The sequence below is a fragment of the Polypterus senegalus genome, chromosome 5, assembly GCF_016835505.1.
Source record: "Polypterus senegalus isolate Bchr_013 chromosome 5, ASM1683550v1, whole genome shotgun sequence".
Classification (NCBI taxonomy): Eukaryota; Metazoa; Chordata; class Cladistia; order Polypteriformes; family Polypteridae; genus Polypterus; species Polypterus senegalus.
The window spans coordinates 82,303,470-82,591,827 of NC_053158.1; the positions used below are offsets into that span (position 1 = coordinate 82,303,470).

General features: G+C 38.2%; 2 protein-coding genes across 4 annotated transcripts in view; one reads left to right on the forward strand and one right to left on the reverse strand.

The window, feature by feature from the left end:
• The window catches only part of myo10 (myosin X), a 408,709-nt gene extending 386,715 nt beyond the window's left edge, over positions 1-21,994 (reverse strand). The window contains exon 1 of the mRNA XM_039754892.1: positions 21,695-21,994. Within this exon, the coding sequence (XP_039610826.1) occupies positions 21,695-21,772 (78 nt within the window). The 5' untranslated portion in view covers positions 21,773-21,994. The remainder of the gene's footprint in view (positions 1-21,694) is intronic.
• Positions 21,995-58,605: 36,611 nt separating this feature from the next.
• LOC120530410 (brain acid soluble protein 1 homolog) lies at positions 58,606-217,317 on the forward strand. Of its 3 annotated transcripts, none has more exons than XM_039754894.1 (2): positions 58,606-58,770; positions 216,143-217,317. In XM_039754894.1, exon 2 carries the CDS (start codon positions 216,154-216,156, stop codon positions 216,874-216,876), a length of 723 nt encoding a protein of 240 aa, XP_039610828.1. In that variant the 5' UTR covers positions 58,606-58,770; positions 216,143-216,153; the 3' UTR covers positions 216,877-217,317. The 3 variants fall into 3 exon arrangements, with proteins under 3 accessions (XP_039610828.1, XP_039610830.1, XP_039610829.1); XM_039754896.1 differs by lacking the exon at positions 58,606-58,770 and adding an exon at positions 58,977-58,998; XM_039754895.1 differs by lacking the exon at positions 58,606-58,770 and adding an exon at positions 155,855-156,034.
• The last annotated feature ends 71,041 nt before the right edge of the window (positions 217,318-288,358 follow it).

The window sequence follows — 288,358 nt, forward strand, 5'->3', positions numbered from 1 at the left end:
GACTGATGTTAACTCCCACAAAAGAGCAATTGTTTCTATCATTATTTATTCATTTGTTCAAAAATGAACAGAATTGCACTTTTTGTTGGAATACTGCCAACTGATTTGATTGTTTGAATAAGCTGTAAAATGCACTTTTTGATGCTCCAATCTTGATATCTGTGGTACTCACTAGGCTAGTTTTGGTTCTTGACCACTGATGTCCCAGGTATAAGTTATGTTCAAAGATCCAGTAATCATAAGAAGATGCAAGGATTTAGAGAGAAATCATGGAGTGGGGAATAAGAAGTAGTCATCATAATTAGAACCATAGCTACCATAGAATATGGAACTCTGTACAGTTTACATGTTGAAAGAACATAATACATCTTCGAAATGCTTATCTCAAAACCAGCAAATTATCTACATTCAAAGAGGTTTTCCAACCTGTGACGCTAAAGGCTTGTTTATACACTTCACGCTCAGAATGTATACACGCACACATCATGGCTGCCACATGTTCCCAGCGTCCTCTGAGCACGTCCTCAGAAATTAACGTGACATGTCCATGAGTTGCAGTAAAAGCAAAACGTCGGGGGGGGCACAGTGTGATAAAAACTGGACTGTGACATCAAAGTCCCTGTTTACTATACACATGTGACAGAAAGCCGCTTTGAGGATCATCTGGGATCGATGTGTATGCTTCGATGTTTGTGAATTGGTTTGATGTGGTGAAGCAAAATGCTAACATGCAAAAGCATTCGTGGTGCTTTTATATTCAAGCATTGCATATTTCCCAACGTAATGACAGGATACATTTTAAAAGTCTCACTACATTTTTTTTTTTGCACCTTCACAACAGCATCAGAATGTACGGCAGCATATTTGAGTCATAATTAAGGACAAGGTGAAAAGGTGTATTTTGTGATTAAAGCGGAAATTTCGGCTTTAATCTCGAAATGTCTACTTCAACCTCGTAGTTTTCTTTATCATTAAAGAAGACCATCATAAACATCATCTTAAAACTGACCCAGTTGTTAATCGCTACATGCTTCTGGGGCTTCCTCCTGACCTGACAGCAGTGGCAAGCAGCAATAGATCACCACACACACATTAAATTTATGATATTCTAATTCTCTGCACATTTAGAATCCTTAGATGTGTACTTGATATCACTTTCATGATGAAATGCATTAAAGTATGTATGTTACATTTTACAGATAAATCGTTAACTTTGTTTAAATAATGAATAGGCCTACTGTTAATTATACATATGGGGGCAGAATGGTGGCAGCACAATAGTGCTGTTGTCTCGCATGGTGTCACATTGCTGGTGGTCCCTGCCTGGATTTTGAATGTTTTCCTTGTGGGTTTCCATGCAGATTTGGGGATTTGGTGATGCTAAAATGACGCTTGTGTATGTGAGTGCTTGTATTCACCTTGCGATGAGCTGATGCCCCATCTAGGGATTGTTTCTGCCTTATGCCCAATGCCTGGCCTAACTCTTTTTTTAATATAAACACACATGTAAATTATCTGCACTAAAAAAAAACTACAAAGTAAAGCCAGTCAATTCTGCCACTGAAGTACTGTATCTAAAATTAACAAAGTAGATTTACAGTGGAAATCTGTATCCAGCAGGAGGCGTTAGCTCCCTTGTTGGAATGAGTTCTTTTGTAATTGCGGCATGTTACATAACCTGAAACTATATAGATATGATATTAAAAGGCGATACCCCTCCCTTAGTGATATGGTGGTAAGAAATCACACAGGAGAAATAACTTAGCTTTCTTTAATGCTATCCTGAATGCTATGACGCTATCTTCCATCCGTCCTTCGCCTTCAAAGGTGTGCCGGGCAATGTTCCAAGGCTTTATACTCTTTCTTCATGTGCAGGCTCGCACTTAGGTGAATAATACAATTCCAAACAAGGCAAAGAGGATACAATTTCATGCTGACTCTGACGTACAAAAATAGTGCACGTTTCCCCATTTGTCTTTATCTGTCTTGTCTTATACTTCATCTAAATGATGAGCCCCTGTGCTAAATGTGTCAACTGTGCATGTAAGTAGAAAAAGGCAGATTTATAAAATATATTTGCACAGAGCACAGTGACATATTAAACTTATACACTTATTACAAAGTCACACTGAAATGCTAAAAGTAAGAGCCATTTGTATAATAATATACACATGTCTGTACAGGTATTAAAGTTAAGTATTAGTTGATCAATCATGCTTTATGTATAATGAGTGGGTGCTCCATTAGTTTATCCTGTTTCTAGCTTTTAATTCTGTAAAGGGGGTTAGGTCAGATGATTGCTGTTAAACAGGACAAGGAGCAACAGTTTTTTGACCGTTGTTGTTGGATATACAGTAATTACATAGGTTTCAAGTAAAGGAAATTGCATTTTTGAAAATACATTAGGCCACTTTTAACAAGTCTATTATATTCTTTAATTTACCCATGTTTTGTAATAAAGTTCTTTTAATGATATTGAAGAAGTTAGTGTAGTTTAACACACCAGAATATTCAGTCCTGCTCAAATTGACACTTAACAGGGAGTCACAGCTATATTAAATGCCTTTGGTCTTGATCTACATGTTAATTTGCTTATATTTGTGCTTTTATTAATCAAATTTAAATAACCAATTTTATATATTTACCCATTTAAAGGATCTTAGCATTGTGAATGGTATGAAAAGTACATAGTAAAAATAAAGTTATACTACAGCAGCATGCTAAGTGGTACTTGCACTATAATTTTTTCTTTTCACTTCAGTAATGAAAGGTGGAATATTTATTTGTGGAATATTTGTTTATGATCTGAGTGAAAAGAGTAATCATGAAATAAACAACTAAACCAATAAATACATAAACAAATCTTACTAATGATACAGATAATAAAGAGATATATTAGTTTACTGTATATACAATTTTTCTTAGTATATTCTAACCATTGATTAAGATCCCCTGCTTTATATAACAGTTTAAAACAACTTGACAAATGATACTGTTCCTTACTACTAATCAAGATTATAAGTTAAAAGCACACTAAAATAGTGCTCATCAAAAAATGTAAAGAAGGAAGCCATCCACTCACCATCTTCCAACACAGTTATCCAACTCTGTATCACACTGCCAATCTTATGATCACAGGTAAGAAACCAGTTCAAAGTATCAGTCCATTGTAGGGCACACTTCCATACACCCCCAGGGAGGGTCAATTAACCTAATACAAACGTCTTTCTTTAACCTTTCACAAACTTCAATATGCAAACACACACGCTGCATCTGGATAAGGTTAGTAATCCAAGCCCTTAATATAAGAAAGTGATTAAAATACATATCACTTCACTTTAACAATATGAGCTTTTATATACACAACCATTCCCTGGGACTGTGCTTTTGCTCTACTTTTTAACTGTGTGATACAGCATATGCCCATTCAACACCTGAGCAATCAGAATTAAGAAGTGGTTGCAATTTAGAGGTCTTTCTAAACTGTATAAGCAAAGGAGGGTCCATTTAACTCGAATGTGCACAATCATGATGGTTGTGTCATTTCACACTTAATACTACTGGCTTTTATTATTATAACAGCCCATATTTGACTCAATTTTATTAAAGTAACATGCCATTTAACATGAAGGTGGGATCTGTAATTTGTATGTGGAACAACTTGTGGCTGATGATCGAGTCCACAGATTTTCACTTTCATCCACTGATAGCAGAAATAACATTTTACTAATAACTCTTATTCATGCTAATTCAAATCTATTAATAAGATGTTTTAACTAATCTTCTCTTTCTATTTTGAGAATGTACACTCTGTACTTAGTGATGTTAAAGTGTAAGGTTTGCTTTGGTAAAATGTTCAGTAAAAAAAAGAAAAAAAAAAAGATTTTCATTAAAACAATTACTTCACAGATCTGTATTTCAACATAAGGCAATGTTTTGTGGGTTACATGTCTAAACACTTTTGAGTTACTCAATCTAAACTAACTGATAACATTCAACAGAGTCATTGTTATTCACACCTGAACCTGTAATTTGGAAACCATGTGAATGAGTCAGGTACAAACTAAATAGACTCCTCTAGGCCAATATGTCACAACAATTAATACTCGTTGACTTTGCTTAACACGTACCACGGGTCAATTGTGAACTTCCTGAATGATATTAACCTATGCAGTCTCACAATTGCCTCTATTTTATACAAAGATTGTTATCACTGTAAACCTGAAAGGACTGAATAGAGTAGCCCAGATTTACAGTAGATCCTCAGAACAGCAAATAGCACAAAAGTACTTTCATCTTCTAGACCTAGGATACATTAACAGTTCTAGCTAAAATGCTGAAAAAATTATTTGTAACTTCAGTGTTTTGTGTACTGTATTTGTTTCATAAAAATCAAAACATCTGAAGGTATCAGCAAAAAAAGCTAAGTTACTTATGTGTGTGAAACTAATGCTGATTAGCTTTTCAAATTACATTTATATAAATGTTTCAGAAATTACTGAAATTATTATTGAATTGGCCAGTAATAAGTCCTTAATCAAAAGTGCCATCTGCTGGTTGTACTGGAAAATACATTTTTGCAATTTAAATATTAATCTCCAAAGTGTGCAATTTAAAATCTTAAAGGGTAAGTTTGCTATTTTTCAAGTAGACATTATTTCATCACAATCATGGTACATATATTAATTTGTCGCATTAACTTATAAACATTGCAAAACAGTATAACCACATAATTTTTATAAAAAGGCACAAAGCAAAAACCAAATGGCCATTCATTCATTTTATAAGGAGAGTGCACTCTACTGTGCCATTTGTCTTTTCCCACAGTATCTTTCAGGGCCAGGGGTGTGGGTTCACCCCTTAACGTTATCTCCAAGCACTGTTATTGATATTGAGTGTTGATGCTCAGATGTAAATAGCTGTTTCTGTATTGTAGACAACTACTTCTATTATTTCATTACTGTATATGGAAGCTTATTTCCTTATTTTGCAAAGATATTCCCTGTTACTTCTGAACTAATAATTTGTGTGTGTGCTTGAATGAAAGAGAATATTATAAATGACCCGGGAGTTGCCAGAAACAGAGAAATGGACTTAGCCACATTGTGCCAATCTGCTGGTGAGGTGGTCCTCAAAACCTTAGGCATGCCATCTGGCTGTGCCACCCTTTCTCTCATATCGTCGCAGACAGCTACACATCAGAGCTGATGAACTCTAGCACTTGGGAGATACGTTGGAAGTGCTTTCTAAGTGCTGTGTGCGCATGTCCTTCCCCCTCTCCACAACCAAACATTGTGGTGGCACTCATAGAGCTCCTTTTATGCTCACTTCACCAGGTGGCACAGTTTTCATTACTACGCCACAGTGCTAGGGACTGCATGAGTTTAATGCATTTTCTTTGTGACTTTACAGAGTCATTAATATCATTGAATCTCAGTGAGTTACTCACTCAAACACTTTGTCCTAAGTTCTTTTATTATGAGATCTTCATCAAGAACGACTCATTTTGCATTTAAAAAGTTGATAACTGTTTTGTGAAGATTCAATGTTTTATTGCACACTGTCTTTTTCATTTTTTTTAGCATGCATGATGTGAACACATCACAGAAACTACAATTTTAACTAAACAAACATTAGTGGTACATCACACCAGAATTAAAAATTCTCCTTAAATGATCTACAGTAGGATAGTTAAAGGAATACCTCACACAATTTTTTTTTTACGTGTTACTCACTCTATGTCATTTGTAGTGATAGGCAAGAATAATTTTTAATATAAAATGAACGGAGATAACAAAATTTATGAGACTCACGTTGTACAAGAGAAAACAAAATCAAAAATGCAATAAATGTAATAAATCTGCAAAAATCAGCATATGGCATGAATAGGAACAAGATCAGCGCTGATTGTTTCAGAGGCATATATTTCATAATGTTTTAGTAAAAAAGATATGTGTTTTGCACATGGTGAGCATACAGCTGGATAACTGACATGTCGAGTATCACGAGACCACACCGCCCACAATGAATGTTTTGATATCATTTTCTTTCGTACAACACTGGTGTCCTTGGACATCAATTCTACCATAAACTTTATCTCCAATCCCCATGAAAACTTGAGATTCAATTTTTTTTTATTACTAACCATATAAGGTAAGCAACAAATAAAAAATATGTATGGTTGGAGTATTCCATCATTGTCTCTAATCTGTGATAAATGTAAATCTTCGTAAGAGAAGTCATTGCACAGCAATTTTGACATGGAGATAAAGCAAATAATGTAATAAAAACAAATTAAATACAAATATTCTCAGAACAATATCCTTAGTACAGCTGGTTTCATTTATCTTGACTAAATCATAGAACATCACCACCAAAAGTTGAAACCAAACTTGCTTAGGCTACTTTAACACTGCAACTCAATTCATTTTTCCCACTCTTATGTAACAGAGATCCATTCTTTACAGAGAAGTGTTTACAGCCAAGTAGCTACTTGTAATCACTTTTTTTAGATAGAAGGTGTGGTTAGGTGCTGCAATCACAGATTCGAAAGCAAAGAATTTTTAGAACACCAATGGAATCGCCTCCATTCCATGCAGGTCTGGCTATTAGAGAGCTCCATCCTACAGCCTGCTTGAGCCAAACGTGACGTCCCCTTCTGGGATGCCCAGGTTTTGTTTGTTGGTGGGACCAGAAGAGGCTGAGCTACTGTACTTGCCCTCACCAGGCGGGTTCTCTGAGCTGGAAGGGAAGAAAGAGAAACAGTGTTTGGCGGCACCACCCACCCTTGCCTCAGCAGGATACTACATACCTCGATCGAGCCGGTGAGGGAGTCCTCAGCTGCACATGCATGACATAGGATATAAAACATTTTTTTACATGTGGTACAAAAATCCAGTTCAGATATACACAACTTGAAATGAAATTTATTTCAACACTTTAATCATAACAAAATAAATAATCATGTATATTAACACACCTCATCTCATTTTACATTACTGTTTAAACAAACTTTGTCCAATCTCGTTGAATATCAACAAGGATTACATTTTTGACTCAGCATGCCAATAAAAAGAAAGCAAAGTGGCAGAATAAAGCATATGGAGTGACTGTTGCCAGCCAATACAGCCCAAGTGCTACACATTTTCTGATAGAAAAGACACATCTCAGGCACATGTTCTTCTAAGACAGTCTTAAAGACAATCATTGGCATAAGTAATCAAACATCCCCTTCAACATTCTGAAACTATAAAATCACTGTTTTACATCAAACTCCTCAACACCCTACCCTCATCAATCCTTGCTCCTTTCTCATGTCACATTCAGGCTAGATATCCATATATTTTTCTCATGTGCTGTCTTAATTAAAAGAACCTAATTATTACTGACTGAGGAATTTTCCTCTATATCATCATATACCTTATAACAGGCTTGGCAAGAAATCTTCTTGGTTACCTTAATGTTTGAACCAAAAAATGTTACTTTGCTTTCAAAGGATATCTCAACACTAGCCCATACTGATTGATTCTTCAGATGTGTTCTTGCCTAGTTTATGTTCAGAGTATAAGTTTGTATCTGTTCCATCTTCCACACTTCCTAGATAGGTGAATAAGCTTTGACCTAGATTTCGTGGCCATTTATCTGTAGCAATTCTAATGTGTTCATGTTAATACCTATCAGCTTTATTTTTCACTGTAATATTCTTTTCTTTTTTTTTTTGCTTTGCACTGTCTTACTCTGGGGTTTAAAAATCACTGAAAAGCTGTGGCTACTGCAAAAGCTGTGGCTACTTCAGTGTCACACAAACTAGCATGTTCATTATAAAATAACAGCATTGAAATAAAAATTCAGCAAACACTAGATTTTTAATTTATGGATTAACCAAAAAGTCCAATTGGGAAACAAGCATTTGCTTAATTTGGGTAAAAACCTGCATCCAGATGAGTCCCCCAGAACTGACCTTGTTTCTTTCATTCTACTTGGTGATGGGGTTTGTTTGTCTTCTCAAACAGTTTCAGTTGCTGCCCTGCAAAGCATCTGGTGTTTTGGTCTTAATTTTACATTTTTTCTTTCTGAAACTTTCTTTCATTTGCGTCTACATTCAGTGGGAGTTTTAAAAGTTACTCAAATCTAGCACTAGTTCGAAGCCTGTTTTATCTCCTGAACAGCCCAAATTTGTGACAGTATGGCATGACCAAGGTGCTGGAAACATTCTTTTAGCATTTTCATCCTTGCTGACCTGATAGCATCACTTGGTTCCTGCAGAATTTATACACACATTCAAACTCAAGTGCTCTATTAAAATGATAGGGACTGAGCAAGTCACTGTAGTAAAATGAAGTCACTGTCTTGTTTAATTGAACCAGTTTCAGATTATGTAGGTTCTGTAACATGGCACATTCTCCTGCTTGCAATATTCATTGAAAACAGATCAGACTGTGGTTATAAAGGGATGCACTTGGACAGCAAACAATGCTGCAAGTTACCATTTGTGATGCCTTACATGTAAAATTTGCTGTCTGGCACGATCAGGTGTATTTTACTGAATGAAGAAGGAGATGGTAGGGTTACTATATGTATGGCGGCACGGTGGCGCAGTGGTAGCGCTGCTGCCTCGCAGTTAGGAGACCCGGGTTCGCTTCCCGGTCCTCCCTGCGTGGAGTTTGCATGTTCTCCCGTGTCTGCGTGGGTTTCCTCCGGGCGCTCCGGTTTCCTCCCACAATCCAAAGACATGCTGGTTAGGTGGATTGGCGGTTCTAAATTGGCCCTAGTGTGTGCTTGGTGTGTGGGTGTGTGTCCTGCGGTGGGTTGGCACCCTGCCCAGGATTGGTTCCTGCCTTGTGCCCTGTGTTGGCTGGGATTGGCTCCAGCAAACCCCCGTGACCCTGTATTCGGATTCAGCGGGTTAGAAAATGGATGGATGGATAGAAAACTGGAAAACTTCTTCTTCCAGATGTAGGGTGTTGTCAAATTAAAGGCCTCTATAGCAGACCTTATTTAGGAGAACATGACCTCCAAATGGCCCACAGACACAAGATCCTGATGTGAACCAACATGCATGTCACTGTATTATTCAGATAATTGCCAGGGTGTATTATGCAGGAGGATACTTCTATGCAAATCCTCTGAGAATGTATGATTACATTGTCTCTGCAGGATACCCTGAAACAATAACTGCAAAACAGTGCTCCCAGGAATAACACTTTGTATAAGTTGATACAATATATACATATATCATAGAAATAACCCACTGCTCTGAGCCATCAGAAAAGGAGTTTTCCTGTTCCCTTGATGGTAACAAGTTTAAAGCAGATAGACTACTTGATTGCATCATTCAAAAATTTGCCTTTGATAACTTTTTGGAGCTTTCCAATAGATGAACCTAACAAACAATTCTGAGCTGACTCCAAGGAGCTTTTCACATAGCTCACTATTTCTGAATTAAAGAAAACAGCAGTTGCCAAAGAGTTCAGTGAAAATTCCAGCCTTTATGATGATGAGAAACTTGTACACTTGTTGAAACAATTTTCTTCAAATATAAGTGCATAAGAAATTAGGTTAGAATTTATTGTGCTGAAACATGTCACCAATGATCAGTTTGCAGAAACTGTACCGAACAATGTGGTATATTTACTCAAATTGAAGGCTCCATCAAATAGCCATGATCATACTAGCTTCAAATGTCTTGTGGAAATGTGATTTCAGCACACAAAAGAAAATCAAACCAAATTTCTTCTTTGAAAAATATAAACCTCAGAGTATGGGCCTCTTCAGGAGTAGTTTGATTTTAGCAGAGCACTTATAAAGTGACATCAAATTAAGAAGAGGAGAATGCAGAGAGGCAAGACTGGGGCCAAGCAAAATAATGTACATTCATTGATGTTGGACTATGGACTATTTACATGGTTTCAAAAAGAGTCATAAAATAAAGAGAAATCACTGGAGGTCGACAGCAAGGTAAGCTTGTATTTATAGCAATTTTAAGATTAGATTTTAAGTTATATACATTGTTTTATTACACAGTTTTATTCTCCCTTTTTGTATCGTGTGATACTTTTAGAGGAAGTCATCCCAAACCTCCACTTCAAAAATGAATTTCAAGCCATGGTTATAAGTGGTAATGCCTCTATAGAACTTTAAAATAGAGATGTTCATGCAAAAAATAAATTTCACAAACTAAAAGCGTCAGATCCCTGAGTATGTGTCGTGAAATTGATTTAGAGAGAATAAAAGTGAAAAAAAAAAGACTTTTACAAGTCCTATAAATGTACACCGTGTGTTACAGACGCAAACCAAATGTATTTGTGTACTGTATAATAATAATAAGTACTGAAAACAGCAAATATAGGAGTGAGTCGGGATCAAACCAGGGACTCTTGATTACAAGGCAGCAAATCTTGCCGCTATGCCACGGAAGCTGTTATATCGTCCTTGAATGGTTTGTGAAAGTGTTTATTTGATCTTTGGACTTCAGGCTTCATACATTATACAGTTTATGCCTACATTTTGTAATTTACTACTAAAATATGAAAAACGTTTCTATTTTAAAAATGTGTTTGCACAGATTATTGTAGAAATGGAACACACATGAAATGCATGTGTTTCAAATAACAATCTATTATTTCCACTCTAAATCTCCACTTCACTCCCTGATAATCAATCAAGGCATGAGCTGGGAGAAGTTCGTGCACATTCTAAGTTGTTGGGGGGATGGAATAGCCGGCTGCTTGCTGCTTGTCTTTATCGGCACATTTACAGGACAAAGGACGCTGGTGGAGAGGTGCGAACGGATTTAAGGTGGGCCAGATCTATGAGTGTCTACGTAGGCTCTGGTAATTCTACTGTTAAAAGCGTGTGCAGCAGCTGTCCTTTTGTCACACAGGACATTAAAGTGTTACCAAGAAAATTACATATCGTCTACTTCCAAGATTTTTTTTTTTTATCATTGAGAGATTTTCTGACCCAGCCACAGGGGATGCACAAACCAGTGTGCTTCTTTGTGCCTGTCCCAAGCCAGGATAAATGGTGTGGGTTACATCAGGAAGGGCATCCGGTGTAAAATTTTGCCAAATCAAATATGCGGACAACGATACAAATTTCCATACCAGATCGGTCAAGCCCCAGGTTAACAACGACCGCCACCAGTACTGTTAGTCAATGGTGCTGGCGGAAATTGGGCTACTGTTGGCCGAAGAAGAAAAAGGAGAAGAAGAGGGGGGAGATATATCCGGAGGAAGAAGGAGAGGAGGAAGGTAAAGAGAGTGGAACTGAGGGTAGGAACTTTGAATGTTGGCAGTATGACTGGTAAAGGGAGAGAATTAGCCGATATGATGGAGAGAAGGAAGGTTGATATATTGTGCGTGCAAGAGACTAAATGGAAGGGGAGTAAGGCCAGGTGGATCGGAGGTGGATTCAAATTGTTCTATCATGGTGTGGATAGGAGAAGAAATGGAGTAGGGGTTATTCTGAAGGAACAGTATGTCAAGAGTGTTTTGGAGGTGAAAAGAGTGTCAGACAGAGTAATGATTATGAAGCTGGAAACTGGAGGTATGATGAATGTTGTTAGTGCATATGCCCCGCAAATTGGGTGTACAATGGATGAGAAAGAAGATTTTTGGAGTGAGTTGGATGAAGTGATGAACAGTGTACCCAAGGGACAGAAAGTGGTGATTGGACCGGATTTCAATGGACATGTTGGTGAAGGGAACAGAGGAGACAAGGAGGTGATGGGTAGGTATGGGGTCAAGGAGAGAAATGAAGGTCAGAGGATAGTGGATTTTGCCAAAAGGATGGACATGGTTGTGGTGAATACGTATTTTAAGAAGAGGGAGGAACATAGGATGACGTACAAGAGTGGAGGAAGATGCACACAGGTAAATTACATCCTATGTAGAAGAGTCAATCTGAAGGAGATTGAAGACTGCAAAGTGGAGGCAGGGGAAAGTTTAGTTAAGCAGCATAGGATGGTGGTTTGTAGGATGTCGTTGGAGATCAAGAAGAGGAAGAGAGTGAGGGCAAAGCCAAGGATCAAATGGTGGAATTTGAAAAGGAAGACTGCAAGGTTGAGTTTAGGGAGGAGGTGAGACAAGCACTGGGTGGTAGTGAAGAATTACCAGACAGTTGGGAAACAACAGCAGATGTAGTATGGGTGACAGCAAGAAGGATACTTGGCGTGACATCTGGACAGAGAAAAGAGGAAAAGGAAACCTGGTGGTGGAATGGGGAAGTACAGGAGAGTATACAGAGGAAAATGATAGCAAAGAAGAAGTGGGATAGTCAGAGAGATGCAGAAAGTAGACAAGAGTACAAGGAGATAAGGCGCAGGGTGAAGAGAGAGGTGGCGAAGGCTAAACAAAAGGTGTATGATGAGTTGTATGAGAGGTTGGACATTAAGGAGGGAGAAAAGAACCTGTACCAATTGGCTAGACAGAGGGACCGAGTTGGGAAAGATGTGCAGCAGGTTAGGGTGATAAAGGATAAAGATTGAAATGTACTCACAAGTGAGGAGAGTGTGTTCAGCAGATGGAAAGAGTGCTTTGAAAAGCTTATGAGTGAAGAGAACAAGAGAGAGAAGAGGTTGGATGATGTGGACATAGTGAATCAGGATGTGCAACGGATTACCAAGAAGGAAGTAAGGACAGCTATGAAGAATAGAAAAGCCGTTGGTCCAGAGGACATACCTGTGGAAGCATGGAGGTGTTTAGGAGAGATGGCAGTGGAGTTTTTAACCAGATTGTTTAATAGAATCTTGGAAAGTGAAAGGATGCCTGAGAAGTGGAGAAGTGTACTGGTGCCGATATTTAAGAATAAGGGGAATGTGCAGGACTGCAGTAACTACAGGGGAATAAAATTGATGAGCCACAGCATGAAGTTATGGGAAAGAGTAATGAAAGCTAGGTTAAGAAGTGAGGTGATGATTAGTGAGCAGCAGTATGGTTTCATGCCAAGAAAGAGCACCACAGATACGATGTTTGCTCTGAGGGTGTTGATGGAGAAGTATAGAAAAGGCCAGAAGGAGTTGCATTGCGTCTTTGTGGACCTGGAGAAAGCATAAGACAGGGTGGCTCAAGAGGAGTTGTGGTATTGTATGAGGAAGTCGGGAGTGGCAGAGAAGTACGTAAGAGTTGTACAGGATATGTATGAGGGAAGTGTGACAGTGGTGAGGTTTGCGGTAGGAGTGACGGATGCATTCAAGGTGAAGGTGGGATTACATCAGGGATCGGCTCTTAGCCCTTTCTTATTTACAATGGTGATGGACAGGATGACAGACAAGATTAGACAGGAGTTCCCGTGGTCTATGATGTTTGGTGATGACATTGTGATCTGTAACGATAGTACGGAGCAGGTTGAGGAAACCCTGGAGAGGTGGAGATATGCTCTAGAGAGGAGAGGAATGAAGTTCAGAAAGAACAAGACAGAATACATGTGTGTAAATGAGAGGGAGGTCAGTGGAATGGTGAGGATGCAAGGAGTAGAGTTGGTGAAGGTGGAGGAGTTTAAACATTTGGGACCAACAGTACAGAGTAATGGGGATTGGAGAAGAGAGGTGAAAAAAAGAGAATGCAGGCAGAGTAGAATGGGTGGAGAAGAGTGTCAGGAGTGATTTGTTACAGACGGATATCAGCAAGAGTCAAAGGGAAGGTCTACAGGATGGTAGTGAAACCAACTGTGGTATATGGGCTAAAGATGGTGGCAATGACCAGAAAGCAGGAGACAGAGCTGGAGGTAGCAGAGTTAATGATGCTTAGATTTGCTCTGGGTGTGACGAGGATGGATAGGATTAGAAATGAGTACATTAGAGGGTCGGCTACAGTTGAACGATTGGTAGACAAAGTCAGAGAGGCGAGATTGCGTTGGTTTGGACATGTGCAGAGGAGAGATGCTGAGTATATTGGGAGAAGGATGCTAAGGATAGAGCTGTCAGAGAAGAGAAAAAGAGGAAGGCCTAAGAGAAGGTTTATGGATGTGGTGAGAGGGGACATGCAGGTGATGGGTATAACAGAACAAGATGCAGAGGACAGAAAGATATGGAAGAAGATGATCCATTGTGCTGACCCCTAACGGGAGCAGCCAAAAGAAGAAGAGAGAGATTTTCTGTGGCAAATTCATACGTACAATGTTTCTGAACAAAAACTTCAGACTTGAAAAATACCAACCTTATCCTCTTAAACCCGACACCCTCAATAACGTAACCAGATGAGCGTGGCAGATGGGGACAAAACACTCCAGGCAATGGGAATGTGTAAAGTGTACAAGTGCTTTTATTAAAACAAAATCAAAAGTGTTCAAAAACAAAGTGCAGTGCTTCAAAAATTCATAAATAAATAATCCATAAAAACAGGTGAACAATCAGGTGATTAAAAACAAGACTAAACACGAGGATAAAAACCAACAGCAGTTATTAGGTCAAACGAGCCAAGCACAATTTCTTACAAGCCTCCCCAGCTCACCCATCGCTCACTCAGCTTGCAGAGACTTCAGCAGCTGCGGTCCTCTCCATCTTGACCTCCGTCTTGGCTGCCTCCGTCAGCGTCTGCCAGATCACTCGAGGTCAGTTGCTTCTCGTCATCCTTCTCACACATGCAGTCGTCCCTCGGATCCCTGAAGAGTACACCATCTTAAACACTCTCACTCTGCTACACAATCAGTGGGGATGATCCATCCATAGAGCACCAATCCTTCACTCCTTCACCACTGGCTGTGCTGCCTTGTTCTCTCATTTTCTCTCTCTCTCTCTGCCCCCAATGCACACTCACACTCTATATGCCTTTCTGTCTCTCTGTTTTTTCTCCTCAAGGTGCCGGCTTGTACTTACAAGGCTCTGTGGGCACAGCGCCTCAATCACGCACAGCAAGAAGCTGATGAAGCAATTGAGAAAGATCGCACCCTCACATGCAGGTGCGATTCACCACAATTACTTCACCAACTCCCTGCAGCTGCACAAGTGCGCCCACAGAGACAGACACGGCCAATGGATTATTTAACAAAAGCCATTCTTTCAGAGCCGCAGACCACACTTTATCACAATCCTTTAAGAAGTTTACTAATAAGCTTTGCAGCCCTGTTCAAGCCTCTAATAATCAGGGTTGTGGAGTCAGTAGATAAATTCTTCAACACCAAGTCCAACTCCGACTCCTTAGTTTCCGGTACTTCTGACTCCGACTCCCCAACTCGGACTCCTCTGTATTGAATATGCTAATGTATTTACCATGTTGATTAAAGGAAGGAAACATACATGCCGTTTAACCACAGAACTATTGTCTAGGAAACTGACTCTCTACCGTTTTGGCCAGTTAAACAAAAGACAAAAAATGATAACAATAAGGTTTTACTTAATGTTTTATCAAGTGGCTATAAAGTAGTAGCATGCATAAAAATCAGGACCAGTTCAAAAATATAAACCACATTATTCAGTAGTTTTAAAACAAAAACAAAGCTTAACTACATGAACAAAAAACAAAAACAAACGCTACAAAACCTAAAACAGTTTATATATTAAACTTGAAATACAGCTGTCAAGTAGAATAGCTGTTAAATGCAATCCAAAATTAACTCAATGCAGTGTTCTAAGAAACAGAACTGCTTCTGCCAGATCCTATTTCATAGAAGCTCTTAAATCTGACTTGATCATTTTAGAGTGGAAAATAGTCTTTCAACACTGACTTGGGTGGGAGGCATTGCTGCTACAGTTCTAGGAAAATCAATAATAATCTCAATAATCAACAAGGATGGCTTCTTCTACAGTCAGTTTCAATGATTTTTTAAAAAACTCCTGCTGGAATCTCTTCATTTGGACATTTACTGGTCGTTTATCTTTCATGCATAGGTAACGTCGCTTTGCTTTTGACACTTCCATTTTGTCCAAGAAGGAATCACAGTCTTAATTCTTCATTTGAAGAGGATGATCCTGAGTTACCAGTGCTTACAGCTTCATCCAGTGGTGGTGTTTCAGGTAGTAGTAATCCCTTCATGCGAACTGCTACGTCATAGAGTGCCTTTTTTCCATTAGCAATCTGGTCACTGCTCAACAAAATTCAGCTCATTTGATCAACATAAATAGCAGCTAACAAGATCTGATTATCAAGTAAGGGACTCTCTCTTTTCTTCATTGAAGATATGATGCCATCAGCTATTAACCCTTCATTTTTGTTCAGGCAATATATCATGCTCTTCCATTCCAAGGAAAAATTTACTGGGTGTTACATCTTCATATTGCAACCTCGTGGTGACAGTAAAGGGGAAAGAAAGTAGACTTTCCAGTTCTTTTACTTATGCCCACTGGCTTTCAGTTAATAACACATTTTCATTGACCAGTTCTTCAAGAAAGTCTTTTAGTTCAAGCAAATGCTTTACCATCAAATAAGTGCTTCCTCAGCGTGTTGCTTGATCCAAAATGGCTCCTTTTCCTGCACGTCTTTTCAAAATGGCATCTGTTTTAGGGGCCCTTGCTGCAACAGTTACTTGCAAAAATTTCCCAATTAAAGTAGCTGCATGACGATCTTTCAATCCATCTCGTATTGCAAGTTGCAGAGTATGAACAGCTCAATGCATATGTTGAATAGTAGTAAGCTTAGATGCTTCTTCAGCAATGTTATATAAATAAAATGTATTAATATTTTATTATTATTATTATCCAAAATTTTACTATTCTCTTTGGTTTCACTTTCTCCAAAACTTGTATAACTGTCTTCCTCTAATATCTGTTTGTCACTTTCTCAATCTACTTTATTTATTTTCTCAATTGTGCATTACCTGTCACAATACATAGAATCTGTTCCTTTTTAATTTCAAAATCTTCTAGGACAGGTAGTGTGCAAAGTTATGCTAAAGTTCAGCCCTGGATGGGAGCATACAGTATGTGGAGAGGGCAGACAGAAACCCTGAACACACATCGGGCCATAGCACACACCTACATCATTACACTTGTTTACACTCAAATGAACTTGTTAAACACATTATATCTGAAATAAAATGAAAACACTTTTTGTAATGTACCATAATCCAGATTGCAATATGTGAATGTCAGGTTGTATAATAGCTCAGCCGAACTTCACACTAGTAGTAACAAACATATGCACTGGGCTTGATTCTTACATCAGAGAAGTACTTAATTATGACTTGTTTGTGAAATGGGACATTTGAACTTGCTGTATTTTTTTTCATTACAATTTTAATTTATTAGGCGTCGGAGTCATACATTTTTCCAGGTTCCCAAAATTGTTAAAAATGCCTATCCTGGCAGGGTCAAAGTAGGAATCAAATCTGGTTGGGGTTCCATTCCATTGCAGTGAACACATTTGCACACACTTCTACTGGGCTAAATTACAGTTGACAATTAGCACAACAAGCACATTTTTGGAATGTGGACAATAAATGACAGAGGAATTACCATAGAGACCCATTGAAAACATTCAAATTCCTTAGCAAAACAGCATTCAGGCTGTAATTTATACCCAAGATACTTTCCAGAGAAATCATACTACCCAGCCTCTTCAACTAAATTTTCTGAAACCCTAACCCTAATAAATGTTAAAGGATTAGGATTTTCCTAATTCAGCATTGTACTGCATATTATTTACACTGTGACAAAGCATTACTTGCCTCTTAACTCAGTCCTTTTACTTCAAATTATTTAGCATTTTAATATTTCTCTTATCTGAATACAACTGAAAATCAAGCTACATCTGCTTGAACTAGCACCAATGTAAAAGAGCTATTGAGACAATTCAAGGTCATATTTGCATATCTGTGCTTACAGCAGCCAAACTACAGTATTTTCTGTGTTCAGTTAACAAATATGAAGTCACTATTATGTACTTAAGAGTTTCATATTACAGAGGCTGACTCAGCTCAGCTAGGAGTTCTAAATGACTGTGAAACACTCATGAGATTATTTTAAACAAAGGAATCGCACCGTAAACAGCCTAAGAATATAAGAATGTCTAATCAGGTGTATACAAAGGTGCACTCCCTTACTGAAAATATTTGGACACTTACTGCATTAGACAATGGGCTCCCATCTTGAGGAATAAAAAAATGAATATACATATATTATATATGGTGGATGAATGGGCACCTCGATGGAGGTGGACCCTCTTCTATTACCTGGATGGTCTTGACCAGCTGAATGGAAGATGCAGCCAAACTGGTGTCCCGATGGGAAAAGATGGAGTCTCTTAACCTGCTGGGATGCAAGTATTATGAATAGATACTGTGAGGGCATCTTGGAAAGATGGTTACTGTTTCCAATTATGGTTGATGAGCCAAGGTGAGTGAAAGGCACTGAGAGACTGCATCCTGTGCTCATGTTGCCCCCTGTACACTAGAGTGCAGCATCCCATCTGGCAAGTTGCCATTTGGATACCCACGTGCAGCATGAGAGTTGTGGTTCTGTGGGGCTGACTTTTCTGCAAGTGCTGCAAGGGAGAGCTATTGGAAGGCAAGTCCCCTTTTTTGAGGTAGTTCTGCCGGACTTGAAAGTGCTTCCTGAATGCAGTAATTAGGCACATGGAAGTATTCCCAAGTTAGGTTTAAATAAGAGTGCTCCAAGCAGGATTTGGAGTCAAAGTCAGGACAAGAGGTGGATAAAGTTTGCTTGGGAAGAGTGGAGAAACAAAAAGTAATAAAAGAAATTGTATTGCGTACTTTCGAAGAAGCAGCCTGGTTGAAGGTATTTTGTTAAATAAAAATGGTCTTTTGAACCAAGGACATTAGTTGGAATAATTGTGCCTGAGTTTTGGTGTCCGGTTATGCCCTGTAGTAGTCACAACATAATTACAAATACATATATACAGTATATGTATATAAGGTCTGTCTAATTTTAGCGAAACTGATACTATAGAGATTTTTATTGCAAATTACTCTTCAGCCCTTTCACAACTGGAAGCAATCTTGGAAACATTCTTCTATAAGGTCACCCAGTACACTGGAAACCTCCAATGAGCTATAACCAATCAGTCTCATTAATTTCATGACAGATTTCTTATGGATCATTCCATGTCAAATCAACTGATTTTAGAGAAATCCCACGCACTTGGGTCTCAAAAAATTCTGAAAAATGATTTCTGATTTCCAACCCAGAGTTTGATAAACAGGCATGAACATTATAACTTTTTGGAAGCAGGAAACTGCAGACTGCAACTTCAACTCACTCTTTCATTGGATGCATAAAAATGTTTTAAATCTTCACTTTTACACCTTATCTAAACTTTAATCAATATTATCTTTCATTTATATAATAGTATTAATTGTGTCCAGGTTATAGCAGAAACTCTTATTTCAATATTTAGTGCCTAATCTTGCAGGGAGAAAAGGAGACAAGTACAAAAAAAAAAAAAACACTCATTGTTTAATATCAATTCCAATTCCTTCAACCCACATTTCCCACTGAAAGTTCTGGACAGCTGGGGGCTTTCTTTATCGTAATAGTGGCAAGGTAGAATTAATCATTTACTCAGAGCCAATTTTGAATCACTAGCTGACCAAACAGAAAGTCTGCGTTAGTAACCCCCCCACACACACACTATGAAGGATATGCAAATTCAAAACTGTAGAAAATAGCCAAGAATGGCACAGTGATTCAAATAATGTTTTTTTTGCAATACTAGTAGTACTAGTAGTAAGAATGTCATGCATACAAAGAACACTGAAATTCTAATTTGCACGTCTTTGCAACACGCCACTCTTCAGGACCATGATCAACATGATGCAATTACAGAACTTCACTCTAATAGATTAACAGATAGATAAGGCATAATATAAATATACAGACAGCAAGATAGAGATCTCCTGTGCCAACAAAAGGAACACAGTCTCAGGAATCAAAATCCACAGTGTTTGCATCTATTTACTAATACTAAGATTTTATTTAAATACCAATACCAAGCACCATTTCAGTCCGGGTTTGCATATAAAGTGGTTTTCTTTGTGCTTTGAAAAATGTCCTAATATGCATGGGTAAAACAGCTTTCCTTAATGTATTGTAGGTTACCTAGCAAGACACTAACAGGTTAAGAAAACCTGGACTTAGCTTGCATTATTGTATACAGGAATAGTCCTTCTAAAATCATAACTTACTGGTACTTCACAGATGTGCTACCATTAATCCATGTTTATTTACTGTAGGAGCCTGTTATGGATTTAAATTTTAAAAAATTCTTTCTGGAACCTTCATGTGGATGGGTCAAAAATGGCTCTCCTATGGCATCGCTCTGAAGAACCACCAGGTCACCTTTATTTTTAAGAATGCAGGGCCTACCAGGGTATTTCAGGTTTTGTTCATGTGAAATAATAAAAAGTGACTAATACTGTAATTTTACCATAGTAAGATCCTAATGCCCCTGTTGTTGATTTGTGTATCTGAAATTTACAATAGTGCTACAAATTGTACTGTTTTTGCAAGAAACTCTTGCAAGTATTTTCAGCAGGAGTGAATTAAACATCGGTTTCCTGAATATGTTTACAGTGTTCGCCATTATGAATGTAGAAAAAAGTCAAGCAAAATTACACCTTTTATTGGCTAACTAAAAAGATTACAATATGCAAGCTTTCGAGGCAACTCAGGCCCCAAGTGTCATTTTGGTTGACTTTTCTCTGAATATGTTTACTAAACACCGGTGTCTAAAGATGTGCTCCTCATCCCCTTTGCCGTTGGCTACTTTTTTGTGTATTCCCTACTTTTAGCTGGTTTTCAAGTTAAAAATTAAAAACCAATCAAGAATCCAGTTTTATTTAAGCAGGCCACATTAAATAAAATTAAGCGTTCCATGACAATAAAATAAAATGACTGCAATAGGAGCTATGGCCGCAATGAACAACCATACAGAAGTAAAAGTCGTCTGTTTGTAACTTAAGAGAAGGTAAAATGAAGAGAGAGAATTTCGTTACTGTATATAATTCATTTCCATTGTTTGTGATCTCTTACTGGATTGCTTTTTCCTTGGTCAGTGTAAATGTATTTAGTTGGGGCTGGAAAGGAGAAAAGGGAAGAGAGTTGGCGAAATAAAAGTGATGTACGCTCGGTGCACAAGAAAAGAAAATGAAAGGTTGAAAATGAACAAACGGCTTCAGTGTCTCATCTTTTACAAAATGTTATAATGATCGGAATCAATAGAAAACACATTTAACATTGCAGCATGTATTTAAAAAGCAGCATGTATTTAAATCAAAATTGGGACAACTTTAAACCTTTAATCGGAAAATGTTCCCTTGTTTTGCGTGTTAAACAAATACACGAACCTCCACATATTTGCATAGGTAGGTCATAACATTCGTAGCAAACATGTTCTCTTATTCTAAAAGATATTTTTTAAGCTGTCATTCTACGTAATCTTGTTAAAATAAAAAATCCTATATACGATCCGGTGCGTGTCACTGAACGAATTCCCTATTTTATGTAAAGATGAATATTAATGTTTAGTTGACGCCGTCATTGTATTCTGGTTTCACTTCCCCCTCACTACAACTTTAAAGTTAATGGTTAGCGACGAGTTTACTGGCCTTGTCTGTTTGCTAAAAATAATAACCAAGTAAAACTTGTCTTAAGCCAAGTCTTGTTTTAAAAATAAAAAAACAAAGATTTAAGAAAACCTAAACTGAAAAAGTATGTCAAAGGAACATGAATCATCACCCCACCACGAAGCCCTGTGCAAAGCAAAGTCAAATTCGAAGACATTTTCCATTGGATTAGTCATACCTGAAAAACGTCCGTTAACTTATCCCGGTGGCAGTTTCTGCTTTTCGCCTTTTTCGCTAAATAACGAGGTATTTCCATGTTTGCAGCAACAATCCGTCGTAGTTAAAGTTGCCCGCAGATAGCGAGTTACATTTACCGGGCAGGTGACCTGTACGTGCTACCTGGTGAGACTGCTGTACTAGTGAGGCTAACAATATCCGGTCCAGAGATTAAAAAGGAGAGAAAGTGGCGGGCAGGAAATCAGAGCCGACGATTTAAGGTGTGCACAAGACGTGCAGGGACGCGGACCGCTCGCACCCTCTTAAAATAACTAATCATTGCCCGGTGGTGGTGAGCTCAGGGATGGTGTTCATTGCCGTGTTTTATTGCTCCACCTAAGTTGTCCCTAGTGTGTGTGCGTGTGTGTGTGTGTGTGTGTGCGCGCGCCCTGCCTAGGGATTTGTTCCTGCCTTGTGGCCAATGCTGGCTGGAATTGGCTCCCGTGACCCTGTGTTAGGATATAGCGGGTTGGAAAATGACTGACTAAATGTGCTAATCTAAAACTGAAAGCTTTTAAATTTCTATCGTCATCACAGATAAAATGGCTGTTGAAATTAATGCAATTGCTAGCACTGTTTTTTTTTTTTCATTTAAACCCACCATTGTAAAATTACGTTTCCTTTGCCAGCTAGCTTTTAGCAGTATCAGCTCAACCATTTTGAGTTGAGTTTGCAACAATTTAAGTACAGTAATTGCAACTAACTCAAAAAATAAAGTTTGGGATCTAATTCATTTTTCTGTCACGATTTTCCATCTGCATCAATCAAGTAAATTGTACTTAAAATAATAGGTTGTGGTTGCTAATATTTACGGTCTTCCATTTTAACAAGATGAAATTAGTTCATTCACACAAATATAATAGAAAATCATAAATAAAACTAACATTGTAAAGAATGTGGGGCAATAAACACTCAAATAACTTTTTTAAAATGTAAACATAAAACAAAAAAATAAGAAACACTTAATATTTGTTTGGGTTGATTGCACAAAGCTTGCCAGCTTGTATCAAAAAAGTATCATAAATAGGCTTTCACAACCACACAAAACCGACAGCATTCAGGAAAACATCGATACTGTATATGAAAACTCTTTCTTTTCAGCTGTACAAAGTGGGGAAATCCTCTGGTCCACAATGCAACAAAAAAGGGCAAAATATCACACTTTATGTAAAAATAGGATAGTCATGTACATAATAAATGTTCCTTTTAAGTTAAATTAACTTAATTCAACTGTGCATCAGAATAAAATTACTATTTTGTTTTGATGAGGCTACATAGAATGTTCATGGGTAGAGCTCAACTTTGTTTCCTTTGATTCTTGAAGCTTTTCATGCTCACATTAGAACATATGGTTCTTTGGTCTCACTTTCCTTCTGGTCAGCTCCCTGGCTAATTTAAATAACAAATAATACATTTTTATTAGGATATGTGCACTTGCTGTTAATTAAATAGCTTCATACTGCTATGTCTCTACATTTTTTCAGTAACAGAACGACCAGTGTGTAATATTAGACACTGAAGCCTGATTTCTGTTGTACGTGGTAAGTTTAATTAACTACAGCCTCCATCTATCCATTCTCTTAACCTGCTTATCCAGGGTGGGGTCACAGGGCACCTGTAACTTATCCATGCAATCATCAGATACATGGTAGGAATAACACCGGGACAGCATGCCAGCCTATTGCAGGGTGAACCCATACAAGTGCCAGTTTAACAACGCCAGTTCCCCTAACTTAAATGTCTTTGGATTATGGGTGAAAGCCGGAGCACCTGGAGGAATCCTACACAAATATGGGGAGAACATCCAAGCTCCATGAAGGGAGCACCCGTAATATTAACCTCAGTCAGCTTATTGCAAGGGAGCAGTGCAACATTATATCTGTCCATTTTCTGAACTTGCATTTTGTTTTACTGGTTCCTGTCCCACGTTCAGTGTCGATGAGATAAATTTCAGCCACTGCAGCCCAGTATTGTATTAATCAGGTTAAATGATGGATCAATTAATGGTTGGGTAATGGTAAATTGGAGCCTTTAATGGCGCCACTAGACACAAAACAGGAATCAACCCAGTAAAAGACACTATTCCATCACCGGACATATTTAATCACTCCAGCCAAAGAAACATAACCTTAATGTTTCCAACCTGCATAATCTAATTCATTTCACTAGGTGTGAGGCAGAACAGTGCCCTTGATAGGTGCCATTTCATTGGTGTGCTCACAGTTGGATGCACTCACTATCACACTCACACAAAACAGATTTGCAATAGCTAATTAATCTAACCTGTCTTTAGGAATATCGGGAAGAGAACTGGACTCACTAGAGGAGAGCTCATGCAGAAATGGGGAGAACAATAAACAGGCAGAAGATCAGAACACAGGACACTGGATCAGTGAGCACTCCAAACTGCTTGAATGTTTAAATATGAAAAATGTAGTAATTTGTTCATTTAAATGACATTAATATGATGATAAAGAGTAGTATTACAAAGTGTACAGTATAAAGTGGTCATTATTACAATTTGTTGGAGTCACTAATGATTTTTTAGAATAGTTCAACAAAGTATACTGCATATAAAAATTAAAATGATCTATTACAAAACATTGCAGAAAGAAGGTCCACAAGGATAAAACACTCGCACAAAAAAAACATTTTCTCTGGGATTGCTCTACATTATTTGCTGCTTTTCTGTTGAATGGGTGGACCAGTTTTTCTATTTAATTGGTTCCTTTTAATCTCAAATATTCTTATTTTTACGTAGTGCCTCTCTCCCTCGTTCATCTGCATCAAGTTAAAAAAATATCTAAAGTGTGCAGTTTGAAGCAGGGGCAAAGAGGAGAGAAAAATAGCTTTGTCTTGTGCTGTGTCCTTTTATTGGTTAAAGCTAATAAATACCTGCTTTCTGAAAGAAAGAAACCACCAAGACAAAATGGCTACTGCAAAACTAAATAGCAGTGACCATAAGTAAAGAAAAGAAATTATTAATAATTTAAAAAATAATTCATACCCCAATGAAAAAATCATTTATGTGGAAAGAAGCATGAGACAAGTCAAGAATCATGACAAAGGCATGTTTCTTTAACAAAATAATTGCACAGAAAGGGATGAAGAAAAGTAGTGCTAAAATACAAAATATGAAGAAAGCATAAAATACTGAAGCCCCTATACAGTATAATGTTCAGTGTATCTAATTGTGCAATTGGTCTCTGATTTTTTTTCTCTCTCACAGAGACTGGCCTTTCTTCTAGTTAAACAATCAGCTCCAACTTGCCTCTAAATTCTAAGATCAAGGGGGAAAATCTGGAATAGATTTTTTTCTGCATCAGAGACGTAGCACTTCCTAGGTAACTTCTCATTACTTCTGCGGCCTTCTGCTGTTATGCACCTAAAATCTGGAATAGCTTGCCAATAGAAATTCGCCAGGCTAATACAGTGGAGCACTTTAAAAAACTACTGAAAACACATTACTTTAACATGGCTTTCACAGAACTGCACCTTAATTTAATCATGTGTGGTCCCCGGCCGGGGCTGGAGCCCGGCCGGGACGCCCAGGAGGAGGAGAGGAGGGCTCGTGCCTCCTCCAGACCGCGAGGGGGCGTCCGTCTTGGTTGTGTAGGGGACCACGGGTACAGGGCTTGGAAGCCCAGCCCTGTAGGGACCCGTGGACACCGCGGGCGGCGCCGATGCCGGTTTACCCTGTGTGGTCTTTGGCCGGGGATGGAGCCCGGCTGGGACGCCTTGGAAGACCGGAGGAGGGCGTGTGCCTCCTCCAGACTGAGTGGGGCGTCCCATCCTGGTTAGGCAGGGGGCCTCGGGTACAGGGCTTGGAAGCCCAGCCCTGTAGGGACCCGTGGCCACCGCCAGGCGGCGCCCCGGTGCCTAATTATCCCGGGAGCCCGGCACTTCCGCCACACCAGGAAGTGCCGGGGGGAAGACTTTGGGTGGCGCCCGGAGAGCCGCCAGGAAAGCAGCCGACACTTCCGCCACGCTGGGGCGTGGCTAAAGAGAAGAGGCCGGAAACACCTGGGGCTCATCCGGGGCATTATTTAAGGGGCCGCCTCCCTCCAGTCATTTGTGTGGAAGTCGGGAGGAAGCAGACGGAGCTGGAGAGAGGACAGGAGGCGGCCAGAGGAAAGGCACAGTGACTCTGGGCCCTGGACTTTTGGGGGATTCAGTGCCAGCAGCACTGGGGTTGTGTGAGTGCACGTGACTTTTGTACATAATAATAATTGTAAATAAACAGTGTGTTGGGCAAAATATGTCGTCCGTCTGTCTGTGCTGGGGCCAGCGTTCACACATGATATAATATTCAATTCATTATAACTATTCATGATGGCTCTAAAATCCGTACTAACCTCTACTCTCTCTTCTGTTTCTTTTCCCGGTTTTCTATGGTGGCGATCTGCGCCACCACCACCTAATCAAAACACCATGATGTTCCTACATTGATGGATTAAAAGCCAGAAGTCTACATGACCATCATCATCAAGTCCTTCCATGAGAACCCTAAATACAAAGAGGACTGTTTCATTTATGTTAGGTAGAATGCCCAGAGGGGGCTGGGTGATCTCATGATCTGGAACTCTTGCAGATTTTATTTTTTCTCTCCAGCCATCTGGAGTTTTTTTTTTTTGTTTTTTCTGTCCTCCTTGGCCATCGGACCTTATTCTTATTCTATGTTAATTAGTGTTGTCTTATTTTAATTCTTACTTTGTCTTTTATTTATCTTTTCTTCATCATGTAAAGCACTTTGAACTACATTATTTGTATGAAAATGTGCTATATAAATAAATGTTGTTGTTGTTGCGGTCTATCCCAGAGTGCTACCTGCAATCCTGGGGTGAGTGGCACAGGAGTCCTGCTTATCATAACATTTAGCACTGGCATATATAGCTTAAAGGATCTCACTGCTGCCACCAAACAAGCTAGTAGACTTTACCTAATTAACCCCAGCAGTCAAGCCACTCAGTCTTTTCTCCTCGAGTAACTACTGTCAGGGCACTTATCAAGAATACACAGACTATTCCCCGAACACCATGGAATAGTGATGAGCCAAAACTTACCCATTCAGACCTTTAAAAGCCTTGACCAGAAATCACTTTTTTGTGGTGTAAAAAAAAACATCCAGAGTTGTTTCATGTATTAAAAACCCATGGTGAATTTGAGGCTAAATCGGATCAGTAAATGGGTTGATAGAGCTTTCCTGCTGAGCACAACTATAAAGTGCTAATCTAGACATTTGGCAAATATGAAAAAACAACAACAGTGAATACATTCTCATGAATTCATTACAGTGAACAGAAAAAAAATTTCTGTATTGAAATTAGTGTGTTCATATTCTGACATAAATTTTGTTCTCAATAGTTGTTCACGTTACTTTATGTTAAGCTTCATGTGTCTAAATTGGTGTGTGTGCTCTGATCCCATTGTGTGCACTCCAGGACTGGTTCACGCCATTGAAGGACTCCAGTTACAATGAGAAAAAATTGCAAGTATAAAACTTGAATTCTACATGGCCATCCAGGAACTGAGTCAGGCAGTTATTTATACTTGAAATATTTTTTTAGCCTGGGAAAAAGCACTAATATTTATATTAGTTTTTTTTTTTTTTGATATTCAGAATTACCATCTTACTTGACTTAGTTCAATGAAGCTATCATTCAGGTTACTTAGATATCCAGTGACACTTGAATCAGAGACAAATTCAAATCAAAGCGAATGGCTGATTCATAGGTTTATGTCCCACAAGCTCAGTCTTATCCTGGGTAGACAACAGACAGAATGCTAAGTACTGGGAATAAGTATAGCCTTGGGGGATTTTAGGTTTTGAACCCCACTGAAATGTATTGTATGACAATTCCAACTGATTAATTATAGACAGAATTATGATTCATATACTTTCTCATGCTGCCCTAAGGTTAATTCCTGGCTGCACCCCTGGTACAGGCTGCCATTTTTTTATTGCGCTCATTCATGTGTAGTTCAAATACAGTATATGATGAATGTATTAGCTGAAGTACTTTCTAGCCATTATGTGTGGTTTTTAATTATATGCGCTTCCACTTAATGTTGCTTTGCAGGGTTTCCTGGTGAGTTATCTTGAAATAACTGCTTTGAAATGGTTGTGTAATAGCAGTATCTCCATAAATGTTCAAGCCAGTTTGGGAAACCTAAAAGATTTTGTTAATTTTAATATGCCTATTTGCAAGTAATGAAAAAAGTATTACAGTGGCAGGTGTGTTTTTCATAGAGCTGTTTGAATGGCAAAAAATGGTCTTCTATGTATACTGTAAATCTAAGGGTCTCAACCTACTCTGATGCCAGTAACTAATTAAATGATAATTATTTAAGGTGGATTTGCATGATTTGCCTTTTAGGGTGCAATTAACTCTAATGACAGAAAATCAAAATGTCAGTTTTATGCAAGGTATAAAATGTTGAAAGTTGGGAGGGTGAGGGGTAGTTCCCTATGGAACTTCTGAAAGCCTAAAAATCAGGATTGTAAATGTTCCTTGAAAATAAATCTATTATTAAAAATATATCCATGCCCATTGTTGTCTGTGTGAGAAAATATTCTAGCAGCTGACATAAAGGATATGCATACCTATTTTATTGTATATTCAATAGTGCAAAAGTAAGAACAGGAGCACTACTATGGGATATTTTACACACTGATCATGTAATTTTGACCCACATCTATTTGCAGTATATACAATGTGCACACAGAAGAGAACAGATAAAGAAATACTGTAAATGCTAAACTCTCTCTCCATAGTAAACCAAGGCAGTACGTGTTAATAGATTTACAATTCATTCCAGAATTCTATTTGAACATTCCCTGTTCATTACCGGGGAAGGCTGGTAGTACCAATCCATCCTTTGTCTTAGATCTCTGAAGTGGCAATTTTTCTCAAGTGAAGTAATTTCTCATTCCAAAAACAATTCCATAAATAGTTCAAATGGATTTGGTTATATTAATAGGAGTTCATTAAATATGTAATAACTTTGCAAAAAGAGTCATGTATTCATGTATTCTACCAACCAATTGCAAATTTGTATTGGAAAAATAGGAAAGTTCCTGCTTTATACTCTCCAGGGGGAAATACATTTTTTTCTTGAATAAGTCTAAAAATAAGTGTGTATTTGTGACTCAAAAATAGATATCATTAGGTAATTGTTTATTATCTAAAATAATTTACAAGTTGAAGACTCTGTTTTATAGGGAAGTAAACTTTTGATTTTGGGCATCCCTTCTAAAACCGCTAAACCTCATTACTGTTACACAGCTAAAAAGAATGTGGTTCAATAGCAGTGGTGAGAACAAGAGACAAAAGAGGACAGCTGTGTCTTGTAGCACAAGTTTCTGAGACAGGTATATATATATATATATATATATATATATATATATATATATATATATATATATATATATATATATATATATATATATATATATATATATACTGTATATATATATTTATATATATTCACTCTCACGGTACTAGAACAAATGACTGTATTACACAGCTCTGCTTAAAGATTTACCCAGGTTATCAAATTTTTATCCTACTCTGTTCATGGCCCTGGCCATACCTTGGGATGAGACCTATTCTTTTCATATCTGATACAACCTACAAGCACAGAATCTTTGGCCCTCCTTCTCAGCTTCATCCCTTCCAACTCCATCTTGGTGTCCCCTCCAGTCACCCTTAGCCTGTTTCTCATCTGTATAACTCTTATCTCTTCCCCTCCAGGTCTTTCTCTTAACTCAGCATTTATCATTTTGTGACCCTCCACACATCCATCTGATCATTCTAGTCACCATTTTTTCCAGCTTTATTTCATATTCTGTTTTTATTAGTGATGTTTGACTACTAATGAGTATACTAGTCCTAACACCGCTTTTACCACCTTTACTTAATTGTACATTTGCACTGTATGTTAAGCATGTATAAAGGAAGAGGAAACTATAGATGTTTATTTCTGCTTTTTAAATTATTTTAGTATATATACTCACAGCTAGTTACGACCATTACTTGCTTTGTTTGGAGTGTTACTTTAATGTTCTCATTCACTTTGTTTATTTTGTCTTTTTGTACTTAGGTAAATCCCTTTGTTTTTCCTTTGTAATTGTTTAAGATAAGTCTAATAGATATCTGACTAATGTCTGATTCCAGCAGTGATGCTATAGTCCATTGTAAGAGAAGATTCAGTGGTGTTCCAGTATAGCAAGAAGAAATTGTAGATCTCCATTTTACAGAACATTGAGATGTAAAGTACTTCACAATAAGAAATACAAACAAAACTGCTTATATTCACAATTTGTGGGGATTTAATGCCATCTAATGTACACACTTTGTAGTGCATTTGCTGAGCATAAAGTGACTAGTAATCACAGAACAAACCTGTACAATACACCACAATATATGGAGAAACATCTCCGAACTGGGCCTTATATTGCTACATTTGTGGACTATCCATTATAGAAAAGGCCACTATATTTAGCAGATTTTGTTTCCTTCCACATTCAATCCCCCGAATGATGAAAAATGCGTGTACACATTCTAATCCAACCCGAAAATGAACCCATCATAGCACTAGACACTTGCTAGGTTAGTTTATTTGCTCAGAGTTTTAGGTAGCTGACTGGTCTAGGCCTGGTAATTCTTTGTTTGTATAAGAATGGTGAGCTTCTTGGGTTTTGTGTAAAGTTGTCCTTATTTTGTTCTTTTTCTGCTTCTTCTGCATTGATACCAAACGTTTGTTTTGAGATCAAATTTTTATTAAATAAATGCATGACACCAAATATTTTCCCTGTGCTTCTTATTTATTAATACTGTGTATGACAATTTCAAAATGTTTTATTTATAATTGTAGAGAGTGAGAGTGTTTTAATTTTTTCAGACATGAGGAATTCAGAGACTTTCGGTCACTTTGATAGAAAGTATTGGGATGAAAAAAACTGTATTGTAAAATACATTAACAAGCAAAGTTTGTGAAGTTATTTTTAGGCATTAACTGTATTAACCTTTTTCCTTTGACAGTATTCTGTGCAGTGAGAGATGCATGAGCGTATCAAGCATTTTGTTTGTGTATCATTATAAAACAAGATCTTATAAAAGAGTGTGGTCTATGGCCGGCTTGTCATCCCGGCCAATACCCCCAGGCCGCCAAATGGAGCCATCCCTGCAGCATGGAGGTGCCCTGAAGACGAGCAGGGAATCCTGGACAATGGAGTTTTCATCCACAGCCCTGCTGGATACCCCAGGCCGCTAGATGGAGCTGCAGGGAGGAGCAAAGAATATTATTTGCCCTATGCCGAAGTACGTCCGAGTCACATTGACAAGGGGAATGACGTGCTTCCGGGGTGAAGAAAAAGAAGAGTTTTGATCTGACCTGAGTGCTAAGAAGTCACATGGACTGAGGGTTCAGAAGCACTTCCGGGTCACGGACTATAAAAGGACTGTGGCAACTCCCAGACGGCGAGCTGAGCTGGGTGGAAGGGTGGCAACGCGTCTGGGAGTGGAGGATTGTTTATTATTGTGTATTTGTGTGATTTGATGAGTATAGTGGAGAGGAGGGTGCTTTATGCACTGTGCTGTGTTAATAAAGTCAACATTTGGACTTTTACTTGGTGTCTGGAGTCTTGGACATGGGTTCAAGGGAGCAATACTGCCCCCTATCTGTCACAAGAGACACAAACCAAATTACTGATAGGTTATCAAAAGTAGCATTTTGAATTTTTGGGAGGATTTAATTGCTTAAATTTGAATTCCCCTTGGGATTGATAAAGTTTGTTTAATCTAATCTAGTCAAATCTAATACAACATAGCAGTAGTATCATCGTGCCAGAAAATAATATTTTAAATATTTTGTGTATTTTACCTAAATATAGTTCATAATGAGCTATAATTGAAAGCTTTTGGAATTTTATCCACTTTTAACCCTTTTCATGAACAGAAAAATAAATAGCAACATAATGAATTGCTTTAGAAGCAGTGCAGTTTTGTGTTTTGCAGTGAATATTTTGGTCACTCTGTTCAGACATACTTACTTTAATCAAAAAGAAATTACATCAAACTATGCATCCATTTTCTCATTTTCAGAGTCATAAGCAGCCCTACTCTAGTGGCACTGAGTGCAATCTCCACAAACCTACATTAAGCAGGATACCAGTACTTCACAGGGCACAGTAATGCACATAGCTGACACCAAGTCAGTTTAGAGATGTACAAGATGTGCTACCCTTCTAAGATGGATTAAAATCAGTCAGTGCTACTCAACTTCATGTACCTCAGGTGAATTAGCCCGACTGAAAGGCCACAATGCAAAACAAGTTAACACTTTTTGACATTTTTGGCAGATGTTTCCTAAATACTTAAGTTAGAATTTTTTTAAACTAGCAAATCTACTTAACAAATTTTCCTTGCATTTGGGGTTAAGTTTAATAAACAGTCCTTTAAAAGAATAATAAATGTACAAATAGCACTTTATTTAAAGTTGAGCTAACATAAGACTTATCTTGTTTTAATCATAACATATCATAAGATAAGAACAATTTTAATCAAAATAACATTTATCTGAAAATGAGAGTAAAGTAAAAATGAATCTTTAAACAATAATGAAAGGTATTTGAAACTTTACTGACATGTTAACATTTTTTGCCCAATCTACTTTTGCTCCTTTAGATGCCTTTATATAAGGAAAATAGGTAAGTTACATTTGAATACTGCCATGCCCCACCATAAATACAAACTAATACAATCAGGAAGCTCATTACCATTCTGTCTTGTATGCCTTAAACAGTTTTTATACTACTGTAAATCCAAAAACAATATGTCAAATAAAAATATTTCACTTGATGAAAATTCACTTATGATTAATTATATGCACGGCATCTGGTTCTTTCTTGAAAAATGTGCTCTGCAGTTACTTTTAACTATAACTTGTATGTACATTAAAATACTTCATATTTATTATTATTTCATATAATACTATATACAAAACACATACTGCAAACTTGTCTAATGTGAACACTGGGTTTGCATTTTGCTAATCAGTTTCTTTATGTTAGGCTGATATCCAGTTTGTTGTAGCATGCAAACAGTCATTGAGGGAACTGCGCTTTTGTACTCAATAGTCTCTGTTGCTGAAAATGCACTCTTGCATGTGTAACTGGACGCAAAACTGGCCACATTTTTTTTGTGCAGGTCAAGCACTCAGGGATGGAAAATGAATAAAATTGCCTTGTTGGAGATGTTCTTGATAGAGAAATTGCTTTCCCTGAAGAGCCAAAACATTACTAACAAGTTTCTTTGTAACTTCAGATTCAGTGCATTTAAATGCCCTGTGATGTCGGGAAGAAAAGCAACATCCAGTATGAATTTTTCATCACTGACATACACTAGATCAGTGTGCTGCCTCTGCTGAATAAACTTTCGAAGCTAAATCCATAAACCTCAGTAAAACTCTATCTCGTCTTAACCATGGGACCAATACGTTTTATATTCCTCCACTAAAGACTGAAACTCTTGGTGCTTTAGTGATTGTCCCAGGATATAATTTACAATCCTAACTACCTTTTCCATTGTCACTTTCAGATTTCCTTTTTTCAGTTTGCAACACAACTGTTCTTGATGGAAAATGCAGTTATAAGAAAAAAGAAAAAAACTTGGGTATCTCTGCTTCTTTATTCAGTAATGCTATAAGACCCTTCTCCTTCCCGACCATTGATGGAGCGCCATTGGTGGTAACAAACACAAGTTTACTTTCCTGGTCCCTTAAAAAATCAAACAGAGCCAAACAAATATCCTTTCCTCTTGTTCGGCCTTTAAGTGGGAGAAGTGTGAGCATTTCCTTAACAAGATCTGCGCGATTAAAAAAGTGCACCCACACCAGGATCTGTGTCCTGTTAAATATATAATTTGACTCATCGATAGACAGGCTACAATGTTCCAGGTTACTTAGGCCTTTTATAAGTTTTTCAAAACGATTACCAGAAATTGTTCCAATTCTTTGGGCTAGTGTAGAATCTGACCAATGATATCATCTTTGTTTCTGAAATCAGTAAAAAGAGATTCACTACACTCCAAGAGACATTTAGTAACAGGCTGACCTTCAGTAAAAGGCCTGCGGCCTTTTACAATGTTCCACACTATTTTATATGATGCTTCTATGACAGAATCATTCTCTTTTTCTTTATGGGGCCTGTGGGCCGTGTGTAGACTAGCCCAGATCAACATAGCGTTAACGTTTGTAGTGCACCATGCAATGTACAGTGCGTCCGGAAAGTATTCACAATGCATCACTTTTTCCACATTTTGTTATGTTACAGCCTTATTCCAAAATGGATTAAATTCATTTTATTTTCTCAGAATTCTACACACAACACCCCATAATGACAACATGAAAAAAGTTGACTTGAGGTTTTTGCAAATTTATTAAAAATAAAAAAACTGAGAAATCACATGTACATAAGTATTCATAGCCTTTGTTAAATACTTTGTTGATGCACCTTTGGCAGCAATTACAGCCTCAAGTCTTTTTGAATATGATGCCACAAGCTTGGCACACCTATTCTTGGCCAGTTTTGCCCATTCCTTTTTGCAGCACCTCTCAAGCTCCATCAGGTTGGATGGGAAGCGTCGGTGCACAGCCATTTTAAGATCTCTCCAGAGATGTTCAATCGGATTCAAGTCTGGGCTCTGGCTGGGCCACTCAAGGACATTCACAGAGTTGTCCTGAAGCCACTCCTTTGATATCTTGGCTGTGTGCTTAGGGTCGTTGTCCTGCTGAAAGATGAACCGTCACCCCAATCTGAGGTCAAGAGCGCTCTGGAGCAGGTTTTTATCCAGGATGTCTCTGTACATTGCTGCAGTCATCTTTCCCTTTTACCTGACTAGTCTCCCAGTTCCTGCCGCTGAGAAACATCCCCACAGTATGATGCTGCCACCACCATGCTTCATTGTAGGGATGGTATTGGCCTGGTGATGAGCGGTGCCTGGTTTCCTCCAAATGTGACGCCTGGCATTCACACCAAAGAGTTCAATCTTTGTCTCATCAGACCAGAGAATTTTGTTTCTCATGATCTGAGAGTCCTTCAGGTGCCTTTTGGCAAACTCCAGGCAGGCTTCCATGTACCTTTTACTAAGGAGTGGCTTCCGTCTGGCCTCTCTACCATACAGGTCTGATTGGTGGATTGCTGCAGAGATGGTTGTCCTTCTGGAAGGTTCTCCTCTCTCCACAGAGGACCTCTGGAGCTCTGACAGAGTGACCATTGGGTTCTTAGTCACCTCCCTGACTAAGCTCTAGGAAGAGTCCTGGTGGTTTCGAACTTCTTCCAGTTATGGATGATGGAGGCCACTGTGCTCATTGGGACCTTCAAAGCAGCAGAAATTTTTCTGTTACCTTCCCCAGATTTGTGCCTCGAGACAATCCTGTCTCGGAGGTCTACAGACAATTCCTTTGGCTTCATGCTTGGTTTGTGCTCTGACATGAACTGTCAACTGTGGGACCTTATATAGACTGGTGTTTGCCTTTCCAAATCATGTCCAATCAACTGAATGCACCACAGGTGGACTCCAGTTAAGCTGCAGAAACATCTCAAGGATGATCAGGGGAAACAGGATGCACCTGAGCTCAATTTTGAGCTTCATGGCAAAGGCTGTGAATACTTATGTATTAAAATATCTATCCATTTTAAAAATGGCTTCTCATAATTTTATGGTTTCAAGTGTCAAAGCCTAAATCAGAAAGCAAGGAGGCATGTACAGAGCACAATTATGTTGCCCACCTATACTCACTTGCACCAACCCAATTAATATTTGTATATTATATTTATATTTTTCATGGTTAATCTAATCTGCATGTCTTTGAATGTGGAGGGGCAACAGAACTACCCAAAAGAAACCCATATAAACACTGAAGGAACATGGAAACAACACCCATAAGCCCACCAGGAGTAGTAGCTTTGTGCCCAGTATTTCAGAGCTGTGATGAATCAATTCCACAGCTCTGCTTCCCTCCTTGTTTGCTTCTGATGTGACATTTGTACAAGAACCTGGGTCATTTTTTTGACAATACTAACTTCCAGAAACTACTCTGACAGCCCACTTTGTCAGTTAAGTGTGCTGGTGAAAGCTCTGACTCTGCTGAAGTTGCTATATTATGGTTGGAAACTAAGCTGCAACTCAAGCTATGGCTAACAGGATGTTCATTCATAATGTAAGGCTATTAATACCATGAAAAATTAATATTGAAGTTATTTTCAAATGTTAAAATTGATACTTCTGGATATTTCAGTATTTTTAAAAATCACGTATTAGGGACTTTTAGTTGTTTAGTGTCATATGTAATATGTTGGCAGACATAAATCGTTTGCAACGAGTACAGAATGCAGCTGCTAGAATCATAACTACGAAAAGAAAATCCAAGCACATTTCTCCAGTTTTGATGTTACTACACTGGTTACCTGTGTCATTCAGAATTGACTTTAAAATACTGCTTATGGTTTACAAAGCCTTAAATAATCTCACTCCATCTTATATATTGGAATGTCTGACACCTTATATTCCAAATCGTAACCTTAGATCCTCAAATGAGTGTCTGTTTAGAATTCCAAGAGCAAAACTTAAAAGAAGTGGTGAGGCGGCCTTCTGCTGTAATGCACCTAAAATCTGGAATAGCCTGCGAATAGGAATTCGCCAGGCTAATACAGTGGAGCACTTTAAAAAACTGCTGAAAACACATTACTTTAACACGGCTTTCTCAGAACTTCACCTGCATTTAATCCTGATGCTCTGTTTATTCAATTCATTATAATAACTATTCATGGTGGCTCTAAAATCCGTACTAACCCCTACTCTCTCTTCTGTTTCTTTTCCCGGTTTTCTGTGGTGGCGATCTGCGCCATCACCACCTAATCAAAACACCATGATGTTCCTAAATTGATGGATTAAAAGCCAGACGTCTACATAACCATCATCATCAAGTCCTTCCATGAGAACCCTTAATACAAAGAGGACTGTTTCATTTATGTTAGGTAGAATGCCCAGAGGGGCCTGGGTGGTCTTATGATCTGGAACCCCTGCAGATTTTATTTTTTCTCTCCAGCCGTCTGGAGTTTTTTTTTGTTTTTTCTGTCCTTCCTGGCCATCGGACCTTACTCTTATTTTAGGTTAATTAGTGTTGTCTTATTCTAATTCTTACCTTGTCTTTTATTTCTGTTTTCTTCATCATGTAAAGCACTTTGAGCTACATTATTTGTATGAAAATGTGCTATATAAATAAATGTTGTTGTTATCAGCTGATTTCCACTTTCTTTGTCCCTTCCACAGCACAAATTGTGGAATCATCCACATCAGCAGAAATATTTAGTACTGTCTAGTAACCTGTTGGAGCTTCTAAATTAGGGAATGCAGATGAGTTTGACTAGGCAACACTACTGTAAATAAGGTTTCCTATCCAGCCTGAATAAACACTTACAGAATGTATATGTTTATATTAATATTTCAATTTAGATTATTATTGATCTGTGTTTACAGCAAATAATATTTAGTCACTATTTCTACCATTTGTAAAGGAGATGAAACACAACCATGAAGAGCCCATGTGTTTGATTGAGTAAACTTTATAAAAATGCTATACTAACATTTTGCTAACAATTTAAAAGGAAATTCTAAATCCATAATGTAACGTACAGTGTCCCTTCCTTATGTACTTTATGTTTCTGTACTTGACCGGAATACAGCTTTCTCCACTATTTGCCTTGTTGATACCTTATAAGTTTAGAGGGATTATTTTTCCCAGGAGATAAGTAATGAATCAGAAACTAAGTCGACATTATCTCAGTCAGAAAGAAATTACCCGTAAGGCTCATCGGTTAGGAAAGTCTACTGCTAGTAATTTGGATATCATGTGTACAAACAAATAAATTTTCTTACACATAAGCTAAAATTTATCCACTTTAAATATTTGCAACATAGAGTATATCATTCAGGTTCAGGTCCAAAATGTTTGATCATCCCTCATAATTTATGAAAACAAATAATAAAATCAATACATGAAAATATATTATGCCGTTAATTGATTGATATATAAGTAAATCTGAAACAAAACCACCAAATAAATTTATTATGAATGTACATTTGTGACCTATCACTTACAGAGACAAGAAAGATAATTTAAGTTTCTTTGGTTTCTGAACTAGCTTGAGAGTAAAGTTCAAAACTTACTCGTAAGATGAGCAGAAATTATCTGAAACTTGAGGTATATGTTATTCACATTAAGGTTAGTGCTTAGTGCACAGATATCGTGGCAACTGGCAAAGGTATACAGTATATGTAAACTATTTAACAAACCTTTCAAAGTTTTAAACATTGCCATAAAATAAATGGAGGAGAACGGTAGTTAAATAAACAAAAATTCTTCGACAACTCAAATTACATGCAGAAAGAGCAATGCAAGACAGTCTATCGGCTCCATTCAAGACACAGGTTCGTTTGAACTTTGGGTTGAAGTGGAGTACACAATCTGTTTAGCTAATCTGAAACATTAGATCATACCTGACAGATTCATAATACATGTGAAGATAATTTAAACAAGATAAAAACAAATATGAATAGTGGCTGACATGGAAGGAGCCTTTGGTGGGTGAGTAAGATCAAAAGGGTTTTTTTTTTTTTTGGTTTTACTTTTGCTGGTTACAAGGTATTGGACAGTCAAGAAATATGAGGTTTTTCAACTCATAAATTACATATGAATGCCCTATGAAATATAGATATGAGTGAGACAATTTGGGGGAAATAAAGCTATTTGAATTTTCAGAGATGTGACATAATGCTGACCTTTCACCTTAGACCATTTATTAAATAAAATATATAATCTGGTTAGCCAGAAATGATATGTTTATTGTCGAGTTGCATTTGAAATGATGTGATTCTGCTTTAATATTTGTTTGGTAATTATTTTAATAAAAAAGTCAGTTGATGTTTAATTGCTTTATCTGCAGACAAAGTAACAAATCAATAACTAACTTACATTTCTGTCAGAAATCCAACTGGAAAATCATGTGAACACAATGAAGGTATAACATCACAAGTCATGCTTGGAATAATCCACGAGCACATAAACGTAGCATTACAGTATCTATAGACAGCCATTAAGTTTAACCAATAACAATAAGGCATAACTTTGGTCTGTGCATTCCATGTGCTTTGTAAAACTGTAATCTGCTTATTAAATATTATTCTTTCATGTGGCATATATATTTTGTGTGTACGTATTATTTTCATGTTATGTTGTTTGCTTTTCCTATTTATTATACATTCTTGCTTTTTGTTTACAGTATTACACTGTATAAGTATGAGAGAAAATATTTCTTGTGCTCATTAATAAAGTTTTAATTCCAGAGATTTTCTAGCATTGGAGGGCAAAACGTCGATTGGTTTAGTGTGCTACAAAAAAAAAGTTGTAACACCTTGGAGTTGAGACCCCAGTCATGGTGAATTACCACAGCTGCTGACTTATTCCAACCTGAGACTTTTGAATTGCTTCCGTCCTTCATAACCTTACAAAGCCCCAAACTTCTGCAGGCTCCGTTAGCATCTGAGGAAAACAAGAATTAGAGCACTGAAAGCATCTCAGCTTACTTCTCTGTTCATATCCATTGATTTTTATTGTGAATCTCCTGGCTAAGTATAAAATTATTATCTATATGTTTGATTTCTGTTGTTCTTGTGGTTAATATCTCATTGTTTTGGCCTGTCTATCCATGGTGCTAATGACCATAACTAGAGATACATAGTATCTTGTTAGATGACATCTAAAACCTTTATCTGTCAAAGGAAATCCTCCAGATTCTCCAGTGCTATGTGCTTTCGTAAAGCATTGCCTGTTTAGTTTTGCTCTCATACTTAAGGAGCAGGTATATTTAATTAAAAGTAAGCCTTTACCTTCTAAAAAATCATTATGGCTATTATTTGTAAAAAAATATTTTTGTAAAGACTTCAGAAACTGAATTAGTTTATGACTGCATATGGTATGCGTGTGTAGTATTTGCATTTCAGATTCATGACAATTTTCTCAAGTTTAAATGTGTGGTTGATGATTACATATATTCCTTCAATGATTCTTATTATTACAGATGGTAAGCATGTGCAGTATTTACAGTACTGCTGATTAAACATCACATGTCTCAATTTTTATGCCTAAAAAAATATGAAAGTCATAGTGAGTACACAGCTGATCATGAGATGAGGTCTTGTACATTTCCGTTTTAAACATACTACTTTCCTTTTAAAGACAGTACTAGCTATTGGGCAACATAAATTAAAAATATTTTCTGTAACTGATTTTTCCAATACAGGGTCAAAAAGAGTTTTTTGCTCTTGCTCTTGCAAGTCATTCCAAATAGCATGTGTGTAAATGCTGAGCCACTTTTACTTATTAGGACCGAGACTTGTTCACTTGAGAGGAATGTTGTGTTCAGGGAAGTTGTTGAGATGTGGGCAGGTGTTGTAATGCAAAATCAGCAAAAATAAAGTTCTAGCTTATTTTATAGTATAATAATTCTCATGCAGTCTAAGACTTCTGTTTCTATATTCCGATGCTTCCCTTACCCCATAATTAGCTTAAGGACCAAACATTAAAAGAAGAAGCTTACACCTTAAGCTTAAGCCATCAATGAGCACTCTTGTAAAAACTAACACTGAATGCACCTTCCATAGAAAACAGTTGAGTTAGGCAAGCCTCATATACAGGTATGTGATCAACTAAAGGAAGTCAAAAGAGCTTCTTGCTTTGAGTAATTGTTACTTCTTGCAGTTGTAATTGTTACTTCCACAACCTGCAAAATTCCATTTGATTGCATACTCCTTTCCAAGTTTTTCTTAGCTTATATACATAGAATATAATACATGTATACATGTGAAGAATTTTCTAAAAGTATTATTAACAATAAATCCATCTGCCTTGAGGATGTAAGGATTGTTCTGTAGTAACTCATTAGCAACCCATTGTTCACCTTTTCTGTTTACTTCTTTTTTGTGCAAAAATTGATTTATAGTTTCTTCAATTTAGGAATCAATGCTTCAAGGACCACTATTTGAAACCACTCATAGCAAGCTTTGGCTTATTCTTCTGTTTCATTGTCTGTTTCCCTGCCTCTCAATCCCATTTTATGCAGTGCATTTGAGATCATATTTAATTCCCAACTGCCGACACCAGTGTAAACTAAATTTGTTGAGACAAAGAATTAGGAAAGAGCCTTTCATAATCAAACACACATCTTTCTGGAGAATTTCATTCTGTGTAACCAATTTTGGATATGTGCTCCCCCAACATCTGCTCATTACTTATCAACCTCCTATGTGCATTATAACACTAGAAAAGGTACCAAGGAAATTACAGATACCTCTCAAGATGCCCAATAAACTCATCCCCCAAACTATTTCCTTAAGGTACAGCTCATACAGACCTAGACCACTCCTATTTCTTATTCTTATTTACTAGCTGTGTTACCCGACTTTGCCCGGGACATTTGCTAAGACAATGGTGATACACCTGTCCTTGTATTTTAAAATTTGGCATGAAGCTGCCTTTGATTATTCTTGTTGCAACAAATTATATCATTTGAAGTTAACTATTATATTTCCTTATAGTTTCATGAAAATGTACTGAGTCTGTGTGTAAACCAAATACTAAACTTTTAATAGGTTCTGGTAGGTCTTCAAAAAGTGATAATCTGTTTTTTCCAATTTTGCAACAAACTCCAGTCAATTTCAATGCACAACAATATAGACATTTAATACTCATGAGCTCTATATATTTTTTGTTATTACAGTAGATTCTTAATTAATGTGTGAATAATAATTAAACCCATTATTTTGAGCCAAGACAAATATCCTTTTTGATCTGCCTGTCGAACTGAGGTCTTTCCTTTCATGAGGTATATGAGTAATAGAACCTCTGTGAATTTCTAGATGTTTATGCATGCATTTAGCAACTGGAACTGGATTTTTGTGTATATATAGTGGAGAGAGGAGAATGTGCATCCTGGTCAGGAAGAATGAAAAGATCACTTCATGCCCAGCCAATATAAAATAATAGATGGACCAACAGAAGCAGGAATTTGGGAGCAGTCCGATTCCCTATGTGGCAGGTGGTAGTGGTCCTTGTATGGCAGCCCATCCCAGAAGTGCAGCCCTGTTGGGGTCCCTGGGTGTCGATAGAGGGTGCTGTCGGGTGAGGACCTCCTTTCTTTCTTTATGGCCCAGAAATGCTTCCCAGAAGTTATGGCGTGACACCGGAAGCATTCCCAGGTTTAACATAAAAGGGAGCCCACTGCCTCACATTAATGACTCAGAGTCGGGAGGCAGTGGGCAGCATTCAATGGAGGTGGAGAAGGAGAAAGAATTGTTTATTGTTTAATGGCATATTGCTGGAAAAAGTTCTGTGAAAAGGTACTTTTTGTTAAATAAATATCTGTTATTTTATTCATATAAAATGTGCTTTGTTACTTTGTCTGTGGCTTGTGCCTTTCTGGTGCCCCCTTGTGGTTACAGTAGAAACCACAAATCCGTTCAGTTCAAGATTTTTTAATTTATATGTACCACAGATTGTTTTTAATTGGATTTTGTCTGATATTGTCTGTATATCTAGTACAGTGTTCATTTTTTCCTTTCTTATTAGTATAGTTTTTAGATAATTCAGTCAAATCAGATAATTAGGAGAATGTACTTGATTGTGATGTAAGGTACAACCAGGGGTCCTCAATCCCAGTCCTGGAGAGCCGCAGTGGCTGCAGATTTTTGTTCTGACCTGGTTGCTTAATTAGAAAGCATTTCTTGCCAATAAAGCACTAACAAGCTATGAAATTAAATTAACTCTGCTATGTCAGGTCATTCTCATATCCTAGATTTTCTTTCCCTTTCTATCATGCAAATGATTTAAAGGCTAAAATGGACGAGTAATTCTCAGTCCTTCACTTTTTTCTCTTCATTTTTCTTCCAAGTATTTAATTAAACCCAATAGTGCAGATAAATACACACAGGTGTAAATGTAAATAAGCTAAATGGAGAAATGCTGCTCTCTCTTGTCATTTGCATGTTATTGATAATAAGGAGCAATTAAAATAGCTGTTTAAGACAAAATTAAGCAATAAGGGCTCAAAATCACTAAAGTGAAGCAGAAGTGTTACTTTAGCAATAAGTGCTTTTTATTAGGCAACTGGGTTGGAGCAAAAACCTGCAGCCACTGCGGCTCTCCAGGACCGTGATTGCGGACCCCTGGGTACAACTCATTTTGAGTTTCAGCAAGATTAATAGTAGCAGTAGGTTTGTAAATACCAAAATGACCTCTGCATAAAGCACCAGTGAAACTTAATCTTTTAACTTGGTCATTTACCCCAAATTTAGATAAGAAGTTTACACATAAATATTTCTGATGCAGTTAACAATTTGCAAATAGTAGCAAAAGTTGAGAAATTCCAAGAGATTTTGAGGTTTTGTGTATTTAGCTTTTTCTTTGATAAACATTGAATATTAAATTATCTTTTCTTATCAGATACAGACTTAATTGGGGCTTAATCACCTTATGAGGATTTACTCTGTCAAGTAAGGGAACCTGTTGCTTTGGCACAACGTCAGAGTCTTAGCCTCAAGCACTGATGTCTGATGTTTGATCCCCATAAGGGGAAGCAAAGGTGCATACACCTGATGAGCCCCAATTAGGACGAAACAATTGTTGTGCACTTTTTGTACTATTTGGCAAGTACAGTATCACATATCTATGATCTGATTCTAACAACTAAGAGGACATGGTGGATGTTTGCTGACTGGCCGACCAACCACAAGTGTTAATGGTAGGTAACCATCCAAATAATCAGATTTCAATTCAGACCTATGTGTATATATAATTCAATACTGATGATGAGTCATGAATGCAGTGTTGCTTTCTAATAACTGTGCAAGCTTATAAATAAAAAAAAAAATTAAGTAAATGCACAGCAGCACAGTGATTAGCACTGTTGCTTCACAGCTTCATGGATGCTAGGTTTGGATTTCTTGCCCAGTCACTGTCTGCCAGGATTTTGTATATCTTCCTGTGTATCTGTGAGCTTTCCTCTCACACAGGGGTGCTGCAAAGTTTGTGAACACTAGGATTTTCTCTGTTTCTATATAAATATGACCTAAATCATTATCAAATTTTTACATAAGTCCTAAAACTAGATAAAAAGAATAAATTACACAAAAATATTATATTTGTTCATTTATTTATTGAGGAAAATGATCCAACATTACATACAAGGATTATCAGTTGTGAGGGATAGCCTGCATTTCAGTCTGGCCGGGACATCCCTCAACTAAGAGAGAGAGCCTTTTTAGGACACTACATCCCCCGGGATGCTAGATGGCAGCTCCCCTGGACAGAAATGGTTACCAGGAATCCCACAGGGCAGCGTGGGAAATGGAGTGCAGTTCTTCAGCCCTGTTGGGTGCCGTGGGTGCTGCCAGGGGGAGCTCACCAAGAACCCAGGGTCTATGATGGTGACGTTAACCTGGAAGTACTTAGGAGTCACGAGGTCGTAAACCTGCAGTACTTCTGGGACACCTGAAGAAGGCATTTAACCCGGAGATGGAATACTTCCGGGTCAGAGACTTTAAAAGGACTGTGGGAGTTTAAAAGACTGAGCCAGAGTTGGGAGGGAGTGTGATAGAGCTGCTGGGAGGAGTGGAGGATTTGTTATTGGTTATTGTGATTATTGATTTATTGGAGTATTGTGGAGTAAAGGTGCTTGGTGCACATTATTATAACAATAAATTCAATTATTTGGACTTTTACCTGGTGTCTGACGTGTCGTCTAAGGGTTCAAGGGGATGATAGGGCCCTCAATATTCCACACAGTTTACTTAAAGGGAAAATTTGAATTAAAATTTCAATCAGGTGTGAGTGTAGGAGGTCCTGTTCTAATTAAAAACATAAAGTTGGGTTTTTACTATCAAATTCTGATCTTCACCACAGAGGTTTTTGGAAGTGTATAGTGCCTTGATGAAAGAAGATTACTGAAGACCACAGAAAAAAAGTTATTGCTGCTTGCCAGGCTAGAAAACATCACAAAGCGGCAATTGGTCTCGTCCGATGCGAGAGATGGACGTCTGAAGTGGAGCTCCGCTAGCAGTGGTGCTATTTTTCATATTATTTGCTTATTATTCTGAGATATCCTGTATTTATTCAACCCGAGAGGGACCGCTACAGTATATGTAAACACATATAAACATGGCCAACAAGAAGGGGGGTCCGAAAGAATCGAAGACTAAAGCTACATCCAAGCTGCGATCAGCAAGCCCTAGTTCGAGATACGGCCTCTCAGAGACAGACCTGGATCAGATGGGCGAAAGTACAGACTCCTCGGGACCACGGTCCGCTACATCGTCGCCTGCTGAGAGCGAAAAGGGGAGCGAAGGTGCGATCGTGAGTGCAGATGTGGATAGCTCGCCGATTGGAGAGGATTACCTGAAACTGGAAAAGGCCGGGAGGTCCGCGGCTTCAGTTACGCAATCACGCGGGACTGGAGCAGCGGGACACCGCTTCAGCAGAGTCTGCTGCTTCATCTACGGTACAAGAAGGCACATTTGAGCTATCTGAACTGAAAGTGTTGCTCGCTGACCTCAGGCAAGATATAAAGAAAAGCGAGAAGGCTAATGAGAAAGCAACGGCAAAGGCACATGAGAGACTGAAACAGGAGATGAAACAGGCCAATGAATGTCTGCGACAGGAAATCCAACAGGCAAATGAAAGGCTTCGTCAAGAGGTACAGCGTGAACTTCGACAGGTGCTGGGTAAAATTGAAGAGCGCATTGAGAAAAACTCGCTAAACTGAGCACGCTTGCTGATCGATTGGAGCATCTTAGTGAGACATTCACGAATCGGATCGAAATAGCCGAACATCTAGCTGCCAGTGCCGAGGAAAGAGCAGTAAATGTCAGTTGAATGTAAAAACTCGGAGAAAAACTTGGAGACAGACTGGCTGCTTTAGAAGATGGGAATAGAAGGTATAATGTCAGAATTGAAGGCTTGCCGGAGAATCGAGAAAGTTTAAACCCGGTGAAATTCGCAACTGAACTTTTTTCTAAAATAATCGGGGGCGACTTTAAAGCAGAATCTGAGATAGCAGCGGCTTACAGCGCGGATCAAACACCGTCAGACCCGACCAAGATCTTTTATAGTCCGTTTTGAACGATTATCATTTAAGTTAGAGGTGATGGAACTCCTCAGGAAAAAAAAGGAAGATATTAAATATGAAGATTGCCAAATTCGCGTCTTCCCTGACTTCTCTCCAGCAACAGCTATCAAACGCGCCGCCTTCTATAATATTAAACAGCGGCTACGGCAAGCCAATGTCAAATACGGCCTCCTGTATCCGCAAAACTGAAAGTGGAATGGCAGGGCATTTCTATGTTTTCGCTAGCAAGGAGGAGGCAGAAAATGAGTTAAGAAAGCTGATCCGGACTATTCTGATACATAATTGTGAGTCATGGCGGTAAATGATAAAGCTAGGATTAATAATCTACTGTCTGATCTATTTGTTTTAAAATACGGGTTTTTATCAGCATATATTCTCATATTCTTATATTATTATTACTTACTTATTACTTATCATTACTTAGTATTACTAGGGCGCTAAATGTTTGTGTTTTATTGTGCTTAATTACGTTTTCCTCCTCTTTTTTTTTTTTTCTTTTCTAATTATTTCATGTGTACCCTAAATGAGACTGTTCAATATCATACCCTTGGTTTGCTGTTATTGCTATTACTGCATTAAGACTTGTTATGCTTGTTTTGGACACATCTTTAACACCATCACCTGGGTTTATTATCTGGGGATATCATCTTAATGCACTAAAATTGATGAAGATTATATGTATGTATGTATGTATGTATATATATATATATATGTATATGTGTATGTGTATATATATGTATATATATTAAGTGCAAAATTCTTTTTTTTTTCTTTTTCCTCTTTTAAAGACTATATTGGTAACAGATATCTCTATCTTTTAACCTTAAAGCGCCACTGCATGGGGGCTTGATGTGCTTTGGACGTGCTCTGTCTCTGGGTATGTCAGAGGACTGGGACTGCATGAAGTGGGTTTTAGCCTCACCTGGGGAGGCAAAAGGGAGGGTGGGGGTTAAGGGGAAGAGAAAGAGAGCAGGCTTGATCTATATCTAATCTATCATCTCAATCTTTATAATTATAACTATCAACGTAATAATAAGCTGCATGGCAACAACTCTTGGGGGAATAGGAAATTAAGACCTAAACTATTTCACTTCCAGTTAAGACTATAATATGACACCAAAAACTCAGAATCAGTGTCTCCATGATGGGACAGTTAACTTCGTAAGCTGGAATGTTAAAGGCCTGAATCACGAATTAAAGAGAAAGAAAGTACTTTCTCACCTAACAGGTCTAAATGCTAAAATAGTATTTTTACAGGAAACCCACTTACTAAGTAAGGATCAGTTCCGCTGCAAAAGACTGGACTGGCCAAATGTTCCATTCTAGTTTTACAAAGAAAACTAGAGGGGTGGGAATTCTCATACATAGAACAGTACCATTTGTAGCATCAGATGTAGTATTGGATCCTGAAGGGAGATATGTGATGGTCATGGGAGACTTATCTAACTGTAAAATGATTTTGATAAATGTTTATGCACCTAATGTTGATGATAAGGAATTTATACAAAATTTATTTGCATCCATTCCCAATCTGAACACTCATAAACTTATAATGGCTGGGGACTTTAATTGTGTTCTAAATCCACTTTTAGATAAGACATCCTCCACAGGGGGAACGCAACTAACACCGCAAAGATAATTACAAAGTTTATAACTGATCACAACTTATCAGATCCCTGGAGGTTTTAAACCCAAATTCAAGAACATATTCTTTCTACTCACCAGTACATCATTGCTACTCAAGGATTGATTACTTCTTTATAGATAATAACTTCTTGCCTAAGATTAAATCTTGTAAATACGATGCTATTGTTATTTCAGACCATGCTCCGATGATCTTGGAGCTGAAATTACTAAGCCCCATACACTCACCCGCAGATGGCGTCTCAATCCGCTTCTATTAGCTGACGAGAATTGTACTGAATTTATATCCAAACAAATTGAATTCTTTCTAGAGACAAATACATCCCCTGAGATCTCTGCAGGAACACTCTGGGAAACTCTTAAGGCCTTCTTAAGAGGACAGATTATCTCATATCTTTCCCACAGAAATAAATCCGAGCGAAGAAAGTAGCAGAGATAAAAAGCGAAATTACTAAAATAGATGAAGAACATGCCAGACTACCAAGCGAGACTCTACATAAGAGGAGGCAGGCTCTACATTCAGAATTAAACCTCTTGACAACTAAAGAAACCGAACAACTAATTTACAAATCCAGACATCATTATTATGAACATGGAGAGAAAGCTAATAAGCTTTTAGCGCAACAAATTAACAAGCAAGAAGTGCAACGCAATCTCGTAATTACTAACACGAATGGAGATAAAATCATCGAACACAAAAATATAATGTGCACTTTTAGAGACTACTATAAATCCCTATATACTACTGAGTTTAAAGAAGACAATATACAATCTAATGCATTTCTGGATAAATTACAGATACCACAAATTGACGCTATTAGTGTGGAGGAGCTCGATAAACCTCTGTCATTATCAGAATTACTGGATGCTATAAAGTCACTCCAAGGTGGAAAAGCAGCAGGCCCTGATGGCTACCCTGCAGAGTTTTACAAGAAATTCTCCGCTCAGCTAGCTCCCTCCTATTAGCAACATTTACAGAAGCCAGAGATAACCAATCTCTTCCACAAACCTTTCGCCAAGCACTAATCACTGTCTTTCCAAAACAAAATAAGGACTTATTACAATGTGCATCATACAGACCAATTTCACTTCTGAATAACGACGTTAAAATACTCTCTAAAATCATAGCTAGAAGGATGGAGAAAGTGCTCCCTCAATAATATCACAAGACCAAACTGGATTTATTAGGGGCCGACACTTATCTTCAAATCTTCGACGCCTGTTTAATGTAATATACTCACCAACTAAATCAAACACCCCAGAAATATTATTATCATTGGATGCAGAAAAAGCATTCGACATGATTGAATGGAAATACCTTTTACTATTTTGGAGAAGTTTGGGTTTGGCCCAACATTTGTGCATGGATTAAATTACTGTATACTAACCCAGAAGCTTCAGTTTGCATCAATAACATTTGCTCAGACTACTTTAAACTAGAACGTGGCACAAGACAAGGATGCCCTTTGTCACCACTGCTGTTTGCAATTGCCATTGAACCACTGGCAATACATTGTCGAAATACTGATCAGATAAAGGGGATTAGCAGAGAAGGACTGGAACAGAAAATCTCATTATATGCAGATGACATGGTACTGTATATATCGGACCCAGAAAATTCTGTGCCTGCAGTCTTAGCAGCACTCACAGAATTTCAAAAGCTCTCTGGTCTCAGAATTAATCTGAATAAAAGTGTACTCTTTCCGTGAATTCGCAAGCATATAATATTAGATTAGACACCCTTCCTTTTATCATTGCAGAACAGTTTAAATACCTCGGGGTAAACATCACAAGTAAACATAAAGCTCTTTATCAAAAAATTTCGTGTCTGTATGGAAAAAATTAAACAAGACTTGCATAGATGGTCAACCCTTCATCTCACACTAGCTGGAAGAATTAACACTGTTAAGATGAATATTCTTCCTAAGCTCCTTTTTATTTCAAAACATACCAATATACATTAATAAATCGTTCTTTAAGCAATTAGATTCAACAATAACCTCATTTATTTGGAATTCTAAACATCCACGCATCAAAAGAGCGACCCTACAAAGACAAAAGGCAGAAGGCGGCATGGCTCTACCTAACTTCCAGTTTTATTACTGGGCGGCAAATATACAGTCGATAAGAACCTGGACACAAATAGAAGAACATACACAGGCATGGACCGCAATAGAAGTAAAATCCTGCAGTACTTCTTTGTATTCCTTGCTTTGTGCTCCAATAAACACACGTTATCGGCAATACACTAATAACCCAATTGTGCTCCACTCACTTAGAATCTGGAACCAATGTAGAAAGCATTTTAAGACGGAGAAGCTTCTTTCTGTGGCACCCTGCAAAAGAACCACCTCTTTCAACCCTCACAAACATATGCAGTTTTAATATCTGGAAAAATTTGGAATTAACTTGCTTAGAGACCTTTATATAGACAACGTCTTTGCATCCTATGAACAATTACGTTCCAAATTTAACATTCCAGCTACAAATTTCTTTCACTATCTTCAAATCAGGAACTTTGTTAAACAGAACCTTCCAGATTTTCCTCATCTTGCACCCTCATCCACGCTGGAAAAATTATTGCTCAATTTCAAGGAGTTAGACTCCATCTCTACAATATATAAAATCCTTTTACAATCCCTTCCTTTCAAAGATCCAAGAGGACACTGGGAAAATGACCTCTCAATTAATATATCAGAAAAGGAGTGGAAAGTAGCAATGCAGAGAATTCACTCAAGCTCCATATGCAAAGCATACAATTATACAACTCAAAATTATATATCGAGCACATCTGTCTCGACTAAAACTCTCAAAATGTTTCCAGGGCATGATCCAACCTGCGAACGTTGCAACCAAGCCCCAGCCTCACTAGGTCACATGTTCTGGGCCTGCTCCAAATTAACATTATTCTGGACAAAAATTTTTAATTACCTCTCAGACAGTCTTGGACTCACAATCCCTCCTAACCCATTAACAGCTGTGTTTGGGGTTCTTCCAGAGGGTCTTAAAGTGGAGAAAGACAAACAAACTGTGATTGCATTCACTACACTGTTGGCACGCAGACTTATTCTGATAAACTGGAAGAACCCAAACTCTCCTCTTTTAAGTCAGTGGGAAACTGATGTGTTATATTATTTAAAATTGGAAAAAATCAAATACTCAGTTAGAGGATCTGTGCAGACTTTTTTCAAAACATGGCAGGATCTAATCAGTAATATTTTGAAATGATTTCATAAAGCACATAGAATTTGTTGATTTAGGTATTTTTAAAAGCCTTAAATTTTACACCGTTTGGCTTGCTCTCTCTCTCAAGGGTGGGGATCGATCTGTTCTTAGCATAATTCTTTTTTTTTGTAAAACTTGATTGCTATGTATTGATTGTAATAAAATTAATAAATAAATAAAAAAAAAAAAAAAAAAAAAAGAAAACATCACAAAGCCATTTCTGAATAGTTCACACTCCACCAGTGAACTGTAAGGCAGATTGTGTACAACTGGAGGAAACTCAATACTATTGGTACCCTCCCAAGTAATGGTCAAATAACAAAGATCACTTCAAGAGCAAAGCGTGTAATATTCCAAACCTTATGTCATTAAGCTGAGAAGGTTTTTAAGAGCAGGCTGGATGTAGAGTGCAATGAAAGAAATAGATCAAATCTGAGATATCAAAAAGACACAACCAACATGTCAAAGATTAAAGACAAAATTGTATTCAAAATTTTGTACCAAATGGTCAAAACCAGTGTAACAAAATAAAATAAGAATTCAGCAAAATGACATTTGGAAAAATGTTTTTTCAATCCTCAACTTTTCAGTCAAACTTTTAATGCTCTGCATTGATTAGCTCTGAGAAAAACACCTCTAGAAAAGCAGGCATCTGTCTTAATGATGGGTAAATACGATATCAAAGTAAACACAATTGTTGCCGAAATTAAAAAAAAATTAAACAACAATAAAAATATGTAGAAAAAATAAACATAAACATCAGTATTGACTTCAGGAATTAAAAAGAAATAAACAAAACGAGTGCTAGATCATTCAAAATGACTTGAGAAAATCACATAAAAAAACAAAACATTCCAAATAATAATACCAAGAGGTCATAGAGAACTCCAGGGTAATGTCAAATGACCTAAAGACCTCTTATGCATTGGCTAATGTAATTATCAATATATGGCAGGATTGCAAGGAGACGACCCACCAATCTCCAAGACTGTTGCCAGTCTAAAGTTGCCCAATAACCATGTTGATAAGCCACACTGTTATTGGAAGAATGTTCTGTGGACAGACAAGTCCAAAATAGAACCCCAAGATAAGGGGCAGTATGGGCCCCCTAATGCCACAGGATATTCATTATAATAGCCAGGGCCCATATACACAAGTGTAGTTCCTGTTATAACACATAACTGTTTTTCTTTCCCCTGAATTCAAACAGCATTACACCACAATGCAAAATATTTGCAATTAAACTGGATGCAAGATAGAGTAAAAGAAAAACAAGGAGGGTTACAGCAGCATACTGTAGGTAGATAGTCATAGAAAATTTCTGGATTGCTTATTGGCGAACTAATGTTTTCTTTGCCTAGTGGACTATGAACAATGCTTACTGTCACAAGTTAGTTCTGTGTGGCACTTAATTAAATTATAACATTTACTCTAAATCTTTTCTTTTTGCCCCTATGGAGGTACGTATGAAATTCTGGCAGAAAAATTGCATTGTGTACATTACTGTATTGTTATGTTTGACTGTCAGGACCAATGCCCTCTCCCCCATGTCTATCCCCATCACAGGCCAGTGACTTGCCCAATAGTTTGCCATCACAAAACAATGGCCCACCTTTCTCTATAGACCACTGGCCTGCCTTTTCTAGCATAGAAAAATAGTCCATTCCTCTGGCTACCTTATAATGTAGAGAATAACAAAAAGAAAGTCAACTGTGTGATTTTCCTAGGCTAGCTAATTGCTATATGTCCTACCCAGTTTTTTCTTAGTTTAAACAATTAAAAAGCATTTTCGTCAAAGCTTTCTCTTGTAAATGCACTAGGCTATAAATGTTTTACTTTTATTCTGTGCTGTTTCTTTCTTCTGTTTGTCCAATATGTAGAAATACGAAATTAGTTTTGCAGACCAATTAAATGCTTACAGGGCGTGATATCCTTACTGTCGAAACCTGACCAAAATGTCACAAGAGCACACTGAGAAAAAAGAGAAAATAATGTTAAATATGCAATTCATTATAGCAACAGTGGAATAGGTAATCCTGTTTATGCATTTACAGTGATGTAAAGAAAACTCACCTTTTAATAACTCAATGCAACTAAGCAAACTGTTTTAATGGAGTTTGCTTATAATTCTCTAAATGTATGTTTGTGGAGGGCATGATGTTGGGGGTCGGTAATCTGTTAAAACCATGTAAATATGGGGAGAAAATACATATGTAATAAAAAAATGATGTTATCTAGGATTGAACCTTTAAGTTTGGAAGTAAGAGACAACTGCACAGTGTGCCATCAGTCATATTGTAATATTCAATCAGTTAATGATCTTTTTATTCTTTATTTACACATATATGACAATAAATTTGAACTTTAGAATTGGTGAAGTAATAAATGTGCATGTTAATGTTCATGCAAAATATAATCCCATGTGTTACTGTATATTTATTCTTGTTATTTGCTAATGCTGACAATGTCATCTATCCATCCATTTTCCAAACCCTGAAAGTGTATTTTTCAGTATATTCTTAAATTACAATTCTAATAACATAATATTATTATGAAATAAAACAATTATTGCCTTGCAAAATAAAAAAGCTATTGTATCTAAGTAACATTTTAGTTTTAACTTAGTTTGTGTTGTCTCCTTAGTGCATACTATTTATAATATTTTATCTAATATGTATAATAACCAACATCTATCCCACAAATGCTGGAAATTACCAAATATAATATTTTTTACCACAAATTTCTGTTCTGGAGAAAGCTACTCATGATATGTGCTGAATCAAAACCCCCATCAAAGTGCAAACTAAAACAAATGAGGTATCACACCATTGAAAGAGCCAGAAAACAGTATTGCTTATTAACGTTGTTATATTCAGTGTCATGCTTGCAGAGTATTCAAAACAATCAAAAATGCACAAGCCCACATATTAAACCTGAATTTCTGGGGCAGATAGGCAAATAAATCTTGTCATCATGTGACTTACAAATTTAACTTGTCCCAGTGGTTGTTTGGAAAGAATATTTAAGATATAACACAAATATTCTAGCATGTATGTATTGGCTAGTGAGCACACCCATGCTTCTGACAGTTTTCAGGTTCAGTGCTATAAGGTTATGTCCATCATATAAAGCACCAATCATAGCTCTGAAACTATTTTGTTTGTGTTTCCATCTTTGCAGACTAAAACTATTCTTCTTTACAACCTGTTGTATATAAATGCACTGCTGTGCCATAGTATGTAAATGTTTCTAATATACTGTAGAATGAACAGTGCTTGATGACAATAGTTTTATGTTCCTAATTCACCTGATTCCCCCCACTCTAAAGCAAATGTGGGCAGATGCACATTATAGGCACTGTATTTTAAATAATTCCTACATTTTCCTTATATTATCCTCTGTCACTAGCATGACTGAGTTTTAAAAATAATAGCTTATACAAAGTTCATACCATAATTTGACAATTTGTTAATATTCTGATGTTATTTTTGTAATGGTCCAAACAAAAGTGCTTTTAGGTGACTAAATGAAGATACATGTTAATAATATGAACAATTCAATAAAATGCAATATGAAGGATGGTTAATTTGCAGCACTTTAGTTAGTTTAATTAAGTTATTATGTGTATTTGCTATTCCACAATTGTTCTTCCTTTTATATGAAGTCCTAAACATGGCCTGCCCTAAACTTCCTTGCCGTCAATCCTCGACTAAACTGCTCATATGCTTCCCCAATACAGTATATTGGTACCTCTTCTGTTCAATTGTAAATCATCACAACAGAACAGGTGCAGTCTTTTCCAGAAAGAGTCCCAATGTCCCATAAACCTAAACCTTTCTACCCTACTCCAAGGTTGGAGGCATGCATTAAATGTTTTAATGTCCTCAGTCTTGCCTGGATTGTTATGTGGCACATGAAAACCTTCAGAGACAACCTTGTCAATTCTGTACCTCAGCTTGGAACTTAACACTTTCAGTTTAGACTGCAGAACTGATAGCATGCCTTTATTTATGTCATTTGTTCCAACATGGACAATGACCTCTAGATCCACCCTCCCTCTAGCCAAGAGCCTATCCACCCTTCCAGGGAGTACCCCATTTGTGGACCTCTAAGACAATACACTGTACAAGAATCCCTGCTCCTGGAGCAAACCTGAATTTCAATACTGCTTTACAGACTAAGTCAACTATTATCTGTCTGTCTCTCTTTTTGTGAACATGTTTTGAGATGACCCATTGGTTCCTCATACCTGCCTACCACTTCAGAGTTTTCAGAGTCACCATTCAGTGCTGCAAGGTCCTGAACATGGTTTGACATTTCTAATTCTGGGTTGATGCCTGAGAACAGAGTGCATTCTTTACTTGTGCTTATGTGACCCACCAAGCTCTACCACAACTCAAGAAGGACCGACTCATCCAACATAGCTACAAATACTCCAACATCAGAGTTTGCATTATATTAGCCTCATTATCAAAATTTGCATTGGTAAATTTATCCAAATTTATCTGCTTCCATTATATTTAAGTATAAATTATTCAAATTAAAAAATAAATATTAGTTTAAATGAACTGTTATAGTTATTTAACACTTGTAATATGCTCATTCCTCAACAGCCTGTGTCTTTATTTGTAAATACTTTCCCTTTCACCCGATTGCCTATACCTAACGGACTGTTAATACTAATACAATGTCCCTTTTTAGCTTTTTTAGTTTTCCACCATAAGCAGCCAAATACACTATATTTAAAAATATGTTCTTCGTTCTGAATGAATGTTTATGATCTTGGTCTTGTACTAGCTTTTCCATATAACTGTTGTGTAGTGATTTTCCTAAAGATTATTTTTACACCCTAATTCTTCCTCACTATGGAAACGTACATATTCATATTAGACGCTTGTTATTTTCTTGCTGTCCCGTAGTCTATTATCGCTTGCGCTCTTATGCACCCCCAATACGTTGGAAACTTTGAACGCAATTACCTGATCAGGATACAGGTGAAAAAAAAATAAAAGAAAAAACATTTCAGGGTAGCATTGATCTGGACATACGAAACAATACAGTAAGCTGCTGTGACTCTATTAATTTTAATTGATTTTTGTCTTGCATCTGGTTTAACTGCAACATTACATATTGTGGTGTACAGTAATTCTGTTTGAAATCGAGGAAAAAGGTTTATGTGTTATAAGAGCACGTGCACTTGCGTTATTAATGACCCCTAGGTATTGTAATGAGCGTCCCGCGCCATTAGGGAGCCCATACTGCTCCTCTGCCCGGTGCGATATGGAGTATGGGACCTATAACCTGTAGTGCAAGGCAAGCCCTGGGCCAGTGAGAGCGAGACACAGGACCGTGCGTTCGTGCCACTGTCCCGAGACTGGATGCCATTCTTCCGTCTGTGCATGACACTGGCCCGCGAAAATGTAACAGTGCAATACGCCCCTTGCTCTAACTACTGCTGCAGAAACGATTAATTGAAATTAACGGGGGCCACGCCAGTTGCTGAAAGCAAAGTTTCAAAGTCTTTTTCATACAAAAATATACAATATTGAAGTACGCAAATGAAAATTATATTGTTTTGTGTTGTTTTGTTTAATTTGGTTCTTCTTATCTTTTTTAGTACTTAAGTAAAAATCTGAACCCCTTTTAGGTCACATTGATGCAGAAATTGAGAAAATTCTAAAGGATTCACAAAACTTTCTACCACCCCTGTATCATAAAGTGTGAAGGTTAAGTTAATTGGTGTCTGAGAAAGCGTGAGAATGTGTGAGTGTGCGACCATCACGGTGTAGCTTATTAAAAGTTAAGCTCTAACGTCCTAACACTCCAGTAGAGAAAAAAAGATCACTAGTGTGCATTACAGATACAGAAATTAGCTAAATTCTTTTGAAAAACCCTGATAAAGCATTTCTAGATTGTCCTAACAGACGTGCAAAATAAAACCATGTCTTATTAGAAGCAAGGTCTAGCTAAAATGAGGGCTTGGTCTCATGTAAGAGAACTGTACCTGCAATCACAGGGCCCCCCGGACAGATTCTTGGGGGCATTCTGCTTTTTGAGTCCCAATGGGTGTGCGCTGTCACACCGCGCCTGCCGCTGCTAAGGCAGTGATCGGCGCTTCTTCAGTTTATCCGCGGTTTATTCAGTTGCACGGGTTATGGAATTCGCCCAGCTATCTACAGTATGGAGACTGTTTATCCTACTTTGAAAATTGCTCCAATTCCGATTATTGGAAGTGTCGTCTGTTTAGTTAACAAGCCTATTAAGAAAGTCGCTTTTTGGGGGATGGAGGCAGTATACAGGCGTCTGGGAAGCATCACATCGAGGCGTCCTTCGAGTCGAACAACAGACTACCCCATCATTATTCTAAATGAGCGTAGACATTCATATATCGGTCATTCGCCGCAGTCCAAAAACTTGAAATGTTTATCCTGCCTGGAATGAAGTCGTGGTCAGTCGGGCGTAATGCTTAGCCAAGAAGCCAGTCGCTTGGTGTGTAGGGGCAAGTGAGTACGCAGCTTTCTTCTGTCTAACAAATAGATGGCTACCTGTCAGTGAAGCGGCGTTCTATCATTTTCTGAAAACTTGAAACTGGGAAAATATTTAGAAGAAAAAAAAAGATGTAGACCTGAAACGGTTGAAATAAAAAAAATGCAGCAAACCGTTGGCAGAGGGCGCTGCAAGTCAACCTAAACTATTAATAATGTTTGCTTCGAATTTTATCGAGTTGAAAATTCCATATTGTATTTACATATGTGTATAACAGTATGTATGCACTGCATGTATTTTTGTGTGTGTATATATATATTTGAAGGTAATATGTTAATATATAATACATGTACAGTACACATTATGTGACGATGCTCCTGCTTCTTTGCATAAAGAATGGAGGTTATTCAATGCATCCATTCATTTGATTAGCTAATTGATAAATTTTGCTCATCTGCTCTTTTCATAAAGCAAATCCGTTAAATACGTTGAATAGATTATTTCAGGCTTTGGATGCATTGACATCTGAAGTCTGATCGGTGAATAGCAGTTTAGCTTACAAATGGTTAACCCCATTGTTTCATGTGCTCTTTATTCGAATTAAGAGATTTTTAATGAAGCGATACTGTTGTTTGCTGTAACGTTGACTGTTTTAATAATAACTGGTTTTTAGCCCTTCAGGTAAACAACTCAAAAACACATTGTAATGAGGAATACAATATTTCAGTTATTATAATAATATAGACGAGTTCTGAATTGACCGCCTTGTGCAAATACCTCGACATGACTTATTTTTCTTGAGGGTAATTCGGTCCACACTTCCAGTCCCCCATTTTGTTATGGTTGCGGGGCTCCCCAACGGTCACATTAACAGCAGACATTAACGGCTGCTTTGACTCTTCTGATTTTTAATACACTCATTTTTATGGTTAAAATATTAACCACACCTGACCGCGCAATTGTTAACATTCATAAATGAAAGCTAAGAAGTAAGCTTATTACAAACCCGATACATTTGCACCTAGACCCCCAAATAAACGCACACACATAGACCATCCGTGCATCCAATCAGTCGAAGAAGCTGAATATTTGTAGGCTTAATATGAATAGACAGAGTAGCCAAACCACGGGGAATTAATTTTAATGTGATTTTAATCGCATGGTGTGTATTTAAAATTAAGGTCCGTGTAAAGGTTGCTTAGGCCACGCATTTTTTGCGGACAGGGGGTCTCAGTGCAGTTGTGTTTGAAAGCGCTGTGCGAGCGCCGCCAGCCGTGTAGTGGTGCGTGTGTAGGATATGAACTGCCCCCCGTCACAGCGTGAGAGACTCACTGAGAAATGCAGAGGAAGCAGCACAGAGCTCTACCCCAATAGGCACCGCTACCGCGCACAGACACCAGCGCCGAATTAAAAATCCTCTCCGTGCAACTTCACCGACAACGGTAAGGACCGCGTCGCAAATAATGCTAATAATAAGCGGCTAAGAGAGCGGCCTCCCGTGCGCACGGGTGGCTGATCTACTTTACTATGTTACTATTGTGACAAGAGGTGCTTTTCCAATTTTGTTCGTCCGGTTATTACTGAGCTTGTATGCGAGTCTTTATAGTGACGAGGTGTCGCGTTTTAAAGCGACGGGGATTTTCTTAGGGAAGGTAATTCTGATTCGCAAGGTAATGATTATTTTTTTTTTATTTCAGCTGTGTCTAGTTTGTCTTTTGCTAAAGCACGTAATGAGTGAGTAAAACGGCGCTTCTGCAGTCGCTGACATTTTCACTATTGTAGTATTCCACTACACACCCCAGTGTTGGTGACATTTCTGGTTTACAGATTGAGAAGCAGAAAAAGAGTAAGGTGCTTTCCAGAGGGAAGAGAAGACCCTCACTAGACCATTGGGATTAATCATTTAATTTCTGTTCGGTTTAACTACCCAATACGTTCATTTTTGAACGTGCAAATTTCATCGACTGCACATTTGTTAATATTTCGGTACGTGAATGCGTATATTTAATGGTATCAAAATCCTGAGAATAAGAAATGCAACCCCAGCACCCCTTTTCCCCGCCCTTTCTCTCGTATTTTTTGGTGGTGGTTGGGGGTAACAGGGACTGTGATTCTTTCTTGTACAAACCATACTGCGGTAAAGACCCCTTATCACTTCCCTAATAATGAAAATAAATGTATTGATGGCTTGTACTGTGTTTAGTAGTATTTTTGAATTTGGCAGGGGGTCTCGGTTAGAGAATCCCGTTTCCCGACAATATCATGGAATTATCTGAAAACAACGGAATTTTGCTGTTTTGAAAATATATGATTCGCTAAAACCCAGATGTGCAATTGTTATTTTTATCTCCATGTACATTCAGTTTGGCTATGCATGAGCGTCTACACAATGAATGCCCGTCTGTCAGATGTGCGCGCCTGTGCCCACCGCTGTTCAGACCGGCATGTCACGTATGCACTGTTACTGACTGACAGACTGACTGACTGAATCGGGTTCAATAATTATGCCAGTCCTTTGTTTCGAAACGCACATGCGCGTTCTGATAAAGGTGGGTGTGGTGGTGGTGGGGGGTATCAATTTACTGTTCAATTCGGAGAAGGTGGAACAAAGACTTAAGCCACTACAGATATCTCTTATTTTAAATTGTGGCTACTGTGCTTCTTCTTCTGTTTTATTTATTGTATTTTAGCAACGTGATTCTTGTTAGGGTTGGGGCTGTATGTTTAATCAACACCTTTTTTTCTTGTGGTGAGGGTTCCTGCACACAAATGACATACTTGATCTAAATAGCTACACGCTTGCACTCTCGCTCGTCCTGTACCGAATATAGGACATAAGTGGCTCATTCAGATTTTATGCACATGGCGCTCCACTGTATAGACCGCTTTTCGTCCTTTATTTAATGCTTCATCAGAAAGGAATGCAGGATTTTGCCCCTTTTATTTTCGCCGATTTCTTGTTGGCTCTGAAGACTGTCATTTAAATTGTTAGAACGACAAAAGCTTCCCAGCCCCGTTCGCAATGGAAATTGATACAATTACCTGTAAGTCTGGTGCTATGTGGGCTAGTTTTTTTTATTTTCAAATATACAATCATATTTTCTTATTGAGTAAATAGACGTTTTGAAAAGAGGTGGTTTCCACCTCATTTATTTCAGTTTTTCTTCAAATCGTCATTTCAGGCTCAAGATTCCACAACACATTTAAAATCAAAGGCGTGGAGCGCTTTCATTTGAAATGCATCTGGCCAGTGGCGCACTAGCCTAGCCTTTTGAAGCTGAAAAGCGCATTGATTTTAACCATTTTGAAAATAAATGAAATGCATAATCCGCGTTAACGATCCAAAGCGACGCGTCATTTTTGCAAAGGGAGCGCGGTCACGCCCCCCTTTGCCCCATCCCACATTCTGCGTAACGCAAGCTACCCCCCCGCTCCAGTTTCTCCAGTTTTTTAAGATGGTTTTCTGCTGGCATCCACGCATCTGGTTTAGAAAGGCATATTAATATAATTGAGAATGAAAATATTGGTTTATGCACAAAATAGTACACAGAATGTAATACCCCCTTCTTAGATTGTTTTATTTATTTGTTTTGGTCAATTTTGTGACAATGTAACCCAAGAAATGAGATGAAATGGCTGCTTTCTGTAGTAGATTTATTCGTGGAGAACAAATGTACATTGAGTTGCCTGCCTTTTATTAAATCAATTTCACTATACGTTTATCACTTTTAATGGTTTGAAATGGAGCTGGGGTTAGATAAATATGCATTTGGTCATCTTGATCCTTTAACAGTTTAAGAGATGGAAAATTCACATCTGTGGCATCTAGCAAAAGCAAAGAGACATTATTAAAAATGCTAGAAGCCTCTTGCTTGAAAAATAGGAATTATGTACACAGCATGGTGGCCCGGTGGTTCACATTTCCATCTCACAGCTCATGTGTTTGAGATAGTTTGTGTGGTGTGGAAGAAGGGCAAGACTTATCCCTGAACCCAGAATAGTGATAGGCGTGTAAAGGGAATCCATAGTGAGTAAAAACAAATGATCAAAAACTATAAACCTGGTAGCTTCTGGACCTGCACAAGTGTAATTTCCTGACTGCCACTGCTTCCTGTTAGCGAAACCTGTGGCTCAATAGCATGTTATACCTCTCATTCTCTTACTTTAAAACCCTGGCTTCTCCAAATCCAACGAGACAAGTGCTCACTTCCAGTGTTTCATCTTGATCTACATTCAGAATTGCCCATGGGGTTAGAGTGGCTTGAAATCCCATCCTAGGGTGATCAAGCTCAGAGAGTCACGTTTATGGCCTTTCATGTGCTTATAGAACTAGCAGCCCTTGGTGTTTCTTGGCCCTTGAGGCTTCCATAAGCCTTAAAAGCCAAGTCACTATGGCAGCTCTGGAGCTGTCTCTATTGTGTGAGGAGCAGCATGGTCCCACATACTCCTTTGTGCAAGATTATACTGTTTCCAACTATGGCATCATTTGAATCCAATTTGGTTTAACAGCCCAATACGTTCATTTTCAAACATGAAAGTTTCATTGACTGCATGTCTAAAAAAAGATCTAGCAATGCCTGGATGGACTGCCTTATCAAAGCCGTTTGGAAGCTTCACATGCACACCTCATAGATGTTTTCCCTCTCCTTCTTTAGTGGTGCCCCTGTGTATAGCTCTCCTTGTCACTCTTGTACTTGTAACTCAGTTGGCTTCCTGGCAGTGTGCCAACTACTGCACTGAGATGGCAAAATCAAGCATAATCCTTTACTTCTCATTCTATCCAGTGTACCTACATCAGTGTGTTTTGCGGGGGGCACACACTCCCTGATAAACAGATTCTTTTATCATGAGCATTATGCTAGCCCCAAAAACCTGCACAGTTGGCAGGGAACAAAACAGTGTAACGTTAAAGAAGTCTTTCAGTTCTGATGTTACTTGTAACGTAAAGTCATCTCTTAGAGACAAGAGCCCATCATCACAATCATCATCAGAGCAAGAGTTTCTTGTACAGAAACGTGTAAAGGTTTCTTGTCTGTGTCTGAGTTTTTTTGGCCCTTTATGTGTGCCAAGCTATCTTGGTACATAGAAAAGACATCCTAAAGCTGGAAGGCTGTATGACTTCCAACAAAACAGCTCTCACAAATAAGGAAAAAAAGAGAACAGGAGCTGGGTGTGGTAGCTACCTCTTATATAATCTTATTCAATTATTATTTACAACATTTGCCTAAAAAAATATAAAAATTCCATATATGCCCTTTTTTCCACTCTTTCCCTATGTAACCAGAAATTCTGGAAATGTCTAAGCCTTCAGCTATAATCTTGTTTTTCAGTTTCTGTCTGGATACTGACATTTCAAAAGGGCTTTCTTCTGCAGCTCATATAGCGTAGGGCAAGCTGAATACTTTTATATGTGTGTATATTTAAATACAGCTAGAAATCTCACATCTGTGTAACTCTTCAATGCGTAAATGACTTATTTGCTGCTGACTACTTGGAGTCTGCACCCATTTGTTTGTGTGGATTTTCCTGCAGGTACTCCAGCATGGTCCAGCATCCCAAAGACTTGTGTGTTACTCTGACAGCTTAGTCTAAGTGGCCCAGTCTGGGTTGGGGCGAGTGTGTCCATGAGCATGCTCATCTACAGGCGGCCATCCTGACCGGGACTGATTCCTTCACTGCTGTGGAGATAGCCTCTGGCTTCCTACAACCCTGTGTTGGATAAGTAGGTTAAAAAAATGAATGGGCATTTAATGTATGCATAACTATTAAAAATGTAATGGTGCATGAAAAGATGTTATAAATTTAAGGGGCAAGTGGTGCACTGAATTTTCCTCTGTTATGAATGTGCTCCTAATAACAAAACATGTAAATGGACCTTAACCGTTAAGTGTCTGTTTTGTATGCAGATGTAACATTTGTTTAAACAGGAGAATTCCTTCAGGATTTGGAGATTATGACAAACTCCAAAGGGCAAAATTGTCAGGATTCCTTCCCATCTAGTTAAAATTAAACTTCCTTTTTTTGTAAAAAAAAAAAAAGCAGATAGTACTGACTAACCTCCTTCAGATTCTCCTGGATGCCTCTCAAAAGTACACTGTTAATGTGTTTGCCTGTACTGTCGGTGTGTCTTTTATTATAAACCTGTATACATGATATTGCTTCTGTCTTGTAGTGTTGGTATTGAAGACTTGTTATCATGCTTATCTGCATTAACAAAATCAATCATTCAGCGATAAATTATACATGAAAAGACAGAGTCATGTTTCTAGATTCTCCTTTATATTCTACTTCTTTTAATTTTGATCAGTACTACTCCTGTCTACATAAATCCAATGAGTATTTATTTATTTTTTAATAAGATGATAGAGTACCGTAGTCAGTCTTTGTGCATTCTTTTAAGTATAGGGTTCAAAATGGTATGCTCCATTACCTTTATTTACAGTTTGTTCCTCATGCACCCAAATCACATAACCAAAAGATAACTGAAACGTGATCTTTTCTTAATAGCCAAACTAATAAACTACGATCCCCAGCCTTCCTGTCTCTTGATTCTTAGTCTTTTCCTCTCCCAAGTTAATACCATATGTGCTCTCCAATTAGTCATTGCCTGAAGGGAATGACTGTGTTGTTTGAGGATGTTACATAAGTACAATTTATTTGTATTTCTGCTGTTGTTATAAACCAGGTGGTTATTGCTGCTGCCTCATAGCTTTGTTGTCCTGGGATTAAATTCCGAGCCCCTGAATGTTGCCCGATTGTTGGAGTTTGCATAGCTTTGCTGCATTTATGTGGGTTTCCCACCAAGTCCATATCCACAAAGACATGCAGGCTAAGTTAAGGGATGACTCTATGGCCTGTGTGGGGAGTATGTGCCTGTGTGGGCCTTGTCCAAGAAGCTTCCTGCTGCTAAGATAGACAGTTGCCCTTTACAAACCTGAATTCAATTAAGAATGTTTTAAAATGGTGTGGTCTGTATATTCAGTGATATGGGGGATTCCTGCATTAAAACATTGAATTAAACCACCAACAAGCAGCAAGCGATTTGGACAGTGGTAAGGGAAATTACAATAAGGCATATAAATGGTTTAGCAGTGGAGGTGATTCTAGAGTTGCATGAAAAAGCACGGTAGCCAACAAGTGAACAAGAAACATACATATTGTTGGAAAATTATGAGAAGACCTGTTGGAAACAGTCAACCAACTTCAGATCTGTAATAAATTTAGCTTTGCATGTTATTCATGATGGCAGCACTTTTTGGTCTACCAAATGCTGAGAATGAGCACATGAGTATGCTGGACTGAAATTTAATAGTGTTTTCTTATATCTTTATATAGCATCCACAATGAAGTGCAGTAGGAACAATTAATACAATTAGATTAGAATAAGATGAATATATTTGGAGGAGCTTAGGGGTGGAAGATAATGGAAAGATGACTCCAGTAGACTTGAAACAAATGGAGAAAAGAGTAGAATGGTTTGCCAAGGAGAATATTAGAGGTTAAACTGGTTCTAAACTGGTCCTGTATATGTAAGTAAGACAACATGTGCAAGTCTGCCCTGTGATATGTTTGGTGTCCCATTCGGGGTTTGTTCCTTTCTAGCATTCATTGCTAAAAGCCCTAAGGCGTAATCCCTGTAGTATACCAGTATTGTCTAGAGCCATATTTTGTATGTGCTTTTCTCATTTTTCTAAGATTGCGTATGTTACATATGACAATATTTTGAAATCAAGATTCATTTTGTCTTTAGTATGTCTTTAGCATCTGTGGTGGCTCACCAGCTCCCTACCAGGGGTGGCTCTTCAGTCTTCAAGCTCTCAGCTTTTCAGTATAGGAGATGTGTCTTTGATCTAATGAACCAGCCTTCTGTAGCCTGTGCAGCTATGTTGCAGATATCTGAGGGAATGATAAATGTCAAAGCCACCCTTAAAATATACATAGATGTACTGATTTGTGACTATACTCTACATATAAGATAGTGACTCTGCAACCAAAAGCATCTAAGACTAAAAGATAGTCTTGAAAATAATCTTTTTACCATGTTATCTTTGATAACATATACGTTGTGTTATATGGTGCAATATGTGTGTAAAATTTTTCAAACATCATTTTAATTTATTTGATGTTTTTGGACAATCACTTATATCTATGAATGCAGAAAAAAATCTATTTAGTGATATTTTTGTTTCATTTTGATCAGGCAAGTAAAAATTTTGGGGTACTCGGCATACCACAGTACTACTACTGCTACATCTAGGCCAGCAAGTCAACCCATTGCAGCTCACAAAGCCCCTCAGCCTACTAATAATTTATTTATTTATTGTTTAATTTTTAACCCTGTCTGCCCTTACACTACTTCAAATTCCAGCAATGTGGTTTGTTTCTACATTGAGTTTGAAGTGCTTCACATTGGCATATCGCAAATGTCAGATTATTTGGGTCTGAGTGGGTTTTTCTCTGGGTACTGCATTTTACCTCCCACGTGTCAAAGACCTGCATGTTAGACCAATTTACAATCACCAGTTAATCTTATGGTGTAAAGTGGGAGTGGATTCTGCAGTGGGCCAATGCCCCATCCTGCGTTGGTTTCAACCTCTTGTGACCCTCAGTTGGCCTAAGTGGGATTGAGAATATTACATTGCGTTATTTACAAGAAGAGATGCCTTCCCTTCTTGTATGGAGACACTGCCATTTCGTACAAGCTTTTTTCCTGCCTAGATGCATTTATTTCTTCAAAAACTGGATATTGAATTCAAGCACGTGGCTTGCAATGCAGTATTGGGTATGGAAAATGCAATATTTTTTCTTTTATTAAATTTTCGTTGCCACATTATTTCTAGAATGAATTGCAGCAAACCTGTTTAGTCCAGCTCACACTTTATGCATATAAAGATCTGTGCTGTTAAGCACAGATGTATTTTGACATAAATCCAAATGACAACACTCATCTGGAGAGGTGTCCCTATACTTCCAAAATGTTCGTGTCTGTGGCAGCCTTTATATAAGGTTCAGCTCCTACTCACAACGAGGAGCTAACATCAGCAATTATTTTCCACAGATATACTGGGTTTATAGATTCTAAAAGCGCCGTCAATGCCACTGAGTTGAATTGTCAAATAGTAGCGTTGTACTAATTCAAAAATTACCTGCGCATTGTGTCTTGAACTGTTTTCTCAGAAACATCTTTTTTTGCATGAATATTTCTCCTTCTCTATTTACTCATCACCTTAGAGAGAGCCTGAGCTGTTTAATCACTTGTTTCTGCTGAAACCTGATGGTATCTAAGTTCATTGCGTGGCATTCTTGAGCACATGAGCCCAATTTAGGGTTGCCAGTCAAGCTAAAACTATACTTTACAACTATGTAAGGAACATGGACTCCCCAGAGAAAATCTAAGACCCTGGGCAAAAATGCACAATAAATAATAATACATTTTATTTATATAGTATCTTATGCTCAAGGCTCTTAACAGAGTCTCAGAAAGAAACAGCAGGTATATGTAATATTAGATACAAATATTCAAATGTTTCCTGAATAGAAGACTAAAACAGATAGATACAAGATATACAAAGCATTAAATAGAACTAAAGACAACAAACCAGGCTAAAATACTAAATTCAGTACTTAAAAAATAGCCTAGCAAATAACATAATTTGTTATATAACACACACACACAAATTATACTGAACATCTGGACAGAGTGGAAAACTGAAAGAGGAGTCAGAATGTCAGTTTAAGTTAAAAGCCTTCCTGAAAAACAATTAGCTTTAAGTTGTTTTTTTTAAAGAATGAATTGAGTCAGCTGATCAAATTAAATTCAGGAGGTCATTCCAAAGTCTGGGCGCTTTACAGCTGAAGGCCCGGTTACCCATAGAGTGCAGGTTAGTGTGGGGCACAACAAGACTGTTATAATCAGAGGCCCTTAGTGGGCGAACAGGAGCATAGGGATGGATAAGGTCACTGATACAGTCCAATGCAAGGCCATTTAAAGCTTTGTAGGTTAATAATATAATTTCATATTCAATCCTGTAAGACACAGGGAGCCGGTGGAGGCAAAGCAGATGGGTGTTATGTGGTTGTTGTTGCTGGTCCATGTTAGGACTCTTGTAGCAGAGTTATGAATCAGCTGGAGCTGAGATATAATAATAGAAGTGGCACCTGCCAGTAGGGAGTTACTATAATTAATGAAGGATGTGATAAAAGCATGGCCAAGGAAATCATTGGTTACCTGAAGCAAAGCAAACCCTAATCATTACGAATGTCAAGCTACTGTGTAAATGATATAAGGAGGGAATGATACCTAAATAGAATAGACAACTACTTAATCTCTTACAATATATGTAGTTCTCTTCTGGTTCATCCTACTTCCTCTTCAAACCTGGTCCCACACGGCATTTCTCGTCCTCTTCCAAAGCCTTCCCCACGCTGCCTGCGGCCTCCCATACACCCCCACGCCACTTTTCTTGAGTCCTATTCCTCCTTCGGACTACCGCATTCCCCGCTCTCCTCTCATGACCCCATTGGTGTCACGTCACCACCCGATATCTAGCCTGACTGCATGACCTTTCACTTCGGCCATGTCTGCGCCTGGGAGTCTTTTACGTAGCCTGCTACAGGAAGGTAGTCTCTCAACCATTGCTATTGGTTTTGCTCCTTGCTATTTTGGTTATACTGCGACGTTTTTTTCCTAATCCTTTGTTATAAAATGAACGACAGTATCTTCTCTGTCGACGGGTTTTTGTACAACGTCATCTGTTTTCCGGGATCCGGCAACTCCCTGTTCCTATCAGTAGGTTATTTCTTGACACAGTTGACGAAGGCAATGCACTCACTACAACATAGGACAGTAGATTTCGTTGCATCACATTGGGACAGATTTGGAGACGTTCTTCCTGTTATTCTTTCCAGCGCAATTCGAGTTATCACAACAAGTCACGAGTACTATCAATACATGGCAACATCTACAGTTTATGGTGGTAAAGCTGAAATTTAAGCACTTTCTGAGATTAGATCTTTCGACTCATTATCTGTCGTCTCCAGCAAAACACCTATTCACAACTATGTCTTTCAAGAAGTATTTCTTTCTTCTTGATTTCTGAATTCCTTTCTCACTGTTTTCTGTTCCTATTCTTACACCACCGTATGCTACGGCGGGCGTCAGCTAGTAACAGATTAATGCTTAATTGGTAACACTTTAGGTTAGGTATTAAAAATGCATTGATTGCTCATATACTGTTATGCGACAAAGCCTTAACAAAGGATCAATAAAGTGGTTTTCTATTTCTTTCCAGTGTGGCATATTAAGAGCCTTTGATATTTTGGCAATATTACTACAGGATCCACAGATCTTATATTGAAATGTGAAATATCAAGGGAAACACGTCATATTTAAGTCACCTCTGACCATTCCAAAGTGAAGTTTTTTTAGTAGGCTTTATTGCACAGATAACCACTGTGGTCAAACAGTAGTGAAACCCAGGATCAAGGAAGACATGTTTAATTCTTTCAGAGGGAAAATAAAATAATGTGCAATGGTGCTGCAAACAGGAAACATAAGTGGTTGCTTTTCTCATTAAAGTAAACATTGCTCGTCTAAGCAGCTCCTTCTGTCCGATGAAGCATTGTCTCTGTGGCTAACTCTGGTCAAAGTCAGACATCTTTCTCTGGGGAAGTGAAGCACAGCTTAATAGATATTCCTTCAGAAGGGGTGGGGTCAGTTGTCCTCAGTAATCATTTTCTCAGAGCTGTGGAAGCAGAAGCAAGTGACAAGGTTAGCGACAGTGCCCCCTCTCACTTTGGGGTGGTAGTACATACCTCAAGACTGCCTGGAAGGTGACCCACTTACGCACATGCGGAACACCACTTTACTTTGTTAAGATTTTGTTACATAATAGTAAATTAGTAATAGATATATTTTTGCAGTACCTAAAGCGTTACTGCTTAATTGTTTTATACACACACATTCAACTTCCATGTGTGCATTATATGTGTGCAATATTTATTTTACTATTGGAATAAAAGTGATATTTTTGTAACATATGTAGTGAATGTGAAATACAAGGAAAAGACTTACTCAAAAAATAACCATTCATTGTGATAATCACAATAATTCATACAAGTTGCCCAAAGAATGTAATCCAGGTTCATGTAATCCAATATTGTGGTGTTATTTATGCTGTTTTGTTTTAAAATTATTATTTATGGCTATAACATCAACACAAAATTCCAAAATATTCATTCTGTGGTCATCGTGCTTGCTGCATAATGTAACACTGAAATGACAATGGGCAATATACAAAGAACAATATTTGAAATATAATCAATATTTTTTCTCCAGTTATGTTCTTTTTTAATTTATATTTAGTTAATATCAAAACAGGTGGAATGTCTTTAAAGACCTAATTATATAAATTTTATAAATTAAGGGTGTAAGTGAAATTTTTATATATGTGTGGAGCATTGGTTAGTGGTGCTGCCTCATATCAACAAAGCTGATATGTTTCCTGGATTAGTCACCATGTGGAGTTCTCTCCTTCTTTGTAGCTCTCTGACATGCTCCTAAATCTGAAGGATGTGCATACTAAGTCTCTAAACTGGCTTTATATTAGAGTCAATGTGTATATGCATTGCACGTTGTTCCTCTCTTGTGCTTAATACTGCCAGTCTCCCCAAACCTTGTAATGGACATCATCAGTTCTGAGAATAAATGAATGTTAAAATGTTTACTTTTCTTCCACCCATTTTCTGAACTTGTATATTCCATTACAGTCATGAATGTGTTCCTGGTAATACAATGTACCAGTTAAATTATGTTAGAACAAAATGCTTAGGACTGAAAAAATAATTTGTTTTGATGGAAACGGAACATAGAGTGATCTTTCAGCACATACGAGGTGTGGCAGAAAAGTAATGAGACTGATTTTTTATTTACCAAAGTTTTAATTTTTTTCAAACATCAATGTTATCCCCTTCAAAGTAGTTCCCTTGGGCAGCTACACACCGATGGAGACTTTGTTCCCACTGTTGGTAGCAGCGCTGGAAGTCTTCAACCGGTATGGTCTTCAGCATGTCTGTTACACTCTTTTGGATGTTTTCTAAAGTCCCGAAATGACGTCCTTTGAGGACATTTTTCAGTTTAGGAAAAAGTCACATGGACTGAGGTCAGGTGAATAAGGGGGCTGGGGAACCACAGGAATGCCTTTTGAGGTCAAAAATTCTGTTATGGAGAGGGCAGTTTTTCGGCACCATTTTGGCACAGACCTTTCACATGTGCAAATGTTCAGTCAAAATTTGATGAACGGTAAATCTGTTCAAATTTAATTGTTCACTCAACATTGTTAATGTTAAACGACGGTCTGATCTCACAAGAGTGTTCACACGTTCGATGTTTTCATTGGTTTTCGAAGTTGAAGTCCTCCCTGAACGGTGTTCACCTTCAATGTGTTTTCCAAAAATGATTTGTGCCCGTGAAAACCTTGAGCTCGGGATAAAGAATGTTACCCATAGGCCTGTTTTAACTTTTCAAACGTCACACTTGCCGTTTAATGGCACAACGTTGCTCCAAATTCCGTTGTTCCATTTTGCGTGACGCACAACCAAAAACACAACTTCGCTAATAGCAGTCACAAAAATCACGTAGTTAACGGAAGGAGTTGAAACTCGCACTGTGCTATGGGAGGGTACTGATACACGTGCTCTATCAAGGACAACAGCGCAGCGTTGCCAGATCGCTTGCAGTGTTGCCAGTCTCATTACTTTTCTGCCACACCTCGTACAATTGACAAAGCTGAATGCAAAATGCCAAAAGCAACGTCTGTTTTCTTCTTGCTAGCATCACTTTCAGTGAGAAGTACCAACTTTGTCTGTAAATTGTTTTAGTTTACATAAGTGATACCCCCTCGGTGTCTCTAGCATGCAGTTAGTATTATTAGACTTCAGGGTCTAGGGGAAGGGGGGTCCCCTTCTTTGTCCGGAACATCTTACTTACTAAAACAGCATCCTTCAATGTTCCTAACGTGGAATTTTTGGAGCAATCTCTGCTTGAGTTACATAAGTGGTACCCCTCAGTGTCCTTCGATGATGATTGCCTAATGAACTGACCATCTCTCCCTGGCTGCTGTTGTTCTTTTCTTTGTTTTAACCTGAAAGTTTAACATAAAAAGTTCATGATAAAAAGTTTGAAGGTCACATTCTTAAGTAAGAATTGTTTGATACCTAAAATTGCAAGCACAAAATTCGAAGATGGATTCAAATGCAACAGGTTTTTTTTTTTTTTTTTTAAAGATTATGTGTTCATAGAGTAAAATTATAAGCAACACATTGGAAACTTTTTGAGTAGCTTAAACATGAGGGAAGCTCAGCAGTCAGCACTTTCCAAGGGCAAACCATAAATTAATCCTCAATCTGTTCAATGTGCTCAGCGAAGTCAAACCATACCTTGAAAAACCTGAAAATAAGCGACAGGGTCTAGCTTCAGAGACCCTCCCGAGCTCTGCAAGTACGGCAATTGTCAAATTTGGCTGACTTGTTGTCTAAGCTTCATGCTGTAGTAGCCTCGCACTTCCGGGCCAGACAAACAGACACACACACCCCCACGTGTAGACAAGATATATATATATACTAGGCTGACCCGCCTTTTAAGGCGACCGACTTTTAAGTTGACCACTTCTTAAGGCAATTCAATATGTAGATCAATTTGATATTTTATACAAACTCATTAATTTGGTTGTATTGCATTTGAGCGGTATTACTTTAATACTCGTAGTTTCTGTTATTTTTGTGATGAAATTTAAACTTTTTTTCTGTATTGAGGTCGCCCTTTTGAACCCCCCCTGAAATTTACTACGCGGTGAGGCATTTGTACTCCATCAGCATTAATTATTTCCAGAGACATAATTTTGTCTATTTTTCCAGCGCATCGCGCACAAAAGCAAGGGAACGATGTGAGCACCAGAACTTTGCTCACATCATGTCGCTTTGTACCGCAAGCTGCAAGTAGTAAGTCTGTGATAAGCGGAATACCGCTACGCTTTCCACACACGGGATGGAAGGACAATCCCGACCGCTTTTATATAGTAAGGAAGAAGAAGATATCGCACAGTCTGGAGTAGAAAATCATCTTTTACCTGGAAAAACGAAACTACAAATCCCATCGTGCATTGCAAAATGTTCGGGCCGTGTGTGAAACTCCGTGCCTGTGTAGCACTCACGGGATGGAAAGACACCCGACCACTTTTATATAGAAGGATATATATATATTTATATATTTTGATAAGCGGCCCAGACACAGACAGGAGGACACAGATGGTACAAACACCAACACACGTTTATTTTCCGTATTCTATATATAAGTGCACACACAACCCCAAACTCCCCTAAAGTCCAGGCCTCAATACAATGCCTCACTCTTCAGGCCACCTCCACTCCTCTCCACCAAGCTCTGTTCTTCTCCCCTAACGACTCTAGCCAACGAATGGAGGAAGGTGGCCCCTTTTATCCCTACCTAGACGTGCTCCAGGTGCTTCCCAATAATCTTCCGCTGGCACTCCCCAGTGTGGCGGAAGTACTGGCTGCGCACCAGGAAGCACTCTGGGTGTCCCTGGTCTTCTTCCCCCCAACACTTCTGGGTGTGACGGAAGTGCTGAGGGTCAAGGCTCCTCAGGCATTCGGGTGCCCCCTGGCGGTGACCACGGGCCCCTATAGGGTTAAACTTCCAAGCTCAGTTCCCGTGGTCCCCAAGGCCACCAGGGCGGTCGCTCTCTCGTGATCTGGAGAAGGCGTAAGACATCCTCCGGTCCTCCTGGGCGTCCCAGCTGGGTACCACCCCAGCCACTATATATATATATATATATATATATATATATATATATATATATAGGATATAGTGGGTTGGATAATGGATGGAGATATAGATATATATATATATGAATAAGGATTTCATGGAAACAGGGTTCTAAAGGAATTGCACGTGTACATAAAGTGGAGTGGATAATTTTTAGTTACCTTTTTAAAAACCTGATGGCTTCAAGATATTCTTGTCATATCAGTTTTACCCTCTGTATTACAAATCTGGTTTAGACTGCTTAATTTTTGAACTTCAGTTCAAGTTTAGTATTTGGCACATTCTTTCAATCACTTACACTGTATGACAGTGGTGGCCAACTCATCAAAAATACATGTGTTTCGAATGCTGTGCACATAGGACTGGATGCCCCACTTCACCTATGGTTAATGTTTGTTTATAAAATTTGAGTTAAATTGTACATGGAAAGTTCTTAGAGGTAACCTCTCATTCTCAAATGGGACTGGTCATGGAAGTACTTGACACAAGCCCATCATGAACAGGGAAGCACTTCATTTCAGGGCCCAAACAGGCTTGGACAAAAGTATAAAAGTAGAAAAAGTTTCTGTTGTGGGAAACTCTTCTTGGTCAAGCATTTTCCACCACAGCCACAATACACAGCCACTGAACACAGGCAATAATAAAGCACTCTGCCACTCCTTCTAATCTATTTTTCTGTCACTGGCCACTGCCTTCACCACTCCTCCTCACAAGCTTCATCCACCTTACTGTGAACTTCGGCTCCTGGAACAGAGGCAGGCCGCTCATTTTATCTACCACCCAGAAGTGCTTCCAGTGTTCTGCACTTCTGGGTGAGGTGGAAGCCCCATGACGTAGTGCTCCCCAGTCCCTGTAGTAAACTGCTGGCGCCATACATGGACCCTAACAGGGCTGAGCCAACAAACTCCAACTCCCATAATGCCCTATGGGAATCCGTGATGCTGCTGCAACCCAGGGGCTGCCTTCTAGTGTTCTTGGGGAGAAAATGTCCTCTGCATGCTGTCTCCTCGACCTTCACGAATGAGGTCATTCCAGCCATGCCAGACTTATTAGTTTGTAGTTTCGCTTTGGTGGATTGTCACAGTTTAGAAGACTGAGTAAAAAAATCTCAACATGAATACTGTATCTGAATGTGTGGAGTTTGTACCTTTTCCTGATGTCTGCATCATTTTTATTTATTATTATTATTATTATTAGTTTGTTCTTTACTTTCCTTCTGCTTTTTTAAAGATGTGAACCTTAAGTTGATTTGTGACTGTAAGTTGGGCCGGTATGACCAAGTAATGTAATGGAGTCCCATCTAGTGCTGCTTCTTTTAAATCAGTTGAACACCATATTGGTTTTTTGGTCCTACTGTAAGCTAAAGACCTAACTAAAATTAATACAGCATTCACATGCTGTGGGAGGGATGAGAATCACAGTTTCTTGGGGGGATATGTCTTTTGAATTTCCTTCAAAGTCGTAGCACCCAGTTGGGCAACTTGTAGAAAACAGTGCCAGTAGATAAGTTTTAACAAAAAGTTGGCCTTTCATCTCATTCAAATAAGTAAAATGAAAAATAAACAAGTCTGTTTGAAATAACATTTTTGCAGTTAAGTTGTATTTAAAGAAATACAAGACATGACAAGACAGCACCAGGATTTCATAAAAGGATGGGATTAATTTTGTTACAAGTCTAGTCTGTACGATTTAAATCCACTTACAGAAGTTCAAGATAAACTGGCTCTTTACTTTTTTTCATAATACGTATAACATACCAGCTCATCGCAAGGCTTCTTCTTCTTCCTCTTTTGGCTGCTTCCGTTGCCTCAGCAGATCATCTTTTTCCATATATTCCTGTCCTCTGCATCTTGTTCTGTTACATCCACAACCTGGATGACCTCTCTCACCATATCCATAACCCTTCTCTTAGGCCTTCCTCTCTATCTTTTACCTGGCAGCTCTATCTTTAACATCCTTCTCCCAATATACCCAGCATCTCTCCTCTGCACATGCCCAAACCAACGCAATCTTGCCTCTCTGACTTTGTCTCCAAACCATCCAACTTGAGCTGACCCTCTAATGTACTCATTTCTAATCCTGTCCATCCTCGTCACACCCAGTGCAAATCTTAGCATCTTTAACTCTGCTACCTCCAGCTCTGTCTCCTGCTTTCTGGTTAGTGGCACCGTCACCAACCCTTATAACATAGCTGGTCTAACTTTTGTCCTGTAGACCTTCCCTTTCACTCTTATGCGGACAACAATACAAGCCCATCGCAAGGCTCAAATAGCCAAATAACATCCATTATAAATCTGACCAGCAGCATTATTTAAGAGCAAATAGCCAAATTATCATTTTGCCATTCCTTGTAATTTATATAAGCATGCTAGAATATGAATACATAAGTAAGATTTGTCCTCAATTAGATTATTACAAAAATGTCAGAATCGCATCTTTTGAGATCCTGAAATCACTCTGGTACCTTTTGCACTTCTATTTGTTTCATTTTGCTAATAAAACATATAAGTGCTGTTTGTTGAGACATTGTTCACATTTCCCTCCAGCAAGACCTAGCCCAACTAGTAACTTCAATTTAAGTTACAAGTTGATAGACTCATGTTAATGTCACACGTTCTGAGTGCCTGTGATTGTTAGCATTTAAAGTCAAAGTTAAAGTCTTATACTCTGTATAATCGATTTCCAGATACATGCTTTCCAAATATTTTTATGAGTTAAATTTACTGTTATATCGATAAAGTTAAAACTAGTGATTTTGCTGTGTAATTTTATAATCAAGTGAGATGTGTATTAAAATGCCAATAGTGCATTATAGGCTAATTGTCACTTGAGAAAAAAAAATAGCTAAGCTAAAAACATGGTGAACCAATGAGAAAAGTGGGTGGGGCCCATAACTGGTGCCACACCCATGAAAAATGCTTGCTAGGAACAAAGAGAAATATAGGATAGCCACCCTGCAGTCTCTTACTGTCACAAAAAATGAAGGTTTAGAAAACAAGAAAATAAGGGAATAAGGAGTGAGGCGCCATCTCATTTCTTAGTTCCAAATCATACACTTAAGAAATTATTGGATCCTAAGTCTCTTCTCTTTGTTCACAAGGAGTGATCCAATAAAAGCACTAGTTGAATCACTCCATTCTAGTAAGAACACGCAGAGTTCCTGCTTGAATGTAAGCAACACATTTACTTACAATTTTTCTATTCAATACTTGGGAAGATGGTGTCAGTTTGTGAAGTTCATCTTTTAACTCATGATTTATATGGTGCTTTTTTTTATATTACAAGGGTTGTCATGGACTGTGTCTTCTTTGGAGACCACTCCCAATTCATTCATATAACGTACTAGAGCTGTAAACGACTGGTATTGTATCCGTGGCTGCTTTGTGCTATGCGCCCGTTGCTGCTGATAAACTCTTACCAGAGAAAAGCAGGCACAGAAAATAACTGAATGAATATTCATGATACCAAATGTGCGGCTGAGTGAAGATTGGGCAGCCAGCAAATAAATAGTAATAATTATAATAATAACACCTCCTCTTCGTTTTAAATTTGTTGAAAAAGTTGCAATAGGTTCAGCATTTCATAAACTTTAAGTATACATCCATCCATTTAAGGATCATTTATATCTGCATGGGGCTTAATGTGAATCTTTTATTTGTGAATGATTAAGCTGAAGTTCTAATTAAAATAAACTAAATTAGAAATGGTTATTTATCAACTCTTTTACAGTAAAAACCTTTATTTCAACAAGCTTCAGATATTTTCTTTTTAATATATATACTACTTCACATGTTCTTAGTGTAAGCTGTTTTTCTTTATTTATTTTTGCTTTATTTATTTATTTGCTTTGTTTATTTTTTATTTTCGCATGTGCAGTGGTCGGTTCAAATGCCAACCTGGCCAGTTTCTGTGTGGAGTTCACACATCCAAAGCACGTTAGGTTAATTCAGGACTCTGAGGGTTTAACACCAGTGTGTGGTCTGCAATACATAGTCTTTCCAGGATGGTTATTGAAATGCAAGTCCATATTTGATAAAAATATGAGTGAGTTAACAACCTCTAATTTGCAAAGCATTTCTTTGAATTTCCCTTTTTTTCTGACCTCTTGTCTGAGCCTCCATAACAAAATAGCGCTTTCCACTAATGTTAATGTCAGATTCTCATCTCTGGAACACAACTAAATTATATTTGTGAGATTTTGTGTGATTTTCGCGCAACAGCAATAATTTCATGTACTATGGGCAGATGGTTTGATCAAAATTCACGTCTGCTTTGGCCTTTTTTAAATTTAATTATCAAATGTGCCTATCTTATTTAAGGGGCCTGTTGTGCGAGGCACAGAAGTTGCCAACTTTGAATGGGATGCCAATTCATCACAAGGCATGCTCCACCACTGTCTCATATTCTTGGCCAATCTGGAGTCACCACTAGAGCCAGTGACACGCCTCATGATTTTTTTATGATTTGATTTCAGTTGTAGTCCCCCTTTTAACAAATCTTAGCAAGTCTTTGACAGTCACAGCATGCTGCCAGGACTGCCAGTCATGTAGTGAGACACTCCCTGTAACTCCAGTCATAACGTTCTGCAAAGAGACACTATAGAAGAGCAACATTTTTGACACTGTTGCTAGTTTTAGAGGTGAACTGTTGTGGATTTAATTGTAGATAACCATTGAGTGTCTGGCTAGAAATATAATGCATATAGTGCAGCCGTAAGAAAAGAAGAAAAGCAGACTGTAGAAACAGAAGAAAAGCTTATCTGTCTGTTTTCTCTTTTGTAGTACCATGATAAAATGGAAAAAGGAAAATGCAAACCAAGAATTTGACTGAACTCTGTATACACAGAAAACATTTGTAAAACAATTGGTGATGTCAGGCAGCATGTCAGTTGGCTGTAAAACAGTGGTGAGCTCACAATACTTTTGCTGCACAATACGAAATTTAAAATCGTGCTGAGTGATTTGTGTAGTCTGTCATCTCCTATGTACCCTAGTTGTGTAATCTCCACTCTTCAAGGGAACTAGATCCAGCAACAGTAGTCTTTTAAGTATCACACACTCATTGACTTGAAGTCATGTAGTGTGACACTGTCCTTTGGGAAAGAATCAGGCAATCATAGAGAAAAGCATAGGGTATATGAGGACCCTGTCTGTTGCAGCTGTAGTACTAAATATTGTATCACCATGCTGCCTAGCAGTAAGTAAGTGCATTGTGTTCATATTTATCCTTTATGTTATCTTTCTGTCTGTAACACGTGTAACCTAAGAAATGAATAAGCAAGGCCTTCCACATTTTATACACAATTTTCTTTAATCTAGTATTAAGAAACTAGGGAAGAGGTCGCTAGAGGTGTCTACAATTATGAAAGAGTGTAATGGAGAGCAGCATCCCCTTATCCCTCTGTTAAATCATTAACATCAACACAGAAGTTTAGATATTTTAGTCACTTGTCAGTGACCACAAGTCACCAGTCATATTTTAACCTGCTTATTCAGTTTCTGGTCACAGATGAGTGATGCTCATGCCAGTAGCAAAGGGCACAGGGAAGGAACTTACCCTGAATGGGGGTGCAAACCCAATAGAGGGCACAGTTACACACCCACAATAACATAACATACATCATTGGAACATGGTAGCAAAACTGGAGCACCCAGAGCAAAATCCATCCAGGATAACAAGTAAACTCCATATCTGCTATGGAATATAAATACTGGGGTGGTGAGTCAGCAGTGGTAAATGCAACAATACAGTTCAGTGAGATAGCCACTTTTATACACATCATGTTTGTGGTATGGTTGCTTTTGCTTTTCCTTCATGGATTTATATCGCCTGAAATACAACCCATGGTTATTCTTTTTGTTTTCTTTTTCCTTGTTTCTTGCTTGGTGCTGTTACTAGCTAATAATTTATCCAGAATTTGAACAGGCATTTGTTTCTCAAATCTTAACTTTGTAATGTTTTCCGCATTCACGAGAATGTACCTTTATGATGGTCTTATACTGTCCACATGTTCTGCTGTGGCCCTTTTGAACAGACTAATTAGTTTTACAGCATCATAACACCAACAGTTCACCCACCAAACCCTAACTATTCTAAAGGCAAACTTCCGGTACCTTATATTCTCTTGAGAGTAATGATTTTTGCAGACCAGGTTATAGTCAGCACTGACATAAATTCTTTGAGCAGTTCTAATCCCAGGGCACACTAAGAAAAATAAATGAACATAAATCACACAAGCTGTAAGGTCTAAAATCTCTGTGACTAACCCCATGGCTACAGGTCAAAGCTATTCAATGGGTTTGCTTCATAATACTTGTCTATGTCAAAATTAACCAGGCATATATTGAGGAATTCCTTTTAATTAATGGATTGCATGTCAAATATCGAAATAAGTGAGTAGACTGTTACATTTTTACTGTTAAAAATAAAAAAGAATAATGAAAGAGTAATCATAAATTATGACATTTCTCATTTTTGTAACTCTCATGGCTTCAATACTTGCCAGTTAAACACATACAGCATGTGCATGATTCGTTTCAGCTCAATGAAATTTAGCATCAATACATATGGTTAAAAATAAATCTCACTGTATTGGATACTCAGATTTGGAGGGAGTGGACATTGCAGGCTCTGCACCACTCTAAATCCCCCATCACATTGAATGACTTTTCCAGAATAGCTTTTTTCTGCATAATCCTAATGTGTCCTGGTCAGTCACAACGCACCCTTCACCACCTGCCAGGTATGATATCCATAGTGCTCTGTGAGTCAACACTGATATTAAGGAGGTTTGATTTTGTCCCTAGTTGTAGGGGCAAACTCCAGTGTGTGTGTAAGAGTTGATAACCAATGATCACTCAGCCAGAAGTATAGCATATGCAGTGCACCCACAAGGACAGAACAAAAGCAGGTGCTTTGCAAAAAGAAAAGATGGTTACCTGCTCAATGTCTCACCTCATATTTGTTGTACCACAACAGAATGGAGTAAGGAAAAAGATTGGCCTGAAGTTGCCATACCTGCAGAGCATTCATACAGGCATTGGAAGTGTGAGGTAACACGTTAATTTGCTGTCAGAATGAGGCGATCTTCTAATACATTGGCACCACAACAGAAAAACTGCTCTGAAGGAGTTCTGTGGACCGTTATCCCCTGTGATTTTCAGTCGTGTAGTTTAACTTTTTCAAGGTAATGATATATAGGAACTACAGTTGTCAAGTTTGGCTTTAAGTTGTGTAGTATGATGCCGACCTAAACAACTATACAGTGCAGCACGTAAGAATGTTCCTTTCTGGTCAACACAGTAGTTCAGCTGGTAGTGCTGTGGCCTAGCATTATTTGGATGCCAGTTTGATTTTCTGTTTTTGTGTGTAGTTGGTTGGTTTCTGGTGGTTTCTTCCATACGCTTGGTTTAGAATATTACAACATTAGAACAGTCCATAGACGAGAAAAGGCCATTGAGCCCTAAAAAAGCTCACCAGTTCTACGCACTTAATTCTTCTAAAATAATAGCAAGTCTAGTTTTGAAAGTCACTAAATTCCTACTGTCTACCACACTACTTGATAACTTGTTCCATGTGTCTGTGTCTCTCTGTGTAAAGAAGAACTTCCTAATGGTTGTGGGAAATTTATCGATAACAAGTTTCCAACTGTGTCCTCGTGTTCTTGATGAACTTGTTTTAAAATAACTGTCTCAATCCACTGTACTAACTCCCTTCATAATTTTAAACACTTCAATCAACACTTCAACTACACCAGCTTATTAGCAGGATGATTACAATTTGTTGCTTTTGTGAAGTGTAAAAACATGCCACTGTGTAGGGTTACTAGTAGGGTGTGGATAGCATTTGAGAAATTGATTGCAGCCTTAGGGTTGCAAATTTGGATGTCTTGTTAGAATTTTTTTTCTGTCAAATACATTTTTCCTTTCCCATTATAGATTATTTGAGAGTTCCAACCCCAAGGTATGCTTATCTGCTTTATAAACCCATATACAGCACTCCGTACGTTGTTCAAGATTACAGATTATAACTTCAAACTGTCTGTCTGGTACCTGTAGTGTTTAATGAGTTCCAGTAAATGTCTCATAGCATTCCATTTCTCAACTCAGTTCACATTTTCTGCATCTGGTGACAGCTCATCCCTTCATTAACAAGTTTTGATAATTCACATGTAGATGTTACTCACAGTTGTGCTCTGTGGTTTTAAAAAGTGGCATTTCAGAATTTTAGATACTGACTCTTGTCGCAGTTTCTCAAAAACACTTGCCCCTCCTTTATCCATTTCACATGGTCCACCTGGTTTCTCACTTGTCTCTGTCAACAGGTAATTCAGAGTGGTCGACTGAAACTATAAAATTAGGTGGAACTAGTCTATGCTGTAGTCCAGCTCAGCCACTGGCATAAAATTTAGTAGATGCTGCAGTTAAAAAATCTGCTTAAATTTAACATAATATGTAGAGCTTTAATCTAATTTTTAAAAATATGTTTCCATAACAGACTACGGTAGATTTCTATAATATATAGAATGATGGTAGCTCATGCATTAAAATGACACTTTATAGAAGCCTTCTTGGCATTCTTTGGGGCCCCTTTGGAACATGCATCTCCAGTGTAAGATCTATTTATGAGAAAAGCAGACTTTTGCCAAGGATTTGCTTTTGTGTTTCATTCACTTTACGCTCCCCTTTAGCTCAGTGATTCTAAGCCATTTTCCTACTGCAGTCTCTATTTCTTCCCTGCATATTGAGTTTTTTCACTGCAGTTGGAACATCCTGCTTTAACTTCACATCCATGACAATTCCCTTATAGATGTTATTTTAAAATTTTTGAAGCATATTTAAACCAAGACATACCCCATCTCTATAAAAATGCTTTCCCATGATCCTTCTAATGTTCCATCACATTATGTTGCCACCACCACAGTGATGTTTCATGGCTGGTATGGTGTTATATGTTCACAGAATTTTCAGTACTGCTTGCCCACTCCTTGCAGGGGAACGATAGAGTTTTTAAATGAGTGCTTTGAGTAGTGAGAAAAGTGCCATATAAATGTTAAGAATTATTATTATTGTTAAATAAAAGAGGAGAATGAACACAGAGCAGTATCTGCAATGATGAGTACAACACACTGCCCCGACCAAAGAAACATAAGACAGTTTAAAATAAACAGAATTAAGAACTGACTTAATATTATGAGCTCCGGCTGGCAGAATTCTGTATCTCATTGTACCGGTAACAGGTGGGTATTGATTATTATTTTGTGACTTTCAGGAATTAGTAATAGTCATCTTAAGACTGTCACAATAATCCAGTCATTTTCTGTCATAGCCTTTATTATCATAATCTTAGCAAGCTGGAAGCAGTGGGAGTGAATCCAAACATGTAGTGTGGCATGCCTAGCGACTCGGTGCAACTAGCCTGCGACTATCTTTGATAAAATCAAACATATTTAGTCATAGGAGAACTGACAACCAATGAATTCTTAGCCAGAAATACAATTAAAAATGCAGCGACGAGGAAAAAGGAATGCAGATGCTTTGAATGTCAGAAACAGAAGAGCAATTTGTCTGTCTGATGTCTCATGTTTTATGTACCACAACAGAATGGAAAAAGAAAAAAGGGCAAAGGCTGCAGCTCACCTCTGTCAGGCAGCATGTTATCGGCAGTCACAAAAAGGGGTGAGCAGGACTGTGCCGGTAGTTTGGCACTATATTGGTAAATGTGACATACTCAGCAGTTTTCAGTTGTTTTAATTTACATGATCCAGTGATGGGATCGACATTTTCGTTTGGTAAAGCTGACATACCCCATGACTAGAAGTGGCATGATATGGTATTGCCTTTACTCCATTTTTTCCTTGGGAATCCAAAGCAGTCTGCCGCAATCATCTGAACATTTTTCTTTCTTCAGTATTCCAAAGCCAGATAGCTGTAATTAGCAAATAAACAAAATTCACAGGGTCCTTGTTTCATTCCATAGCAACTTCTCTTTCTCTAGCCTTGCCTGCCAGCTGCACATTGTTCAGTGTTAGTCAAATATATGAAGCAGGCTGTCTTCTTTGAGGAAAAATGGCTTGCATATCTGTTTTTTGCCCAAGGCTAGTTGTTCATTGCTTAGTATACTGGAACTTGCAGAGTTTTCTAAATATTATTGTCAATTTCTACAAAATGAAAAGAAAAAAATTTGCAACACAAAACTATGTATCACAATCATAAACTGAGGCCATGTGATGATTGTAAGTGTAGCACTGGCAGGGTTACATTCGTAGATGATAACACAATAAGATGGGAGATATGCTGTGATTTGTAATTGTGTTAAGGATGAAAGTTCATAAGTGTGTTTTTCTACCTTTATAAGGAAGAAGCAGTGGTGGTTTCCTGCTTTATGACCTGTTGCTGCCATAAGTAGATCAAGCTTCCCATGGCACTGACAAAGAGGAAGCAAATTTAATAAATGAAAAGATGGACTTAAAACAAATTACTTCTAGATATAAGTAAAGCTATATTAACCATGGACTAGATGGTCAATTACAACATAAATGTGCAAGGTATCATTTTGATTAGAAATATGTGCAATTTTTATTTTACTTAGAAAGTAATTGCAATTGTATTATAGGCATATCTCTTTCTTGTCATCTCTCAGAATCAGAATCCTGTATGTGAGAGACCTTGATCATAACTGCCATCTACAAGCTGAGGGAATTTTCTGTTTCATGTGCAAACAACGAGTTAAATTAATTTTAGAGAAAATACATTTTAATAGTGAATTTGCTCATTAGCAAATTGCACTTAATTAATATATTGAAACAACCTGATTTTACAGTATTGAACAGTATTTGAACACAGTGAGGGCAGGAGGTTTTATTTGGAAGCAGTTTTCACAAATATGGGTTCTCCTCATTTTGTTCTTATGTTGCTATCTTTTGTCACTCTCATCAAAGGGACCATTGCCCTCAAAATAAAGTGCCACTTGAGTCATGCAGCATCCTAGTGGATCTTTAATGCTTACAATATGCCAGGTGCTGATACTGATCCAGCCTTTTGTAAGGGTGTCTAAGCAGATCAATAGGGAGATGAAGGTAACACATCCATGAAATTCTCAACTATTTTGGAACATAAGCAAAGTAGGCCATAATGCCAATGCTACAAAGTTCCACATTTTTCTAAATATTTTTCCCGGTTTTGTCATATTCATGCCTTTAATAGTCTCCCAGGATTATTAGTTTTCTCTGGCTCCAGGCCATTTTTTGATATTTGTTTCAGTTATATTAAGATTATATGAAATATATAAACATCAGACATTTACCAAATTAGTCATGTTCAGACCCTTTGAAATGGGTATATGCTAAATTCATGTTTACAAGGCATGCATAGTACAGGAGAGAATTTATAACAAAATGCAACAATGAACCTGCATTTGCTGTCTTGATTATGAAGTTCACAACCCTCTATGAGTTTTGCTCCATCAAAATATTAGCCATGAATGCACAGTTACACCACATCTGTGTTGTCTGCCGATTCATCAATGGCCAGCAATGAAAGATTGTCCTGACTGACACCATCTATCACTGGACTTTGGCAATTCTCTACCAAGATATTAACACAACATACAGCAGTTGCAGTTGACAGAAGTACCTGTTTCACAGATTCAATAAATTTTCCTTTGATTTATCACTAGCAAGGTTACCTTAAAACCTATAATATAGACTCTCTTTAATATTTCCATATAATTGAAGATTTTATTGTGCTTAGGCAGCATCCATGTAGGTTAGAGTAAAGCACTTGTTGATCATCCTTGTTTAGCTAGTGAAGGGATGAGTATTTTCCCACAGGAATCATAGCTTGCATTCAAGGTCTTGATTTTTCCTGCATCAGCCCTCAAACTACAGAGAATAAGATTAATTGAAAGTGCCATACTTCTGAAGAAATTGGCACAATACATTATACTGTTTTTATAATAGCTACTATTTTATTGTGGAGCAGAAAGCATGGCTAAGAATTTAGGAATGATGCATTATAACAACAAATTTTTCGGTTCTTTTGACAATTTTCCTTTTAAGACATTTTGACAGACACAGTTTTGCTAGCTAATTTGCAATGTGAATCTTGAATATTACTACCTAACTAATCAATGAAAAATATGTGATTGGGTACAATCATTGAGTTTTCGTGAACATTGCTCATTTGAAATGATATTAAACAACAGAATGAATTTAGTGCAACACGTGATTGATTCTTCCTTATCTTTTGTACATATATTGTAAATTTGATTGGTTTGAACGGATTTACAATGTGTGTGAGGTAAATGAGGGAGTGATTTGGATTGAGAATAATCAAGAGTGAATAAGGAAGGTGTCTGTAATAAAAGTGAGTAAGTTGTGTGTGTATTGGTGAGGAGTGACTACAGGATTTGGCCTGAAAGTGCAGTAGCACTGGAAGAACATGTCTTCATGTCAAATCTGTAGTTCTTTCATCATTTTCTAAAACCTGTTTTTTTCTTATTATAGAGTTTTAAGAAGATGTATTGAAAGAAGTGTGTGCTAGGCAGGAAATAGGCCTGAACAAGACGCCAGTCAGTATGCATGAGAGTAACAGAAAAAGTATATGTCCTTGGCCACATTGTCAGCCTAAGGAACTTGACAGCCTGCCATACTATCAGTGCTCATCTATGTTAAACCTAACAACATGTGAAAACCAACCTATTCTGTACTAAGATTGTATACATTAACTAGAATTATACATTTAGATATGACGTGTAAGACATGATACGTGAGGTATTTGTACTCTTCTCTGTGTTCTGAAGAAACTGAGCAAATAATTGCAAAGGAGAAGGCCCCTATTGGGTTTACCATGGTCCCCAAAGCCACCAGGGCGGTCGCCCCCATGTGGTCTGGGGGAGGCGTAAGCCCTTCCCACGGTCCTCCGGGGGTTCCTGGCTGGGTACCATCCCCAGCCACCTGTGACTATATATATATATATATATATATATATATATATATATATATATATATATATATATATATATATATATATATATATATATATATATATATATATATATATAATAAAGGCGCTGAGGCACGTGTAAAATCAACAAGAGTTTTTATTTTTGTTCAGCTGTGAGACACGTCTTCTCCGAGTCCAACGAGCCCAACACAGTCCAAAGCACTTAACACAACTAAACCAATCCTTCCTCTGGCACCACCACTCCTTCCAGCAACCTCTTCCTCTTCCTCCCAGTTCTGGCCATCGAGTGGTGGTCGCTGGCTCCCTTTATAGTTCACTCGGAAGTGCTCCAGGTGCTTGATCCCTGATTTCCGGGTGTAACGAATTAGTTGCCCAGACGGGCTCAGGAGTCCCAAATACAGTGTCCCCTGGTGGCAACCCCAGATCCCCACAGGGTTGTGGAGAACTCCATCTTCCATAAATCCCTGCGGGAAACTGAGGCACCAGCGTCACCCAGGGAGGCTGCCACCAAGCGTCCCGGGGAAGGTACTGCGAAGTCCACGGCTGCTCCCCCGGAACATATGCAGAAGGGGTGTCGGCCGCATATATATATATATATATATATATATATATATATTAATAATTAATGTATTTTTTATTATTATATGTGCCTAAGCAATTTATTTTACACTCTAGTAATGCCTCATTTAAATTTGCCAGTAGAGAACATTATGTTTTATTGTATAAACTATCAGTTTATACTAGGGAATTTCAATCTAAATATTGTCCAGTAGAGGAATTTGTTTTTATTCTGAGAGGAGAATGAATGGCATGGCAGTGTGGCAAAAATACTGGATTGATGAACCTCTTATTCCCATGGCTTACACAATGTTAGTCAGCTGTTCTTTGTTTTTAATTCCCAAGCCTGCAGTGAATGAAAACTCTACATTGAAATCGCAAAGCAGCAACTGCTCATGGGGAATTTGAAACCACTGGTGCATTCGGGCTTGCATTTGTATTATGAAAGACCTAACGGTGCACCCATGTGTAGGTAATATTCAGCTTTCTCTCTTTTTTTTGAAATCTCGCTGATACATCATGCTAATACATATTTAATCTGAGTGTTTGTAGGGAGGGAGAGGGACATTTTAACACCACTTTCGGATCCTATGTATTTTTGAAATGTGCATTTCTGTGCAGTTTTTTTTAATTTTTCTCACTGCAGGAATGGCAAGATCTTTCGCAAGCCCACATTATATTACCTTCTACAAAATAGGATTTGAGCCTTTTGAAGTCAACACACTTTTTCCTGTGGCTATCAGCTTTCCGTCAAGGAGCAGCTGTTTTTAATTGATGGAATTAGCCAAATAAATGCCTTGATGACTGAATGTATAGTTGGCACCTGCGACAATTGCAAGATGAAGCTTTTTTTTTCTCATACGTTATTTATGTTAAAATAAGTGACATAAAAGGGAACTTGGTTGAAGAGCTGCATTTTTTGCTGATTCTGTTAGTTGTTTTAATACTTTAGTGAAAGCATCTCATTTACAGGCAGACTGCTCTAGATATGCAAACTGCTCATTGAGCACTGCCAGCTCATCTACATTTAATTTCTCAAAATTGATTAGGATCACTTGAACTTATGGTTGCACTCCAATATTTTAGCTAATGTTTCCATAAAGTGAACATTTCCTGAGTAAACAGTGCAATTTTAAGTAGCTTCAGCAACTGTGCAAAAGCCCAACACCCTTATAAGCCAGTAAACGTGGCCCCGTTTCTGTCAGTTTTCTGCAACTTTTATTTAACTGACCCTACTTAATACTTCACTCAATATACTACACGTGTCCAATATATTTAACATCAGATACGTTTCATTCACAACATACACATTTGAAAGTGAATTATGTTGTGTATTTTTTACTAATTTAATGGTTCTGAATTTAAAGGTTGAAAGGCAACAAAACATAATTGTTGGAACACAAATAACCCTTAACCAATGCTGAATTAAAATGACAGATGGAGTGTATGTGGGTCTGAGTAAAACAAAAATGAGCATTTTGTTTGTGAAGCCAATTTCATGCTGAGAATTTTATCCTGTTAGAAAGTCTAAGGTCTGAGCTGAGAATTTTAGCAGGGAAAACAGCCAAAGAGTGTAAGACTACAGAAATGAATCTCTGAAAGAATCTGGTGAATACGCCATTGGGAGGTGGCAAGTTGACAGGAATCTGCTTTGGCAGATTAATTTTTCTGGTACCCTACCTTTCTCTGCAATATTTAGTATTTACAGTATTTTTAGCATAATATTCACAAATCTGCTTAATCCCATTCAGAATTGTGATTTCTTTGAGCCTATCTCTGCTGCATTGAGCACAAGGCAGAAAACAACCCTTAATATGGCGCCAGTCCATTGTAGGGCCCACTCACTCCACATGGAGCCAGTTTAGAATTGCTGGTAAGTGACACCACACAAACGTAAGGAAAATGTTCATACTCTAAGGGATCAGTGCATGATTTAAAGCTGCTCTACCCAAGAGGCAGCCGTGTGTGATTAGTCCTGCTCAAGCAGAGCCCCAGAGATCTACGTTCAAATCCTTAACTTGGACAGTGTATGTGTGGATATTGCACATTTTAGCCATTGTTTGCTTTCTAGCCGCGCTCCTCGACATACAGTATTTTGAGCAACAAATCCTAAAACTTTAAATGGAATTAATGCTAACAATTGAAAGAATTGGGTGTTTGCATATTTTTTATTCCAAAGTTTTCCTGTATTGCTGTTTGAGACATGCAGCCAAAAATGGCACAATTAACACTTATAAATGAATGATGAGAACTGAAGCATGCTTTGTTTTGTAAGATGGATTTTGTCTGAATTTTATAAAAACATATTTTCATATTTGTCATGGGGTGAACCTCAATACCCTCTTATGGATGAGGTGTTACTGCTTCAATGAGCTTCACATTTGGCCATAATGGACTGGAGTCCCATCTAGATAGGTACTACAGTACACTCCTAAAATTCGCGGGGGTTATGTTCCTAGAGCACCCATGAATTGTGAAAAACCGTGAATTATGGATGTGGTTAAAAAAATGCCTATTTTTATAATTTAAACCCTAAATATGCCCCAAAACACTTTAATTTCATTTCAACCTCAGCTTAATATATTACCTAAAAAAAACAATGTAAAGGTAAACCCGTATACTGTACAGTACTGTACTGCTATGTCTCCCGCAGTGCTAGAATGTAAAATACCGATGTTACCGCTATATGTACTGTAGTTCATGCAAGCACGTTTTCATTGCCAGAAGCCTGAGAAGGTGCAGGGCGTTTCGACGGAATATTGGAGCTTTAACCCTTAAACAGTCACATATTTGGGGGTTAATGCATCCCTGGACGCCAAATACTTTTTTGCTGCACTTTTTAAGTAAACGTCACAATTCACAAAGAAAAAGTGAAATTTTAATGGAACACTTTTTTTCATGCAAAGAGCATCACAATTACTGCAACACTGATGATTTTACACACTGCCAATGAACTGTAAAAACTCTTTAAAAAAACTACTGGAACAATCTATTATTATATGTACAAGGTGCAACTGATGCCATTGATGAAATGCAGTAAATCACCAAGCCAACTGCGCTTGAACTGGCTGTATGCAAGCACAAAGAGGTAAGCGAGATCAGCTCCGGCGTGCTTGTAAATTGCACTGGGAACTGACAATAGCTGGTTGCGGCGTTCAATGAATGTACGTCGCCGAATATACGTAGCTCCTATGTGCTGGCAAATGGCACTGGGAAATGACTATAGGCGGTTGCGGCAGTTTAAGGATTAAGAAGAACAAAACGGAAAACACAAGAACACTCAGCTGGAGATGCGTCACAGGGCAGCAAGGAGAAATGAATAACTCTGTAGCAGTCCGGTGCCGCCAAGATTCACACCGTCAAGAAGACAGTGATTTATTTATTTTTATGGTGGAGAATCTAGGGACGCACCCAGCCTTGACCTGACATGCACACACTCACAAACAGAGACAAAACAAAGCAAACCAGTAATCAAACAGCAAATAAAGAATGTAATGAAAACAACGATACCACCCCTGTTCCCCTTACGGCGATTATACATTAAATACAACAAAGCACAAACAAAACCTACACAGTAAAGTCCATAAAAAATGGCAACAGATGAAATGTAATGATAAAAATAGGTAGTCAAGAGATCTGCACATTGAATGGGCATGTAAAGATTGTCCTACCGGTAGTTCCTGAAATGGTGAAGGATTCAGGAGCGCTCCTTTCTTCGCAGGATAGCAATGTAGCCACTTACAGTCCTCATGCACACAGGCAGATGGCAGACAATCCAGATGCCAACCACGAAATGATCCAGGACAAAATGAATAAGTACAGGTAACCCAACAGGTGACAGGCAGAGAGACAGGAACTTGAAACACAAATTACAAAAACTGTTTTTTTCTTTTTGTCACCGGCTCCCTTTTTAAAAGCTGCACTGACATCCTTTGACCCCAACAGCCCCTGCACCCTCAGCAGAAGACCAATCAGAGCCCCTGCAGGGACTGCTGGAAGTTACAGTTTCAAATTCTAGTAGAGTACAACGCTCTTGGATTGGCTACTTTCAACATCCCAAGCCGCGTTTTACTCTACAGTTGCTTCTTGTTCTCTCTGCAGTGCAGTATTGCCAAGAAAAAAGCCATAAAAAATTGTGGAGGATTTGTGGTTTCCGCTAACAATTATTAGTTAGGTTCTAAGGAAAAATCCGCGAACGACTAAGGCTGTGGACCCTGAACCTCGTCTTCGCGGGGGTCTGCGTATCTGTCAGTGATCCTGAACAGGATAAGCGCTTAGAAAAGGAAATTAAAACTATGACTTTTTTTTTATATAAAATCAAGATATATTTTTTATTTATTTCTACCTGTCCACATGGAACCACACAGCCAAGAAGTGATGCTGTAGTGCACAGGTTGGTGGCTGCAGCCATTCATTCCAATAACCAACTCCTGCAGCTAATAGAATACTCTTGCATTACTCATTTAAAGTTTCTTTCTTTTTAAGATGCAGAAGCCTTAATTATTTTCAGAAGCCTGAGATCCATAACGTGCCAATAGATGATCAGCTTTTATCCCATTGGCACCTGTGTGTTCATGACACAATATTTTCTTCAATAAATTATTTGTAATGATAAAGAAAAAAGTGAAGGTTGGAAAAATATGTGTCTCTTCTGGGCCAAAAATGTGTTGATGGTGCTCTAAAAAAAATAGAAAATCCATAGTTTTTTTAAATGCTGGGAGTGTCAGAATGAGAGAACTAACGAGCTATAGAAAAAAATGACAGGTTTCACTAACAGCGAGAAATGGTTCCTGATTAAGTGATCCACCAATAGCTGAGTTTAAGAAAATGCGAGTTAGCTTGTCAGTCTCTTGACTGGCTTTGAATTTCATTGTTTTTGGTGGCTGGGTAAAGGAAAAAGATAGGGTTCTGAATTTTAAAAACAAGTAAAATTAAATTAAAAGAAATATGTTCCAGTGTCAGCAGTAATTGGTTAATAGCTAAGAAATTGACTGAACTGAAAACTGTCTGCTGCTGAGGTCCTCCAGGATCTAAGGTCTGACATCCCTGTTCCAGCGAGAGAGCAGTGCAACAGCAGCTACATGCTGATCATGCAGCATTAGTGGGTACTGGGGGCTACATTGTGGTTTTGTATTGAACTTTATGACACACATGACATGGGGCAGATGTGACTGCATTCAGATTTGTTATAAAATTTAATGTAAAACATTTTGGTACACCACTTAAGATTTGCGGATATAAAAGGAGAATACAACATTTTGCTTTGTGTCGTAGTTAATTTGAGGTGACAACCAGAATTATTACTTACAGAGTAAAATTGTGAAAATATACATGGGGTGAACCTATAGTGCCCTGAGAAAGTATTCAGGCCCCTTCACTTTTGTACTAAAATCAATTAAATATTTTCCCCATATCATGCTGCACTTAATACCACAAAACAAGAATTTAGAAATTTAGAAATGTATTAAAATTTTAGAGATTTAATAAAAATAAACATCTAACACATCACATTGACATAAGGATTCTGACCCTTTACTCAGTACTTCGTTGAATCACCTTTGGAAGCACTTCCATCCTGGCATCTTCTTGGGTATGATGTGACAAGCTTCACACACATGGTTTTGGGGATCATCTGAAATTCTTCTGTGCAGATCCTCTCTGACACTGTCAGGTGGGATGGAAACCATCAGTGGACATCTGCTTTCATGTTTCACCAGAGTTGTTTGATTGTGTTCAAGTCTGCTCTGTGCATAGGCTCATTATCCTGTTGGAAAGTCTGAGGTCCTTTGAGGATATCGCTGTACTTTGCTCCCTCTAGCTTTCCCTCAACCCTGACTAATCTCACAGTCCCTGCTGCTGAAAAACAACCCCACAGGCATGATGCTGCCGCCACCATGCTTATCTGTTGGAATGGTATTGTGAAGTTGATGAGTTCTGCCTGGTCTTCTCCAGACTCAATGCTTAGAATTGAAGCCAAACAGTTCAATCCTGGTTTCATCACAACAGAGAATCATATTTCTCACAATCTGACAGTCCTTTATGTGCCGTTTTGCAAACTCTCATATGTCATCCGACAACTCTACCATTAAATCCTGATTAGTGAAGTGTTTCAGGTGTGATTGTTCTTCTGGAAATTTCTTCAGTCACTACACAGGTTCTCTCTCTCTTTCTTGAACCAATGTGATCATCTGATTCTTGGTCACCTCTCTTAACCAAGGCTCATCTCCCCCAATTGCTCAGTTTGAGTGGGCAGTCAGCTCTAAGAAGAGTTGTGTTTTTTCCAAGCTTATTCCTTTGAAGAATTATGAAGGCAACTGTGCTCTTGGGAATCTTCAGTGCTACAGAAATGTATGTATATCCTTCCCTAGATCTGTGGATAAATACAGTCCAGTCTCTAAGCTCTGTAGGCATTTCCTTTGACCTCATGCCTTGGGTTCTTTCAGATATACATTGTCAGCTGTGAGATCTCCTATAGACAGGCGTGTGCTTTTCCTAATCACATCCAATTAATTGAATTTACCATCGGTGGAGTCCAAAAAAGGTGTAGAAACATCTCAACAACGACCAATAGGATAGGATGAACCTAAGACGATTTCCAAGCATCATAGCAAAGGGTCAGAATACTTGTGTCAATATGATATTTCAATTTTTTATTTTTAATAAATTTGCAAAAATTCCTCAAATCCTATTTTCGCTTTGTTATTTTGTGGTATCGAGCATTGCTTGATGTGGGAAAAAACGAATTTAAGTGATTTTACAATAAGGCCGGAACATAACAAAACGTGTAAAAAGTGAGGGGGTCTGAATTCTTTATGAAGGCACTGTATGTAATATTTGTTTACATATTAATAATATATTAAAATCTGTATAATTATGTCCTCAGTAAGACTGAGAGTCACACGTGCCTGTATCAGGGCAAAGAGACCACTGGGTGGTGACATGTGCTGTATGTGTCCAGACTAATACACAAGAGCCTGGGGAAGGAGCATCAATAAGGAGAAGAGAGCATTATAGAGATTGCAAGGAAATCCTGAGTTTCTAGCACAGAAATGTACAACAGGGTGGGATGGGAAACATTTTTAAGTCTGGCCACTAGATAGTTTACATTCCCAGGACAGAATGTATATAGCTGTACTCTTCCATCACTTCAGGGTAGATATCCAGCACTATAAAGCCAGTGGTATTGGACACCAGCAGCCAGGAGAAGAAGTTCTAGCCTAGTGTTGTGGGAGCAAATTTAGGGGCACCCTCTAGCCCAAAACAGATTTGCCTCAACATGAAGAAGAGTTGTCAAGTCCAAGCGAGTGAGCCAACTCACCAGGCAGACAGGGGTTCAAGACCCGTACACCTAAGCCCAGAGTGACAGCATAGTTTGGCGTGTATTCTGTTGTCTTTTATTTGTATGTACAAGTGCTGCCGTGAGATTCCCATCTTACCACAGTATATTTTTATCCATATAATGCCCATATTATTTTTTTTGTTGGTATAGATGCATATACAGTGTATGTTAGTTTTCGTTTTTGGCAGCAGTCGATCATAATACTTCCTAAATCTGCTTTTAGTTTGCAGGGTTGCCGCTTGCTGCATTGGCTTCTGTTCATTGCTCAGAAGTAAGTTAAAAATTGCTGATCAAAGTGGTTTTGTCATGTGATAAACACATGCAGCAGCCATCAGCCAAGAAGAGCATACTTGGTTTCCCAATAACTATGGTAAATACTAGTTATATATTCCGTTCACTTAACCAAGAGCACAGTGAGTACACTACATAATTTAAACTTTAGATTTCAATAGAAAACCATTTCAGTGAATTCGAGCCAAAATGGCCATCAGGCACCCTGATTTCAGTTGACTGCTTGGAGAAATGTTCTTTCCGTCATTTTTGAATTTTCACAATGTACAACTCACGTTTCTATGGCTTGGGTATTTATGCCAAATTTTGGGACTGTCTGTTTAGGCTCCTGAAATGTGGGGGTTTATCTTGCCAAACAAGATCAGCTGACAGGCGTGTGGCCTGATGTTTTAAACAGGAAAACTGGAAGAAATACAGTGTCGGGCAAGCTGCCATCTTTCTTGTTGCTAAGCAATGCAGTAATAGCTTTTCAATGTGAAGACATAACAGAAGCAATGTGGATGTGGCAGATTTGAAACTGTCACAGAATGGAGGATGCATGTGAGATGCTTATTTCTTCTGTACCAAATCATTTTGCCTCCCACTCTTTACAGTTGTTATATAGCTCATCTCTGGCAGCCAGCATCATATTTTAGATTACCTCTCATTTTAAAGATGTGGTAGTACAGATGGTAGACGATGTGATTCTGTGTCTTTTATTTTTCCAACTAATTTTTTACTTCAATATTGTAATGGAATAAAACCTCTGCCTATTGGCGGTTTCGACATATACATTCCTTTTTGACCAGACATATGATTTACTAGTTCACAGCTGCTGTCTACAGCTGCTTACTATTAACCTCCCTAATAATGTGTTTTTATCCAAGTGTTTATTTAATTCTTTTTATAAAATGTAACAGTAATCTTGTGGAATATCCTGTATTAAGAAACAGCAGATTCTGTAATAGCAATTCTTCTTTCAAGAGATGTCTGCCAGACATTGAAATGGGGTTTCTTTCTGCTTGAATTATGCAGTAAATAAATTATATTTAATTGGATTGTGCCATGTGTGGACTCAGTCCTGTCCTACAATTGTTCTCAGATTAGCCCAACTTTGTATGCAAAATCAGAGGGATGTTCCTGTATCCCAGAAAACTACTAATTGTAATTTCTAGAAACTCAAGTTTAGTGTCAAGTGAACAACACAGAACACCTCACCAGTCTCCAGTGTCATGATCAGTGATTTAATTATTTTTATAAAACACTGTGTGATCTAAGGATAATGGGATCTATCCTAGAGTCTGAATTCCATTTTAACAATTAGTTGTATAATCCTGATGATTTTACTTACCCATCATCCAAGTTTAAGTTTAGTTGGATATGTCCATCTTTTCAAATTTGTACCCATGGAAGTAAATTTTCATTACAGGATAATGTCTATATGTTGGAAATGATTTGTTTTAGACATAATGTTATTGATCCCAATTGTTCAATGTTATTTATATTATTGTTATTCATTGTGTTAGTTCCTCCAATGTTGTCAAGGATTTATTATCCTTGTTCTTCCGACTCTTATTTTAATGGCAAGAATCAGAATTTTTAGTAATTGGCTAAGATTGTAAGTTAATCGTAAAACGATATTTTTTGTATGGTCAATTTAGTGGAGGAACAAGATTTGGGACACAATATTAGAGCATTACAGCTGTTATGATGAGAGCAGGCCATTCAGCCCAATAACCCTACTCATCCTCTCTTCTAAATTCTGCTAAAGTCCTACAATCCGCACTATGTGTCTATGTGTCTTTGAGTGAAACAAACTGTCTAACCTTTGTGCGAAATTTACCCTTAACCTGTCTCCATCCTGGTCCACATGTTCTTGTTTCAGAATCCACTTTAAAGTAACATTCTGGATCCACTGTACAGATTCCTTTCAGAATTTTAAAAACTTTGATCATGTCACCTTTTAAAATGAAAAGGTTCAACTCTTAGCATACACCTCCCAGTCCTGGCATTAGACTCTCTCTACTGCTGCTATGTCTTTTTTTTTTTTAAGAGAGTGCAAAACTGTGCACAGTACATTTGTTATTTTTGAAAAACCACTGGTAACATAAAACATGCTATTGATTTTTAGGACAATTTGAAGAACAGATATGGGGAATAGGTAGGGATACGCAGTTTGATCACACAGTACCCACACTGACATGTATGATTTTCCTGTCCTCTATTCTTTTAAGAAATCCTGGTAACTCTTTGTTATTCCATGCTATCACAATGTAAAAAATAACTATGCCTACTGTTTTCAAAGTAAGTACAAGCAAATGTGTATTTAGAGAAATAAAAAACTGCAATGCATCAACGCACTATGTAATATATTAAACTACTCCAAATAGCATTAATATGGAACAGTGACTTTCTACAGACACAATTTACACTGTTCTTCCTAGCCACTCTAGCAATGAAACTATTAAAAAAATGATCTTGCCAATATTCAAGAATAATTGTCTAAAATCTCATTTTGAAAATTTCAACAGCACAAATAATAAAAAAATCTTCCTTATCTTAGCTTTAAAATTACTACCTCTTCCATACAGAAAACCCACTTTAGCTTCTCGACATTTTAACAAGGTGAAGCAATATCTGATATTTTTCTGTTTTCCACCAGTTTGTTCAGAATTATCATAAATACACATTCACTTTGGTTACATAGACACTGACTCACAATGTGGTCACTCTTTGTCTCCTTTTTGGATCACCTTCTATCCGCACCAGATGTGTGCGTGTCTGGTCACCGGCTCAGATACTACATCACCACTACTAATTGTCTAGTCTCTTCGTAGACTGCACATCCCGCCTCCCACTTCCCAAAACTCTGGGTTACCTGCTCTTCTCTACACCCCATAAAAAATGTGACATGTCACATCAAAGTTCCCTTCGTTTCACATGTATAGCAGGAAGTATACTGTTGGCCTTCAAGTACTTGTATTCTGATAGAGGTTGTGTACCCATCTAAGGTGTACAAGTGTTGTTTTCCTTTTTCATTTAGTGCAACACCAGTCTCCTGCTTCCTGTTGTCTTGTATGCCCCAATATCTGAGGACCTAGCTACAGATTATGTGGTTGCCATTCCTCATTCTGCCAGCAGTACCTCGCTTATCTCCTGGCTGGAAAGGTACAAAGATAATAGTATGCATGCCTGATTAGCAATAACAGCTACAAGTCGTTTATGAGAGATTTCTCATTTCTAGACAGAAGCATCTTTCCTGAACAATGGGTGTCTTTCTCCAAGCTAAAATCCTGCTCTGTGAAATACAAGTTCACACCCAGAAGGGTCTCTTTTTAGCTGATTTGCAAGTACAGAATTTATTTACAGTCACAGAAAAATATAGCCTGTAAACCCTGCATGGTCATGTAAAAGGTGGTTAGCAGGAAGAATTCATGGTGGTTATATTAGTGGTGCCACACTGTACCTTGTTATCACATTCATCACTTTGGTGATGTGCTTTTAAGTGTCAGTGAAACAAATCAACTGTTGAAAGGATAGATGAGCTTGTGGATCTGAAGTCACGCATTTCTCCTAACTCAGCATCGAGGACGCTCATTAGCAAACTGTCTGAAAAATATTTGACCTGACAAGATTGTGTATGGGAAGGAGGAGGCTGGGACTTTCCACTGAGCCTGACTTGTTAATTCAGTGAGCTTTTTGACAGTGCTTCTTAAACATCCATGACAACATACTTGCAAACAGAAAAGCTAGAAATTAAAATGGCAGACTGTAAATGCTGACCATGGCATCCAGAAAGATCTATTCTAAGAGGGGAAAACTGGATCTGAAGGTTATTTTTTAAATAGTGCACATGAGGCCCACTTGCAATAGACAAACTTTTATATCGACACTGTCTTACATATTCTGAGAGAGCCATGTGACTGATTATTTTTCACTTATTCTTGTTAAGAAATTCAGTGCCTTTGGTTATTGAAGTATAGTCTGAAATTGGAAGATTTTTCTTTTTTCCCCTTAACATGATATGCTTGTCATTTCACAGTCAATGGACTGGATGCTTTTTTTCACATCAGTATTTGAAGGCGCAACATCTCTCCGTCCATCCAGTGCAGAACCTGCTTAATTCAGTGCAGGAATGTTGGTTGCAGAGCAGAACATAAAGCAGGAATCCATTCTGGATGGTCCACTGCAGAGCACACTCACTCACTCACTCAGACAGTCACTCATACTAGGATAGTTTTGAATCACCAGCTAGTATGAATGGGGTAGGAGAAGTCAGGTTTGAATCTGGAAGTTGAGGGTGTGAGGAAGCAGTGCCATCATGCAAGATGGAGGCATTGCCACTCTATAATTATCATGCTTGCATGAATGCAATAATTAAGATGCCCACTACAGTACCGTTGTACATAAAACAAAGAATTATATCAAGAGTCAACATGATTAATGACCAGAACTACACTTCATGGCTTTGTAATGCTTGGAAAGGCTAATGATGACATTCACACTATTCCACGATTAAACACAATATAACACCTTTCTGTAATGAACAGCATCTAAAGGAACTTTGTGAGTACAGGCCAAGCGTAAACTTATACACTAGGTTTCTGGTTTATTAGGTACACTTATCTCCAATAGTAGTGTGTTGCCCCTTCTTCAACCTTCAGAACAGCATGAATTAGCCTGAACATGGATTCCACAAGACTCTGGATTCTTTGGTCAGGAATGTTGTACCGTGCAGGAATGATTGCATTGAACAGTTGCTGCAAACTGGAGAGCTGCAAACAGCCACCTCCACCATGTTCCAAAGACTCTCAATAGGTTGAAAATACATGCCCGGTGAAATAGTGCGCAGTGCCGGAATTGTCTGTAGCCATGTAGCTGTGAAGAGATGAAACAAGTCAACAATGATGTTCGGGTATGCCTTGTTGTTCTGATGTTCTTCATTGGGTATCAGGGGCCCTAATGCTTATTAGGAACACCTTTCCCATACCATCAAGCTGGCTTCCATACTGTTGACACTGAACAGGATGGTTCTAATGACTTATGATGCCCAGCCCAATTATAATCCTTCTATCAACATGATGCAAAAGGAACCTGTCCAACCAAGCAGCTTTTTTCACACCTCAACACCTTTAATGCTTGTGTGTCCAGTGGGGATGTGCTTTCTAACTTTTTGTTTTAAAAACGTCAACAAATCACTCCAGAAATTTCTTTCTCCCCAGTGCCATGCATGTTGTTAACAAGGAATATTACAGATAATAATACATAAATTCCAAAATCATAGAATTGTTCTTATGTATCATGTTCCCATTTTAGGTTAAGTGCACTATCAAACTGCTAGAATATGTTTTATCAAAAAATCTGTATTTCAAATGATGTAAATATTTTAGAATTTCTTGTGTAGGTTTGAACCTGTCTTGTCTCAATTTGTTTGTTGTATTTCATTATTGTCTTCTTCTGGATGCAAGTGAAAAGACACGTCATGTTTTCTTGTGTAAATAAGACTAAATGAAAACCTTATATCTTGAAACTTTACATGGTCTTCAAGTGTTGTATCACTACAAGACTAAGTCCAATATGTCTTGGTAGATTTTAAGATGACATGCCAATGTTGAATTTGGGTGTGATTTTCCCTTGCGGTGGCCTGTTTGTTTGCTTGTATGATTCTTTTTATGCTCCTGTGACCCCTCTGATCCACAAGCTTTCTCTTTTTTTACAGGATCTCCTGTTACAGGTAGATTTTTGCTTTCTACGGTATTCTTGGTAAAGCCTAGAAATGGCAGTGTTCAAGTTTATTGTAATGTGTACTGCATGAACACTGAACAATAACATTAATATAATACTAACAAATACACATGCACAAAAGTATATATACAGCAACATTGGTGTATTTGTGTGTGTATATATGCATGCATATATTATGTATTGTTGTTGACCGGTATTAAGGACTCAACTGATATGTTAGGGTGCCAACTGAGCCAACTTGTTTACTTGAAAAGGATTTTAACAAAAAGAACACATGCATAATTAACAGAGGTATCTCTAGCCATTGGCTAACATAAGGAACCTTATATATAGTGGTCAGGTTTAGGTTAGGGGATAAGAGCCCAAAGACAAACGCATTGGTACACTTTTTCCATTCATAACTTGTGTTATTTTAAAGAGACAAACACCTAATCTACTAAATGTATAATAACACAGTCCAAAACCCTTCAAAAATTGCCCAAACGTTATCCATATACAGTATTTAGTTTTTTTGATCTTAATCTAATTCTTAATTTTGGCATTAAAATTCCAAACCTGTTTTCAAAAATATTTTATAAGGTATTACTCAATTATTTTTTGAAACAAATATATACAATGGTATATTATTTTTTAGAACCACTTTTGGTTTTAAATAACCAAAAATCAATCCCATTTAACCTAAGAGTTGAAAAGCAGGGTTCACTCAAGTCAAAAACAAAAGATAGGACAAAAGAGAAAAAGACCATTATCCTGAACTCAAGGACCTAGACAGTACTGTACAACTAATTTAGCCTTAGGGCCTTATTACATTTTATTCAAGATGAAACCCAAGATGAAAGGAAAGATGACCACCCAAGACAGTGATCTTACATCAGGGCCTAAGGTAATATATTTATTTTAACCTTAGGGCCCTATTACAGTGAGGTTAAGGTTAGAGCAATAGTGAAGGATAGACTATAGATATATACTACCAGGGGTAAACACATTCTTAACATCAGGGCCTAAGGTATATTTTATATTTTAACCTTAGGACCATAGTCTCCAAAACATCCATTTCAATGTTATCAAATTAATTTTCCATTTTGGCATCATGGATTCAATCCCTAATAGCGGGTTCAAAAATTATGCCCCCTATTGGTCAAATTAATAAATGCCTTAAATCAAAACTAAATTAGATATTTAAAATCTACTCATTAAGGATACAGGAAGGACACCAAAAACAAGATCAAAGGACTATCCTAAAATATTTCAGAAGACATTTAAAATTAATACACAATCAACCCTCTCTTTTATCTATCATACCTTATCCTCAAATAATCCTCTGGCTGAAACATTTAGGCCTTAAATCACTAAACAACAACACCACTAAAAAGTGTGATCACCTTGAGAAACATTATCTTACTGTAACATCAGGGCCTCTAGTAATAAATCTATTTTAGCCATAAGGCCTTGGGTTGTGGTTCAGAATTCTGTCTTGTGGGTTGCTGATGAGATGCCACCTCCCGAGAGTGCCCAGTTTTTATAGCTCCTTAGTTGCCCTTCTTGGGTATCTTCTCAGAGTTGTGGGTGGAAAAGGAGACAAAGTGGTTAGTGATGCTTACTTTTGAAGAGCTCAGAAGGTGACCCTCTGACGTGACAGTATGTATAAACAATTTATATTTTCTTCTACTGGTTGATATACAGTATTACTGGCGTTTTTATGCCACAGCATTTGTTATTATGGTTGACTGTGTGTGAGAAACCCATTCTAGAACCAACATGGCTAATGCCAGCCATCATGCCACTTTCAAGTCACTGAGGTCAATCATTTTGCCCAGTCCAGCAAGCCACATTCTGCCTATTTGGATACTAATCCCACTGTACTTTGTATAACACTTGAGTAGGTCATAAAATTATGGTATCTTTCACTTTTAAGAAAATATTTAATCTGATAAGATTATTGTACTGTATATGTTGACTGGCCACCAAGGTTTATTCCTTTATATTTCTTTAGTAGTTTAAGTGACCGAGTCACATCATGGATATCCGGGGTTCGAGTCTGCGTAAATTAGACCTTGCAGGCAGCTCAGGTTTGACTTGTTTACCTTTTCCTTTATTACTCTTTGAGTTATTGTTGCATCGGTTTCCCCCTCTTTTGTACCTTATCTTAGTATGGGGACATGCCAGGAAGGCACTCACCTTTCAAACATTCTGAAACTATTGTGCCACTGTTGTTACCTGTAACTCTGTAATTTATTTCTCCAATTTCTGAACTTTCCAACTTTGTGCAATTGCATCTTTCAACACGATTCCCCTTCAAATGAGTAAAAGTTAATGGAGTTATTCATGAATGATTCATTCTTTTGATTAAAAATTTAAGTTCATTCTCTTGTGGCTGTAGAGCAGCAATCTGTGTGTAGCCTACTGTTTTTTCTTCTGTTCACCTCTCTGATGTTATGTCTCGACCAGGCCATGTGTTTTCAACAGTGGCAGCGATCTCCTGTCAAGGATAGTCTTGTCTGACCTCCTATCATTTTCAGCAGTTTTGTCTACGACTTACTGTAACGTAATACTACTTGGCAATTAGCATTGTCTGCAAGTTCTCTTCCTTGGTTTTATTGCCATCACAAAGAGTGACTGCTTTTAGTTGCTTTTTTCCGGTACTCTGGCCTGCTGTTTCTTTGCTGTTTCCTTGGTATGAACTGAAGGTGGGGGAATTTGTTGCCTGGTGCTTCAGAGCATAAAGCAGCCACTCTAAAGAAGCTAAAATTGTACATCTTTGTGACTTGTTTTCCCAACAGTTTTCTGTGTTCTTTTCATTTTGGAAAGAGAAAGGTCATGTAACAGATGTTACTGGAGGCTTGTGGTGGTTGTTGGCCTACTTCTGCTCAAGTCAGCAGCCATTAGCAGTTGGAAACATGCCTGTAGCAAAACTGGAATACAGTAGCCAAGGCCAAGAGTGTTCACATGGTGCTGGAGTTTTCTTTTTCTAATCTCTGTTACTTGTACTGCAGCATGAGGAATTCTAAAAAGAAGCAATGCCTTTATCAAGATGATTTAATTGTGAAGGTGCAGAATTTGTTTTTTGACAATATCCTTTTGGTTACAAAAATACACTTTTCACACTTCATGTATTAGCTGTGTGACATTATTGTGAATGCGGTGATGATTTTTATTTTATCTTTCACTTTTTGTTTAATTCTCTATGAGACTATCAGAGCAGCTGTAAACTAAAGGGAGGAAACAAGCCTAGGCAGTATAGTCCTCCTTTATAGATGATATACATGCAACCACAATCACTCTCACCAAGCATGTTTAAAGTTACCAGTTAACCTGATCTGTGTATTTTTGGGATGTGGGAGGAAACACAAGTACCCAGGGGAAATCGTGCCAGATGTTGGGTTAATATGTAAACTCCATAAAGATGGTGACCAACCCAGGTAGCAGTCAGGACACCTGAGGCAGCAACCCAATAGCCAGTCTAAATAACAAGTTACACTGAGCAAAAAAGAGGAAACAGTCAAAGAAGGGATGACACATGCCAGTCCAGTGGTGGGCTCACAATGGTACAGTTGAGAATGGCCAATCGACTTAACTTCCACGTCTTTGGATTGTGCGAGGGAACCGAAGTACCAGATGTTAAGCTAACAAAACTCTTCACTGACCATGGTGGGCCTGGGAAATGAACCCAGGTCTCTAGAGCTATAATAACATGGTACTAAACACTCTATCACTATTCTCCCAAACACAGTAATTTGTTTGAAATAAAATTGAACCTTCTCAAATATGCTTTAATCGATTCAAAGTAATGTAGTTTGGAAGCTATCCCAACTCTGGACAGAGCTTGAGTCCATTGCTGGGCCTACACCCATCTACATGCACACCTAATTTAGAGTCACCATTTAACCCATCATACACCACAAAATGCATTTGCATTGCTTCGCCCAATCTCAGGCCCACAAGGCCAAAAGGGGAGTCTGGCGCATGGGAGCTAAATGAGACAATAACTCTGAGGTCCTTCTTGTAATCTTTTTACTAAGATACATTCAATACAAGCAGGGAAATGGAGGATGGCTCTGATGTCACAAGGACAGTGCCTATCACTTTCCTCAGGGTCCCCCGGGCATTCTGGAGAATCATTGACAATAGGGTCGGTCTTTCCCTAATAACCTAACTTGCACATCTTGGATGGACAATTTGGAATTGTCATTTCACCTATCTTTTCATTTTTCTAAAATTATTTAAACATGTCCTTTGCAATTGTATACCATTGGTTTTTCATATTACATTGCATTTGTGTGTGTGTTCTATGTTTTTCATAATACAAGGTTAATTTACACTGCAAAATATTAAGTTATCTTGAGCTTTCGGTTTTGTTTTTTATTTTTTCTTTCAATCGATTTTAATATTGAGACATCTAAGGTTGAGAAGTGTGCGAGTGTGTTTACTTTCTTGGAGTGTATTCACACCCTTAACAAATCTCTTTGTAAGTCTTAAATTTTGATTGGAAAGTTCCATTTTTCATTTTAGTTTTGCATTCTGGGACAGGATTAGAAATGAGTACATTAGAGGGTCAGCTCAGGTTGGACAGCTGGGAGACAAAGTCAGAGAGGCGAGATTGTGTTGGTTTGGACATGTGCAGAGGAGATATGCTGAGTATATTGGGAGAAGGATGCTAAGGATAGAGCTGCCAAGGAAGAGGAAAAGAGGAAAGCCTAAGTGGAGGTTTATGGATGTGGTGAGAGAGGACATGCAGGTTATGGGTGTAACAGAACAGGATGCAGAGGACAGAAAGATATGGAAGAAGATGATCCGCTGTGGCAACCCCTAACAGGAGCAGCCAAAAGAAGAAGAATTCTGTCCTCACCTGTGGTGTTTGAAATTGTCGTCCAGCAATTGTCTGAACACCTCATTAAAGTACGTTGCGCTAGCTGATAAGTCTGCCGAGAAGTAAACAATTTGAATTGCTTAAATTGTAAATCTGAAGGTATTCATATAAAATTGATATTGCCTAACTGGTAAGAGCATCCTGTAAAATCCAAGTCCTGAGTCATTACGATTCTACCCGCACCTCTGGTTTTTTTTTGTTTTAGGAAATAATTCAAGTCATTACTTAAACAACTATAAGCACATATATTTAAAATATGTTTCTCAATTAGCATGGTAGCACATTTGTGAGCGCTTGAGTGTCAGACCACTGTACTTTGCTGGCCTAACCACTGTCTGTATGAATCTGACATATTCTCCCGATACTCCAGTTTACCTCACATCCTCAAGACATGCAGGTTTGGTCTACTAGCAGCTCTCAATTGGTGTGCCCTGCATGACACTCTGGTCTCTTTATACCTGAGCTATGCTGACTCAAGACCACAAAATGTGGGCAGTATCATCTGACACAGGTGAAGTGAGAGAGGTCATGAATGGTTGAAACAAAACATATACGTCCACAAAACCAGCAATTCTGTGCTCATAAAGTAAGAGCAATCTATTGTTTATTCTTTGAATCAAACAACCATCACTTGTGTGTTTAGTTTGCATGTTCTCCCTGTGACACTGCAGATTTTTTCTGGGCATGCTGGTTTCAAAGCCGTACTTATTACAGTAATTGGTATTTGCCCCTTATGAATGTCTGAGAGGGAATGTGAAGATTTTCTGTGAATTAATAACTGTATTGCGCTTTTCTAACCTTCTCAAAGTGCTTTAAACAGACAGAAGGGAGCAATTTCAACCACCACCAATATGTAGAATCCGCCTGAATGATACAACAGCAGACATTTGTGCCAGTATGCTATCCACATATTAGCTATTAGGTAGTGAAGGGGTGAGATAGATACTTAGTCAATAAGGGACAGGGGATGATTAGGGGGCCAGAATGACCAGGCAGTGAGTGGGTGGCAATATTAGCTAGGACATTCGGAAACACTCTACCCTGTTTGAATGAGGTCCAGGGATCATTTATGAAAGTTAGGACCTCGTTTTTTTTTTTTCTGCTACCAATTTTAACAGCAGTGTCCCCTTTGCTTCACTTGGGCATTGGGATCCACACAGAGACCACAGTATAATTGCCCCCTGCTGGCCAACAATGAAATGTACCACTTGACTCCTTATGCAATTGTGTCTTATGGGTACGTGAAATCCAATTCAAGTATGAAGGAATCAAGGTTAGAAAACATAAGGCCAAGTATGAAGGAACCAAGGTTAGAAAACAAGGCGACTTAGGAATTTAGGATATTTAAAAAAAAAATGTTTGTAATCTCGTTGCTAGGAGTTGTGTATTTAGTTTTATTACACCAGACCTTTCCCTCATTTTCTGGCATCAATATGTAAACTGGCACTATGAGTTTTGGTGTCTCACTCAAGGCAAATTCCTGCCTTTGTCTTTTCCTACTGAAATGGGCTTAAGGTCCCATCCATCACCAAAGGACCCCAGTTCATTGTATTGGTCCTGTTACATTCAGCATCTCAAGGATGCATTGTGTATATACATGACTATTAGAAATGCAAAGCGCCAAGAAATAAAATCACTCCAACAGTGTGGATAAAGCTAATGTCACATTATGTGACTACTAGTTGGTAGATATGTTAGATTTGCTGACTGCTATTGCTGATCTTTTGGCCGGACTGTGTCAATTAACATGACTGATATTCGCTGAGTAAGTCACATCTAGGGACTGGTTGCCGAACTTCCAGCACAGTTGTGCATTCCCCCCATTTTGTGACAGCCAGTAAGTGCTGCTTGACTGAGCCAGTGGTGTACAAAGGGCTAACATTTATGATATGTTCAGCCTCAGTCTCTGCCCTTTTTTCTTCTTTTTTCTATTCTGTCATGTTATGTAAAACATGAGACATCAGACAGACGAGCCTCTGTTCTGTTGGGGAACTCCAAAACATCTGCGTTCCCTATTCCTCATCAATGCATTATTTGAATTGTACTTCCGAAAGGGCATTCATTGTTTGTCAGCTTTCATGCATATAAAGCACCCACCTCTATGACTACACGTTTAATTTTGACATGGCTGAGTCATGGGCTAGTTGGAGTGAGTCACAGGGCATGTCACATTACGTGACAGTCTTCACGGGAGTATGCAGATGACTACCACTGACTTGCTAAGATTTTATACATTTTATACATAATACAATTTATTTTTCTATAGCCCAAAATCACACAAGAAGTGCCATAATGTGCTTAAACAGGCCCTGCCTTTTGACAGACCTCCAACCTTGACTCTCTAAGGCGACAAGGAAAAACTCCCAAAAAAAAACACCCTTGTAGGGAAAAAAAAATGGAAGAAACCTTGGGAAAGGCAGTTCTAAGAGAGACCCCTTCCCAGGTAGGTTGGGCGTGCAGTGGTTGTCAAAAGGATGGAGGTAAATACAATACAATACACAGAACAAAACACAAGTAATCCTCAATGCAATAGAAATATTACAAGTACAGAGTAGAATTGAACAGTAGATGATATTACATACGCACATACTATATACGTAAACAAAGACTAAAAATGGCTGGAAAAGTCGTGAGATGTGACATACATTTAAAGCAAATTGTAAAGCTGGAAATATGCATGTGCGCTTCATGCTAGCCAGTGTGTGCATGAAATTAAAGTGATCTTCAGGTCTTTGCCTGAGAAATATTTTGTCATCTATCTGTGTGTCATTCATAATCAGATTGGAATTTAACATCAGTAATAGAGCAAGTCCACAGTGCATCATTCCTTCACAATATGTAAACATAAATGACTAGATTGCATGATATTGCAATGGGAAAGGTCACTATGGCCATGTCTGTGTCCTAGGAAAAACATGCTTGATTAATATCCCTCACTTCATTAAATATGTCACATTCATTTACTTTGTTTAAAACATTGGTTTCTATTTTTGGTTTAGGCCATTTTTCCTGTCTATTTAGTGCTTGGGACAAAAAACTATTTCAGTTATGCTGTGAATAAACTTTCAACATTGTGTGCAAAACCTTCATAGGAAACACAACAGTGTGGTGAATGGAATTCTATAAAATAAATAACCTGTGACATTTGGTTTGAGTGATTTTCATTTTTTTTAACTTAAAATAAAGCAGCATAAGATGTCCCCTAGCCATTAAGTGTAAACTAATAGAGTGTCTGGTATTTAAATTAACAGCCCCCATGAGTGTGTTTCAGTTGTATGGCTGTATTAATGATGATTTTAACATGCTAACCATTCTGAGGTCAAGTCCTATCCATTAAAATGAAGAAAATGAGGGGGAAAAAATCAATTCTCAAACTATTCTTGTTTTATACTTCATATAAAAAGAATTATATGGCCATTATCAGCAAAATGTAGTTCTACCTTTTATATCTTATCTTTTGAGAACAATGTGCTGTTTGTTTCTACAGGTTACTTTGAATGCCTAGTTACATATTGGCTAAATAGGTTTGTTTGAAGAGCAGGGAGGGACACCTCAAGTAATTCTGCAGCTCCCTGCAAAGTAAACACGGGGTCACTCAGTGTGAAAATCCTAATGTGGAGGTGTCCTGATAGCAGCTGGCAAAGTGGCACCTTAGTCATCAGTAAACTGGGCGACGTGTAATTCTGTAGAATAAAGGAAAAGTAAGAAAGTGACGTAATTTCTTGGTATTCTCATATTTTTGACACAATAAAATTGTAATATGTGAGCTTTTAATGTCGGATTGTATGGATATCCAAAATGATTTTTAATATAAGATTTAAAACAATTGTGTTAGGAAATGCCTACTTTCACAGAAAATAAAGATAAATTGCCAGAGTTGCCGTCTCAGGCTTCACCCTCCTTTAATAATAAATGATGCCTTTCACTATTGCAGGCGGCTATAATTTATTCCAAGCACTATTGATTTTTCTGGTTTAGTCCATGGGACAAATTCCCGAATTAAATTAAGGGGCCACAACACTTCTGCTGAAAAAGCTTTAGGGAGTCGATACATGGCATTTCATCAGTCTGAACAAAGAACTTTGCCTTTATAGTACATAAAACTGCTATATTGCCAAATGTCAATTTATTTTAATATTTATAGTATATTAATGAAGTAGTAAACTTGCCTCACAACTCCAAGGGCTTGGGTTCACCTCCTAGACTGGGCTATATTATGGAGTTTTAATTTTTCTTTTTGTCTGTGTGTTTTTTCCCTGGGAAATCTTACAAAACATACAAGTTAGGCAGAGGAGTGACTCTGATTTGATCACGTGAGTGAATGGCAATATATTAGTGCATCATTTGGTGCATTTGTCTGTTTGCGGAGAGAGTGTCGACCTTGTCGAGAGGTTTACTTACCTTGGCAGTGACATTCATGTCTCTGGTGACTGTTCCTATGAAGTCAGTAGACGGATTGGGAGAGCATGGGGGGTCATGAGGTGGCTGGAAAGGGATGTGTGGTGCTCCCAATATCTATGCGAAAGGACGAACGTCCAAGACTTTAGAGTCCTGGTGCTTCCTGTCTTGCTATATGGTTGCGAGACATGGACGCTATCCAGTGACCTGAGACTGGACTCCTTTGGTACTGTGTCTCTCTATAAAATCCTTGGGTACCATTGGTTTGAATTTATGTCGAATGAGTGGTTGCTTATGGAGTCCCAAATGAGGCACATCACCTGCATTGTGAGGGGGCGTCAGTTACAGCACTATGGCCATCTGGCGCATTTCCCCGGGGGTGATCCAGCTTGTAAGATCCTCATTGTTTGGGACCCGAGTGGCTGGACCAGGCCAAGGGGGTCGCCCACGTAACACCTGGCTGCGGCAGATAGAGGGTCATTTCCAGAGTGAGGGACTGGACCGCATGTCTGCCTGGGGGGTTGCAAACCGGGATCCCGAGTTGGTTCGTCATGTGGTGGGTGCGGCAACACACTGTATCAGTACTTTCATGCCAACTTGACTTGATTTGGTGCATTATTGCCCCACTGATGGTGGATTCCAGGGTGTAACTAATGCTGCCAGGGCTCAGTGTTGGAAGAAACATCTTTGGACACTCCATCTTACATATATTTGTTTGATATTCTCGAGGAGGATTTTTCCCTATCTAGTCTTTTTCTTTGTCTGTTTGTGTGCTGTTTCTCTATACTGGAGTTTGATCACATCCAAGGCCCTGCTTACATGCATACAGACATCAAAAAAATGTTATTGTATAGAGTTAGTGACTATGTACATCATTAAAAGGAAAAAAGGAAAATTTTTATGCTATAAATGCAAAAAATGGTTAGAGTGAATTTACATTTTAACTATGTACTAGTTTTGGATTGATTGTAAAATTTTGAGTTTAGTACTGATACCAGCTTTCGCACCCCAGTATCAAAACGGTCCTGAAGCAAAGAACAGATAATTTGCTGGGCCCAACTCCTAGATACATCATCACACTGGCCTGCACACACACTCTCACCCTGGGTCAGAGGCAACTCATAGTGCTACACTATGTCCCTCTGAGGCTCACTGGTGGTCACGATCATAGCTAAAGGACGATCCGTAACAAACTGATTTTGACAGAGCTGGATCTGCAATCCCCTCTGCAGTCCACAGCTTCTAGTAGAATGTGACCTTCTCAGGTCCACCTCTGAGTTTTGAGTGCAGTGGTCTTCATATATTATGTTGAATGAGGGAGGAAGGGTCTCCTTGGAGCTTTGACTGTGCTGATATACTCATATTATTGTGGTGTCCTCCTTTAGAGTTTGAGCACATCAATATACAGTTATTGCTTAAAAGACTGAAGGGGTGGGAGGATTATAGATCCCCCTTGGAGTTTTAAGTATGATGATATATGAATATTATTGTGGTTGCCCCCCTTTGGAGTTTTGAGCACGCTAATATACAGTTATTGCTTCAAAAACTGGGGGTCTGGAAGGAATTGTGGGTCCAGGACAGAATTTCGAGCGTGCTGATATATGCATATTAAGGCGGTGTCCTTCTTTGGAGTCTTGAGCATGCTAAAGTACAATTATTGCTTTGATGAGCCATCTCTCTTGAGGTTATAGCAGTATAGTCCACTTTAAGTCTTGATAGTATGATTACCAAATTTTGCATAATGCTTTTATAGTACCACTTGAAAAACTTGGCAGTTCTTTATTTCTTTAGTGTTGGTTTACTGCACAACACTACTTTGTAATTTTCAACAAATGTTTAACTTAATTGTAGATTGACAGCCGGAAGTTTGAAGAGATTGCATTCACATGTGTGTGTCTTTTTTGTCTTGCATTCTGCCTTTTTTCTTCCTGACACTACTAGCAGGACCCTGCTCTTAATATAATTATCCATCTGAAGCTTTTTGACAAACTGGGTATAATAAATTCTTGTGTTTTTGGCTATTGGATTTCCTTTCTGACAGGAAAGCGGTGGTAAAATTGAAGAATAACATCTGTAAGCCCTTCACCAGGAATATTGGTGCCTTACAGGGTTGGGTTATTAAGCAGGAATGTATAATAAATGTATGGGGTGAGCAGATATGTGCTCTAAATATATAAAATCCTAAGCCTAAAAGTGCAACGATTTTGTGCAACAATTTTATGTGACGTTTTATGTCACTTTTTTGTCATGCTTTAAATCAGGCTTATTTTACAACCTACACATATATGTTAGGTATCATTCTTTTCAGATCTTATTGAACTTTATTGTGATATTAGATTTTCAGATTCTTATTCTGTTTTTAAATTATAAACTAAAAAATATCAAGAACTCACGTCCCGCAAGACAAGACTTAACCAAGAGTACCACGCCCGGGGGCCGGAAATAAAAGACAAAGAGTAGGACAGCTGCTGTACAGGCATTTAAGTGTTCCAAGAGCCGTGCGAGATGCAGATCACGTGGCATGGCAGCAGCAATCCAGCAGCTGATCAAGCAAAGAGAAGGTAAAAAAGAAAACAAACTGTATTTGTTTCCCATTGTATCACCGTTTAAGAGGGGGTTTTGGAGGAGCGACCGCATCTCCTTGGGATGCGTTCAGCTCCTCTCTTCACAATGCGAGCGGCAGACTGGCCTTAACTGGGGGTTGAGCACCAAAGGTGCCAGGGGGCCTCGCACCCCTAGTACAAAATAAAATTCTTCAAGCCATAATGGATTTTGAAAAAACTGTTTTATCAATATACAAAAAAGTAGTGTTTAAATGAAAACTTCAAAATGTGCAAATCTGTACATTCAAAAAGGAAATGGGAAATATGTTTTTAGGTCAATGTATTTGTGTGTGGTCTTATAGGTGAACTCTGTGTAATAAGTGAGCCTTTTCCTTTAAGAATATTACCCAGAATGATGTGTGGTTCAACCTGATTGATGAGTCGATGCTGTTTCTGGCCCCACATGAATTGGATTATGTCAAGTTGACATAATGTGTAGGTTTAAAGCTGTTGGTTTGAAATGGAGATTGGTACAGAGAGACCGAGGAAAAAGCTGTGCCATGTGCTGTGCTTGCTTGGCATAGGTGAGAGAAAAGAAAGCATTACTTTTATTGGTTCAAGCCAGAGAGCTAAATACCTGCTATCAGATACATTTCAGTAGCAGAGCATTAACAAACATTTCTATTCTGCCAGAGGATAAAGGTATTCTCTGGAAGAACTTCAATCTTCATTCGTAGTCAGGATCAAAACCAGAAAGGCAATAAACCAAATATGACGTCAAAAGTACCTAGGTAGAAGGCAAAATGGTGATAGTATCTATAACAAAACATTTTGAGAAGTATTTCAAAATATATCTACAGTCTTGGATGCCACAAAACGTGCAATACCGGCTTATAAGGGGTAACATAAGTGATGTCCCACAGTGAGATTTTCAGGAACCACAGCAACAATACATCCCGGTAATGAAGTGACAGAGTGGTGGTGTCCACAAAAAACAAAATGGTGACAAGTAACTCCAAAGAATAATTTTAACCAAAATCAGCATTGTTCTAGAAGAAATATACAATGAAATAAAAAAGAATTCAGATTCTCTGAGGTCCAAACCCACATAAGAAAAACACTTTTAATAGATAAGAGTTACACCTATGTGCACTGTTAATCATTAATACATTTGTTCTTTGTTTAAAAAGCACATTTTAGTCTGAAAAGTATATGCAAATACATCATGCCACTATCTAGTAAAACCTTCAAATTTCTAATTATACTGTAAAATGCATTTTAGTCCGTGCCGCCCCCACTCTTAGTGACTGCATTTGACATACAGATTCTTTGACCAAGCTGAGGTTTGGTGATGACAACACTCTTGTAGTTTTCATCACAAAGTATGATGAGTATGGATATGCGAATGAGGCAAACAAACTGCTCAGATGGTGTGGTCTAAAAATTCTCAAATGTCAATGACAAAAAAGAATTGTTGGTGGATTTCAAGAGATGAAGATTATTCACTCTTACCTTCATACCTCCATGGCCAATTTATAGTAAAACAAGGAGAATTTCAGGTTCCAGGTTACCACCATTTCCAGTACTTTAGCACAGGAGGTCAACACATATGTTATGGCCACGATCGCTCATGAGAGTTTGTTCCTTCTGAGGCAGTAAAAGAAGGTTAAAGTGCCACATAAAGCAATGACCACTGTCAACAGGTGCGTCACCTTCTCCATTGCAGTTTGCAGAGTGTTATTATTACTGTTTGGCTGACGCCTTTACAACATTTTCACATACAATTGGTCACGTTTCTATTTTTTTTTTTTTTTGCCAAAAGTGAAGTGACCTGTTCAAGGCCACACAGTGTCAGTAGTGAGATTTGGACCCACAACCACTGGGTTTGAAGTCCAAAGCCTTAACCACAATGCCACAATAATAATATCATAAAAGTACTTTTCAATTAAGCATGAGGTAAATGAGCCTAACATCCTTACTTTAAGATCTGATGAATGTCTAGCTGTGATTTTGTTGAACTGTTTTGTTTTATTGGCACTGATGAATGAGGTTGTCCTAATCTATTAATGTTTTATTTGTAATAGCGTCTCCAAATCAAACTCCATACAACAGATGTTAAAGAATGGCAGATCCACTTAGCATTTTCTAACCAACAGTGTGCAATAAGAGCAATCTAAGAATGAAACTATTGGTGTGTGCGATGGGAGTTTTCAAAGTTCCCATTTGAGCCATTTCACCTTTACACTTCATTGAGTTCAAATTAATTTCCGGTTGGAATTTTATGAGAAATGCAAATTCAATATTGATTTGCTACTTGGGCTGCACAAGCTATTAAAGACAAGCTTTCATTTTTTTTATGAAAATAAAAGGCAAACTGAATGCATTAAATTGTGTTATCATATTGCTTCAAATACAATTTGGCCACAAAAAGGTCACTTATGTATGACCAAGTTATTTTGTTTAAATTTTAGGTTAGTGTTACGACACAAATCTGAGAATTCAGGTAGAATTCTTTTCTCTGAATAGCTCGACTAGGAGCTCCCACTTCGAAAAGTGACAAGCAGGACAGACTGGAGGTGTTCCTTGAAAATAATAAAGTTTTTGTGTTTTGTCTGCCAGTTGCCTTACCAATTAGTTGAAAAGCAGTTCCGAACTGAAGCATCTGGTAAAGCTGTGAGGGTACATAAAATGGCAATGCTCGAGTGCTGGGTTAATAAAAATTGAACTGTTGAGAAATCCATTTACTCATGGGCAATTTCCAGTGGAGACACATTTGAGCGGAGTGTACCAGACTTTCTGCTTATTGTGTTATGAACATTAACTCTTTTTACATCTTGCCTGAAGAAGGGGCCTGAGTTGCCTCTAAAGCTTGCATATTGTAATCTTTTTAGTTAGCCAATAAAAGGTGTCATTTTGCTTGGCTTTTCTCTACATTCATAATGGCTAACACGGTACAACACACTAGTACTACAAACATTAACTCTAAAATGACCAGTTAATTTGAAATTCTTGGAGGAAAAATATTCTTCGGTAGTCACTTGGACCAAGAACCTCTGCAGAATTGATCTAAGGGAAAATAAAGTGGTATGGCAGAGACATTATGATAATGTAAATGGCAATATAGTTTGAGAGATGGTTTTAGGTGTTAGTTGCACTATGTCACCTTTATTGTTTCAAATGCCTGAAGAGTGTTTAAAAGAGGCAGTTTGGTCTAGTGGTTACTCACTTTCAGCTCTTTAACCTGCAGCTGTTTCAGCTGTATATCTAAAAATAAAACAGGAAACAACTAAACAATGCATTGTAAAATGGCTTGTGGTAATGTTCATTATAACAGCACTATATAGAATGTAGAATGCAATTAATTTCAATGACCTTTGACATGGTGGCACAGTGATTAGTGTTTCTATACCCCCAGTTTTAGGAGAATATGTTTGAATTCTGGACTTGGAATTGTCTTAGTGAAGTTTACTCTGTCTTCCATGTCTATAATTAAGTTAGTCTCTTACCTACCAAAACGTGTAACTATTAGCTTAATTAAACTCTTTAAACTGGCAAGTGTAAGTAAATTTGGTGTGTGAGAATATGCCCTGTACCTGCCCTGCCCTGTCCACAATTGCTCTGTGCCTGGTGCCAGGCTACACACAGATGAGCTCTGGCATTGCTGTTGTAATAAGTGGATTTGAAAATGGATCATTGCAATTTAGCAATATTCACAATAAAATGAAAAAAGAATGTGGAAACTACATTCAAGGTAGGTAATATAATATAACAGTGGTTGGTAAAGTTTTTTTTCTCGCAACCCAATTTTGCCTTCTGTGTGTCTTCATGACCCACAATTGTTGCAGAGCATCATCCAGAGTGTCCATCTATTTTGTGAATCTGCCAGTAATCGTCATCCATTCCGTCCCTCTTGCAGAATTGCCATTGTCTTCCCCTTTTGGAGAATCACAGTGAGTCGTCATCCGGGGGTTTCCTTCCTTGCAAGCAGTGACCCATCGCAAACGTTTTCTGCAAACCATTCACAGCCCATTCTCAATTGTTGTTGTATTTATTATTATAATTTGCGACTCAACGCAACCCAAGTTCACACATCATGTAACCAGTTTTAGACACACTGGAAGATAAGATATTTTAATAGAATGGATTTTTTGTGAAGGGAGCCTATTAGGTTTTCTCTGTGTTTAGAATGTTTGTTTTTTGTTGTCTTGTCTTTATTTCAATCGTTTGGTTTGTGGAGCTTCTGAATCAAACTACTCTCCATGTTGAATAGTGCACACAATTAAAAGAGGTTTAGGACTGGTGGGCCTCTGGGTATTGTAATGTGTTGCACAGTAATGTGAGCTAAGTCCACATAAGGTGCGGCAACATCATCCCCTTAATAAGCAAAAGCAAGCTAAGAAAATTGCTAACGTTTGGCAGAATTGTGGTCGCTGATGGTTGACAAACGGTAAATCTGAGTTGTTGATTTGAAAATATCTCATGAACGCTCAATGAACCTCAGAATTACAACTCAGGAAATTCAGACAAAACAAAGCTACACAAATTGTCCAAGTTGTGACATATCACTGACCTTTCACCTAATTCAAATGCTTAAAATAAAATATAAAATCTGGTCACCTAGAAATTACATTTTTTGGCCTAAAAGCAGTTGGAGCAAAATGAATATGCAATGTGTTTATTTTGCTGTTTCTTTCCACAAAAAATCAATTTATCTATAATTGATTTTTTTTTTGTAGACCAAGTAACAGCAACCCCGCATTTTTCCGAATAGTCCAACCGGAAACACATGTGAACACGTTGAAGTGGGAAGATGAAACATCACAGCTCAGAGCTCCGAATAGTGCAAAACCATACTATATGAACGCAGTATGACAACAGAAACACTGTAGCTTGTTAATCAGACATAGAAAGCCAGAAGAATGTAATTTATTAAGACTTTTGATTGCTGAAATTGTAGTTATACCTCTTATTACCGGCAGTCAGGATTTGTTTGGCACACTTCACCCTGCAGTTTTCACTTCTCTCATTGATAATTTTTAGTTTACTTTCTCTGGCTTCCTCTTCTTGCTGCTTGTCTCCCTCTGTCTCTCCTAGGTATGTCCTTCCTTTCCCTCAGTATAATAATGCTCAAGTGACCTGGAAATCTCTTCTAAGATAAGTGTGCCCCAATATACAGCATGCTGCCAAACTCTTTTAGTACAAGAGGTGCCACAACCAAGCTAGTAATGTTTCTTGTGTTAGATTAATAATAAGAGAAAAGTATTGTTCATGTATAAAGATCCACTGCAGAATGTCTGATTGCATTTTAAGTAATCAAATTTTATTGAAATGTCATGGGGTTCTAGGGGAATGCTGGGTAACAGAGTATGATTGTTGATGAAGTGCAAAACATTGCAAGTTTTTAGGTTTCTCCATTAATCATTTAGGTTGATTAAAATATTGACAATGACATATGAGTGGGCAGTATGGTCAAAAATCCATATTCTTTATATATAATACGCTACCATGGCTGTTTGTTTGTCTGTCCAGGATTTTAAATCACCAGTAGCTCGCAAACTGTTTGACCTATTGACCTGAAATTTGGTACACATATACTATGTGACCTGCACTGTCCACTTTCGGGGTAGTGATTGACCTCCAAGGTCCTCTTTTTATTTTTATTTTATTGTACAGTAGAATCAACTCCAGCAAGGGCGGCCATGTGGCACATGCATACTGGCGCCGTTCCCATTCCTACCACCTTCACCATCACTTCCTGTACCTCTTCATATCTTAAATCATTCTTGAGGCAGATTGAAGATTTAAGTGCCAGCTTAAGTGAAAAATTAAAGAAAGTGTACTAAGTAATTGCAACACAAACACTTAATCACTTTTAAAGCGAAAAGATGCGGATGAAAGAAGAGAAGCAGCGGGCCGCTAGGGTGGAGAAAGGAAGAGCTGCTCAGGAAGCAGCAAGCGCATCAGCCTCTGAGCAAACGAATGCTAAACGTACGGAGAAATAGTATGAAAACTGTGAATGCTCAAGTGAAGTGTATTCTGCAGTGCGCCGTTACTGGTATGATATAATTAAAAAATGATGGTTTGTTCCTATTAGATTGAAACAGTTTTTAACAAATAACTAATAGATCTATGATTAATTGTGTACATAGGCACAACAATTTATTTAAAAATTGAAAGTGAATGAATAGTCAAGATGAAACACTGGGTCCCTCTGTAGTAAACCTCTTTTAATAGACAAGCTTATTAAGCAAATACAAAATGCAAACAAAAAAAAAGATATAATAAGACGGATTAGGTCAAGGTTGCTAAGTTTCCAAAGTGTGCTAATGAAGGGTCAACATGTCACCATCATACCCAAGTTCTTGAATGGACATCAAGTTCCTGATTCACTAGTGCATACAGTATATTCGAGGTCTGTCCAAAGCTAAACCAATTAAAAAATTATTAATATGCTTACAACTTAATCAGAATTGTCTCTTTCAAAGTATTCCCCTCCTCTATTTATATGCCTCCACCAAAGGTTTTTCCATTTCTGGAATGCGTCCTTGCACTCATTTTATGGAAAGTCACTTAGGTCCGGTGGCAATATTTCTGCTGTTTGAAATTGGCAACCTTTCATGATGGATTTCAATAAAAAGACAGCAGGGGCTGCAAGTCCGTGTTTCATCATCTGTTATGGCATGTTTCAGAAAGCTTTCATTAGCTTTTGAATGACCTAACAACTCCTGATGGACCATGACAAAGTTTGCTTTTTGCTCATGTGAAGAGACATGGCACCAATTTTACAGTAACACGATGCATCTGCAGTTATTTGCTCAAAATTTGATGACACCAACCTTTACTTCCACTTCTTCAGCAACATCATGGACTGATGTGACAATTTTCACAAATCAAAGCATGTACTTTCTCAATGTAATTACCGTCCAATTTTGGGATTGTCTCCCCAATCTGAATTAAACCACCTGTCTGATATGAAATGTCGGTACCATTCATAACAATGTGTGTTGCTTGAACAATCTTCTCCATAGTCTTGCTGCAACATTTGAAAAGTCTTGGTAAGAGATTTTGTCAATTTCACACAGAATTTCACAGAGACACATTGCTCTTCAAGATCCTTCATATTTCAACTTGCAAAGGAAAACAGAGTCAAGTTTGCTCTACAGCAGGTACTCGATGATTAATTGACATGGCATGATTGAGCAAGACAGGAGTTTAAAGGTCATGGCACCTGCTACACCTTTACTATCATAATCTGCTATCTGCTATGTTGGCTCATTGGTGCACTTTCTTTTTTAGACTGACCTTGTATAGTTGAGGGCAGAAGATTCAGGACTTCTGACCCTGATGTGCAAGTGACATCAGTAGTCGTTCTGTTTCAAGCTGTCAGGTCTGCAGGTGAATTTGGAGAAAAAACTAATGACAGTACCACCACTGTCCATGGAGGTGAATAACATATGTAGTGATGGCCTTGAAGATGCCCCCAAAGTGTATATGTTTGACACACTTCGCTAAGTAAATCCCGGTTGTGTACTGACCCCGGTAGCAGTAATATTTAAATAAGAATGAAACCAGGAGACAAATTGTGGTTTACTAAAACAAGTATAAGAGGTGAAACCAAAATCTTAATTCACAGAACATAAAAATATAATTTCACATAACTGGAGCCAATACAATAGAGGAAAGGCATAGTCAATTCCAAACTCCCAAAATGTTGCCTTGATTATCTTTAAAGGCCAAAGAATAACTGCCAAAAGATAATGTTAGGCAAATCACTTTCAAATTGCTGCCGTTAAACATACAGGACATTCATTCTCTAACCATTTACTCTAAAGCAGAGTTAGGGGGTAGGCGGAGCCAGCTTTGACTCACCAATCAGGTAGAACTGCACTTGACTCTGGGTGATATTCTTAAAGGGATAGGCTCATTTATTGAATACAGCTCAGATACAAATCGATGCACAAAGACATTACCTTTAAGATATTAATACCCCAACATAAAATATTATTTACCATTTCTTTTTGCATGAGTAGATTTACATATTTTGTTATAGGGTATGCTTATCATTTTTTGCAAATTTTCCAAATTTTTTATGATACCAGTTAATGCACCTCACAAGAACTTCACCTGGTGTACCTGATCAACTGGTTTATTGCCCACTCCTGTTTGAGTTCATTGACATCCATGATAAACTGGAGTGAAGGTGTCAAGAAATATACACAAACGTTGATGATTTTTATCCTGTTTTTGTTCACTTTAACTGCAGTTTTAGGTTAAGAAAATGCTGAACTGAATTTTAAGTTATGAGAAATTTGGGAAGGAAGTCCTTTAACATTAAAAATAAAAACAAGGCTAAGAAAACCATGCATGTGCTGCTTAAACCTTGTGTCGTTCAATGCATTATTCTGATTTCTTCTCTTTCCACAGTAGTTAACATTGCTGCCTCACAGATTCAGTATCTTGTGTTTGCACACTCTCCCTGTGTTTTGTCTGTTTGGCGTTTGTATGTTATCTCCATGTGTGCATGGGTTTTCTGCAGGTATTGTGTCTTTCTTTCCACATTCTTCATAGACATGTGTGTTATCTTTTAAACTGTGCACCTTTATCACCTCATATCTGTGTCCTCAACCAGCAACCATCGTTTGTGAAGGATGTCCATTGGCAATTTACCACTTTTTGCATTTACCACTTTTTTTTATAGTTTTCGTAGGGAAAAACAGGGCCCATTGAGGTATTCCTTGTATGATTATGGGCTATATACAAAATAAGTCATTATTTTTATGTGGGTAAAATAAGCTAGGGCTACCATAGTTTCAGGAATGGTTTTTGATTCATTAATAAGAAACCACAAGTATTTAGATAATGCAGTACAACAAGCAATTAATGACATAAGGCCATGTCACATTACATGAGTTTTCATTTGTAGACTTAGAGAGTGGGCATTTGCAGCTCTTGTGACCACCATGAATGTAATATAACATATCCAAAGACTCAACTAGTCTTCGACTTGCTCAGACAAAATCAGATATTTAGATTTTATCTTAAATCATAGGGACGGGCTTGTGTGCGTAAGAGAGCTGACAACCAATGAGTAATCACCCAGAAGTACAATGCATATAATGCATTAATGAACTCTCACTAACAGAAGAAAGGGTCGTCTTTTTGATGTATCATGTTTTATGTACAACAACAGAATGTAAAAAAGAAAAAAGTAGAGAGATTAGGGCTAAACTCTGTGACTGGTGTTCAGACTGTAAGAGAGCAGGCAAGAATAACTGGTCCACTCCTTTTAATCATTGGTGTTTGAGCCACAGATAAATAAACCAAAAACACATTTAGTGCTTTTACACTCACAAACACTACCAAAGTCATGGCAAATCAGCACACTCAAGATAACAGAAGAGGGAAGTCCATCTGTTCTGCCATTTGGTTCTAGAATGACCCACCATTCTCTGGGGACAGCTTGTTTTCATACTGTCCAGACCAGAAGGGGCAAAGCCACTTCAGGCGTGAAGGCAGGCTTTAAACATCTTCTTGGGGCTGCTTGTTGGAACTATGGGAAAGAAGGTAGTGTTTGCGACAGCACACCCACACCCCCTTGTTGTAGGGTGCTCATCTTGACAGAGCCAGGAAGATGACCCCCAGGCGCACATATGTGACAACTCGCTGTACCTGTAAACCCTTTGCACAGCCACTGGTTCTGTGTGGCAGCACTTCATTGGCTTTCAGAAAACAGGGACAGCTCGCTGTACTTTGGAAATGTAAATTTGTGTTGGAAATTTGCCACTCCATCATGTCATTTGACACCCCTAACGATTTCAGGTGCAACAAGTTCAGCAACTACTGCCATCAAGTTTGATGTCCCTTCTGAGTAGAGGTTGTGTAACATGACATTGGCTTTAGCATTTCAGACTATAGTGGCAAAGAGAGTTGTGGAGTAAGTCAATAGTGAGTGATATTTAGAGCATTTAGTTTTTATTCAAACGTCTTAACATTTTTCCCTGAAATTGCTGAGGATTTCTGTTTTATTGGTAGGGGATAGAGGAATGGCATATTGCTGCTTCTCACAACCTACCCAAGTGCTCCCTTCACCATTTCCTCCGTTGAAAGTTGGGGGTGAGTGAATGAATTACTACTTGGGGGCAATTCTGGAGCAAAAAAAAAGTGTGGTTATGAAGTATTTTTAGTGTTTTACTATATTACTAGAATTAATTGCAGCCTTTGACAATTGTTGTGGCCGGGTGCAGGAATGATAGATTGCGGAAAAGATGAAAAGTTGAGACAGCAACCAGATTGTCCAACAAAACGTATGCCTCTTTGTGTTTGTACAAAAAGCCTTTTAGGCAAATGTCAACAAAAGTATTTGTCTCTATGCCTCAGAATTGAGGGTTGTTTCCTGGAGCTCTGATCGCGAAAGATGCCTCCTTCTGGGCAGCTGGGTTTCTTAGAGTACATGAACTGGAAGAGAGAATGTTAAGTGCACTCGCTGGGCTGTTTCTTGGAATTGCAGGAAGAGAAGAAGAAGAAGAAGAAGAAGAGGAAGTTAGCAATAGCATCCCCACTTGTCCCAACAGGTTATCACATACCTCGATCAAGCCCATGAGGAGCTCCTCCGATGCAGATTCATGACAACGAGGTGCTTTTAAACTCTTAACTACTTTAATGCTACAGTAACAAAATAGATTTTTTCTTTGTAAGGTGTATTTTATAGACAAAAATGAATCAAAATGATTAATGCATTTTGTTAGTTAGGTCTTGCTTTGACTTTTTGGTGAATAGTGATAAGCTTTGATAACAATTTTTTTCTTTAAATCACTGACAATAAAATTTAGCCCTCAATGTATGACATTCTGATTGTTGATTAAGGAAAGAAGGGCTTTGGGCTAAGGCTGGTGCCAGCCATCACCTCTCTGATCATAAATGGTCGCCATGTTTTACTGACAAGTGATTTAAACATCCTGGAGACTGGAAGGGGTTGATTGAGCTGGGCTCAATGTCCTTCTTCTGGTTTGATGTCCTTCAAGCTACAGAGAAAAGAGAAATAAATGTGAAATGCAGTGCAACCTCAAAATCCTTCCTCTGTATGTCCCTTGTAAATCAGTCCCTGTAAGATCTGCAGAATGCTTACCCATATGATGTGTTTTAATAAGCAATTGAAAAGTAAGATGTTGATTGTGTAGTTCATTACCTGCACCACCCCATTTCATTGTTAAGAGTAATCTTCAGTGATGTTTTATTAGGTAGATTAAGAGTTGGCTGTGCAATTTGAGGAGAGGCAGGCTATCTAAAACCGTGAACGGTTCTCCCCTTGTTTGCTTGATACATTGCACTGTAAAACTCTGGAATTCAGTCAGTGTAGTGTATGACTTGCAAGAGTTCCCGCTCCATGGTTTCTATCCACAGTCTACAGATTATGTTAAAGGGACAGTTTTAAAATTGCATGAGGGTGTGAGTAGTTGTATATAATTGTGTTCAGGGTGTGATCACTTCAGAGATGTGTTTATAGTTGTTATAGAAGCTTTCTTTCATGGCAGGTATTACTTCATTAAGTTAGGTTGTCTTTACGGTCATCATAATGTTGGTATACACTACCAGTCAAAAGTATTAGAATTTTTCCAGTTTTTCTTAAAATTTATTCAGTTGAAATGCAATGAATGACCAAAAAAGGTGTAAAGGTAAGCAGTAAACTGCCAGAGGTTTAAATTTAAAGTTTAAGTTAGCAAAAACTCAAAAAAGGAAATATCAGAATATTATAAATGGGCCTTATTTACGGAACAACTAATAGGTCACAACCTACAGATGTTCTGCAGCAATTAAAGTAAATTCTTCTTTGTCGTTCGGCTGCTCCCATTAGGGGTTGCCACAGCAGATCATCTTCTTCCATATCTTTCTGTCCTCTGCATCTTGTTCTGTTACACCCTCACCTGCATGTCTTCTCTCACAACATCCATAAACCTTCTCTTAGGCCTTCCTCTTTTCCTCTTGCCTGGCAGCTCCATCATTAGCAACCTTCTCCCAGTAAACCCAGCATCCCTCCTTTGCAATTAAATGAAATTAAGCCTTGCAAGTGGAAGCAAACAGTTTGCACAGGTGTCCCAACTTCTGTCGATGAGTTACAAACCCTCTTGTCTGTCTTAAAGTAGAGCTGGAACAGACTGTGTTACTACACCCTCTGTAGCACTATGTGGACAATATTCCAGTTATAATGGCAGGTTAAACAGCTATTAACAAATGGAAATGAGACAAGAGCATTATTAGCCTTAGAAGTGTAGACCTTTCATTTAGAGTAACTGAAAAATAAAGCAAAGCATCAGTGAGTACAGTGGTGTCCTACACAACCCAAAGGCAGTTGGAAACTGGAAGAACTTCTGATAGGAAGAGATCTGGCAGACCCAAAGTCATAATCAATCAGAAGACAATTTTCTGGGGGTCGCCTCACAATGCAGATCAAGTGTCAGTTTCTACTGTAAAAAGGAAACAGTAGAAACTGAGGTATTATGTGAAAAAGTGCAAAAGTTGTGCCTTAAAGTATAGCAGAAACAGATGAAGGTGTGTATAGTACGGTTATACAGTTAAACTGCACTCTGTGTACGCTGATTTCCATATATGTAAAAAAAAAAGATCTTTTCAACATGAATGTTTTATCTTTTGCTGCAATATAACAAACTTGGATATCTAAGCGGTATGTGCAGTAAATACGACAAGATGATGGTTAAACCAGCACAAAGCTCTTAGTTTGCCTATCCTTGTGATGATAACTCTGAGCTTATCAGTAGAAAATAAACAAAAGGGTTCAAGTTGCAATTACTTGTAATAATGAATGATGACAAAAATTCAATCAGGACTGGTAAAAGCCTACAACGTGTGGATATAAATGGTGATGCTGGCAACAAAAAAAATCAGAGGACATCAACAGAGAAAAGCACTGGAACAATTCACATTTTAAGTGTGGCTGCAAATTGGCTCTACTTGTCAATTTAACAAAGTGCTTTTTTTGAAGCAATGTTGGCAAATGGTCTATTTTTAGTTTTAACGCAGTATGTGTTTGATTTTTTTTTGAAAGGAAAATAAGTCCAAACTGCAGAAGTTATGTTTGGATTCAAAATGTTATCTATCTTCAGCGTCACTTCATTTTATTATTATTGTCAAGGCAATGTAACGGGGACTGTTTCACGCAGGAGAATGTTATCCAAAGAAATTGTTTTTTGCTGAGCTTTTAGACCACTCAAGTATCATCAGTGACATCTGTGGATTGCTCAGTGTTGTAATGCTTGTTACTCTTGGAGCTTTTTAAACTGCTGCTCATTTTTGAAATGAATATTTCAGTCGCTACTTCTTGATTACTTTTAACCAGTGCAGGGTGCTCTGATTTATTGTTCGAATTTTACTGTCAAAAAATGAAATACATTTTTAAAGATAAACACCAAGAAGTCCATTTTTATATGTATAAAGGCATGTTAACCATATGCCAAAACAGATAATGTTCAAACCTCATGAGAAAAACCAAACCCCTTCTTTGGTTCTAATAATGTTACTTTTGTAAGAAAATAAACATTTTTTGCAGAGGTTACTACTATTGCACTTCTGTTCATTTTTGAAAACTCAATGATTGTGGTAATTTAGTAATGAAATGGCTACGGAGAAAATAATCATGTGATCTAAGCAAGCAGTAAGTAACTTCTTGTGCAGATCGGATGCCACACACCAGTGCCACTTGTCCATATGGCGCATCAGATCAACAAAACACTGCGACTTCATGCAGAAGTCGCTTTGGACTTCGTCTATACAGAGATGAAAAAAAAGACTTGTACAGTTTTGATGCTTTTGCTGGTAAGTTGAGGATGGCAAAGATAGAAGAAGCATTGTCATATGAAGTGAGGAGGAAGCTGACATGGGACTCTGGAGAGAGCTGCGCTGTGCTGCGCTGCGCTGCGCTGACTGGACTGGTGGAAACAGTGAGGCGACTTCCTATTAGCCATTCAAGAGTGAGTTCACGTAAAAGTCACTGAAAACATTGGCTGCTCAAAATTGCTTTGTTTTCAGTTCTGATATGTTGTAAATATATAAAGTGCGTATTGTGCATTTTTGGTTCCGTTTCTACTTATTGCTGGGTAAACTTCTCCTTTTTTTTAACACTGCTGTTTTTTTTAAGTGAGTGGGCAGAGGACAGCATTTCTTTTGCACTTGTTGCACATGACAAATAAAGCTGAAGCTGATCAATCTAGTTTTGCTAATGCATACATAGTGTACATAATATACACATATTTTAAACAAAAAATGTTAAGGTTTTCAGGAAATTCAAAATAGCCCTGGCTAATTCATGGGCACCGTGCAATGCTTTAGACACAAAGAATGATAGTCTTTACACAAAGAGCGATAAACACTTGGAATAAGCTACCAAGTAGTGTGGAAGACAGTAAGACGTTAGGGACTTTCAAAACTCGGCTTGATGTTTTCTTGGAAGAAATAAGTGGATAGGACTGGTGAGCTTTGTTGGGCTGAATGGCCTGTTCTCGTCTAGTGTTCTAATGTTCCAATGTCTGTTAAAGACTGTGGATTATGAATGAAGTAAACTTCATGTTGTCTCCAAGTCAAATGTAGTCAGAGGTGGCCTTAGGGGTGTGCGCGGCCAAGGCTGACCATCCCATGCGGGGCCGGTTATGTCAAACGCTGTTACTGGTATGTGTGGACTGTATAAACTTGCACACAAATTTAATAAAAATAATGTTAACATACACCGGATTTTCTCATTACAGTATTCAGCTAAATTTTTGCAAGATAACACGAGGACTTTATCAAAATATAACTGGAGAATATAACTTGACAAATCCGCTCAAACGGGACACGCGGACCTCAAAAGCGGGCCCCCTTAGGTGCGGGGCCTGGGGCGGTCACTCCACTTGCCACCCCCAAACACCACTTTTGAATGTAGTATTGGTGAGTTGGGTGCCAATGTAGAGCTGTTTCTATGGTTGACAGTTGTAGGGGTGTTATATGGTCTGTCATTTGACTCATAATTTGAAACATGCTCTTACTAGGAGACATGCTAGATCTACAGACATAAAATTAAAGTGCTGCAATTATGTTAATTATTCACTTCCCCATGCTAAGGTTTTACCAAAGCCAAGACTGTCCCAGTTCTAAATACATATACATACATCTCGCCTGGTAAATAGTTAAAGATTATGAATTGCTGTTCTTTTCTCACATTTAATGAAAAGTGTTATGATAAAGGGTGGCATGGTGGCACAGTAGTAGTTACAGATGCCTCGCAATAAGAGGACTGGGGTTCTTGTCCTGGGGAGTTTGTATTTTCTCCCCGTGTCCACATGGGTTTCCTCTCACTGTCCAAAGACATGCAGGTTAGGGGAAATGGTGACACTAAATTGGCCCTTGTGTATGGTTTCTGTATGTTTGTATGTGTGTGTGTGTTTGCCCTGCGATGGACTGGCTCCCCGTCGAGGGTTTGTTCCTGCCTTGCATCCTATACTAGTCAGGATTAAGTGTGTTTGAAAATGATATGACATAAGATAAAATTGTAATTGGCCAAATCAAAGTGTTGGATTTCTACTGTTTTATTTTTGAATATTTTTTAAGAGCTGAAATTTTTATTTTGTGCTACTTAATGCTGTGGGTGGATGGGTGGGGTATTGGTCGAGCTACTGACACAAGGAGATCAGTGTTGGTGTCCCACGTTCTCCCTGTGTCTGTGTGGGCTTCCTCTGGGTACTCTGGTCTCCTCCCATAGACCAAAACATGCAGGTTAGCTGGACTGGCGGTACTAAATACTAAACAATCCATCTTCTAAACCCATTTATCCAGAACAGAATTGTGGGGAAGCTGGAGCCTGTCTCTGCAAGTAATGGGGACAAGGCAGGAAGAGAACCTAGTCAGACACACACACACACACACAGGGGTCAATTAGCACCATCAATCCACCTTACCTATATGTCTTTGGACTGTAAGAAGTAACCAGAGCTCCTAGATGAAGCCCACACAGATGTGAGGAGAACATAGTCACCTTGTTGAGAGGCAGCATTGTGCTACCGAATGCAGTCTCCCGTTGCTGCCAGAAGAGATCCTACTCCACTGGGCCCTCGAGGAAGGCCCTTAACCTGAAGGTAGCCTCAGGGGTGCTGTGCAAGGGCCGGCCCTACACTCTGACCCCTAAAGGTCCTGAAAAAAGTCAATTTCTCTTCAAGGATTAACAAAGTATATCAAATAAAAAAAATGTATGAAAGGTGCAGACATTAGAAATAATAAATAACAAAAGTAAATACACAAAGTTAACAGAATGAGTTTCAGCAGTAGTCCAGACTCCACACTAGAGAGGTAAGGCAGTATTATACAAGCTTTAAATTACAATGCAAACAGTTAGCATATTCTAAATTCTATTGACTAAGGTTGGCACTCTTCTCAGGGAGTGATGAAGAGAACAGAGGCTGCAGTCGTGCTCACCTAACCTAGGTGGGCCATCTGGCTTCATCAGCCTTCCATCAGTGTAAAGGATTTTCATCTTTGGCAAAAAGCTCCAGTGCAAAGTATGTGAGGACTTCATTGCTCAACAGTTGTCCAAAGACATCCTCATGTTACACTAGTCTATTTTCGTCCTCACTCCTGCTTCTGGAGCCAAGTCAGGTAAAGAGACTCCAGTCAAAGAGGGGAGGTGGCACTGCTTTGGTCACTTGGATTGTGATCCTGCTGCTTACTTGTCACTCAGTATTAGGCTTTGCACTCTGATTTGAACATAAAAGGCTTTCTTAAGTGTCAGAAACTTTGTCTTCCTGAATCTTGGTAAAACTAAAAATAACAGATAGTTAAAATAAATAAAAAATGATTTTTTTTTTCATTTTTAGCGCTATGTTTCCTCTGTTTGCTCTGATGCTGCACTAGAAAAGGGGAAGTGTCATGCAGCATTTAAATACGCCTTATTGGGTGCTGAGGGATAGGAAGACCTCTGAAGTTCAAATTTATAAAACAAGTTACAATGACATTCTTACCTGCATGTCTACCACATTATAATGACCAACAGCAGAGAGACAACACTGAAGAAAGTACAGTAAATCTGGGGTATTATCTTTGTACATCCAAGGAACGCGAGTCAGCAACAAGAATGATTAAGTACCTCTAAAGGTGTCAAACACATAATATAAATACTTGGGGAAAAATGTAGAAGTATAGTAAGCCACCCATGTTTCGATCTCGGCAACACATAGGGAGGTCAAAGCAGAACTTGAGGTACTTATTCACAGTCTTACACTATCTGCTACTTTGTACTTTTAAACATGATGATTTTGGTCATTTTACATTTTTTGCAAGGGCTGTGTGGTGGTGCAGTGGTAGCACTGCTGCCTCACACTAAGGAGACAAGAGCTTGCATTCAGTGTCCTCCCCGGGTAGAGTTTCAGTGTTCTCCCTGTGGGTTCCAAAGATATCCATTGTAGTTGAACTGACGATGCCAGATTGGCCCTACAGTGTGTTTGGAATATGGGTGTGTGTGTGTGTGTGTGTGTGTGCGTGTGTTTGCCCTGCGATGGACTGGTGACCTTTCCAGGGTTTTCTCCTGCCTTGTGCCCTATGCTAGAGCTGGGTTAGGTTCCAGCACCCCCGTGACCCTGGTCTGGGTTAAGCAGATTAGAAAATAACTTGACAGATTAACAAATGGTTACTCGGTTACCATATTTTGTTCTTTAATAATGTTATATGAATATTGAAATGGATATATTTGAAGTACACAGTGTTTCAGGTTGTGAAATTAACATTTATTTGTTGCCATGTTTCAGGTCTTGGCTTTTTTTATTGTATGTACATGAAAATGGGACTGATACTGTTGATACTATTGTGCTCTTGTACCATGTGAGTTCAAGTTTCCATATTTTGTAGGAAAATGAAAGATTTGTTAAAAAAAGTACTACAAATTTGACATATTAGATTGCACATAACTCTCAACTGCTCTAGTATCCTCTTAATTAATCTTAATCCTCTTAAGTGTTCACTGTTTGTTGAAATGTGCTTACCCTGTAAGTGCCAGACTGGATGTTGGGAAAGATTACCCACCTGGTCAGGAGGCTGCAGTGGATGGAGTACAAGAATGGAGACCTGACCTGGCCTGGAATGGTCATCATTTGGGATGATCAACTAATGTATGAACAAGGAACAAGTGAACCTTTTGAACCAATCGTCCCCCAGCACGAAAGATGGTAGAGTGATGGTGCGGGTTGGCTCCACTCTCCCAAAACCATAATGGGAGCCTCTTGAACCTTCATTCGTCTTTAGTCATAACAGAATATTAAGCCATTGCTAGTGAGAACACACACAGAGCAACTGCAATGGATGGGTGTTAAAATGAAAAAGGAATTTTCAATCCATTAGTGCTTTTAAGAACAATTAAAAAAAAACATATTAAATAAATAATCCAACAAATAATTTCTGTTGCAAAGGTGAAATTTTAAAACCAAAAAATATTTCAATAAATAACTTAAAAAAATACAAAGGTAAAACAAGCTCAGGATCTACATTTTTGTAAAATTCCACAGATACAAGGCATCTGAACATCAGATCACCTCGTACTCTGCTCTCAACCATCCTTCTGCCTATCACCATCTTGCCTCTCTCACTCTGCTTTAATTCCATCCTCTCCTTTGTTCTCTCCTTCAGCCTAGCACATCTCTCTTTCTTGTCTTGCTGACTCAGATTTCCAGGTTTCAGCAACTGTAGTCCCTTTCAAACATGGCTTATTCACAACTGTCTCCTTCGGCATGTCTGCCATGACTCCCCAGGCCATCTTCTCCTGTCTTCCACACACAAAAACTGGCACCTGTTGGACCCCTATGGAGACCTCCTATCGTCCCTCACTTCCCTATTACTGTTCAGTGCTGTCCCAAGAATGTTGATCACGCATTCCTACGTGGGACTTCTAACTGCTTGTCTCCACTCCTCTGTATGGGCTGACCAAGTATAATACAATAACTTCACCTCCTTTTTTTCAGCTTCTCTCTCTCTCTCTCTCATCCGACTATCCCTTATATACTTCCTTGGGTGCAGCAACTCTAGCAAAGACTGCATGAAGCCAATGAAGCAATCAAGACAGACCACACCCCCACATGCAGGTGTACCCCATCTCCATCACCCCACCAACTCCATACAGCTGCCCGTGAGCCTGCACGCCCACGGAGATTGAGCAGGCCACTTATTTATTTATTAAACCTAATGACCACTTGGTGCCTAGCTGCAGACCCATTTTTACGACAGGCAGTGTTCACCTGGATGGAGCCCAGTATGGACACCTGCAGGGTTGCCTGTTGGGTTCCTTAGGCAGCGCTGTGAAGAATGGGGAGATTCCAATGTCATGAGACAGGAAGTGCTAACACGGTTTTACATAAAAGGAGCTGCTCTGCTTTACCCAGCTGAGGCAGTGGGCAAAACTAAAATGGAGGAGTGGAAGGAAATGGAATAGGAGAATGAGCTTTATTAACAGTAAATACATTGTTTTGATTGACTGTGAATGTGTCTCTGGGTAGATAGATAGATAGATACTAATAAAAACCTTTTACTTTACCCCTAAACTGTGTTGGGTGGAGTTGTGTGTGGTGTTTGGGGCTCAGTTGTGGACAATTATGGTCACAACCCTGTTAATAAAGTGGTGTAGTTGTGACTTAATTGATCAACTAATCAATAACAAAATTAGTTGCAAACGTTTTTTTTTATTATTAATGATATACATGTTCTGTGGTGGGCTGGCACCCTGCCTGGGGTTTGTTTCCTGCCTTGCGCCCTGTGTTGGCTGGCATTGGCTCCAGCAGACCCCTGTGACCCTGTAGTTAGGATATAGCAGGTTGGATAATGGATGGATGGATGGATGGATATACATGTTTGGTTCATTTGCAAATCTAAGCAAGCCCAGCACCAATGTGTGAAGATGTGTTTGGAAATGTGCCCTGCCATGGACTGGCACACATCATCCATGGTTGGCTGCTATCTTGTGCACGCTGTTGCCAGGAGACTCGCTGACAGTCTTCAATGAAGAAACCTGGATGAGAAAATCGATTCCACTTAATCCAATTCATGGTCGCATGGGGCAGAGTCTGTCCAAGGCAGGAACATTCCCTGCACAGAGTGCTAATTTGTAATACAGCGGGCCAGTTTAGAGAAATGATCATAGCTTTGGGGTGTGGGTGGAAAACTGCAATACACTGAGACGAGCCCAAACAGACGTAGCAAGAATGTGCAAACTCGACACAAATGGGCCGTGATTCACACCTACGTACCTAGAGTTATTTAGCAGCAGACATAATGCACAAAAAAGTGATGAATGAAAGTGATCATTTTTAACACATGAAGGGAAATTGGATGCAAGTTTATTTGTAAGACGTTACATTTAAAAAGAGTTGTGGATTATTATCAACTGTTGTTTTTTGCTAAGAAGGAGTTAGTGATAACAAAAAATGTGAATGATTCCCAGTTTGATACTTGAGATAGTAAGAAAACAACTTAAAAATATCCTAAAAGGCACATTCTACTATAAGGTAATTTCCTGACAAGTGTAATGTTCTTATTTTCTTTTTTTATAGATACTTATCACATCAGATTAGGTTTTCATTTTCAGTCTGCTTATTCAAAAGACTGAGAGGGGCTTCATACTAGCCAGTGAGCTCTAGGATGCTTTTACATTTTGAACTAAAGCCAGGCATGTCCTAGGATTAAGCTTTCAGAAGCTGGCAGGAACCTTCTTTTTACAATTGTAAATCAGAGCTCCTGCAAAATATTTAATTGCACTTTATTGATTTTCTAGCATCCCTAATGAATACATGAGAATTATTAAAAAAGTCCACATTATCAGCTTTGACCTAGGTGCTGCTAGATCATTTTTACAACAAAGTGAAACTGCTGGAAAAGCTTTAATAGTTTGTCTATACATTTCTCAAATTCAGTTTACCATTTAGAGGGTTATGAGGAGGCAGCTGTCACAGAAGCATTGGGCACAAGACTGGTGCCAGCTCAGGCAGTTCTATTCCATCACTTGGCACACTTATGAACATAGCCACATCAGCTCAAGCTGGACTTGTTTAGTTCCCAGTTAACTGACACAATTTTTGGATGTGGAGGAAAAAATCGAAGTACCCAGTTAAAGAGGATGTGGAGAACATTTAAATGCCATAAAGATGTAAACCAAAGCTGATAGAACTTCACTAGCATTGTGATGCCTGATATGCAGCCAGATGATACCAAGCTAGGAGGATTGTCAGATAATCTAGAATCCATTGAATTATTACTTGGATGGCATACAGGATTGATTTGTGGCCGATTAAATTTAATGTAAGTAAATGTAAAGCATTACACGTAGGAAGTAAATGTTAGGTTTGAATACATAATTGAAGGTCTGGAAATCAAAAGTACACCTTATGAGAAGGATTTAGAATTCAAAGTAGACTAAACACTATCAACTTGCAAACAGTGTTCAGAATATTAACGATCTGTGGAGTACAAGTCCAAGGAGGTTATGCTCAAGCTTTATAATTCACTGGTGAGGCCTCATCTTGAGTACTTTGTGCAGTTTTGGTCTCCAGGCTACAAAAAGGACAAAGCAGCACTAGAAAAGGTCCAGAGAAGAGCGACTAGGCTGATTCCAGTGCTACAGGGGATGAATTATGAGGAAAGATTAAAAGAGCTGAGCCTTTACAGTTTAAGCAAAAGAAGATTAAGAGGTGACATGATTGAAGTGCTTAAAATTATGAAGGGAATTAGTACAGTGGATCGAGACTCTTATTTTAAAATGAGTTCATCAAGAACACGGGGGCACAGTTGTGTTTTTCTTGTAGAATTTATTTATAGAAGTTAAAATTTCATACAATCAAGAGTTACTTTAACTACAAAGAAAGTAACATTACCTACAATCAAGTCAGACTTAACAGACCTCAGTAAGAGTAAATTTCACACAACCATTAGGAAGTTTTTCTTCACAAAGAGAGCCATAGACACTTATAATAATAAGCTACCATGTAGACTTTAGGGACTTTTAAATCTAGACTTGATGTTGTTTAAGAAGGGGGGAGGTAGGACTGGTGAGCTTTGTTGGGCTGAATGGCCTGTTCTCATCTAGGTTGTTCTAATGTTCTAATGCTGTATGTATAACATTTTCCAAATTAATAAATACAATAGTTTGCATTTCTTCACATTATTTCAGGTTCATTTTTAGACTTTTTGTTAATTAGAAAGAAAAATGCTTATTCCATAGACACATGGAATAAGTACATATAGAATTTCAACATTATTTGCAAAAACACTATTGATTTAATTAATACCACAATACATTTTATACTGTAGATAAAAGTGTTATTGGCAAGTGGTGAATATGTGGCAACATCCAAAAGATTTTTTTTTCGGTTGTTATGGAATTTGTTCTTCTAAAACAGCTAAAATGTACCATCTCATTTTGTTTCATCACCAAGTAAACATCCATAGGCAATTACTGCCTCCTTTTGTGCCACTAAAGTCTTTAAACTTTGGAATGTATCCAGAATGCCTTCTCATTTTCATGTCTTTCTTGAAATCACTCCTTGATTTACGTGTAAGGGTTTTATTAATGGGGTGAACTGGAAGAATAAGGTGGCCCATAGGCATCATGGTCTGATGCCTCATCCAGAGTTGGTTCTTCCTTAGACCTCATCCTGTGAGGTTAGGCCCAGTGTTCACATGACTTTAAGATGATTTAATGTAGTGGGTTCAGTTACAGGTATGGAAAGATCGACAGAGCGGTACTATGAATCTAAATGATCTCACTTAAATGTCTGAATTTCACAGAAAACAATGAGATTGGTATTGAGAAGAGATCTTTCATTTTCTATCCCATTATTTTTTTTTGCAGGGGACAGGATTAGGGTTTCTTTTGTTGAAGAAAGTTAGCAAAGATAAAAATTAATGTCAGTTCAGATGCAAATGGCTGAGAAACGACATGCAAACTGGATGCATTATTATAACTCTGCATTTTGCAATAGCCAGTGTTTTATTACAGACATCCAACTATTTCTTTTCACCCCAAGGTAATTGAATTTGTGCTTTACATGGTGATCCTACCTAGTGTGCATTTACATTTTTTCCAGACATTTGTGGGTGTTACTTTTGCATTTATCGACAGCAGTCACTGTCTGCTAGGTGAGAAAAGCTTGTGAGATGACAAGAAATAGTAGAATGGGATCTAATGTCAGTCTTAACAGCGAGCAAGTGTTTTTGGGTCTGCTGTGACAAAGTCCACAGAAGACCCCCTGGCCTGGTTGTCATCATTTGGAGCTGATGTGATTCATGGAGCTATGTGGAGTAAGGGGCCATTCAGAAATAAACTAAAGTTGGATATTAAAAATACTTAAAAACTGATCCTTGCCTAGAACATAAGAACAATTTTAATGAGAACAGGCCATTGAACCCAACATAGTTCACCAATTCTTTCTTAACTAATTTAGCAAACTATAAACTTGAAGGTCCTAACACTCCCACAATTGACTACCCTGCTTGGTAATTTACTCCAAGTGTTTCTTCAAAAGGAATACCAGGCTCCATCCCTGGAGTCAGTCAGACTTTGGAGATATTACTTTCTGGGATGCTCCTAGTGGGCAGGTCATCCATGTGGCCTGCTGAAGGTAGGCCTATTACAAAAAAAAATATATAGCAGCACTAAAGAAACACCAGAGGAGAGCAACTAGGCTGATTCGGTGATTGAGAGGCTTGATGCTTTTCAGTTTAAACAAATGGATATTAAGAGGTGGCATGATTGGAATGGAATTAGTACAGCGAATCCAAGCTGTTACTTTAAAATAGATTCAGCAACCAGAACACAGGGATATGGTTGGAATTTTATTAAGGGCAGATTTCACACAAATGTTACTAATCTCTTTTTCTACACATAAAAAAGACACTTGAAATAAATGACTAAGAAATGTAGTATAAAGTAGGACTTTAGGGATTTTCAACACTTATTTTGGACACTTTCGCTGAATAGGAAGGAAACGTTTGTGGGGCTGAATGGCCTCTTCTCATCATGGTTGTTCTACAACAAGACATGAACATGTGGGTTCACCACCTGGTACTCATACGTCATAATCATACTCATAGCATACAAGACAGATTGTGATGAGCTGAACAGTGGCAAAAGAAAGTGGCTCTTGGGATGTAGAATGTAGCCTCAGTTGTAGACGGGGAGCCAGTGTTTGTGCTAGAGGTTTAAATGTATTGGCTAGATAGCGTTTAAAACATTGGTTCTGGAAGTAGTCTAAAACCCTAAAATATGTTCTAGTCAGTGAACTCGGCATAGCGTACTAGGACAAGGCCATGAGGAAGGTCAACAACATGCATAAAGGATTATTTCTTGGCTACCCTGTGAATTGTTTAGCAGCAGCCAGCCACCATCATCTAGGACAGTGAAGTGTGAGCTAACCTGTTCAGTCTCATACGGAAAATTGGAATAAGAATTCTAAAAGGTACTTGGAATGCAATTAACTTGCAACTCATATACACAGGAATAAGCTTTCCATCATAACCTTGTTGTTTTTAAAGCAGCTAGGATTGCCAATAGCTCAGCGAATAAGAGTAACTGAAGGGTATGGGGTGACATCCTTAACAGGGTGTCCCATGACTCCTGCTGTTCTATCTGTCTGTTTACGCAAACTTCTGGACTGATTGAAATCCCTACTCATATGTGTCCAGTCTGCGCGTGACTGCTGGGGTATGCAGTTCTGGCATGCCCTACAGTGGACAAGCAGTTTGTGTGCCAGCTCTGCCATGCCCTAGGGTGAACAAACCGTTTGTCTGGCAGTTCTGGATTATGCCAGGAACTTTTTTTTCCATCATTATGTGGAATGTTGTTTAAATTTAGAGTGCATTTAGAATAAAGAAAATCATCTTTATAATATGTATTATTATGCAATACAGTATAATACAATTTATTTTTGTATAGCCCAAAATCACACAAGAAGTGCCGCAATGGGCTTTAACAGGCCCTGCCCCTTGACAGCCCCCCAGCCTTGAATCTTTAAGAAGACAAGAAATAACTGGAAGAAACCTTGGGAAAGGCAGTTCAAAGAGAGACCCCTTTCCAGGTAGGTTGGGCGTGCAGTGGGTGTCAATAAGAAAGGGGTCAATACAATTCAATACATAGAACAGAACAAATCCTCAATACAGTATAAAAATAAAAAAATTTAAAAGTACGGACCAGAATTTAACAGTAGATGATATCGTATAATATGATTAGGATTTGTTAGAATCCTGGAGACCTCATCCATCAAGCTGCCTCCCCCATTTGGCCATTCCATAGCTGAAGTAGCGCTAATCCGATGAAAGGACCCCTCTTTCTCCACGTGATCCTCCATCAGGGATGACTTTACCTTAGGCAGACAAAACAGCTTGGCAGGTGGGCCGTGGCACTAATTGCCACATTTGAGTACCGAGAAGAGAAACAGAATAGGTAAGGGTTATACATTATAACAATCATGTTACTTATGTTTTAGTGCTAATGTCTGACAACAGAGATGCAGTCTGTACAGTTAAACAGCAGCTGTAGTCAGGATATGCTAAACTGAAGTAGTGAGTCTTCAGCCGGGATTTAAAAGCTGAGACTGAAGGGGCATCTCTTATTGTAGCAGGCAGACCATTCCATAGTTTAGGGGCACTGTAACTAAAAGCTTGACCTCCCACTGATATTTTATTAATCCTTGGAATCATAAGCAGACCAGCATCTTGAGATCTTAATGTGCGCTCTGGTTTGTAAGTCATGATAAGTTCAGGCAAGTAAGCCTTACCTTGGCCATTTAATGCTTTATATGTTAACAGGAGGATTTTGAAATCTACCCTAAACTTAACCGGGAGCCAGTTTATTTAGTTTATTTATCTGTCCACCCATTTTTTTCAGAACAGTGCCAGGTCAGGGGGAAGAATGTCTGTCTTAATAAGCAGGAAACAACCATGGATTGGGCTGTTGGTCCATCACAGGACACACTTACTCACATCGGGCCAATTTAGAGACTACAGTCAACCTAACATTCACATCCGGGGGGCTATAGAGCATACAAACTAAGTGTAGGCCTGCCCCTGCGAAAAAGCTCAATGGTATATCTGTGAAAGGGTTTCCAGGTTTTCTCCATTTGTACTGTGTGTAAAATGTGTTTTTTTTTTTTTTGCCTTCCCTTTTTAGTTTGTCTCTTTGTAGTTATGTTGACATGCTTGCCTTGTTGTGGTGGTAACCAAACATTTTTCTGTTCATTTTTAATGTTGACATCCGAAGGAACTAGATATTTGAAGTTTAGCAAGTGTACCTTTATTTTTTTATACAGTGCTTTCCATGTTGAAAAGGAATGTTCTACAATAAATATTTTCACAGTGCAGTGTGTATTTATACCAAGTCACCACTGGCAGGTGAAGTTTGCATATTTTGAACACATAGCAAATGAGTGTTTGGAACTCAATTTGCATCATGGTAAGCCAACCTTCCTACACTTTACTATTTGATAGTCTTTGACAGTGGTAGCACTGCTGCCTCGCAGTAAGGAGAACCCGGTTCGCTTCCCTGGTCCTCCCTGCATGGAGTTTGCATGTTCTCTCTGTGTCTGTGAGGGTTTCCTCCAGGTGCTCTGGTTTTCTCCAACCATCCAAAGACATGCAGGTTAGGTGCATTGGCGATCCTAAATTGTGCCTAATGTCTGCTTGGTGTGTGGGTGTGTGTGCCCTGCGGTGGGCTGGCACCCTGCCTGGGGTTTGTTTCCTGCCTTATGCCCTGTGTTGGGTGGGATTGGCTCCAGCAGACCCCCGTGACCCTGTAGTTAGGATATAATGGATGGATGGATTTTTTTGTATTATTATTTTGTTTCGTTATTACTTTTGCTCAAATGGGTGCTGAATCTTTAACAGCTTCACAAGTCCTTTCTTTGTCTGTGTCATGTTTCGTCATTAGTGTGATCCTCTCCCAGTGTTCTTTGTGGTAACTCTGAGAGGAGGAATTGTACCGGTAGAGTTTGAGCACGTTAATAATAAACATTTACAGATAAAGGAGTTCAATGTGGTCTTATTACCTCTTCAAGGAGGTTCGCATGAAGCGGCATATCATAAGTCACAACGCAGAAGCTACGGGCGTTAACTGGATTGAAATCCAAAGTATAGTAGCACAGCGTGTGTGGGATAAGTTAGTCACACGCAATTGTATTCGCTTTCTTTCCTCCCTCATTCTGCTTGTTCACCTTAATTTTTGTGTTGAGATCAATTGGCTTTTTTCCTGTAATTGTAAGACAAATGTAACTAAACTGAGATCAAGATGAGTGCCGAAAACTGTTGTTTGCCCCCGAGACACAGTAGTGGTCATAAGTCAAATGGTCGTAAGATGCTACCTGCATTTAGTTTCCTCGATTTAATTTTTATTGGAAAGAAATTTCAATTGTTTGAGTTGTAATTGTCATGTGAAGTATCATTTAACGCTTCTTTTTTTGGCTGGCTCACAGCTCCATAGACCTAAGTTCAGATCCCAGGCAGGTCATTTTTTCTGTGTGGAGTTTATACATTCTCCCCATGTTCACTTTGATGTTTCTTGGGCAGTTGGTTAATTGTTATCTCTAAACTGACCCCACATGAGCATTTGTGGTGGCTCTGGGTGTGGTAGACTGGCTCCTTGTCCAAGTCGCTTCCTGCCTTGTGACTAATGTGACCCTAAAGTGGATTTAGTGGGTTTGACAACAGATGGATTTTTTGTACTTCCATTTAGATACAGCTCTCGAGATTATTAATGAGAAAAGGGAGAAACTGTAGCAGGTGCATTTGTGTCTTAAAGGGCAAAAGAAATGCATGGCCGCTTCACTACAGAGCTACAATTTTGGCAGTTGTATCTGCTGGTGGCTTAACTGTTGATAAGTTGCCAAATAAGTGACTATCAGATACTTACAGATTTTATGTTCAGATAGAATCGTACAGAAGCATCGGAAAGTGCAGCTAACATGTGGAATATCTACAACTGGCATTACAGCACTGAATAAAACAAAATGAAAAAGTGGCTAATTTTTTTCTTTGCTCTTATGTTTCCTCAATCCGTCATTATAAAAATAAAAACCTTGTTTTCAAGAGGTGCAGACTCGTTGCTGTTGCAAAAGAAGCATGTATTTAAAGTTCATTTTCAGTGTTTTATCAACCAGAAAAAGGATGTGGCTTCATTGTAAAGGAAACCATGAGTGTGTGCGCGTGTGTGTGTGTGTGAGTGTGGGAGAGGAAGAGCGAGCAAATGAGGTTGAAATTTACAGTGCATTTTGCTGAAACATGTAAGGAATTTGTCGATGGTGCATATCCATTATTAACAACAAAGGGGAGAAGATACTCCCCACCCCTCCGCTTTTTTGCACAATAAAAGTCGGTGAGCCTAAGGATATTCAGTATTCATTCACTACATTCTGTTGTGCGGGATAAAGCAAGTAAGAGTGATCCCTCTATTAATTTATGAGTAATAATTAGAAAAGAATTCAGTCAGTATATAAGGTGGGTTGGTCTCGCTCTAGTAGTGGCTGCCTCATAGGGGTAGGACACTGCACCAGTTCCTGATAAAGTGCATGTGGGTTTTCTTTGCATTTCCGGAGGTTTCTATCACGGTCTCTGGTTTCCTCCCACAGGCCACCATGCTGAGTGTGAATCAGTGTGGCACACCTTGTGATGACTTGCCATGCCAGTCCAGGACTGATTCCTGCTTTGCACCCAGTGCTACCTGCTGTAAGCTGCATTACACCTCAAACTTATAACTCAAAATGCAGTTTGCTAAAACAGAGTGGTGGATGAATTATTGTGTCCGAGTGTGGCTGGTAGCAAAGGTGATTTTCTACGTTGTACTCAGAGCTACCATCCTGGCTCAAAACTGAAGGTTTTAAAAATGGATGGATGGATGGATTTGTTTCCTGATTTTCCAGTATTTTCAGCTTTAGCTCATTCCACTTGACATTGCTGAGCTATTTTTAAATACTGTAGAAAATCAAATTAGGTCTGGTTAGCACTATTGGTAAAACATTTTGAAAGTGTCTTTCCTTTTTTTATTTCTTGATCATGTATTTGGCAGAATATCTAAGCGTGAGTTTGAAACTAAGCAGAAAACGTATTTTTGTTAAAGGGGCGACAGCTGAATGAATCAATGTCTATCCTTTAATCTGAAGGTTGAGGCTAAGGAGTGAAGCTCTCTGTTCACTAAAAACTATGAAAGGATCGTTTGATCAAAAGTAACTTGGGGCAAGCTCTTAGAGTAAATGAGAATTCTGGTGTCAGAGCACAGTTACAATGTGGACTCTGGGTTCAGTAATAAAAAGAGCAAGAGTACAAATGTGTGAAATGAGATGTTCAAGGCCTTTCATCTTCATGTTCTTGGTGTGTGGCACTAATACAGACACATTTCTAAAGCTTCAACCATGCGTTTCAGATGTGTTGAAGGATTTTGCTTAGGACACATGGAGAGTATTGGTCTTTCTGGTGTCTTGTACTGAAATCCATCAGGTAGCAGTAGATCCTTCTTGAATGTGTCCAGACCTAATGTTTCCCCCTTAAGTGATGGTGCCACATTATTTGGTTGTGGATTCAGTGCTGAATGACGCATACTGGCTGGTCTCTACTTCTACCGATTCAGTAGGACACTTGGACATGAAACAAAGGTTATGCTTGCCGTGTGACATACTGAGGAAATAAGCTGGAACCATATTAGAGACGTCTGCTGCATCTTTTTGTTTAAGGCCAATCAACTTCTGGGTGCGCTCAGTAAGACCAGACATGTCAAGATCAATTTGAAATAGTCCGCCACAGTGGTTGTGCATTTTTGTTTTAACCAAAGTCTGATTCTTCCTACTCACTGAATTCTTGTTTGATTAATTTGTGTAGCCTCTTGATAAAATATGCATCATCATGAGATGTTTTGTTGTTTTAAGTGTAGCAATGAGAAGTCAGAAATTGTCAGGATTCTGACCTTATTATGGTTGGAATATCCTGTACAATTTATACAAATGTAGCTTCTGGTTTTCCTGCATTACTTATTTGTGGCGATATTACGGAAATGTGACAGTATCAACATTTTGTACTCTTGTTTGCACCATCATTTTCTGTGTAGTGGCAGAGCCCATTGCCAGACAAATGACTCATGTCCCTATATGGGTATTTAAGATGACGTTATGGTAAACATGATATTGTAGTTTCTGGATTTTTCTCAGAAGAAAACAAACCCAACTTGAAATTTAGTCTTACTGTTTAGTTTTGAATTTCTGGCTTTTCATAACCTCGATTTCGACAAATTATTTCATCAGTTAGTGTTTTCGCTACCTCATGGTATTCTGACCTTTAGAGTGTCCCCTGACTATGTCTTTGTTATGTCCCAAAAAACAAAATAATTCTTTCATTTAGGTGCACCTATTTCAGTAGCCATGTGGGCATGGAAGAGAAAGAGGAAACTTCGCAAAATATCAATCCTTGGAGGTGTGAGACAGGAGTGCTACCTACTGAATCCTAAACCTAATAGAAACACAGGGAGACCCTGGGGTTACCACAGTAGCATAGTGGAATGGCCTCTTGCACAGACTGCAGACGCAAAATGCAAAGCGGTGTGCAGGCACCTCATGGGGATGCAGTTTTCACTTAGTTGACCATCCTCTTACATTTACTGAGCCAAAGAAAAAGAAAAACATCCTTCCTCCAATCCAGCTTTTCTGTTATAGATTTGCAAGAAGTTGGAATCTTTCCCAGCAGCAGCCTTGGATGAACAGGCAATTCATTGTAGTGTACACTCCAGCACCTGTCCACTCTCACTTATTCTGGGCAATTTTATGAGCAAGTGGAGATATTTTGTGAGAGGCCTGCTTGTGTTTGGAGCTAAGAGAGTGTTACTGGTGTTTTCACACTAGTAAGGTTTATCCAGATATGATTGTGCACGGTTGTTGACTGCATTTATTTTCTCACTTCCATGTGCACGGCAGTGGCATTCATAAGGGCTGGATTTAATGGTGATGAATTTACGTGAATTTAGGTAGCATAAAAGTGAATGAATCTAGTTTGGAAAGCAGTGTGCATGTAGTAATTCATGAAAGGAGACAAATGACTTCTTGAAGAATGGAGTGGAGTGGGACAGATTAGAGTAATTTATGCGCATGTTCTCCAAGCTGGGAAAGAAAGTCTGACAAGAAATTGTGTTGTGGGGAGCTTTAGACAAGGCAATCATTCCTAAAAGCAGGAAGATACAGTTTGGGAAATGTATGTGTGTGAGGGCAGATGACAAAGAAAGAAGGTATGAAACAAAGTAAGAGTCGAATGAACCAAAAGGCAATCAAAACATCAAGCCAAAATCGTGCACAAAATTCAAAGTCAAGGTACAAAAGGTCTAAAATCAAAACAACGAAAAACAGTTTCTTTGTATTTATTTCAGTACAAGGATGGAGTGAATTTTCCAGCACCAAGTTTTATAGCCAACTGGTACTGACAATGCAATGTGAGTCTAACAGACAGCAATTTCAACAGTCTAAATTAAATGGCAAATTCGGTAGATAGTAACAGCAGCTCACTGTATGAGAAGCTGACTGCTCTCTGTTGCTCTGTCTAAAGCAGAAGAGCATTTCCAGGGTGAAGAGATTCAAATCAGATTTTTTGCTATAGTGTGACACAGATCTGATGTGTTTCAGGGCTGTGCACTCAAATCAGATTTGAATCCTTTTCATATGTGGTCCTTGATTGGATACGCATCCAATTCGTGGCCATGCACCATGAAAGAGAACAGTCAGATTGGATTTCATGACTATATGCATGGGCTAAACTCTGCTGCCATCAGCGCAGCAGACAGCAGTGGAGGAGAGCTACAGTTGCTACAACAGTCATAGTCACACCATAGCTGGCTCCTTTCTAGTACACACACATCTCTTGTTGCAACAGTGCCACTAATTGCTGGAAAAAAAATCAAAAGCTAGCCGTTTTGCTTTTCTTCGTCTTCTCAATGTGATCATGTATGAGTGACGAACAATTTGCTGTGTTATAGAGCAAAATGTGATGCATACACTAGCTACTAGCACATTCATTTTCTCAGTTTTAATACCATGAGTTGTCAAAATAATACGAAGTTTAGTGCTGTTGGTGACGCAGATTATACATAAACGTATCAACATGCGCATGTGTGCCATTTTGGAGGACACGTATGTTCACATTAATTAGATACAGGTCACTTGTACTTATAAATGTGAACCATCAAGACAGGCAAATCTGATCTGAGCAAAAAAATTGGAACTGAGCAATGAGGCTTGTAAGTGGGATTGGCTTCTCTCAAGATGGCCGGTATTGTCAAAGCAATAGAAAACCAGTCTCTTGCTGTCCACAATGCTTGGCATGACATGTCTTTTTGCATGTGATTCTAAATTGTAAAGTTTTATTCTTTGACAAGTTCTGTAGAGTTTTAATAATAGTAAGCAGAATATCCATCCCTCCTCCAACCCGATATATCCTAACTACAGGGTCACAGGAGCCAATCCCAGCCAACACAGGGCACAAGGCAGGAAACAAACCCCAGGCAGGGTGCCAGCCCACGCGCACACACACTAAGGACAATTTAGAATCTCCAATGCACCTAACCTGCATGTCTTTGGACTGTGGGAGGAAACCCACACAGATACGGGGAGAACATGCAAACTCCACGCATGGAGGACCCAAGAAGCAAACCTGGGTCTCCTAACTGCGAGGCAGCAGCGCTACCCACTGCGCCACCCTAAGTAGAATATATTCTGTTTAATTAGAATATAATGAAGCAGCAGCTCATATAAACTTTGAAGTATTAAATTCAACAAACATGTGATTCCAAATTTTACATGTGATTCCAAATTGTAAAGTTTTATTCTTTGACAAGTTCTGTAGATTTGTAATAATAGTAAGTAGAATATATTCTGTTTAATTAGAATATAATAACACATCAGCTCATATAAATTTTCCATCCATCCATCCATTTTCTAACCCGCTGAATCCGAATACAGGGTCACGGGGGTCTGCTGGAGCCAATCCCAGCCAACACAGGGCACAAGGCAGGAGACAAACCCCGGGCAGGGCGCCAGCCCATCGCAGTCAAATTTCGCATGTGATTCCAAATTGTAAAGTTTTATTCTTTGACAAGTTCTGCAGATTTGTAATAAAAGTAAGTTGACTATATTCTGTTTAATTAGAATATAATGACGCAGCAGCTCATATAAATTTTCCATCCATCCATCCATTTTCTAACCCGCTGAATCCGAATACAGGGTCACGGGGGTCTGCTGGAGCCAATCCCAGCCAACACAGGGCGCAAGGCAGGAGACAAACCCCGGGCAGGGCGCCAGCCCATCGCAGTCAAATTTCGCATGTGATTCCAAATTGTAAAGTTTTATTCTTTGACAAGTTCTGCAGATTTGTAATAAAAGTAAGTTGACTATATTCTGTTTAATTAGAATATAATGACGCAGCAGCTCATATAAATTTTGAAGTATTAAATTCAACAAATATATTGTAAGAAAGGTATTTTGCAGCAAAATGAAACCTTTTAATCATTTTAATCATTGATGGTCTGTAAGTTTTGACTTGGTGACAGAATAAATGTAAGCATAAGCAGTGCAATCATTTTTTAAACATTTAAATCACAGGATCCCATGATTTTGGAATATTAATGAAAACTGCACCATCCTCTTGAATTATTCATAGCTGTGACATCCCAGAGTGTGTATATTCCACTTGAATAGCTTTAGCGCTTTTTGTACAAGATAAACATGCTTGTTGTGTAAGTTTAAAAAAAAAATCATGTGTGCATTGTTGGATGTTTTAATTGCTGCATTCATCAGTAATTGCAGCCTTAGGTTTATTGTCAGCTGTGGGGCTTGGAAGCTGACTTTACAGATAATATCCTCTGAGTAGAGCAAAGTTGCAGAGGCTTATACTTTGTTATTAAAATTTACTATTTCCTTGGCTTTGAATAATAAGGGCTGTTAGTTCTGGTCTTTATGCTTTGCTTTGTACTTGTTTGCTTTTTAGTTTCTGGGTCATTGATGTCTGTTTAAAGCCCAAAAATATGTTGCATAACATAAAGATCTAGGAAACGTTGCCATTGTAAGTTAAATTGTGCATCGGAACTATTTCATACTATGAATGGAACTGTGGCTGTGTGCCGTGACCCTTAAGAATTTTACAGAATAGAGTAATTTCAGATTATAATGCTGATGTATGTAATACATTCCTCATGCCTCTTTTCTTCTTTTTAAATTTTGTTATCAAAAAAAAAAATGATTAACCAAAAAAAAAAATGTTTTTAATGGTCATATTCTTCTTAGCAGGGGTAGGTGGCTGTGTGTCTGTGCCTGCCTGTGTGAGGGTCTGCTCCCTGCCCCCATAGTTTTGATTGCCAGTTCATTAAGCACTGGAAGCTCAGCTAGATAATCTTGTATTGTTCCATCTGTTTAGTCGATGAAATCCTAGCTGATCTGTCATCCCACAATGCTCATCTCAAAATCTTACATAGCTAGCCAGATTCAATTTATTTGTCATACCACAAGCAATATGTTTAAGTGTAACTTACTTTTCTTCCATTTGTTTTGCATAGTAGTTCATTGTCACTGCCCCTCACTGTATACATGTGCTCATTATCTGTGAATAGCATTTGTTAATTACATTATCAGTGAGGTTTAGCAAGAAAAAAATAAGTCATACTCATACTGTGTTTTGAAATGATTTCATGTGTAGAGTCCCAAAGGCCTGCTTACCAGAGGGAGGGAGTTTCCCAAATATTGAAATAGTAACAGAAAACTAAAGCCCAACTCCTAGCAGAGCTTTGACTTTACCATGCAAGTAAATGGATTGGGAAGGCGACTTTGATTTGGCAGGTTAGTGTGTTAGGAGCTCCAATAAAAATATCACAGTGTTATTTGGTTAAACTATCTATGCTCCAACTATTTATTCTATTTATAGCATCTATTATGTAAAGCACATAAGATTGATTTATTAAAGAGAAAAAGGCTTTAGGAAGACATACAAGATGGCAGTTGTCTTGTATTCCACTAACTTGTTACTTTTCTTTTTTTTTTAATTCTAACATCTCTATGAATGATGGCAAAGACTTTTCTGTACTTTTGGATGTCCTTGATCACTACTAACTAGCCTAAGATTTGATTGCTGCTCAGGCAGAAGTGCAAAATATCAGCATGTGGTCACTGTATGAGAAGACCCTTTTCTTACAGGGGCCTAAATATTTTTGCAGCCACTGACCCTGAGTGTTGAGCTGAAGTGTCAGACTAAGGAGGAAGTGCATTGAAGTGCCTCGTGATCAGACTTGACTTTGGACGCCCACCCTAGATCCTGCAGTGAAAGCAGGTGTATGAGTTTGCTTCTCTATTTTATCTCTGAGCAGATGGTCAAAGCGAAGGTGAAATGCTTTAATAACCATAGTACAGTGTTTTTCAACCAGTGTGCCACAGCATAGTGGTGCGCCGTGAGAGTTATCCTGATGTGCCATGGAAATAATAGTGTAACACACTTAGGTCTGAACCTGAGAGGGATGAGATCCACTTGTGGTTGAGACATGCCTGAGGAGGACAGGTCAACCTGGAGAAACTGGCATAAAGGCACCTCCGTGATCGGTATGGTGCAGACACAGCACTTCTGATGTATCTCCAGGCTGCTAAAGTTCATCTGCCCTGGGTGTATGGTCGCCAACGAGCCTTATAGTGCTGGTAGAGAGTTGACATACTAGTTAACCTCTGGGGCAGAGAGTGCAAAGCAACTTGAAAAGCCACCAAAGTGCACACTAAACACAGGGGCTGCGAACGCTCATCTGGAATCTGCTTTTTTACTGGCTCCTCCAGTAGTCCCGTCCCTTTGGGCAGTGGAGCACATGTATGAGATGTAATGTGTATGCATTTGTGGTTAGTAAGATGGTGGTGAGCCTTGGGGTGATTTCGGTTGCAAAAAGTGTGCCACTACTGAAAAAAGGGTTGGGAAACACTGCTATAGTACGGAACACAAATATAAAGAGACAATTGCAAATACTGTTATTTTATCATTTTCACATTTTTTTACTAGTAAAAATGGAAAGTCATTTAATAGCTACAGAAAATATTGATCTGTGGTTTATAATTGATTTTTATGGTTGACTGACAGGGCTCATTTTTGAAAATAAATGAAGCTGAAGGTGGAATCCTTCAGGGATCAATGTCCTCTACTGTGTGAATTTATATAAATGATCCTGATAAAAATATAAGGAATGAATCTGGTGAAGTTTTTAGGTGACACTAAAGTAGGTATTAACGTAGACACCATAAGACAGATAGACCTGGGCAAACTTCAGACTTGGACAGATAAGTGACAGGTGATTTTGAATGTATCAAAAACCATTCTCTGATGTACTTATTCCTCTTAATCGCTGGAGAGCCAGAGCTGGCCCTGGTGAAATTGAACCCAAGGGGAAACTCCTGACACTCACACATAATACACCAGTTTAATGTCACATTACTTCTACTGTAGTTGTGGAGTATGTCAGACTTGACAACTGTACTTGCCGATCTCGTTGCCAGCCCATGTCAATTTAAATGACTGGAAATCACTGGCTATGTCACATTTATCAACCTAGTGCTGATCTTTCAGCATGATCGTGTGCTCCCCTTTTCATGACTGTCAATAATGTGCTGCCTGAAGGAGCCCACACAATAAAAGGTTAACAGTGTAACAGATGGCTGGCAGCTCAATCTGGCTGGGATGCCCCGGATATGGAAGGATGGGAGAAGGCAGCTTTTTTAGGACACTGCCTATCCCAAGATGTTAGAGGGCAGCTTCCCTGCTTTACATCGGTACCCCGTATTCTCACAAGGCACCATGGGACTTGGGGTTCTTTATCTCAGCCTTGTTGGGTGCCATGAGTGCCACCAGGGGGTGCTGTGGATGAACTGGGAGACATAAATTATCTGCCTGACCCAGAAGTACTTGTGGCAGGAAGAGCCGAAACACTTGTGGGTTAAACAGTATATAAAAGACTGCCGTGAACCCAGCCAGTGAGCCTGAGTCGTGAGGAGGTGGACAATGCTTGCTGAGAGGTGTGGAGGAGAGAAGAAATAGAAAGAGAAAAGAAAGAATAAGAGTGGTTGATCGCCTGTTTACTTGTGGTTGTGGTGCTAGAAAGCACTGTGAAGAGTTTAAAAAGAAACAAATACGCTCTTGGTGCTTTTACCCTGTGTCCTCAGTGTCTGTTTGTTGGGTTTGAGGAGTAACAGTGCCCTCTAGCGTCCACAACAGCTACGGCAAGTTCCTGCCCTTACTTTCATCTGTCCAGGCTGTCAGGTACATAAAGTATGAGACCTCATACAGTACAGTGTGATCCAAAACAGCTTCCTTATTGCTACATTATATGAACTGCACTTCCAGATGAGCATTCAATGGCTGTCAGCTCTCATGCTCACCAAAATAACTCCTACGAGTAAAGAGAAAGTCAAACCTTTTTGATTTTATCAGAGGGAATCACAGAATAGATGGCGTGAATCACTGGGTATGTCGCATTATGTGATAGACTTCATGGGACTGGGCCACCGACTACCTCTGACTTGTTAAGATAATGTAAATGAATCTAAAAATTGCTGGGAAATTAATTTAATGTGTCATAACCATTAGAGTGACAAGTTAATCTGACATGCATGTTTTTGTAATTTGGGAGGAAAACTGGATTACCTGGGAAGAATGCAGAGACTCCAGAAAGACAGTAAGCCATTTGCTGGGAGCTGTGGGACCACAACTTTAACCAATGTGCATTGGGTTTATTATAAATTAGCATACAGTATTAAACATATGAAGTAAGCATTATGGACATGATTACAAGAAGTTTGGAAGAATTACCTAGAAGGACTTGAGGACTACCAAGTGGAGATTTATTGCTGTCTACTACAAGAGAGTGCAGTACAGATTCAAAGGGCTAAAGGGATATTGGACTATGTATGTAAGTACAAATCAACGGATGTTGCACTTACTGTAAGCTCTACAACACACTTGTGAGGCCACATCTAAAATATTATGTGCAGTTTTCCTCGTCTCTGTGTAGCTGATCTTTACTTTTGTCTCTCTTATGTTTCTCTTATTCATCTTTGCCTACAGACCGGCCCATTACTAATTTTTTTTGGACCCCAAGCAGTATGTCTGTTTTGAGTCTCCCCATCCCAACTCAGCAATCTAGTTGGGGGCATATCACTGACAGAGGCTGTTTAACTGGCTTATATCTAGAAATGGCTACAGATCTGAGTATGCCATGAATACACTTTCCTTTCAAGATAGCTGCATGTGGCTGTTTTAAATCATCTAATTTGTGTACACAAGATCTTACAATGGATGTGTGGTGGCCCTGAAGTTCAATTCAGAATGAGCATGCAGGCAAACAAAGACAGTATTAATCATAAAAAATACTAATAAGGAAATAACAATCCTAAGCAAATGTGTGGTGGTGTAGTCAAACATTCCATGTTTGAGCTAACCTTTCCACTGTTTTTTGTGTCCTCTTGTTATTTTCTATGAATTAAATGAGTGGGCAATAAGAATTTTGTTAAATGTGATACACTGAGCAGATAAATCTAAAACGGATACATATAAAACAGAGTGTTACATTTTCGTAAATAATTAAACTACCATTTTGACCACAAGCTGTGTAAGCCCGTATTGTAAAAAGCATGGGGTCCTAGAAACAATTGAAATTGTCAGAAAAAAAAATTGAAATATAGAGCTGTCAGGTAATTGAAAGGAACTACTCTGGGCATCTCTCTTGTAGGAGGATTTGTTTTGCCGACATGCTCACATCATTTGTGCATTAGCAGAGGGAGGAAAAGTAAAAGGGATACCGTTTTGCCGATGTTAGCGGCTAAGCGACTTTGTCTTTCTTCTGAGGTTTCGTTTTGCTGACATGCTTGTGTTATTAGTAGCTATGTAGGTTTTCTGTTTCCTCGGAGGCTGAGCTCTTACCCCGACTCCACTTCTCACTTCCGGGCCGGACAGACACACACACACTTCCATGCGTAGACGTTTATATATAAGATAAGATATTTTAATTTAGAAGTTATTCTTTTCTAATTTTGATTTTTTTTAGCCTACAAGTTGTCTGACCTGTTGCCAGTCTATGAGTACGGACTTAATATAATGTAAAAGAAAAATGCTTCAATCTTAGTTTAGATGAGAGAATGTAGAGCTATTTTATCAAAAATAATAAAAAGAGCTGCTGGGGGATACATATACTATGAATATATGAAACCCATTTTGTTAATGTCACAGGATGCTTTTTATAGTACAGCCCAAGTTGATCTATGACATGTTCTGCATGTAGACCCCTCAGACAAAATGGCAATATTACACTTTGATCAATTGAATTACAAAATATGTCCCTTATCAGTTAAAGGTGAGTTTGTTTACAAGATTATAGGGTGTGTCTTACAGAAGGTCTGTTAAATAACCTTATCAATAAAACCTGATAACATCTAGGCTTGCCCAAGCAGCTAGATCAAGGTACTAGAAAGAGTTATAAAATGTAACCAGGCATGTGTCACAGACTGTGGACAGGCTGCCTACCTCATGTTTGACTTTTTCACAATAGTTGTTAAAAAAGTTGTGGGACCACAAGAAACCCCATGTAATAATTGTTGTGGTTGTGGGGCTGTTTGAATTGTAGTGCAGGGCCAATGGACATGTAGTATCTTCTTCAGGGTTTTATCACAAAAGATGTTTAGTCGTTAGTGGGACTGGACAAAAGTTGGGCCCTGAATGTTATTATGACTCCTTTGATTGGCTAATGTCTTTTTGACTGTAGGTGGAAATGCCAGGATGTCAGGCTGCTGTGTAGTACTCAGTTCTTTCAACTCTGTACCCTTTGTTATATTAACATATTGTTATGCATATAATTTTCTTTATTTTATATATTTTTATATTTGTGTTGCTGTGTGGAACTGTCACATGACCAAATGTCATGCAGATGAGTTTTCAATTGCAGTGATTATTGTGATCAAGGTTTTGTCCTTGTCCTAAAAAAATATATTTTCACCTTCTTATATCAAGAAATCTCATGGTCACATTTATTTTGGTGGCTGATATGTTTTGAACAATGTTGAAAACAGGTTGTGTTCTGTGATGCCATTTTGTTTTCTTTATGAATGCCACGATTTTGAGGAGCATTTCAGGATGGTTTCAATGGTTGCTTGGCAAGGTCAACCAGAAGTGTGTGGTGCATAACATTTCTGGATCAAGAGTATAACCGTTGTGTGTTGCACATACTGGTTGCCCTTAATTAGATTTAACCCAAACCAGGTGTGCATTCATTCTTTGCTGTATTCCACTTTCTGGTTTTTTAAATGTTTATGCCTTTATTTTTGACTGCTTTTATGAAATGAAGTTTCATAAAAGGCAAAATAGGTGAGGCCTCCAAAAACAGCTAGGATGAAGGTCAGAAATCTAACGGTTCTGCCTAGCAGATGCTCACCAGTGGCTTCAATTAGAGTAAGCACCAAAAATGGGAAGCTGTCAAAACAACACTAAAAATCTCAAAATATACAAGGAAAGCACCACAAGGAGGAGGGTAACCGTCAACCTCCGGCTTGTGCACAAAAAAAGGCAGTAAAGAATCTTTATAAATCAAAGATTGATAGTTAATCCTTGATTTTTTGGCGGGGTATGGTTGCTAGAAAACTGTGTGAAAATCAAAGAGCGAATGTTAATGCATTAAAAATTGGGGATTAGATTCCTGTGATCATCAAAAGCTGTGATTTTTTGCTAGATTGCTCAAAATGCACTTTTCTGCATAGAAGTCTTTATAACAAATTATTTCTAATAATATACACTTTGCATAGCACAGTAGCCATGAAATAATCCATAAAATGTAGTGCACAATCCCAATAAAAAGAAAATTTAGTTGCTCCTGTCAGAAGAGACCGACTGACTGGCTGAGACTGACGTTGTCTTGACACCACCCTTGACATTCTGTCTTTCATGGCTGGTGTATACCGTTGCAGATCATGAAGAACACAATGGCTTGAAATAATCCATCTGCGATGCTTGCTTTGTGTGCCTCTAAAGATACTGAAGGGCCTCAGAGTGTGGAAAAATCGAAGAGGCGAATTGATGTTTAACTTCGATGATGGGATCGGCAGCCTCAAGGCCTCTAGCAGTTGCTGACATTCTGGCATGAAGTTTATCTAAGTCCTTAATTTTCTCACTAAGTCTGATCACTGACTTTGCACACTTAGGAGTCTGAATGACTTGCACTATCCTTTGTGAACATAAAACTTGATTTTTTTTTACCAACAATGAAAATATGAACTTTACTCTACAATGGTACTGTTGCTGCTTTTATTCAAAATTACCAAAGTTCTACAGCTTTTTGTTTGCTTCATAGGATTCTGGCAAAAATGTGACATGTAGCAAAACAATTCCACAGACCAAATCATATCTTCGTTTTAAAATTTTTTGTAAAAGTTCAAAGCAAAATGGTTCACACAAAAAATAAAGAAAAGATTAATATTGCAAAATTAAGATAATTTCTTGTTTAAAGGAAATTCTGTTTCATTTCTCAAGTTTGGTCATACAGTCGAACCACTTCTAAATGGTCAGAAAATTGTATGCCAGTGTATGCCATTTGCAAACTGCAGATGTGTCTAACTGTCTATGCTAGCAATGAGACGATTTCTAACTGACTTAATTAACACTCTATATTACAGTACAGGTATATTGTAGCCAAGAAGGTTCTATTTCTCGTTAACTTATAAGGGGTAAAAGGCTATAAAATAATTGATAGCTATGCGGAAATTACATTTGATTCAAATTAAGTAAAGACTTATTTGAATTTAACTTTAAGCTTTAATTTCCTAAGACTGGCTCTTACAGGTAGGGTAAAAAAATCACCATGCTAAAACTTGTTTTTTTTTTCCAAAAGGTCCAGTTGTTACATTTATCTAACTGTAATGTCTATAGAAATGTGAATTTGAGTTCAGTCTCTCTTTTTAAAATGTTTTGAGTTTGCGACTTTGTTTAGACTTCTCCCACCTCACACAAGTTGTCCATAAAAGGGAGGGTGCAGAACAGACATGTTAGTGGAGTTGCCAAGTGAATTTAAGCTGACTTTTTTTTTTTTGGAGAAGTGGCTTTTTTGAGAAGCTAGTTTTATTAGCCCGACTTTTTAAAGTTTGTGCAAAAGACATGAAGTGAATGATCAAATGATCAATTAGCACTTATAGTCTCATAGAGAAAACCTTAACCTCTGATTTACTCTTCTTGTTCTGTCCACACTTCATTTTCCTTGTAAGATTTAGTAATGCTGCTTTTCTCCCTCTCCTCTCCTTTCTCTTCTGACCTCTTTAAATTAGTGGGTGAATTGAAATTAAATTTCTCAATAGCGCTGTGATAGGTTACCTTACAACATAAACCTTACAATGAACCATTTTAACATTTGAGCATCTTCACTAAAAAAAATCACACTAAAAGTCTGCCTCCTCATTGAATTCTAATGTACTGGTTATTTCCAATAAAAAATTAGATCATAGCTAAACAAAGAAAAATTGAATTCCATTCACTTTTCAATAACACATGCATTGTGTTCCAGTTGTCCAGCTTATCTTTGATCCCACTAACATATTATAACCTCATCACTGTTCAAATCCTACATGAAAGTGACCTCAGTTTTTCATTTTGATATTACACCATCATGTGCAGCTCCATATCTAAGCTAAATAAGTCCTCACAACTTTTCAGTGCTAGTCAAGCAAGACGTGCTAAGCTAGTGAGTTTTAGGTGGATTCCAGACTGGGAGCTACAGGAGAATGCAGAGACACGACAAGGTAGAAAACGGTCTGAAACGAGTATGGCTGAAGTTAAAGCTGTCTAAACGCTCAAAAAGGTATATCTAGATACAGAGGTTTAGTATACAGTATGGCTAAGCAAAAATGTGAAAAACCCCGGAGGGAGGATCAAAAAGTAAAGAATGAATGAAAGTCAGCAGCATTTTTAAGTAGTGAAGGAAATGATCACCAACATGTCTTTGATGACTACAAAGTAGATGGAGAAAAAGCAGATGTGCCATGGTCAAATATGTGATCAGGCAGAAGACATGATAATGACTTAAGGTGACCGCTGGACTTGCCTTCCTCCTCCTCCTGCAGCACCATGTGATGACACTTACAGGGGAAAGCCGAAGAGAAAAATAAAGATTTAAGTGAAAAAGACATTATGATGTACATTTGCATTGTTCAGACAGATGTGTCCTGGTTTATTTAGAACTGGTCAAACTATTTAGGGGCCTGTAAATGGAAAACATTCAATGATTGTGAAATATTGAAAGTAAGCCATTTTCAAAAAGACTGGGTGTTATGCCCTTTTAAAGAGAAGATGCTTAATGCTAACATAGTCCTGTGAACCACAGGCATCTCATTGTAAAATTAATCTGTTGCAAGTATGCCCAATTTCCGTCGGTTTCAATCTAACCTAAAGCAGATTTGCTGAGGAATGCTATCTCAAGGGAGTGTATTTTTTAAGGAATTTTGTCCAATACATATATTATAAAATTGGTGGAAATTCAGTGTCAGTGTCTTTAATAGTTTAATCTGAGGTTTTTTTATCTGAAAAAAAACCACCTATTCCACTCACTCTGATAAAAACAGTATGTTTTTTAGCTCACAGTAATTTTAGGGTTTTTTTACATTAATTTATCAGCAGCTGAAAGGGAAGCATTCTACATTTTTTCTTTTTTGGTTATCTAAATTGCTTGCCTTGGCTCAGCAGAAGTGTCAAATTGTAATCAGTCTGCATGGTGACTCATTAACCTCTGCATACTATTAGAAGTGATCCATTGCACAAGCAGCCATTATTTTGTGATGTATGGTGAGGTCAGTATACGTTGCCAAGAAACTGCATGACTTAAGATAAACGAACTTCCTCTTGTCTATTGCCTTACACTTTGTTACACCACCAATTTGCTCCACTCTGACTGCAGACTTCTCCCTTCTGCTCCTCATTTGGCATTTGAGTTCAGATACAAAGGAGCATAGAGTCAGTGCACGGGAAAAATCCAGAAGCTGGGCATTATCGTTTCAAAGCGGGATGCTACCTCATTCCTCAGTCTGAGCAACTTGCCACACTGTGATTTTAATGTAAACCGACGTGCTCTTCCGAGATCTTTTGATTGCTTGTCGAGGTTTCCTTTCCCCAAGGTAAGTGATCAAATATAACTTTCTCAGAGATGACTCCTCTTTTTTAATTAGCTTTAGAAATTTAATTAAATTGTTTGAAGGTCTCAATTCTCAAGAAATGTAAGTGATTTGTGTGACAGGCTAAGAGTGAAGTACTGTGTCGAGAGTATTTGATTTAGAAATTGTTTAGAGCCTTATTCATTTTTTTTATACTTGGTTTCTCGGAATGAATCTTTGAAACCAACAATACAAAAAGTGTTTTTTTAAGAGAAAAAATATTTTGTTTATTTCTAAAGACTTTCTTTTTTAATGGCATTATAAATTAATATTTTACCACTTTCAGGCATTAACTTGATTCTTACTGGCTAATTTTAGTTCTCTTTCTTCCACCACATTGAAATCCTATTAATCCAGACACAATTTTATTTTTAATAGCAAAGTCTTCTTTGATAAAAGGCAAAAAAAACCCCACAAATTCTGTAATTTTATTTAAATGCTGTTTGTGTTCCCTAGCTTGAAGAATGTAGCTTCTAATGGCATGGTATTATCAATATATATATATATAGGAGGGAGGGGACCTATAACTGTCGGTGTAAATGTACTGTATGTTACATACTGTATGTAATGTATGTGTAATATCAAATTCAGTATATATAATACACATATATAAGTGTGTGTGTGTATGTGTGTTTCTGAGTTTATTACTAAATCAGGCATGAGTACGTATTGTTATAAAGCACAAACACTATGATGTGAATGCTACATAGCAGGCATACTGAAATCAGACTGAGATGTGATTAAAAGAGTAATTGGCACCATCCAAGTGAGTTGTGGTAGCACTGACATGTTACTGTGACTCTGTAGCCTTGTTGTTTTGATTACAGTCTTACTTTTCTATTTCACTTCCTGATAAACTAGGGTGTTGTACTGTGTTAGCCATTATGTATGGCGTTATTTCAGTGCCACTATTCTGAGCGCACGTAAAAAAATATTGCAAGTGCAAGTGTTGCATTTTGAGGAGAAATTTATTTTGAGCGTACAAAAGCTGAATTTGAGTGAACAAAATTCATTGCTGCGTGCAAAAAATGTATTTCAGTGTTTGCGCTTATCCATATACACACACACAATAGCACCCCCTCTCGCTCAGTTTTTTCATTTGCGCTTGCTGCAATGTGTTGCTAGCGCTCACAACATTCTCTGCTGCGAGCGCTCAACTCTCTGTACACCGTTATAAGTGTGCCACAAAACCAACCAATCACAGACTTGGTTTCAAAAATTCTGATTGGCTCTTACGGTTTTCAATCAGCTGCTGTTCAGTATTCGACGACATAAAAGAGAGCTACTCAAATATAATTTGGAGAGTCAGTTGGCATGGTTGTATAATGCAACTACATTATACTACACCAACGATAGTCTTAACAAATAATATATTTTAAAATAAAATAATTAAAGATATTATCCGCAAATTGGGGTTTAATTGAGTTTAGCTGGATTTAGCTACATTTCGGACTGTTTCCGGAATGCAGCAGCTAGCGAGCTGATTGGAGACCGTAAGAGCCAATCAGAATTTTTGAAACCAAGTCTGTGATTGGTTGGTTTTGTGGCACACTTATAACGTGTACAGAGAGTTGAGCTTGCAGCAGAGAATGTTGTGAGCGCAAGCAACACATTGCGCAAGCGCTTAAATGAAAAACTGAGCGAGAGGGGTGCTATTGTGTGTGTGTATATGGATAAGTGCAAACACTGAAATACATTTTTTGCACGCAGCAATGAATTTTGTTCACTCAAATTCAGCTTTTGTACGCTCAAAATAAATTTCTCCTCAAAATGCAACACTTGCACTTGCAATATTTTACGCGCTCAGAATAGTGGCACTGAAATAACGCCATAATTATGAATGTAGTGAGAAGTCAAGTAAAATGACACCTTTTATTGGCTAACTAAAAAGATTACAATATGCTTGCATATTGTAATCTGTTTAGTTAGCCAATAAAAGGTGTCATTTTGCTTGACTTCTCAGTAAGTTCCTGATAACAGAATACAAGTCAGTCAGTCATTCATTCATTGTCCAACCTGCTATATCCTAACACAGGGTCACGGGTGTCTGCTGGAGCCAATCCCAGCCAGCACAGGGCAGGAACAAACCCCGGGCAGGGTGCCAGCCCACCGCAGGACACACACCAGGGACAATTTAGAATCACCAATGCACCTAACCTGCGTGTCTTTGGATTGTGGGAGGAAACCTACGCAGACATGGAGAACATGCAAACTCCACAGAGGGATGACCTGGCAAGCGAACCCAGGTCTCCTTACTGCTTGGCAGCAACACTACCACTGCGCCACCGTGCCACCCAAGAATACAAGTTACAATTCCAAATTACCTGTATTCATTTAAGTAGAAAATCTAACTGCTAATTAGAGCTGATTATTTTCACATAATTGATTGACTACAGCTATTCTTCCATATAGCTTGGTCTCTATTTTAACTGTTAATCCATTAAAAAACACAGGAAATCAGAAAGACAAAATGAGAGAAAAAATGTTTGGCTTATGTACTTGTTCAGCTGAAACCTAATCCAGCATGCTTGTGAAGTCTGTAAGCGTTCAATTTTATTAGTCCTTATTGTTGTATGAATTTATTTTTCTTTAAGCCTTGTTTTTACAATAACTCTGAAATATGCACCCATAAACACAGCCAAAGTGCTTGTCGGAAAAGTGGGGCATTTTGACAAAACAAACTGTGTTTTCTTTAAATGCCTTTTCGTACTTTTTGGAGTCTCCCTTTAGTCTCACTGCTACTAGTTTGTAATTCAATGGTGTGCTGGTGGAAATAAAACTGTACAGAGATGAATTCATTCACGGAGACAGACAGCTGAAGATACCTATTAGAAAAATCAATTGAGAAGAACTGTAAAGTAGCCAATTTAATAACATTAGAATGGATGAGAGAAATGCAGAAAAAACAGAGCCTTTATTTTTTAACATCCCATTTAGCTAATGATAACTGAAGTCACTCAAGGAGGCATTAAAAAGAATATACGACTTTAGCTTACAGGAGCAGAAACTCACAGTAGTCTAAGCTCCTGGTGGCTTGTGGCTTTTTATAACCAGCCACTTTTATAAATGGTCAGCTTTTTTTAACATAATTTGCAAAGCATTAGTATCAAGTAAAGCTAATTTCTTCAGTTACATGCCAAACAGTAGTACTGCAGTGGTTCCCAGGTTTTTCTATGCCCTACACCCCTAGAAAATGATTTATATTCACACCCCCTACAAAACTAATAATCACAATTGAAGATGAAGAAGTCCAGTTTCGAAAATTTGAACTGCAAATTGAATCACATACAGTACTGCAGATGAACAAACTGGACTCAAAAATAAGCAAAACATTTGAATATAAATTAAGTAATTTACCTTTATAAATCTCAATAATCTTGTAAATGTCTCCCCTGTGCAGCTTAAACACACGATTGGTGATCTGGGGGATTGGGGTATCCCGCAAAACATCAAACACTGGGAGGAAAGTACATGCATGATCAATGATCTAGAGGTTTGGGGGATTGGAGGCCCATGTGTAACAACGGATGGCAATGTGCCGCTAAGCAATGAAATATATTCGACGAGCTTTGTCTCCGTGATAGCTCCTGCACTTCAAAGTGTTCAAAATTAGATGAGCTGTACAGTTTAAATTGCCAGGACTTCCATCAGGATAAATGGGCTAAGTGTAAGCAGTAGGTGTTGCATCCAATTCAGTCCCCTTGAAGGCATAACTGTCAATCAACCCTTGAAATCTGTGATGTTTCACAATTAGGACTTACACAGAAATCAGTACCAGACCACGTCCTACTGTACAGATCATTGCAAGGTCCAAATTCCATACTCTAAAGAAAAGTTATTTGCCTTTATAGACGCACTACCCGCGAGAATGTGTATGTTTGTGGCCCATTCACAGGTGACAGTTGCACATGCAATACTCGATTCTCTTCATAGCATAGAGCAGGAACACTAATTGATAAATGAAATGCAAATGACGGCACACTTCAAAACACCGATTGCACCACAATATATAGTTAACATCGAACCCTAAGTTAATTTTGGGAAATCGTGACACAGCATTCCTCAATGTTGCATCCCGTGAAACGCCCTCTTGCAGAATTCCAGGTTGGGAATCCCTGTATTACTGCTATTGCATTTGTTGTGTTGTTTTTTGGAATTCTTCTTTCGGAAAATTAAAAAATGGAAGTAGCCAATGACATAGCAAATGGATTTTTGGGATGTTTTTAAATTGCCTTCAGTGAAACCCAGTGACCATTCTCATTTCATTCTGCTTAATTGAGAATACTTGATGTCATGCTTCAGTCTGACTTGACCGATGCTAAGGCTATTCTTGCTCTGTTACTTGCTCCAGCATCCCTATAAGCTTAGCTTCAGCATATTGGGAATCTTTTGGAAGAAATGCCCCTCTTAAAGTGGCAAAGCATCATTTTTAGTCATTATGGACATTGAAGCAAAATCTAGCATGTTTAAATATTTTCTTCGAAGGAATCTATTGTCTAAACGTTCATCTTATTTAATCCAGAACTCTTATTAGAACTTTGTTACAGCAAGCGTATTACTCAGTTAAGTGGGCATGAAAATGGTATGGATGTGTGGAGAAGAATATAACACAATTTAAGGATATTGAAACATTGTTGCACCATTGAAAATAACATTTTTATTTTAAGCTTTATTGATTCTTGCCTCAAAGTATTTAAGTTAAAATATTTGTTTAAACCAAACTTGGTCATTTAAAGCTCATTTCGTTAATTTTTTGTATGCACTTCTACTACTACAGGGATGCAGAAGCAGAAGCCAACAAACATTGTAGGTGAAGAAAATCTATCCCCAAGCACGGACAAACTCAGTATACTATTATGACATTAAAAAAATAACACTAGGTTCAGATTTGAAGGTCCCTAAAGTCCTCCTGTTGACCACACTACTGGGAAATGTATTCCATGTATCTGTCAATCTATGTGGAAAGAAAATATTTGTGCAAAATGTATCCTTAATGAGTTTTCATTTGTTTCTCAGTGTTTTTGTTGAAGAGCTCATTTTAAAGTAGCAGCCTAGATCTGCTGTGTTAACTCTTTTCATAATTTCATATCATAATCATAATCAACTATTAATCTCTGTCAGATTAAATTGAAAACATTAAACACCTTCAGTCTTTCCTCATAACTCATACTGTGCAGTCCAGGAATAGGCCTAGTCAGCTCTCTGGACTTGCGCTGCTATGTCCTTTTTGTAGCCTAGAGATGAAAACTGCACACAGATGAGGCCTCACCAGTGCATTATAAAGCTTGAGCATAACATCCTTGGACTTGTACTCCACATATCGTGCTATATTACTTCCATCCATCCATTATCCAACCTGCTATATCCTAACTACACGGCCACAGGGGTCTGCTGGAGCCAATCCCAACCAACACAGGGCGCAAGGCAGGAAGCAAACCCCGGGCAGGGCGCCAGCCCACCGCAGGCTCTATATCAACATTCTTTTCCCTTCCCAATGGCTTCTACAAACTCTCTGTATCTACCTGTGCAATTTAGTGTTGCCAGTTGGCCGAATATGCGTATCATATTGATAAAGAAGTAAAGGTAATTAGGTAGCCGATAAAAAGCCAAAATGGACACAGGGAGAATGATCAGGTTCTGCACTAATAGGGACTGAGCCAGGAATTGAAGTTAGGTCCCTGGTGTTGTGAGCAACAATGTGCTGCTTCAGCCATTAAAGCTGCTCGTATGAAATTGTCTGCTTCACAGAAATAAAATGAATCACATTGTAACAGGATTTACAGCACAGCAGGTTTGAAATGGGGAGAAGGGGGAATTACTTGGCTGAGTCTGGGACATACAGGCACCACATAAATGTCATTTTTCATTAGGACAAACGTTAGGCAAATGAGGTTAAGTAAATCTAAGCTAGCTACAGTATATATCAGAAAATTAAAAAGTAAAGTGATCATTTTTTAATTCACTCTGAAATGAAACAGAATTGTATTTTGGTTATTCTTTGTTTAAAATTTACAGTATTCAAATTTTTATTGTTTTATGTTGTGCTTTATTCTGTGTTGCCTTATGCTATTCTGTGAAGTTCAAGTCCCCTTAATGCCAGAAAAGGATCCTTCACCAATGGACCCTTGAGCCAGGCCTTTAATCTGAAAATTGCTCCAGGGGTGCCATACAATGGTTGCCTCTGCACTCTGACCTCCAAAGGTCATGCGAAAAGACAATTTCCCCTCAGGGATTAATAACGTATATTAAGAAAAAAAGGACAAAATATGAAATACCAATAGGGAAACACAGGCCTTTAACAAGTTTTACCATTAAGTTGAATTCCAAAGCAAATTGTTTCATTTGGCTTTTTTTTTAATTTATTCTTCCAAATTCTCAAAACATAAGATATTCCCATTTGTGCCACACAGGAGCAGGTAGTCCTGTCTTCCAGTTTTAATGAGGCAGTCATCTCTTCCTGTCGGACAGCGTGTTGATGGAGATGCGCTTTGCTGGCCACGACATCCCAAACTGACAGAACTGTTGGTTGTGTGCATTTTATTTCTGCATTACAAACCTCTGTATTACTTGCTATCAATTTTCCCCCTGCGACTGTAAAATCATAAAAGCAAAAGCAATCAGCCTGAACATTCCTTACTTCTGCACACAAATCAGTGGAGGCTTGATCATTAAATCCTCTCTAGCTCTGAACTGATATCCATGCTTACATATTTCTCAGTGTTTTTAGGATTTGTCTTTTTTTCCCTTTGATTTTCATCATTCAGTTTCTACCAGTTCACATTTGTGACTTCTTTATCGACCCAAGCACTACTTCTGCAGAACGTCCAGTTTACATGGATTGTTTTCAGATATTTTCATTGAGCCTTTTTATGTAGGCTAATGTATTTTTCACCACAGTTTTTTGGTTTACCTTCTTCAACTTTTTCTTGCAGAAATGTATTCTAAATTAAAGATACTTTAGGGCTGTATTTGCATCCCTGCATTTTAAAATCCAGTGCATAGCATAAAATGTAGATGGACAGTCACAACCTAGTTGTTCTGTTTGGATATTTTGTATCTCTCATGTCCCTTCTTTATTTTTTAAAGCTCATATTGCCTTGCCTTTTTTTTGTAGTAAACATAACACATGTTGTGGTCATGTTTTATTTATGATGTACACTCAGTCTGGCTTGCTGCCCATAAAGTTTGATCATTGCTGCTGATCGCGTATCTCTTATGATTGTCTGCCAAGAAAACTCCGACCTCAGATGTAGAGCAGTCTTACACTGCTGTTTAATAGTGTTGTCGACCTGTCACTATGGTGTGGTACTTAAACACACACACACACACACACACACACACACACAGAGTTTACCTGCTCACCCCTGGAACTCAGACTCTATGAGCTGCCAGTGTCTTGTGCCAGATTTTCTTGTTTTATTTGCATAATACCTCATTCCCTTAAGGATCAGTCTGGAGTGCTGGGAAGTTTCTGTGGAACTTGAAATGATGAGTTAAATATGTGCAGAGTCTTGTACTTGTTAAGTCATAGAGACTTTGCATTGGTAGCAAAAAAAGAAAAACAATAGGATGTCGCTCAGTTGTGTTGACAAAGACAATCCTACTGAAATGTTCATGCAAAATTTATTTCCTCGTAATTTTGTTTTTTTTTAATATTTGATGTGTGAGTTGCCCATACGTACTTAATACAAAATGCCTTAAAGTCTCTTTTTGTCATGTTCTGATCAGAAGCCTTCTTAGAAGGAAACAGGAATGAGATAATTGACAAGACTGCAAGGTTACCCTAGTGCAACAGCCCACAAGGCTAAATTTGCAAACATGGCTCTTAGCCTTATCTCTCTGCTTAGTTTCCTCATCTGATAAGAACTTAAGTGAAGTAGTTGTTTTGCTCTGTTATGTTAGGGATTAATTAAAATAGTAAACCACAATGCAGAAGGTTCCAACATCAGTCCATGGGGACCACAGTGGCTTAATGTCTTAACTGGGGTGGCTACTCTTCTCAGTTGATCTCCTTGTTTTAAACAAAATACATGTTATTTCCTTTTTCCTGCATGTATTATGTTAACCAAACGGTTTGCATTACAAATTTATGGTATAAAATTTGTGTGTTGTATACACTGGAATCGATCTCTTACCCTAAACGTGCTTGATTACGAGTTGAGACACAAAAATAACCAGACTGGGCTTGGAGTTTTCCTGGAAAACCGTCTTCAGGTCAGCCAGATGTGAATCATAGAACTATATCCCCTCCTACACGCCCCCTCAAACTACCCACCAACCAGGTACATCCTGTGAATAGCCTAGTCAGAATTTGCCAATAATTGCTACACGAGTTGCCACAACAATGTTGGGTGAAAAAAGCAAACAGTGAGACAAGACAACGCTCCCGTGCACAATGCTTTTCCCGTAAAGCAATTTTTGACTGACAAAAACATTCCTGTCCTCGGTCATCCTCCCTATATGCCCGATTTAGCTCTCTGTGATTTTTAATTATTCCCGAAAATCAAAAGTGATCTGCAGGGAACACATTTTTCTTCAATGAATAAAGTGAAGACAGAAACGGCAAACCTATTGAAGAGCCTCAAGCAAGAAGACTTCTAGCACTGTTTCAATCAATGGAAGACATGTATGGAGCTGTGTAGAGATCGGGAGGGGGAGTATATAGAAGTTGACAATGTTTAGAATGATGTAATTCATCAATAAATATATATATATATATATATATATATATTTTACCAATCGGCTTATTTTCGTGTCTCACCTCATAGATTTTTTTCAGTATTTCTTTTAAAGATATATATTTAATGTGGCATCTTGTAGAACCATCCAAATGTATGAGCTGTTCCTCTTCAGGACTGATTTTAATTTGCACATGGAACTTCTCTTTGTTAAATTTAAGTGGTAAAATAAAGGATTTTGAAACTAATAAGAGGGAAAACTGCGCAGCAAGCTAGTCAAGTAAATTGAAGATGATAAATAAAGGGTGATCATATTAGTACTAAAAAGTACAAGTGTTTTTGTTTCTTCAATGTAACATGATTTTCAACACACATCAAGAACAGAATAAGCCACCTACAGTCACTACGGCTTCAGAAATCATTGGTAGCCAAATTACCCATTGTGAGTTTAATTGGTTCACTCTCCTTCTGTCTGGGAAGTGGCTTAGGTAGGTCAAAACTAGGACTATGACATTTACTAGTAGTACTTACCAATATGGTATGTCCGGCAATAATTTGGTGGTCTATTTTTGTTATATTGGCTGTTTGTGGGTTAATGATGAATGATGATTAATGTTCTCATTATATGGTATGTTTGTATCGATGTCTTATTTATATGAACTTCATAAAACCAAATTCCATGCAGTAAACATTGTTATGCAGTAAACTGTCTCAAAGTCACAGTGGAGTGGTCTTTGTCTTTAATTGAAAGTGTTTGTGGCTGAATAGCTTGCCACCCAACTGACATCTAAGCTCCACGCCAGAGGCTAATGTCCAGGTTGTATCAAGTTTATTTGTTAGGTTCCTTATGGTGTCAATGGAGTTGTTTGTGAAGCTATAGCTCTGGTTTACCATCCAAACGTGTTACAAAGAATAAGTGTTTTAATACATTTTCACTTGAAAATTTTCATACTTCAAGAGCATTCTCCAGATTGGAAAGAGTTAAAATCTTCAGTCAAGTCAAAGAGGACCATGAAAAGGTTTACCTTTTTTTGTGAAAATTGTGCTGTTCCTCTCTGCTGATGGAATGAAATGCCTCCTTGTGAAAGAAAGAAAAACTATTGATAATTCTGTCAGCTTTCAAGCCCAGAATGGATTTTAAGTTTTGTTGTGACCATGGCATCCCAGAGGTCAATCAGGATTTTCTGTTTCTGTTTCAGATTGAAAACCATAAGGCTAGTAAGCCTTGATGTTTATCAAACTGATTTGAATATTTCAATAAGAGCATTATGAGTTAATTAGCTACAACTACTCAAGCCCAAGGCATTGATTTTATCTCAGAAGTGTTATCACATTATGCTAGGATAAAATAATTTCTAAAATAATTAAATGTTGACATCTTTCTTACCTGTGATACAGTGACTGTCATCTTTTGGCTTTAGGATATGATCATGGTGTGCTTCGGCCAAAGATGGATTTGGTTGAGCTCAAATAACTTGTGATGATCTTAGGTGTTGGTTTAAGTTGTATGTCATCTAACATCTTTGTCATCCATCTGTTCTTTATTTCTAAAACACTCATCAGAACCTTGGCCCAGCATGGAAAGCATTTTTCTTTTGAATTTTGTTGTCACCAGTCAAAGCAGTGCTTGACTGCTTTCTACTTTTATACTTTAGCTGTTTGATTGGTATAACTTTATGTGATACATAATATTTAAGATCTGTCAGGTAGAGGCCAATTGCTATCAATTAGTTTTTCCTTTTTCAGTATTTGTAGTGTTTTTATTTCTCTGCTCATTGTACATATTTGATGCTGTTTTGTATGCTTGTGTGGTCAATAGAGATTTTTTTTTAAATATGCATGCTATTAAGTCCAGTACTAAATGTATAAAAGAAGATTGCGTGATTCATTTATTGGTATCCCATGATGTGTGAACACTCTCCATCTCTTTCTGTTTAGGGCCCTCAAGGGTTTTGCTATGAGGATTGCAGATCAGGTCTCTTTCTGTTCTAACATTGAGACAGTTGGTCTTATTTGTCTCTTGACATTTTTGACTTGCCACTTTTGTTGCATTGACTTTGAATGATCACTGAAGAGACAGCTAAGTTAGTTTGACAACTCATCGTCTCTTACACTTATTCTTGTTAAGGTGAACATTTTATTTTTTACACTTCTAGGCATGCATACTATGCCAATGCCTCACATGTGGATTTGTGTATTACGTGTATTCTTTTTTTGGTGAGCTGGGTTTGTGGTGATAAGAACATTATATAGATGAAGGAAGTTCTAAAAGTTCACATTTTCATAATCCTTGCAGATTGTTCAAAAGATAATCGTCTCTTTCACAATGGCACAAAGTGCTGCTAAGGATAAGCCTGTCCACATTTAGCATGTTCTAAAAGGGTGAATCAAATCTACCTTGATTTTTTGATTGACTCAGCATTTTAATGCTTACAAATTTGATTAAGGTTGCATATGACACCTCACCACTGTGACAAATTGACCTTTGGGCGATAAATTCATGGAATTGATTACAACTTTATTCTTGATAAAATATGCAGTTTCATAAAATTAGTATCTTTACTCCACTGTTTACTTTCAGGGGAAGGTGTATCTGTCATTTTCTTTTTCTTAATTTTATTGATTTTATTAAAACCAAATAACATTCCATACACAACTCAAGTTTTACAAAAAAAAAAAAGGTTCAAGACAAATCAACGCCCACCCTTGAGAAAGAGCTAGGCCAGCAGTGTAAAACTTTATGCTAGCAAAAATAAGTGAATAGATAAATTAATAAATGAATAAGATAAATGGAGTAAAAGAGAGGAGATAACCTGCTTTCTCAATTTAAATGCTTATTCTAAAATGTTATTGATTAGATCCTGCCAGGTTGTGAAAAAGTTTTGAACAGATCCTCTAAGTGAGAATTTGATTTTTTCCAGTTTCAAATAGTATTTATCATCAGTTACCCACTGACTTAAAAGAGGTGAGTTAGGATTCTTCTAGTTGAGCAAGATAAGTCTACATGCTAATAGTGAAGTAAAGGCAATTACAGTTTGTTTGTCCTTCTCCACTTTAAGCCCAAACACAGTTGTTAATGGATTAGGAGGGGTTGTGATGCCAAGGCTGTCTGATAAGCATTTAAAAATGTTGGTCCAGAATGATGTTAATTTGGTGCAGGTCCAGAACATGTGACCCAGTGAGGCTGGAACTTGATTGCAACGTTTGCAGGTTGGATCTTGCCCTGGTAAAGTTTTCTAATCATTCTTTCTATCTCTCACTGGATTTCACTTCTAACAGCGATGGTGCTACTCAATCATCAGAGCTCTTTTGCTACAGATATATTGTGTCCCTCTGGATGGCTTATGAGTAATAATCAACTGATGCCAAGTCTGGGAGTAGCTGGGTAGGAGTCTGAATCCTAATGAAAGAGTTAGTGCAGCCATGAAAGGGTGATACAAAGTGAGTATGAGATGGAGCAAAAAATGATTTGGTCTTTTTCTCACACACACATACACAAGTATGCATTAAGTACTTAGTTAAAGTACATTGTTTAAAAATAAATAGTGGCAGAAAAAGGTGTAAAAAGTAAAGATCAATGAAAATGCCTTTTCTGCCACATAAGAAATAAAAGCATCTGAAAGAACCATATTTTTACCAGGTCCCATGAGCTAGTAGGTCAATCAATATTAATTTTTTGTTTCTAACAAGATATGTAGGCATGAAACAGAAATTAAATCTATATATATAATTCACTAAGGCAAGACGACCATGGAAAGCACGCCGGAAGGGGCGTGGATTCACTAAGCCCCCGACAAGTTAGACACCTATGGCGCGCAGAAGGAGCCACGCCCACCAACTGCAAGACCATTGGATACGACGACAACGCGCAGAGCCACGGCCACCAACTCAGACAGCGAGCGACACAGAAAAATGGCGTCATTTATATTCGTCTGTCGTAGAGGCAACATGCAGCTCCGACCCACGCTGACTGTTAATAGAGGCATGTTTCTCACGGAGGTGAATCGCCATATGCAGCGTGTAAAACAGTTTACGAGGGGTATCCCATGGGATCCTTAAAACATTCCTTTACAACTGAGGTTAAAACACAATAAAGTAAGCAGTCTTTAAAAAACATGTGTCTTCTTAGATGCTCCTTCACTTTGTACACACCCCCCTCCCACCTCGCTACTACCGTGGTCGGGTGTCTTGGTGGATTATACATAGAAAGGCAGCCAAAACCGCACAGAGCAATGAAAAGTCTACGTGAGTCACAGGTGCATCTGGACTGTACAAAGACGACAATGACTCGAGTGACGAGTTGGAGGTGGGCACATGAGCAAGCAGTGCATATTGGACGAGAAATAAGCAGGCTAGCATGACGGAGGGAGCGGAGTGGATGTCCTTCTCCTCTCCTCCTGTTCCACCCTCCGCGCCACACGGACGATTGTGTGTTGGTTCGTTCCGTGCATTGGTTAAAACCCAATCAAGGAAGCAGTCTTTAAAAACCAATAAGCCCTGTGCCTCTGTTTCATTACCGTCTCACCCGCTTCACCAATGCAGGCCCCGCAACAGGGCAGCCAACCGGGTAACCAAGGTCTTTGGGTTCAGGGAGGAGTATGGTTACAAAGCTGAAACTTAAAGGAATTGACGGAAGGGCACCACCAGATGTGAAGCCTTTCGCTTCATTTGACTCAACACAGGAAACCTCACGCGGCCCTGACACGGAGAGGATTGACAGATTAATAGCTCTTTCTCGATTCTGTGGGTGGTGGTGCATGGCAGTTCTTAGTTGGTGGAGCGATTTGGCTGGTTATTTCAAAGCGAGCGAGACTCCCACCTGCCAAATAGTTACACGACCCAACAGCGGTCGGCGTCCAAATTCTTAGACGGACAAGTGGCTTTCAGCCACGTGAGATTGAGCATTAACAGGTCTGTGATGCACTTGTATGTCTGGTACTGCACGCGCGCTACACTGAATGGATCAACGTGTGTCTCCCGGCGGGAAGCCGTGTGTAAGCCGTTGAACCCCATTCGTGATGGAGTCCGTGGCTTGCAATTGTTCCCCACGAATGAGAAATTCCCAGTACGTGCGGGTCATACGCTCGCACTGATTACGTCCCTACCCTTTGTAAACAACCCCCAACCCCATGGTCGGGTGACTTGGTGGATTATATATAAAAAAGCAGCCGGAACCGCAAAGAACAATGAAAAATCAACGTGGAAACCGACTGAGGCGGTGTTTGGAAAATTAACAGTCAACATGACTCACAGGTACGTGTGGACTGTACACAGGCAGCGACTCAGGTAGGGAGTTGGGCGGGCACATAAGCGGGCAGTGCGTACTGAACGAGTGCCGTTCAACCCCGTCCTTCGCTTTGGAAGGAGAAGGCGCGACGGCGCTCCTCCGGTTTTCAGTCACGGACAATTGTATGTTGATTCGTAGCGTGCATTGTTGCAATGTTACTTTTCTTGCTGGTTTATTAAATTATGTATTTTTCAAATGTTTGTTTTTTCCTCTGTGCTTAAAAATCATTTAGACAGCGGTCTGATTATGCGGCGTATGCTACGCCGCAGGTTGGCTAGTATATATTATTTGTTTAAAATATCTTTTAAATAGAGAAAAATAAATCTCAGGGCCCTTCCTTCTGTGCAATGTTGTCTTTCTTATTTTTAAGATGGCAGGTTACCCTTCTTTGGATCAGGTTTATGTAAGCCTAAAATTATGTGCGCCTATAAAAGATGGTGGTGTAGACATATTTGCCATTTTCCCTCATTTATCATTAACGGTTTTGCCTTATGTTAGTTCATAAGGTCATTTTAGTAGTTATATATTAAATATATTATATTATATATTATATATATAATTAAATATTTACTGACATTTTTAATTGTAAATTCATTTTGTTTAGGAAAAATCTTGTTTTTTGCTTTAAGTGGAATTACAGTCTGGATGTTGTGGTTCACTTTTTTTTTTTTCTTTAGAGGAAACATTGTGGTGGGCTAGCTCCCTGCTCGTAGTTTGTTTCCTGCCTTGTGCCCTGTGTTGGCTGGGATTGGCTCCAGCAGACCCCCGTGACCCTGTAGTTAAGATATAGCGGGTTGGATAATAAATGGATTGATAGAGGAAGCATTTATCTTATCTTTATTGCCTTGTAGTTTTGTATTTCAAAACTATTGTTTGTTAAGTATATTAGAAGCAAGCAATTGTTCTAGCTTTCTAAATGACTGCAAGTACAGAATATAAAAACTGCAGTGCCTTGGCACACTGAAAAAACAGAATTTCTAAAAACCCTGTGGAAACCATTATAATTCAGAGTTACTGTCAAGATCTGGAAGAAAAAAGCGACAAAGTTAGCATTCGAAGAGAACGCCTTTAAACATTAAAAACAAACTTCATAAGACATAAATGTGTTTCCCAGGAGTCAGATCTGAATATTTATAGTGAGCTGAAACCTTCAGTGTTGTGGATAAGCTACATAGTTTTGCAGCACGCTACTGGCTTGACTGACTTTGTGTGTCACTAGGGATTTAAAAAGAATGTGATTTTTATGGACTAGAATATCACCAGCAATATCTTGGAAAGCCTCAGAAGACTGAGTGCTAATGTGAAGATGTGGCTCTGTTTGGTTTTACACCGATATTGATCCTGATTGTGCTGGGGCTCTTAAATCTGTCATAAAAATCTCAAAGGTGAATGAAACTCGCATCTTGATCACTCAGGCTTTGATTAATGCTCTGCCTGGAAGAGATTAGTTTATTTTAAAAGTACAGTATGTGTTCCTTAAAGAAACCATTGTGTATGGAGTATTCATGTGTTTATTAAATGAAGTATTCTCATGCATTCCTAATTGTAAATGTATTTATATAAAGCTCTTGTTTCTGCAGGACTAATGCAACAAATGTGCTATTAGTCTTTCATACTAAGAGTTAAAAGAAGGAAACTGCATAGGAATCGCAATGTTAAATATGTGTAATGTAGCTGTTTCAGTGATTGCTCTCTTGAGCATAGGGGTTATTAGTTTAAAACTGAAGAGAGTTCCTGACTTTTCATAGTAACCTAAAATTCTGAATTGACGAGACCACCCCTGTTTAAGCCAAAAGAAGCCAGGCTGCAGTTAATGTATAATAATATTGCCACAAAGTTAGTTCAACTTTACAGCTAGCCAAGGCATGGCCTAGATAAAGATTATCTAATGGAAGCTATGAAACAGAAGGAGAGAAAAGTCAAAATGTGGAGGGATGAAACCATGCAATTTCACCCCTAGACTGGCTCAAGATAAGGATTTTTTTTTGCCTTGTTTAACATTTAAATTCTTTAGTATGCTTAGTTATCAAAGTGATAATAAAATGAGATAGCAAGAGACTGGATTATAGACAAATGAGACAGCAAGCAGAAGTGTTACTAAAACTTTGCAGTATATGGTATGATGCGTGACTCTGGCTCACAAATGCCATATGGCTGTCCTGTTTATTCACAACACGTTCTGCTTTTGGGGAAAAAAAAATCACTTTGATGTAATACAGGATTTGTAGTGGCATCCAGGTTCCCTGTCTGTTAAGTTAATGGCCCATGACTTTGTGAAGATTATGTGCTATGGGTAATACTAGCTGAAATATGTGATATTATCAAATAATGAAATATATAATAGAGTGTTGTGATCACTTTTGACCACTTACTCACTATTATTTGAAAACAACATGTTGAACTTGCTATTACCTCATGGAGATCTTTCATTTTACTTTTACTTTTAGCTTACATTGAATCACTAGTAATAACAATACATTTACAATTGAACACAGTTCATACATGTAAATAATAAGCCAAAGTTAAAGATTGGTAAATGGAATTTAGTTAGTTAGTTCATGGCTGTTTCAACACAGTTCTTGGTGATTCCGATTAAATGCTCGTCTGTCACTCCTGGTGTTTTATTGATGGAGCGAGTGTCTTCATTACAGAGCCTTCCCGCGCTAGCACTTGTGCTGTTTGTGAGATTCTTCCATCAATAAATTAAGGATATATTTTTGAAGATTACTCTATGTAGTGAGCAGTCAAGCAAAATGGCACCTTGACTTCTCACTACATTCATAATGGGTAACGCGGTAGAACACCTGAGTACTGCGGATTACTCTAAAAGTGTGTTGTCTGTTGCTGTAGTGTAGACCTAGGTTGGCCATTCCCAGTAATACAAGGATAAATCAAAAAGTAAAAGCAATTTGAAAATAACGCAGTAACTGCAGTAGACAGAAGCTGATGCAATACAACACATTCTTGATGAATTATGGGTAGTTTGACTAGATTAATGGCACAGCACTGTGCTGTGTGTGATTGAACTATTCATAATCCATCAAGAATGTACTGTATGGTATATGCTTCTATTCCATTTCGGTTACCACGTAATTGTCAAATTGCCTTTACTTTTTGAATTACCCTAGTAGTATGCACTATCGTCCTAAACCTCAATGGAAAATAATACCTGATTTTATTATTCTATAGCATATTACATTATAATTATAATAATTATAGTATAAAGTATATAAAAAGGTGAATTGGACATTGATACAATACAGGGAGTGCAGAATTATTAGGCAAGTTGTATTTTTGAGGATTCATTTTAATATGGAACAAACACAGTGCTATCAGTCAATCCAAAATGTTAATAAACCTGAAACCTGAATGTTTCACAACGGAAATGTGAGTGTGAACATCATCAGGGGAATACATATGTGCGCACAATTATTAGGCAACTATTAGTGTGCAGATTTATTATGCAACTAAAGGAAAAATGAAAATTTTCCCATCTCACTTGTTTATTTTCATCTGTTATAGTGAGAATAATAAACAAACACCTCAAAATTTACAAATAAACATCTCTGACATTTCAAAAAATAAATCAATCAATCAATGACCAATATAGCCACCCTTCTTTCCAATAACAGTCATAAGCCTTGCCATTCATGGAGTCTGTCAGTTTCTTGATCTGTTGACGATCAGCTTTTTGTGGAGCAGTGACTACAGCCTCCCAGACACTCTTCAGAGAGGTGTATTGTTTTTCTCCCCCGTAAATCTAGCGTTTAAGAAGTGCCCACAAGTTCTCGATAGGGTTTAGGTCAGATGAGGAAGGGGCCATGTCATTATTCCTTCATCTTTAAGGCCTTTACTGGCTGGCCACGCAGTGGAGAACTTCGATGCAAGTGATGGAGCATTGGCCTGCATAAAAATCATGGTCTTTGTCCTGTATCACTGTTTGAAGAAAGTGTCTTCGAAAAACTGGCAGTAGGTTTGGGAGTTGATTTTGAGTTCATCTTCAATGCAAAAGGTCCAACTAGCTCATCTTTAAAAATACCAGCTCATACCAGTACCCCACCTCCACGTTGGAGTGGAGCTCTGTGCCCATTACTGATCCACAGGTCCATCCATCTGGTCCATCAAGAGTCACTCTCATCTCATCGGTCCATAAAACCTTTGAAAAAATCTGTCTTCAGATATTTCTTGGCCCAGTTTTGACGTTTCAACTTATGTTTCTTGTTCAGTGGTGGTTGGGTTTCAGCCCTCCTTACCTTGGCCATGTCTTTGAGCACTGAACACCTTGTACTTCTGGGCACTCCAGGTAGGTTGCAGCTCTGGAATATGAAAGTACTGGAGGATAATGGGTTCCTGGTAGCTTCACGTTTGATTCTTCTCAAATCTTTGGCAGCTAATTTGCGTCTTTTATTCTCAACATGTTTCTTGCGACCCTGTTGACTATTTGCAACAAAATGTTTGATGGTTCTGTTATCACAAACCAATATCTTAGCAATTCCAAAAGTGCTGCATCCCTCTGAAAGACTTTTTACAATTTTTGACTTTTCAGAGTCAGTTAAATCTCTTTTTGGCCCATTTTGCCCGAGGAAAACTAGCTGCCTAATAATTCTGCACACCTTGATATAGGGTGTTGATCTCCTTAGGCCACACCCTCCCTCATTACACAAATACACATCACCTGACGTGCTTAAATCCAATAAGCATTCAAGTTAATACAGCTTGGAGTTGGAATATACGCATTCAAAATGATGATATGGTCAAAATACTCACTTGCCTAATAATTGTGCACACAGTGTATAGTACATTGAATTTTGGTGACAATATGTATTTTTCCATTTTGGTTTGTAGATGATATACATTCTATATATATATATATACTGTATGTGTGTAAGTATAGGAGTATAATATATTTTATATACAAGATATTAAATATTATAAATACTGTGCAAAAGTCATAGACACTTTAGGTAGTCCACAAAAGTCTTTGTCTTAGATGTTTATTTTATGTCATCTGAATTAGTTTGTGTCAATAGATGAAAGCATATTTCAGACTTCCAAACTCTCTTTTCACAAAAAGTGAAGCAATTTAATAAGATATCTGAATGTTCTTAAAGAAATAAACTAACATAGTAACAGACCACTTCACAGTTAGAATAAAATATGAGACCTTTGTAGGCATATAGATCAGTTTTTGATTAAGCAACCTTAACAAACAGGTGCTAATGACCAAAGATATCTTGTCATGCTTGAACCAGAATGATGAACTGTAACAGGAACAGCTGTACAGAGGGAATAAAACCAGACAAGGGACGAACTTACTAACAAGCTGAGGTTGTGGTAGATGTGGCAGTTTAACCTGTAAATCTTACACCATGGCAAGCATTAACATTGAAGCAAGACACTAGGTGGTCCTCCTGCATCATCAAGATCTCAATCCCAAGCAGAAATATTTCAACAGAGGGGTGTTTCCAGGTGTGCTATCTAAGCTCTTCTGCAGTAACATGGGCAAGGATGAGGACCACAAGTACAGTGGCCAGCCATGGAAAATGTGCAGTTAACAAGAAGTACGTTCATCAGGTTTACCTCCCATCAGTGTGATGCAGTGGTTAAGGCTTTGGACTTCAAACCTTAAGGTTTGTGGGTTTAAATCCCACCACTGGCACTGTATAAACCTGAGTAAGTCACTTCATCTGCCTGTGCTCTAATTGGAAAAACAAAAAGAAATGTATCCAGTTGTATCTCAAATGTTGTAAGTCACTTTGGATAAAGGCATCAGCCAAGTAAATAAATGTAATCAAAATTGGAAGATGTCCACTATTGCTTGCAGCACAGATTTGGCAGAAGCCACTGGGACCCTGGTACACCTATCCACAGTACAGGAAAGAATTATCAGAAGATTATCTTGCAAGATGGAAGTAAAGCCAAATGACTCACCTACTTATGAAAGCACAAGGACTGGGATGCAGAAAAATGACAGTTGCTCTGGATTGAAGAGTTAAAATCTGAAAAAAGATGGCAGTTTGTACTCAGAATGGCTGGAGAACTACACCTGTATGAATATCTGCTAGCAACAATGAAGCACAGTGGACATTCCCTGCTGGTTTGGGACTGCATTTCTGTAAGTATATTTGGTGATTTCATCAAAATCGATAGGCACCTCACTGCTGGGAAGAAACAGGCCAATTCTTATCCATTATGCAAGTAAGGAATGCATCAGATCAGTTCCAACTTCATCCTGCAGCATGACAATGACACTTAACACGCAGCCAAAACCAAACATTCTACAGCGAAAAAAGAAACAAGGAGCCCTGTAACACATGCTGTGGTGCCCCCAAACTTCTGATCTCAACATCATCGAGCCAGTCTGAGAGTGGAACTGGGACAAGTCCTCCAAGACACTGGGAAAAACAAGAACCTTAAGAAACTGCACGTAAGTGGACCTATTTGAAAAGAATTGCTGCTGTTTTTAAGGCAAACGGTGGGCCCACCAAATACTAATTTCATTTATCTTCTCTTTACTGCACGTTCTAGAATTAATAAAAACTTCTCATGGCATTCATTTTGAAGGCATTCCTGCTTTAAAACTTTTTTTCACAAGTGCCCAAGATTTTGCACAGTACTAATATATATATATATACACACTACATATCCATCCATCCATTCATTATCCAACCCGCTATATCCTAACTACAGGGTCACTGGGGTCTGCTGGAGCCAATCCCAGCCAACACAGGGGGCAAGGCAGGAAACAAACCCCAGGCAGGGCGCAGCCCACCGCACATATACTAATATATAATTTCTTAAAATTAGTGCCCGAAATATTATTTGCATCCAATGATGATGTACTAAATTTTTGGAGTGGCCCCTCAGCCTGTTCATTCCACAACAGGATATTCTTAGCAAACAACTTTATCTTCCACAATGGGAAGATAATATCATCACACTGAAGAAAATTACTTTGATCATCAAGTTAATTTCATTTACCCTTTAATAATTTTACTGAACAAAGGAAAAATGATTCATGCCATTAACATTTTCAAGCTGCCGCTCCCATACTTTTGGTATGTCAAGGTTCAGGCCAGGTGTCTTTTGAGTAAAGTTTTGCATGTTCTGCAGAAGCTTTGGTCCATAATCAATGTTTGCCTTCTTCAGAAACATCTCATTATAAAGCAATGCATTGTAGTATAATTTCCATCCACAGCACTGCTTTTAAATGTGTTAGTCCAATATAAGGTCATGGTGGCCACAGCGCCTACTGTAGTATCCTGTGTGCACAAAACCACAATCATATGGGAAACAATTAGAGCTGCTAATGAAAATGTCTTTGGGACACAGGAAGAGCATGCTGATTGCACATAGATGGTCAGTAAACCAGAACTTTAATTCAATGCAACTCTTAGGAGGAAAATGTAATTGGCAGTGAGATTAATTTAAAAAAAATATTGGTAAAAGGTGTGATATTACTTACCAAAGAAGAAAAGTTTGTAGTGATTCCTTACAGTCATTCTCCACTCTCATTAGATGTAGTATCCATTTCAGATATTTCAAATCTCTTGAGTGAAGAAAGATCCATTCATCCATTATCCAACCCGCTATAGCCTAACTACAGGGTCACGGGGGTCTGCTGGAGCCAATCCCAGCCAAAACAGGGCGCAAGGCAGGGCACCAGCCCACATGAAGAAAGATGTTTATATGAATTACTAGTATTGCACCGTGTACCTGTGGCCTCATGAATGAACAATATGTTTTATTTATTTATTAATTTTAAAGTGGCAGACAAGGAAATCTGAAGTAAACTCCTTCATCCAAAGCCGCTGCCACCTCATCACTCTTTAATGTTTTAGCCATGGCATTTTTAACAGTGGCTAGTTACCTCATGTCTCACACTCAAATAGTTTCATACATAAATTCTTTGATAGACAGGTGTTAGAAGCAACTATTACATGCATTCCTTTCTGAAATTAGGATTTTATCTTTTGCACTTATTTCTCTTCAAAGAAGAAAGGCTTTTGGAATTAAACAACATTGCTAAAGCTGCTCTCTTTCCTTTTTTTGTTGTCCCTGCTCTCACTGCTTGCACTTTCTTCCTCAAGTTTCCTTCAGTGACTGTTGTTAAATAAGCTCAGAAAGCAAGATAAAGTGCTGGGGTCCTGAGTGCAAGAATAGTATTCATTGTTTTCTATAGCATGAATAAGTGGATTATGTAATGCTTTAATGGCCAAAACACAGGTAAGAACATCAGAAATTTGGCAAACCAGAGGATACCATTCACTCCATTAGGCTTGTCTGTTAGCTATTAGCTAAGGTGCCCCAATATCTTCTTAAAGGTTGTCAAGGTTTCTGCTTCAACTACATGACTCTGTAGTTTGTTCCAGACTCCTACTTCTCTTTGTGTAATGAAGTGCTTCCTGGCTTCAGTCCTGAATACACTACCCCTTTACTTTCCATTGGTGCCCTCAAGTATATGATTCACCATTTAGTAGAAAGACTTTTGCAGGATCAATTATTAATTCCACTAGATTAGGAGACTCCTCTCCTCGAGACTAAACTGGTTTAATTCTCTAAGTCTGTCAGAGTATGTCCTTACGTCCTAGGATGCACTTGGTTGCTGTCCTCTGCACAGCTTCAAGTGCTGCTGCATCTTTTTGTAGCCCGAGGACCAGAATTGCATACAATTCTCTAGATGTGAGTTGCTAGTCTCCCTCTTCTTTGGACTGTCAAGCCAGTCTTTTCTCCCTCCTGGGTCATCAGGCTGTCTGTCAGTTGTTTGGGATCCCTTTTTAGATGCATTGATGGGCAGGTATGAGTTATATTTGCTCTCTGGGCTATGAGGAAACCAACAATGTTATGCTTGTAGCTTTTCATACCAACTTTTCCTGCATTTCCTTTTTGAAGTCCCTTTTACTTTAGCTCCCTTTATTTTTACTTGACAGGTTTAATGGCAAGGTATGAATGATGATCAGAACAAGCACTTCTGAACATCTACATGCTGGAAATGTAAATGACACATAATTGTTACTGTCAACAGGTTGGTTGTTGTCTGCATATAATTGTTTAATCACTAAATGGGAATCATTTCATACAGGACCAGTATGAATGCTGCCATGATTTTAACATACTTTTATAGCTTATGCTCATGGCGAATAAAATAGAAGATGCCATTTTAAAAAGATTGTGGAATCTTTTTTCCTTTGTTAACAACCAAAAGCATACTTTCCATGAATGTAGCCCTTATTCATATTATATTTCATTATATCCCAATGCTTCTCAGTGCTGTTATAAGGAATGCAGATATTCCTCACGTCGTTCACAAGAGCAATGCAATGCTATTCTTATATTCTAATATTAAGTACAAGCTGTGCTACCCATCTAAGACAGGTTGAAATATAAGTAATCAACCTACACTGCGTTGTTAATGTTTGCAGTGCACCATCTGTTGGAATGTATTTTGTAATGCATGTAGTAATAAAATGCATTGCTTTTGTTATTCCAACAGATGGAGCCGCACACACATTTGTAGAAATAAAATGCACTGCTACAAATTTTTGTGAAGTGCCATCATTTGGGATGACAAATGCAATTCATATTTCTCTGTTATATGCCATTTGGTATAGGATTCGTAAAGACAGTGTTAATGTTTTGGGTGAGCCATCTCTTGGAAAGACAAATGCTGTGCATTTTAATTACTAGACATGTTTGTGATGTGCCATTTGTTGGAATGCATTTTATTGCTACAAATGTTTTTTGGATGTGCCATCTGTTGAAATGACAGGGACATAGCAACTAGATGGACACATTGACACTTATCCCAGGTAGACGAACCTATCAAAAAAAAAAATAATGTTAATTTTCTTTTGAGTTGCTTCTTCAATAACAGTAGAGGAAAAGTTGACTTTTTTTAATCAAAAATTGTGAGAACTCAAATATCTCACGAAAAAGGTAAATGAAATCTTAAAATAAATCAAAAATATGGTGGTAAACAAAAAACCCAACACCCTGGCCCTTTAGATCTATAGTAATGCTCTCTTCTCGCCTCTAATAGCAGCTATTCCTTTAAGGGATCTTACTACGGGCAGCCATCTCCTGCTGCCCCATATAAAGCCATTCCCTTCTGTCCTTCTTTTATTTTTTTACTTCATCTTATATTCTCGTCATTTGGCTGTTCTGCAGGTTAATTTTGGCCTCCCCTCCTGGGTGTTCTCTATTTATTCCAGCCCATATCATAATAACAGGGTTAGAAAAGAGTCAACTGACTTGGCAATACTTGGCTCACCCACATTCATACAAGGGTAATTCAGATTCATCCCAAGTTGCTTATTGTTCTGATGTAAAGGGACAAAGCCTATTCCGAACTGGTGGGAACGTACAAATTCTCTCACACTTCCTTGCAGATACACTAAATTTGTAAAATAAATTTGATGCACAAAGCATTCATTCAGCTAATATGATACTTTCTCATAGTGCCAAACCCAAGAAAATTTAAGTTTATAGTAATGAAACAAAGAAAATGGACTTAAACTTCATTATCACAATCCTATTTACAAGTATAACACCAATGAATCATTTTTAATGACCATAGCTTATAAATTCTTCCAGCATCAGTGTCAGCTCCCTTCTATGTTCCGAACCTACTTTATCAGTTATACATTCATGTATAAGAATAAACGCTGCTTAAAACACCCGCCCGTCTATCGCAGCTCACTGCCACCATCATTCCGTCCAAGTTAGTGCAGCTTTACTATCAAACTTGACCTGCACTTCTTTTTCGATGTGAAAGCAAATAGGAATTCTATAAGAAAACGCAGTCAAATTCAAAATGCACAAATTCCACAGTCAAATATATTCCCTGAAGATAAATATTAAACAATGTGCTGTTCAACTTAAGACAAGTAATTAGGGAAAAATTCTCCTTTAATTGTCTTCACTGCTTTTCAATTATAGCCTGGAGCATTGTATTTCTAATGTAGCTATACTGTATACTGTATGTAATATGCAGCTTTTACATTTTGCTCTTCAACATGTATTACATATACTCATATCTTTTTTCTTTTAATATAAGTGTAAACTCACATACATCACTGTGCAGATTTGTGGGAGGTTTGTGCTGACTCCAGCACTTGTTTCTGAAGGCTCGTACATTGATTGTCAAGAGCCATTAATTCCTGCCTGGCTTTCAGTTTCTTCTTTGGATAGTTGCACACTGTTTGTCTGTCTGTTTCCTTCTGCATTACACACAAAGCCAGAGCCAACCTCAAAAATAAAAACAGACCCATAATACTGAGGAGCAGAGGACATGTATTAAAAAAAAATGTACTTTGAGATAAATGTTACAAAAGGCCTGGTATCAAGACTTATACTGGAGCCTTGAGATCCCACAAGGGATGTTTAAGGTTAGACAGGTAGCTCATTTCAGCACCAAGGAGAGCATCCAAGTGCTGCTGGATTCTCTGACTGCATTGCGTATACAGGTATGGGGTTGGAAATTTCCTTTGTGTACTGAATACTGGCCTGGTCAATGCTAACAAGCATGGAGGCATATAAGTTTGAATGCACTAGCATATGTATTTTAAAATTCCCTGATAATGTAGGCTCGACTCTCTTCTACAAAAAACAATGAAAACTTTGTAATTGGACATTTGTACTACAGTTGAATCTGTCTCATAGCATTCCAGAAAATATAAAAACTGCTAAACCTTCATATTTCATTTAACTTGTGTTATAGATTTTAGATTTTTGCGGATTCTAATGCATAGCATATTTGTCTGGAAACATTATTTTAATTAGGAATTATTGGACCATGTTTATTTCATTAAAGTGTTCTATGGCCATGTGAGTCTAGGTGCAAGAGTAAGAAGCCTCTGAGTGTAATTCAAACTAGGTTTCTTCCCACATCTCAAACATATTCTCTATAAGTGAGCGTGACCTGCCTGACAGTTTAAACAGGGCTCGTTCCTGCCTTATGGTTGGTGCAGATACTCATTGACCCCCTGAGCCACCTGTAATAGATAACAATGGACATTTGTCTTTTATATTACATAGTATGTATACAGTATATTGCATTTAAGTGAATATATGTGTTTGTCTATTTAGTAAATACAGCATATGCATATTAAACACACCCTTGCACATTTCTTGTTCTTATTATAATAAAGCCTTGTATAGAATACCAAAATTAAATAATGTCCTGGCTTCAACAAATTAGGTGTTATTACCTAGTTACTACCTTTTTGGGTTAGTCCAGAAATGACAAAATGGATCTACTAATTTTCTAGTAGAGTGTAGCAAGCACTTGTGGGTGTTTAAACACTAAGATGAAATGTTTTTCATCATTCTTGGTTTTTAGGATTTTGCACATATTTTAATGTCTTCCTGAAATGAACTTAAGAAATCCAGCACTAGGCCATACTGCCTACTTACAATATGGAATAACTGCTAGGAACGGTCAATGTGATGAATACTGTAAATTGGATCAGTAAACTCAAAATGTTAAAGGTATACTCCATCCAAAATTTACATGTGTATTAAATTTTAGCTACTTCATGTAGTGATGGTCAAGAAAAATTTTGACTTTCATGTTTTCAAGCAGAATTAGGCATTGGCCAAGAGTCCTGTCTTCAGTTCAAAAGCATGACTGTGGAAGAAAAGGCTTCTGGGTTGTAGGGTACTTTTCTTTTACCGTTGGAATAGATTTAACAATATTTTAGTAAAAAATGTGTGCATTTTGCATTTTTGAGTATACAGGTGCTGGTCATAAAATTAGAATATCATGACAAAGTTGATTTATTTCAGTAATTCCATTCAAAAAGTGAAACTTGTATATTAGATTCATTCATTACACACAGACTGATGTATTTCAAATGTTTATTTCTTTTAATTTTGATGATTATAACTGACAACTAATGAAAGTCCCAAATTCAGTATCTCGGAAAATTAGAATATCAATTAAGACCAATGCAAAAAAAGGATTTTTAGAAATGTTGGCCAACTGAAAGGTATGAACATGAAAAGTATGAGCATGTACAGCACTCAATATTTAGTTGGGGCTCCTTTGGCCTGGATTACTGCAGCAATGCGGCGTGGCATGGAGTCGATCAGTCTGTGGCACTGCTCAGGTGTTATGAGAGCCCATGTTGCTCTGATAGTGGCCTTCAGCTCTTCTGAATTGTTGGGTCTGGCGTATTGCATCTTCCTCTTCACAATACCCCATAGATTTTCTATGGGGTTAAGGTCAGGCGAGTTTTCTGGCCAATCAAGAACAGGGATACCATGGTCCTTAAACCAGGTACTGGTAGTTTTGGCACTTTGTGCAGGTGCCAGGTCCTGTTGGAAAATGAAATCTGCATCTCCATAAAGTTCGTCAGCAGCAGGAAGCATGAAGTGCTCTAAAACTTCCTGGTAGACGGCTGTTGACCTTGGACCTCAGAAAACACAATGGACCAACACCAGCAGATGACATGGCACCCCAAACCATCACTGACTGTGGAAACTTTACACTGGACCTCAAGCAACGTGGATTCTGTGCCTCTCCTCTCTTCCTCCAGACTCTGGGACCTTGATTTCCAAAGGAAATGCAAAATTTACTTTCATCAGAGAACATAACTTTGGACCACTCAGCAGCAGTCCAGTCGAGACGCTTCTGACGCTGTCTCTTGTTCAAGAGTGGCTTGACACAAGGAATGCGACAGCTGAAACCCATGTCTTGCATACGTCTGTGTGTGGTGGTTCTTGAAGCACTGACTCCAGCTGCAGTCCACTCTTTGTGAAGCTCCCCCACAGTTTTGAATGGGTTTTGTTTCACAATCCTCTCCAATATCCCTATTGCTTGTACACTTTTTTCTACCACATCTTGTCCTTCCCTTCGCCTCTCTATTAATGTGCTTGGACACAGAGCTCTGTGAACAGCCAGCCTCTTTAGCAATGACCTTTTGTGTCTTGCCCTCCTTGTGCAAGGTGTCAATGGTCGTCTTTTGGTCAACTGTCAAGTCAGCAGTCTTCCCCATGATTGTGTAGCCTACAGAACTGGACTGAGAGACCATTTAAAGGCTTTTGCAGGTGTTTTGAGTTAATTAGCTGATTAGAGTGTGGCACCAGGTGTCTTCAATATTGAACCTTTTCACAATATTCTAATTTTCCGAGATACTGAATTTGGGACTTTCATTAGTTGTCAGTTATAATCATCAAAATTACAAGAAATAAACATTTGAAATACATCAGTCTGTGTGTAATGAATGAATCTAATATACAAGTTTCACTTTTTGAATGGAATTACTGAAATAAATCCACTTTGTCATGATATTCTAATTTTATGACCAGCACCTGTATGACTAGATGACTTGACATAGATTATGTGACATTAGTAATGCAAGATTTTATTTTATGAATGTTTTCATATTGTATGCTTTTGTCTAGCATTTGTCACTGCCCATTTCCATTAAAGTATAAACTTTGTTAGCTTCATTCTGCACGAAAACATGTAATTAAACATTTTTCTTGGTCGTTACTACAAACCACTTGGGGTGACACTTAAAAAAAAAATTGGGTTGAAGAATTCCTTTAATGAGCTGATGTAGATACACTGCAGTCTTGTCCCCTACCATTGTTGTTTTGAGTGTGGGTGCCCACATTAATTGACTGTAACAAGCTTTTAGCTCAATTATAAGAATAGTGATAATTTTATAATCAATATTTTTATACACATATATTTTATACTGTTCATTGTACCAAAAATAAATGCACACATCCAAGTGTATGTACATTTTACGCTAGCTTTGGGTGAATATAGTATATCTACTTTTTGGAATTTGTTCAGGTTTTGTAACACTGTTTTGCATTGCTAAATGAAGTCAGATTCATAGTAAGATAGCCTTTCTGTGATGTCATTCCAGAGTGTTCTGGTTTAGTCCTGAGGGGCTGAAGTGGCTGCAGGTTTTTTGTTCCAAACCAGTTTCTTAATTGGAAGACAGATATTGCTGCTGAAGCAATTTTTTGCTCAAGCACAGAGGTGGCAACAAAGTCAGCCGGCTAGAGTGGTGTCATCTGAGGGTCACGTGCCCGCCCAGCGGGTCGTACATTTACAATAGTAATGTCTACAGTATGTACAAAGAGGCACTGTTTGTGTTTCTGAAGGGGTGCACATTCCAGACAACCCCACAGGTCATCAGAGACTAATAATAATGACTGCTCTCTATGGACAATGAGGTGCAACATCTGTCAGCCCTGCATACAGTGGGTCTCCAAATGGGCTTCAACTGACACTGCTCAAGCAACATTATTGTGCTTCATTTTCGTTAACTTGCTTAGAATTGAGCTTCTCCACACTTATTGGCTTAACTGTTTTAATTGGTTATTGCTTTTTTTAACCAGCCACCAAATAACAATGAGATGCAAATGATGAAGGAACCAGTAGCTTACCCTGTACATTTGTCCCATTTATACCTCTGTGTGTGTGTGTGCACATCATGAAGTATCTGTTTTGATTAAATCTTTTAAAAGAAATCCAAGAATAAAAGTGGAACATTGAAAATTGCTACTCTGCTTCTGGCCACAAAAAAATTTGAATGATATTCTGTGAAAACAAAAATCTACAATATTATAATAATTAATCATGAGAGAATAAAAACACTGGCAAGTTTTGTTATCAGGGAAAGTTTGCTTTGAGGCTGCAGGCCTAAACCTGAAGACCCTGATGTAGTCTCCATTTGTAATATTCATTTATCTATTTAGTGCATCTGAGCATTAACATGTTGCTCTTATTATTGTTAAGATTTTGTTGGAGACTAGCAGGCCATCAAAAAGCCAGTGCATTAGCGTTGGGTAAAAGCCGTATGATTGCACAGTAGCTTCATGCAGACTTCACACTTGTTGAAAGGAGGTCTGTTTTTGGTTTTGCTGTTATTAGAATAGAAACCACACAAGTCTGAGAAAGCTGGAAATGAAATTTGAGAACACGGCAAAAACCTGCTGACTAGCACTTCAGTCAAGTTCAGTAAGAGAAGACATGCAAATTATTTCTGGAAAGAGGAATTTGTTTTTTGCCTCACTTCCTTTGGTTAATATTTAAAGAAAGCATTTTCATTCTCATTCACGTGTGTGTAGGTTTAAAATGCATTTGGACTCAAGAAGCTGACATCTCATTCATACAGTTAAGCATGTGGTTTGTTCATGTGTGCGGAATATGAAACAAAAGAACAATTACTACTCAAACTCAAGGTATAAAGTACTACAATATGTACTTTCTAGACTCCTATTGTCTCTACTCAATGCATTTTATTTGCATGCTGAATCTTTACATAGAACATGAATGACAGGAATAGAATGGCGACATTCTGAAAGTGACAGGCTTGTAGGTGCTTGGTAAAAGTCACTGTCGTTCTCAGCACTGAGTATTCCAAGCTTATTTGTTTGGACATGCAAATAAATGTATGAGGAGAAAAGTACTCTTACTGTCTCGGATTCTTTTTCTTTATCTCACATCCTGTACTGTGAAGCTAATGTAAATATATATTTGGTTACTTATTTCCCCCCCCATGTAGTTTTCAGTATAGTTTACTGGCTTGAGGAGTTCTAGAATAGAGTGTTTTCAGAGGACTGCCAGTGACCGTGCTTTTTTTTTTTATATATATATATATCAACTCTTAAGATTGAAACCAGTGGTTTCAAAATGAAATGTTTACTAAGTAAAGATGAGGGGACCAGGATGTTCGTGAAACTGGAATAATACACTGGAAGTCTGTGGGACAATTCTATCAACTGGGTCATTTCAATTCACTTCAATGAAGTTTATTTTTGTATAGCGCTCTTCACTGAAAGGGAACACCGACTGCAATGACGTCTTAGATCAGGGGTGCCCACTCTTTTTCGGATATACAAGTATATATACTGAGTATACTTTATACATAAAATATATGTTGTCGTACCTTGCATAACTGAATAACCTTTATGGGACAATACCAATTCAATACATTTATGGTAACTGCAGTATTTGGATTTAATAATCTTCATGAGGGAAAAGGCTGACTCGGATAAATAAGTAGAGCCGAATAGTGCAGTCAAGGAGGTAGCTCTTGAAAGGACTTCTTATGTTTAATGATCGAGTGACTCACCTGGAACGATGCTTTGGTGTGTCTGCCTTTGCTTTTGAATTCAGCGAAAAATGATGGCTGTCCAATTAACTGGAACTTTAGTTCCCTCTCCTTTCTCTTTCTCAGATCGGTTTTCGGAAGGAAGTCAGTTTCGTAGTTTTTATGAACAGTTCGAAAGTGCCTTTCCACATTTTCCTTCTTTGGAATAGCAATGATAGATTGACAGATCAGACAAACGCACTTCAACTGTGACATTATGAGCAAAAAAAAAATCCTCTTCCAATTCCACATCCAGCCCATACTCTCCCCAAACAATTTTTTTTTAAATCCCTTCTTTAGTCGATATAATTTGGAAGGCTAACTAGATCACAGCCGGAGTTTTGCGTAGCTCCCGTGTTTGATCATGCGTGCAGGATGACCAGTGTGTTAGAAGAAAAGAGATCTCAGACTGGCTGCCCTGTATGTCAATCAAGTGGTAAATGCCATAGGGAGGATATATGATAGACTAACGTTTAAAACTTTTTTTTTTAATGCAACACAATCTACCTGCACAACCTTTCCAATCTACCTGTCAATCGCGATCCACGTCTTGGGCACCCCTGTCTTAGATAGTCACTGTTATGATTTAAGACTTCTTTTAATTTGTTGTAGAAATTCTATTGCCCTTTTTGACATTAATGCATCCATTTGGGTTTTTTCCCCATTCATTTTCTAATATTCATATCTTTTTAAAATATTTTTATCAGTACTTCTTAATGTCATTTTGTATTATTTTGGGTGCCACCATTTTCTACACTTAGTACCATGGTTTGCATAATAATCTTTCCCAGAAGACACCTGAAAAGCACTGTGTGCGACATGACTGGAGCGACTATATAAAGGTTGGCGTGCACATCCCTTAAGTATCCAAGATTATGATATTAAGTGTTGATCTGTGATTCTGTTTCTGGCTTAAAGACTTTGTGGTAATTGAACTTGCTTTTGTTTCTTAGACTTCTGATTTTTTGGTGAATTCGCATTGTGGCAGGCGGCTGGGGGCTGTGCCCAGCTGGAACGCCTAGAAAGACCAAGAGAGGGACTATGCATCCCTCAGACCACGAGAGGGCAGCCAACCTGGTTTGTATGGGGGGCCACAGGAATTGAGCATGAAAGCTCAACCCTATAGGGGCCTGTGGCCACCACCTGAGGGCGCCCGGACGAGTAAGGAGCCCTGGACGTCAGCATTTCCGCCACACCCGGAGGTGCAGGCGAAAGAAATACCAGGGACACCCGGAGTGCTTCCAGGTGCTCATGCGGCACTTCCGCCACACCCGGAAGTGCAGCAGGAAGCTCATCAAGGGGCACCTGGAGTATGTCCGGGTGGAAATAAAAGGGGCTGCCTCTCTCCAGTCATTAGCCGGAGCCGGGTAGAGGAGGATGACGCTCGGAGGAGAGGAGTGGAGGCAGTGAAGGAGGGACGGACCATTGAGAGGCCCGGACTTGAGAAGGGCGTTTGGTGCAGGTGTACTGTGTTGTGTGCGGGACAGTTTTTATTGGAAATAAACGTGGGTGTTTTTGGACTTACGGTGTCCGCCTGTTTGTGTCCAGGCTGGTTCTCCACAGCATATAAGCACCTAATGTGAAAGTCCATATCTGTCCGTCTGTCTTTTCACATTGAACAACTCCACCCTCTGTGCACTAATTTGGTTAAGATGTGGCACACTTATTCTTCAGAGATTTTCATTTCAATATTTTCAACAGATTGCACTGTACAAAGCTTTAAAAATTCAAAATCTCCTAACGAAAAGTATTGGTGAATTTGCAATCTCGTCCATCTTAAATTTGAGAAATGTTCTGTGCAACTTCAAGTAGTAATTAGTTTACTCTTGTAATTTTTACCTTGAGAGTGGTTGCTTGAACTTGTGTATTTCCTCTTTTATTCCTCTGACAGCTGTTTGTATGTCAAACACAAGACATAACGCATGCAAAAACAACTCACAAAGCAGCGCCTCCTCCTGCAGTTTTACGTAAGCTAACTAACTAAGCTCAAAAAAGGCACTTCTCTGGAAATATATAGAAGGGAAAGTAACTATGTAAGGATACATTAGACTGAATTGATTGAACAATATTATCTGCAGATTATTGCTGTAAAGAACCAATGTTATCAACCTTCAGCTAAACAGTGTTAGAATTAATTAACAGCACAGGAAAGGTCCAGCTGCCCTAACCGATATGAACACAGGATGGGTTTAATGGATGATGGCGTCAGGAGGTGGGAGGCTAAAGTGGCTTAAGCCCATGATTTTTCAGTCCCAGATATACACGAACAATCATGGCTAACCCCGATCTTCTTTATACAATAAACTTACTTATTTATATAATTTTAATGAATTACTGGTTTTTAAATAATATTACTAGCTAGATGGGCAACTTTCAGTTGCTTTTCTCCTTTTATAGGGTAATATTGATACTGATTTTATGTTAATACTGGTGATTTTGTGTTAATAGTATCATCCATCCATTATCCAACCCATCCATCCATCCATTATCCAACCCGCTATATCCTAACTACAGGGTCACAGGGATCTGCTGGAGCCAATCCCAGCCAACACAGGGCGCAAGGCAGGAAACAAACCCCGGGCAGGGTGCTAGCCCACCACATAATAGTATCATTTTCTAATTATTTGTTTACTACTTTATTAGGTGTATTTTAAAAAGATTATTGTTTAATTAAAAAATTAAAAAACAGTTAGTCATAGCCACTAACACACATGTCACATCACTTGAATTGGAATCTGCTGTGTATGAAAGCTACTGAGCCTTTCTGTGCTCAATTTTGAACACCACTCTAAAGTGCTGTTAAAAAGTCACATTTAATGTGCTCTAACAACACATTGAATCACATCCTGTTTTCATTGTTACTTTTGAAAATGACACATTGTTATAAAACTATTTAATAAATAAAAGTGTAATAACTTACGCTTGGATGGAGTATATAAGAAATGCGAAATTACTTACATATCAGTTAGCTTAGTTGCCGAATGCACCCGAATGTTACACTATTGCTTTTTAAACTTGATGACAAATCAGTCAGAATTCTCAATTGTGTCTCACCTCCTAATTCCGTTCATTAAGATCTTCACTATCTCGGCTTGATTCGGTATAGATACAAACACAAACTTCACAAATTATTGGTTTCATAAGGATTACACACAAGGATAGATTTGACAGGAAATTAGGTTGTACTGAATGGATAACCATAAATACAGCCCAGCAATATCTGTCCATTAATTAATTGTTGAAAAGGGGCAGCACCCAAAACATGTAGGTGTAGTGAAGGGGGAGATTACAAATTGAAGTAGAATGGAGAGACCTGTAGTCTGTGGCCATGCTAGGCACCTGTAGTTTTCAACTGAACCCTAACAGCAATGGGAAGTAGTAGAGAGAATGAAGTACAGGAGGAATGCGTTTGCCACCATGAGCAGAAACAGCAATCTGGATCAGCTGACAATGCTAGGTGGTTTTTCTTTGGGAAGTAGTAGAACCGGGTGTTCCTAGGAAATGGCTGTAAAGATAGGCAAATATGAATTACCTGTGTAAAACCACCATGTTAGAATATCTTCTGAGGCAAATTCACAGAAATCAAGCAGAAATTGAGCACAGTTATCTAGATATTTGCTGAAATATTTGTAGGACTGAATGTACAATCACGTGATTAAGGAGGGCCCCCAGGCGTTTTGGGCATGCTTGCATGAGTAAGTATTCTTGTTAGGGATAAAACCTGCTGCGAGGTTCACCCCATCATCAGATACCAACATACTAAATGTCCCCAATCCAATAAAAGGAAAGTGTCAAGGTGTACAAAGTGGGCAAATTAAAAATTAGAGTAGCATTTTGTTAAAGGTTTGTGGAGTTTCCATTTTTGTTCATCTTGGTTGTAAAGGAGCTGAACTGAGATTTTGTCATTTTATTGACATTTTTACAGATGAGAGCTATATATCTGCTAAGGCCTGAAAAACAATTTCATCAGGTTTAAAACTATGCCTTCCTCCATGCGGTTATACATGCTGTGACATGGCATACCATTGAAACTCCAGAATTGGGCAAGAAATGGGCTAAGCTGTTTAAAGGGTAGCCAAGTGTTACATGCTGGAACTGTAGGGTTGGGAAAAAAAATTGTTTGTGTTTGGAAAGCACCAGTGCAAAAAGGAAAACTAAAAAAAAGAAAGTGACCCAAGCATGTTTAGGGGGATGGCACATGTGCATGAGTAAGGTGGAGTTGATTAAAAGGTGTAATTAATACCATTGAGAGACATCAAGAGGGTGACGGTTCTGGCGTGTTTGTAACCAGGGGCGATAGAAAAAGAATCGTGGGATTAGGTGACGTGTCCTTGGACTGTTATTTAAAACCTGAGTGTGCGGAGCATGGAAATTTTAGGGTAATAGAGCATTCATCTTAAAGGAAATATCATAAAGGGTTAATAAACGTCGGAAATCAGATAAAGGCAAAGTGAACAACAAATTGCACTGAAAGATGACTAAAAAGTCAGCAGATGTCCTGTAAAACAACCAGAATGGACAGTTGTTATATGCACAGAAATGTCAAGGTACGGTGGCTCAACTAAAAAGGTAAAAGAAGAAACAGAATATAGTATAATAGACTTTTACTTTATATAAATAATTTGTATGTAAACCAATGAACCAACCAGAGTAAAATGTATTAATCGATTGACACTGTATGTAAATTCAATAGTTTATAAAATGAACCTCTGTTCTTTGTTTCTCTGATCACTCTGTCCATGCTGTAACATACTGCTTTTGAAGAATGCTCCTTCCAAGGCAGTAATTAAAAGATACGATGAACAGCTTTTCTCCTGCCTGATTACTGAGTTGTCCTGTTAGGGGATGTTTCTTTCTTTAATAAGATGTTAAATTTCTACCACACCGTAGAGGATCAGGAGGTGTCTGAAGAGTGTGCAGAGTCTGATGAACTTAAATGCCGTGCAAAGCAAGGACAAGACATGCAGTGCCTAAAGAGCGTGAAGGGTGTGTGCTGCATGAGGAACACGAGGAGCTTGAAGAGCTTGAGATCATCAGTGTGAGTTCAGATCTGCTGAGCACTAGAGCAGTGAGAACAGAAGGATGTGCACAACTGACTCCAAGGTGTTTAAAGAGTGAAATGGGTGGTCATCTTTTGGGTCTGGATGATCGAGAGGCAGTGGAGATGGGAAGATTTTCAGGGATAGGTCTTCCTAGAACTAGTGAAGGTGAAAGAGGAAGACTCACCAGGAAAGTGTTTCCAGAAATGGCCTTTACAAAAGTCTGTGCTTTTTGGAGAGGTTCACAGCTGGATTGATGACAGCACTGGATTTTTTCTTTCACATGTCTCTTTTAAACATTTTAATCTATCTGGGATATTCTAGTTATTCTGTGTTGTGTCACCTAGAACATGCAGTTTTAAAGTATGATTTTTAGCACTGGAAGGGCCACTTGTGTAGTTTGCCTCATCATCATTTACTGGGGCTTGGTCTCATAAAATTACAAGATGCCCAGATTTTGGTATGTGCTGGGGCCGAGGCCATGGGGCATCACCATCACAACATGTTTTTAGGTAATAAAATAATTGTGAATTCTGAATCTTTGGCAAATAAAGAAAGGAATATAAAAAGGGCATGCGTTATGTATTAATACATTATGCAAATTCTCAAATCAAAGTTTCAGTCGCAGGGTTCTTGGGGGTTTATTATTTGAAAAGCACTGAGTGCAAGGTGGGAAACCAACCTGCACAGGCTATCAGCTCATGCTTAGTCAAAGTGGGGCCAATTTAAATTCATCAGCTTTACACACATCTTTAGTGATGTTGGATGACAACCAGAATTATCCAGAGGAAATCTAATGCAAGTCCTTATAGAAGAACTAAGGTGTATGGAATTTGAACCTAGCACACTGGACTTAGGATGAAGCAGTGCTTATTACTGTGTCACCTTTCTGCTATATATAGTGCTTTAAAACAAAAAAAGTTACAGGAGAGACCTGTCTAATTTTATTTATAATCAAATTGTTTTTAGAAAAAAGACAATGAAATACCAAATCCAAAATTTAATTTAATAAGCTTCCCCTATTAACACTAGAATTACCAGAGCCTACGAAAAAACTCGTAGATCCATCCCACCTTAAATCTCTTCGCACCTCTCCATTGGCGTCTTTTGTCCTTTAAATTTGTTGATAAGCAGCAAGCAGCCTGCTATCACATCCCCCACCAGCACACAGTTTTCTCAGCTCAGGTCTGTTTACCTGCGTGTCAGTTGCTTGGAGTTGTATAGAGTGAGAAGTCAAGCAAAATCACACCTTTTATTAATACTATATCATTATTTGGAACACATTCATTTCATGTGTGTTCCGTGTCTACAAAAATCTATGTACAGTAAACACATCATTAAAACAGAAACGTTTTTCATGTTTTAGTAATAATTGACAAAATATAGACATGAGGTGTATAATGTGCTAAGCCTGAATTCCAAATATTAAAATAAACACTTTCACAAAAGGTACAAATATAACAGAACAAGTGCGCTTCTATTCAAGAATATAACTGCAGAAAAAGAACCCACGTTAAGGTGCAATATTGACACGCATTTACTACTGCTTCGGTGGTACAATGGTATCAACTGTTGACTGGTAATCAAAGCTTCACGGGTTCGATCCCAGACGTGTCCATTTTGAGAAGTGAACTGCTCTTATTCTTACTATTTTAGAGTAAAAACATACATTTTATTTCAGTCTGTAACAGCTGGTGTAACTGTATGATACTTGTAAAGGTTAGCTTTGTTTTTTTGTTTTTTTTTTAAATTCAGTTTTATTCTCTCAGTTGTGTTCACGATCCTACCTCCCTCCCCCATCTGACACTGCTGTTTTCAAATAAAGACGCACTACAGCTCTGCACTCTACTTGTGACTTTACGCTGTAGGAAGTAAGTAAATAAACCAAGGTAAATAAGTAAATAACATTCGATCTGGCTCTTATATACCAAGTACAGCAGCGGCAGCTTCCACCTGCAGCTATAGACTCCTTCCACGCTAGTGTTTAGATCTGGACAGTGCATGAGCCCCAAAAAAAAGTTTACCTGCATTTGCCATCGCTGTACTTTGTATATGTACATGGGAAGCTCTGCAGTCTACTTGTAACTTTACGCTGTAGGAAGTAAGTAAATAAATTAAGGTAAGTAACATTCGATCTGGCTTTTATGTAAGTAACATGGTGAAAAGTCAAGCACAATGACCCCTTTTATTAGCTAACTAAAAAGATTACAATATGCAAGCTTTCGAGGCAACTCAGGCCCCTTCTTCAGGCAAGATATAAGTAACATATAAATGTTAATGTTTTGGGCACATGCACCATCCAGATCTAAACACTAGAGTGGAGAGTCGCTTGCGTACTGAAGAGTCTATAGCTGCAGGTGGAACCTGCCGTCGTTGCACTTTGTATATAAGAGCCAGATCGAATGTTATTTACTTATTTACCTTGGTTTATTTACTTACTTCCTAAAAGTCACTAAAGTCACTCTCTGCTGTCTATCAGGTCTAAAAAACTTGTGTTCCTTATTCGTCATAGCTGCATTATATGCATCTGTCTGGGTACTCATTGGTTGCCAGCTTTCATGCACACAGACCCTCCCTTACGACTGTTCTATTATAAGTTGCAGACTGGTTGGACTGAGCTACTAGGGATATCAAACTACATGACTGAAAAATTATGGGAGTGCACTTCCTCTGCCTTCAAATTGTTAAGATTACGTAAATAAAATCAGCAACTGAAAAAAATCCTTAGAAGAGTTGTGTAATGTGTTAAGAGAAAGGGGGAAAAAAGTATTACTGGTCCACAGCCATCCAGTGCCTTACTGACTGAGAGGCCAGATAGAGGCACTGGACGACCTATTGATCCTGGATGCTGAGAATTATAAAAGAACTAAATCATAAAAGAATGATTTGAAGAGATTAGAAAGAAAAAAATCAGGTGACTTCATTTGAGAAGTTAAAGTAGTTTTGCTACTATAGTGCCTAATGACAAAAGTTTACATCCATAATGGCTAACGCAGTACAACACCCTAGTAAATGGGTGTCGAACTCTGGTCCTGGAGGGCTGTAGTGGCTGCAGGTTTTCATTCTAACCATCTTCTTCATTAGTGACGAGTTTTTGCTGCTAATTAATTTCTTTTGCCGTAGTTTTAATTAACTTGCCTATTAGCAGCCAAACAATAATGAGACACAAAACAAGTTGCCACATGACCAACTCACCTGTGCTCATTACACAATATCTGAAATTAAAGAAAGGTGATGGTCTTGGTAAGGTTGATCTCTCAGGTCACCAAAACATTTTGACAGTGGTCTTATAAAAAAACTGAAAATCAACAGTTTTGGAAATGTCTGCTGTGGCAGAATGAGAGCAGCAACAAGCCATGGAATTAAATAACGTGTTTAATTAACAGCAAGAATTGGCTTCTTATTAAGAGATTGGATTGGAGTGAAATTGGTTGGAGTTTGATGTTCCAATTTAGCTGGTCATCTGTCGGCTAGTTTCACATCTCATTTCTGTTTGGCTGTCATTTAATGAAGAAACAAATCAATTTAGAGGACTGAATCCTGATAAACAAGGCTATTAAAATGAAGGGAAAATAAGTTAATTAGCAGTGAAAACTGATCACGGATTAGGAAAAGGGTTTGAATGAAAACCTGCAGCCACTGCAGTCCTCCAGGCCCAGAGTTCGACACCCCTGCCCTACTAGTACATTGTACAGATGGAAGAGTGAGACCTGCCTAGTGAGGTCTATTGACATAGAAGTAGTTCCTTTTGTGTTACATTAGACCTACGTGTACATTCTGAGCAGAAATATCATTGTTTCCACATTGTGCTGAGTTGAAGTGATGTAGCTTGCAGAGAATAGCTGCTAAAACGTTTGATTTCTGTCCTTAAATGTTTTTTTTAATCAAAGCTTTGATATCTTCTTGCCCATGCTTATTTGCCAGTGGTGAGGTGGTCATAGTAAATTTAGAAACAGGAAGTAGGTGATGAAAACTGAGGAGTGCCAACTGCCTGGAGAATCGTTGCAGGTAATTAATTGGCATTTGCATAGTATATTTTCCTATAAAGGGATACAGTAGCTTCCTTTTCAAACAGCTGTGCATGTGTACACCTGGAGCAGCTTAGAAGATTGACAGAGACTTTTAAATGCTTACAACTGGCAAATCACAGGTGTGAAAATGATAGGTGCCTTAATAAATAAATAAATAAATATATGCCTTTGAAGAGGTGACCTGGCTAACAGATCTGTGCTGTTGAAGAAGCACTTGTCTCGCTCGGTAGGTACGGATTACTCATTTTTCTGCTCATCAGGCCTCATCTTTGGAGAAGTTAAATAAAATATTTCAAGTGAGATGATGAAGAGAAAAATCTAATTATGAAGCTTAAATATTTGGGCTATTGTGCGGAAACAGATTTTCCTTTATTTGTGCACAGAACAAACTTTGAAAATGTACTTTTTAGTTAACTGTATTGTCAGGAATTAGTTACTTCAGAAGTATATTATCACAGATTTTCAGAAAGTTATGAGTATATCACTTCCCCAGCATAATTAAATTGCATAATCCAAAGTGGACCATCAGTTAAATGTTAAAATAATTTAATTTATGCTGGTGAAAATGAATGAAATTTTATTGAGCTGCCTTGCTTCTGTTTCAGTAATCTTGATCACATTATCCTTTTTGTGAATGGGGTGCTTCAGGCTGATTTTTTAAGTTCTTTTCTATATGTTTAGCTTGTAATTGATTTATTTCAAATTTCTTGAGAGGCAATTTGCTACTGATTAAAGTCCTGCTGATTTAAATGCACACGTTACTAATTGTGGGTGACAAGATGACATGGCAGTGACCTCTCTCACTGGTGGTGTGTCACACACAACATACTTTATAACAGCCATCAAAATGTTATGCCAGTCGGGTTATCTGGCTAATTTTCTTCTGTCCCTCTCTAACTTCAGCTGTATCATGTTCAGAGCAGGAACCAGCCGTGGATGAGGTGTTTGCTGATAGCTTTATTTATTTAATTTGTATTTTACGTATTACTACAGATATGGATCCAAAGTGTGAAAAAATTACTTCATAAAGATAGTGACATTGTTGAAAACCTGCTACTAAAAATACTGTTTATTTTATTCAGCATGTTTCCATGTCCACGGCAGATAATACTTACTTAATCTTTTTGCATTTTAACCTCCAAAATTAAGCAACAGTTGTAAAATGTATAGCATATTGAAAAAGGTAATAGATGGAAAAAATTCAAACTTTGAAGGAAACCCAGAGAGATGGCAGAGGTGAAAGAAGTGTGCTTGAGCTTGGGAAAGGTGTATGAAAGAATTTTAGTGTTATTTGAGTGGGCAAAGACCCATCATGTCAGTGCTTGGAGGGAGGGCAGAGAGTGGTAGGTGGATATTTCGACTTTCAAAAGTGAAATCGTCGTTTTTAGAAAATTGTTTTAATATTCGACTTTTCCTTTTTATATCGAGTATGGGATATTTAAGCTATGCAATTCCTTTGACGTCTCCTTGAAATAATGACTGCAGTATTTTTGGTGTTGAACAATTTTCTAGAGCCACAAAACAGTTTGTTAGAAAAGTGTGGCAGTGTGGTTCATTCATTTTTGTGTTGTTATTGTTTCTATGCATAGTGATTTTTTTAAATTCCCATTCTTAGTGCCTTTCATTGTTATTTAAGTAGCACTATGGTTAGGTTCACATTGACGTTTTTTGATTTGCTCTGATTTATTTATCGTATTCTCCATACCTTTCAGTGGGCACTGCAATTCAAGGTAACAGATGTGTTTTAACATTTTAATGTTATTTTCTACTTAATAAAATGATGTGCTTGTGCGTGCATTTTCTTGACCTCTATGGATGTGCGTCACTAGTGGGCATTTGACACAAGTTATAAGCACCAAATTTGATTTTCTTTTGATAAAACTACTTTTGCATTATAAACTCCAAGTCTTTCTTTAAATAAATTTTAAATACTTTTGTTAGAGTAAATTTAACAAGTTCTAGCAGTAGGACAACCTGATAAAGTAGGAAAAATATCACAATTGCACTATCAAAGAGTATAGAGTGCACAGAAAATGTCCAAACTTTAACTAATCAAAGGAAAAACTTTATTAGAGACTGGCACTCAAAAAACAACCAAGAAAAAAAGCAATTTAGGGGAAAAAAGGGCTGGTTTTGATTAGTGATTTTTTTTTTTCAAATGTGGTCAGTCCTTATAACTTGATGATAGATTTAATGTTCCATGTACTGACTTTGTTAATGTCCCTGACTATTCTGCCAACTCCTAAATGAAAGACCTTTGCACTCACTGCCACTTGCACACCTCTAGCCTGTTTCACCCAAGACATTACAGATATTTCTGAACTTCAACATCTGAAACTATGGGTGCCAAATCATTATTGCCAGAGTCCAGACTTTGCAGTGTATAAAGGTATGAAGGCAGTGTGTGGTCTCTTAACAATTGAAGTACTCTGCTACAGTTTATGCAAATCTTTTTTGTTATAATACACACCGAAAACTAGATTATCTGTCCATACCGAGTAATCAGTGACATTGGTTAATAATTTCCAGAATGATTTACAGGGTGAACAGACAGATAGACACACTTACTAATTACATATGGCTAGGCTTTCCAGAATCTCTGCTAAATGCGTAGGAATCTGAACTCCTTTGGTGTTGTCAATTTTGCTACTGAACTTTAAGCTAAATGATGTTCATGTTTTGAGTGTGCCAGCATCATGGCACAGTGTGTAGTGCTCTTGCCTATATGGATCACACAACTTGGCGTTTGAATACCACACCAGGTGACTGTCCTTGTGGAGTTGTACATTTTCTCTTCATATCTGCATTGGTTTGCCTCTCACTTCTCCATAGACTTCAGTACTGAGCTAATCATCAATTCCTAACTGGCCCAGTTTGAGTGTGGATGTGTGTGAGTGCGCCCTGTAATGGACCGATTCCCTATCGGGGCTGCTTTCTGTTTTCCAGATGCTGTCAGGATATTCTGTAGCCCTCTACAGTTCCAAATTGTTTTAAGTAGGTCTGGGAATGATATGTTCAGATTTTCTTCTATGAGTACTGGTTTATTAGTTTTTCATTGAGAAAATAAATCATAAGCGTGCATAATTCATTTTTTCCTAGAGCAAGAAAAAAATTGCTTTCTCAAGAGGAATTTCATGATTTCTCCAATTAGGTTTCTATATACAAAAAATTGGGCTTGACAGTTCAGTAGAATTACAACTTCAAACAAGATGTAGCTGTCAGTCCAGGTGTAACAAAACACAGTCTCCAGTTTAGGGCTCTTTCAGGTGTGGCAGGCTGCCAGTAAAGTATCCCAGAAGACTATTGTGTGCTGTTAAACTGAAATCTGTCTGTTAGGCTTTTTATGAGTTTTCAGAGTTTAATAAAAACTTGGGTGGGAGGCAGTTGTCCAAAATATCCATCCATCCAATATCCAACCCACTATATCCTAACTACAGGGTCACGGGGGTCTGCTGGAGCCAATCCCAGCTAACGCAGGGCGTAAGGCAGGAAACAAACCCTGGGCAAGGCGCCAGCCCACCGCAGGGCACACACATACCAAGCACACACTAGGGCCAATTTAGAATCACCGGAGGACACCCATGCAGACACGGGGAGAACATACAAACTCCACACAGGGAGGACCCGGGAAGCGAACCTGGGTCTACTAACTGTGAGGCAGCAGCGCTACCACTGTCAAAGAGTATCTAATGGTAAAGTGCAGGCAGGCTGGCTTACTGGTGCATGAAAACCATGTTGCAAATTGAGTTATATGTTCAAAATATACAAACTTCACCTGCCAGTGGTGACTTGGTATAAATACACACTGCATTGCGAAAATATTTATTGTAGAACATTCTTTTCAACATGGCAACAACAAGCACCGTGCCGCCCTGTCCAAAATATACACTAAGTAATTTAATTATTGAATCTATATACATATTTTATACATAAACATCTACATGTGGAAGTTTGTGTGTCTGTCTGTCCAGCCGGCCTGGAAGTGTGAGGTTACAGCATGAAGCTCAAAGAGCCGGCAACACTGTCCCAAATTAATGAGTCAGAAGAAGAAAGAAGTACGAGGCTATAGCATGAAGGTGAAAGAAAGCGAGCCCATCACCAAAGTGAAACCGCCGGCGAAAGACGAACTCTCTTAGCCGCTAATACACAAGCAAGGTGAGCACATCGGCAAAACGAAACATCCGAGGACAGAGGAACTCGCTTACCCGCTGATCAAAACAACATACAACAGTTTTTCTGACAGTTTCAATAGTTTCTAGGAGCCTGGGCTTACACAGCTAGTTTTTAAATAAAATTACAGTTGATTGAAGAGGCATTGTAATCACTGAACTTTGACAAGATTTTGGAAGATGAAGGAGAGTGAGAGGGAGGTTTGGAGCTTACGCTGATGAATGAGCTTCATCTTAAAATATACATTATTGTGACAAAAGAATTAAGGAGATGGTTAAAGGTAAGGTTTTTAAGACCGTGGTTATGACCAGCAATGACGTATGGAGCTGAGACATGTGTAGTAAAGGGAATGTAGGAGAAGAAGTTAGATGTGGCAGAAATGAAACTGTGGAGATGTGTTGAGTTACAAAGAAGGACAGAAAAAGAAAGGAGACAATCAGAGGTACAACAAAAGATGCCTAAGAAAATACAGGGAAGTAGGTTGAAGTGGTATGGACATGTGAGGAGGAGAGATAATGAACATGTGGGAAAAAGAGAGATGGGAATGGAAGTACAGGGGAAGAGAAAGCAGGTGAGGCCAAAACAGAGGTGGATAGATAAAGTAAAGGAAGATCTGATGGAAGAGGGCTTGACAGGCGAAGGGGTGCAGGACTGAGTTGTTTGGAGAAGTTTGATCAAGCACATCGACCCCACAATGAAGAATCTTGTGATTGAAATGAACTCAACCCAATGTACCAGCAGTTCACAGTAACTACAATGACACTCACAACACTCTCTTGCAAAGGCCTTATTCTTGACACACTCACTCCATGGCACTTGTTATGTGTACTAATAAAATGCATCTGTTAAAATGAAAAATGCAATGCATTGTATTATGGTATGAATTACAAAGTATATTCCAATAGATGTTGCATCTCAGATGTGCCCATTAGAGTGTAACTACGAGACATAAATTATGCTATAAGACACAACTAACCTCTTGCTGAATGTTTTTAATAGTTGTCACTTTTTATTTTATGATAATGTACTAAAAGTATCTCTTAGGGAGATGCACAGAGGTATCGCATACCTGTGCATAATGGTCTGATTCAAGGTATAGCTGGCTTTTTCCAAAGTAAAAGGAAGTGTAAAGCCAGCTAGATCAATAAGAAACAACTCCAACAATTTTAGAGTTCTAATCCAAAGTCATTTGACTTTAACAATTAACGTGTTTCTTTTAAATGCTGCCCTTTGGAATGGTGGAAGCTTTCAGTTTGACATGTAGAAGGATTCTTTGCATTTGGACTAAGACAAATGATGGTTTTGACATACCTGCCTGCAATTGTTGTGGCTGAGTTTCTATCACTGTCTCATAATGTGCTTTAATTTTAAACCAAGCATTTAAAAGAGTATCAAACCAGGAACTCCAAAACTGCCCATCCTATTCACAGTAAACTAATGGAGTATTCTGTGCCAGGGAAATTTTCAGAAACTTGTTTATACATTATGTCTGCCCCATGATTTCATTCAACAAACAGTCCTCAAGCCAGTATGGGCCAATTGTGCATCTTCATCCTCTATCCACAGAGTCTCAGAACGTACACCCCAAGAAACCAAAATGGCACATTTGGCTTTTAAATCTGAAAACAGATAACCCCTAACTTATGTAACCTGCAAAGGGAAGCTATTTTTATATTTAAATACATTTAAATTCATTACCACCAAGGCAGCCAATGGCATTTTATCAGACTGGGGTCATCTTAAAATAAAAAGCATTTAGCAGTAATGGCTGTTTAACTGTCAATATTTATCTCCTGGTCTAAAGTGAAAAAAGCAGCACTTCTGGCAAAACAGTCAAACATCATACTGTATTTGGGCCTGCTGTGACACAAAAATGAACAGTCCTAAGGCACATTAAGTGAAATGAATGATTGTTTTAGAAATGAGAAATGTTAAACAGGTATTGACAGTCCGTATGAAATTACAAAGTGTGAAAGTGACCAAAACTCGTCAGCTAACATTTTAGCTTTATGTGATCATTCAGTCCGTCCAATCAGTGGAGTGTTGTCACAAAATGCTTTGAAATGCCATTAGCATTCAAAGGCCGTTTGCTAGTTGTAGAGACTAAGAGAGTATGTAATTTATACATTCTCAGTAGTTTTCAGAAATGTATAACCTTCTAATTTCAAGAGTTCACCAACTGTATAAAAGGTAATAAATTGAGCTCATCCCAGAAGTTACCAACTCTAGACATCTAATACACAGTTTTTTTGAAAATACTGCTAATATTGCATTCTACCGATTAGACGATGAGGCAAGACAATTCAGGCACTTTCATAAGTGAGTCTAAAGTTAGATGTCTCTCACTTAATCAGTGATTGTATACGTAACGGCAGGTATAAATCAACAGAAGATACATCAGAAACCAGGGGGCATTGCTTCATACAGATGGTATGTGGGAATGTGGGAGAGATGACAATTTCATGTAACAGAATCAGAGAAGCCCACAGCTTTTAAAAAACTTTATTAGGTCAACAGAGCACTTATTTATGTAAATTATCATTATCATTATTTGATCATTATGCCTTATGTTCTTAAGTGTTGCTATGACAAAGTCACAGTTTGGGCCACAAATGAGGCTTCTGAGACTATGGGTAGAAGAAAATGGAAATATCTGGACACAACTTTCAAGGAAAGAGAAAGAATAGAGGTTCTTGATTTGCCTAGGTACCTTTGCCACGATCAGTTAACTTTAACAAACTCCAAAATTTAAACACATTAAGTCAGGGAGTCTAGCAGTCTAATGATTAAGAGGCTTTTTTTTTTTATCAGTAGCCATACCACCTGAGGTTCAGAACTGGTCATCCACCCGAAGCTAAACATCTAGGAGAAGCTTGGGTTGCTGTTGGAAGAGGTGTTGGTGAGGCCTGCTGGGGGTGCTTGCTCTTTGATCTGTGTGTGGTTCCCAGTACAGTGATGGGGACACTGTGGTGTAAAAATGGTACAGCCTTCAGATGAGATGTAAAACCGAGGTCCTGACTCTCTGATCATTAATGATATCTTGGCATCTTTAGGAAAGTATAGAGTGTATCCCGATGTCCTAGCTAAAATGTCAATTACAGCCTTGTCCATTCTGACCCCCAAATCATCCCCTATCTCTAATTCTCTCTCTCTCTCTCTCTCACACCACCTAATAGCTAATGTGTTGAGTTTACTTGTACAAAATGGCTGCCGTTGCATCATACCATGAAGTCGGTGGTGGTTGAAGAGGTTCCCCTTTGCTTAAGTCAAGTGCTTTGGGTAGTGAGAAGAGAACTATATAAACGTAATTAACTATTATTAATTATTTTTCAGTGATCTTCTTGGTGAACTACATTATCCAAGTACATACACAGACACATTATGGAAATTTGTTTAATTTTTCTATAAAAACATTATAAAATGAGCCATAGTTACAGTGCCATTGTTTAATTACTTTTCTCTTGGTTGCCACCATGTCATGTGTTGTTTTGTAGTTGCCATCATGTTTTTGGCAATGACATCTGACACCATTCCCATAGTTCAGATAATACTCAGTGTGCATCATATTGCCACTGTATAGGATGGTGGCATGTTTCACCTAGAACCTGTACCTTAAAGGAGAAGCTTTCTCAGGTAGAATCTGTAACACCCTAACGGTAGTTAAGGATGAGAAACTTTGCTTTTGTTGTTCACCCTGCTTTTGGTGGGATTCACTTGGCTCTGGCCTTCTGGTTATTCTGGCTGTTATTTCTGAACCTCTCTAGTCTGACTGTTTTTTTGGATGATCTCTTTAAACATGTTTAAATCTCAGTAAAATCCTAACACACAGACAATTAAGCATTCATTGAATATTGGAGATAACTTATCACTAAATATGGATGGGGACGATGCAAACAGACTTGGAGTTTGACAGTTGGAAAATGACATAGCATAGCAAATGACAAACATTCTCAAGCCATCTTAATTCAATTCAGGGTGACTGGGGGTGGCGTTAAAATATTGTTAATGTCAAATTTGTTTTCTGAGATTAAAGTCAATGTACACTTTAATTTGGAAATTCTATAAGGCAAAATGTGTCACAGTTAAATGACAAAACTATCATACAATATGAAAGAAAAACATTAAGCGAGTTACAGAAAAACAATCATTCATTCCTTTTTTCCTATTCATGGCCCTTTTTGTTTGACAGTCTCAAACTAGTTTATTTCAATGGTCTAACACTATTTACAATTGTTACCTGAATATTATGAAAATATTTCTGTGATTATGACTTTACACTCATCTGAGTTGCACATTAGAGAAGCAGTTTGACTGGAGATGTCTGACTACAAGTCATAGACTGACAAGAAACTACAGCCGTCTAAAATGGAAGCATTCATTTGAAATTAACAATATCCACGGTATCAATAGAGATTATTTGATTGTGTTAATAATGTGGCTACTTTTTCTGTCCCTGGCTGACCTGGTTGAACTTTCATTCACTTTCAACTTATCACCATTAAAGTTAACTTCTGACATTGTAAAGGATTGACTTAATGCTCAAAAACAGAATTGCTCTCTCCACCACTGCACCAAGATGCCATCTAGTCTGTATTACAAGTTGAATTATCATTGAATCATCCTCCAGTTTTCATAAAAATTTCTATAGCTGTTTTTGAGTGATGGGAGAACAAACATATGAACAGATGTGAGTCAGTTTTATTTGTGTAGGTATAGCCGTGCTTCCTAGCTATTGGAAAAATGATTGTGTTCAGACTAAGCATGACAGGGGATCCCAATTCATTATGAAATTTGACTCTGCTGCGGGGATATGATTACTGGTTAGCAGAGTACACCTGTCAATACAAACAGTGCCAGACAGGCTGAAATTATGGTGTAATGGCAAAAGTCTGCAATACGTAACGCCAAAGACAATATTGCCAGGCCCAGGATGGCTTAGAGTCATAACAAAACTACTAAGGAGAAAAACTTTGAATAAAGAAAATGTTAATGGCAATGGGTGAAGATTAAACCAGGATTTCCTGCTTGAAAGGCAAGGATGTCAACCATTACATGACCGTCACAACCTGCGTAGTGACATTTCTCTTTTGATAGATCTGTTATTTTTCTTGACACTCATTCGAACCCCAAGTCATTCCAAGGCTGAAACTTATGGAGAGAAGTACCTGTGTGCCAGATTTTAAATGCTTGACTTAACCTTCTTAGAGTTTGACCCGAGCATCACTTCAGCTATATAAAAAAGAGCTAAAAGCATTCATCCCAAATGTCACTCGGGCAACTGTATGGACGCATTTCACGTAAGCCTTAGATCAGAGGATTACTCAGGCTGTAAAAGTGCCAACAGCATTAGTGCCAAAGGATATAGGTGTGTCTTGTGTAAGCAACAGGCCTGTTTTTTTCCCAGGGAAATGGTGCAGACATGTCTTCTCCTAGCCTTATAATGGCGTCCTTAGCAGCCCAGGTGTTGCAAGTTTTTGACAGTGATACGAGCAGTGATGGCAAAATGAATCTGTCTTATGGCAGTGAAATTCAAAGTGATTCTGATGAAAGTGACGCTCGTGTCAATTGCACATGTGTAGTGTGCTGTTCAAAAGAAAAATCCAAAAGGAATCACACTACTATTGTCCTGACAGTGACATGGGATTGTGTATTTCTCCGTGCTTCAAGATATACCACACAAATGACACATTTTGACAGTATATATGGTAGGAGGATTATTTTTTACTATTATTTTTATTCATCATTAATATTTGTATCATTTTTGTACTTTCCACACTTCTGACCTTGTAGTTTTAGTGCTTTTCACGTTTTACAGGAAAAAGATTTAATAAATATGTAATTTTTCAAGCCAAAGAATGCAATGATTTTTGCATGTTTTTTCGAGGAAAAATGTAACGCTAAGGGGGTTAATGAACAAAGCTGTTCACAAAGAATAGAAATTGTGTTCACAGATATGGAGATTCCAAGTCAAATACAGCAGATGTGAACTCTCTGCTCTTCATTAAAGACCTCTTTATAAAGCCGTGCATCTGCAAAGCCTATACTATTGTGAAGGACCCCCTCCCACAGTCTCTCTGTCTCACTTCCATCTGTCAGAAAGTATTGCAGCATCCAAACCAGATCTGCCAGGTTTTGTAACCACTTCGCTGTGTGGACTATGATCTCTGTGCTTCCCTCAGATCTGCTTCTAGTAGTTTATTTATGTGCAGTACATTTGTTACTACTGTTGTTTTTTATTATTAGTTATTATTTATGTATTAATGAATATGTGCTTTAAATTAATACTATCTATTCACTTTCCAATTTATAGTACAGTTCTTTACTCGCCTTGCACTTGTCCTCTTTACGTATATGTTGCACCACAGCCCTAGGGATTGTTATTTCATGTCACTGTAAGCTGCAACACCAATATGGATGGTATGACAATAAAGCCACTTGATTTGACTTGATCATGTTACTATAATTAAATTATATTTTAAGTTTTTCACCACAGTTTAAAAAAACAGTACTTCAATACACTGAAGCGTCTGGAGGTTGTTGACTCATCAGTGCTGGAGCATTAAAGGAGAAACCAAAACTGTCCTCTGCCTTTGGAGGTTCTGTGCCGGCAATATAGTTTTTTAAGTAGACACTACACTTGTGGGCTTATATTTTAAGGAATTTGAGCCAATTTGATGTTCATATGTTCAAGACAGAAATAGTGGTTCTGTATATTTCAAAGACGAGACAGCAAAACTTCTCCAGAAAGCATGAGTTAGCTTGAAAGGGTTCCACTATTTGAGCATTTTCTTGTACAGTCAGCTTGGCTTTACCAGATATACAGCTTTGAAATTCATGTTTTCAGCTATAAAATCATCCATCTCTTCTAAGCAGTCAAGATATAAACATATTAGGCTGATGATTACAATATGGAATTGATGGTTTTATTATCTTCAAGTGGATTACGTGACACATTCCTTGTAAATGTCACGGCCGCAATGATTTTAATGACATCACACTCCTGGTGGTGTGTTTTGATTTTCCTTCAAAAAAAAAAAGAGTGTTGTCTTGATTGAAATGTGAAACGGGTGGAACTTTATATTGTCAGTCAGTCATTATCCAACACAAGGTCACGGGGGTCAGCTGGAGCCAATCCCAGCCAGCCAGGCAGGGCGCCAGCCCACCGCAGGACTGTCGTGTCTTCTATTCCAGTTTGTCAAACCTTTATAAAAAATAACAGTCATTTTATTTTCTACATTTTATTCTAAAAGAGACACAATCTACTGCCTATTTCAACTGTGATCCGTTTCTGTTTTGATCCCAGCCCTCCTCACCCATATACTGTAGTCCAAGATCAGACTCCCAATTTGAAATGCTGCTCTTAAGTTACTGGACCCGTCATCGTGAGTCTTCTGTTTTATGCAAAGGTTAACCCTTTCTCAAACAAATCACTGTCAATAAATGAAACGGTTGCCTGAAATTGTAATTTATTATAGCACCCTGTACACCTTTAAGTGTAGATGTGATTTTGCAAAGTTAAGAGGACCATGAATTGATACGCTGTGTTGTGTATCCACCTTAATACACAGACAAGTGTCAGTGTGTGTATTTGTGTTTCCATCAGGTTGCTATGTCTCTGTTATATGCCTTTTGGTATAGGGTTTCTAAAACCAGTACAAATATTTGCAAAGCGCCATCTGCTGCAATACATTTTATTACTACATGCATTACAAAATGCATTCCAATAGACAGAGCACTTTAAATGTTAACACAGAATACGTCCAACAGAGAGTGTGGACAGAAATCTGCTCATCCACCTTAATAAAAGGACAAGTGTATGTGTTTGGCTGAGCATCTGTGTGTCCTCCGGGTTGCTAGGGTTAGGAAGTAAAAATGTTAAGGGGCAAAAAAAATTAAAAAATTAAATTAATAACAAATAATGGTCTAAAACTAAGAAAATATGTCTCATCAGCCTATTCTGTTTTCTAATGTTATATGCTGGCAAAAGCAGCATGGTGGTCATTTTCTTGCACCTGCTTGGACGACGTGTATGAAGTTTATAGCTTTAATGCTAATGACTGATAACTTTGTGTTGTGGGAAAAGGATTAGTGAATATATTAATAAATTGGCATGCAAATCAGGAAACCAAAGCCCCGACATGACTAGAATAGAGACACCAAGCCAGGCCAATGTGGTAGCAACAACTGCTGCATTTTCCCAGCAAAACACTTCAACTCTAAGAGTGGTCAGTTTGAGGTGTGACACATAAAGATGAAGAGGAAAAGGCCATTATTAGGGAAATTAGTTGAGTTTGTATTATATCAGACCAAATGGACAAACCGTGTATCAAATAAAAAACATGAGGTCTACCTTGGTTACCTAAATTAAACCTGTCTTAGATGGGTAGGATGACCATTTAGAATATAAAGCTATTATCCTGCATAATTCATGTATAGATAGCACTTTTCAATGGGTATTCTCCTCCCGTTATCATTTGTTATCCACTTCCTCTCAGGCTTAGAGATTATTAGTACAACATGGCCTAAAGAGGGTGAATTCAGACCTCAAGGACCATACGTGCACATTTTTTCTCGTGTGTTCATTATCAATAGTCCCAAAGTAAATTTAACATATTGGTGAAGGTGAACGGCCTGGTCACTTAGAAGCTGGCCTATAAATAGCGAAGACGCTAACTCAAACTTTTAGAAGCATCTAAAGCCACACTGAAATGGTGTCACTATAGAGAGGTCCTACATGAAACAAATTATGTTTGTGTCATTATTGCATGTTTTATATCTGTATATTCAAATGTCAAAAATATTCGTAAAAGTGGGATTTACTCTACCAGTTATTGTTCTGATAAGTTATTAAACGTTCATGGAACAATGGTATATTCAGTGTGGCCCTTAAACACAAAAACAGCCTTTGATGAAGGTCAGTATATCTCCATCTTCAATTTTCTAAGTTACTGCACAACTCAAACTATAGCGTTTTAAAAGATGTTTATTAAACCGGAGTTACAGTATATTAAAGGCAGCACGGTGGTGTAGTGAAAAGCTGCTTCACAGTTCCAGTATCATAGGTTCAGATACCTTATCTAGTCATTGTCTATATAGAGACTGCACATTCTCCTCGTGTCTGATCTGTTTTTTTCACTGAATACTCGCAAGTTTTCTTGCCACATCCCCAAAGTTATGTTGCGTTGATACTTCAGAGTGGGCTGCCTGTCCAAGGCTCTTTCCTGCCTTGTCCCGATGGCTACCATGATAGACTTCACGCCCCATGACCTTGAATTTGATTAAGCAGGCTTGAGAAAATTATGAGTTAAGTATTGTACATACTATTTGTATGGCACTGTGTGAAATTTAGATATAAGATTTGGGAACAAAATAATCTGTGATGGGCATAATAGTGCAGTGGTTAGTATAGCTACCTCACAGTTTCAGATGGGTGGGCTGGAATTTCGCCTAGTTGCTGTTGGTATTCGACTTTGTACATTCTCGCTTTGTCTATTTTTTTTTTTCTGGATACTTTATTTTCCTCCCACTTCTAAAACATGAGCTGTTTAGGTTAATTTGTCAGCTCTGAACTGGCCAAACATACATTATATAATTGTGAGTGTGGCCAGTGATGGGCTAACTTCTTGTACATGGCTGGCCTCCACCTCACACACACACTTTCATACTGGGTTGGGTAAAAACATTAACAAATCACTCTTCTTATGTGATAGCTCTCACATTTGTAGCAAAATGAAAGTAAGATGTCTATCTGAGGAGGAGCTCTGTTACAATTAAGACATCTCCTCTGCAAGCTTAGATAGATAGATAGATAGATAGATACTTTATTAATCCCAAGGGGAAATTCACATACTCCAGCAGCAGCATACTGATAAAAAAAGAAAAAAAAAAACAATATTAAATTAAAGAGTGATAAAAATGCAGGTATAACAGACTTCATATATATAAATATAATATAAATATATACTATAATATAAATATCATATAATATAACTTTGTATAATGTTAATGTTTACCCCCCGGGGCGGAATTGAAGAGTCGCGTAGTGTGGGGGAGGAACGATTTCCTCAGTCTTTCAGTGGCGCAGGACGGTGACAGCAGTCTGTCGCTGAAGCTGCTCCTCTGTCTGGAGATGATACTGTTTAGGGGATGCAGTGGATTCTCCATGATTGACAGGAGCCTGCTCAGCGCCCGTCGTTCTGCCACGGATGTCAAACTGTCCAGCTCCGTACCTACAATAGAGCCTGCCTTCCTCACCAGTTTGTCCAGGCATAAGACGTCCCTCTTCTTTATGCTGCCTACCCAGCACATCATCACAAAGAGGGTGTTCGCCACAACCGTCTGATAGAACATCTACAGCATCTTATTGAAGTTTATTTGGGTAATCTGATTTGAAGATGCGCATGTTAAGTCTATGAATCTGAGTTTGCTTTTAAGAGAGTGTGAGTTTGTGTATGACAAGACAAGACTTGGTTCTTGTGTTGTGCTCAGCTACCTAGAAGTCTGTAACAGATTTAAGTGTGATCAGAAACTAGATAAATGATTAAGAGAACGTCTGTTATGAAAGTGTGCAGTCATTGTGGTTTTACCAAGGATGAATTTGGTGCCCCTGCATTTAGGGTCAAACCACAGATGAAGAATATTGAATTATGCTTGTATCCTGTTATGTGCTACCAGACAGGCATACATGAATGGCCTAGAAGTGTGTTGTCCTCAACAAAAATGAAATCTTGATTTTTTAATCTGCTAAATGCAATACAAATAGGGATGAACTATATATTCAGGTACTTATGGTCAGGCATAATGAAATACTGTTTGGGTTTTTAACATTGTAACGTCTCCAGTAACAGTATACAGTTTTCTGATAAATGGAATCCTTTTATTCTTTCTTTTCATAGGCCTAAAAATTTTCAGACCATACTGATCAACTGCAAGACATATTTGCTTAGAAATGCTTTAAGCGTATATACTGTGGTTTGAACAGCATGGGCAAGGCACTTTAAACAAAGAAAGTAAGATTGCACGACCAATGCGTGTTTCCTTTCAGTATTATAAAATAAAGATCAGTTAAAATATTCACATTTTCTCTCTTGCTGTCTGTCTTATATTCATAATTCTCCATTTGTTAGCTTAGTAGAGTATGCTGATTCAGGTCTATCACTTAGAAGGTGAAAAAAGCTGCTCTGAATGGGAGCAATGCAATAAAGGCATACAAAGTCTGCATCAATGCCCATCTTTTGATTGCCAGATATGCCTATATGGTAGATAGTTAACAGCAATGTGGAAGTTCGCTTTCATGGATTACTTTTGAGTTGCCTCAAAGCAGTGGTAGTGAAAGTATAGTCGACATGAACTGAGTACAAGATTAAGAACGTATGAATCGATGTACTTTGTAATCTGATTTAAGGCCTGCTCGGTCACTGTCTGAGTGTATTTTGAATGTTTTTAATGAGCCAGAAATTTATGGGAAATAACAAGAGTGATATTGGGTGTTCTGAAATTCAGTCTACTTCTTGCAATTTTCAGCATGTAATTATGATTGTTGAAGACTAGGAGGGTGAGTGGAATCCATGTGGCCCACATAATTGCAATTGTGACTTTCGCTGTTAATACAAACTGTGGACCCTTCCAGTTTTGTTTTGTCTAAATATAAAATTACTGGTCTAAATTCCAGTAACTGTTTTTCGGACGATGAATAAACTAGTTAGCTTCCAGAATATGTAAAATTCATGTAGTCTGACATGGGCAACTAGCTATATTTCTTTTTGTTTGTGAGACAACGGCCAAACTTTAAAACCCAAAACATGCACCATTCATCAAAATGGCTTAAAGTAAGAGAAATTAAGTATGCAAAACATGTTGAAATGCAAAGAGAGGAATTTACAAACCTAATGAAACAACACAGGAACGCAAAGCATTATACAAAGTTTTATTGAAATTGTAAATGTGGAAAAGGCCAAATGCTGGCAATTATAAATGAAAGGTGAAAGATGATTCAGTAGAAGATCAGACCTCTTAGACTAACTCAAACAGTTCTAGCAGTTTATTGCTATATACAGTCTTCTACAAAGTCCTCTGACCTGCCTGAGGTGGACATAAAGAATAATCCATAAAAAAAACTATGCAATCAATAATCTGCTGGAGAAAAATAAGGTAATGTTGTACTGTAGTATCTCACTCCAAAACCTGAATTCTTCCAACGTCACTCTCAATCAGTCTGGTGGGATGATGCTCTCTTGATTCATGACTGAAGACAGTTTTCCAGTAAACAGCAAACAGGGTGAAGCCTCCCGAGTTCACTGGTAGTGCGAATGTAAACCCCAAAATGCACCAAGCCAAGAAATTCTTTACAAATACGGGTCCTGTCCGCACAACTGCACTTTCATTTAAAAACACAGACATTAGTCTTTGTTTCATCCACACTACCTCAGTGTTTTCAACGCCTGGAAGCAGAGTCTTTGGAAAATGTTCCCTAGAGCCACATATGTCTCAAAATGAAGCATCAGCATTATGATGTGCTCAGTAGAACATCTCGTTCCCTGATTGGTCACCTTTTAGATCGTTGATGTTAGGTAGAATGCCCCCATGGCCGGGCGGTCTCGTGACCTTAGAACCCCTGCAGATCTTGTTTTTCTTTTCTCCAGCCCTCTGGAGTTTTTTCTGTCTTCCCAGTAATCAGACCTTAGTTTATTTTTTGTTATTTTGTATTTCCTAATCTTATTTTTATATTTCTGTTTTTTATAAACTTTTCTTTCTTCATCTTATAAAGCACTTTGAGCTACATTATTTGTATGAAAATGTGCTATATAAATAAATGTTATTGTTTTATAAAAAAAAAAACATATTTCAACATAACAGACACAGAACATTTGCTTTCAGTTCCACTTATTGTGGTGTTTTCTTATATGTATCTAAACTGTGTTTTGTACAGTTTGAATTTTGCATAAGACAAATAATATACCAGTCTCTACAGTTTAGGCGAATGTCTGCGTCATATGCATTTTCGGTAATTTTACTGTGGATGGTGATAGTTTTGTAAACAATATGTAAACAATAGCATGGACAGAGATCATTTTTGTTTAAAAACACAGTTTTTAAATGAAAATGTAGAGTGGACATAGCCTTAGACTGTAATTTGAGGTTGCATGAATTTAATTAATTTTGAATTTGGGCATTTACTATTATTTGGTGTTCATATCACGAGAGGTTTTTGTTTTTCTCTTCTCCTCTGTGAACTGGCCATATCTCAGTTATAATGTTGGTGGGAGTTTATATTATTATGAGTTTGATGGAATTTTTATTTGTATATATGTAGGTATTTTATGGTTTAATTACTCATTTTTAGTTCATTATACACGTAAGTACATGTAAACAGACTGAAGTGAATTGATGTGTATGTTACCCTGTTGCTTGTAGTGGACTGACACCCTGTCCAAGATCGGTGCCTTGTGTTTAATATTGTAAAAAAGACTCTGACATTGCATACTTAATTTAACCAGAAATTATATTAATATGTTACCCTTGTAGTTTGTAGTGGAGGCTGAGAAAATGTTTAATATTATGTTTTTGTGGCGAGTTTACATATTAAAGATTCAAACTCACCAGAACCCTGCAATGACCGGCTCTGGATGACAACAAACAATGTGAAAACTGTCCATGGAAAAAAGAAAAAAAATTCTCACATAACTTGTGTCGCATAATCTACATGTCCGTCATCCATTCATATTGTAAATATTTGGACCTTTTGTGAAAATATTAACAGTTCTTGAAAATTCTGCATTGAAAGTCAACAGGAAAGAATTGTTTCAGTTGAAGATCCTGCTCTCTCCGTCACTCAATGGTCAAGAATCCTGTCTTCAAAAATGCATACATTTTGCATGTTTTGACAATATGAATGGATAACTGACATGTGGATTATGCGCCATGAATTATTATTTTTCCATGGACAATTTGTATATCATTGGCTGTTGTCCAGAACTGGTCACCACAGGGTTCCAATTGAGTTCAAATCTTCAATATGCAATTTATTCAAGAAAACATGCGATTAAAAACTTTTACATGTGACCACTACAAAGAACGTGGGGTAAGTAACATATAAAATTAAATTATACAGTGATCCCTCGCTATATCGCTCTTCAACTTTCACGGCTTCACTCCATCGCGGATTTTAAATGTAAGCATATCTAAATATATATCACAGATTTTTCGCTGGTTCGTGGATTTCTGCGGACATTGGGTCTTTTAATTTATGGTACATGCTTCCTCAGTTTGTTTGCCCAGTTGATTTCATACAAGAGACGCTATTGGCGGATGGCTTAGAAGCTACCCAATCAGAACATGTATTACGTATTAACTAAAACTCCTCAATGATATACGATATGCTTCCCGCGTGGTGCTTGATTGTTTGCTTTTCTCTGTCTCTCTCACCCTCTCTGACATTCTCTGCCTGACGGAGGGGGTGTGAGCAGAGGGGCTGTTTGCACAGAGGCTGTTTGCCTAGAGGATACGGACGCTCCTCTAAAAAATGCTGCTTTATCACGGTGCTTCGGCATACTTAAAAGCCCAAAAGCACGTATTGATTATTTGATTGTTTGCTTTTCTCTCGCTCTCTCTCTCTCTCTGACATTCTCTGCTCCTGACACGCATTTCTTTGAAGAGAAGATATATTTGCATTCTTTTAATTGTGAGACAGAACTGTCATCTCTGTCTTGTCATGGAGCACAGTTTAAACTTTTGACTAAAGGGTGTTATTTAATGTCTAGAGGGCTCTAATAATGTTAACAGTGTGGGAGAGTTTATAAGGGCTTAAAATATATAAAAATAACCATACAAACATATGGTTTCTACTTCGCAGATTTTCATCTATCGCGGGGGGTTACTGGAACGCAACCCCCACGATCGAGGAGGGATTACTGTATATATACAGTACAGGCCAAAGGTTTGGACACACCTACTCATTCAATGTGTTTTCTTTATTTTCATGACCATTTATATTGGTAGATTCTCACTGAAGGCATCAAAACTATGAATGAACACATGAAAAAAAAGGTGAAATAACTGAAAACATGTTTTATATTCTAGTTTCTTCAAAATAGCCACCCTTTGCTCTGATTACTGGTAAATGGTTTTATTTCTGGTGACTACCTGTCGAAGCTCATCGAAAGAATGCCAAGAGTGTGCAAAGCAGTAATCAGAGCAAAGGGTGGCTATTTTGAAGAAACTAGAATATAAAACATGTTTTCAGTTATTTCACCTTTTTTTGTTAAGTACATAACTCCACATGTGTTCATTCATAGTTTTGATGCCTTCAGTGAGAATCTACCAATGTAAATGGTGATGAAAATAAAGAAAACACACTGAATGAGGAGGTGTGTCCAAACCTTTGGCCTGTAATGTATATGTGGGTGGAGTATTCCTTTAAGTAAATGGGTGTAGAAAATGGATGAACTGATATTGGCCTACAGTACATTTATACATTTTGGTTTTAACCATCTTCTCATTGTAAAGTCATCTGATATGAATTGCCTAACCAATATATATTGCATCAAATTATTTGAGTAAAAACAAAAATTATTTAAATTTACTAAAAGTAATTTTTTTGTATCTTTTTAGAAAATATGTGAAATGCAATTGTTTCAAAAATTATACACTATCCCTTATTGCTGTTGGCAGGAGCCTAGATCTGTAAATGAATGAAGGCGTGTGTTTATCACTCTATGACCATGTCTGCTTTTCTGTTTTGATTTCTTTTAGACACTAGAAAAATGGGAGGCAAGCTGAGCAAGAAGAAGAAGGGGTATAGTGTGAACGACGAGAAGTCTAAAGACAAGGACAAGAAGGCTGAAGGGGCAGCAGCAGAGGAAGGAGAGGCACAGAAGGACAACAAGGAGGAGACCCCGGCAGCAGCCGCAGATGCCAGTGAAGGAAAGGACGAAAAGACTGAGAACGATTCTCAGCCTGTTGCCAACCAGAATGCTACCAAGGAGGAAAGCAAAGAGGCAGACGTTAAGGAGGAACCTTCCAAACCTGAGGCCGACAAGACGGCTGCAAATGCCGAGGCTCCCAGAAGTACAGAGCCTCCTGCAGCTAAGCAAGAAGAGCAGGCTAAAGCCCCTGCGGCCGCACCTCCTGCGAACGAAGACCGTGCAGCTTCAGAGCCAAGCGCCGAGGTGAAGGCCCAAGCTCCTGCACCACCTGTGACAGAAAGCAAAGCCGATGACAAGAGCACCAGCAAGGATGAGGCCCAGGCCAAGAAGCCTGAGGCCCCAGCTGCTCCAGTATCCCAGGAGGTTAAAAGCGAGGCAGCCCCAGCTCAAGAGCCTAAGCCAACGGACACAGCTCCTGCTGCTGCCTCTGCCCCCACTCCCAAGGAGGCCCCCGCCAATGAAGTAGCACCTAGTTCTACCCCTGCAGCTATTGAGAGCGTGGCTCCAGCACAAGAGGCCCCCATTGCCAACCAAGATCAAACCGTAGCAATTCAAGATTAAAAGACAGCCTCTTTTAAAAAAAATAAAAATAAAAACAAATATACAAACAACCCCACCTGCATTTTTTTTCTTCTGCTGTACTAACAAACTTGATCAAAAATTAATTTTAACCCTTCTGTGTACACGTCCAACGGGAAATCCCTTCAGCACTCCGCCAGGAAAATTCCTTCAGTACTTACAAGAAGTCATTGGAGTTTGATTTTTATTTTTGATTTTTATTTTTTCCTTCCACATTTATTTCTGGACTCTCATGCTGCAGATGTCTGAAAATGAAAACAGAAGGGGTAGAATCTACTAACAAATCGTATATATATGCACTCTGCCAGTCCCACCTCACCCCTTATGGGTGCTATATTTTCTTCGACTCTGCCGGTTGGGTCAGTGCTAAGGCAATCAGTTCTTGTGGGTTTATTTTGTGTTGTGTTACTAAAAAAAAAAAAATTAATTATTTTGCCTGTTTGCAATAGGCATTAACAGTCACGTTCCAAGATAAAGTAACAAAATGAAAGTCCACCTATTCAGTGCCAATCTGATAGCAAGTATTTTCTCTTTATTCCTCTCTGTCACTGTGTTTTTCTTTCCTCTTTTAGTTTTGGGTCTTTTAGTTACTTGGGACTGACATATCTATCATATTTAGTCCTTCTATTTAGATTATCTCTCTCCCTCTTTCTCTCTGCCTCTGACTATTTCTTTTCCTATCTTTCTCTTCCTTCTCTTTCTTTCTTGACAAGTTAATGCATGTCTGTGGTTGGGTGCACCTGTAGTTCTGTCTTCGGTCAAGTGGAAATGGAAAATAAAAGTCTGCATTCATTGCAATTCCAGTCTCTCTTCCATTCTGTGTCACTGACACCTTCACACCACTCATTGATTCAAATAATAATAAAAAAGAGAATTGTAATATGGATGCATTAAAATTCTATGTAATTGTATAAATGGTGCAACAGTAATAAAAATGTAAGTAATGAAAAAATGTGGAAGTATGGATTTCATTTCATCACTTTGATTCTAATGTCCTGCTATGAATCCCACAAAATGACCAGTGGACAAAAGGAGCACTTAATACTACAGTCAAGATGGGTCCATAAGGTATGAAGCAGAACAATCACACGTTCGCAGCAGTTGACGTGCTACTGTAGATCTCATTGCTAGAAGGAATACAGCAGAGTGTTCATAAGAAATACGTCTGAATATGTAGAAATCATGACTGTTATTATTTTGTCTGGCACCTCCTGACGTGCTTATACAACGCATTGCCGCACCACCACATGACAAACCAACTCAGGATTCCAGATTAGGACCCGAGTGCAGCCATGCAACGGGTGACTCCACAGCACCTCACTAGTTCAGAAGGAATGGAACCAGTGTGAGGTGTTTTATGATGGCTGGAGTGCCACCAACCTCCAAGTTTTTCCCTGCAGGCTGGATGGCCTACATGCAGGGTTGGATGCAGGTTAACATCATACCCAGGACGGTATGAGACGATACGAGAAAACCATCACATATTGTCTAGATATGCCAGGTATCAAGGGCCTTATTTTTGTCCCTTTTTAGGCCATAGCTTGTGCAGGAAATTACACCATTGAAGAGTTAACCAATGGGTGTCTTCAGCAAAAATGCTAACTTGTGCTTGCCACATCAGCCAGCTCCGAGGTTTCACTCCCTATTGGGATGCGAGGGGTCAACGTGACTCCTTTTCACAAAATTTCAGAAAAATGGTGACCAGTAATATAGGCATTTCAAGCATCGTTTTATGCTATTACGAGATTGCGGATCATGAATAGGATCCTTTCTGGTTCTTGCCTGGTGGTCCTAGTCATCTAAGAGCCACTGCCAGGAGGTTAGAATGGCAGATTTCCATCATAAGCACATGGGTTATCATTTTAGGCTGTCTCAAGGTCAGTGATTATGAATACTGGATATGTTGTTATTTTTGTGTTTGGTTGCTCACTAGGCCTCAATGGATCTCTAGAGGGTGAAAAAAAAATACAAAATCTATTACAATCAAGAATATTAGGACTTTAAACATTTAAACTGAAGCACACATTTTAATGTTTCTGATCTTTGAGGCAACAATTTTTGTTTATTGTGTACTTCTACCTTATGAAATTAATCGTTACATTTCTTATGAACACCCCAACTTATGCTAATTCTGACTTTTTTAGAGTTGTTCAGTTGTCATTTTCTAAACCGCTTTGTCCTGAACAGGGTCATGGGGGGTGTGCCAGTGCAAATCCCAACTAGCATGGGGCGCAAGGCAGGAACAAACCCTGGACAGTGTGCCAGTCCGTCGCAGGACGAACACACACACACATTAAGGCCAATTTAGCATCACCAATCCCTTAAACATGCATGTCTCTGGACTGTGGGAGGAAACTGGAGCACCCAGAAGAAACCCACAAAGACGCGGGGAGAACATGCAAACTCCACGCAGGCAGGACCCGGGACATGAACCATTACCACTGCATCACTGTGCTGCCCTTGTTCAGCTGTATTTAATTTTTGACATTTTTGTTAGCCAGGTGAAAACATCTATTTCAAAAAAGACAAACGTACTAGGGTGTGTGTTGTACCACCATTATGGATGTAAGTGAGAAGTCGAGCAAAATGACACCTTTTATTGGCTAACTAGAATACAATATGCAAGCTTTCAAGGCAACTCAGGACCCGTGTTCAGGCAAGAAGAGAAAAGCTTGCATATTGTAATAGTTTTACTTATCCAAAAAAGACATTAAATTAGGGAATTAAGAAAGTGTTTACTTTAACATGCAAATCAACAACATTTCTTTGTAAACTACACTGATTGTCCGCTTTGACAGCAAGCGTATAAATCATTTATTGTACACTTTGGAGCAGCCCATACATCTGTTTGAAAAGTGTGGTTTCCTTTAAACAATCCACACAAAATTTAAATTTTGAACCTGGGTTTCCTTTATAATCATTAGAAAATTGAAATTAATTAGATAATCCAGGGTGGTGCAGTGGGTAGCGCTGCTGCCTTGCAGTTAGGAGACCCGGGTTCACTTCCTGGGTCCTCTCTGCGTGGAGTTTGCATGTTCTCCCCGTGGGTTTCCTCCGGGTACTCCAGTTTTCTCCCAAACACATGCAGGTTAGGTGCATTGGCGACTCTAAATTGTGGGTGTTTGTGCCCTGTGGCGTTTGTTTCCTGCCTTGCACCCTGTGTTGGCTGGGATTGGCTCCAGCAGACCCCATGACCCTGTAGTTAGGATATAGCGGGTTTGATAATGGATGGATGGGTAGATAATTCAGGATATTCAATTTAAACCAAAAGTCTTATAACAATCTAGTGAAGAAAAAAGTTTTTTCGAACAGCTTTTCCAGTTATCACTATCACTTCAATAACTGAATTCTAAAAATTTTGAAGTAGCCATTTGCAACATTATGGGAAACAGATTTTGTAGTCACTCCAGTTTTTTAATTATTTTTGAGACAGTAGATCAGTTAGCTGATTTATCATCACATACCACCGTAGCAATAGATTTATAATTTCCTTAAAACCTGAGGATTTTTCCTCGTTCAGTTTAGCTTGGTAGTAACTCTATAATTTTTTTCCTTTATTTACAAGATTGACATCATAACAAAGTTATGTAGTGACCTTGATGCACATAATGGTATGAATGGAGCGTCCTTCCTCCAAAGCAAAATATGTACGGCCTGCAAAATTCAGCCAGGAAGCAGGCCAGGATTGAACTGCCTAGACGAGGTTAACTTAGTTTAGCCAGGCCTCAAATATTAACTGTTTGCATCAGTTGGAGAAGGCACAAAAATGGCCAGTTAACAAAACAATAAATATCACAAAACTAAAGTGAAAGACCTGTAGGGAGGAAGATCACTGTAAACATCTGGCTTGATAAAAAATGCAACAAAGAATCTTTATAAAATGAAAAAAAATGGTAGGTAAAACACAACAGCTTAAAACAGCTAAACGAGGCACAAAGAAGATGCGAAAGAAGACAATCCACAGCAGGGGTGTCGAACTCCGGTCCTGGAGGGCCGCAGTGGCTGCAGGTTTTCACTCTAACAATCTTCTTTAGTTTTTGCTGCTAATTCACTTCTTTTGCCTTAGTTTTAATTAACGTGACTCAGCCCCCTTCATTGTCTCTTTTTTCTTAGTTAGTAGCCAAACAATAATGAGACACAAAACAAGGCACCACATGACCAGCTCACCTATGCCCATCACACAATATCTGAAATTAAAGAGAGGTGATGGTCTCGGTAAGGTTGATCTCTTAGGTCACCAAAACATCTTGACGGTGGTCTTAGAAAAAAACAGAAAAATTAGCAGTTTTGGAAATGTCTGCTGCGGCAGAATGAGAGCAGCAACAAGCCATGGAATTAAATAACAGCAAGAATCAGCATCTCATTAAGAGACTGGTTGGAGTTTGAAATCCTAGTTTAGCTGGCCATTTATTGGTTGGTTCCAAGGTTATTATAGTTTTGCCTTTTTATGTTAGTTTTTATTTCTATATTTTTTCTGACCTTACTTGGAAATTCAGTTTAGTTTTAGTTTTCCTTCATCATGTATTTTTAGTTTTAGTTTAGTTTTTATTTCACAAAGACATTTCTATTTTATTTTTATATATATTAGTTTCAGTTTTAGTTTTAGTAATTATGGCATGGAGCGCCTACGGAGTTAGATTTATGTCACAATCAGACAAACTGTACACTTAACAGATTTGGATATGAGTTTAATGTTAGTGGAAGCTTACTGTACTGCCTGGTTTATTATCTGGTTTTATTTTTGTCTGATAAAATCAAGCATAATCAAAACTAGACACTGAATATGAACAATTTTAGACACTTTTATAATTTTTAAAATATTTTCTCATGAAAATCACATGGGCTTAGGAAGAACAGGGCTCTTAGACTTGAATCAGTGTGCAGACCCCACCTAGCTGTATTGAGGGAAACAAAGAACAATAAGCATGTAGTGTCAAGGTTAAGTGTGGTGAGTCTTGAATAGCCCACCATAAGAACAGTAAACCCATAATGAGCAGGGCAAGAGCAGGTAATAAGAGTATGGACAGGCACAAAACAACAGAGACAGCGTCTGAGATTAGGAACAATATATACATTATCTAAACCTGTTTATCCAGAGGGATTTCAGAAAACCTGGAGCCTACCGCAGCAGGTTTGGATGCAAGGCAGGAAAAATCCCTGGTATGCAATATATATGATAAGGCTGATGTTAAAAACAAAAAGAATATGATATTTCAACTATCTATTTTGGGAGAGAGAGAAAAACATTGAAAAAGGGAGACAAATATTTTAAAATATTCTGGTAATGGATTACTTTCACAATATTAGGATTTTGAGTTGTGAATATGAACTAAAAAGATAAATTAATAAATATGGAATAAATACAAAACCCACTAGTAGTTTTTCATTACTTGTCAGACTCTACCTTTGTTTGTATCGCTTCGTTTTAAACAATGTTTTTAAAGCAAAAGTGATTGGTCAGTAACAATATGCTGATCTTGTATGATGACCTAGTCAGTCTCGATCGCGCTGTTTTATTTTAAAATCCAGGAGTGGTCTCCCTCGATTTTCTTGTATACTCAGATATGGGGATGGATATTTGAGGAGTAAACTGCAAGACAATGATTATATTTTAATATTATGTACATTACCATCAACAACAAATCAAATTAATAATATATTGAACAATTATTAAAAAGTAAAGTTGAATAAATCGGACTCTGCAGCTGTATAAATAAAAAAATTGAGTATGTGTTCAGATAAAGTACCACTTCTGGGTGATGGATTTGGCCCAAAAGTTAATACAGATCTACAATTGTGGTGTAACAACCACATGCCGAATTTCATCCATCTATCTAGTTACGTTTTGAGATAACGTGTTTACACACGCACAGAGACGCACACGCAATTCCAAAAACAGTATTGTTGGACACTGTTAGTCTATAACGTCAAGATTCATCAAAATATCAAGGTCGAATTTTTCATGATTACTATACTTTCTGTATACTTGTATATGAGAAAGTAAAACGATTTCTCCTGTGCTAAGTGGCAGGGAATTGCTGTCAACAAATAGCAGACACCTGAGAAATAAACTGAAACGTTACTCACTTGTGATTTTTCTATGGTAAACGTTTTATTGACCAGCACATTCTGATTTCAGCCATTTGAATTACATCTTGATACACAAAAAGCACAAAGAAAGGCGGCACGCAAATCGCTTTCTATTTCACATGCTTTATGCACCCGCACTCAGCTTGCTCTGTCACCGCAAATGCTGTGTGAACTGCCGCCCTCCTTCACCAGCTGCCGTTCACTGGATGAATATATGCGGGCGGCTCGTGGTGGATGACTTTCTGTTTTAGAGTTTAAACTTACAAGGGTTAAAGACTAACGGCAAGAATATTCATTCAAAAACGAAAACTACAAATATTTTAGTAAATTATTATTTTATTTCAGTTAGTTTTTCCAGCTACTTTAATAGTTTCGTTTAGTTTTAGTTTTTCATTTCGGTTTTGTTAATTATTTTATTTCAGTTTACGAAAATGTTTTTTTTAATAATAGTTTCAGTTTTGATTTTAGTTTTCGTTAACTATAATAACCTTGGTTGGTTCACATCTCATTTCTGTTTGGCTGTCATCTAATGAAGAAAGGAATCAATTCAGAGGACTGAATTCTCAAAAACAAGGCTATTAAAATGAAGGGAAAAGAAGTTAATTAGCAGTGAAAACTAATCATTAAATAGGAAAAGAGTTTGAAACCACTGCGACCCTCCAGGCCTAGAGTTCAACACCCCTGATACAGTAACCAGTTCCCAATAAGTCAATCAGAAATCAAAATCCTTAAGCTGTGCCCAGAATATATATAATATAATAATAATAATATCATATTTTGAATAGCCAGAAAATCCAACGAAACAACAATAATAAAGAGGAGAACTCGTCAACAACACCAAGTGCATACAATGTATCATACAGGGACTACAATTCCCATGAGCCTTTATAAAGTAGAAGCAATCCCTCAATGGAGATTGACAGGTGGCCCCACCTCCTTAGGAAACACCCACAAAACACACAGAACATGGCAGAACAAACATCCACACATAGAAACCAAAAAATATTGAAAAACACGTAACTATACAAATAATAAACATAAATAAGGGCATTAACATAAAAGGTAACAAAGAAAGCACCAAACAATGAACAACAACTACATAAAAAAAGGATTTTAAATGTAAGCCAGGATATTGATCCTGATTTAAACATAACACATAAGAGCTGAAATATTCTGTTTTTCACATGGCTGTATATCTACAGATATGTCTGTCTGTCCTCAAAGTCAACTCTTCACCTTTGGTAATGTTTGGGGTGGGGGACTTGAGCTGTCCTCGGCAGCACAGAATAAAAATTGTCACAAAGTGTGCTTTATAAATGACAGTCCCTGAAATTGCTCCAAGGGAATTTAAAAAAAAAAATGTAAAACAGATTTTGCACACCAAAACCTCTTGATGTTTCAACCAGGAGTATTCAAATCCTTTTAAATACAACTGTAATTGGAACTTACAGAGTGTGGAGTTTTTGGCCCTGCAGCTAATTTTGAATTTGCTTCGACAATGGGTGTGAATACAATGCAATCACACATTTTAATTCCTGAAGTATTTCACACAGAAAATGTCGAATATGTTACACACACATTTTCTCATCGCAAGACGAATTTCCTCATTGATAAAATGAAAGACTAGACAAGTATTTTTTTTCTCCACATTCGTTGAGCAGCTTTTTAAAATATATTTTTTCCTTGAGCTGTTTTGTAAGCTACAGTTCACATTACTCCTGTATGCTGGATATAACACATGGCACAGACACACGGTGGTCCAGTCACTGCTTCACAACTCCAATGGTTTGCATTCTTCTCTCAATCCATTTAAAGGCTGTGTGACGTTTTTGTGTCATTACCTATGTTGTCACTGCTTTTCTCTTCAAGTGTTTCAAGTTTTATTTTCCCAAATATCATGTTTAACTAAATGGCTCTCCACCGTGGTGCTACAGCGTTCCATCTGGGGTGCATCCTGGCCTGTCTGTGAAGCCTCCAAAAATGGAGATCTACAGTACATAACATCAACTATAAAATTTTAAGCATCACAGGCGATGTCAGGGCACTAAAATGTTTGAACTGAATGCAAACCACTAAGCACGAGTAAATAGTTTGCTTATCTCCTAGAACTATTTTGTGTTTTGTATTTGTGGCTCTCTCTACTTTTGTTTTTATCTTTCCTTCCCTTACAGTATGTTCCCTGTCCTTTCATTCTCAGCCTTTCTTTTCAAAGCCAAATTATGTGCTGTGTGCAGTAGATTTATAGTACAAAGGTCGTTTTGGACAATATTTATAATAGTTAACTTTTATTTACTTTTCCCTTATCATCTTGTTTACTCTAGTTCCACTTTTTCTAGTCCTCACAGTTTTTTTTTTAATCTTGTAAAGTTTGTAAAGGCATAAAGATAAAATCAGTACATGCTTTATGATGCACAAACTATGTGCAATGATTAAAGAAAATTCTGCAAAGCTATTTGGGATCCCCATAGTGTATCAAATATTTGTCTTCTGTAGCAAATGACCAGTTGAGCATTAATATGCATATAAATGTATTGCTGCACAAAAACTGCATTCAAAACATTTATTTTCATGTGAATCTGGTCAAAAAAAGCAGAACATGAACTACTTCATGTTGTTTCATTTAAAGTTAAATATGAAAAAGGAGAATTGGGCTCTTGCTGTTCTTCTTTTGAGCATCCCAACCCTCGTTTATGCTGTTTAAACAGTGAAGCATCCAGTCCCTTCAGCATCAAGTGCAAGCTGGGAAGTTGACCCGGACTGGGGCCCAGTCCATCGCTGGGCCCGCTGAGGCACACACCCACTCTAATAAACCCATGTAGTGTGTAACATACCCCGTGGTGTTGGTGTTAGTGTTAGTGTTAGGCACCAGCACCTTCCGAGACCTTGATCAGGACAAAGCAGGTTAGAAAACGAGTGACTGACTGTTAGTGCTCAAAGAGTAAGCAGAACACGTAAATCTTACTCTGCTACTACAGGGAATACAATAAATGAATCATTGAAAGTGTTATTAGATAATACTGTATATGCAGATTGTACGCTGACAAACTGCTTTATACAGGAGTTTGCTATCTGTAAAAGCCACGTCACCTTGTACATCTAACCCGCGTTACGCAGGACACCCACTTTTCATGAGATCTTGTCACGCTTGGGTTATACAGTTGCACAGATTCATTCAGGGTTTTCAAGAAACATAAACTTTATTCGTAAACAGCATAATAAAGCATAAAGAATAAAGCAGAGGATGTCTTGGGGAAGAGGAGAGACAAGGCAATAAGACAAAAGGACAGCTGCTGTACAGTCATTTAAATGTTCTGAGTGCCACACAAGAAGCAGATCACGCGGCGCAGCAGCAGGTAATCGAGCAAAGAGGAGGTAAAAAACTGTATTTGTTTCCCATTGTATCACCGTTTAAGAGGGGGTTTCGGAGGAGCGACCACATCTTCTTGGGGTGTGTTCAGCCCCCCTCTTCACAATATCCAATGCACTAGACATTGTGTGCAGTGTTAAAATATCTAATTCATCATTCAGGATGGAGTTATTATGTGCCATGAACCAATTCACTACCCTGCCATAGACCAGTGCAGTTCGTTAAGAGCATGGCAGGTAGAAGTATATCATGTCAAGTGTAAACTAGTCTTCCCCTGCAACACGAACACTCTCAGTATTACAGTGTCAGAAACCACCGACATTTTTTACTATCTACTGCCAACACCCTTGAGCATTACTGGGACCAAGGCAAGCATTAACAGTTACATGAGTGTAACCTGGGCTTGGCTTTAAAAAAAAAGGAATATCCGATTGCGAGTTTGTGTTAATACAGTTTATTGGCTGAAATGGGGTACAAGTTGTGGGGGTTAGGTAAGGTTAAGTTAGTAAGTGTTGTGGAGGCTGGCCTGGACACAGACAGGCAGACACGTTCATTTCACCCAGCACACGTTTATTTACACTATATACCAAAGTCATAAGTGCCACACAAACCCCACAAGTCTAGAAAGTCCTGGCTACTCAATGCCTTTTCTCCTCTTCAGGCCGCCTCCTTGCCTCCTCCAGCAAGCTCAGTCCACTCCACTCCCGACTCTCACGCCGAATGAAGGGAAGCGGCCCCTTTTATCCACACCCGGATGTGCTCCAGGTGCTTCCCGGCAATCTCCCGCTGACATGCCCCAGTGTGGCAGAAGTGCCGGCTGTATCCCCGGAAGCACTCCAGGTGTCCCTGCTACGCTTCCCCCCAGCACTTCCTGGTGTGGCGGAAGTGCTGAGGTCCAGAGATCCAAAGGCATGGGGGCACCCCCTGGCGGTGACCACAGGCCCCTACAGGGTGGAGCTTCAAAGCTCTGTACCCATGGCCCCCAAAGGGACCAGGGCGGCTGCCCCCACGTGGTCTGAAATAGGCGCACGCCCTCTTCTGGTCCTCCAAGGCGTCCTGGCCGAGTCATCGCCCCAGGCATCCCTGACAGTGTCCACTGATTGGCCGACACACAGTCCATCTAAAATAGTTGAAGAAAGAAGAGGAGGAAAGAAAGATAGTTGAGGCAGAACGTGTCGTGGCAAAAAATTCATCATCAGAAGGCTTTTTACCTAAAAATAAAGGCTATTAGGACTCGAGATAGACAGACAGAGTTTTAAGGATTTATTGCAATAAATCAACACAAAAAATAACAAGGACTCAACCCAATATGGCCAAATTAGATTGAGCGACGATCATTACAGCCATTGAAGCTTTTATAACAATTTCTTATCATTTTGGCTCATTCAATTAGCTGATTTTGCACCTGGTTCAACTGTCCATTGTTCCTCTTGGTGTCTGTTTGGCTTATTCTGATTGGTCTAAGACTGGGTGGATGGCTTCCTCTTTCCATCTTTGGGCTTTCCTAATGTAATTTCCTATCTTTTCTAACCTTGCTCTAATGTGCTGGTCTGCTTACCTCCGCTGACACCCTCTTACTCCCATCCGACCAAATCTTGAGTTTCCATGGGAACCCTTATTATCTCCTTAGACTGGACTCCTAGTGGAATGTGTTATCTTTCTATTCTGTTTCCATTTTTTCTAACTGGCCAAGGCTTCTAATCCATATATGGGTTTTCCTCTCTTAGGCTTTCCAAACTTTTTACTATAGTGACCTGGGGCCTCATGTATAACGCCGTGCGTAGAACTCACAATATAACATGGCGTAAGCACAAAAGCCGAAATGTGCTTACGCACAGAAAAATCCAGATGCAGGAATCTGTGCGTACTCCAACTTCCACGTCCTTCCGTTACATAAATCCCGATCAGCGTGAAAACTAACGCTCGTGCACGCGCATTATGTAACGCCCCAAATCCTCCCAGAATTACGCCTATTTGAATATGCAAATCAATATAAATCAATATAAATCGCCCTTAAGTGCAGCCTTCTGTGAAAAGACAATGGGAAAAGCACAGGGAAAATATAAGAATTTCAGCGAATACCAAGTGGAGGCAAAGGAAAACATACTATTTGTTCAAATAAACCGTGGTATAATCAACAAAAGGAAGTTGATCGAGTGACATAGCGTGTTGGAGAAACTTGAAAGCTCACATTCACAAAATCGCACAGTGCCGGAAATAAAAAAGAAGTCACATATCAAAGCCGAGTTGTAAGCCCACTGTCTGAGTGTCATATGAAAGCTTATTAGGGTACAGAGAAAAAAGGCACACGGTGGGGAAAAAGCACGAAATGTCAACTTTAATCTCGAATTTTCCACTTTAATCACGTAGTTTATTTTGTCATTTAGTAGAACATCATAAACTTCATCTTAAAATCGTTTAATTAACCAGTTTCTCAAAATTACATCGTAATTAAAGTAGCACGCTAAATGCTTTGTTTTGTATTTGATCTTCTAATCGTATGTGATCTATGTGTGTGAATCACTACTTGCTTCTTAAACTGGCTCTCTTCCTCCAACTGGACACAGAGTCCATTACATTTGTGATATTACAGCTCTCTGAATAACTAAAATACTGAGATGTATACGTGATGTCATTTTCATGATGATAGGAGCTAAAGCACATTATTAAACATGTGTTTCATGAGCCTCGTGCTCATGACAAGCATTTATCTTTTGTCGAAATTTGTCGCTCGCTTTTAGCTGTGTTGTTATTTTCTCTTTCTGTTTTATATTCAATATATATTGCGTGGCCCCAAGAGTCCTTGCTTTTCTTTCCCAAGTAACCGATCGCCATACAATCAGCTCTGTAATAGAATTAAGCCATCTGTAAGCTTAGCCGATTCTTCAAAACGCTTAAAGAACATTGAAATATCTTCGTAGTACATGTTTAATTATTCTATCCTTCACGACACTCCCAGTGAAGAATATAGATTATTTAAATGAAGTTAAAGTTTTATGTGTATAATTTAACAAACATATTTTGCTGCATTTCACCTTAAAATGATATCGCATCATATGTAAATACGCTTTATAAAGTGGCCCAGGTTGTGAGATATTATAACTGTAGTGCAAGTTTACAGTGGGGTGATTGTACTTATAAGTACAAACCGTTCTACAAGGAGCAATTGATTGAGTGCATTTAAAGTTCTTGGGATTAAACTGTTTCTGAACCGCGAGGTCCGTACAGGAAAGGCTTTAAAACATTTTGCAGTGGCTGAGACAGTGTGTCCTTAAAGCTGTATACCGATAATTCTCTTTCCGATCAGCTGCTGCTGTGATTCACACTCAGATACAGTGATATAAATACTCCGAGTGCAGTGAGAGTAATATGGAAAAAGATGATCCGCTGTGGCAACTCCTAACGGGAGGAGCTGAAAGAAGAAGAAGACGAAGAAGGAGAAGTGAGAGTAACAACGCTAAAGCAGTTATGGTATTTGGAATACTATGGCTGTTCCCTGGACCATTATATTGTTACGAGTTAATTACAATCAGATGCATTACACTAATAAACAATATGCGGTTAGTTTCTGTGTATTATAAAGCCGCGTCATGAAAATAATGAGTAATCACACAAGAACAGTACCATTGCTTTGACGCTGGGTGCCGCCAGTTTGCAAAACCGAGCGGAGAACTTGCGTACGACAAGGCATGAGGTACCGTGGAAAAGTGCGTGGCTTTACGCCAAGTGTAGGTTTTATACAACGCGATTTGAACGTGGAAAAGTTCTTACGCAACATTTCTGTGCGTACGCACCGTTTATACATGAGGCCCCTGAAGCTTAAGCTTTAATTAAAAAGAAGTATAGTATGTGCTTTCATTTGATCATTGCTTGCCATGCTTGATTTGTCTTAATTTCTACACTAAAGTTAATTGTTAATATATTCTTATAATATTTTTGCTAATGCCTGTATTTGCTAAGATTTTCTCTTCATGCATTACAGTGTGACCTTGCTTGCAGCAAAGGCCTTTCGTTGCCTTTCTTCTAATTCAGGAACTCAGCTGAATACAGAGGCCCCCTCTCTATGTTATCTCTTCCTAGCCTTGAATCACAGGTGTCCTCAAACTCTTATCCTGTCCAAAACTGGTTTTGACTGTATCAATTTAGCCGTTCTTTTCTTTACTTTGGAAAATCTGCTGTAAGCCTACAAAATAATGCAATATAACGGATTTTTTAGTTAAGCATTTGCTAGACCTATCATATTTGCTTTTATATTCTAATTTATGCTTAATGTAATGTTTTAGAAGCTTTTAATTACTTTCTATGGCTCATATATGTTAATTTGCTATTCTCTTATGCTAATAAAAAATTTTCCTTCTACAAACGCCGAAATGAGACGGAAAAAGAAAGAGGAAATAAATTTAGCAAACCGCTAAAACATAAAAGGAGAAGACGGGAGAAGAGAAAGATTTAGCAACACGCTAAACTGAGCAGACAGAAAGAAGCGATAGAAGGACATGAAGAGAGTCGAGAGAAGAGAGGGACTGACACGTGGTGGACGGAGTGATTTGGTGACCTGAAGAAGAGGAAGACGGCAGGACACGAGTTTAGCACTGGCGAACCGCGAGTGAGGAGGTTGTTCAAGAGAGAGGGAGACGAGAGGCCCAAAGGAGGTACCCAGGGATAAAGGAGAGTACTTTCAAATAAGGTCTGTGTGTTTTTGTTGTTTGTTTTAAGTGGCTTGAGTTAAATCCTCAAGTGAAGGGGCCAGTTCTGTTTTGTTTGTTTGGCCACCGCACACCTGAGCTACGGTTTGGGGCCTCCAACGTAGTGAGTAAACTTCACTGACTGTGGTAATTAATAAGGGTGAGTTCACCAGTAGTATCGGACCGACGATATATGTATAGCTGTAAATAGTTTAGTGTTTGTATTTTATTATGTATTGTATATATTTGTAAAATACCAAATTTGGAAACCTGTTCATTTTGCATTTAAGTAGAGTTTTTTTATTTAAAATTTGAGTACCGGTGATTTGGTTATGGGTTCAAAGGCCGAAGGTGGCATATATTATACATGCCAACAACAGAGGTGGCGACACCGTAATAAAGAGCTCAGGGTCTTGCACCCTGATTAAAGGAAGGGTGGTGCAAGGGGGTTACATGAGGCTACCAGTTAAACTGTTTCTCTGAAAGTCTTGGCCTATTTTTTCAAATTCTTTCAAGGCTTTTCAGCAGACACAGTTTCATTCGCTGCTGGTCGGATTGCTTTGGCATCTACTGCAGCTCACCCTGCGAAGCCTTCCCACCCTGTCTGTGAAAGGCTGCCTGTCATGTGCTAGTGTGTTTGGTGTGTACAAGGACATTTTGTAATGGGAACTGAATGATTTATAACACTACAGAATGTTTTTAAATTTTATTTTGAAGGACACCCCAATAATTTTCATTTTCTGGTGTTCTGGGGTCTCAGGAGCCTGGCCCTAACATGGTCCATTTAGATTTACAAATCAACGTAACACACATCTTTAGGGTGCATGAGAAAACTGTTGCAGGACAGCAAAGCATAACCTGGCTGTCTGCAGAGGATCTCAATTCTCATAAAAATAATTGGTAATCAATCTAGACACAAATTTCACCATACTCAGCACTAGGTAAGTAATAAACTCTTGAAAATTATTCTGAAACTAAGAGGAAGCTAATTTAGTCCATAAGCAGAGAGCAGACTGTACTCTAGCAGTCATGGTGTCTGGGAGCAACTTTTTGATGTTCTGGTTCTGATAATTCATTTTGCAGAAAGGCCATTTTTTGGGAAGAAAATGATAAGAATTATGACAAAGTAATGGAGACATTTTGATTTTAGATTTGTAAAAAAGATAAGATGTATTAAGATGTTTTTCATGAAACAGTGTTACACCAAAATCATAGTCAAGATAGAAACAGCTATTGTGTATTAATTCAGGGTTGGTTCTGGAGGTAATAAAAGAATATTCTTAAACAACACTACAAGGATCACTTCAATTTGAACAGCAATCAGCAGCAAATCATTTGCTAAGGTACACATTCAGATGATCGTTATACTAGGCACACAAACAAGGAGAACTTTATGAATGTGACCAGGAAGAAAGATGTAGTCAAGAAGTTGCTGAAACCGGGAAGTCTCTTAATGCTTCAACCAGAGGCAAAATGACAGATGAGAATCAAAGTCAATACTAAGCACGAATCAAAGGCAGAAAAAACACTTCTCTCCATGACCTTTTAAACCTGTTGCATCATCAGTTAAGGGTCATGACCTCTGAGGACACACCCCAAACCACAACAGCAGCTGTCCTAACTGGAGACAAGATGTTGACAGAAATTGACCAAATAGAATTACAAATGGTAAAATAAATGTAATTTCAAAACATTGACTGCAGAATCAGAGTCCTAGGCTAGGAAAAAAGTGTAGGAACACCTGATTTGTTCAAAATAAAGACACTGTAAATTACTGAAATAACAACAATAATGAGACAAACTATGAGGTATTCATGGCCAAACGGTAGTCAGGCCTTTAATTTGCATTCAGGATCTGACGGCCTCAACCGTGTGGGATTAATTCTGCACATTTTCAGTACAATAAAATTTCTTATAAATTTCAGTCAGGTTTTAGAACAAATTACAGCACAGAAACTGCACTCGTTAAAGTAGTAAATGACTTGCGGGTGAATGCAGACTGAAGCCATTTATCTGTTCTCATCCTCTTAGATCTAAGTGCCGCATTTGACACCATTGATCACAATATTCTTAGAAATCGCCTTAATCAATGGGTGGGCCTCTCTGGCAGTGTCTTAAATTGGTTTGAATCCTACATGGCAGGTAGAAAATTCTTTGTTAATTGTGGTAATTACAACTCAAAGACACATGATATCCTATATGGTGTTCCACAAGGCTCTATCTTGAGTCCGCTGCTCTTTTCAATTTACATGCTTCCATTAGGTCAGATTATCTCAGGGCACAACGTGAGCTACCACAGCTATGCTGATGACACACAGCTGTATTTATCAATAGCACCTGATGACCCAGAATCTGTTGTTTCTCTAACACAATGTCTTGTTTGTGCTTCTAATTGGATGAATAGTAATGTTCTCAAGTTAAATAAAGAGAAAACAGAAATTTTAGTGATTGGCAATAATGGATTCAATGAGGTTATCAGAAATAAACTCGATGCATTAGGATTAAAAGTCAAGATGCAGTCAAAGAACTGTTGACTGTAACCTGAATTTTAAATCGCATATTAATCAGATTACTAGGACAGCATTTTTTCACTTAAAAAACACAGCAAAAGTTAGACCTCTTATATCATTGAAAGATGCTGTGAAATTAATTCACGCTTTTGTTTTCAGTCGTCTAGATGACTGTAACGCACTCCTCTCAGGACTACCCGTTTGCAACAAGTGCAGAATGCAGCTGCCAGAATCCTAACTAGGAAAAGAAAATCCAAGCACATTTCTCCAGTTTTGATGTCACTACACTAGTTACCTGTGTCATTCAGAATTGACTTTAAAATTCTGCTTATGGTTTATAAAGCCTTAAATAATCTCACTCCATCTTATATATTGGAATGTCTGACACCTTATATTCCAAATCATAACCTCAGATCCTCAAATGAGTGTCTCCTTAGAATTCCAAGAACAAAACTTAAAAGAAGTGGTGAGGCGGCCTTCTGCTGCTATGCACCTAAAATCTGGAATAGCCTGCCAATATGAATTCGCCAGGCTAATACAGTAGAGCACTTTAAAACACTGCTGAAAACACATTACTTTAACATGGCCTTTTTATATCTTCACCTTCATTTAATCCTAATACTCTTTAAATCCAATTCATTGTAATAACTATTCATGGTGGCTCTAAAATCCGTACTAACCCCTACTCTCTCTTCTGTTTCTTTTCCCAGTTGTCTGTGGTGGCGATCTGCATCATCACCACCTAATCAAAGCACCGTGATGTTCCTACATTGATGGATTAAAAGCCAGAAGTCTACATGACCATCATCATCAAGTCCTTCCATGAGAACCCTGAATACAATGAGGACTGTTTCATTTATGTTAGATAGAATGCCCAGAGGGGGCTGGGTGGTCTCGTGGCCTGGAACCCCTGTAGATGTTATTTTTTTTTTCTCCAGCCGTCTGGAGTTTTTTTTTTTTTCTGTCCTCCCTGGCCATCGGACCTTATTCTTATTCTATGTTAATTAGTGTTGTCATTTTAATTCTTACTTTGTCTTTTATTTCTCTTTTCTTCATCATGTAAAGCACTTTGAGTTACATTATTTGTATGAAAATGTGCTATATGAATAAATGTTGTTGTTGTTATATATTACACTTGTAATAAGGTTTCTTCTTCAAAAGAATGATACTCAAACAAAGAAAAAGTTTTGGGGACCATCCCCATATATTGTCGTCCAGACAATCAAAGAAAACACGATTCAAAGTCTTAAAAATAAAGCAATGAACAATCTTCCTGAGACAAAATGGCGACTTTATAGAGGGAAGGATTATGGGACAGGAAATGGTTGGCAGTAAGTGACATTTGAAAACAGGAACCGGAAACAACGTCATCAGGATGGGACAGAGGTGATGTGAATTGATGGTGCCGGAAGTGACATCATCGTGGTGGACCGGAAGTGACGTCGTTGCAGCCATTTTGGAATCTGGAAGTGGAGGAGTTATTTTTCTTCCAGTTTTCTGTCGGGCAAAAGAGATTCAGGTAAGTACCACGTGACAACCCTTTATCTCGCGATGTTTCACTCACCTTTAGGCTCTTTGACTGCCTCCTAATCGCACATATGTGACACACTGTATAAATAAATATGTTATTTTTATGTAAATTGCCAGATCATTTTTCAGATTTCTTTTTAAGTCATGCAGGCAAAATAAAAATTTTTCTTCAGTACTGCTATTAAGTAAGTGTCACTACACAGTGTCTCAAAGGATTTTTGTGAGAGACAAGAAAAGACCAGAAGATTAAAACTTGAGATGGGCCATTCCAGGTTGAAACTGGGAGATCAAAAAACAAACAGAAGTGAACAAAGCATTGGGGCAAAACAAACATCAAAGTGAAAGTGGGAAGAAGATGAAAAAAACAAAAAAAAAATCTAGCACTTGAGCTACTTAAATTGTAAACTAGCTACTGATAAAAAATCTTTAAAGATTATCTAACTGAGGGTCACCAAAACAATGAACTGCCGCTATATTTACAGCATCGCTGCCGCTTACATCACAAATGTGCCGATCGTGGTCATGTGACATCTTCTGAATCGCATAAACAAAAGAATGAAACAAAACAAAATACAAAAAAAAAGAAACAAAAATGGTTAGCCAGTCCAACACATGATTAAAAAAAAAACAGCATATAAAAATCATGTAATTACAACAGTGAAGATTTTCAAAAAATACAATATCAACATATCCAAATACAGTTCTTACACTGGGATATCTGACGTGATTAATCAATTATAATGTTTTTATGCATATTATCATACATGAAATATGATATTGTGGCGTAATGATTTTTACAGAGCTCACCAGACACATCAACAGCCATGATCTGTTATCTATATGCACTTTTCCAGTATGGGAAGATGAACCTTATCCAGGCAGTAAAGGTTGCTGGTATGGCAGACACACAAAGACTTACCATACTGGGCCACTTTAGAGACACTGTTTTACTATACTCTTTGGGTGTTATATGATTTGATTCAGCATAACCCTCAGATCTAGGAGTATTAAAGTAATGCAATATGTAATTAATCATTTCAATAATGACGCATCAACACAGAGGTGCAGTGTGCCACCTCACGTAACTTGGGCCCAGCTGGTGATTTTCAAAGGGTTGTGTGGGTTTCCTAAAATTGCAGTTTACCTGCGCAGAAGGTTACTTGACAATTTTTAGTTGCTACTGTATCAGTGAGTATGCCCTTGCCCTATGAAGGGTGATGGGCACACATCTCATCCAATGCGAGTTCCTACATTGTGAGATGTTAGTTGAGAACATTCATCAGCTTCCTACAAAAAAAGAAAAGGAGACAAAATGGTATGATTTATTTTTTGGAATTTAAATCTTCAACTCAATTTACTGTAAGTTAAAAGTCTTTATCATTCTAAGGGGTCAACTTTGGGCATCCTGATCATGTAAGTAATTACAGCAATAAAGAAGTCTGTGTGCCTCATATTCTATTTTTGAAATAAAGATGTCTATGGACAATTGCATCTAAATGAAATGTACTGAACTCTCCCTTTTTTGGTTTCCTATTTGGAGTTTCTTTTCTGTGAGCCAGACTGAGTCATTTACATTGTCCTCATGTGAACCCTTCTAGCTCTGTGAGATGAGTAACACAAATGTAAATCTGGCCTGCCACTACGACAAAAGGCTGTGCTCTGCAGCCATAACACAAAGTAGGAGAGAATCTGCCCATTGATATTTTTTTTCAGTTAGCAGGCCTAATTTACTGAGGCATCTACAGAGATGCATGCTGTTTTGCTCAGTGAACAATTTGAAGTTGTGGAAAATGTGGTATGTTCCTTATATCATCGAAATAAAACATTATATATCAAAGACTTTCCATCTTCTGGAGCAGCAAACATAATATAAATCTTCTTGTTCTTGTAATGCTATTTACTCACACAAAGACAAGCTAATTATTGGAAAGGGAAGATGAGCTGCTATATAGTTTAGCTGAACATTGTAAAAGACATTTCGCCAATAGTAAAAGCAATACCAGCATCCAACACTTTACACGCATTTGAAGAATTTGTCTGTTGAGATTCAGAAGGGTTTTTGTACAAATGATTATTACACAATTATTATTGTGAAAGACAAATGGGAATTCCTGGTTGAAGCCTTTGGAAATAGAAATGGAGATACGATGTACTGCTGACTAGTGATGCACGAACCCCATTAAATTTGCTTCACCTCAAGTTTGGTCAATTGATGTCAATAGGGACATAGGAGTTGAACTATTTTTGAGTCAATTATAATGGTGCAATGGCCTTTTAAGTGGCCCTGATGGATAGGGAAAAGTTTTCCAACTATGCTGGACCAGTTATTGCAGCCAAACATGTAATGTGAGATGTGAGACAGCAGTTCTAACCACTACTCCAACGTGCCTCAGAAAGCAAAAATGCACATGGAACAAATACCATAAATAAAACACAGCAAACGCCCATAAGCTAGCAATCAATCTTCTTCTTCTTCTTCTTTTGACTGCTCCCATTAGGGGTTGCCACAGCGGATCATCTTCTTCCATATCTTTCTGTCCTCTGCATCTTGTTCTGTTACACCCATCACCTGCATGTCTTTTCTCACCACATCCATAAACCTTCGCTTAGGCCTTCCTCTTTTCCTCTTCCCTGACAGCTCTATCCTTAGCATCCTTCTCCCAATATACCCAGCATCTCTCCTCTGCACATGTCCAAACCAACGCAATCTTGCCTCTCTGACTTTGTCTCCCAACCGTCCAACTTGAGCTGACCCTCTAATGTACTAATTTCTAATCCTATCCATGTCACACCCAGTGCAAATCTTAGCATCTTTAGCTCTGCCACCTCCAGCTCTGTCTCCTGCTTTCTGGTCAGTGCCACCATCTTTAACTCATATAACATAGCTGGTCTCACTACCGTTCCCTTTCACTCTTGCTGATACCCATCTGTCACAAATCACTCCTGACACTCTTCTCCACCCACTCCACCCTGCCTGCACTCTCTTTTTCACCCTTCTTCCACAATCCCCATTACTTTGTACTGTTGATCCCAAGTATTTAAACTCATCCTTCACCCAACTTGCGGTGCAAATGCACTAACAACATTCATCATCATTACTCTGTCTGGCACTCTTTTCACCTCTAAAACACTCGTGACATACTGTTCCTTCAGAATAACTCCTACCCCATTTTTCCTCCCATCCACACCATGATAGAACAATTTGAATCCACCTCCGATCCTCCTGTCCTTACTCCCCTTCCATTTAGTCTCTTGCACGCATAATATATCAACCTTCCTTCTCTCCATCATATCTGCTAACTCTCTCCCCTTAACATTCAAAGTTCCTACCCTCAGTTCCAGTCTCTTTACTTTCCTCCTCTCCTCCTGCCTCTGGACATGTCTCCCCCTCTTGTTCACTTTCTTCTTCTTCGGCCAACAGTAGCCCAATTTCCGCCAGCACCCTGTTGGCTAACAGTACTGGTGGCGGTCGTTGTTAACCCAGGGCTCGGCCGATGCGGTATGGAAATTTGTATTGTCCGCATATTTCTGGCAATAAGTAAATAAAAAATAGATCAGTGTGTTCATAGAGTTCCAATCTTCGGGCGCACATTGGCCATGCCATGAAACAAATGTGAGCGATAGGCTATTTCCAGTGTTTAAAGTCGTGGCTCGAAATGCAGTTGGAATGTCTTTTTTGTTACTCAAGTATCTTTGCAGTTGCTTTGCATTTTTTTCACACATCAAGAATAAAGAACCACTTTCTTAATAGTATTAAAGCTTTTATTATTATTTCAAAGCGTGTCCAGTGTTTTCTGATGATGGGAGTGGGGCTATGCAATGGCGGTGCACAGGAATCAATGTTATTTATCCGGTGGTAGTACTCATAACACTGCAAGGTTTTTGCTTTGCTTTTTTTAAACAGGATATAAATATGGTAGCATTTCTCAATCTCTGCAGCTTTGGGACCCATGTTTACCTTTTTAAGTTCACTGATAACCCACACACAGAAAACGAACAGCACTGGGGGGTGAAACAACCACAAGTGGAAGAGACTAGTGCAGTTAGAGGGCGAGAAAAAATTTACACAACTCTATCAAGCGCTTCAGTGATGGTGGGGGTATCAGCACATCTCACTAACCGAAATTAATTTTTTTCTCTTTGCTTGCATCCCAGCTATGGCCATGTTAGCAACGATCTTACAGTAGGCATCCGTGAGAGTTCTGAACATGGTTGCTGGAGCTCTTGACACCACACTAGCCTCACAAAGCCTCAAAGGGTGCTTGGAAAAAATGTTTGCCCAAGCCAGCTTCACAGCAAATTTCCAGGAAAATATTTAGTGAACAAGATCACCAGTGAACAAAGAACATTCACTGCGAGAAATGCTTTGCCAATTAACACTGCTACTCACAGTAAAAAGATGTACATTAACTTGAATATTAAAAAACGAGTTTCTATCAGTTGCTGCAGTTAGGAGAAACGATACAGCATAAATACAACAGTTAAAATAACATAAAATCAATTTACTTATTAAACATTTTATTGTAAAGAAAGCAAAAGAAAAACTGGGCGAGAACTCAAACTCGATTACACTTAGTCTTTTGCGAATATAAATATTGTGTGCTTGTGCAATGGGTGTGTCCTTCATTAAAATCATTTTATAAAGATCATTACAGAGTAAGATGCTTTTGTAGGAGTCCTGCTGGATTATACTCATTTACCCCATACATGTTTCAAAACTTTACCTGTTGAGTGTTGTGTGTCACGGTGTGTTATTTCTTTTACTATTCTTGAACTTTCTTCTATTACAGGTGCCGGTCATAAAATTAGAATATCATGACAAAGTTGATTTATTTCAGTAATTCCATTCAAAAAGTGAAACTTGTATATTAGATTCATTCATTACACACAGACTGATGTATTTCAAATGTTTATTTCTTTTAATTTTGATGATTATAACTGACAACTAATGAAAGTCCCAAATTCAGTATCTCAGAAATTTAGAATATCAATTAAGACCAATGCAGAAAAAGGATTTTTAGAAATGTTGGCCAACTGAAAGGTATGAACATGAAAAGTATGAGCATGTACAGCACTCAATATTTAGTTGGGGCTCCTTTGGCCTGGATTACTGCAGCAATGCGGCGTGGCATGGAGTCGATCAGTCTGTGGCACTGCTCAGGTGTTATGAGAGCCCATGTTGCTCTGATAGTGGCCTTCAGCTCTTCTGAATTGTTGGGTCTGAGATATTGCATCTTCCTCTTCACAATACTCCATAGATTTTCTATGGGGTTAAGGTCAGGCGAGTTTGCTGGCCAATCAAGAACAGGGATACCATGGTCCTTAAACCAGGTACTGGTAGTTTTGGCACTGTGTGCAGGTGCCAGGTCCTGTTGGAAAATGAAATCTGCATCTCCATAAAGTTCGTCAGCAGCAGGAAGCATGAAGTGCTCTAAAACTTCCTGGTAGACGGCTGCGTTGACCTTGGACCTCAGAAAACACAATGGACCAACACCAGCAAATGACATGGCACCCCAAACCATCACTGACTGTGGAAACTTTACACTGGACCTCAAGCAACGTGGATTCTGTGCCTCTCCTCTTTTCCTCCAGACTCTGGGACTTTGATTTCCAAAGGAAATGCAAAATTTACTTTCATCAGAGAACATAACTTTGGACCACTCAGCAGCAGTCCAGTCGAGATGCTTCTGATGCTGTCTCTTGTTCAAGAGTGGCTTGACACAAGGAATGTGACAGCTGAAACCCATGTCTTGCATACGTCTGTGCGTGGTGGTTCTTGAAGCACTGACTCCAGCTGCAGTCCACTCTTTGTGAATCTCCCCCACAGTTTTCAATGGGTTTTGTTTCACAATCCTCTCCAGGGTGCGATTATCCCTATTGCTTGTACACTTTTTTCTACCACATCTTGTCCTTCCCTTCGCCTCTCTATTAATGTGCTTGGACACAGAGCTCTGTGAACAGCCAGCCTCTTTAGCAATGACCTTTTGTGTCTTGCCCTCCTTGTGCAAGGTGTCAATGGTCGTCTTTTGGTCAACTGTCAAGTCAGCAGTCTTCCCCATGATTGTGTAGCCTAGAGAACTGGACTGAGAGACCATTTAAAGGCTTTTGCAGGTGTTTTGACTTAATTAGCTGATTAGAGTGTGGCACCAGGTGTCTTCAATATTGAACCTTTTTACAATATTCTAATTTTCCGAGATACTGAATTTGGGACTTTCATTAGTTGTCAGTTATAATCATCAAAATTAAAGAAATAAACATTTGAAATACATCAGTCTGTGTTTAATGAATGAATCTAATATACAAGTTTCACTTTTTGAATGGAATTACTGAAATAAATCCACTTTGTCATGATATTCTAATTTTATGACCTGGGACCTGTATATTATGAATCCAAACACATCCCCCTTTTTTCTGAGACTTGTTAATTGGACTCATATCACAACACAACATTCTCAAACCTGCATAACCCATCGTGGGGTCATGGGGAGCTATAGCATATCCTTGAAACATTTGGGACAAGGAAAAAAAAACAGACCTGGACAGGCCATTAAGTGGCAGAGGATGGATCAAAACCTAGGAACACTGAGCACAAGGCAGAAATGGATCATGGACGGGTGCCAGGCCATTACAAGGAAAACACACTCCTTCTAAATCAATCAAGAAGTACCAATTAACCTAACAACCACACATTAGGGATTTGAGATAAAACCTTGTGTAATGCAGTACCTACATAGAGTAGAGTAAAACCTACATGGACTAATGGAAAGTAAAGATGCAACATGCAAAGAGGGCCAAAGTTAAAATTTGAACCCTATATATGTCCAGCACTCACCAAAGTGACACTATGCTAACTTTTTAATTATATGTAGTCATTTTTAAATGATCATCACCTTAATGTAGTTTTCTCTTTTTTAAACTAAAACGATGTACACAAGAATAATCAAAATTGAACTTGGAAGAAAAAAATCAGGAGATGGATAATAAACAAAGCTTTGGTTGAAACTAGAGGAGCCCACAATCATATACCAAAAGGAGAAGGCAAAACAAAAAGATGGCAAAGTATTCTTGAACTTTAAAAAAAACACACCAATGCACTCCGAATCACTATTCACAATCTCGGATGCGTCCGTAATGCTGTGCTGGCTCTTTAAAGTGCTGAGGTCATGACATCACGCTATTCAAGTTTCCAAGTCATACTCCTAACAATTGAGTGAGGCACCATATAAACTGTAAAACAAAACTATAATCCATCCACCCATCCATTCTCCAACCCGCTATATCCTAACTACCGGGTCACGGGGGTCTGCTGGAGCCAATCTCAGCCAACACAGGGCACAAGGCAGGAAACAAACCCCAGGCAGGGCGCCAGCCCACCACAGGGCACAAAGCTATAATAAAATATAATAATTATATATTCTAGATGCTTAATAAAACTAAAGTAATTATGCCCAAATATTCTCTGATGTTCAAAATGTCCCACTTTAACAATAATCACATTAAGGATATTTTATTTAAAGCAAAAATGTTTACATTTTACCTGTGTCATAACAGCTTAATCAGAAAAGAGTTAATTCTTTCAGTCCAGTGGCATGTCTCTTGATTTTCACTAGCACTGATATTTCCTTTTTGTAAAATGGAGATCAAAACCACATGCAACACTCCAGGGGAAACCTCTACATATAAAAGACCACTAGTCCCATATCCATCAAGCAATCAAACTGGATTTTTTTACAATTGAAAATTGTTTTTAGAGCATTTCAGAATGTGGGACTTCAAACCAACCTGGAATTAAAGCAAATGAAAAAATAAAACAGTTGACTGTAGGAATGTGTGTGACATTGTGTTGTGATTCAGGTGATAAGACTTCAAAATTCTCAAAAAGGCCTAAAAGTGTAAGGACCAAAATGGGAGAGAGAAACTACCAAAACCACTGGGCAAAATAAATGAAACCATTATACAACAAATAAAAATCCAACCAAAAATTCAGAATTCGATATTTATTGATAAGGGCTGTTCGGTCCTTGTATGATCGGTGTCAGAGCTTGGCCCGCATTGCCAGCAGAAAGTCAAACTCGTTTCCAGTGAGAGTTGGACTGCGCCAGGGCTGCACTTTGTCACCGAATCTGTTCATAACTTTTATGGACAGAATTTCTAGGTGCAGCCAGGGCGTTGAGGGGGTCTGGTTTGGTGGACTCAGGATTGAGTCACTGCTTTTTGCAGATGATGTAGTCCTGTTTGCTTCATCAGGCCATGATCTTCAGCTCTCTCTGGATCGGTTTGCAGCTGAGTATGAAGCAGCTAGGATGGGAATCAGCACCTCCAAATCTGAGACCATGGTCCTCAGCCGGAAAAGGGTGGAGTGCCCTCTCAGGGTTGGGAGCAAGATCTTGCCTTGTCTTGTTCACGAGTGAGGGAAGAATGGAACGTGAGATTGACAGGCGGATTGGTGCGGCATCCGGAGTGATGCGGGCTCCTCTGCATCGGTCTGTCGTGGTGAAAAAGGAGCTGAGCCGTAAGGCAAAGTTTTCATTTTACCAGTCAATCTAAGTTCCTACCCTCACCTATGGTCATGAGCTGTGGGTAATGACCAAAAGAACAAGATCACGAATACAAACAGCTGAAATGAGTTTCCTCCACGGGGTGTCTGGGCTTTCCCTTAAAGATATGGTGAGAAGCTCAGACATCCAGGAGGGGCTCAGAGTAGAGCCGCTGCTCCTCTTTATCGAGAGGAGTCAGATGAGGTGGCTCAGGCATCTGATCAGAATGCCTCCTGGATGCCTCCCTGGTGAGGTGTTCTGGGCACATCCAACTGGGAGGAGGCCCCGGGGAAGACCCAGGTCACGCGGGAGGGACTATGTCTCTCAGATGGCCTGGGAACGCCTTGGGATTCCCCCGGAAGAGCTGGAAGAAGTGGACGGGGAAAGGGAAGTCTGGGCATCTCTGCTCAAGCTGCTGCCCTCGCAACCCGATCTCGGATAAGCGGAAGAGGATGGATGGATGGATGGATGGATGGATGGAAATTCAAAATATGCTAGCTACAACATAAAACACTAAAAAATAATGAATGAAATCATCAAAGAATACTAAAATCAAATGAAATATTAAATAAACAAATAAAATGTTATCCGATTAATTGGCAAAACAGTCTGCTAAATGAAAAGGAAAATCTATGAACAAGAGCCAAAACATTTTAACCAGGAAATCCAAATGAAAATGGTCAAACTCCAACAAAGCATTTTTGTTTAACATGAGAGTAAAACAATGAAAGTGTAACAAAGATGAACAGGAGAGGAAATGTCAAAAAATAAGCAAATATCAAATTTGGAAAGTACATTCTTTCTTTCAAAGAACTCCTATCTGTCTATCAGTCTAAATCACAAAATGGTTCAAAAAAACAAAAGATACTCTAAGAAACAAAAGCACATAGAGAATTCTTTAGTGTATTCACAAACTCTTGTAGGAGGGGAGTGTTTGAGAAGAATGTTATACCTTCAATCCCAGAAGTGAGACCCAAATGCTTCTGGGTCTATTGCCTAGCAACACCATCACAAAAATCCATACAATGGTGGCAGAACAGAATTTAAAATGGCGTTCAAAATAGCTCAAATTCTAGAACACAAGTAGAATTGAATTTAATTCTACAGCCTCTAAAACCTACATTCACACAGAAACGAAAGCAAAAATAGATTTCAAACATGCAAAAAGAAAGAATATTCTTGATAAGTTTAACATGCATCACATGAAAAATAATGGAAGGAATTATTAAGGATAAGGCTGAGCAACACCTGGCAAGGGACAGGAGTTATTCTGGACAGTCATCATGGGTTCAGAAGAGGGAGGTTGTGTTTTACTAACATGCTGGAATTCTATGAGGAGGCAACAAAAGGATACGATCAAAGTGGAGCTTATGATATTATTTAACTGGACTTTCAGAAAGCATTTGATAAGGTGCCACATGAGAGGTTGGGCATCAAACTAAAAGAAGTGGGAGTTCTGGTGTAGTGTGGAGATGGGTCTAAAATTGGCTAAAACACAAAAAGCATATATTTTTAATATATATAAATGATTTATATAGGAATATAAGTAACAAGCTGGTTAAGTTTGCAGATGATACCAAGATAGGTGGATTAGCAGATAATTTGGAATCCGTTATATCATTACAGAAGGACTTGGATAGCATACAGGCTTGGGCAGATTTATGGCAGATGAAATTTAATGTCAGTAAATGTAAAGTATTACTCATAGGAAGTAAAAATATTAGGTTTGAATACACAATGGGCGGTCGGAAAATCGAGAGTACACCTTATGAGAAGGATTTAGGGGTCATAGTGGACTCTAAGCTATCAACTTCCCAACAGTGTTCAGAAGCCATTAAGAAGGCTAACAGAATGTTAGGTTATATAGCACGATCTGTGGAGTACAAGTCCAAGGAGGTTATGCTCAACCTTTATAATGCACTGGTGAGGCCTCATCTTGAGTACTGTGTGCAGTTTTGGTCTCCAGGCTACAAAAAGGACATAGCAGCACTAGAAAAGGTCCAGAGAAGAGCGACTAGGCTGATTCCAGGGCTACAGGGGTTGAATTATGAGGAAAGATTAAAAGAGCTGAGCCTTTACAGTTTAAGCAAAAGAAGATTAAGAGGTGACATGATTGAAGTGTTTAAAATTATGAAGGGAATTAGTACAGTGGATCGAGACTCTTATTTTAAAATGAGTTCATCAAGAACACGGGGACAGAGTTGGAAATTTGTTAAGGGTAAAACATTAGGAAGTTTTTCCTTACACAAAGAATGACAGACGCTTGGAATAAGCTACCAAGTAGTGTGGTAGACAGTAAGACGTTAGGGACTTTCAAAACTCAACGATATTTTTTTAGAAGAAATCAGTGGATAGGACTGGCGAGTTTTGTTGGGCTGAATGGCCTGTTCTCATCTAGAGTGTTCTAATGTTCTAATATTCTAATAATGAACATACAGAGGAAAGTACAAAAAAGCAAACTCTGTGGGACATCCTCTGCCAATGGTGAAGACGTCTAGAGACCTAGAGAAGAGCAGCTGCACAGGCAAGACAAGCTTTTATTTCAGTGGTGTAGAAAAGCTTTGCGAATATTACAAGAAATGTATTATAGCTAATGACGAGAATGTTGAAAAAAGACAGGTTCAGAGGTGCTTCTCTAAATAGGTCAAGTCTCAGACTCAAAACAGAATTTACAAGAAAATCATAAAAATGGAAGTGATGATCAGGCCAAGCTAATTTTCGCAATCTGATATGTCTCCTTTGCTTTTTAATAAAATATTTTTTAATATATTGAAAAGCTGGTTTCCTTTGATTAAAAACCATCAGGTTGCACTCTTTAAATTCGTACTTGTTTTTGGGGCAAAAGGCAAACCATAATATTAGAATGGCACAGCTCTCACCCTAAGCGACCTCGTGAGCTAAGGAACTGCTGCACCCTCGCACTTAACATGTCATCCATTAACATGGACATGGATTTAAGTCTCAAAACAGGCTATTAATCAGAGCACCTGAGGGTTGAGTTCCCTTCTTAACATTTCACTATCAAATTTGGCACCTATACTAAAAACCTATGTCTACGTCCCTGGGCACAGTAATGTGCTCTAGGAAATAATCTATATTTCTAAAGTCACAAACAAGCACTGCTTCTTACTATTAAAGACATCAATCATTGTATGGTACACAGTCTCAGGCATGACAAAAAGGGAATAAGGCCTCCAAAATAAGTCACAAGGTTCTTCTTAGCCTACCGAAATTAGACCTCACCCCAGGCAACTTGATCCTAAATTCTGCTGGCCTGCTTTGGCCTAAAAATTAATTTTAGCTTCAAAATGCTTTAAATGACCCACAATATCTAAAATTACCTCACAAGGGAAACGGTTACTATTAAAAAAAAAAAAAAACAGTCCACGAAAGGAATCTTTATAAGTGATAAATTTATTCAAAAATGTAACCTATAACAAAAAGCTCAAATATTACAAAAAAGAAGTTGCCTAAAAGGCAATCCTAGGTCAAAGTCCCAATACACAATCCAAAGCAAATATCCAAAAAACAAAACAAAAAAAATGATCAAAAAATAGTAACTCCAAACCAAAAAACCTAAAATTATAAAATGACTCCTACAACTTCAATACAATGAGAGATTCTCGTCTCTGGGTTTTAAATATCCAGAGGAGGTCTCAGGAGTGGTGACGTTAGGGTGGCCCTGCCTCTTTAGGTACCAACTCCAGAGCCCAACGGAAATAAGAAAACAACACATTGTACATTTGATACTAAATAAAACATAAAATAACAACAAGATTTATATAAACACATGACAAATACTTTAAGGAATATACACACAAATTATATATATTTTTAATATATTACTTACTCCATGTAGTTTGCAGTGGTGGCAATAAAAAGTTTTCGATCTCATATTGTTATTGAGAAAAGACATTAAAGGAAGATTCATATTGAACGAGACCAAACAATGACCAAGTCTGGACAATGGCAACCATGTGAAAAAAAGTCCATAGAAATAAGAAAAAATTCTAATCTACAGACCTGCTATTCATTTGAATTCTCAGAATGTGCCTCTTAATTCTGGAAACTCAGCATAACAGATATATTGGAAAGGCATAGTTCTAAAGAATTGAATTGAAGATCTGCCTCATTCTTTGGTCAAGAATCCTGTCTTCAATTCAAACACAAATGCACGTATTTTGTATAATGGACATGTAGAAAATATGGCACAAGTTACATGAGAGTTTTCTTTTTTTCTGTGGATGTTTTTCACATTGTTTACTGTTCTCCAGAGTTGGTCATTGTTTGATCTTGTTCAGTTTGAATCTCCGTTGCACCTTTTCTCTATAAAAACATGAGACTAAAAATCTGTCTTGGCTGCTGCTACTACGTGGTGTAAGTAACATATAAAACATTTGTGCAGAGTATTAAATTAAAATAAAAAAGACAAAAAAATGTATAACAAAGGCAGGGGGGAAAAGGGCTAAAACAAGACAGATATCAAGGATCTTATTTAATTTCTCAAAATCACATCATCTAATTCAGGACCATGGGGTACCCAAAACTATTTAGGTAGTAGCACTGAGAACAAGACAGGAGTATCACGGGGCCCATTCACACTTCAGGAGGGAACAGTTTTCAACAATGATTTAACTGATCATTCAAAAGACACACAGACAACCATGAAATCGGTACGCTACAGAATTCACCAACATGCTGCTCCAATCCCAAACATATAAAATAAAGTGGAGATCAACATAGAGTGCATTTGCTATGAAGTAACACTATATTTTTTAACTAATTTATTATTTTAAATAGTTTTTTATTCATAAAGCACTAGTCTTTAATTTAAAGTAAGCAGAAAATGAAATACAAACTGGCCTGGTTTTACATTCTTCAGGAAACAAAATAACAGAGTACAGTTGTAGTGATTTTAGACCTTGCAGCCAAATGGTATGCCACTTCATACACTGAAAATGTAAAAGCAGTACATAACTGTGACATAGTGAACTATGTTTAGATCACTGGGCAAATCGCCTGTGGCAATGTTGCTGGAAACAAAAAGGGTGAAATTAAATTAATATGTAAACATCATGGAGATAAATTATAGTATCTGTCTATTCTGTTTATGAACCAACTCTTGGTCAGATCTCAAGGTGAATTGGAGCCCACATTTTGTAACATTTATTACTAAAATATAAAAAAGTTTCTGTTTTAACAATGTGTTTACACAGATTACTGTAGAAACAGAACAGACATGAAATGCGTGTGTTCCAAACAACGATCTATTATTTCCACTCTAAAACTCCACTTCACTCCCAGATACTCAATCAAGGCATGAGCTGAGAGAAGTTTGTGCACGTTCTAAGTCGGTGGGGGGATGGAATAGCAGGCTGCCTGCAGATTGTCTTTGTCGGCACATATACAGAACAAAGGATGCTCTAGCGGAGAGGTGCGAACGGTTTTAAGGTGAGCCGGATCTACGAGTTTTTTTCGTAGACTCTGGTAATTCTAGTGTTCAGCTATGTTTAAATTCCTTTTTATTAAATTTTCTTTTTTTGTATTCTTTAATTGTTATTGTTTATGTTAATAATGTTAATTTTGTTTATTCTTTATAGAATTATGTACTTTTGTAAGTTTTGCTTATTATTTAGTTTCTATATATAAGAATTTGTTCTACCATGTTCGTTGTATTTTGTGGGTGGTTCCCCAACTGGTGGAGCTACCTGTACATCTCCTTCTAGGGGTTGCCCCAAGCCCTACAAAGATGGAGGAGAAAGGCAGTTAAATGAAGTATATTGTATGTGTTTGGTGTTGTTTTGCTCATTGGTATTATTAAATTACTGGATTTTTGACTTTCCTGCTCAGTTTTTCAGATTGCCTTTTTAGACATCTTTGTTTGTGTCTTTGTGCTATTTGAGGTTTCTTTGTTATAATAGAGCATTTTTAAAAATAAACCTTTCATTTATAAAGATTCTTTGCTTGCCGTTTTTGTATCGTAGCCATGGGTTTACGGTCATCCCTTTTGTAGTTAGGGATTTTTGATATAATTGGGACATATTTTTTAACTTTGATTTAGAAACACATTTTTGTCTGATGTACCACCAGTTATGGTGTTCCTTAGGTTGCCTTTGTGTTGCACCCCCTCTAGGCAGACTGGGGGAGATTCCAGTCAGTTTTCTTGGCCATTTTGAAGGCTTCACTCCCTTTTGGGCACTTCACGTGAGTTGATCAGTACATTTCTAAGCTCAAGAGAGAAGACTACAGGATTTCTGAGCACTTACAGCTACACTAATTCACAAGATGGCAATTTACTGTTGGCCATCTGCTAGAGTGAAGATTGTTATTTGTGTAGCCAGCTGTTCACCCAGTAACAGGGGTGTTAGAGTGCAACATTGCTGTTTACTATTGTTCAACTAATTCCCTAAATGAGACCCTAATTCACTTTTTTAGGAGCCACGGGAAAAACCACAACAAATGTGAATAGGACCCACGCCGTAACTAGCTTCATGCATTCTGCAATGTGAACCCTGTGGATTTCATGATATCAGCAAACACTGTCACAGTCTTCAGCATCACTAGCACCAAGACTAGCACTGGTATTTATTCACTTCTTTTGAAAGATCCTCCTGAGCCTTGTCACTATGCACATCTCATCCTTGCTGGATAACCTGCTGACACTAAAACATCTAACCCCCAGCCTGTGAAGAGTCGTCTGTCAGCTACTACAGTGTTATTGGCAAACCCACTAAAGGACACTGAGTGGTTGAGAACACCATAACACATTTTTATATTTGATTTTCATACCCTATACACCACCACCACCTGTAATTTTGTTTTTCAGGGTCATATGGGTCCAAAGTGATAGTTGGGGAGTCCAACATCCTGTCCCATTACCCCTGTATTTTATACCTTACCCTAAGCTTAGATTAATTGGGTTTAAGAAATGGATGAATCATTCAAGATTGTTTCCATTAGAATACTAACTAACTGAAAAGAAGACATTAAACCTGTCTGTCAATGCTTCAAACAATAGTTGCAAAACAAATTTTAAATATCATTAGTTAACACTTTTTAATAACATTCATTAGTAAGTTATTAACACACATTATGTACACTGCAAAAAATGAAATCTAAGCAAGTGAAAAGTACTCATATCATGATGTTAAATCTTTTTTTTCTTATTGTAAGAATTATTGCCTTGTCTATTATTTAGCATGTTTTGAGAAATCTTGTCAAGTAAATTTTGCTTACCCCATTGGCAGATTTTTTTGCTAAATAAAAGCAAAACAACTCTCATTTAAATATTTTTTTGTCTAGTTTTTGCATATGCATTTTTTGCAGTGTAATGCTTCTTCACGTCTTTGAAGTCATTTACTAGTTGTAGATCTACTAGTATTGTATGTGAATTTCCCCTTGGGATTAATAAAGTATCTATCTATCTATCTATCTATCTATCTATCTATCTCATTTGGCAAAATGTATTCATCTATTGTAAAGGTTTGTAAAAGTACATTAGTGAAAATAATAAACGTTCACTATGTTACGTATAACGAACCAATCTACCTATTGTTAAATAATTAATTTGACCTTTTTTAAAGAAGTTAAAGTTGAATCAGAATGTACAAGATTTACAGATCGATTGTAAATTTACCATTTCTTGTAATAGATTTAGAGGGGCTTACACAAAAACAAACTGAACACAGATGACAGAGAGGTTTAGACAGTTGTCTAGATTTTATTACTTGGCAACTCCACCCAACAAATTATTGTTAAAGAAAATATAATAATTATGGGTTCAGTATTAATAAGCAACCAAGCTAGAAAGTCCCTTATGGCAGGAGTGGCTCCCAAGTCCACAGGCCCCTGAGCCCAAAAAGACATTGATCCCCACCAACTCCACTGCAAGCCAGAGCTAACCTACTGACATTATGTCATAATTGAGTAGATAAGTGTACGCATAATTAACACAATAATTTGCATTTCTTCGTGCTATGCATGAAGAGATGGCATTAGACTATATACACACTTTGGATTCAATAATAAAACATAAATGCAGTAAAACCCTGTGAAAATACACCACAGTATAATATAAGCTGGGAAATAGCTGCCTTTCTTCCCCATACACGATAACAAAAATCGCTGTTGTCTTCAAATCCATGTACACAGGCACGTCATATAATAACGCCATAGATATCAACATCACTTCTATTTAATATTCTAACTCAACCAACCATTACCAGCCAACACCTATCAGAAGGTTTAAATACAGCAGAAAACACAAATAGAGAACAATATTGTTGTCCTACCTGGAAGCATCTTCAGTTTTGCTAAGGTCTTATCCAAAAGCTTACCTTTGAGCAGGCCCAAAATCCTTATCCACTGTACCTGGGTTCAGTTTGTGAGACTCAGCTGATGTAATCTTCATGAGGCCCGCCCCCCCAAAGCACTCGACCTTTGGGACCCTGGGCCTTAATGGCCTGTTTAGGGATCCATGTATGCTGCATGGTATCACTGTGACCTCTAAAAGTTGGATGATATTTTTCCTGTTAACAATCTGGACTGTCTGGCTACTGATCCTCAGACTGTGGTACATAATGGACTGCAGATTTATTTTGTCAAGTTTTTTTTTAAATAAATTGAAGACTTTCTTTATCCACATTTCCATTGAATATATATTTTCTAAAACAGTATTTTTCTTGCTGTGCTTATTGGATTTCAGCTTTAATGTAGATGACCTAATTTTTTTGAGTCAAAATCAATTTGTGGTCTGATTGAGCTCTGAAAATGGTTAGAAAACCATTCCTAGACTGTCTCCACTTACATTAGTTTATTTACTTAGACTTTTTATTTCAGCCAACCTGAATTACTCTGCCTTTTAGCATAATCATGAAAAAAAATTCTTAAGTATTCATTACCAGTTTTCATATAACACTATAAAAGCTTGCAACACATTTTTGTAAGAATATTTATTCCAGAAACAATAAACAGCTTTTGTTGTTTTTTTATTCTTGAGCCATACTTTCTTAATTTTTTTTCAAAGTCCATGCACATATGATATTCCTAAAATGATAACATTTAGAAATTAGTCAAACTGTATGAGCGTTACTGCACTAAAACTTGCTGTTTATTGGCCTTGGAGCTCAATTTGTATACTCTTTTTCCTTTCTTACAAAAAAGTTTCATGCTGCCCACAGTAACCTTCTAAAGCAGTGGTTCCAATTTACAGACCCTTTTTTTATTCCAACAATTAGTGCATCGTTCTTCCTTTTAATCGATTGCTTACTTTAGTGAGCTCTCCTTGTTTATTCTTAAAAATTGCAAAATATTTGTATTTTGCCAAAGCTCAAAATGCATAATGTCTTTTGTTATTTTCTTTCTAATGTATCATTTTCCCTAGAGTTTGCTCCCTTTATTACAGGTCCCGGTCATAAAATTAGAATATCATGACAAAGTGGATTTATTTCAGTAATTCCATTCAAAAAGTGAAACTTTTATATTAGATTCATTCATTACACACAGACTGATGTATTTCAAATGTTTATTTCTTTTAATTTTGATGATTATAACTGACAACTAATGAAAGTCCCAAATTCAGTATCTCGGTAAATTAGAATATTGTAAAAAGGTTCAATATTGAAGACACCTGGTGCCACACTCTAATCAGCTAATTAACTCAAAACACCTGCAAAAGCCTTTAAATGGTCTCTCAGTCCAGTTCTGTAGGCTACACAATCATGGGGAAGACTGCTGACTTGACAGTTGTCCAAAAGACGACCATTGACACCTTGCACAAGGAGGGCAAAACACAAAAGGTCATTGCTAAAGAGGCTGGCTGTTCACAGAGCTCTGTGTCCAAGCACATTAATAGTGAGGCGAAGGGAAGGACAAGATGTGGTAGAAAAAAGTGTACAAGCAATAGGGATAACCGCACCCTGGAGAGGATTGTGAAACAAAACCCATTCAAAACTGTGGGGGAGATTCACAAAGAGTGGACTGCAGCTGGAGTCAGTGCTTCAAGAACCACCACGCACAGACGTATGCAAGACATGGGTTTCAGCTGTCGCATTCCTTGTGTCAAGCCACTCTTGATCAAGAGACAGCGTCAGAAGCGTCTCGACTGGACTGCTGCTGAGTGGTCCAAAGTTATGTTCTGTGATGAAAGTAAATTTTGCATTTCCTTTGGATATCAAGGTCCCAGAGTCTGGAGGAAGAGAGGAGAGGCACACAATCCACGTTGCTTGAGGTCCAGTGTAAAGTTTCCACAGTCAGTGATGGTTTGGGGTGCCATGTCATTTGCTGGTGTTGGTCCATTGTGTTTTCTGAGGTCCAAGGTCAACGTAGCCGTCTACCAGGAAGTTTTAGAGCACTTCATGCTTCCTGCTGCTGATGAACTTTATGGAGATGCAGATTTCATTTTCCAACAGGACCTGGCACCTGCACAAAGTGCCAAAACTACCAGTACCTGGTTTAAGGACCATGGTATCCCTGTTCTTGATTGGCCAGAAAACCCGCCTGACCTTAACCCCGTAGAAAATCTATGGGGTATTGTGAAGAGGAAGATGCAATACGCCAGACCCAACAATTCAGAAGAGCTGAAGGCCACTATCAGAGCAACATGTGCTCTCATAACACCTGAGCAGTGCCACAGACTGATTGACTCCATGCCACGCCGCATTGCTGCAGTAATCCAGGCCAAAGGAGCCCCAACTAAATATTGAGTGCTGTACATGATCATACTTTTCATGTTCATACCTTTCAGTTGGCCAACATTTCTAAAAATCCTTTTTTTGCATTGGTCTTAATTGATATTCTAATTTTCCAAGATACTGAATTTGGGACTTTCATTAGTTGTCAGTTATAATCATCAAAATTAAAAGAAATAAACATTTCAAATACATCAGTCTGTGTGTAATGAATGAAGCTAATATACAAGTTTCACTTTTTGAATGGAATTACTGAAATAAATCAACTTTGTCATGATATTCTAATTTTATGACCGGCACCTGTATATAAATTATGACAATAGGGGTTAATTACTTCAGTGTCAAATTCCCTTGCCTGTCATTTGTAAGAAATGTTTCAAAATGAGCACACAAGTGAAAATGGCAGTAAAGTTTCTGCTCCTTTACAATATTTTATTTTGTTTTGCACCTGTGTATTCACGGCTTATTGCTAATCATCAGCATATGGATGCAATTAAGGGGTAAATTAAAAAGAAAACCGCTGAAGAAACATAAAGGAATGCTAAACCCAAAAATAATTAATTTTCTTAACTGTCACTTTGTGTTGTTTGTAGTGCTAGCCTGAGAAAAAGGTTTAATCTCACATTTTAATGGAGAGTGGAGAAACCAAAATTCCTGATGCAGTAGGCTTCAACAGGGGCCAACACTGAACAACAGCAAACAACATCATAACGTCTGTAAAAAATTGGGAGTGGTCTCCCCTAGACTTTCTCGTATGCTGAGATATGGGGATGGATATTTGAGGAGTAAACTGTAAGACGATGATTGTATTTTTATATTATGTACATTAAAGAACCCTCAACAACAAACCAAATCAAATTAATAATATATTGAACAATTATTATAAAAGTAAATTTGAATAAATTGGACCCTGCAGCTTCATGAATAAAAGGTAAAGTACCACTTCCGGTTAATAGAAATAGCCCAAAAATTGACAGAAATCTATGTTTTGTACCTAATACTTGTATGCATAATTTGGTTGACCTATGTGAAATCATATTCAAGTTATCATGTTTACATACACACACATACACATACACAAATTTTAAAATGGAATTTTTGGAGGATTCCAATATTTATATGTATACGAGAAAGTCAGGGAGATCTAAAACGTCGAAATTCATCAAAATCTTGACATCGAATTTTTGGGCGATTACAATACTTTCTCTCTACCTCGTATGCAAGAAAGTAAAAATATAATCATGTCATATAATCCACAGCTCAGTTGCTGCCGTTTTTTGGTGGTATATTCCTTTAAGCATCTAAAACTATGAAACAGCTTACAAATATTTGTGAATTTCTTAGAAATATTTGTAGGCCAGATAACTAAACAATGAGCTAAATTAAAAGAAAGAGTGGTATGGTGATCATAACATTATATGGAAGAAAAACATGCAGCCAATGGGGATCCCCCAGGACTGAATTTCTAAAGCACTATTTTAAAACCATTCATCCACCTTTTCATTCGCTTGTGTATAATGAGAAAGTACCTATTGTGGTAGTCACATCTCTCCATCTGTCAGTCTGTCTGTTCGCATCAAACAAAACGACTGATTTTGTTGAAATTTGGCATATTTTTTCTTTGAAGAAATTTGTAAGGGCAGTTCAATATTTGTTGAGATATCTAGAATACAACGTGCTGTACAAAGCTTTGAAAATAGGGAAATATTCAATGCAACTTCAATTATGGATTAGTTTCCTGTTTCAAATTTACCTAGAGAGAGGTTACTTCAACTTGTATATTTTTTACCAGCCCTGTTGTCACTCAGATGACTGGTGCAGGTTAGTCAAAACTGTGGAGGAGGTGTGTGCACAAGAGGTGTTTCCACATAAGCTTTCTTCTGCTGATTGAGGTAAGGTAAATGTAAACATTAAAAAAAAGTCAATTGTCTGTAAATTAGTAACAGAGGAAAGAAATTATGTAAGCATTGAGTGAACAAATATTTACAACAGTTTTTAAATTACAATTAAATCAACCTTATAACTGTATTATCTACAGTTATTATTGTAAAGAATGCACATTATCAACCTGCAGCTAAAAGGTGTTATTAATCACACTTGAAAGGTACAACTTCTCTAATTAAAATACACATAAAGATGGGTTTAGAAAGTTGATATGCGTACAGAAGATCGGAGCTGTAGCTCAACAAGGACTGCACTGTGCCTTACCATTTCATGTCACCTTTGGTATTCTCATTACACAATAAATTGGTTCCTTTCCAAGTTCTTAGGTATTTAAATGATTTTAATCACTTATTCGTTTTTACTTACTTAAAACAATTGCTTTTCTCCTTGGATGGATAGGATTATAAATGAGTACATTAGAGGGTCAGCTCATGTGGGACGGTTGGGAGACAAAGTCAGAGAGGCGAGATTGCATTGGTTTGGACATGTGCAGAGGAGAGATGCTGGGTATATTGGGAGAAGGATGCTAAGGATAGAGCTGCCAGAGAAGAGGAAAAGAGAAAGGTCTAACTGAAGGTTCATGGATGTGGTGAGTGAGGACATGCAGGTGATGGGTATAACAGAACAAGATGCAGAGGACAAAAAGAGATGGAAGAAGATGATCCGCTGTGGCAACCTCTAACTGGAGCAGCCAAAAGAAGAAGAAGATTGATTGTTTTTATGCTAATATTAGCACAGCAGAACACCCATTTCTTAAAATAATAGTAGAATGGTAAATGCTTCTGTATCAATGACCTGTATTCACTGGATATGCTAGCCCTTATATCCCTCTTTCATTGAGTGTCTTGTTGTCTTTGTTCATCTGACATCCCAGCCCTGTTGTGGATGAACACCAGACACTGGATGTTTTCTCATTTTATACATACAGATTGTTAATTTTGCATTTAAAGTTTTTTCTTTTAGTAATTTCAATTTGTTATTGATATTTTGACGTTTACTAGGTAACTGAGTCCTATGGAATTGTTACTAAAATTGAGAAAGAGCTGGTTGCATTTACTGCACTAAATACTTGTTAGGGTGGTATTTGGGGGTTTTAATTTTTTTCGGATCTCATTTGTTCTTTAAAAAAAAACTATTTTTTTAAAATAAAAAACAAATATTCCTTGATAATTCTTTATTTTTCTGAAACTATAATTTATCGGCACAGCTCTGGACCTTCTTTGCATGCTGCTCACAATTTAACCTTGACAATTCATCAGAAATTTTAACTCTATATTGGGTAATTCTTTTAAAGATGTCGTATTTACCTCTTTGAGTATTTTTCTGAAAAGCACACACAGCAGTGGTTTCATACATAAATCAACATAAAATGTCTGTTGCTCCGTGCTGTGGCTGCTGTTGGTGTCTGTTTGGCGTCTCTATAGCAGATGCAGCACTGGGACAGCTCGATGGCCAGCAGGAATTCACGGCAGACCGGGCACCTGGATGTCTTTTGGTAGCAGGTGGGCACTGGCATTGACAGTGCAACACAATTTGATTTTTACCTCTTGTCATCATAAGTGGCGGTCCACCCAGGCAAACTTTGCAGTAGGTGCATCAGCTACACAAACTTGTTCACTACCATGCTCAGCTGGGGACCGATGATGCTGGTATCTCACTTTCATTTTCATCACCATGTCCAGGCCACTTGCATCAAAATCAGAGTACAACAAGTCAGAGTTCGATTCAGTGAAAATCCACAAAACGCTGTCCATGGAGTATTTTGCTTTGTTTGTGCATTTGCTTTCTACTTCTATTCAATTTGGAGGTTGTTTCCTCTTTGCTACTCAAGCATGTTCAAGGAATCAAAGTCAAATCAATGAAGCTAACTTTCCCTCTAGCAAAAAGAGTTGAAGTAAAACATAATGGTGAGTTTTGTCGCTGTTTACAGCTGATCACCGTCCTCTACCCATGAATTTTGACAAAAGTTGACATCCGCTCTAAGAGAGTTAAGAACTTTGAATAACAGTTAGTCAACAAACCTCCACAACCAGCTACAGCACATCAGTCATTGGCATTTTTATATCACTTGTACTGGACTTTGCTGTTTTATGAAAGCTATTGAGCCACTACAAGCGTATTTGGGTTTTTAATTACATCCATCCATTATCCAACCCGCTATATCCTAAATACAGGGTTACAGGGGTCTGTTGGAGCCAATCCCAGTCAAACACAGGGCGCAAGGCAGGAAACAAACAGGGCGCACACACACACACACACACCAAGCACACACTAGGGACAATTCAGGATCACCAATGCATCTGACCTGCATGTCTTTGTCTGTGGGAGGAAACCAGAGCACCCGGAGGAAACCCACGCGGAGACGACATTGTATTTATGTATATCATATGAATACGACTTATTGTTACAAAAAATATTCATTTAAATAAATGTGATAATTAACTTCTAGATGAAGTAACTAAAAAAACATAAGATATGTTAACTTTCAAGTTCCTAAATGCACGAGCCATGCATACATTTTCTAACTTGTTACAACAACAATTTTTATTTATATAGCACATTTTCATACAAATGTTGTAGCTCAAAGTGCTTTACAAGATGAAGAAAGAAAAGATTAAAAAAATGAAAATATAAAAATAAAATTATTCAATACTAAATAACAAAGAATAAAGTAAGGTCCAATGGCTGGGAGGACAGAAAAAACCTACAAAAAAAACTCCAGAGGGCTGGAGAAAAAAAAAACAAAATCTGCAGGGGTTCCAAAGCCACAAGACCACCCAGCACCCAGCAGACATTCTACCAAACATCAATGATCTCAATCAGTCCTCATGATTTACAGGTTTCATGTGGGAGAATTTGATGATGATGGTCAAGTGGACATCTGTCCTTCATTTCATCAATATAACGACTGCATGGTGCCTTGACCAGGTGGTAGTGGCGCAGATCAGCACCACAGAAAAGCAGAAAAAGAACAGCAGAGAAACTAGGGGTTAGTATGGGTTGTGGAGCCATTATAGAACGTGTATATACATATACACATGCACGTACAGTATATCAGGGCTGCACTAAAATGAAGCTATGAGAAAGCCAGGTTAAAGTAATGGGTTTTAAACAGTTTTTTAAAGTGCTCCACTGTATTAGCCTGGCAAATTTCTATTGGTAAACTATTCCAGATTTTAGGTGCATAACAGCAGAAGGCTGCCTCACCACTTCTTTTAAGTTTAGCACTTGCTAGTTCAAATGAAGTCAAATCCTGGCCTGAATGAAATGACAGTAAGAGAGAGAGAGAGAAAGAGAAAGAGAGAGAGACCCTGGATACGATTTCAGCCTTGTACAAAATTAGCAACTGACCTGTTTGCATTTGTATGTGTGTGGACTGTAGAAGGAGAGGCATAAACAAGTGTACAGCCGAGCCAGGAAGCAAATCTATGTCCACTGTGCAAGCAGCTCCATTTCAGTTTAAAAAGGGAAGAGTGCTGTTTACCACTGAATGAATGATTGTGCACTTTGAGTGATCTGTTTAACACTCTGTTATATCATATCCGATAAAGACTAAAAGTACACATTCACTTTGCTTAACTACAAAATACATTTTCCTGTTTTTGTCCTGATCATTTATTTTGATGTTTTCAGGCTCATGTAATCAGACATTTTTTTTTTATAGAAGAAATAAATTAGATGTTAAATTATTGATTTGCTTCTTCATTTTAATGATTCTTTGCATGGATAAGGATTTATACTTCTGACTATGAAATTTCCTGGGCAGATTACTCTGAAAATGCTGTTTTTCTGCATTATGTATGCTTCCCTGACCAGACCTGCAATGCTGGCCTGTGGTAGAGTAAGCAAATTGTTTTACGGTATGCAGCCTACTTCATCCGCAAGATGGAACAGCCATTGTAGTGTTGCATTCACAGCGTGTAAGTACACGTGTGATGAAAATTAGCTGTCCTACGTAATTCTAGTCAGAAGTTCAGTGGTATGGCTTCTGTTTGCAGATTGTTCTGTACATACATGCATGATGAAAGTCATCTGCTTTAGATAGGACTGTCTTAACTGAAAGATAGTTTATGCTGTAAAATGTCCAAGCCCACCAACAATGGAACAGTTAAAGGACCTTCTGATTACCATGGGACATTTTGCATACTGGAGCCACTCTCAGTTGACATGTAACACCTACAGCAGAGCTGAAACAGAGAGTCTGCAGGTTGCTTGCTTTGACTATTTGTTTCCAATTTGTGTTAACTGATCCTGTCAATTATTTTTTTAATACACCATTTTTGTTTAGATAGATAGATAGATAGATAGATAGATACTTTATTAATCCCAAGGGGAAATTCACATAATCCAGCAGCAGTATACTGATACAAAGAAACAATATAAAATTAAATAGTAATAAAAATGAAAAAATGATGGCTCGCATGGATTTAGTACATCTTGGGAATGGAGGGTGGGATGCTGGCTGATCTTTTGAAGTGAGTCCTTCGATTAGAAGGCAGGGATGTAGATGGAAGCTGGTTAACAGTACATTCTGTACAAATGTTAGAAAGTTTTTCTTCGTACAGAAACTCACAGATACTTGGAATATGAGCGGTGGTGGACAGTGGTACTATGTAGACTTCACAAAAATTGGCTAGAAGGTACGTATTTTGTGGGAATTAGGTATAAAGAGAATGGCAGGCTGTTAGGCTGAATTGCCTGTTCACATGAAACCTTTTCTTATCTTCTTATTTCTTTTGTGTTTTAGCTCTCGTATTTTTTAATATGAACACTATTGGCTTTTAAATAGAAGTGCGACAGACAGATAGAGAGATAGATATAAAAGGCACCAACAGGCAGTTAAATAGGTTAATAAAATAAAATTAACACATAGTGAGCCATGCCTTCTCTAAACAGCTGATATTTCTGACTACACTGTAAAATATTTTCAATATCATGTTTTGAAACAGGATGTGAAATGAACCCTTGGTTAATTACCTGTGGGTCATAAAAAGCACAGTCATCCCTTTGTGATAGCCGCCACTACCTTCCTCTTTTTTTATTGAAATATTTTGATCACAGGTCAAGTCAGAGTTTTGTCTGTCAAATTAAATGCTGACACTGACGACATGTAAACCATTTATCATATTCAGTCATCTTTTCTTCTGTTTGTTTGTGACTCTCTGTGCATCTGAAATTATGCTTTCCCCTCTGTCGGTGTAGTCTATTCTAAATTTAAACTGGCATGTATCATTTTGTATTTTTTTATTTATTTTTTGTGACTACTTTGGTTTATAAATAGAAAATGGCAGAATGGTAATTAAAATTCTACTGCCTTGTGAGTGACTGAATTTATGCTATTCACACCGGTTTGCAACAATCTTGAAAATAAATAAATGGAGACACCGGCTTTTAAAATGAAGTGGCACTACCGATGAATACTGTTTGTTAACAGATGAATAGATTGCATTTTTTATCCACTGCTGTTTTAGAGAAATACAATAAGCCCGGTTTCAATATTCTTTAATACAAAATACAACGGAATCAACTGCAAATCAGTCTAATTATTGTAAATCTCATCAGGGATTATGTGATATCCTGACCAGGTCAGCAACTGATCACTTGCCAAGGAGGGGAGGCAAGAAGGATAAAGCAATTGGAGGAGTCAGAGGAGTAGGCCTTCCCAACGCTGTACTTCTCCTGATAAACTGGAGAGCAGAATTCTTGTGTCTCTGCCCCCTCACTTTTCCAACCATAGCCCTGTGGTTTACCATGCCAACTGCCAGGGGGAGCTGCAAGGAGAAACTATCCCTGCCACCCTGCCTTCTAGAGACTCCTGCCTGACCTGGAAGTACATCCATTTGAATGTGGGCAGACACTGGAAGTACTCTTGGGATCTATTTTAAAGAGGACCTCTCTGCCTGACTTCAAAAGAGTCAGAGTCGGGAGGCAGAGAACAACACTTGTGGGAGAAAAAGAGTTGGGACAAGAAGAGGATAAAGGAAGGATTCACCATTCATTTACATTCTAAACTGCTCAAAAAAATTAAAGGAACACTTTGAAAACACATCACATCTCAATGGGGAAAAAATCATGCAGTATCCAGTATCTATACTGATATGGACTGGGTAATGTGTTATAAATAAAAGGATGGCACATCATTCGATGGAAATTAAAATTATCAACCTACAAAAAGTTCAAAAGACACCCCGAAAAAGTGAAAAAATTATGCAGAAGGCTAGTCCATTTTGCCAAAATTTCATTTCAGCAACTCAAAATCGTACTCAGTGGTTTGTATGGCCTCCATGTGCTTGTATGCATGCCTGACATCATCGGGGCATGCTTCTAATGAGATAATGGACGGTGTCCTGGGGGATCTCCTCCCAGTTCTGGTCCAGGGCATCACTGAGCTCCTGGTCAGTTTAAAGTGCAGCCCGGCGGCGCTGAATGAACCAAAACATAATGTCCCAGAGGTGTTCTTTTGGATTTAGGTCAGGTGAGTGTGGGGGCCAGTCAATGGTATCAGTACCTTCATCCTCCAGGATCTGCCTATATACTCTCGCCACATGAGGCTGGGCATTGTCGTGCACCAGGAGGAACCCAGGACCCACTGCACCAGCATAGGGTCTGACAATGGGTCCAAGGATTTCATCCCGATACCTAATGGCAGTCAAGGTGCTATTGTCTAGAGGTCTGTGTGTCCCTCCATGGATATGTCTCCCTAGACCATCACTGACCCACCACCAAACCGGTCATGCTGAACGATGTTACAGGCAGCATAACATTCTCCATGGCTTCTCCAGACCCTTTCACATCTGTTACATGTGCTCAGGGTGAACCTGCTGTCATCTGTGAAAAACACAGGGCACCAGTGGTGGACATGCCAATTCTGGTATTTTATGACAAATGCCAATCGAGCTCCACGGTGCCAGGCAGTGAGCACAGGGCTCACTAGAGGACCCTCATGAAGTCTGTTTCTGATTGTTTGGTCAGAGACATTCACACCAGTGGCCTGCTGGAGGTAATTTTTTAGGGCTCTGGCAGTGCTCATCCTGTTCCTCCTCTGCCCAAAGGAGCAGATATCGGTCCTGCTGATGGGTTAAGGACCTTCTACAGCCTGTACAGCTCTCCTAGAGTAACTGCCTGTCTCCTGGAATTTCCTCCATGCCCTTGAGACTGTGCTGGTAGACACAGCAAACTTTTGTGCAATGGCACATATTGATGTGCCACCCTGGAGAGGTTGGATTACTTGTGCAATCTCTGTAGGGTCCAGGTATCACCTCGTGTTACCAGTAGTGATACTGACCGTAGCCAAATGCAAAACTAGTGAATAAATAGTCAGAAAAGATGAGGAGGGAAAAATGTCAGTGGCCTCCACCTGTTAAACCATTCCTGTATTGGGGGTCATCTCATTGTTGCCCCTCTAGTGCACTTGTTGTTAATTTCATTTACACCCAAACCACTGAAACTGATTAACAACCCCCTCTGCTACTTAACTGACCAGATCAATATCATCTTAGACGTTTCATTGACTTGATGCTATACTCTGATTAAAAAGTGTTCCTTTAATTTTTTTCACCAGTATATATTGTTTGGGTGTTTTGGAAGAGTAGAATCAGTGACTGTGTGTATGTTAGGTGTGTCTGAGGTTTGGGGCTAGATAGCACCCTCTGTCTTTTATACTGTATTGCCTTACATGTGCTATAAGCCAATGTCCCTGGGGAGAGAATGGTTAAACTTCAGAAGGAGAAAAATGTAATAGTGGTGTAACAGCCAATCCTAGACAGTTTTTGTTAGATGTGTCTACTAATTTCAACAGAATATCATTTTCACATAGTAACTTAAATTATGGTGAAATCTTTTACCCTCTGTAAGTTGCAAAGCAATAGAACTTTCTTAGCTATTCCTGTACAAACAAAGTGTTAATTAAGCCAGGTAGGAAATAATCTATCTGCTGTAAGCACAGACTGTTAGTTTAGCTTATAAATAGAATATTGGCATGTTGTTATGTGACCACTTCCTGATCGCGAATGCTTTATAAACATAATAAATCTATGATTGTATGACAAAATATGGAGAGAAATGAAACAAGATAAATAAGCCATAAACAGACATTTCTTTAAACAAGAACTTTTACTTTCTGTGTAATATCGATTTTTTCTCTATTTTTGTGTGAACATTTTTTAAAATTGTACTAAAACGTTTAAAACGAAGATGCTTGGTCTGTGGAATTATTTGAACACTCATCACACAATTGCCTGAATTGTTCTATGACGTAAACTAAAGCTGTAAAACCTTGAAAATTTTGGTCAAACGTAGCTGCGATTGAGTGAAAATATGATAAACTAGTGTCAACATGGCAAGAGTTTTTTACTTTAGTATCATAATACCTGCTGTCAAGTTTCATTTCAACAATGTCAAAAATACGGCAAGAGAAGGCAACTCAGAATGCACTGCCGGAAAGTATCATGTTGAACAAAATTTCAGCAGAAACTCATAAGGTTGCCTATGTGAAAAATGAGTTGAGAAAGGCACACACCAATATGCTCAGCATTTTAGTCTTAATCATTGTGACATCACATGAATGAGAACTTCAGCACGACTTATTGGAAATTGCAGGTCATCACCTACAGCACCTTCCTACCCAACAGCATATACAACTTCTACAATGCTGATATGAAATAAAGCAAACATAGTACCAGTACAGACACTTACAAAAAACATCACATACAATAATGAAAAGTACACTTATAAAGAACTGGTTATTGCACTGCATCACAGAAATCAATGTCCTTGTGTTTAGACCTCTGTTCTTTTCTTTGGTACACAAGATTGTAATTGTTACACACACTGAATTTTTACTTTCTCAGACCAATAACTCCTTGATATGGTGCCACAGCTTAGGTTACTGAAAGCAGCTGTTTACCTTTAACTTGTGTCACACACGTGCGCATGGGAGGCAGTTAAAGGCCTCAAAAGAATGTAATTCCCGATCTGACAAGTGGGTGACAGAGTGCATTAATCATTTTTCTTATCTCCCTGCAGACAAAAATGCGGGAAATTCCACCTGGTTCCGCCCCAGAAGATATCACTTCTGGATCCACCTTCCAAGAAGTTGAAACCCGATGACCTCATTTCCGGTTCTGGTCCCAAGATCCCTCCTCTACCTGCCATTCCACTACAACCTGGGCAGTTCTGTTTTAGACTCTTGTCTGTAAAGACCATTTTCTCAACCTCTTTTCAAATTTTGCAGCCAATTTTCAAGTATACGGGAGGCTGACCTAAACCCCTTTGAGTGTCAAGGCTTGATTATTGACTAAACTACATGCATTGGTAGGCAGATCTAGAGAGAAAACATTCTTTAATTTTTATATGCAAACTTTTTTCAGGCATGAACTTTGATTGTTTGTTTGATTGATACTTGTTACAGTACCGTTATGCAGGGTTTAATTGCTTATACATTTTCAGGCATATTTGTTATGAATTGAAAATAATATGGGCTTTACTTGTATTGTAATCATACATCAGTCAGCCCTGTGAAAATCCAGTGCTCCCCCTGGCTAAATTTGTGCTGTTGCCAACCTTGTTTCACAGTCGAGTTATTTATGTATTGTAATTTTCTTTGTAGATAGAGCACAATTCTCAAAACAGTCCTGTTTTGTAATGTAGTTAACTACATTAAGGCAATTCGCATTCTGACACTTTTCTGAATGGTTTCATGTAAGTAGACATACTCATGGTCAACATTACAGTTCTTAGCATTTTAGTATACAGATATGAATTTTGTCTCTATAATCTGTAGCTACACAACAGCAACTAGGCTGTATTGCTGTTATTGATGCTGATATCACGAGATGGAAGACCCTCAGAGATTAACCTGTAACATCTAACAGATATGTCATCTATAAATACAATGAGTGAGTTATGTTAGCTCTGTAAGCCGTGCTGTTTCTTTGAAGGACAGGTGATTGGCAGGATGACGCCGGACTTTATCCTGTATTCAAACGGTGCCATCTTTTGCCTTTACACCTGGTGCAACTGCGTTGTTCTTATATGTGAGTAAACGGGAAGGCTTCTGTTCTCTTTCTCCGATCTGAGTTCACCTCTGTTATAGCACGTCTTTATTTGAAAACAGCTGTGTCAGATCAGGGAGAGCGTGAATGTGACTGAGAGAAAAAACTGAATAAAAAAAAAAGCTAACTTTTACAAGTACCATACATTTAAACCGTCTGTTACAGACTCAAATCAAATGTATGCTTTTATTGTATAATGGTAACAACAAGAACAGCTCACTACTCAAAACGTTTATTTTGGGACACGTTAAGACTCGAACCCAGAACCTTGTGAATTGGAGTCAGCAGCTTTAACTGCTGTACTACCCAAGAAGTTAGGACAACAAGCAACACTAACCTGATTTCTTTTTCTTTGGTTATAGTCTTGGGGGAAGCGCATTTGTTCTGTTATACTTGTATCTTTTGTGAAAGTGCTTATTTGATATTTGGACTTCAGTCTTCACACATTATACACTTCATGTCTACATTTTGTCGTTGGTACTAAAACATGGAAAAAGTTTGTCTTTTAGGTGTGTGTTCAACATTTCCTGTCATCCTACACTTACATAGATCTTGTAGACGTTGTGATGTAGACACAGAACACACATGAAATGCATGTGTTTCGAATAACGATATATTTTTTTAGCTTAGGTACCTGACTCCGTGATAAACAAGGCTTCATTTGGGAGAGGTGTTTGCATTTTCTCCGGCGGTGGAGGGGATGGTATAGCAGGCAACACATTTGCAAGATAAAAGACGCTGAATGGAGACGTGCGAGTGGATTTAAGGTGGGCCGGATTTACGAGTTTTTTCGTAAGCTTTGGTAATTCTAGTGTTAAGTGAAAGAAGAAAGAACAGCAAGAAACAACATGCAAATCCGTACAACAAAAGCATTTTTGTGAATGTTATACCACATTGTGACGTTCAGAATCAAAATGACTTTATAGCTAGCATGTGAAACATAACAGAATTGACATTGGTTAGGTTAAAAAACATGGAATACAAGACATTACTAACTCAAGACAACACAATTTCAGCCCACCATTAATCTGACACTTTGAAAACCACTATACAAATACAACAATTTCATGAACAAAACAATTACAAGTGTCAATGATTAACTCAAATAAATAGAACAAAACTATACAAAATAATACAGATATCAAACAGTAGTAGTATGTAGTATTTACAAATAGACAAACAGCACAGTTATAGCTTGTAAAAACAGTTAGAAGTAACCCTTTGAATAATTAGGATCTGTATAATTTGAGGAAAAAAAGCTGCGGAGATGGTGTGTAGTTCGGTTCGCAAAATACCTGTGCCTTCTCTGTAATGGCAGTTTAATGAACAGTAACACAGACACATTCTGGCCATTAATTTGCAAAGGTGGACAGTTTTTGACTTGCCAGTGGAAATCAATCCTCATTTCCACTGTCTTAATAGCAATGAGCCCCAATGTTAAATGTTGAATGGTAGGTACAGCAAGTCTTCAGACAAAGCTTTCTATTTCCCAATCAGTCTCGTTTGGCATCCTCGCCTGTGGTCACAAGCACTGAACACTGACCAAAATTATAATATTGTGAGTCCAAGGAATGGAAATAGGTTTCCTGCAGAGGGTTATACTGGTTCACTCTTTTATTTAGAATGTGTAGTTGGTGTGTTTACTGTGTTTAGTCCACAGTGAGGTGTGCCAGATTCAAATCACGGGGAAAATACCCAGGGACAGAATAGAGACACACTGGTGGCATTAAATTCTCTTTGTTGGGGTGGGGATGTCTCAGCAGAAGACTGAAAATCAGGGAGATCTGGTTGGTCAAGTTTGGCATGTTGCCACTATGGCCCACACTAGGTAAAAACAGATATAAAGTAATGTGATATTTTATTTCAGCATATTTGAATTTGTAAAGAATAACTTGATGATGCAGGTGTAATTCTTTTTACTAACATCTCCTAAATCATTAGATCAAATTTTGTGCCAGGTCACTGTTTGTGTGGAGTCTCTGAATGTTTTCATTATGTCTGTGTGAGTTTTTCTCTCACATTCCAAAAACATGAAGGTTAGCTTAACATGGCAACTCTTAATTTATCCTGGGTGTTTTAGCATGTTATCAGATGCACCTTAAACAAAAGGTTCCAACTAACCTGTTAGGTTCTTTTCTTAAGAGGTGATACAAAAAGTCAAAACTAGTAATCCAACTGTTACCTGTAACCTCTTACCTGTCTCACCGTCTGCATTTTACCCCAGCATATTCAATCCTGGGGACTTGTAATTGTAGCTTGTTTACTGACTGGGATTGTCTTTACTTCCAAATCTTTACTTCAAACCAGTTTATCACTAATAAAGGACATCTCGAAGGAGTCCACTAGAGCCATTAAGGGACCTCTGTTATGCAAGGAGTACTCAATCTAGCTCTTGGCCTGCTTTCTAAATAAATGATAATTTTTTGCATCACAACCAATAGCAGCAAATATAAGCTATACAAAGAATAATACAAACTAGGATGGTGCATGCAGTCTTTTTACTCAATTACATTTCTTTTATTGAAATGTGAAAAGAAAAATATTTCTTGCCTGATAGAGAGGGCTCTTTTTTCAAGTTTCCAGCAGCTAAGAGAGACCTCCACAAAAGTGTCCATTTCATTTTTACAAAGCAAAGAGAGAGGGAGATGTGGGCTCCTTGCGAGTGTCCCTGTTTTACCAGGCAGCAATCTAATTGAGCTCTTTACAAAAGTGTCAGAAAATCAGAAGCTAAAATAAAAGCTCATTTTTTGCAAGAAGCTGAAATTAAACTAAAACAACTTTTTTTTTTAAAATAAATATATTATATAGGCAGTCACTCTCCCTTACCTTTTTAAACAAAATAAGCATCTTTCATTGTGTTAGTAGAGCTTGCAGTTTTTCAAAACACAGAGACTGTTACTAAGTCATTATCATCAAGTCAAGTTCAGTTCCCATGGGAATAAAGAATCATCTTGAAGATGAAACAGGAATGGCTTTAGGAAATATTTTAAAGTCCTGCTTCACTGTCATACTTTCCCAGACTACACTGAACTCCTTTTCAGCATGACAAAACTTTAAGGTTTAAGTATCTTACTTAAAATATGTCAACTGAAAAAGTTAAAGTATCAACCATACACCAGGTGACTGTTATATTTAAACTGGGGTTCCTCCCCTGCCTGGGGTTTAATTTTGATGTCGTTTTGATTACTTTATGTTAATATTGTTGATCATTTAGTTTCTTTGTATCTGTTGTGGAATATGGCCAGCAACTTATCTCGGCCAATACCCCCAAGCCGCCAGATGGAGCCCTCCCTGCAACATGGAGGTGCCCCGAATTCCAGCAGGGCATCATGGACTTTGGAGTTTTAATTCACAACCCTGCTGGATACCATGGGGGCCGCCAGAGAACGCTGCAGGGAGGCTCAAGGACTTGTATTTTCTGAATAACCCAGAAGTACGTCCCAGTCATGGGGACAGAAGAAATGACGTACTTCTGGACTGAAGAAAAAGGAGTTTTAACCCGACCTGGAAGTGTTACAAAGTCACGTGGACTGAGGGACAGAAACACTTCTGGGTCAAAGACTTTAAAAGGATTGTGGGACCTCTCAATTAATATATCAGAAAAGGAGTGGAAAGTAGCAATGCTGAGAATTCACTCGAGCTCCATATGCGCAAAGCATACAATTATACAACTCAAAATTATATATCGAGCACATCTGTCTCGACTAAAACTCTCCAAAATGTTTCCAGGGCATGATCCAACCTGCGAACGTTGCAACCAAGCCCCAGCCTCACTGGGTCACATGTTCTGGGCCTGCTCCAAATTAACATTATTCTGGACAAAAATTTTTAATTACCTCTCAGACAGCCTTGGACTCACAATCCCTCCTAACCCATTAACAGCTGTGTTTGGTGTTCTTCCAGAGGGGCTTAAATTGGAGAAGGACAAACAAATTGTGATTGCATTTACTACACTTTTGACACGCTGACTTATTCTGATAAACTGGAAGAACCCAAACTCTCCTCTTTTAAGTCAGTGAGAAACTGATGTGTTATACTATTTGAAATTGGAAAAAATCAAATACTCAGTTAGAGGATCTGTACAGACTTTTTTCAAAACATGGCAGGATCTAATCAGTAATATTTTAAAATAAGTTTATAAAGCATAGAGAATTTATTAATTTAGGTATTGTTACAAGCCTTAAATTTTACACCGTTTGGCTTGCTCTCTCTCTCAGGGGTGGGGATCGATCTGTTCTTAACATAATTCTTTTTTTTTGTAAAAACTTGATTGTTATGTATGGATTGTAATAAAATTAATAAAAAAAAAAAGGATTGTGGGAGATCCCAGCAGTGAGCTGAGTTGGGAGGAAAGGTGACTGAGCTGCTGGGAGGTGTGGAGGATTATTATTGTTATTGTATTGCGTTTATTGGAAGTATAGTGGAGGTGAAGGTGTTTTGTGCACTTATTTGTATTAATAAAGTAATTATTTCGAATTTTATCTGGTGTCTGACGTATTATGTGAGGGTTCAAGGGGACGACAGCGCCCCCTATCTGTCACACTATATATACTCTTTTATGTTCTGTGTGTTTTGTGGGTCTGCGGTGGGTTGGCACCCTACCTGGGATTGGTTCCTGCCTTGTGCCCTGTGTTGGCTGGGATTGGCTCCAGCAGACCCCTGTGACCCTGTGCTCGGATTTGGCGGGTTGGAAAATGGTGCTTCATTGTGAATATGCTCATGGTGATTTCTCTGTTTTTATTTTTTTTTTTTTTTAAAGAAAAGGACATCCTTATACCCACCAAATCTATCTTCACTTGCTCTGTATTTTGACTTTCTGGATTGAGTTTTTGGACTTGTTTGCTTTGGATTGCCTTGCTGTTTCAGGTAACTTCTTTTTCCTTTTGTGCTTTTTGGGACTTTGATTGTTATTGAGTATTTTGTGAAAATAAATCTTTTCATTTATAAATTTTCTTCAGTGCCCTCCAGGATTTACTATCCAGGATTTGACAGTGTTTCCAGTTCTAACAGCTCTTTTGAGCCATTGTGGGTCTTTAGTGCGTAGTAACTCTGTAGCTCACAACAGTAAAACAGAGTAGCACTGTTGCTTTACAATTCTAAAATCCTGGTCTGGGTTCAAATCCTGTACCTAGTTGTTGTCTGTGATAATTTTGCACGTTCTCGTGATTTCTTTGAGGGCTTTACTCCACTACTTTAGTTATCCTACGACATCCCCACAGACATGCAGGTTTAGTTGATCAGTAACTTTCAAATAGGTCAGAGCGTGAGTGCGTGTGTGTGTGTGAGGGAATTCTGTAATCTCCTTTTTCTGGCCTTCGGGAATCTTGACTCTAAAATGGATTAAATAGGTTTGAGAACATATTGTTATTTTAAATTGAGTGAGTATGTGTGTATGGGTGGGACTGTGACATTCCTTAATTGGTCAGTTAATGGGACAGACTCCTGTTTCTTGAGTCCTGAACTGGATTAATTGGACTGTATGACCGATGAACAATTCTCAAATAGACTTACCAAAATTTGGAATACATTTAAATAAAGTAATTTTATTTTTTGATAAAATTTCTCATTGGTGATCTATTAATTTAAAGTATGAAGTAACATATTTCAGTGTAAGAGTGGCTATAAAACCCTTCACGCTTTTGGACTTTTTCAAAATTTAAAGATGCATCTTGAACAATTTTATAAAGAGGAATGGGCATATACTCATGATTAAAGACTAATGGCTGTTATTTCACTATTTCATTATTTACAGTTTTGTGTTTATCATACTATGTCTCTCAGCTGGCCTGGGAACGCCTCAGGATTCCCCCGGAAGAGCTAGAAGAAGTAGCCAGGGAGAGGGAAGTCTGGGTATCTCTGCTCAAGCTGCTGCCCCCGCAACCCGATCTTGGATAAGTGGAAGAGGATGGATGGATGGATGGATGGTGTTTATCATAATTTAGAATTTTTCAACCTATTCCAAAAAGTTATTCAATTAAGACATGTAAGTATATCATCCCCAGACCTAAGTGATGTAGGCATTTGCCTAAAACGAACCTCCTTGGCAAAAAGTGTTGACCTGGAAATGGCCAATGGGATGTGTGATTTATTCAGTTCTCTAGAGAGAAAACCACTTTGAATGTGCACGAGAAAATACTGAGAGATGACTGCTTTACTGCACCATAGTCAGTCATGTCTGCAGGTCTAATCCATTATGGTTAATATTCAAAAATAGACCGAGGTGGTCAACACTATACTTTAATAGCTTGTTGAAACTAAGAGGGGGCCTTATGGTCTGCATGGACCTGATAAGTCAAAAAAGAAAGATAAGTGATCACTTACCATTATATTACATTACAAACGGAAATAAAACATTAATGCACAAATGTAATTTTTAATGTATATATGGATTTTGTGAAAGTGAAAGAATGTTTATCCGAGTTCACATCATCTAAAATTTTGTTATAAACTTATAGTTGCAAAATGTCTATCTACAGTATGCATCATACGAGCTGTTAATCAGTTCTAACCTCAGCCACCGTGACAGGGTAACTTCTACTTAAGCTTTGTTTAAAAACAGGGATGAAAGCTAATTAATTTCCACTGATTTAAACCAATACTTCTGATGATTCATATTAGCAGACAACACGAGAAATCAAAATTACGTTTACTAAAATACCGGTAAATCATAAAAAAACACAAAAATTTGATATAGCTAGAAAAGTCTTTATATTTATAACATGAGTACTTATAAGCTGTGAATTAATTAATTAATGAATTAATTCGCAGTCACAAAAGCCTTTTCTTTCAAATTTCAAAATATGTATTCCAAATTATGTGAACGTTTGAGAAGAGGTTTGGCTCTTGTTTGTATTGGCTTTAAAAAAATGTATTTTAAAAGCTTGAAACTGAATAATTGGAATTCACTCAAAACCTAATCATCTCTTAAGATTAACAATTACAAGTTTTACATAAAACTTCATGGGAATCAGCCCATTCATTTTCAAGTTACAGTGTCAACAAAATGTTTATCACAGATACAATGATATGTATTTTCAAAAACACTCAAATCATATTCTAGGGATCTCAAAACATGTTTTCTGTTGAAAACACCAAGATCACGTTTTCATTAAAAGCAATACCACCTTCATTTATGAAATATGGAGAAAGCAAAAACTGCATACAATGTTATTGTAACAATTATAAAAACCATTATGGATATACAGTAAAGTTTGGAAGTACTTGCCAACTTGGCGGTTGGATACTGAGACTTGTGTACAAAAATACACAGAAAAATCAAGATTTAGGAGTAGGTGGCATGGTGGTGCTGCATATCATGTCCACAATGTGCCCATTAGTCACTCCAGTTTCTGGATGATGTGCAAAATTAGTAGACCTGTGACTCCAAACTGATATGAAATATATAAGTGTGAGTGTGTCCTGAAATGGGTTAATAACCATTGTAGTAGGGGACAGGCATCCCAGATGAAATGGGGAGAAATACTTCACCCAGACGAGAGGCCAATATAACAATGCAGAAAGATTGGCTGGCAGAACGAATAAGTAATTTTGTATCCAGCTGGTATAAGTTAATGGAGGGAAAAGCAGAACCCAGTTGGGATACTCACAGGGGTGCTTGGGAGTTGGAGTCCGAATGTGCAGCCCTGTTGGGGTCTCTTAGGATCGAGAGAGAGGGTTGTCTGGGCAGGACCTCCCGACTCTCCTTATATCCTGGAAGTACTCCCTGGAAGAGATGGCGTTGCACCGGAAGAATTGGACAGAGCCAACTATACTTCCTTAGAAGACTGGCATTCTTCAAGATCTGCAATAAGATGCTGCAGATGTTCTATCAGACGATTGTGGCGACTGCCCTCTTCTATGCGGTGGTGTGCTGGGGAGGCAGCATAAAGGAGAAGGACGCCTCACGCCTGGACAAACTGGTGAGGAAGGCAGGCTCTATTGTAGGCATGGAGCTGGACAGTTTAACATCCATGGCAGAGCGATGGGCGCTCAACAGGCTCCTATCAATTATGAAGAATCTACTGCATCCACTAAATAGTATCATCTCCAGATAGAGGAGCAGCTTCAGCGACAGACTGCTGTTACTGTCCTGCTCCACTGACAGACTGAGGAGATCGTTCCTCCCTCACACTATGCGACTCTTCAATTCCACCCGTGAGGGTAAACGTTAACATTGTACAAAATTATTGTCTGTTTTACCTGCATTTTTATTACTCTTTAATTTCATATTGTTTTTTATCAGTATGCTGCTGCTGGAGTATGTGAATTTCCCCTTGGTATGAATAAAGTATCTATCTATCTATCTATGTACTTGAGTCAGAGTCGGGAAGCACCACTCAGCCAAGGAGAGAAGGAAGGAAGCATTGATGATTTATCATTCATTTATTGTATAATTGTGGCATATTACTGAGAGGTTTGTGAAAACGTCCCTTGTACAAGAATAAAATCCTTTATTTTATTCATATATTGTGGTCTATATTGCTGTGTCTGTGCTTTGGAGCTCTCTGGTGCCCCCTTATGGTTACACCATATAGGACAGGAATGAAGCTGGCATTAGCGCCTCATAACAATGTAAAATAAAAGTGAGTTCAAAAATTAAGGGATTGTGGGAAATGTAATAGTATGTACAGTATGTATGTATTTATATATATAGTATGTTTGATTGTATGTATGATTAATAGATATATAGATAGATATTACTTTAGCTTTTTATGGAAGCTCAAGAAATATTGATCATAATAAACATCTACAATATTCCCTCTCTTAATCTATTGATTCATGATCCACAGTGAGATACGTGATACCTTAGCTTTCAGATCCTGTTTTCAAGCAAAATAACTGTTTGCTTGAGAAGAAAGATTATATGGGTTTTTATGTTGTATATAATTAGATAGCAAGCAACGTGTTCAAAATGACATTAAGAATTTGTATGATTTTGAGAGGGTGTCTTTACAATAAAACAAATTTTCTACAATCTTCCATCACAAAGGTAAGCAAAATTGCATTACCTATCACTACATTAAATAAAATAACTGAAAATCTATATCCATTTTATAAACCTGATCTTGCACTCAGAGAAATGTATGTTCATTATCCACATTCTGAACAAAAGCATGGCTCTATATAATTGTCTTCTTCTTTGTGTATCTGCATGTGCATGCTTAATGCATGTGGTGTTAAATTGGTTTAATTGTACTGAGCAGCTCTGAACTCCACAGTTTTTAATCTTCTCATCCTGTTTATTAAGTCACAAACAAACCTGACATAGCCTTTAATTTTTATACCATCTTTCTGTGGTGAACACTATACCAGTGTACTGTATCATACCAGATTACAGATATCATTAAATTACTGTTTGAATTCATTTTTATTTTGCCCACATACTAAATAGATACACCGCAGTCAAAAAAGTAGGATGGGCTCAAAATTCTGACTTTTCGAAGCCTGAATTTTCAAAAAATCTGCGCATTTAATCACTTTTGGAGTGTGTGGCTCAGGATGTGAGTACGTGTGCAGCAGCTCCGGAAATGAATCATTCAGTCTGACTTAAACTTAGCTTGGTTATGACAGATAGATAGATAGATAGATAGATAGATAGATAGATAGATAGATAGATAGATAGATAGATAGATAGATAGATAGAAAAGGCACTATATAATAAATAAAAAAGGCACCATATATATATAAATAGAATAGATAGATAAATGGAAGCATTGTAAGATGCTAGAAGACTATCGATTTTAAGTACACTCATTAAGGTAAATAACTAATTTTACCATAAGTTTATTGCGAGATTGCATTGGTTTGGACATGTGAGTATATTGGGAAAAGGATGTTAAGGATGTAGCTACCAGGTAAGAGGAAAAGAGGAAGGCTTAAGAGAAGGTTTGTGGATGTGGTGAGAGAGGACATGCAAGTGATGGGTGTAACAGAAAAAGATACAGAGGACAGAAAGATATGGAAGAAGATGATCCACTGTGGCAACCCCTAACGGGAGCAGCCAAAAGAAGATGAGGAAGACCATAAGTTTAACATTTGTATGTATAATAGTAGTAACTAAGGCTTTCAGAATGCAAACTAATTTCTTTCTTGGACTGGAAAACACATCATGATAGTATGCATATATAAGAACAGAGAAATTTATAGAATACTAATGACATACTTAAAAATAAAGAACGATAATTTCAATCTCCCAGTTAAATTATTATGGAGGAGCAAGTCAGACATGTGAACTAATAAAGATCTATGCCAGACAGAAAGAGATGGTAACAGTTCTTATTTGTTTAGAGACATTTATAATGCAATCAATTTAAATAACAATGCAGAAGTAATGGAAAAATTCACATGGAATCAAAAGATGTAATCATACTACTAGACAATAAAATAATATAAAATACATGTACATCTAAATTAATATGAAAAGGATAGGATACTGTATGTTAAATATTATGATATTTTTAGAAAATCAAATCAAAATTCTTTTAAAAAGAGGATATTCTAATGGCACAAAGCTCAAGTGCATTTTTATCAAAGAAGAGATTAGAAAGGGATAGTTTTATTTAATACATAATTTTAATATTATATATATAAAATGTTAAAAAAAGTATACACACACTACAATGCGTTGACCAACATTTGGACATGCTACCCTCTGCCCTGTTCAGCAACCGTTGTAGACTTACAGTAAGATCACCCTTTCTAATTATTAAATATGAAACATCTTTATAGCTTTTTCTAGGTTTTTCATGAATAAATTCATTTTTCTGGGCCTTGAGGCCACGAGATTGATCCATTAGTACAAACTGTTTCTATTAGGTTGTCTGAAAACAGCCACGGATTACATGTCAGTCAGTGACTCAGTCTTGGACGTTTAGCAAAAGTAGATTTACTGTTGTTTGTATGGAAAAAGACACACAGGTTATGATTGCTACACTCAAGCACACTTTAATAATTATAACAAGAACAAGACAAATAAGAAGAGAAATAATTCAAATAAATAATACAATAATTAATCCACAAAAATGTTTTGTGTACTCACAACTGTAAACCTACTTTTGCCCACCCATGATGTTACATGGCAAATAATTACAATGAAGGAGCCAAAATCCACGTAATAAGATACAGTCTTGTGCTATTGCATTGTTAAAATCCCAGCACGGAAAGTCATGTGCTGGAGACATCCGATTTTCTTACAGCTGGAGCACAGGCAGTTTAGGCAACTTGCTCAGAGTCTCTCTGTGAGATGAAAGCAGGAATCACACCGGAGACCCTATGATTTATAGTCTAATTGCTTGTGAAGAGCTCCGCCATACTGCCAATTCTTACTAATCTCTTTTCCAGTCCTTTTGATTTGACAACTAAGATGCTGAAACAGTAGCAGCTGTGTCACAACCCCCAGAACAGAAAGTGCAGTAATTGCATAGGCAACTAAAAATAATGTAAATATTTTCAGTATTTAATGTCATTTTCCGGCTCATGCAAGTGTCTATTCTCTATGGCTTAGTGTCGCACAAGTCTTTTCAGAAATCTTACCACATATCACATTTCATTCATACACCTGAATTAGCTGTAACCAAGGTTTTTTGTTTTTAATATTGTTTGTTTCTTTCCTTTGAGTACTGTTATTTGTTAATTAAAAAGTCAAAAGGATCAGAAATCTCTCTCACCTGAAAACAAAGAAGTAGCAGATGTCAAAGACTGTGACATTAACACATTTCCTTAGGCTAAAAAAAGATTTAGCATATCACTTAGTGATTACTGGCCCACAAAATGGATACCTCAGGGAGAAGCAAACATATTGCTCTGTCTGTGGGGAGAATGATTTGATTAAATGTAGGAAATGCATAACACTACTTTAATTACACTGGAAAAACTTAAGCAATACTGAAAGATATTTGATTATGATTCTGGATTTTTTTCACAGTCAAGGATTTGGAGTTAGTAATAATAAAATGATACATTTTAGAAATAAGAAGTGAAACCATCCACAAAAGGTCACATTTGTCTCAGAGTCCGATGACTACAAAACACCTGCCCCGGTGACATCAGAAGGTGTGGGCACCGCTATCTAAAACAAGTCTGAAACTATCTGTATAGCTGTCCATTTCTTTTTTATGATGTAAATCAATGAACCTTTGAAAATAACAGTTCATGGGAAATGCAAAATTGTGCAGTCACTTTCTCATTTGACAAATGTCGGCGGGCCAGATGAATCAACAATTCTCAATCTGTTTCAATTCTAGCCTTCCATTTCCAAAAATGGGTGCAAAAGCAGAAGCCATTCCAGGGAGGGTAGACTTGCACAAGCTGCTCACCGTCTCACTCAAATCTGGCCAAATAAGAGTTACCAGGTCATGTTTCTGGAATGCAGGAATAAATAAATGACCAAGTATAATATTTTTGTCTCGTTTAACTGGTTTCTCTTTATCTACTTTTAGGACTTGAGTGAAAATCTGATGATGTTTTAGGTCATATTTATGCAGAAATATAGAAAATTCTAAAGGGTTCACAAACTTTCAAGCACAACTGCAGTAGTTATTTTAGCTAAAAGTATATGTGTTTGGCATGTTGTGAGAAAATGACTGGATACCTTACATGAGCATTATGCAGGGCAAGTGGTGTAACATTTTTTTCACAGGCATTTTTTTTCATCATTTGCTATTGTACAGTGCAGTGTAGTATATTGACATGATGGTAAAATGACTTGTTAATATGAATGATTCACAGGTATTATACTAAGTATGTAATATCAAGAGAAATGTGTCTCAATTAAGCCACCTCAAACCACCCCAAAGTGAAGTATTGTTAGTAGGTCACATTGCAGAGATGTTAAAAGACCTTACTGTGTATATGCATTTCCCCTGCGAAACTGTGTTCTAAAGTTCAGCATTTCCTATATGTTGGTTATGTGGTTTGGATGTTTCATGATGTATGACATCAACACATTACTGATATTTAAGATGGTGGTATGCTTCACTAAATGTTTGAACTTTAAGTTCACCCTCTTGCTATCTAATAAGAATTAAACATGCAGTAAAAAAACTTATTTTTATTATGCCATTGAGTTACTTTCAGAAAATGGATAATAACCCTCACTAGTCCAAGGATTATTTTGGAATTTCCCTTTAAACTATTTGCATGTCTATCACCTCCTAATAAACTCCTAACAATAGGCCAGTAATAGTGTTGGTAAATTTCAAGTAACTGGCAAAGTTCAAGATAATTCAAATCCTGGCTCGGCCACTTGCTGCTTGAAGTTTCCATGTGTATAGTATGTGGGGTTTTTTTTCCAGTTTTTCTGTCAGACCCCAGAGATGTATCGGTTAGTTACTCAGTGACTCTAAATAGGCCTGATGTGAGTGACTATGAGTGTTGCCTGTCCAGGTTTGATTCTGGCATTGTAATCAAGGCTGCCAGGATAGGACCTGGCCACTTGAAACACTTTAATAGCATTAAGTAGGTAGGACAAAAGATGAATGGAATGAATAAACATTCAATGAGAAAATTATTAGAAACACCTGTACACCTGCTTATTCATGTAATTACCAAAAAGGCCAATTATGTGGCAACAGCACAATCCATAAAATCATGCAGGTACAGGTGAGAAGCTTCAGTTTATGTTTGCATCAAACACCAGAATGGGAGAAAAATATAAATATAGTGATTTCGAGCAAGGGATGATTGTTGGTGCCAGATGGGCTGGTTTGAGTATTTCTAAAACTTCTGACCTCCTGGGATTTTTACGCATGATGGTCTAGAGATCACTAAGAATGGTGTGGACAGAAATGCTTTGTTAATGAGAGCGGTCAGAGGAAAATGATTGGGCTGGTTTGAGCTGACAGAAAGGCTACAGTAACTCAGAATACCACTCTGCACAACTGTGGTGAGCATCTCAGAATGCAAATGTCGAACCTCGAGGAGGATGGGCTACAACTGAAGCAGACCACGTTGGGTTCCACTCCTGTCAGCCAAGAACATAAAACTGAGGCTGCAGTGAGCCCAGGCTCACCAAAACGGAACAGTTGAAGACCGGAAAATAAAATATGATAGATAGATAGATAGATACTTTATTGATCCCGAGGGAAATTTAAGTACCAGTAGGCAACGGTTATGCCAAATTAGATACAAACATGTGAGTGCACATTATACAAATAACATTAAGGAAGTATAGGGTGGTCCAGATCTAATTATGCAATTTTACATTACGCTATAACTTATTAAGTTTATTACATAGATAATCATCCGAAAAATCCCGGACCATCAAGAAGTGTGCGAACTGATAACCTGAAGAATCGTCTTTGTGCCGAACTGGAATCGTCCCCGCATAAATCAAAGTCATCCAGACGATCTGGATCTGCATAATTAGATCTGGACCACCCTGTACACTGGGGGTGTAATCTTTCAGTCCAATACAGGTATTGAAGATGGTTCATACAACATTGCCAGTACAACTGGAAATAACATTACTACCAAAGTGGCTGGTGGCAATTATAAAAAAGTGACATAATATTAAAGTAAAAGTAAAATAAAGTGACATGGCTTATGCTGATAGAATAAATTGTTTAAAGTGACACATTATGAATAAAAGGTTATACAGTAGTGACCAAGTAGTGAGATATTGGATGTAGTGCAGAGCTAATATAGTTAATATAGCTTATGAGCAGAGAAGGAGCATCAGGTCCTAAACTCAGCCACCACCCCAATTTGTGAAGAGTTAAAGAGTCTAATGGTTCTAGGGAGAAAAGATCTTTTGTATTTCTCCAAATTGCAGTTCTGTGATAGCAGCCTACCACTACACAAACTCCTCTGCTTAATTATGGTTATGTTCTTTGTCCATAATAGATAGCCGCTTCCATAGTGTCCTCCTCTCTGCCACTGTCATCAGAGAGTCAATTTCCATGCCAACAACAGATCTTGATCACCTAATCAGCTTGCCAATACAATCAGCATCTCTCTTCTTCAAGCAGCCCCCAGAAGCACACCACAGCATAGAAAAGAGTACTGGCAACCACAGACTGATAGTACATCTGCAGGAGCTTCTTGCAAATGTTAAAGGAGCCCAGCTTCCTTAAAAAATAGAGCTGGCTTTACACCTTCCTGAACAGAGCCTTTGTGTTTTCTGAACAGTCCAGCCTCTCATCCAACTGCACTTCAAGGTATTTATAGGTCTTAACCCACTCCACATCAGCTTCTTCAATGGAGACAGGTTTCAGTGGTGGTCTAGACCTATGGTAGTCCACCACCATCCTACAAAGTCATTCACCAGACCCCTGTACTCCTCCTCCTGTCCACCCCTGACACGCATCACAATGGGCATATCCCTGAATTGTAGCTAAAGTTCGATATGTACACTAGGGTGAAGAGGAAAGGAGAAAGAACAGTCCCATGTGGAGCTCCTGTGCTACTGATTATAGTCTGTGAGGTGCATTCCCCAGTGTGACAAACTGAGGTCTGCCAGTGAGATAATCTGTCATCTAGTTCACCAGTTGTGAGTCCATTCCCTACCTGTATGGCTTGTCCCTCAGTAGGGGGGCTGTATGATGTTGAAGGTGCTGGCAAAGTCAAAGAACATGATCCTCACAGCACTACATCCTTTGTCCAGATTGGAGTGGGTCCGGTGGAGGAGGCAGAGAATGGCATCATCCACACCCCCCATCTCTCAAAATTGAAGGGGGTCTAGTGTGTGATTCACTAGTGGTCTGAGGAGACAAAGAAGTAAGCTGCTCCAGGGTCTTCAAGATATGGGATGTTAAGGCCACAGGCCTGTAGTCATTGAGTTCACTGGATCTCACTTTCTTGGGAACCAGTATGATACTAATGATAGGGTCGGAATTTGAAGCCAACAGCAGGAATCCAGAAGTCCAAAACTGCCAGTGGTGGTATAATGGTGTGGAGAATATTTTCTTGGCACACTTTGGGCCCATTAATACCAATCAAATATCATTTGAATGCCATGACCTGTTTGAGTATTGTTGCTGATCATGTGTATCCCTTCCTCATTGCATCTAAAAAAGAGGAACTACTTAAGAACATGTATGTTAGGTAGAATGTCCAGGGAGGGCTGGATGGTCTTTTGGTCTTTCACGACCATCTGATCTTATCATCAGATACATCTTTGAATTGGTTGGGTGCATGCACTGACAGTGTGTTGCCACACCCACCACATGACGAAACATCTGGATTGGGACCCGAGTGCAGCAGATTACACCTCAGCACAACACTGAAACAGTGTGAGTTTTTTTTTACGGTGGCTGGAGTGTCAGTCCTGCCACCAACCTCCACGTTTTCCCTGTAAGTTGGAGGACCTGCTTGCAGGGCTGGATGCAGATTAACGTCACACCCAGGATGGAGCAATTGCAGATCAAGGACCTTGCTTAAGGGCCCAATGGAGTAGAGTCACTTTTGGACTTTACAGGATTCGAACCGGCAACCTTCTGATTCTTTGTAGACTTAAAACATGATTTCTATATATAAGGATTGTCCTTCTCTATTAATGACACTGTATATGTATCATATATAAGTGAGCATTATTTATTTTTTGTATATTACTTATTAAAATTTTTTTTCTAATTTTGATTTGTTCTTCCTTTGCTTGTTACTATTTCTTTGACATCTTGCAAAACACTTTGAAATACATCCTTTACACGAAAATGGGCTAAAGAGTTAATTGTTGTTGTTGATGTTCATGGCCAGAATTCACCAATCTTTTAATTGCTACTTTCAGCATGATAATACTCCAAGTCACAAAGCAAAAGTCGTCTCCAACTGGTTTCATGAACTTGACAATGAGCTCAGTGTTTCTCATGGGCTTCCCAGTCAGTGGATCAGAATTCGATAGACACCTTTGGAATGTGGTAAAACAGGCGATTGGCAGCACAAATGTGAAGCTCACAAACCTCTGCAGAAACTGCATGATGCCATCAGGTCAACATGGACCAGAATGTCAAAGAAATGTTTCCAACGTCTTGTGGAATCCATACCATAAAGAACTGAGGTTGTCTTTGTGAGGAAAAGGAGGCCCTATCCGGTATTGGTGGAATTTGCCCGGTGAGTGTATACTAGCAGGAGGCTGTGACATTTAAATTTTAACAAAACTGGACCTACAACTAAAACATGAAGATCTGTTCCAGCTTATGAGATGTTGATGACACAAATTTGTTAAGCTGAGTTCAAATCTGAATGGTCAGTGTAAACATTTCATCCCCAACTTTACTGTTTACTGTCAGGTTTATAATGTATGGAAAACATGCCTCTCCAGAAATCTTCTTATATAATACGCTATTGTGGCTGTCCATTTGTCTGTCCAGGATTTTAATCACCTGTAGCTCGCAGACTGTTTGACCTATCGACCTGAAAGTTGGTATACATATACTATGTATTGTCTACTATCCACTTTCAGGGTGATGATTGACCTCCAAGGTTATTCCTCTTTTTATTTTCATTTTATTTTATTGTAGAATCAACCCGTGTGGCGCATGTGTACGGGCACCATTCTCATCCCTACCAACTACGCCATCATTTTCCCTACCTCTTCATAGCCTAAATCGTTCTTGAGTGACAGCTTAAGTGAAAAATTAAGGAAAATATACTAAGTAATTGCAACACAAACACTGACTTAATCAGTTTTAAAGCGAAAGGATGCCGACGAAAGAAGAGAAGAAGCGGGCCGCTTGGTGGAGAAAAGAAGAGCTGCTCAGGAAGCAGCAAGCACATCAACCTCTGAGCAAATGAATGCTAAACGTACAGAGAAAGAGTATGAAAACTATGAATGCTCAAGTCAAGTGTATTCACTGCACGTTATCGTGAAGTGTGCCGTTACTGGTAACCTATAATGGAAAAGACCAGAGATGAAATTCATTTGAGAAAGGACCATGCTAGCAAGGGAAGGATTGATCTGGAAGTTTGCTGGTGCATCAATATTTGCGGTTGTGTATCCACAGTTCTGTACTTGGTGTATCATAAAAGTTTCCTTTTGGGACAAAAGGGACAAATCCTTATATATAATTTGATACTATCCACATGTATGGTGTTTGCGTCAATACCTTGACTCAATACAAGTTAGAACCATGCAATGGGACTCTGCCTCTGTAGTTAGAACATAACTTGGCAAACGCGGACGCAATATTGCATGATTGGCTAAGAATGTTCAAATGCTTTAGTGACGCTGCTGGACGACTGAGTATAGTAAGTCGGTGTTGGTTCGAGCAGACAACAGTAAGTTCGGTTGGTTTTCGGAACCTTGGTTTGGTGAAGCGTACTTTCCAGGACTAACATTGTCGACTGACTTAAACCTTTCGACAGCTCCAGAATCGTAAGTAATTTAGAACATATGGCCATTTGCTTGGTACGTCAAAATCTATCTTTGGGCAGTTCAGTTTTGACATCTATTGGCATCTATTGGCAAACTGAGTAATGACGGCTGGGTATTAACAACGGTCATTGTTTAAATTTTAGCTGATCTCAGATCTAAAATGACCATGCGAACATCATTATTACTCCAACTCTGATTAGAGTCGTAAAATATGGTTTGTTTCGAAAATTTGTTTGCCAGAAAAAATCAAATGAGGTGCGCCGAAGTGCTGAGTTCACGTCTCGCAGCCCTGTTTAAACAGGAAGCTCTTCATTACATTGGCCGAAAAGGTCTATTTTAAGCATAAATCAGTACCATGATAACAAAATCATTTCAAGGACTTAAAAAAACAAATAATTCTTTGCAGAGAACCTGTAGCCACTGCGGCTCCCAGTCGCTAGTCCCAAATAAACAGATGCATTGCTTTTCACCTACTCTTGCTATGCAATTTCAGTCTTGGTAGGACATAAAAATGGATTTAAAGCAATGGTGAAGTGGTCTGCATTTCCTTTTCACACTAAACATTTTTACACAACAGGCTGACCAGTCTTTCTGTCTCATGGTAATGTATTGTACTTTCATTGTTTCATTAGAGGACACCTTATTTAAATCATCCAGTTCTCTTTCGAAATGCAGGTTAAAATGAACACTTTTGAATTCAATGACTGCACTCTAAGCGCACTCACAGACGTGGATTAACTCGATCTTCTCACCAAAGAATTAAATCAACCTGCAGTGCAGCTGCTTCAGCATTATTTTGTGAAAGCTATTTTATTTATTATTTTTCATGAATGTGCTGGTAGCGTATTATACATGCTGGTTTGTTATTTGTGCACAATAAGAGTTTCAGAAGGAACAAAAACATCTAATACTAGTTTATTACTTCTAGCCATTGAAAACATTTTTAAAACACAGACACTGGCTTAGTTAAGCCATCCGAGTTGTCCGCATCTACACATGAATCATAAGTGCTTTTGGACTTGTGGGGTAGTCAAGGGGCAGCATTTACTTTATCTGCCCAAACTATGAAACATGTCTAAACAAGCAGTGCTTGGCATGTTATTAAACGTTGCTCTGCTACTGTAGTTAGGCAGTATTTATTATAATCTAAAATGCAGTAAATGTTATCATCATTTTTAACTGTTCTCTTTTTATGATTCTTTGCTGGGGAATTTTGTGTAAGTTATTACATAGGCGTGTTTTATTTACATGACCACTCCTATTTAGCAATAAATACTGAAATACTATGCTATTGGGATGATTATGCATTGTTAACTGATCAAAAACCATTCATTTAAAGTTAATCAAGAAGAATAAAAATGGCAGGATGTCAGACTTTAAAAGAGATCTTTTGCATTGTTCAAGCTTGCCTAATTTTGAATGGAAGCCAGACCTCAAGTGTCTGGAAGGCTTTACACAACTATTTATATTCCTAGAGAATTAGACAGAATTTCACAAATTTGGCACTACCATGACAATTGTTGAACTGCTGACTGCTTGTTGAAAAAGCTGCATGTCAGATTACTGCAATATTGGGATGGCATCGGCTGTGTGGTGGAGGAGATATGGTATAGTGGCAACCCTGTTTGGAAAGTAAAGTTTAACCGTCCATCTATCCATTTTATGACCCACTTATTCAGTCAAGGATCACCGGGAGTCACTGCCTATCCCGATAGCATTTGGTACAAGACATGAAACAATTTTATAAACACCTATACTTTCTCAACACTGGGACAAATTATTGTCACCAATTCACTTACAATACATATAACTTTGTGATGTGATGCCCTCCATGATGTTTGGGACATATGCACACTTTTCCTTGTTTGCTCCACAGTTTAACATTTCAGACCAAACAATTCAGATGTGATTAAACTGCACATTGCAGACTTTAATTTAAGAGTATTTGCATATATATTGGTCACACCATGTAGAAATGACAACACTATTTATTCATGGTCCCCCAATTCAGGCCACCATAATGTTTGAGCCATTTGGTGTTGTAGCGGGGCTACATAATAATAAGTATTTGTTTTTTTGTCTGTGCTGAGTGCATTTTGTTTTCATCATCCTGTTTACTGTCTGTTATATGTACGTCAGTAAATGTTGTCCCTGTAAGTGAAGAGGGGAAGGATGATGGAGGGAGGACGCAACCCAAGACGGAAATCACCTGTTGGATCCACCAGTTACGTTTTTCATTGAAACAAAAGGAGCGAAAGGCAAGAGAGGAAGGAGAAAGTGAAAAGAGACAATTTACCTGATCATTTACAAACTCACCACTGCCGTTTATTGCATCATTCCACTGCTTGCTTTTTCAACATTCGATTCAACATCACGACAGCCAGAGCTGAGAAACCCCAGGGTTCGGATTCATACCATCGATTGCCGTTTTGTTTTCGGGAAGGAGCACAATAACACTACAGCCAGTATCAATACCGCTGGAATTTATTTTGGACTAATTTTTCACCACATTTCAATCACTGTGTTTAACTAATCTGTGTTTGTATTCGTGTTCTGTGTTTCTATTAATTGTTTAGAAACAAGGGAGGGTCCTTTGTAAATATTTGCATATTCACATTTCATATAATAATTAGTCACTGGTGTCATTGGGATAGTGGTATTTTGTGCACACATATATACTGTATATTATTGAATATTCGTCTGTCCTTGTGTATATTTATATCTATCATTTACAACATATCTTGTTTGATTTTATATATCTGTTTACTGTTTTCTGGATATTTCGTTGTGAAAAAGGGTACAACTTGTAAGAAGTACGGCTTGTTATTAGAGCAAGAAACCTCAGGGGATCCAAGTCTGGGTAAGGGGTCAGCCGTTACAGTGTCACAGATGTTTGTGTTTACTCAGGAGCGTTTCATTGCTTCATTAGCACAGATATAAGACATCTAGGGTTGCTTTGGCCCTTAGAGTCTGTAGTTGCAAGTGTCCACCATGGGGACAAGAGCTGAAAGTCAAATAAGCCATCAAGAACCTAAGAAACACGAATAAAACCATTAGGTACACTGGGAAAACTTTAGGATTACCTAAATCACCTGTCTAGGACATGGGTGTCGAACTCCAGGCCTGGAGGGCCACAGTGGCTGCAGGCTTTCATTCTAACCCTTTTTCTAATCAGTGACCAGGTTTCACTGGTAATTAACTTATTCTCCCTTCATTTTAATAGCCCTCTTTTTAAGGATTCAGTCCTCTGAATTGATTCTTTTCTTCATTAAATGACAGCCAAATGGAAATGAAATGTAAAACGAGCCAATAGATAACCAGATAAATTGGGGCTTCAAACTCCAACCAATTTCACTGCACCAGTTTCTTAATGAGAAGTCGATTCTTGCTATTAATTAAACCCGTTACCTAATTCCACGGCCTGTTGCTACTCTGATCTGCCACATCAGACATTTCCCAAGCTGTTGGTTTTCTGTTTTTTCTAAGAACACCATCAAAATGTTTTAGTGACCTGAGAGATCGACCTTACTGAGATCTCTACCTTTCTTTATTGTGGGATATTGTGTGATGGGAACAGGTGAGCTGGTCATGTGGTGGCTTGTTTTGTGTCTCATTACTGTTTGGATGCTAATTAAGGAAAAGGAAACAACTAATGTGTCTGCGTCGAGTTAATTAAAACTAAGGCAAAAGAAGTTAATTGACAGCAAACACTGGTCACTAATTAAGAAGATGGTTAGAATGAAAACCTGCA

Bases quoted from the DNA above. Each gene is read 5' to 3' on its own strand.
- LOC120530410 (XM_039754894.1), top strand. From the start codon at position 216,154: ATGGGAGGCAAGCTGAGCAAGAAGAAGAAGGGGTATAGTGTGAACGAC.